Genomic DNA, 288,358 nt, shown 5'->3' on the forward strand with positions numbered 1-288,358 from the left:
GACACTGGTCTGGCCCACTATGGTTCTCAGTCTCTAGTGGCCCACCTTCTCTGTCCTCCATTATACTTATGAAATAGTGACCTGATGACCCATGGGGCAGCCTGGAGGCCCAGAGCCTTGCCCCAGTCTTGCCACAAGCTAGCTTCAGGACTCTGGGCAACTCTCATTTCCCATCTGTAGGAGAAGGAGGTTGGATTTGAGTGGTGATTTCCAAAATATCTTTTTTTTTCTTTTATTACAGTGGGGCATTTTCTTCAAACAGTATTACTGATAGGTGCAGAACATGAAACACTTAAAAGCAGAGATATACGTTTGAAAAAAAGAAAGACAAGGAAAAAGAGACAAACAACCTGAGGCAGCCTGCAGTGTCCCTGTGATTCCTGCCGCTTGGGTCTCCTTCCTTTCTTATTGAAGACTTTAAATTCTTTAGGTCCTCCTCAGTTTCTGCCTCCTTCATAAACGCTGTTTGTCTCTAATGGTTTCTGCCTCTTCCAGTTTCCTATTTCATTTTTTAACTATTTCAACTGTTTGGTTCCCCCATACTGCTTAGTGATGGGTTTCACAAGATATTTGCCGGGCATGGTGGTGCACATCTGTAATCCCAGCAGCTCCAGAGGCTGAAGCAGGAGGATCCTGAGTTCAAAGCCAGCCTCAGCAAAAGTGAGGTACTAAGCAACTCAGACCCTGTCTCTAAATAAAATACAAAATAGGGCTGGGGTGTGGCTCAGTGTTTGGGTGCCCCTGAGTTCAATCCCAGGTACCCCCCTCCAAAAAATGTATATATTTACAAGATGTTTTTTACACATGACTTTTATATATTGACATAACATGTTTGCATATGCATCTGTGCAAAGGTATATGCATCTATAGACAGGAGATATGTGTTTGTATACACATTCGTGCATACACACAGCATGCATACGTAAGACCTTTAAGGAAAATTCATGTTTTTATGTCCCCAGTGCATGTAGTACATAATGGAGCCCCAGTTTTTAAACATGGGAGTCATTTTCCTTGTCCTCTTGAGCATCTTGCCCATGTTAAGTACTCAGTAAATAGTGTTAGATGATTGTGCAGCATGATGAGTTTTGTATCTGCAATCTGAATTTTGAATCTTAGTTCTGCCATATTTTATATCTTGGAAAATATATTTCATTTTTTTAATTTGCAAGATGGAAGCAAAATGTGTGCATTCCTCAGCCATTTAGTGCCTGCTGAATGCCAAGCATTATTCTAAGTGTTAGGAATTCAGTAGCTTACAAAACGCATGTCCCTGTCCTAATGAAACTTATATTCCAGTCAGTTTTCAGGAAGAGCCCCACAGTGTTGCTGGAAGAAGAGGAAGGGGGCCCTTCTACTTGGTCAGAGGCGAAGCTATACCCTTGGGGTTGCAGCAGGATGGAGGCTGCCTGGTAGCCTGTGGGGGCATGGTGACTCCTTGAGTGGAACTTCTGTCTGAGAAAGAGAAAAAAAAGCTCCCTGGGTTGGACTGAGGGGACACTGTCCTTCAAGGCATGTTGCTGTCCTGGCCCTGAGGCTATACCCTCTGTCTGTATGCCCTGTGGACTAGGAGGAGCAGTACCAGGGAAATGCTCCAGTGTGAGGGCCACAGCCCCAGCACCTCGATGCCCACTGTGACATGACCTAGTGCCAACACCCAGATTCATGTCCTGTTGTGATGTGGTGAGGGCAGCCTAGCTGGCAGGAGTATATGAAATCTCCTAGTTATGCAGGGAAAGAAGAAAAGGGGCCTTGTGAGATACCCAGATATTCCCCTCCCCGCTGTGCCAGAGACAGGCTAGGGTTGCTAAGCCCTTAAATATCTGGGGGGTAAGTTCTCCCTCTGAGTGGCCTGGGGAAATGTAGAAGTTAAGTGGATTTGCTGTGAATTTGCAGTTCGTGACACTTCACACTGTGACATTTGGCTATTGCTCATACGTACATCCCCTTCTGTTCATTCCTTTCTTAGAATGAGAGAGGGAAGCTTTGGGTGGTATTTCACCTCCCACCTCAAGCATCTCTTCCATCTGGGAAGGCCGTGCTTCTAGGATGTTCTCTTTAGGAGGTAGAGAGAAGGTGCTGTGGCTATAGCCATCCTGGATTTGGCCACCTCTTGCTGCCCTATAGGACCTAAAAGCCTCTCCACAGAGATGTCCAGTACCTGTGGAAGTTGTTTCCTCACTTAGGGTGATTTTTATTTTTTAAATTGACACATAATACTTGTTCACCTCTATGGCGTACAGGATGATAATTTGATTGACATATACAATGTATAATGATCAAATCAGGGTAATTCACATTTGTGTCTGCTCAAACATCATTTCTGTGTGTGTGGAACCTTTGAACTCTTTAGTTATTTTGAAACATATTAAAAAATTGTTGTAGACTGTAATTATTCTACTTACTCTAGAACGTTAGAAGTTATTCTTTCTATCCAACTGTACCCCGTACTCATTGTTCATCTTCTCTCCATTCCTCTCCCTCCCTCGACGCCTCCCTCTAGGCACTGGTAAACGATTCTATTCTCTACATCTGTCAGCATTTTTTTTTTTTTTAAGCTTCTACATGTAAGTGAGAACATGTGGTACTTGTTTTTTTGTTTCCGGCTCATTTCACCTAAAACAAATGATCTCTGGTTCCATCCATATTGACGGGATTTCAGTATTTTTTAAGACTGAATAATATTCCTTTGTGTATACATACTACGTTTTCTTATCCACTCATCCATCAGTGGACATCTTGATTGAATCCCAACCTTGGCTTCTGTGAATAGTACTGATATAAACGTAAACTTGTAGGCATCTCTGCACTTAGGGTAATTTTGAGTAAGTTGTACTTGACCTTTGCTATGCCTCAGATTCCTCATCTATAAAATAGAACTGATAATATTTGTACTTATTGAAAGAATTAAAAATGAGCATGTAAAGGACTTAAAATAATGCCTTGCTGGTACTGAGTGCTATGTGTCTCCTTTCTGTTGCCCACCACATTTGCATAGCAGTGGTGGACTTGTTTGCACTGTGACCATGAGCTCTTTGCACACAGGATATAAGTTTCTGCAGTTTCGGTGGTTAGCCCAGTGCCTGGTACCTGGTAGACATTCACTTAAAGCATGTTTGAAGAACTGCGACCTCAGATGTATGCAGGCTGAGATGAGGGAGGAGACTCCTGGTAGCAAAGGCGGAGAGGAGGGAGGCATACAGAAGGGCGGGATCATGGAGAAACCTGAGGTTGGTGGGGTGGATTGGTACGAGTTGCTAGAGTAAGGCCTGTGTTAGGCATTGGGGGAAGCCATAGAAGGTGTCAGAGCAGGACGTGATGGTTCGGAATTTCAGAGAAGATACTGATAGAAGTATCTAGACTGAACTGGAGGAGAGAGCCTGGAGCTAACAGGCCAGCCAGTAGGGAGGCTGTTGGGGACACTAGCTGGGAGTCACGAGGTGCGTGGGCAGCAGCGCCCTGTCTACTCTCCCTCCCTCCCTCCCTCCCCAGCTCCGCACCGAGGAACCAGGCCAGCACGTTGTGACCTTCCCCCTTCCAGTCCTGACTGTTCCCAGCCCGGGTACTTGTCGGTCTGCCGTCCCACTCACTCTGACACACCTTCCTTAGGTTGCCAGGTTACCGCAGCCCTGTGCTGCGTGAGTCCTTGTACCGCAGCCCTGTGCCGCTCGGTACCCCTCCTCTCCAGCCTCTGCATGTGTGTGTTTTTATTATTCTCATCTTAAAGTGAGAAACAGGCTGCTGGAAGTAGGCCATGTGCTTTTATTTGCTCTTCTCACCAAGGACAGGCATGTTCCCAAGCCCTGGGAGCAGAGCTGGGAGCCCTGGGGAGGGGAGGGTGTGAGGCAGGGTGTGGAGGCACCTCTGACCCTCCCAGGAAAGCACCAGGAGGGCACTGGGAAGGCACTGTGTGCCCCATGGCTGCACCCCTGGTGGCGGCCATTTTGTTTCTGGCTGGCAGTGGCAGCTGGGAACCTTCCCAATCTCTTTGCTGGTCCCAGGAACGTATGCATCCAGGGTGGACTCTGCTTCTTTAGACCTGATAGCTGCTATGGTTGGAAGCCTGGCCCCAGTTTCCCTGGCCAGCACAGACAGTCCTGGTCACTGTGACCTGGGTAGCAGTCCGCCCTCCTGCCTGTGGTACTGAGCATATTCTTGAAAAATCTGTGTCCTGTGATTCTTGGCCACAGTTGTTTGGAGGTACACAGTGGCTGGGATATAAGGAAATTACTCATTGTCACTTGGTATTAGGCACCTACTGTATGCAGAGTTTTGTGTCTTGTATATCCTATGAAAGGCACAGAGTAAAGGAGTCACTCTTGTCCCTGTTGGGGCTAGGCAGTGGAGTGGTAAAAATAACAGCCATTTACTTATTTTTTTCTGTGTGTTTACTATGTTTGGGGCCTGTGCTAAGTACTTTGCACACATTATGTCACTCCATCCTCAGAGTAACCATGTGCCAGAGTCGTTATTAGCACTGTTTTATGGATGAAGAAACTAATACCAGATGGAATTAATGAACTTGTCCTGGGTCCCACAGCCAGTGTGAATCTTCCTGACCCCTCACTCCCCACTGTGCATCCCAGGGCTGTGTTTCCTTTCATGCCATATGTTCCCAGAAGGCAGGATTGAGCATTTTGAAGTCCTGGGTTCAGTTTATTATTCATAATAATAAACTTATTATTATAGAACTTTACTCTGTTTATTGGCTGAACAATCTGGACTGACTCTTTCTGCTTTTCTCATTTGCTGATCTGTAAAATGGGAATATTTGTGATTATTTCACAAAGCTTCAGTGTGGGATGAAATAAGGTAATTTGTTATAGAAAGAGCTTCATAAATGAAAAGGGGGTCTCCATACATGCACTTCATTTAAACGAGTCAGTAGTAAACCTTATTTTACCTGTGCATTGGGCCACCCCCCCTTTTTTTTTCTTTCCCTTTTTGAAACATTTGCCTCTTAGACCAGGGGTTGTATAAGTGTGAAGATGGGGACTAGTTTATCAGTGAAGGACAGGAGCTTGGAGTGTCTCCTAAGAGGGGAGGATGTCCTTAGCATGCCCAGTACAGTGGTAAAGAACTAGTGAGTCCAGTTACCAGCTGTGCATCCCTGGGGAAGTTCTTCAGTTCTAACCCCTGACTGCACCAGCTTCACACTGTTGTGAAGGACCTCACACAAGGCCTGCTATGTGATAGGTGCTCTGTGAATGTGGAAGTTCATGTTCATGGCTAGGTGGTTGCTGTTTGGGTAGCTAAAGGGTGAGTGGATACTAGTTTGAGGACTTGGTCTTATCTGAAGGCTCTCCAAGGAGGGAGGGGGACAAGGAGAACATGTGTCTGGTAGGATGGAGACTGAAATTGTAGGGCAACCTTGGGAGGAAGTCAGACCCTTGTAAAGGGCCCGAGGTGGGTAGACTTCTGCTAGTCTCCCAATGCTGTGGATCAGTGGTGGCCAGGGCTGTGGGTCCCACTAGGGTTAAGAGGAAGGAAACCTCTCCTTACAGTCCTACAGGCCCCAGCGAGGTTGTCCTAGAGGTCAGCTGACAGGATTCTTACTGGCCCCTGAATAGATTCAGATCACTGAGAGGTGCATCCCACGGTGAAGCTTATCTTCATCATTTTGGCCAAGGCTCAAGGCTTATTCAGAAAGCATTCCTGCCTTTTTTAACTTGTTACTTGATTTTGTGTGAGAGGGGGGAAACAAACAAACCCTGTGTTAGGGAAAGTGGTTAAATATTGGGGAAAGTTTGCTGAGATATTTTTCTTGTGTGAAGATGATGTAACTGTGAGGATGGCTTAGGATAGGAAGTGGTCAGTCAATAGTATTTTATAACTTGGCATTTTCTAACTTTCAAAATGATGTTTAGAAATTGGACCCAAAGAGTCGTCTTGTGTGTCCGTTCCTGTGTTCATTGGTCCGTTCATCCAGCAGATGGTTACTGGAAATGGATGTGTCTCACGTGGTGGTATAAGGGGCCGTAAGATGCAGTCCAGGCCCATGAGAAGCTTCCTAGCAGCGAGGCTGTTTTATAACTGTTCCCAAATCATGTTAGCTCTGGAAGCTATTTTAGGAACGCCTTTGGTTATGAACCATATCTTATATTTAATTTTGATTCTCTTTTCCCTCCTGTCCTGGATTCAGTAGCAGCATCAACAAACATTGTGTGCCTGGCTTTGTCTTAGGTGCTGGAAGGACTTAGGAAAATCAGGAGCTACTTGGTCAAAGCTCATTAACTACCTAGAGCCGGTACCTAGAACAGCTTCCAAAGGACTGTGGACCTTCTCTGTGCCATTCACCAGCATTTTCCATCTGTCAGAGGGGCCTTGGAGTAAGGCAACAGGTAGAGGGCTTTGCCTCTTCTCTTGGGGCATCTGTGTATGGTCACAATAAGAATTTCAGCCTGCACCAGGAGGTGCTGAAGACATGAGGGGCTCCATCTTTCCCCCTGCCTCCTGAGGCTGGGGATGCCTGTCTTGGCTCCTTTCTCTTCTGTTGCCACTATCAGGGAAGGCCAGCAGTGCATTCTTTCCTTAGCTGAAATCTACAGTTTGTAGTCACAGGGATCTCTTAGAGTCTCTGAGAGAGTGAGTTTGACAGTGGCCTTGCCATTCAGGCAGTGAGATAGCTAATTTCTTCCCACTTTGTGTCTTCTGTGGGGCCACAGGAAAAGAAAGCTGTATAAAGACCCCCAGGGCTCAGCATTGGGTTGTTTGTTAGCCCACAGAGAGCGACCCTTAGCAACCTCCATCTAGACGTGGGGTGAGTGCAGGTGTTTGTGTCACCAGGGTGTCCTTTTAATATTGTATGTAGACCTTTTTAACAGCTGGAGTTGGAAGAGTAAATTCATGTTTGCTAAGTCCATATTAGAAGAAGGAGAGAAGAGGCAGAGGCCTCAGAGAACCAATATCGGCAGGGGAGAGGTTCAGATTAAGTGTGACCCTGTTTCCAATGTGTCGATAGGGGACTTAAGGGTCATCATGTTGACCAGGAGTCGGGGAGGACATAATCTAACTCCTTCTGCCAGTCAACAGGTGCTGCTAGGAGCTTAGCTTTGGAATAAAGAATTAGAATTGGAATAAAGAAAAAAAATTCTAAAGCTTACCTGGGCCCTAATTTTGAAAAGTTCAGATTCATTGGAGACACGAGATACTGGACCCATGGGACATGAGATGTGACAATATATTATCAAGCCCTGAATTGTAACAGGGTTGTAGATGTTATTGCATTTGAAGAATGTTGAGCAGTTGTGGCTATCCTGATAGCCTGCGGGATATCCATCTCTCCTGCTTGGGAAAGAATGGAGAATAAAGGTAAACATAATGCTTAGTCTGGTGGAGACCGTGGGTCTCCCAATTCTGGTCCAGCATCAACAGTGTCTAAGTACCTTCTTGCTAGAGTTTGGCCAGCAAGAAAGATCCATCTGATGAGACTTGGGAAAGGAACAGGTAAGCTTTGGGATTGATTCCCAGCGAAGAGAAGCTGAGCAGATTAATGCAGATAATGTGTGAGAAATGACTTAGTGAGTTGCATATAGAAATAACTCACCAAAGGCTTTTCATTAAGTTTCTAAGACCAAGACAGATTCAAACAAAAGTTTGAAACAGGGAGTGTGAGGGGGTGGTCAGGGCGGAATGGGGAGGAAAGAATAGCCACATGGGGTAGGCTCCACTAAGAACCAGAGTCTGCTGTGCTTTGGGTGCCCAGGTCATTTTGGAAGGGTTGTTTTGGTTCTTGATTCCAATTGGGAGGGGAAATGTCAAATTAGAAGAAGAATAGAGGAGGGCCGCCTGCAGGAGAAGAATACTTTAAAGCTTGAGAATACTTACCCCAGAGAGGTGAGTAGGGTCCCAGGCACCATATTGGGTACTTAAAGGACTATCAGGAAAAGTGGGTGTCAGACTTACTCTCTAATGCTCTAAGGGATCCCCTGGGGTCAGTGGTGATGGGTACAGTAATGCAGATGGCAGTGCACAGAAATGAGTTGCTCTCTTACATTTTGAACTTTATGGATCATAAGGGAGGGAAGCTTGGTGACCCCCTAAGATAGTGAGCCCCATCAGGGTTCTGCTTCATTTATGTGTAAGCAAATGATCACCCTGTAGTGTTGCTAATGATAAAAGCAATAGTGGTACTCGCACATATTGAATACTTGTCAGTATAGGCATGTGCTCCAATCTGCATAACACTGAGAAGGGGTATGATGAGCTTCTTAGCCCTACTTTACAGATGAGAAAGTTCAGGCCACAAGATGAGGTAACCCACCCAAGATCCCATACCTTAGACTGGAACCCAAGGCTGACTCTCTAGTCTTGGTGCAAAGTGAGGGCAGACCATGCTGAGGGTCTTACAACCCTACAACCTATAACTGCAGCATCTAAAGCCTGGCTGGCAGGCCATCCCTGGCTGTGTGAATGAAGAGGGAGGCTCTCTGTGGTTTGGGCAGGAATGGTGGTTCATACTCTTGGTGACCTCACTTGGGGTCAGTGGGAGGGCTCGTGAGCAGGGGTGTTCCACTGGCTATTTGGAAAGGGCCTCTCTGGAGAAGTGGGCTAGGGATCTCCAGGAGTATCTCAGTATCTCAATTTCTCCTCTCCTTTGTTCTCAACCATCTGGCGACTCAGGGCTCTTGGAAGCTCCAGAGGAACTTCTTTCATGTCTCTAGAAACTTCTAGATTGCATCATCAGCACACTCAGCTTGCAGGTGCCTCCCTGGCCCCAGCTCTGTACCTCATGAAAGGCACAGAAAGAGTGACTGCCAGGTGCCTCAGCATGGTAGGTAGCAGGATTCAAGCCATCTTGTTTGGGGGCCAGCTGTTCTGATGAACTGCTTCCCCAAGTCACAGCCTCTGCTGACTGAGAGTCCTGCTGGCCAAGGTGACAGGTTTCTCTAAGTGTCTTCATTATGCCTGACATATAACAGGCCCAAACACATTTTTCTGTGGAATGAGTGAGTGGTCATTCTTCCTGTAGAACTGCCTCCTTTGTCAATGCTCTCCCTGGCCTCTGAAGGCTTTGAAGTTCTCAGGGGAAGGTCATTGGAGTGGGTGCTTCTCTGACCCCAAGTTGCATGGCTTTGGGGGGGGGTGGGGCACATCTTAGTGTAACCTTTTAAGATAAAGCTGATATTGCTGCTCTGCTTTTTGACAAAGGACATTGGCCTCAGAGGTCTGTGCCAGGGACTAACCTGAGAATAAACCCTGCGCAAAGTCCCAGAGGGCCATACATGGGTGGCTTCACATTGTGAAAATCATTATGAAAATACACCCCAAATATTTCCCAAAATTATGATTTTTAACTTTTATGTTTTTGGCTGTCCCCAGTCTGTCTCCCATCTCCAGATGAGAGCCTTGACCATGGAGATCTTTTCCTCTGCTCTGGTTCCCCACAAGGCTGGCACTTTGCTATTGAGAGCTCAGACTGGTGCTGTCTCCTGTCTTAGGCCGCAGGTACAGCCATGATCTGTAGCGGGGTGGAAGGGTAAAGCAGTAGGGAAGTGAAAGCTAAAGTCAGAGTTGTGTGGCGAATCCACATCCTACTTGTTCATGATTCTTGCTGTCTAGATCTGACTCAGTTAAGCAAAGCAGTAGTTTGTTCTGGGGTAGGAAGACTCCATTTTTAAGGCACATGGCACTAAACTTGTGTGGTCACACAGAGGTCAGCACAGCCCATGAGTCATCAGATGACCATGTTCTATGTCTCCTCGAGTTGTCTCCTCATGCCTGTGACAGTAGCAGCAACATTTAAAGGCACCAGTCTGTGCCTGGAGGGCATGTGGTCAAGACCCTTGTGATCTGGCCATGACAGGCCTGAGGCTCTGGCTATAGTTCCGCTGTTGAGGAATGGGGTGCAGCTTTCTGCTGTCTGACTCACGTGGCCCAGCCATACACCATCTCAGGAAATTATTTCCATTTGTTGACAGGGCCAGGATTTTAAGAGAAGCCAGCCAAGAGGCGCCTTGGGTTACTCCCTGAGTCCCAGGGAGACTTCATGCCCCTACATTTGGGGAGTACCGAAGCCCCTGGATCAGGGGCTGTGGCCAGTGGCTAGTGGAGTGACCCTGGCCCATCATCAAAAAAGTAGGTTCCAGTCCCATTGCCAGGAAGGGTTTTGCTTGAGGCGCAGTGGTGAGCCCTCTTGGGGTGGGAGCTTAGATTTAATCATCAGTGGCCAAAGACAAGATAGAGACATTGGCTTCTTTCACTTTCCTAAGAGGTGATGGGAACCAGCCCGGGCAGGACACTTTGGAGCCTAGATTTTTGGCCCAAGAGACAGACTGACTCAATCTGTCCAGGAGAAAGCATCTGTTTACAAGCAGGGCACAGTAGTCATGATACCTCTATCCTCCCAATCCTGACCGTCCCTCTGAAGGGACCCCCTTATGATATTGCCCTTGGGCATGTTCCACAAGGGACTCTGGGATTCACCTCCATCTGCACCTGACATGGCCTTCACTAGCCATCACACTGAGTTTGGAGGCAGTTCTGCATTCTCTGGGCCTGCGTCTGCCAGGCCACTTACTGTCTGCCGCCTGACGCCAGCTCCCCATTTGTGGACAAATTCTGTGTCCATGTCTGCATCTCACCTCTGCCAGGACCTACCCCCCAGCACACCCTGTCCCTAGCCTTTGTCTCTTGGACTTTCACTTGGCACCTGAAGCGGCATTGTGTCCTTGGAGTGTTTGTTGTCACCACTGTTTTGCTTTAGCTTAGTGATCTGAGGGAAGTGCCATAGTCCCTAGGGTTGTGGATTTGATGGGAAAGTCTTCTCAGTGGCTCTGAGATAATTCCTCCAGGAGGCTGACCACATGGTGGTCATCACTGTTGATCTGGGCTGTTAATGACATTGGTCCTTGAGGAACTGGTCCCTCCCCGATGAATGCTGCCAGACTTCTAATCTAGAGGAACCATATACCTATCCCCAGCTCACCCAGCACACCTTCAGATTTTCTTGCTCTTTGTGATTATGTATATTTATAGATTCTATGTTTTTGTTTCTTCTTGAAGTTCCCCAAGATGAGAAATTCATCTCTTCCTACCAGGTATTGAGCTGTCCCAATAATTACGTTTTTTACTTGTTTTCTCAACCCTCTTTTCTCCAAGACCCTCATCCTTCTGGGCTAGCCACCTTAATACTTGGTCTTGTCTGCTTACTCTGTACATAAGTAGTTATTGACAGACAACATGGTTGTGGCTGGTTAGTGCCTGAATAGAAGACCTGAGAATGCTAGGCACCATACATCTTTTAAGGTATTAATAGGCTAAGCCTTTTCTTATACTGAGTTCAGAATCTTCATCATCATTATTGTCCTGACTTAATTGAGCACCTAACTTTGAGTTGGGCATTGTGCTTAATGTTTCTGTATCTTATAATTATCTTCTCCAGGAAAACTCCTGTGAAATAAGGATGAAGCTGAAGCTTAAAGCTTAGATAGGTTAAATAAGTTGTTCAGGTTTCTATAACTGGTGAAAAAGCTACACAAGAATTTAGAATCTGATCTGTTTCATTTGAGCAGGGTTTGCTTTTTATTCCCCCTGGTGTTGGGGATTGAATCCAGGGTCTTGCACATGCTAGGTTAATACTCTACTACTGAACCACATCCTCATCCTGTCTCATTTGACAGTTTTTTTAAAAAAAATTTTTTTTGTAGTTGTACATGGACAGAATGCCTTTATTTTATTTGTATAAGGTGCTAAGGATCAAACCCAGTGCCTCGCACATGCTAGGAAAGTGCTCTGCCACTGAGCTATAGCCCCAGCCCTCATTTGACAGTTTTTAACTGCTTTATGTACTTTGTTCAGTAGCATGCATTTAAAAAATGTTTTTGTGAAATGGTGAGATTGCTCAACAGATCAGCTGGCCCATGGTATCACTGGTGACGATGGCAATGACAACGACAATGATGATGGAGGATAGCACCAACATTTCTTGATACCTACAGTGCTAGCTTGTATAAATGATATGTATCAATATCCCATTTAATCTTCATAGCTTAGTGAGAATGAACATTATCCCCTTTGTGCTGATCAAGAAACTGAGGCTTAGAATGGGCAAGGTGACTTGTCATAGATATAAGTTAATAGTATAAGTTGGGGATTTGGGTGTAGGTTACCTCTTGAACTATAAGAACCTGTGCTCTTGCTCCCCATGAGGCTGCCTACAAAAATAAGACTAATTATTCCTTTCTTCCTATTGTCTTTTTCCTTTGCTTGTGATGCTTTTGTCTGTTCCTGATCCTCGTGTTCTTCCTAAGACCCTTTCTCAGCCTGTGCCTGTCCACGTGGAGCTTACATCACACGGGTGGCTTTTCAGTGATCCCTACAGCAAGAATAGGTGAATTTGTTTTTCTTATTTATGACCAAAGCAAGGGAATAGGAAGCCCAGAAACAGATCCGTATGTATCAGGATATCTGATTTATGACAGAGGGCACTGCTGAGCAGTGGGGAATGGACGGTCAGTTTAATAAATAGTGCTGGTTCAACAGGATATCTACAAGGAAAAAAATGTATTTTGATCCTATTTGAATCTAAAGAAGAAAATTAAAATTGCATGTATAAGATAACAGTATCTTCATAACCTTGGGGATAGCCATTCAGTTCCTAAAGAAGACATAAAGCACTCACCATAAAGGAAAAGCTTGAAAAATTGGGTGACGTTAAAATGAGATATTTCTGGTTGGTCATCAAGACATCAGTAAAAGTGAGCCAAAGCAGGCAGTGTGGAGAAGGTAGATGCAGTACCTATAACTAGCAAGCGGAAGCATATCCAGAATACATAAAGAACGCCAACAAATCCATAAAAGCCCCTCCCCACAAGGCAGGCAAAAGAATGCTTCCTTCTTAAGAATTGTGCTGGTAAACAGTTTCCTTCTCCCGGTTCCAGGTTTTAATCAGTGTGTCCTGGATCATTGGCACAACCTGGTGGCTGGCCTTGGGAACTGTCTCACCCAGGGCTCTTGTCATTTCCTTTTTGTGTGTGGCCTTTCCCGGGTGTTGCTTCACTCAGCTCTTGATCTGCCCCACGTACCTCCTTTCACATGAACGCATATGCCTGTTCCTCTTTTCCTTTGGCTTGTTAACTTTTGATCAGCTATTTTAAGAATGTTTCTCTCTGGCTTTTTTTTACCCCCCTTCCTTTTTCATTTCCCTTTTTGTACCTTCTTGTTGAGCCCAAAACCTTGTGGTTGTAAAAGCTGTCCTAAAATATCTCAGAGACTTTGGGGGAGTAGACTTGTGCTGTGGGACTCCAGAGACAGAGCAAGAACCTGAACAGGCTAGTGTTTACCCATAGAGAGTTTTCGTCTTTGCTGTACTCAAGAAGGGGGGTAGGAGATCCTGGAGGAAGTCGAGTCTAGGCAGTGACTTGGGCTAGTGTTGTTTATGGAGGGCCAGCTGGATTATGATAATCCCTTCCATTCTTATCACCAAAGCCCTTGACAGACCCTTCGTGCATGTCCAGAGCAACAGCACTCAGCTGGGGAAAGCCAAGTTCCTCTGCACTTCTGGCAGGTCAAGGTGGGGCACAGATAGTAGTATTTTAATTGTATCATGTATACTTAAAAATGATTCTAGCACACTCTCCATCTGCAGCCCTCTGCAACAGGCCAGTTAAAAACCATTGACCTGAAGGTTTAGGTCCTCCTCATTTTCCTCTGTGCCGTTCTTTTCGTCAAATAGCAGCCCCTGGGAGGTCAGGTTTTTCTGTGTGGGTAATTCTTCTTTGTTTATTTTGTTGAATTCCTTACTCTGACAGTACTTGTCCCCTCCACACCCCCAATACCCTGCTTTCATTGCAAATGTATTATATTTTGGACCTAGAGAACAAACTGGAAACACTGTAGGTATGTTTTGACTTATAAAAATTTTTGGCCGTGTTTTTTTAAAATATCAGGAATTAAATGTAATAAAGCTAAATTTTTCCTTTGTCCTGAAAAACTGGACAGTTTGGACTCTGTGGGTCCCCCTTCTCAGAGGGCCTCAAGCAGGCAGAACCTGGGAGGGACTGGCCATTTGGATTGGTATGTTCTTTCCACTTGGCACATTCTCTTCCCAGTCAGTTTTATTCCTTTAACATCTGACCCCACAAAACATTGGAATTGGTGACTTCTGAAAGGAATAAAATAGACTTTTGTGGGCTAGCCTGGGAACCTAACCAGTATATTTAATATTATTTCAATGGAAAAATGCACTCCAGCTTCTAAAGTGTGGATTTTTGAAATATCAGCAATGCAAAGTTGGTAATGTTCTTAGGGTACTCAGCTGGCATGTATATTTGAGGTATTGGCCCATGTTCTGTACTTAGGTTCTGTGGTTGGCTTGGCACTTAGTAGGAACTTAATAAATGCTTTACCTCAGGGGATTACCGTGTGCCAGTGTCTGCCCCCTCCCCAGTGGTGAATAGAAATGCCATCTTGCTGTGGACCTGGGCCTTCCAGTTCCTCCTGAGACTGGATTGCTGCCTGATCTATCTAGAACACCCACTCTAGCTCCAGATATTGCGTAGAATGTGAAATCATTTCCCTGCACAAACTGCCCTGTCTTGAGAGCTGCATTTCTTTCACTGAGTAAAAAGACCCAGTCCCTGTAGAGCCAGCCCTAATGAGAAAATGAGAGAACAGGGAGCCCGGCAGGGCACGAAGGCTGCTTTCCTGGCGGATGCCTGCGGAACTGGAGTTCGTGGCTGGTACACAGTGCTTGCATTCCACACCCTGGACTAGGGTGGGTCAAAGTTCAGCGCCTTCCCTTTAAAGAAAAAAAAAAAAAACTTTTTTGTCTTTGGCATTATGAAGTTTTGACCCAGATCATTTGGAGGCCATGAGGAAGGCACAGTGTCTGGGGAGTTTGTTGAGTTCCTGAGGCCTGTAGCTGCAGAGAAGCCAGAGAGCAAGTGAGCCCTTTGCCTTGCCTTTTTGAGTTTGCACTGGCCGGGCCTGCCCAGGCCTCTGGGGGAGAATGGAAGGAGCCAGCCCTTCTCCCTGCTCTGGAGTTGTCTTTACCCCCTGGAATCAAACACTGCATGCAGCACCCTGTAAAACTGCTTCCCTGTAGGCTGCGGCGTGCTTGCTGAGTAAACATTCTCCCATGTTTTTGGAACTAAATTCGTTTCTGCTTCCTGGTCATCCCATTCGGGTTTTTCTGTTCTCGGCGCCCTGCAGAATCAGGTTAATAGAAGGAAGACCTAGAATTGGGCAGAGGCGCCTAAAATGGCTGTTTCAATCCTAGTAAAATCGTTGGGGGGGGGGGGTAACGGGGTCGTGGGAGGAAAAAGATTTAGACAAAAAGTGAAATGAAACAAAGCCTACCCACACAGTGTCGTCATAATGTTTTACAAGTCACAGTTGGTCCACGCTGCACCCCTGAGATGGGGACATAGTGTTACTCAGACTTGAGCTCAGGCTTGCTGTGGTTGTACGTGGACCACAGTAGTCTACAAATTCTGTGTCTGTGTGTGTCCCTCCTCTGACCCTGCACTGCTTTCACTCTGTCTCTCATGACTTACTTGCCTCTTCTCTCTCACTGCCACCCACCCGTGACATCTCCATCGCCATGGCAGTGAGCAGCCACGTCATTCACCAAGTTCACGGGGTGATGGGCCAACTCAGTGCCGAGCCTCCTTCCCTCTAGTTCTCCCTCCTGAAGGAGGAGGCTCCCTGGCAGAGCTCAGAGCCCTTTGTTTATTTGATCCTGGGCTCTTGGATAAATCAGGAATGTCCTGACATGAACTTAGGCATGTTTTTCTTCCATGGAGAAGGAAACCACGGCAAATGGGATTCACGTAAGCAGAAGACCATTCTGGGGGACTTGCTTTAGTGCCATCAAGGCCACATTCCTTTGGTCATCAGACCAGTAGGTGACTTCTTTATTGGCATGCTTTACCCTGGAGCCCAGAAGGTGTGAATTTGAAGCACTTTCCCCCCTGCTGGGAGCTTGGCACATTTGCTCTGGGCTTCTTTTAAAACCATGTAGTGCCATGGTTGTCTTCCAAGTGGTCCTTCTTTCTGCCTTGTGAAACCTTGGCCCACAGTAGTTACTTAAGGCTGCTTGGAAAGATTTTCCCAGATGAGCTGACTGCCTGGCCTCTCATTATCTTCTTGGAAGTTGCAAGGTTCTGGACATGGTGCACTTTACCAAGGACCTAAATACATCTTTCCCATCTGATCAGGTCTAGGCTCATGATGCAACTGGTTGTCGGAAACCTTTACCATGTCTGCATTCTTTGCATGTAGCAGTGTGGGAACCCAGGACTTGCTATGTGTGTCTGTGTGTATAGAGTCCAGGGTTTTAGTATCTTGAGCTGTTCTTAGAAGCGTTAGTGTCGGTATTGGGCACTATGTGTCTTACTGCAGCAGAGAACTGTCTGTATCCAAAAACAACCCCAGTCAATCTCCAGAGCATCACTGTGAACACCCTCCCTGTAAGAGTTCCCAGGTGTGGATGTCTGGGTATTACCATCGTAGAAGGAGTGGTGGGTGGGCTGGTAGATGGTCATCTTAGTTGGCTGCCCATCCCAGACAAGAGAACCCAGTCATTGGCACCTTCAGGCCAGGCTTGGCTGTCACTCTCTTTTGCTGTTTTTCATGTTGTCGGAAGGATCTTCTTGGGAACAAATGACTCAGCAACCTGAATCTCTGAGACTGTGTGGCCTACGTGCCTTTCGGAGAGTAATTGAATGTATCTTCTTAGGCCCTAAAATTCTGAGCCCTAAAAAAAAAAAATGGAGATCCAGACTGGTTTTATTCTGGATTCTTGAGGCTGCTATTCAATTTGGTTTTCTAAATTCCTGCCCTGATAGAAGGATCTCACTTGTGGGGTAAGCAGACAATGTTTTAATTATGCTTTTTATCCTTAGGAAATTCCAGGGAGAAAAAGGTCCTGGTTTGTGGCCAGAAAAGCAAAACAACAAGAACAAAAATTAGCTGTGGCTATAATTCTGGACTTGTCTGGGGAAGAAGAAGTTTAATGAGATGGTGGTCTCAGGGTGAGGACCATTTTCCCCTGTGGCTGGGAGAAGCCCATATGCCTTAAGAAGAGATGATGCAACCTTTAGCATGGGACAGTCCCGTCTGGGTGCTGGGGGCTGCCACTCCAAGAGTTAAGCTAGGTTTGTGGCTGGGAAGCCCTCAGGGAGGGAATGAGCTTACAGGGACAGGGACCTCCATGTCCCAGAACAGCGAGGTACAAGGGGGAAAGGGGCTGAAAAGTGTGGCCAAGGAAGCAGAGTGTAGGCCCAACTTTTTTTTTTTTTTTTTTTTTTTGCCTTGTTTGACCAGCCTTGGCACTGCCCTCCGGCTCTCCAGGGGAAAAGCTGCAGTTCTGCTCTTGCAACACAAGGAGCAGACTGGAGAATTTAGATCTGCGTCACAGAGCTCAGAGAGAGAGAGAGAGAGAGAGAGAGAGAGAGAGAGAGTGAGCGAGTGAGCGAGCGAGCGAGCGAGCTCCGTCCATAGGTCTGCTAGCAACAGCCGTGCTGCAGCAGAGAGAGAGAGAAATCAAGAAACAAGTCATAGCAACACCGGGCACTAGGTTCTGCCAGCTCACTTGCCAAGCATTCAGAAATCTGTCGGGGGCCAGAGGCCTCTGAGTAGCCTAGGCTAAGGAGATGACACGCAAGGTGGCACGGGCGGTTCCCGCGGGGAGGAGGTGTGGTGGGGGGGCAGGGGTGGGAGCAAGAGGTTGTGGGGTGACGGCAGAAGCTTTAACGGGACCGGATTCTGGAACATTCGGGACTGCGGCACCTTACAGCCGGATGGAGGTTTGGGTCTGCGCAGGCGACGATGGGTGGTCCGACAGGCTTCAGGACTCAATGGCGTAGCCCACTTCTTCCCCCACGTACGTATTTGCTGGGATCAGGGGCGATGTCTCTGCGTATGTGGGTGCTCTGTCTCTATCACCTCCTTTCTTGCTTTTTGCTATTTTTTTCTCGGAGGGAGGGTTTTTTCTCACTTTAATTTCTTCTCCCTTGGTGTCAGCTGCCCAAGGCTGACCAGGGTAGAAGAGAGAGGAGTGAACTGTCCCCAGCTTCCCACCTGACCTCCCAGCCTTTGCCCTGTTTTCTTCTGGTGGACAGACAGACTGGTTTTCCGGGTTGTTTGGCTGTCAGCGTCCATCTGTCTGTAAGATCTTAAGTGGAAGGTAGGGAGTGAGGAGGAGGAGAAGGGCTGAGAGGAAGGCGAGGGGGACAGGTTTTTCCAGGGGGTTCCCTGGTTGAAATGTCGGGCCCCAGGGATCTGAAGCTGGTGTGGAACGTGTGGCTGGGGTGGGTGTGGGCTAGAGAAGTGGGGTAGAGCTGGTGGGTTTGTCACTGCGTAGTTGGGAAAAGTGGGGAATGGTGACGCAGTCACTGTTGCATCTTGCTAGGAGCTCTGTGGGGACAGGTAGTGAGGCTCCCGGGGTCTGTGGGGCCAGCTGAGAGGGGTCAAGGATGAGCCGAGAAGGGAAGCTAGCGTTTAGAGATTAAATGTCATCCTTTTGGCGTTGGAAAGTTGTTTACCTTGCGCTCTCTGTGTCTCCATGTTGGCTCCCTTCCAGTTCACATGTGATGGCCTTCCCTGTACTGCTGCATCATTAACTAAGTGACTGAGCTGGCCTTCCATTGGCCAGGGGAGGGCTCTCACTCCAGACACTTCCTCTGATTGGTGGGTGGGCCAATGGCAGGTGAAAAGCTTTTTATGATTGGCTGAGGGCAGGGTATCAAATCTGAATTTGCATTTCACTTGCTTAAAGGGGAGGGGGGAGAAGCCCAGCAGCTTTCTAAAATCTCTTCAGGGGTGTGCGTAGGCTCGTGTGTCTGCCTGCTTTTGACTGCCCAGTCGAAGCTTCTTCCTGTGCCTTTTAAAATTTCATAGACTATAAGGAAGAATATCTCAGGCCTCCCCAAACTTTCTTTTTTGGAGGGAGGAAGGTTGGGGAGATGGATGTGCAGAAGGTTGACCAAATCGGAAAAAAAATATTTGTCCTTTAGTTTGGTGTTAGAAAAGGGAATTTTCCAATCAGCCACACCTCAGTGTTGCGGCAAAATAATTCTTGGCTCCCCTGGAAACGCTTGGGCAAGGTAGGGCAGAGCTGCTGCTGCTGCTATTGCCACCACCCTGGGCTTCCTGCTGACTCTGGGCTACTCCCCGGGGACAAGAGATTTGCATTGAAGTCTGGGGCAATCCAAAGATCCTCAAGAGCCAGTCCTGAGCTGAGACCACTATGGGAAGGACCTGCCTTTTGGAAGCTGCTGGTACCTGGTGCTTGGAAAGGTGAGAACGGGGACAGACCCCAGGAAATTGCTCAGAAACTACGTATTTTGTGGGATTTCCCCAAAAGTCACAGGACGATGAGAGGTTTCAAGGTGCTGAGTTGGAATGGTTCGTCAGCCTGGGGAACCTGGAGAGAGAGTAAAACTGGGGCATCAGGCTATTCGCCTCTGTGGGGGAGGTAGGCTGGAAAAAAACGGGGTCCTGACTCTTCATCATGAACTTGTGGAGTGCCTCACATTTGTGGGGAGGGGGCTTCCAAAGCACTGCGCCATGCACAGCGGCCCCCACCCATGACTGCGCATGTGGGAGCGCAATGCGCCCTGGGTCTCTGGCCTATGACGAGCACCGCCCTCCCTGTTACATAACGGAGGGCACGGAGTGTGCCTTCTCGGCCCTTCCTTGCAACCCTACCTCCTCGCTCCCCAGGGCCCACAGAGCCAGGGAGGAGGGTCTGATTGGGGAGCAGTGGAAGATTTCATTCCCTGGGAGGGCCAGGTCTTACCCAGTTAGGGATGGGGCTAGGTTTGAGGACAGAAATGGTTTGCTGTCCCACCTTGGGGCATGGCCGCAGAACGTCCTTCTGAATGCCCTGTATCACCTATGGCCTCCAGGGCCTCCCGAGGGGTGGGGGAGGGTGGCACCCTTCTTCCCCTGTCTCAGATTTTGTGGAGGAAGTTTCTGAAGAAGATGTGACAATTGTGATCATAAGGGGAGGTGTGGAGGCCTATTGGGAGGTGATTAACAGTTCCCTCCTCTTGTCACTGGCTCCCCACTCCCTGGTGGACACCGTTATGGATGCCTTTGATCGGCTGCCATTTTGGAAGCATCTCTGCTGGTCTCTGACATGGTGGCTGGTGGCGTTGGTTTTTCTGGTCCCGCTGTGCCAGTTCCGCAGAGTGGGCGGGGGGCCGGGGCTATGACAGGGTGGGGGGGGTGAAGTCTCAGCAGGGGCGGGCACAGTGTTGGCTGCCGCAGTGAAGATGGCCTCAGGGGCAGAAATGGCCAGTCCCATCCCCAGACAGAACCTTGGGTGGGGGTTCAGGTGGAAGCCCTCTGGGTAGGGGTTCCACGACCTGGGGCCCCAGCTTTGCCAGAGTGTGGGCATTGGGGAAACCCAATGCCCTCATCAGCTGGAGGCTTAAAAGCAGCTTGGGGGAAGAGCCGAGTGTTGGGAGAAGAGTGGGGGCAGAGACTCGGCAGCTCATCTCAGACGTGTCAGACCTGTGGTTTGTGTTACCCAAATAGGTTCTGTCTCCGTCACCCTCTCCATGGGGACAGGCTGTGAGGTCCATGGCAGCCTGCAGGATTTATTCAGATGGCTCTGACTTTCTACTGTTTCCCCTCCATGCCCCCTGCCAGTTCCATGGTTCCAGCTGCTGTCTTCCAGTGAGGCTCCCTGCTGCCTGTCCCTCTCCTTTCCAGGCCCTTCTGCGTGCAGCGGCCATCTTGTTTTTCTTGCTCAGAAATTTAAAATGGTTTCTCGGCATTCCTAGGGTGAAATTCCTTCCCTTTCACATGATGCTCGGGGCTGTCTGTAACTGGCCTTAGCTGTCCTATGCAGTCTCACTGCTCTCAGTTTCCCAAGGTGGACTACGAATCCCATAAAGCCAGGTGACTCACGTTTTCTTGCTTTTCCCCTCTCCCTGTTTTCACTAGTTATTTTCCAGCTTCCTCTCACCACATCCACCTGTGGCAGCTCCACTGTCTCCGCAGAGCTGTCCTGATCACCCTCTCAAGAAGTGGCCCTCATAACCACCCCTGCCACTTCGGCAAAATCCCCTTGCGCCTAGCTCCTCTTTATGGTACCTTTGTTGCATTCTGGTTCCTTATGAGAAGTCTTAGGTCACCTATTAGGATATGAGCTCTCAGAGGGAGGCTGGGAAAAATAGGAAGAAAACAGATATCAACCTGGCACCCACTTTTGCCAGATTGAACACGTTAGGTTCTTTTCGGGCAATTATGTCATTTATTTTTTTACCATAACCCTGCAAGGAGAGGAGAGCCCATGGCTGGCAAGTGGTGTGGTCGTGGTCAGACGAGCCCTCAACTTAATTTTTTTTCCTCTCTGAATTCCTGAGATCCCTTTTAGGAGGTGAATCCCACAAAGGTGGCTATTTAAGGCATGCCATAGGTCTCTAAGGCTGTGTGGGAGTTTGGGTGGCCGATCTTTTTGTGCTCATGATCCGGGTCACTTAGCTGTGCCATGCCTTCCTTATTAACTTCCTCTTTTTCCTTTGTGGCCAGGTTCACACAATATGATGGTTTTTCTGTAGCCGAAATTGATGGATTGACAAGCCAGTCCTGACTGCCTTCCTCCTGGAAGAGGAGGCAGAGGCTGGGTGGGTGATAGCATCTTCAATGAAGGATGGGGCCCCAGGCAGTCAAGGCAGGAGCAAAGCCATTGGGCTGGATGCACTTAGGTTTGCATCTCCATCCTGGCTTCTCAGCTGGGTGATTTTAGACGAGTCATTTAATTTTTTTTTTTTTTCAGGTTGTAGTGTTCTCAGTCTGTAAGGCATAGTCATGACAGCGTGTTATAGAGAAATACCTAGCACAGTGCCAGGTTCCTAGCAATACACATGCTGCTCCTCGACCCCATCCCATCCAGTGGTTTTTATCAAGGACTTAAAACATGCACATAGCAGGTGACTGGAGAAGGAGGGAGTTTGTGTCCCTCTGTGATGTCATAAGCAGGGGCAGAGAGGAGGTTGCCTGGCAGTACAAACCTAAGCCTTCAAGGTGAGGAAATGCCCCTAGAGGAAATACCCCTTGGCTTTTGTAGCAAGAGTGTGCAGCGGGCACTGAGCAGTGAGGACTGGTGGTGGCAGAGTGAGGGTTAAGTAATGAGCCTTCCTGGGAGCCTTTTGATGCCAGGTTCGTTTCCCTTCTTTCCGAATCTCAGCAGTGGCTGCCTGCTTCCTGACGCTGTTGAGTCCCGTGGGAGGGGAGCTGGGCACCCTGATGCCCCTCGTCACCAGTTCCGGGGCTGCGGAGCAGAGAGTGACGACAGCCAGTGATTCGTCTGTCGACGGCAATGGGGGCCCTGGTGACGGCTGCTTTGTTGTTTTTTTCCTCTCTGGAAGATGACTCAGTGTATCAGGAGCCGGGAGATGGAGCTCTCAGCTGAGTGGCCAGAATGTTCTGTCAACATGAAAGCAGCAGAAACAGCTCATTGGGGCTCGGAGCCGATCCCTAGCCTGGGGTCATTTTCAGGGAGGGCTGATGAGAGAAGAAGGCCACTGCCAGGCGTGAGGATGGGGGCGATACCAGGTAACTCAACAAGCTCTGTGACCCTTGAATTTTTAGAGCTTGATAAAGAAATTCAGCTAATGGTGTTATTCAGTGAGCTGGGAATGAGGGTCATTTTTTTGAGCTCTTCTCACTGGTCCCAAATGACAGATACCTTCTCAGGACCAGAAAACCCTTTGGGATTTCTCACTGAGGCTGTGTCTGTAATGGGCTCGGTGGTCATTGTGGTGGATAAAGGGCAGTTCCCTTGTTGGGGCAGGGGCTGGCCAGGGCAGCCTCAGTGAACCGTGGCACTCTGGACCCCAGGAGCAGGTATCCCAGGGGCGATGTGGTACCTTAGGAGAACTCTGCGGCCCGTTGCAAAGATGGTGGGTCCACCTTCCCACCCTCAGCAAAAGGCAGCTCGGGCACTCTGTGTCAGCTCATCTTTCCTTATTGTCCCACGTCACAGCTTATCTTCTTCCTTCATCTTCCTTATTTCCTCTGAGATGAAATAGTGGACCTTGAGTTCCTGACCTTTTCTTTTTTTCTTCCTTTCTTTTCTTTATTTTCGCATCATGGCGGCTCAGGATTCTAGGCTTTTCTTGATTCTGCAGCATTGCGCCATAAGCGCGTGATCCCCCCGCCCCGCCCCGCCCCGCCCGCTCGCCCGCCATGCCTTCTTGGGAACAAGAGACAAGATGCACCTTCACGGCCACTGAATCCTGGCCAGACCATTATCCCCTTTCTGTCCTCTGCCACCTTCCACCAGCCTAGGGGCAGAGGAGCAGATAACTGGGGTTTGGGACTGAGGGACAGGCATCCTGGCCTGGAGCTCCCTCCTTCCTTTTTCCTATGCCATTTTTCAGTCTCATGCTTTCTCATGGCTGATACTAGTGCTGACATTTGTCGCAGAATACCTTCTCTCCCCGAGGACCTTCCAGGGTGACTCATTTGGGTTCTCAGGCGAGTGGCTACTGAGCCTCGAGAGCCAACAGGAGCCGGGAAACATGACTGAGCTCACATCAGAGCTGGGCAGCGGTTGGGGGCCGGCCATCCCCCCACCCGGAGTGCAAAGGTGGTCACAAGCCCCGTTGCACCATGTCTTCTTGTGCCTGAGTAGAGCGCATCTTGACGTAAAAGGACTGTGTGTATGTGGGAGTTGGAACCTTATGCACTTCATATTTCTGTGTCCTGAGCTGCGCACGTGATAAGGCCCTGGATTCTGTGCTTCAGAGGTCTCTGTTGCCTTTCAGGTCCATTTTCTCAAGCAGGTGATGGGTGGGCCTCCTAGGTCAGACTCTGCCATGCCCACTGGTACTGGCCTTTCTCTAAGATGACGGACCCATGTCATTTTGTCCATTGTTGTCTTGCTTTTTCGTGAAACGGTGGCCAACAGCTGAGGGCCATGGTCCTAAGGGCCACATACAAACCCCAGATAAAACTCTAGTTGGGGTCTCTACAGTTCATTGTTTAATTGGCCCTGCAAGCTGAGTCAGCCTGCCTACCTTTGTCTTCTTTCCCACAGAGAATTCAGGAGAGTGCAGCTTGGCTTGTGAGCTGGTGACTGGCTCAGCTGAGGATGGTGCTGGTGTTCCCAGGACAGTGTCATACTCCTGGATGGCCCGCTTGCATTTTATTTGGAGCACACATACACACACATGAAGCCTGGCAGTCCTGCTCTCTGTGGTAAGTATTGCTGTAATTTTTTTTTTACATTCTTTTATTTCTTTGAACATTGCAAGTGGATAGATGTTTATTGAGCCCAGCCAGCTGCTCTGCCATCTTCATTCTTTTCCTGCATACCCCACCCTTAGTCCTCTAGAAGAGAGGACCAGATTTTTTCTAGTGCTACTGGAGACCTGCAGAGATCCCAGAATGTGTTGTTCAGCCTCCACACATCCCCCTCACATTTGGGAGAAGTCAGTTTTCCCGAAAATGGAGCCAATAGCCTTTGTCCTCTGCGCAGAATGTTAATGGGCTGCATGGAAGGACCCTGAGTGTCCTCACTGCCCCTGGCTGAGAGGTGAGGCTCCTGATTGGCTGGCTGCAGGAGGATGGCCCTTGCCAGCACCTAGCATGGTTCTCTGCCAAGTTCTAGCTCCAAATCTCAGGCTGGTAGGAACCTAGACTATATATAGCATTGTGCTAAGCAGTTCTTATCAGACGAGTCTGCCCTCCCCTGCGGGAGAGGAGCACTTCTATCGGAGAACTGGAACATAGAGAGTGTGGGCCATCTCCAAGGGCCTTTTATTCCAGGAAGGTGTGTATGTGCGCGCGTATCTGCCTCGGGTCCAGGGCTGCCAAGCTTACTCTCCTTTCCCCTGTTTTAGACGCTGATGGATTCAAAGGTCATGCCGGATGAGGGTGCTAATGTGGGATGAGGGCCAGGAGGGGCTGTACTTCTCTGGTGGATGCCGGGCTTGGAGGAGAGGCTTGGGGTGGAGGGATGACGTGGCTGAAGGCAGCATGCCCTGCGTCAACGACCAGTCTCCGGCTTCTCCTCTTGGTATCCTGTTTGCCTTGCTTTGCCCAAGGATGTCTTTTGACCTCTCTCTTCCTTTTCTTGGACCTCCTGCCTTCCCTGCCTTCCTCCACCCCTTCCTCCTCCTTCCTATGATTTCTTAGGACATATAAGACCACACTTGCCTCCCTTTCCCGGAGCCGTGTCTGCTGTCTGCTCTCGTTCCCATACCCACTCAGTCACGGGGAGTGGGGTCTGCCTTGCTCAAGGGGTAGCTGCTTGGTGAATGAGCTTGTCTTGCTGGGTGACTTAGGGCAGGGTGGGTAGGATAGTCTCCTCTTTCCTCTCATAGGTGCTGTCGAGCCACAAGTGTGACCAATGTTACATGATCCCAGTCTTGTCAGGGAGTCACCACCAGACTACTATTGGAAACCAGAAACAGCAAGGAAAACAGGATCTAACCCCATGCCTGCCTTCCAGGTAAGTCAGGTTGACTGCTCCCGGGCCTTCCCCTAACCACCTTCCCTTCCCATGAAGACCATTTTCCCTATTCAGTGGGGGGATCCTCAGATGTCTCCATTCAGACTCTCTTAAACAATTGCTCTCTTCTTTCTATTTTCCTCCGCCTGCCTTTTCTGTGAATGAGGTTAGTAACCAGCAAGGGGCTGGGGCTGGCAGCCAGTTGAAGTGACCGGGATGCTAGATCTGTGGGAGGTAGCTGGGTAACATTTCTGGGTGTGGTGGTGGCAGAGCAGTCGGGGCTTCCGTAGTAAATGGACAGAAACCACTCTTGGCCCTCTGACATCCCACGTGAGAGTTGGGGTTTGATCCCTCATTGGCTCTAGAACTACAGGGACCTTGGACTTGCTTTCCCCTGTCATCTGAGTGGGTGACCTTAGCCTTGACGGGCTTAGTCCAAGGATGGTCTGGAGTGTAGACCAGCCTGAGCAGTGGGCTTCAGGGCTCTTCCCTTACTTTTGGGGTTCCCTTTGAATGGATCACTTTTTTCTTCTAGGCCTTTTCTCTGCCTCGCTGTTGCTGGCCACAGCACTAGCAATGGTGATGGAAAGTGATGACCACCTGCAGAACTAGGAGGTCGGTCACGTACAGACAGTGCCGAGAGCCGACTGTAGGCGCTTCCCCTGTCACCAGGAAGGGTTTACTGTAGGGTTCTTGTCCAGCTAGAGCTATCCAAGAGCAGGTTTGTCTGGGGTCTAAAGATAAAAGGAATGGTGCTGGGTAATTTTATGAGGCACCCGTGGGCTCCCATCCCTGTCGCCTCTCTCTGCTTGGTTTTAAGAGTGTGAGTGCCTCCCTCTCTCTGCACCACTCCTGCCACCTTCCAGAGAGGCTGGCGAAGGCTGGTGAATCCTCACAGTGCTTCATCTTCTGTCCTCCCCCTTGAGACAAATCTCTGAGTTAACGGTGAGCAGCCTGAGACCTTCCCCAAGCGAGGGCTCTCAGTCTCTTCCTTCAAAGAATTTGACAAGTTCAGTAGCGTTGTGAGATGACTGGGTGTGTTGGGGCTAGAGCACAAGTGAAGAGGCTTTGTGCAGCCAGGGAGGAGAGGAGGGTGAGCTAGTCCCTCAAGATGTGTAGTCTAGAGTCTGACTAGCGTTGGCTGTAAGACTGGGGCCAGACATACCTGCTGGCTGTGCTTGGGAGACTCTGCACATGCGCAGCGTGTCCCCAGGCCTGGCTCTGGGTGACCTCTGCCCCCATTCACAGCCCTGCCCTTGCTTGACTGGGAAAACCAGGGTTGGTTTTGCTCTTGTTGTTGTCTTGGTGAATTGGGGGTCGGTGCTTCCCAGCTCATTTTCCTATTTCGATCTCTCATCTAATGCTTGGCCTCCTGTTTACCAGCCTGGCTGCCTTCTGCTCCCATGATGGAGGGCGTTGTGTGTTGCTAGTCACATAAGCAGGACAAGTGGCACCCTTGAGAGAGAGGCACGTTTTCTTGACCTTTGAGTCCCTGAGGTCTGAGAGCTAGGAGGCAGGGGCCCTTGCATCCGGGATCCAGCAGAGGTTAACAGAGCACTGGAGCGGAGGTGGCGTGGCTTGGCTGGGAGTTGTGCGGGCGGTACCCTGCCAAGGCCCCTGATTGGTCAGCACCTTCTCTGTTCCATTGACTCCTAGTCTTGTCAGGGCTGTGAATTGTTTAATGCATATGTTGGCTCTGTCCCCTGGCTTGAGTGCCCCTGAAGCTGCAGCCACAGCTTTAGAGAGGAACTGTACCTTGTACTGGTCACTTTTTTTGGATGTGTGGCTTCCCTCTGAGATATGTAAGAGATACCACCCTTTTCCACCAGCCGGCTGTCTGTGGGAGGCACTCGTTTTGCTTTGCTTTTCTGGGACTTGCAGTGACTGTGAGGAAAGCATAGACTGGGTTTGGCTCCCTGCTGGCTCCTTCTACCGGAGCTGTTCATGGGCTGATCGAGCCAGAGAACACCCCCAGGGCCTCATGGTCTCTGCAGAGCCTGGTGCTGCAGTGTGAAGCTTGTGTGGGGTGGGTGGAGTGCCAGCGCAGGGATGGAGACAGCCTCGTGGCGCGGTGGCTATACATGATTGTATCACAAGAGCAGGACCAGAAAGATGTGGGAGGACAAGTCCAGTGCTCATCCAGAGATGCCTGCCATGGCCCAGGACAGATGTGTGTTCCCTATGAAGGGTTCCCATCTTGAACGCCTGGCGCCATGGATGGTGTGGTACTAGGTTGGGTCTGTGACGAGGCATGAAGGTATGAGATGCATCTGAGTTCTCAGTTCCTGCCTACCATCCAGGGAAAGGAAACTGACCTTTGTTAAGGGCCCTTTGCTTATCTGATTTCATCTTCAGAACAACCATGTGACGTAGGCATTATTTCCCCTTTACAGTTAAAGGAACTGTGATTAAGTGACTTAACCAAGCTCACACATTTGGTGAGTGGGGTTGTTTAGATTTAAATCCAGCACTTCTGATTCTAAAACCTATAGTTTCTCCTCACCCTGGTTTTCCAGAGTCAAATATTTCTGTGAGCTAAGACCCTCAGAGAACTAATATGAACCAGAGTGAAAGGCAGTCACCCAAGGACCCTCCCCAGGGGTGGCTCTGTATGTTCCCTTTTGGAGAGGCCAGGCAGACGCAGACACCCTTTGGTACCCAGGGACCAGCAGGACTGAGCAAGGCGAATACGTTCCTTACCAAATGTGTATGGAGCTTCTCCTAGATTCTGGGGCTGTGCTAGGTGCTGGGTTGCAGAGTCAACGAACCAAGTTTTTATTCTTGGGGAGCATGCATTCTAGTGGGGAGAGAGATCATTAGTTAAAAAATTTAAAAATATATATAGTTTACAAAAATGTGTGCAAAATATGGAGATTGTATGAGGGTGAAGGAAGAGGACAGCACACGCAATAAGGGGGTCCAGATGATAGGAGGGGATGGAAAGATAGAAGGACCTCAGCTTCCTGGGAAGCCGTGCTGTTTGAATCTCCAGAGGTTGAGATTGATAGAGACACTAATCCCTTTTCTTCCAATAGAAGCATCCTCCCAAGGCCCCGTAGCTAACAGGAACATGTAATGAATTAGGAGTCCAGGTGGGAGTAGAGTCACCAGTGAATGAGGTTTTTCCATTTGCCACGGCCATCCCTGGCTTTCTGTCTCCCATCCTCTCCGGTGCCAGCTGGCTTCTGTGTCTCAGCCTGGTCATCGTGCCTCTCTTGTCCCTGCAGCACAGGGAACATTTGGGTCAGGTCTTTGCCGAGTCACTGGTCAAATATGTGCCTGCAGGAGGCACAGCCCCTCTGCCAGGACGCATGGTTCCTGGAGCTGATGATCGTGACCAGCAAGGGACAGGCGCTGGGAGAGGAGAAGTCTCCTTGTGTTAGATTGCCTGGGTTTGCTTTGTCTTGAGATACTGAGGTAGGTTGGAGGGCATATGTGCAGGGCATGCAACTCCTGGGCTCAAGCCTTGGTCACTTGGGAGAAGCAGCTGCTGGGCCCACCGTGAGTCAAACTCTGGGCTTCCTCTCCTTGGCCCATCTTTGGGTGCCTGACCAACCCAGACCAAGGAAGCTGCCGTCTGCTGCCAGGGGTCTGAAGTTGCCAGGGATGAGGTAGAGTGATGGGGAGCTTGGGAAAGAGGCAGGTCAGGGGAAATGAGGATTACACTGCTTGGTGCAGAGGAGTTAGCAGACCTGCATTCTGGTCCTGGATTTGTTGACAGAACTCATTCACTTTACCCAATTGGCCGGGGGGGGGGGGGGGGGGGCTCAGATTCCTTACGTGAGGGTGTTAAAGCAGAGATTCCAACTCTTTTACCACAGGTCCTTTCCTGGATTCTCATAGAGGTGTTGCTTAGTCAGAAACTCGGGATCAGGAAATGGAGACCTGAGTCACCATGAAAGAAAGAAGCGGGAGGAGGGATCTTGAAGAGCTGATAGCAGTCAGAATCCCCATTGCAAAGAGGCGCTGCTGGCATGAATTCGCGTGGGTGGGTGGAGATAGGGTTTGAAGGACTTTCCAGAAGGAGGAGGGAAGGGCTAGAGATGGAGTCAAGGTGGTTGATGCAGTCCCATCCATGTCCCCCCCTCCCCCGTGACAGAGGATTGACAGGACTGCTGCCAAGAGGCTTGCGGGAGAAGGGGGACGTGGGAGCTGCTGGTGGGGCTTGCTGTGCTGAGCAGGGCTGGCTTAAGAGACCTTCTACAGGGGAGATGCTGGGTCCTGTTTGTCCCTAAGTCCTAGGTGGGGTGGGGCTGTGCACTCGGGGAGGGTATCTGTTCCAGGCTCCTCCCCCTGTGTCAAGAGGTTTTCCTTGGTATTTAGCTTTCTTTTTCTCATGTGGTTGTTTAAGGCCCTCTATTAAAAACTAAATTAAAAAAAAAAGAGAGATAAAGAAAAGGTAATAACAAAACTAAGAAATGAAGATCTCAGAACTGCCCGTTCCTTTTTGGTTTTTAAATCTTGAATCATTCTTAAAAAGAGCTAAAATAATACACATGAAGGCAGGCCCAGGGCCCCAGGCACAGCGAACAGCAGCCGGGAGTGGTTGGGACTCTGGCCTAGCTGCTACACGGCAGCCTCAGTCCCAGACAGACATCAACCATGTCTCCAAGGCGCTGTGGGTAAGAACCCTGGAGCTGAGGGGCACGTTGTGCAATCTACTGAACAGGATGCAGAATTATAAAAATAGCTATATTTCTCCAAGACACTGTCTGCTTGCCACTTCACCAGACATTTACCTGAGATTAACAATTACTGTGAGCTTGTCCCTCCCTCCCTTAGTATGGTATAGTGACAGGGATTTAGGCTAGGACGCAGGCGGGAGGGGAAGGAATTGATTAGTAACCATCATTTCACTCGTACATGGTTCTTTTCAAATTTGCTGGCTCACTTGGTCCTCATGCAACCCTGTGCGGGTAGGTGGCTCTAGCCTGTCATTGAAGAAACTGAGCCAGGCAGAGTCCTGCCAAGACCTGACTGCTTGTACCTGCTTACTTGGAGTCTCTCACCCACCTCCTCTGACTCTAGCTGTTGTTTCCCTGGGATCTGACCAGTGGGTGGGGGGAAGGAGTGGAGGAGTGGAGGAGTGGACAGTGTACTTTGATCCCTTAGGTCCTTCGCTTCTCTATACATATGAGAGTAAAAGGAAATCTCAGACTGTCCATATTCTCCTATTCTCTGATTTTTTTTAACTTCTTGGAGCTCTTGGGAGAGCTGGCTTGTACTTCTTAGCTGGGAAGTCAGCCAATTATCATGTGTGCCTGGAGAGGTTTTCTACATGTGGAAGCTTCTGGAATACGTGGTGCTTGAAACCATTCTGATACCTTTGTAGAGCATTTCATGCATGTGCATACAGACCTGTTTCTGCTGCTGTCGCTCACTTAGAGATGAGGCCTTGCTGTGGAATCTTTGTAATTTTTTTCCAACAGATTTGTAAGGGATGCCCAGAGCTTTGCCCAGCATGCATGTTGTGTGTATGTTACCTGTTTGTACAGCACCTGCTGGAAGCACTGGCTAAATATACAACGTAGAGTCAGACACTAGACACACTGGCTCCAACTCTGAATGTCTCTTGATTGACTTGAGAAAGTATGCCTTACCCATGCAGAAGAGGGTAGGCTAGAGAAGTCCTGGCATTGGGTTTCCTTGAGTTCTGAGCCTGGCCCCCCATTCTGTCCAGGGTTGCTGAGGCAGAGTAATTGGACTGTAATGACTTCTTGGCCATTTAGAACTCTGAGTGACCTTCATTGGAATAGACCCAGAACTTATATGAAGGAGTGAAGAAGAGCTTATCCTTATTTGCAGTGAATTTTGTCAGAATGGTTTAGTTTTTTTCTGGTAATGCTCCCTTAGAATGATTGAGGTTGGACGGGGCTGCATGCGTATGTCTGGCAACAGCTGTCCGGAAAGCACAGGGGAGCTGTTTTGGTGGTAGAAGTCTTCAGTAGCCTTGTGTGTGAAAATTTGTTGTGTTGGACCTGGTTCTTTCTGTTCACCTGGAAGACAGAAACAAGAACGGTCCAAACCTGCCGCAGGGAAGGCGGTGGGGAGAGCCGTGCCTCACCCTTGCCCAGGGTTCCCAAGGGAAGATGAAACCTGTCTGAGGTGGGAGACTGGATGTCTTTGACAGGGTCCGACTCATCTTGAAGCAACCTGAAGAAGGTTCAGGTACTAGGATCCAGAGCCGGGTCCTTGGCCCCACTCTCCATCTTTCCCTTCTGTTTCCAGGCAGCCCTAAGCCAGGGCGGGGGTGAGGGGGGGCTTGGAGAATGGAGGAGCCGGCGTGGGAATGGAACCCGGAACTCCAGATCCCTTCCAGGAAAGAGCCCTGAGTGGCTCTAATTCTGTATTTGTCATCACTGCCCTTCGTCACTGCCCACCCCTGCAGATGCCTCCTAGCCCTTGGATAGGCCTTGGAGGGGTTGGGGGGAGCGGGGCCAGACAGGGTTTACTAGCATGAAGGTAGAAGAAGATGGAAGAGGAGTACCTTAGGGCTGGCCATAGTGCAGGAGCCACAGGCTTTGCCTTTGATGCTCAGACTTGCATACTAGTTAGCCGTAACCCAAAGTCTGAAATCAGGTGATGCCTCAATGAGAGTTGTATTTAAATATGGAAAATTATGTATCCTTTTGTGTTATTGCCAGGTACAGTTTTAGCATCAAAAGGCCTGACAGGAGTTAGGTGTTGTGGTGCACACCTATAATTCCAGCAATTTGAGAGGCTGAGGCAGGAGGATTGCAAATTCGAGGCCAGTCTCAGTAACTTAGAGACCCTTCTCAAATTAAAATAATAATTAAAAAAAAAAAAAAAAGAGGCCTGGGACTGGGTTGTGGCTCAGCGGTAGAGCGCTTGCTTAGCATGTGCGAGGCCCCGGGTTTGATCCTCAGCACCACATAAAAATAAATAAAAATAAAGATTTTTTTTTTTTTTTTTTTAAAGAGGCCTAATGGACTGGGTAAAGTTTGGGGGGGTGTTCTGTCTGTCTTTAAAATAATGCTTGTTTCATATTGACTGTTTGCTTTCTGTCTTATTCCACACTCTGTTTTATTTCTTAGGGATGACTGTATTCAAAATGCCTAAGTGTCCGTGGGGGATTGGATACCAAAACCTGCACATACTCAGATCTCTTTCTGTAAAATGGCATAGTGTTTGCATTTAACCTATGCACATCGTCTCTAGATTACTTACAATGCCTAATACATTGTCAGTGCTGTGTAAATGGTTGTTGTGTTGTTTAGGGAATAATGACAAGGGAAAAGCTTGTATGTGTATGGTAAAAATGCAGTTTTATGTATACATATATGTATTACACACACACACACTTTTTTCAATCTGTGGTTGGAATCTAGGGATACAGAGAGCCATCTGTTTGTCTATGCAGTTATGTTACTTCTTTGGGGCAGTTTGTCCAGTGTCTTGGTATCAGTGAATGTGTGACTTTGATTTCACATGTAAATAAACTACAAACTCATGGCAAAAAAAAACCAAAAAGCAAAAACAACTCGGGGTTGGGTGAAGGGCAGCTGCCTATAGATGTCCTTCCCAAAGTCCTGGTCTGAGTCACCCAGATGCCTGAGGAGATGAGATGCAGTGTGTCCTTGCTAGGGCCAGCTGGCCCCACAGCCCAACATACTCCCCCAAACCTTATTAGCTGTTATTTTTTTCAGCTTGAACCCTGAGTAGCAGCCTTGGAAATCTCAGACCACATGTCACCCTGCAAGGTAAGAAGGGCCAAAGAGGACGGCACAGAGAGCAAGGGGACATCACTCTGGCCACTGGCCACTCTCCAATACAGGTGAACTTTGTGTTCAGAAAGGAATTCATTTAATCATTTGACTCCTAATAGAAGTTATTTGTATTTTTCTTTCCTTCTCTCTTTTCTTCCTCCCTGCTTCCCACCGCGCGCCCCCCCCCCCCAGCCTCCAAAGAATTTAATCTGCTGGACAACAAACAATACTGTTATAAAACTTTGAAAACAAGAGGGCGAGGCCTCCCTGACAAGGAGAAGGGCATGTCGGGTAACGGCCTGAGGGAGCGTGCCAGGCCCGAGATGGAGCCGGGCGAGAGCCCAGTTGGCTGGGTACCTGGGCGCCTGCCCCTACCCAGCCCACTCACTCTGCCACCCCCAGTCCAGGGGGGAAGGAACCAAAATGCAAAGGGGGCCAAGACGCACTTGAAAAGGGGAAGTTGTATGTGTTCCCCTCTCTGTGATCTGATGGGAATGCACTAGACTGTGAAACTTCCTCCTCCACCTCCCCTCCCTCCTCCCTCCCTCCCTCCCTCCCTCTTTCCCTCCCTCCCTCTTTCCCTCCCTCCTCTCCACTCTTCTCCCCTCCTCCTACTCCTGCCTCCTGCTACTCACTGTTCTTGAGACTGGCAGACAGAGGTCCTGATAACAGAATGAGGCTGGAATAGCAATGTAGGTACAGCCACAGCTGAGCCAGCTGAAGGGGAAGAGGAGAGAGCGCAGACTTGCAGATGGCTTTGGACTTGGACTTACCTCCGTTCTGGCTCAGCCTCCCTCCCCCAGCTAGGGAAGTGGAACCACCTCACGTCACAGGGTGTGCCTGGTCCATGTGCTCTGCCAGGTGTGTGCCCAGGTACTGGGTAGAACTGCCATTCAGTGGTTAGTGGATGCGCCCTGGCTTCCTGGTGCCCACTTCAGGATGTGCTCCGGGGAGGGCGTCTGACTTGGTGAAGTGCTCAGTACTCTGAGATGCTCTGTCCCCCCCAGGGAGGAGCATAGACCACTGGAGGAGCTCCTGGGACCCAGTGAGCAGGCATGAGGTCCTGTAAGCGTGGCACCTGGTAGGACACTGTGTCTGTTACTTCTTGGCAGCTGAAAGAGGGGTGACCAGGTTTTTCTGCCGGGGGTTGGGAAGCTGGGCTCTGGGGCATCTCTGCACTAACCTCCAAAGTCAGATCTCCCCCGAGGCTGAAGTTACACTTCCGAGTCTGTCCTAACAGAGCCAAGTAGATGACTGGGGAATGACAAGGGAGTGGCGTTCGTGGTTTTTCTTTGGACCACATTGGTTTGGGCCAGTGAACTGTGTGGTGGGCATTGTGTGTGTGTAATAGACCATAGGCGTGCTCACTTTTCCTCTCATGGAAAGCACTAGCTTCCTTGAAAGTAGTTCAGGGCTGTGCCCCTCCTCCCATCTGCCAGGGGAACCCGGAACTCCGTGCTCCAGCCTTCACTCCATCCTTCCTCCTCCCCTATCCTCCCCACTGTCTCCAGCTGCCCCCATTTCCCGTGTTACCCCAGAGGCAGGACAAGTAGGGAGCATCCTCTCCATCCAGCCATCGAGACCCAGGTTTTGGTCGGTAATTTGGAGGAAGGGACAGAAAAACTGACTTTCAAGGAGTTCAATTGCCTAGGAACATGGGCTTCTGTACGTGTGACCCAGGGGAAGCCCAAAGAGCTGATACTGGGTCCACTGGGGCTTTGGAAGGCTGTGACTTCTCTCCCTGTTACGTGAGTGGGTACTTGAGGGGCCCACCACTTCTGAAGGATGCTGTTCCCACTTTAGGATTTAGGGCCTAGGACATAGGGTGGTGCCTGAATGCTGACCACTTCTTCTGGGGGCTTCAGGCCAGCCAGCCATGTTCCTCCACCCATGGTCCCTCAACACACATATCCTTCATTTTATCACCCTTTCCTCTGATTCATTAACTGCAGCTAGTTGGCAGCAGGCCCTTCTCTGACAGCTAAAGACAAAATGTCCAGGACACTGGGTCTGGGCTGGAGTTGAGACTGACAGGAAGCTGGGCAGCCCTTTCAGTCCACACAACAATGGTCTGGGACTGTCTTGAGGGCAGGACGTTCCCCTTTTTTCAAAAAGGCCTTCTAGGCCCCCTTTCACCAAGTGAGTTCTTCCTCATTGCCCAGAACCCTGAAACCAGCATTCCCAGAGGCTAGAAGATGGACGCTTGGGGCTCAGCTTCCGGCATCCTCCCCCACTCTGGCTGGAACTTGCATCAGTCACGTAAGTAGCTGTGACTCAGCACCCAGCGCTGGGTCAGGAGGGAGAAGCTGCTGCCTTGGCAGGAACCTTCCCACGTTCTGCATTTGAACACATCGTGGTAGCACAGCGCGGGTGAGCACCACTGGGTTCAGCCGGTTTGTATGTGTACATTTTACAAACAGGTTCCCTCTCCTTCCCATTTTCCCCCCATGTTATTTTTTGGGCACCATGCTGGGCTCAAAATAAGATACTTAGGACTTTAAAACACAGCATCATTTATAATGAAAATAGAAGCTGTCTTTGTGATCTTTTGACTGTTCTTAGCCAGTGGCCCATGAAGTGTGTTTAACCCTCTGCTCTGTTTAGTTTGGCCTGCACTTTTTTTTTTTTTTTTTTAATGTATCTGATTTTGTATGCCTCTAGACATAACGTGGCCTCTCCAGGCCACTATCTCTGCTGCACATTGTTGCTGCCTCTGTCTCTCTGTGTCCTGCCCAAGCCCTCTGAGCATTTGCATGTATGGTGATCAGTCTTCCCAGGCTGCCTCTGGACAGATGAAGACACTGAGGCCCATTCAGGGCAAGTGGCCGGTTCCTGTTCTCAGACTTTATGCCTGGCAGGCGTTCTCCTTCCCTGGGTGCTGACCTTTCCTCCGCCTTCGGGTCCCTTACTCGGCGGAAGAATGTTCTGGAAGGTAGAAAAGCCTCTAGATAGAATATGAGCGTGACAACAGACTGGGGCTGGAGTGGGGCTTCCCGGACCTTTAACCTGTGCAGTGTCACATCAGGGCTACATACCTACTCCTGGTGGGTGAGTAATTTTCCTTCCTAGATAATCTCGCTAAGCCCTTCGACAGGGCCAATTTGCTTGGGCCTATTAGGCCGAAGCAGGAGAATCCCATGTCTCTCATTGGATGGCAGAGCCCCTAGGAGGCTGGTGATTTCATGGGCTGCCTTCTTCTAGATCTAGGTGGCCCTCAGGCTCACTGCCAGGAAGATCGAGCCCCTGCCAGCCCTTATCAAATCACCCAGCTACTCCCAACCAGCACAGAACCACCAGCTTGTTTCAGAGAAGAGTCATTGCTCAGCTGACTTTTAGAAGAAAGAACTCTGCTTCCATTGAGAGGTCTGTGACCTGAATGACCCCTTCACCTCCTGGGATTGAAAAGGCAAAAGATTTGGGTACTAAGATTACTTTTTTCCTCCTCTTATTTGAGATTGTTTAAAGCAATGCCTTGTTAATGGTTTCTTATCTCTTCTTCCTGAGAACTAAGAGTTAGGTTTTAGAATCCACGAGGCGGGACTGTAAGTCTTGGCTTTCTGTCTTCTGGTTCCCTCGGTGGTATTTGCTTCCTTGCTAGGTGCTAGGTAGGCTGGTTGACGTTCCAGGTCCTGGGTAGCAGGAGAGACATTTCTTCAGTGTCACCCTGACAACCAAACGAGAAGGGCACATTCTGAAGGAGAGAATGACTTGGTCCTCTAGCAAGCGAGCCAGACTTGGGGGAGGTTTGGGGAGGCTTTCCTGAGCTGAGGGAGGGTGACTGGGGGGTGGTAGCTAAGGGAGGGTGGATGGATGGATTCCAGGAGGAGGGGCCAGCAGAGTCAGGGCCTGTGGCAGGAGGAGAGGTGCTTTAAGGATCACTGCAGGACACCTGTGCAAGGGCACTTAGGAGGGGGTTTGTCGGTTCTCCTAACTGAAAGTGCTACGGAGGAGTTTCACTGAAATGAAAAGCAGATAAGCCGAGAATTAGCCTGTGTGAATCTCAGTCATCCGTTTCATTTTACAGGATTTGGATCTTTGGTAATAAATGTCATGACGTTCTTGACCTTAAACCCCTCACTGTCACTGTCCACCCGACCCCAGGGTTGATTGCAGATGTCAGTTCCTGACCTGCCCCTCAGTTCCCCCACGTGCAGCTGAGGCCCTGGGAAATCCCATGGTGGATGGCAGAGCCTGCTGTTGATGTTAGAATTACTGGAAAAGCAGTACCTTTTCCTTATCAGCAACTTCCTCACTGCTGGGAGAGTCATGCTGAGGGAGGATCTAAGGCTCCAGAGAGAGCAGTAGCTACGAAAACCCACCTGACCTCTTGCAGAACCCAAATCATGCCCCCATCTTCACTCAAGTATAATGTGTTCTATAGTCAGTATCATCCCACTTCCTTGCAGAACTATGGCCTCCATATTTCCTCCCTCCCCCCAAATTGCTCAGAGTTAAGTTCAGGAACACAACGAGATGATAGTCAAGCTGTGGAGCAGGTAGCAGTGGACAGAGGGGTGGGAACATGGACTTGGGAGGTAGCTCTGGATCTGTGTTTATGGATCATGTGACTTCAGACAACTTATTTATCCTCATTAAGGATCAGTTTATTTGCCTGCAAAAATTGGAGCAATACCTGTGTCATTGACTGTTGTGAGAATTAAATGTACCACTCTTGATGTTCAAATTTTATTTCCTTATATTTTTGTTGTAGCAACATATAACCTTATTGCCAGGGGCCATGAAAAAGATAAGTTTATGTCTTGAGGCCTAAAGAATTGGTTGGGAACCTAAAAACATGGCTTCTCCTGTCTCTTTTCTCTCTGGGTTATGGCATCAGAGGAAACACACCTATTTTCTTCACTTCAAATGGCCAAAAAAAGATGATGCGAAAGAGGAAATCTAATTTGGAACATGATTTGGAAATTTATTTTCAGGCGAACTTCAGAATCAAAGCTCAGTTTCAATTATGTGAATTCAGTACAATGGTAGTCATGTGAGAGGTTAAATCCAATAAGTCAGTTAAAGGTGTCAGATTTGAATGTCCTGATACCGACATGCAGTGTGGTAAGGAGGAGCCCTTGCTCTTTATGAATAGGGAAAAGGAAGCATTGCTCTGGACAGATGAAACTCACCTTTGTATAGCCGCTGGTACCTCAGAAGCACATAGGCTGCTTTTGTCCTGATGGAGGGAGATAATGTATCTGGAGACATTTTGTGTGCTGGGAAATATATAAAGGCTAGGGTGGTATGAATGTAAAATCAATATATTTTAAAATTAAATACTTTGGATTTGGCTGTTTTATTTCATCATGTGTAATCGTTTATAGTGACTGGTTGTGAAATGAAACAGAGTTAATGAGTTTTGTATTGCTCTCATCTGTTGGATTCCCTGTTGCATTGAGCAGTACCTTTTACCTCTCCTCAGTGTCTTTCTAATGGATCATTCTGTCATGTCACAGTAGAAGACATTTCTCCTCAGGGTGGAGGCCGGGTCTTCCCATCGCATCTCCCTGCCTTCTTCGGTGAGATCCTCTTCTTCTGGAAGCTGGTTTCACATGGTGGCTTAGATTTTTCCATCTTTGTATCTAGCACCATTTGAAATCAGTGTTTTAGGAGTAAGAATTGCAGCTCTGCAAAGGATGGACTGGAGAGGAGCTGCTGCTCAGGGACTGACTCTTTTCGCTGCTTGAGCGTGTTCAAGAAGTCAAGGGAAGACTTGGAAAGCAAAAGTCACTCAAGAAGATGTTGGATGTGGGCGGGGCCACATTAGGAGTCGGGGGCGGGGCTTGTGTTTAATGTAAATGCAGCAGCTTGAGCAGGGCACAGCCCAATACCAGCACCTGTCTCTAGCATCACCGAATTGGTAGGGCCTCTGAGTGCAGTGGTTGTGCTGTTCAGATGGGTGATGATGTATTGGGTGTCGACTGTAATAGGGAAGGGCAGAGGGCTGTATACCTGGAGGACTGTCACCTCAGCACTGCCCACATGCTCCTGGAGGATGCCCCGGAGTATTCCGCTGGAATCAGATTTGCCACCTGCAGAGGTGCAGACCCGAGGAGCACTACTGGCCCATCTCTTACACAGGCTGACCGATTTCTCCTGGTGTTCAGAGTCTGTTTTTGTCTAGCACCATTTGAAATCGGTTATGATGTAGGGGGAAAAGCAGCAACCTCACAGCCTCATGCCAAGTCTGGTCAGCAGCAGCCTGTGGTTTCCTGGAAGATGGATGGGCAGAGAGTGGGGAAGGAAGATCACACTTTCCCTGCTAACTTCTTTAGCTGCATTCATGATATGTTATTGCAGAGGTAAGAGATAATTCAGTGGATTTTTAAAAACAAATCACTATAATTTATATGATGTCCTCAGTTGCATTTTCTGAAATGTAATATTGCTGCAAATCGTGTAATTTGGTTGCCGTTGAATTATCTTTCTGCTAAGTAGTCTGTTCATGCATCCTGACTTTAATAAATAATTACATATATTCAATTTATCATGTCTGTGTTTTTCATCTATTATTTTCCATTCATAATTTTATGATAAGTGGGTCCTGAAAAATTAATTTGCTGTTCAGATCCTACCTACCTCAGAAGGAATTCGAAGTAGGTTACAGCAGACAGACATTAAAAAATGAAGCTCATTAAGAGAAGAATGGGATTTACTCTATGAACCAAGAAGTAAAATGAGAGAAAAGATGAGGGAAGAGAAGAAATGCTGAAGATCTAGGCCGAGGGTTGTCACTTACTGAATGGGAAAACTGTCCTCAGTTCCAAGTGAGCTGCAGATCCAGCCCTCTGCCCGTCAGTGTTCCTGCGGGGAAACTTTGTTAACTGAACATATTGTCACGTGGTCCTTAAAGGGGAGCAGCACTGATTTCAGTTGCATTATAACAGATGGAGTTCTACTTTTGGCTGTTAGTTTATATCAACCCTTGAAGACAGGGTGAGCCAGTTTTATAAAGCTATTCAGAGATTTGCCAGATTTGACTTCATTAGGGGATCAAGCTTGAAGAATCCTCCGGAAGGCAGGCAGTGGCCCCTTGGTTGGGCTTTTTCCACAAGAGGTGTGTGGCTGACTGTGAACTACCTGCAGTACAATTGTTCAAGCCATTGATTCTCAATAAATATGACAAATCAGCCACCTAGGAAGCCTCTCCTAAGCCCACATTCCACCCGTCATCCCCCAGATGGCTGCCCTGCCCAGGTGGAAGGCGGATGAAGCTTTTGCTGGGAAGACTTCCCAATGAATGTGATGCATCCTGCAGCTGCAGAGCTATTTCAGGCTGTTGATGGAAGAATCCATCTTCAAATTCCCAGGGTGTGGTGGTGGGAATAGTTAGACCCTACATTGTGTTGCAGCGTCTGCAAGTAGGGCCCCCCTGGGTTTGTTGTATTAACGACAGGTTAAAATGTTTTTCATTCATCTACCAGGTCCCAAGCTCCAAGTTTATTTGTTTTGCAAATATAAATAGGATATGATGCTGCCCTTAGGTGGCCCTAATTCTAGTCCTTAAACAAGTAAGTGCTGGAAGATTGAGTTTAGCATCAAAGCACATAAACAATGATTGAGATACCTTTTCTGTAAATTTAGCATCAAAGCACAAAAACAGTGATTGAGGTACCTTTTCTGTAAGTTTATAGTGTTCCCATTGAAGGCCTAAATTTAAACAGTGATGCCCTGGTAGGTCATGAGGAGCAAAATGGAACTGGGGCACCTCTCAAATAGGATTATTTTATCTGGATGCTTAGAGTTTTTTGCCTGAAATTGCCATTCTGAGGTGGTGTTTGCATAGTAAATTAGTAATGAATGTAGAATGTTCCCTCTGGTGACACCAGCTTGAATCAGGTTTACGAGGCCATGTTACCAATCTAGGTAGAAAAATGTCTTGTCAAAGCATTACCCAAGTTTTACCATTTTTTTTTTTTTAAAGCTGTACATTTATAAGCAAAGAGGAAACATTTTCCTGAAGGTACAAGCAGGCCTGGTGCAAGTTGTACTGGCAGATTTTATTCCCATCTGTGGAAGTCACCACTGATGAGTTCCTAGGACTGAGCTGCCTTAAGTGTATAGATCTTGGTAATTTGTTACGTACAACATTAACCCAGGTCTTCATTTTGGAAATTGACAACAGTCTGAGGATTACCTAGCAGACCAGTATGTCCATACTGATGGGGAGCCTGAGAATTTTTCTTGAACACAAGAAAAGATTTGGGGCTTAATCTAATCCCCAGTAGTATACCATCCTCGCTTTCTGTTTGGGCCACCCAAGAACCTTCCACCAAGAGCCTTCCAATGGGTCATCCTATGGGCTCTGGTTTAGCTGCTCTAGGAGTGGGGCATGAACATCACTTTATATTTATTTTTGTGGTGCTGGGATTGGACCCTGGGCCTCACGCATGCAAAGAAAGCATGCTACAACTGAGCTATATCCCCAGGCCTCTTTATACATTTTAAAGTTTCTTCCAGGGATTCTGATGTGTGGCCAGAGTTGAGGGCCATTCCCCTGTGACCTTGTATCTGAAAGTTTTCAGTCCTCAAAGTGGTCTAAGGACCACTGGTGTTGGTTCCTTTGGCCGCTGTAACAAGTTGCCACAAATGTGGTGTCTTAGTACACATTTATTAACAATTGTGGAGGTTACAAGTCTAAAGTCATTTCATGAAATTGAAACTGAAGTATTGACAGGCCCACAAACCCTTCACAAGTCCAAGGAAAGAACAGTGTTTCTTGCCTTTTCTGGCATCTAGAGCTGCATTTGTTGGCTTTTGCCCTTTCATTTTCAAGACCACCACTGCCTCAGTGGTCACATTATCTGATACCTTAATTCAATCTCTGTCTCTTCTAAGGATCCTTGTGATTAAGTTCAGGGCCTCAACTAGATATCTGCAGAGATCCTTTTGCCAAATAGAGTAATTTTCAAAGCCTCCAAGTATGAGCATATGGCTCTCTTTGAAGGCCATAACACAATCCACCACAAATAGGAAGGCCTGGGAACTCATGAGAACTGCAGGCTGCACCTAAGACCCCCTGAATCAACATTGTTTTTTAAACATAAGAAGCATGGTGCTGTGAGATCCTACCCAAGGAATTCTTCAATAATTGAGGCTCACCTCAAATACAAAGTCTAAGGAGTGTTTTTTTTCTTATGAGCCTTTACAAGTGGAGGCAGATAATCAGATGACAGATTTCCCAGACACCATGCACACTTGCTCATGTAAGCCTTAGTAGTAGTGTGAATTCTCAGTGAAGCCATAAGCCCTAAGCACAGAATGTCAGGGTGCTGCTTTGTCTAGTAGTTGTACTAGGGTTGCCACGGCAACATACAATAATAATTCAGTCTTTAAAAAGCTACATAAGGGAATTAGATTTTGTGCCCTTCAGTGGCTTATTCTAATGCTAGTTTTATTACCTATGCAAAGTTTTCTTGGACTTTGCACAGTCAAGTTGAGAACCAGTGTTACTGCCCTTGTGGAAAGTTATTCACCGGCTGTGAGTGAGAAGGAAGAAAAATCGTTTATTGACATAATTCCCCCACTATGTTACCCCTTATTTAAGTAGTAAGGGACAGAGTTTGCTTGCACAGAAGAATAAAGCTAGTTTTATACGGAAACTAAAATGGCTCTGGGAATCACCGTTAAAGACAACCTTGGAATAATGACAGTTTGCACTGTGAGGAGGGGTTGTTCAATGCCCTGACAGTCCACAGGAGGGCAGCAGCGCTACAGTTTACAAAGACTTCCTCTCTAACCTTTTCTGGAAGGGACTAGAAATTCTAAGAGCAAGGTAGTTTATCCATATGTACATTTATTCTTCATCACTTCTAGAAGTTATTAGACTGTTAAGTCCTGTTCCTAAACAAAAATATGCAAGTTTTCAGATTATACAAGAAACAATTCATTCTTGGTTAAAATGATAGTTGTCAGACATTACTGTTTAGGATACCAGAGAGTTGCCTATTTCCCTTAAATGCAAAAAAAATGTACTTTAACATGCAAATTCAAATTCTTTCCAATACCAGGTGTCTTAAGCATTCTTTCAGAAACTCTTGCTGTATATTTAATGCCATTTTTATTGGTTCTTTTATTAGATATAGTTGTAAAAGCATGGACTATAATTTGTTCTATTCAGTCCCCAGTACTTTCCCTTTCCTTCTCTATTCTTTTCCCTCTACTTATCTTTCTGCTGTTTTTTAAAATTATTGTCTTGTGGATATACATGATGGTGAGTCACTATGGGTGGTATATTCATATATGTACATAGGAAACTTAGATCAGATTCATTCCCTTCTCCTATCCCCCCTCCTCCCCTTCAATTCCCTTTGTCTATTCCACTGATTTTTCTTCTATTTTGATGGGATTCCTCCCATCCTATTTTGGACCACTTTCTGAATTCATGCCAATTTTTAATTTTTTTAAAGCAACTATACTCTCATGACCAAATAAAATTTTCTAAAATGCTTTCTTTATTCTTAGTCTTTATTCTTGGTTAGTTTTCATACAGCGTTGAATGGGTGTTAAAAAATATTTGTTAAATGTTAAAAATATTTCTTTTGTATTTCTAAACCACAGATTACTTTATTGGTTGACCAGGCAGGAAGACCTTAATTCAAGTCTTTAGAAGTTTCCGATTAATACACAGAATTAAAGTCATGATTGTATTCTGTAAATATAAGCTTTTATCTTCTTTATAAGCTTATTTGGATAAATTAACTCTTGGGCTGAAAAATTAACTCTTGGGCTAATGTAGATGTTCTCAGGCTCAGCTGTACCTTAGAATCACTTGGGACACTAAAAATGCCTTATGCCCAGGCCACATCCCAGATCAATTACCTGAGAGCCCTCTGGGGTGGGACCCAGGTGTCACTAAAGCTCCCCAGGTGATTTTAGTGTGCAGCCATGGCTGAGAAACACTGTGGCCTGATAGGATAGATCTAGCAGTCTGATATAATTCAATAATGCAAAGACAAGGATTTTTTTTAATAAACAAAAATTACTTTTTAATTGTGTTGGTACGTGAGTTTTGGCCTATGTGTGCAATTGAAGTGATGTGGAAGGTATATCTTCTACTAGACACATATATATAGCTACTCAAATGTGATTAACTCAGAGTTAGGTACTAATACAAGCTACAATAGCTGGGTGGAAATCAAGCAGAGCTTCCTGGAATGAGTAATGCCTTGAGTTGGGCCTTGGAAAGTGCAGGAGGGTCTTGGCAGGACATTTCAACTAGCAGTGGAGTGGAGTAACACAGAAAGCACAGGACAGATGTCTGGCTTGACTGAGGGCAGGTCATTTGAAGGAATGTAGCAGAAAGAAAAATTAGGACTGAATTGTAGACGGTCTTCAAGTGTCATGCCAAGAAATTTGGACTTCCTCCTGTAGGTGATGTGTCCCTGAACACCTGTGAGCAGGAGGGGTGCTGGGTTGGGAGGGGAGAAGCCTGAGGACTGGGAGGGTTCCAGATGCGAGAGCAGCAGGAGTGCAGTAATTCAAGATGGCCCGACAGAAACTTCTTCTGATTTGAAATAATCACACTAGAAATAAACACCCCTTCACAATCATGCTCCTCCAAATATACAATTTTATTTTTGCTGGACTTAAAGAGCCAGTTCTTAAAAAAATGAACAATAAAAGACTTTCACATACTACAGGACTTCTCGTTTTACTACAAATATATTTTTGTGTTAAATAGATGTTTTAAATTCAAATATGCTTATTTTTCCCCTCTCATTTAAACAAGCCTTTAAAATGGACTTCTCCATGTATTTAAATAACCAAAAAATTTCTTGACAAGCAAAATACATATTTACATATAAATATCAAATATAGACGTTAAATGGAAAAAATTTTAATTTCAAAGCAGAAACTAGTATAAATGTAAATTTAAAAATATCTGGAAAACATTCAGGTTTAAAAAAATAGTATAGCTTCTAAACAATTGCTACATTCTTGAAAAGTATGTGAAAATCAGTATAAATTTCAACTCCTCACTTAATTTAGGTCACTTAATTCAGGATCATTTACAGTGCACCCTCGACAGGTCTTCAAAGAGTTAAACAATATTTCTCCTGCCCCCTTTATTCCCCAGTCATATATAAGTGTCTCAAGGTGGCATTTCTTTGGTCTACTCTGTGCTACTAAGGTTTAAAATACAACTTGGAAAAATGTGAGGTTTTGTTTGTTTGCTTGGTTTTTTGAGGAGCAGTCCACTGGCTTATTTGCAAGAGACTGCCTGGGTTGGGGACTCCATAGATGACCAAGCTCTGTTCTACCTGAGCAGGAAGCTACCTGAGCTGTTCATTTGTCCACTAGTGCCACCAACAGCAGAGAAACATTTGCTCATCTGAGATATATGGTTGAATTTGTACTCTACCTTCTAGGAGATGAGGTGAGATACATACACAGTTAAGAGGTTTCTATGGCGGGGACAGTCAATCTGACTGTGTGAGTTTAGCTGATTTTTAATCTGTTCTCATTAAAATAATAATAAAAAAAGACTTTTTACTTTGATGTTGGGGGTTGAACCCAGGGGCATTTCACCACTGAGCTATATCCCAAGCTATTTTTTATTTTTTTGAGACAGGGCCTCGATAAATTGCTGAGGCCGGTCTCAAACTTGCAAACCTCCTGCCTCCTGAGTCCCTGGGATTACAGGCATACATTACTGTGCCCAGCCAAAATGACTAAGACCAAGTAGGGAAAGAAAGGCTCCCATGGCCATGACTTAAGAGGGAGTTACTCAGCAGAGGGAACTCTTCAAGGAAAGCACAAGGCCACAGTGTTCACTCGACCATAAACTGGCATTCTTTAAGGTGTCAGAGTCCTCTGACTTTTTACAGAAGTATGCAGCTAGTTCTGATAGCTTACTCATTTTACATCAGTAAACCACCACAAGTAAAACCTAAAAACAAAGGCCACCAATAAATGGGAAATGGATTCAAACTCAAAAGCGTCTTCTCAGCAAAAGAAACAATCAGTGAAGTGAACAGAAATCCTACAGAATGGGAGCAGGTTTTTATGATACGCACATCAGATGGAGCACTAATCTCTAGAATATATAAAGAACTAAAAAATCTTAACACCCCAAAACCCCCAATAATCCAATCAACAAGTAGACTAAAAACTGAACAGACACTTCTCAGAAGATGATATACAATCAATCAACAAATATATATATATATATATAAAGTTCAACATCTCCAGCAATTAGAGAAATGCAAATCAAAACTGGATTGTGATATGTGGACACAGCCACATCAATGTTTATAGCAGCACAATTCACAATAGCTAGACTATGGAACCAACCTAGATACCCTTTAGTAGATGAATAGATAAAGAAAATGCATTCTGCTGTCATATATAGCTAATAAGTAAAATTTTAAAAAAATTTAAAAGCCATACATAAAGTTTCTAGCATCTTTAAATCAAAGAAGTTACGAAAAGGTTATCCTGTTAACTTCTGGATAATTTTCCAATAATATTCTTAGTTAAGGAGGTCAAAATTATCAGTATTCCCAATTATCAGTGTTCTTGTATATAGGAATGTATATCTGTTTGTGAAGGCTTTTTACAATGAACAAAATACAAAAATAACATTTTAGAGTTGTGGAAAGATGGAATTTTAAGAGTTCACATTAAAAAGCTTTCAAAACCACTTTTTAAAAAAATGCAATGTAATTTCATTTTGAGCTATATTTTTCTGGATTTTCCCATTTTACAAAACAAATCATTTCCCCATCTTAAGACTGTCAGGGATACTGTGTTGATTTGCCCCTTAAGTCCAAATGTTAGGGGGAAACAGGAACTGTGTTCAGACCCCAGTTCATACGTGTATAAACAGAGGGTGACTACATCACAGACATATTAAAATATGAACAGCATAACTCAGCAGTGCATCCACATTAACTATTGCAGATGAGAAGCTCTTAGCAGAATTAAAAGATAAACGGAGACACAGGTATGTGGAAATCACGTAGCTGGCTCTGCTGAAGTGGTCAGACTTTTCTGGTAAGTGTTGTATTGAGCTCTAACTGCTTTCCTACAAGACAAGGTGTAAAGATCAATACAATTAAATACAGAAATTAATTCCTGAAGTCTCTTTAGAAATACTTTTTATATTTTTGTGGTGCTGGGGATCAAACCCAGGGCTTTAAACATGCTCCATCACTGAGCTTACCTCCCCACAACCTGAAAACAAGACAATTAAAAAAAAAAAAAAACCCAAACTATTTATAATAATAAGAGTCCTTAAATTAGAAAATACATGATTGATTTTAAAATAATTTTAACGTTCAATCAGCTTCATTCTATTCTAAAGCCCTTTCTATCCTTGTATTTTTACTTCCTCCAAAACAAAAAATAGAGCAATGACACACAAAGTTCTTAGTGAATATTTTCTCATTTTCATTTAGAGCCCCTAGGAAACACTAGAGACTCGTGCTTCCCTAATATCACAATTTTGAATCTGTGGCTCTGAGATGAAAGGTGGCGACTCTAGCAGTGTTCAAGTGCAGAGATGCCTCAGTTATCCTACCAGGGTCATACATTCTTCCAAATAAAGTTTACATCAGACCTTGAAACATTAGACATTTTTGCAAAATCTTTCGTCTAATCAGATGCTTTCCAAAGAATTAAAATGCCATGTAATTTAAAATTTTCTAAAAGCCACATTAAAAAATGTAGGACAGGTAAGATTAATTTAATGTTGACTGTAACATAATAAAAGCAAAATATTGTGAATATATTTTGACATGTATTTGACCTAATTTTGTACCATGTCTTTGAAATCAGGGTGTGTTCTATACTTTGAACATATTTTACCTTGGGCTAACTACTTCTGAGTCTCAATAGCCATATGTGGCTATTAACTCTTGAATTGGACAGTGTAGTGATAATCAGGCCCTGCCTTAGGAAATTGACCGTAAGAGAAGGTCTAAAACTAAATTTGGACCAGCCAGTTGTTTACCAGTGTGTGTGCCACAGGAAACACTTCAGAGGTGCCTACCCATGGTAACAGCTAACCATGTTAATTTTGGATACTTTACTATTCCTCTTTGTGAGGGAGGCTATCATTGCAACCTGCCACGATCACATTACTCTACTCACAGAATTTTACAAAAGACCTCGATGATGTATATTGACTTAATAGTTTGAAATGCCAATCATTCAAATCTCTGACTGATATGCTTTCTCAAAGTCAATAACTATTTTTCCTGTAGTGGAAGTCTTTTTCTTTAAATAGAATTATAAAAACAAATCCAGTATTTGAGAAAGATAGAAAGCATCAACATAAGCTTAGAGAAATATTCATTTGACATATCAACAAAGCTATTTTGAAGATAATGAGAACTTGGAACTGATTACTAATTACTATTATTGTATATTAACTTCTGCATTCATTAAGTTCTCTTTAAATGTTTACAACCACCCGGAAGCTCAGAGTTTGAAAACTCTCTCTTTGGTGGGCATTAGCTTCAAAAGTGTCCCATGAGACAAAGAATGTATACAAGACTAGGTTGGCCCAGACTGTCAATTCCAGTTGGTACGTTTTGTCTTTTCCTTTGCTCTGTGATGAAACACAATTTTGCTTTTGCAAAGAAATCGTCCTTCCCATTGGCCTTTATGGATCCTGTTCCCAAACTCTTTATAAACCAGGGTAGGACCTCAGAAAAGGTGGAATACATAGCTTCCTATTGTCCCAGCCATGCTGACACCCATTCTAGCACAAATGGAGGGACACTTAAAATTCATTTCATTTCAAAGACAAAAGATGGTTGAAGGCAAAGCAATTTTATCATTTTTCAAAACTTGAAGATCTTGATTTTCTTGAATTCATCATATATTAAAGAAAAATGGAAACGAATGCCTTTTCAGAGTTATTTGCAAGTTGTAATTGAAAGCATTTTAAAACTTTTTTTTTTTCTGTAAAAGGGCATTTTTTTTTCCTTCCCTGCACTTACAATGAACTAGTTCTGTTAATTTCCCACTAATTATTCCTTATAAAATTCTCCTACTTTTGGCTTCACAGCTACTTTAGAAGGTGGAAGCAACTACATAAGCTGAGGAAAGTAGGAGGGGAATATAACTACTTAAGCCTACTTCAAAGCAAAATCCTGTCAGTACACATTATGTTAAATTTAAAAAAGGAATGGCATAAGAAAGCATCAATAACTTAGCAAAGGGAATAGGACTCGTTTCCACTTTGAAATTTACTGCCAACATAGCTCAGGTTTTGATATCTAAATATCCACTGAATATTTTTCAAAACAAAGTACACTGTTGCAAAGAAACAACAGAAACAGATAGATACCTTTTAATAGTAAAAGTAAACCTTTCTCTTATCTCTTCTTCTCAGAGAGAAGTAAATTGTACTTCTCTGTAGCTCTCCTCAATTAGGTATATCCTGAACAGAGGAAGGAGAAGGGCTGAATAAAATAGTGACATCTGACCAAAAAGAAGCAAGAGTAATGCAGTATGTGACAAAACCAATGTTAGAAGAGAATGGAAGTAAAGCTGAGAATTAGGTTCATAAGTTAAGGTTTTGTGTCTCAGGAACTTGACATGTGAATTTTATGCAGGAAGCTACTTTAACTTTGCATATCTTCCTGCAGATGAACAGATTCTAAATTTCTGTTCAATATATTTTCCTTTAAAACCATTTTTTGCACAAAACAATGTAAAAATTATTTCAAAAAATAACATTGAATGGGGAAAAAGTCCCAGTCTCTAAAAACAGTCCACTAGAATTTGAGGGAATACAGGATGTCTGTATTCAGTGCATGTCAGACTGTCCTGCAAGTCAACTTCATGACAGGTCATGCATTTGGATGCACCTCAACTTTTTTGCATTTATACAATTTCTTCCTATGGCAGATTTTTTTTTTCAACTTGAGGGAAGATCCTTGTAAAACTTATTACATGGTTTCCCAAGTTTATGGGGTGGCTTTAATTATACAATCTCTCTCTTTTTTTTTTTGGTACCCAGGATTGAACCTGGGGCACTTAACCACCGATTCACATCCCCAGCCCTTTTTTATATTTTATTTAGAGACAGGGTCTCATTGAGTTGCTGTAGGCCTCTCGAAATTGTAGAGACTGGCTTTGAACTTGTAATACTCCTGCCTCAGCCTCCTGAGCTGCTGGGATTACAGGTATGCTCCATCATGCCTGGCCAACACACACACACACACACACACACACACAACACACACACACACAACACACACACACACACACTCTCTCTCTCTCTCTCTCTCTCGTTATGTATTATTTTTTGGATCAAAAATTTTAGCAAGTTTTGTGGAAAGCTCAGAAATTTGAGAGCCAACGAGAAAAAAATGTTCACCTTCATTTTACTTTATCTTTTTGCCCCTTATCATTACACACCCCAGCTATGTGAGCTCATTCAAATTTTTAAGCTGCCTGTGCTTAATGAGTATTTCATTTAGAAAATGAGGTTAAATATTTTGGTTTCTGTAAAAGGACATTCTTTCCTTCCCTGCACTAGAAACAAATTGGTTCTGTTGATTATTTCCCACTGAGATCAAAAAGTCCCTTTTGAGTTCACAGCTGCTAGACTAGGTAGAGGTAACTACAGAAGCTAAAGAAAGTAACTATTTAAGGGGAAGATAACTATTTGAGCCTACATCAAAGCAAAATTCATGCTTTAAAATTACATACGTTAATTTTTAAAATTGCCTATTTAAGACAGCTTAAAAATGACAAAGTATCTGAGTCAGTTAATATGAATACAACATCAAAAGTATATTTAAGTTGCTGGGCACTTTGGCACACTCCTGTAATCCCAGCAGTTCAAAGCCAGCCTCAGCAAAAGCGAGGTGCTGAGCAACTCAGTGAGACCCTGTCTCTAAATTTAAAAAAAAAAAAATAGAGCTGAGGATGAGGCTCAGTGACCTAGTGCCCCTGAGTTCAATCCTTAGTAGCCGAAAAAAAGAAAAAAAAAAAAGTATGCTTAAGTTATACAGAACGGTATAAGTCACTAATGGGAAAAAAAAAATTTTTTGTCACATACTAAAAAATAGGAATTATGCAAATAATTCTTATGAACTTCAATTCTTACCTATCCAAGGATGATTTAACCAGAGTAAAGTAAATCATGCATTTATGAAAAAAAAAAAATTCACCAGTAAGTGAAAACGTTCATTCCAAGGAAAGGCATCTGTGGTTCAGAACCACACAGACTTAACAAGATCAGACTCGCAGAAGCCGGATGACGGGAAAAGGCTGTGATTTAGGAGACTCGAAAGTGCTAGGAAGAATTAGTTAAGAAAGAAAGCCAGAAGGGAAGAGGAAGGAGCATGTGGATGGGCCCAGGGGCTGAGAACTAAGAAACAGAAAAATGCAGCAAAATACTTGGACCTTTTGGTCATTTTTCATCAAATAATTTAAATGATGTTGGATGCTGTTTAAAATGACTATACAATTTTGGTACTTTGAGATTAAGGCTGTAGAAGAGTAACTGTGTTCCCAAATCATCATAAACACTGGTTTACATCACATTTTATAGCAATTCAAGATTATCTGTGCTCTCTACCCTGCTTCCAATTACCCTTGGAAATACAGAGGTAACTCCAAACATTTTAAGAGTCTTATAAAGAAGTTTCCAGGGTAACATGATACTGTGAAAAACTCATTTGGTCTTTATCATTCTTTCCTGGCGTACTACTCCTTAAAATCTTTTGCCTTTTCAAAGTGATATCTTTTCATATGCCAATGAATTTACTGATGGATGGCTGGTCCTCCTAGGTAGCTTCAGGAGAGGGTCTAGCCACAAGAAAGACCAACACAGGATCAGAGTGCGGGGATTTTTCAGGTTCACAAGAGGGGCTGAAGGTTAAGTTGATCACCAGTGGGCAATGAAGTCATTAATCATGCCTAGGTAAAGGCGGCTTTACTGAAACTGGGAAGGACTGGGTTCAGAGAGCTGAAGATGTGGAAGTACCCGCAGGTGGTTCCCCAAGAGAAGGCATGGCAGTTCCGTGCCCTTTGCACTAAGCGTCTCTTCTCTGATGTCCATTGGCATCCTTTATAATCAATAAATGCATTTCCCAGAGTCCTGTGAGTCACCCTAGAAAATTCATTGAGAAGGGGAACCCTGATTTATAGCCGGAGGGTCAGAAGCACAGGTAGAAACAAACTGGGGCTTGTATGTGGCATCTGTAAGTGGGGTCTTGGGGACTGACCCTCAACCTGTAGCATCCGAATTCAATGAGAGGGTAGCCAGCTAGTGTCTGATGAAGAACTGATTGACTGCCTTTGTGTGGGTGGGTAGGGAAGGGGTTGGTCACTGATGTCTTTGTTCATTATCAAGATTTAGGAGTTTATTTCTATTTTCTCAGAGGAAATGATAGACAGTTTGGAAAGAAAAGATGATGGACATTAAATAGTGCAAAGAAAATAATGGGAATCTTTTTTTTTTAAAGTGAAATAAAGTATTACCCCACACATTTTTAAAAAAACATACATGTAGACGAGAAGTCTTAAAAAATATCCAGTGATCTTAAATATCAAATTTGGCCTTGAGCTTGACATTTTTTCCCCCCAAACTTAAACAAGCCCATCAGTAATAGGCCTAGTCTGCAGTCAAGTTATTCAGAAGTGTCCTCTAGGCCCTGCAGCATGTCCTCTTGGGAGCTCATTACAAATGCAGCATCTCAGGCTCCACACAACCCAGTGACCAGCAGCTGCATTTTGACAGGTAATTCAAGTGCACGTAAAGTTAGAGAAGCACTGCTCTAGGCTCTAAGAAAGGCAGGCATACTGCCCCCTAGGCTGCAATATAAAACTGGAAGAATTAGGAATTCGGTGTCTTGAAGCCAAACAATCCATTAACAGGATCTAATTTTTTTTTTCTTAATGCTTCTGAAGATTCAACCCAGGACCTTGTGCGTGCTAAGCATGACAAAGAACCTAACTTTTGATTCAACTATTACATGTTACACTGAATTTCTATGTTTCTGTCATAGGTGGCAAAGAATATCCTAAGATTCCCATATAGTTCGTATTTTAGTTCAAAGGCAATAATTACCCCTTCCACACCATTCTTTGAACTTTTTTTCCCCTGAGCTTGTAACTGTATAACAGGATTAATTATGTTGCATTGCTTAAGGATAAAATATATTCCCAAAGTTTTAAATTTTAATTTTGCAATTTTCAGTTGAACCTCAATGATATAATTTATGGGCTTTAAAAAAAAAAATCACAAAACTATTTTTTTTTTTGGCAAAGCTGGGGATTAGAACCCAGGACCTTGGGCATGCTAGGCAAGAGCTTTACTACTGAGCTACATCCTAGCACAAAGCTATTTTTGGAATCTCAAATCACTATTGCTATTAAACCTTTAATTTGTGAATACAATGATCAGATTGTTCAGCTTTAAAATATCTCTTAAATGATAATTAGAGTTTGATTAATACTCCTAGGGAACTTTTAAGTACTTTGATAGAGTGATGTTTTAAGCAGAAAAAAAAGAAAATGAGGAATAGATATTTTGTTTTGCTTTAGAAATTTTTTCTTTACTTTTAGACTCAAAATGATTCTACCGATGCCTTGCATGCACAAGGCGCTGGGTTCAATCCCCAGTACCACACACACAAAAAAAATTCCACTATTACTCAGCCTTAAAGAAGAATGAAATTATGGCATTTGCCCATAAGTGGATGGAAATGTAGAATCTGATGTTAAGTGAAATAAGCCAATCCCAAAGAGCCAAAGGCCAAATGTTCTCTCTGATATGTGGATGCTAATTCCCAATAAGGGAGAGGCGAGGGCTAGGGAAGAATAGAGGTACTTTGGATTAGAGAGAGGGGAGAGTAAAGGGAGAGGAGGGAGTATGGATGTAGGAATGTAGGAATGATAATAAATTGGACATTATTATCCTATGTGCATATATGATTACATGATTGGTGTAACTCTACATTATACAATCAGAAGAATGAGAAGTTATACTCCATTTATGTATGATGTGTCAAAATGCATTCTACTGTCATGTATAACTAATTAGAATTAAAAAAAATGATTCCACCAATACTATTTCCTACTTGTACTGCTGTATTTGAAAAAATATAATTGATAGAGAAATCAAATGGATATTGTGTTCTATAAGATTTCAGATTTAAATGATGGAATTGTGGGTATTTTAAAAAAATGACCAAGTAATATGTTGTAGATGGACAGAATGCCTTTATTTTATTTGTTTACTTTTATGTGGTGCTGAGGATCGAACCCAGTGCCTCACACATGTGAGGTAAGCATTCTGCCCCTGAGCTACAGCCTCAAACCCTTGATTTTTTTAATAAGTGAAGAATACTTTTTTATTACAAAGCCCAAATCAGATGATTAATATGAAAGGAAACTATAAAACCAGGAGCACCAAAAGTCTTAAAAGTGTTAGATTTGATTTCAAAACTATTTTTAAAGGTATAGGGAGAAAAAAATACATGTTATCTTTCAAAAATTCCAAAGCACCTAATCTTGGTCTATATTTCAGGATTTGTTCTGAATCTTTTGTTAAGTTGTATATTCATTAAAATTTAAGTTTGATACTTAAAAACCCTATTTCCTTAAAAGATATGTATTTGTACACTTTTTTTTCTATTCTAAGCCCCCATTATTTTTATAGAGAAAAACAGGTGCCCTGCAAATCTTAGCTCTGTCAGCAACTTTTATATTGCAATCTAGTAAATTAAGAGGAAATAAAAGAGAAATTTAAAAGTGTTGTTTTTAATCCTCCAGTTTAACATTTATAAATAGGAAATGAAATGAATGAAATCAAATTGGGCTGTTGAATGAGGCACCTACATAACTTCTTACAACCAGCTATTATTCCAGAAAAATGGAAATTTTCATGGTTAAAAATTCCAGTGAATATAACTGTCAAAAGTCTCCACAGTGAAATACTTTTAATTGTGGCCACTTGTCCAATTTAGGAAACAGGGTATTCCTGTGGGAAGGCCTCATAATGGACCATGATTCACTAAAGAGCTTAAACCACAAATCCCACAGAAACTTTTCTTATAGCCACAGTAGTTGCTGAAACGATTCTGCACAGACTCCTCATGTTGCAATGATGGTAAAAGTACCTGAAAATATTTTTAGCAAAGAAATGCAAATTGAAGGACACACTAATGCAGGCCCACTTAAAAAAAAAAAAAAAAGATGTCATGCAACACAGAGTATAAACTTAAGTGGCACAAAGGATGTTAGGGATAAGAAGGATTGATAAGTGAGGAGACACATGCTTTATTTACCCCTTCTTCCTGCGTTGAAAACGTCTGTACAGGCAGAGGATAATTATAGCAATCGAAACAACTGTAAGAAACCGGGAAATAAATAACATGTGACCGAAAATTAATTAACAAGGATCAAAATTTAAGCAGAAGAAACAAACGCTGAATATATTTCAGTGGTCAGAAAATGGCACTCTACTTAAGCACCTACATATTTATATTTCATTTAGACTTTTCATTATCTAAATCCAGTTCCCTGGAACCACCTACATGGTCCACCATAAGTCAAGGAAGAATCCTAGTTTAATTTAGAAAATTATTAAAATATACTCTACTGTCATGTATATCTAAAAAGAACAAATTTTAAAAAGCATATTTGCAAAGCAAGCTCATTACATCAAAGAAGTACATAATACTTAGGGTTTGTTTCTAAGTAGATATGTTGAACATTAAACAATATAAAAATCACCAACAAAAGGTAGTGTATCATATAAAAGGTTGGGTTTTTCTATGTTGATGTACTTAATCTCAAAGTATAGAAACTGGAAAACTACTTTAAAATGAACTTAATATTTTGATTTACACGGTGTCAAAATTTGGGATACTTACTTGCAATAAGAATAATCAGCAAAATGATCCATTGAGCTAAGGAAAAAAAATTAAGAAGATATGGGTCTCCAGATGGCAGTTACATTTTTACTTAGCTCAGATCATCTAAATGCTAGAGAAAAACTTTTTTTTTTTTTTTTTAATTTACCTAGTTTTAGCACAACTGCCAGGGCATTCTAGTCATTTTGATCACAAAACTTTTCTAAACCACTTTCCAGGTTGCAAGTCCAATTTGCAAAACTTCTAATAAAACCTCACTTTTCAGCGTTCTGTTCAGGTTCTTAGTAAAGGTTATTAGAACAATTAGCATTTACTACAGTAGAGGAAAAACTCTGAAGTGGGATCCTTTCCTGGATTAGCAACATGTTGCACCACACCATCTCAAGCTGCTGGGCTTCAGCCATGTGTGGCAGCTCCTAGGCAGTCCCGCCCCCCTGAGGGTACACAACCAGTACTCCCCTGTGGTGCTAAGCAATGGTGTTGGGTAGGTTAGGTGAATTAAAAGCATTTTTAACTTAGGATATTTTCAATTTACAATGGGTTTATCAGGATATAATCCCACTGTATGTTGAGGGGCAACTATATAGTCAGAACTCTATCCACAGGTTCCAAAAGTGTGGATTCAACCAAGTGCAGATCAAAACTATTTGGAAAAAAAAATGTATTGATCTGTTCAGTAGTATTTCTTCCTTAAGTGCAGATAATTGGAAACTGTCATATTTCCATGTAATCTATAAGGTCTGTTAATGAAGGATTATCAATAACAAAATAATAACCGAATTCATCATCAAACAGTCCATCGGGATTGGGATATCCTAGGAAAAAAAAGAAGAAAAACAGATTAAAATGAAGTATAAAAAAAAGAGAGAGAAAAAAAGAATAAATCAATCTTAAAATCCTTTAAATTCATACGTTGATTTTTTCCACTTTTGAACAAAACCTTTAAAATTTCATTCTTTATAAACCATATTACTAATTCTCAAAGTGTCATAAAATTCTATAAATAAATAAATAGATAAATATATATTCAATATTATTAGCTTTCTTCTTACTGTCCACTAACATTTCCTATGAGAATACTGAGTGTGTGTGGTATAGCGTACAAATATATTTTTAGTATATTCTCAAAATTAGCCTATGAATTCAGTGCTATTCTCATTAAAGTTAAATGTAAGTAGGGCTCAGTAACTGCCTTCAAAGTTAATCTGGAATGGAAAGAAACTTCCTCAGCACAATAGAGACTATAGATGAACAAGCCATAGCTAATATCAACTACACAGGGCTGACAGCTTTTCCTCTGAGATCAAGAACAAGTGGTCCTCATGCTTGCCACCTTCTATTCACGTAATGTGAAATCTCAAGGGACCCCAAAGAGCCACAATTATCTGAGGAAAGAAGAGCAAAGTTAAGAGCACTCCCACTTTTTGATTTCAAAACTTACTACAAAAGTATAATAAAGTGGTACTGGAATAAAGACTGGCATAAAGACAGACCAATAGAATAGAATAGAGAGCCCAGAGATCAACACCAGCATATCCAGACAAATTATTTTCAACAAAAGTGCCAAGAGTAGTCATTCTTGTTGAAGAATATTCTCAAAATTCTGGTACTGGTAAATCTGGATATCCACTGGGAAAATAATGAAGTTCAAGTCTTACTGTGCATAAAAATGAACTCACAATGAGTCACATACCTAACTAAAAGATCTAACACTATAAAACTTTTAGAAGAAAATAGAGGGAAAACACTTCATGATATTGGATCTGGCCAGGATTTCTTGGTTGTAACAGTAACAATAACAGCAAAATAGATAAATTGAACTACATCAAAATTAAGAATTTGTGCATAAAAGGACACTAATAGGGTAGAAAGGCAACCCACAGATTGAGAATAATTTAAAATCATTTGATAAGAGATTAATATTCAGAACATATAAAGTACCCCAAAACTTAGAAACAGCAAACCCCACTTAAAAACGGGCCCAGGACTTGAATAGCTATTTCTTTGAAGAAGATATCCAATGACCAATGAGCACATGAAAAGATGTTCAACATGTCACTAATCATTAGGGAAATGCAAATAAAACCTCTAATTTAGAGCTTTGATTCATATTTACTAGCATGGTGCTGTAGTTTGAATGTCTGCCATTTCCAAAACAAATGTTGAAGTTTAATCGCCAGTGTAATGATGCTGGGAGGCAGGAATGTTAAGAGACTTTTAGATCAGAAGGGCACAAGTGAGCACACCTATGCCGCCATCTTGGAGGTAGGGTCTGCCCCTCTTGTTCATGCTCTCTCCCTCCCACTCCCTTTTGTTGCCTTTTTGCCACATGATGCCATCTGACATGTGATGTCTTCCTCCAGGTCATGATGCAGCAAGAAGTCCCTTGTCAAGTGCAAATCACACTCAAATTAGACTCCCTAGCCTCTAGAACTGGGTGAAAGACCTTTCGACTCATTATAAATTGCCTCATCTGTGGTACTGTTATAGCAGTACAAAAATAAACAAAAGGACAACCCAATATAACAAGTGTTAGTGAAGATGTGGAAAAACTGGAACCTTTGTACACAGCTGGTAAGAATGCAAAATAGTGCAGCCACTGTAGAAGACAGCAGTTGCTCGGAAAAAAAAAAAAAATTAGCCTATGATCCAGCTATTCTACTCCTCCATCTATACCTCTACTCCTGAGTATACACCCAAAAGATTAAAAACAGAGACTTTGAATGGTTATGTACACAAACAGCATGTTTGAAACAGGTGGAAACAATCCAAATATCCATCAACAGATGAAAGATGACATAAAATGTGATATGTACATATAAGGGAATATTAATCAGCCATAAAAAGAAATAAGAGCTCTGACACATGATACAACATAAAGGAACATAGGCTGGGGATGTACCTCAGGAGCAGAGTTCTTGCCTAGCATGTGCAAGGCCCCAGGGCTCAATCCCCATCACCGCAAAAAAAAAAAAAAAAGAGGAATTTTAAAAAATCTCATGCTAAATGAAATCAGAAAATTACATCTTGTCTGATTCCATTTGATGAAGTACCTACAATAGGCAAAGTTACAGACAAAAAAGTAGAATAGTAGTTACCAGGTGCTAGGGAGAAAGAGGAATGGAAAGTTATCATTTATTGGGTTGAATTTCAGTTTGGGGTGATGAAAAGTTCTGGATCTGGATGATAGTGATGGCTGCACAATAATGTGTGTATTGAAGGCCACTGAATTTCACACTGAAGATGGTTAAAAAGTAAACAAAGGGTTGATTTGGAAAAATTAACAGGGTTTGGAAATTTCTGAAAAAGCAGTGTTTTGACAGATATTAAAACATATAGTACTATAGTAAATATGATTCTGACACATTTGAGAGGAGAAAAGCAGCCAGAACAGCTATGAACTCAGTTTATGACAAAAAGCAGCACCCCCCAATCACCTGAGGAGAAGATAACTCATCCATCATCCAACAGATGGTGGTGCTCAACTACTGGATGGGTTGAGGAGGTGAGAAGGAAGCTCATTTCATTCCAGGTACCACCATGAATGTCAAGTGTACCAATGATTTAAATGCAGAAAACGAAGTCAGAACACATGGTTGAAATCTTCATGTAATTTCATCATGGGGTCTTAAGACTAAAGCTTTTATAAGAAACAAAACCCACAGCTATTGGGAAAAAGATCAATATATCTAATTATCTACCATATTCATCTAAAGCTTTGGAACACATCAATGACCACTGACAGGAGGGTAGAAAATAAAATACGGTGTATATTCAAGTTACCATTAGAAAGAAGGGAAATAAATCTAAATATAACCCTAACCCAAGACATGAAATGGAAAAAAAGTACAAGTTGTAGGAAAATATGTATACCATGATGTTCTTTTTTTTAAGAAAAGAAAAAAAAAAACCCTCAAAATACATGTATAACTACCCATAAAAAGTGACAAAAATAAACCTATGGCCACCTATATAAAAAAATTAAAATTGACTAGTTTTTGTATAAACAAAAACAAATGTGGAAAAAATGTTAACTTCATATAAAAAGGGTTTTAATTTATAAGAAGCTTTCAAAAACCAACAAGAAATATTTTAGAAACCTAATAGGATAATGAGCAAAGGAAATGAATAAATAAATAAATGTGGAACTTTGGGCACAGTGCCATGAGCCTGTAGTCCCAGCTACTCGGGAGGCTGAGGTAGGAGGATCACTTGAGCCCAGGAGTTTGAGGACAGCCTGGGCAATATAGTAGGACCCCATCTCAAAATAATAACAGTAATAATAATAATATGATGATGATGATGAAAAATTAAAATTTAGACCAAAAAATTCAGCCTCATTGATAATTAAAGAAATGCAAATTAACATTATCAATTTCATGTATTATTTTTGAAGTTATTAACTATATCAATAGGATTAAAAAACTGTCAAACCTGGATAATTATGAACTGAAGGTTTCTTGGGATGTGTAGGCCTAGGACCTAGAATAATAAATTTGAGTTTGTCAATTCGTTAGCCTTAGTAATACAAAATTATAAATTTTGATATTTATTTTTTAAAGATTATTAAAATTAAAAATACATAGAATTTCTGAATTTTGCAACTCTATTTCTGAGAACTTAACTGACCTACACACATATTTGCACAGGTACACAGGATGTATGCATAAGAATGCTCACTACAGCTTTGTAATTTATAGTAGAAACTCTAGAAGTTAATTAATAATAAATTGTAAAAATAATGTATTCTGGATAAATACATGTATTTTTTTAAAAAAGATCCCAACGGTATCCTATTATACAATTTGCATCTTAATCATTTCTACTTAGTATTTCACAGACTTTTTCATATTAGCATATTTAAATTTATCTTAACACCATTATATGTTGCTATTGATACTTTTGATATAGAGTTTCCTTAGCTAATGATAAAAAAATGATTGACAGTCCCATCAGAAATTTTGATTTTTGATTTTTTTTTTACAAAAGATTCCTGTACTTGCTCTTCTTTAACACTAACTTAAATCAGCATTTTACAAATCCTTTATAAAATTCTTATGGTCAACTCTTTCAAAAGAGTATATCAATAAACTTGGTAGACCATGGTGTATATATATATATACCCTCTGGAGCGGTAAGCAGAGGTGGATGGGTCAATGAGTACAAAGTTTCACATGAAATGTTGGTTTTGTTCATTTATTCATCCACCACAAAACCATCTTTCTCTGTTCCACACTCTTCATCCCACAGCACTTAACTAAGGTACTTAAAGAGGCTACCAGGTACCAGGTTCTTACAGGAATTGGAGAAAGGTATTCTAATTACTATGGTGACATGTATAATTTCCCTCTATCCTTTAAAATATTAAGGATATAGGAAATACATAAACAAATTAGGACCAGTAATTGAGGTTTGTTTGAATTTAACATCTTCATTAAACCAAAGGGGAATTAAAGTCCATAGAAAATGATCTTATTTGAGTTAGGCAGAGCCAAAGTAGGAGCCTGGGCATAGTGTGGGCTTGCAAAATGTTCTTCCCATGATCCCTACTGTTTCCTACTTCCACTGTATCCCATGTGAAGTCAGAGATAACTGAAATCAGGATGATAATTCCTTCCATCATACCATACAACAGTCATTCTGTAGTCCCTGCAAAAAACCTTTCATTTCATTTCAGTAAATAAGGAATTTTCCTACCTTTGAAGTTGCTATTACACTTATTTCCTGTTGTCAAATAAAACTGCTCAGGAAAGAGAAAAAAAAAGAATAATTTCTTCAGGTGGGTAAGAAGAGTGAGGAAGAGGTAGAAATACAGGTCTTGCAGAAACTTCTCAGGATGTGTTGGATTAAAGGAATGAACCATTTTCTTTCCAGGAAATGAAACATAGACCTGAACTAGAAAGACCCAGTAAAGCTGTCTACAGATCACCTCTAAAAAGAAAGACATAGCAAGGTTGATGACACAGAAAACACATTGATAAACACAAGCCATGCACCTTCACCTTCACTAACACTAATTAAAGAAATGATTAGTCATGTTAGTTAATTTTAAGAGCTTCCTAGATATCAAGCACTCTGCTAAGATCTTTTACCTGCATCCCACATAAACTTTACTATCACCCAGTAAGGAAAGTGCTAAACCACTTTATATGTGAGTAAATACATTTAAACTTTACATTACTTTCCAAAGTTCACATTTCTGTTCATGTGTGGTCTATGGCAAATGAAATATTTGAACACTATGGATAGCAGATAAAATGGCTGTCAAATATTTAGCCTTTTTATTACAAAAACTATGCTTGAGTTTCCATTATGAGGAATTTAGAGGTTATCTGAAAAAAATCACCAGGAATTTAAAGGATTTTTGAAAATGATAAGTAGGAAATTACTAAACCTGAAACAGTGGAAACTGGAGGTTTTGTACTGGGAGAAGTTGACACTGAAAAACAAAATAATGATTGGATCACACACTTCAGAGTTATTGCTAGTAGTTTCACCAGGAATTTTTAAAGATTTTTAAAAAATGTATAAGAATAAAGTTACTAAACCTGAATAACTTATAGTTGGAGGTTTTGTATTGGGAGGAGGCGCTGCTGAAAAACAAAATAATGTAAGTTGGATCAACCACTTATTACTCTCATTTCACTTAGACATCCATGACTTTTATTCTTGACTTACACAAAACTATCCAAGCTTCAATTTACTACAAAAATTTATGCAATTTAATTTTTATATATAAAAATATTGAACATGAGAACTTACATACCTGTGCCATCTACCTATACACTAAAAACCCTTAGCAAAATACCCAAAATCACAACAGAAGAATTCTAAGTAAATTTTAGATCATATGTCAAGTATAGAAAGGGCTACAAGATGGAGTTAAATGCTACGATTATTACTTTCCATTTCTTTCTGTATATCATTGGTATTTAATGAAATAAAATCTTTAAAAAAAAAAAAAAAAAAAGAAGGAGGAAACAAGAGAAACTTTGTACCTTTAAGACATTTTGGCAATGGAGGCTCCCAAACACTTTCACTGTTACAGACAGAGGTGGTGCTGCCATTCATGTAATAACCCTGAATGCATTCAAACACAACTGTATCTCTATAGGAAAACTTTTTTCCGAGTCCTGATAACTGGTTTCCATTTTCGACTGCTGGAAATGGACATTTGACCACTGAAAAGAGAAAAAACTTCAGAACTTAATGGAAATGGAAATTCGCTTTAACATAGGGAAAAAAACCAAAGTAGTACAAAGTATCAAAATCCAGGGGAATGAAGAGACAAGGAATGGAATCCAACATGATAAACAAAAAGATTTTTTAGATTAAAAATTTAACCAGGTGTGATGGTGCACGCTTGTAATCCCAGAGGCTTGGGAGGCTGAAGCAAGAGGATCTCAAGTTCAAAACCAGCCTCAGCAACTTAGCAAGGCCCTAAGCAACTCAGTGAGACCCTGTCTCTAATTAAAAAATAAAAGGGGTTGGGAATGTGGCTTAGTGGTTAAGTGCTCCTGGGTTCAATTCCCAGTACCAAATATAAATAAATAAGAAGTAAACATAAACCATTATAATTCAAGATAAACAGATTCCAATGTTAAAACTTTGTGAAAAGTTAAAGATTTTTTTTCTGAGAAGTTATATTTGAGCTCAAATTTAAAAGTTTAAAAGAAACTAGTCCTACACAGACATGCAAAAAGAAAATTCTCAGGTAGAGACCACGCACACACAAACTGGGATGTTCAAGGTATAGAAAGGCCAATGGAACTAGGGCAGATCTTTCTGAAATCTTTTTTGACTCCAATCCAGAGATGAACAAACATACTTCATGTTGTGAATCAATACATGAGCACACAGGCCCCAAATAAAAGTTAAAATCAGTACTTAGCCTCCATATCGGTGGACTTTGGCATTGACCATTCTACTCTATTGCTTAAGAAGTAAAATGTAGCTATTAAATCCCAAAACATGGAATTCAGGGTTTATTAATTATTTGTGAGAATTTGGAGGAAAAAAAGTAGCTGTACTGAGCATAGAGTGCAAGAGAGTATCCTGTGAGAACAAATATGACCAATAGATGGGGTCCCAGTCATGTATTCCCTATTTAAGCTAGAAGAGGCTATGGATCTGAATTTCTACCTGGTATCTTTTCCATTTGCCTGAAAAAAATTTCAACAATTCTTGTAGTTTAGGTTATCTAGTGACAGATTGTCTCAGCTTTGGTTTATCTTAAAATGTTTTCATTTATTCCACCTTCAGTTTTGAAAGACTTCCCTTGATAAAGAATGCAAGGTTAAATGTTTCATTTTTCTTAATATCCAACAGACACCACTGTCTTTCAGCATCAATAGTTTTACGAGAAGTCAGTCATCATTCTTACTTGTCCCCAGCCTTCCACAATAGTTTTTTGTTATTGTTCTCCTCCTCCTCTATCTGGCTGCTTCTTTTCTTTTATCAAACTACCAAACTACTGGCATTTTTGCTTTTTTTGTGGTTTATTTATTTATTTGGTAAATTTTAATGATTTATCCATCCTGCTCAAGATTCACTGTGCTTCCTCAACCTGAGGTGGTTGCTTTGAATCAAATTTGTATAAAATTTGCACTGGGATCCATTTATGTTGTTGCCAAATCAGGAATTCACTCCTTTTTATATCTGGGTATTTATTACTCCATTGCTTCGATTTAGCACAAGATGTCCACTGATGCACTGGGTGAAGGATATGTGGGTTGTTTCTTTGGATTTATTCAAATAATTTTCTGCACTGTTCATTTGTTTCTTTTTTTGAGATTCCAACTACATGTATGTATGACTGCTTGATGCTCTCCCACAGGTCTGCAAGGCTCTCTCTCTTTAAGATTTTCTTTTCAAATCATATTGGATTTCTACTGACCTGTCTTTGGGTTCAGTGATCTCTTCATTTGTTGTGCTCAATCATACCTAATGCTTTTTTTTTTTTTTAGTTAGTGTATTGGAAATACTTTACATACGGTAAAATCCACTCTGTCAAGTGTACAGCTCTATAAGTTTTAACAAATGCAGTAAGTGCATAATACCCCTTTAATAAGAACACAGAAAAATTTCCCCATATCCATTTGTGGTTCATCCTTTCTCTTCATTTCTCAAAAGCAACCAACCATTGATTTATTTTCTAGCCCCAAAGTAATTTTTTAGAATGTCAGGTAAATGGAATCACAGCCTTTTGATGATGGCTTATTTCATTCAGCATGATGCACTGGGATCCATTTATGTTGTTGCCAAATCAGGAATTCACTCCTTTTTATATCTGGTATTTATTATTCCATTGCTTCGATTTAGCACAAGATGTCCACTGATGCACTAGGTAAAGAATATGTGGGTTATTTCAAGTTTGGGATGATTATGAATAAGGCTGCTATGAAAATCCTCACATAAGTTTCTGGATGAGCAGTTTCCCAGGTCAGGTGGGTAGCTGAGTTGTATGTTTCTAAAAAATTACCAAATGTGTTCTAAAGTGGTGGTTTTTCTTTGCATTCTTACCAACAACATGAAATTTCCAACTGCACCATATACTTGCCAACACCTGGTATTGTCAGGTGTGTGTGTGTGTGTGTGTGTGTGTGTGTTTAAATTCAACCATTCTAATAGGTGATTGATGGTATCTCATTGTGAATATGGGCAACTTTATTTCTGCCTTTTCAATATGCATGTCTATTTCTCTTGCCTTATTGTACTACATAGGAGCTCCAGCACAATGCTGAACAGATTGATGAGAGTGAACATTTCTGCTTTGTTTCCGCCTTAATTAGTTCCTTCCTTAATTAGAAAAAAAAAAGAATCTTTTACCATTAATATAATATTAGCCATGGGGTTTTTATAGATGCCTCTTATCTTTTGAAAAGAGACTATTATCTTCTATTCCTAATTTGCAGAGAAGTTTTATCATGAAAAATTGATGGATTTGGTCAAACAATTTTTTTGGCATCTAAGAAGATATGACTTTTTTCTTCTGTTGAGTTTACTGATAATGGCAAATTACACTCATTAATTTTTATACCAAATGAACCTTGCATCCGTGAAATAAAATCTTACTTGGTTATGATATACTTTTCCTTTTACATATCATAGGATTTCATTTGCTAATATTTTGTGGAGGATTTTTAGTTTTATATTCATTCAGAAAATTTTTTTTATTTTTCTAGTAATATCTTTGTCCAGTTTTTGTATCAGAGCAGTGCTGTCCTCATAAAATGGATTGAGAAGTGCTTCCTTCTCTCGTATGTTCTTGCAAATCTTATGTAGTGTCTGTTATATGTTCCTTAAATGTTTGGTTGAATTCTGCAGTGAAGCAGTTCTCTTTATCGAAAGGCCATTAACTTTATAAATTGTATTCCTTTAATAGAGATATGACGATTCAGGTTTATGTCCATTTTGGGGTGATTTTTGGTATTTCCTATCTTTCAAAATATTTGCTGATTTAAGATATTACATTTAAGGGCATAAAGTTTGAAAAGAGACAGTGTAATGTTCCCTTATCTTCCTTTAAATATTTGCAGGATATTTAATGATATTCCTTTTTTCATTCTTGATATCAGTAATTCAAGTTTTGTTTTGTTTTTTTTCTTTTTTGCTCCTGGAAATTGAACACAGGGCACCTTACTGCTAAGCCACATCTTTGGCCCTTTTTTATTTTTCATTTTGAGACAAGGTCTTGCTCAGTTGCTGACGCTGGCCTCGAACTTGGGATCCTCCTACCTCCTGAGTAGCTGGGATTACAGGCTAGATGACTGATTTGGGGCTTTTCCTTTTTTTCAAACAGAAGGATTTCATGCTATAAATTTCCTTCTAAGCAGTGCTTTAGCCAAATCTCACAAATTTTGCTATTCCCATATGCTATGTTTTCATTTTACTCAATCCAAAACACTTTCTAATTTTCCTCCTGACTTCTTTTACTCCTAAGTCCTTTACTCCTGAGTTTTTAGAAGTGTCTTGCAACATTTTCAATTATTTGGGGGTTTCCTTGATGTCTTTGTTACTGATTTCTACTTTCATTCCATTGTGATCAGAGTTGAATGATGTCAGTTTTTTTGATATTTGCTAAAAATTGTCTTATTGCCTACACTGTGTTCTATCTTAGAGATGTTGTATGTGCACTTGAAAAGAGTAATATTTTGCTGCTGATAGTCAGTGGTGCCTGTCTTTTAAAGGGAAAATCCCCTCCAATGTCTTCATGCTTATAGTCACTTTCCAGTGACCTGGAATATTTGAAGATTTTTAAAAATACATTTTGTCTAGAGTTTATCATTCTTTTTAAATTTTTTTTAATTATACATGGACACAATATCTTTATTTTGTTTGTTTATTTTATGTGCTGAGGATCGAACCCAGGGTCTCTCACATGTGAGGTGAGCGTTCTACCAATGAGCCACAACCCCAGCCCCCAGAGTTAATCATTCTTATCTGTGAGAGGGTTACTCCATTACAGTCTTCTTTGTACTGCCATTACCTGTAGCCAGAACTCTTAAATTTCTTGCAATGTAACACTTTCTTATTTTCTTGTGTTCAGTTCGTTGAAATTTTTTTGTTCTTTCAAACAAAAACATACTAATTCATACACATGGAAGTGTATGGAAGTGCACACACACTCACAAACACACACACACACACACACACACACACACAGAGTCATTCACAATGTATAAAATGAAGTGAAAGAATATGCTGGGATAAGGGATAGGAATCTCTAGATCTAGAGTTATTTTTTAGGCTCCACCTGACCTACATTAAATTAGAAACCAATTTTTCTAGAGGAAGGCACACATATGCCTGTTTTGTTTATATGCAGTTAAAACTATTTATAAAATATTTCTACAGGAATGACAATGAAGCAGGATAGATCATTACCTTTACACTGAGGAGGACTACTACTCCATACTCCGTTGCCAGCACAGTAAAGCTCTTTTTCTCCCACAAGTGTAAGTTCTTCTCCTGCAGGTTTTTTATTACAACTGTAAGTTACTGCTTCCATATACTCAAATACTTCTATGTCACTAAAGGAGTATTTCCCATCTTTGATTTTTGGAGGTGGTTCACACAAAATCTCTTCATAAAGGGGGTTAAAAAAAAAGAAGAAGAAATGAAAGGTAAAAGGAAAATTGAAAAATTAAGACAACATTAGTAAAGCTCTATGAATTACCTTCAATAAATTCACCAACATGGAATTTCTATTTCTCCCCCCAGGATAGGATTTCTATAAAGCTAGCTGTGAATTGAATATCCATCTAGAAGAGGGTTTCTTTGAGAAGATGCATTATCCCAGGTTCAAGCCATTAACATAGAAAGAACTTCCAGAACAAAACTCATTTTAAGTTAAAGAATACTACAAATATTTGCAAGGCCACACTAAGTTTTGTCCCAGTCATCTTAAGAGATGCTGACAATGTGTTGAGAAAATTTGCCTGTGATTAAAAATAAAACCAAGGGCTAATTGAGAAATGCTTTATAAACATGTTCATTCTCTAAATTGGTGGTTTGCAATAATACCCACACATTTTCAGTTTTTCACTCTCCTCCTCACAGTACAGTAGTTTTTTGCAGAGGCTATGAAGCTTGGTAACACGACAGACCAACTCCAAATGTCTTCCTTTAAGCCAGATAAAGGAAAAGACTTGTAAAAATGTAAAGCAATGTCACTATTCTACTATTCTTTTGTTTTGGAAAATTTTCACTAAAAATGTTACATAGGTCAACATGTATCAAGTTTATTGTCCTTAAAATGGGTTAGGAAATAAGAATTTTTAAAGCTTCTCCATTTTCATTCCATCATGATCAATATTAATAGGTTTAACCCACATCAAGAAAATCTCTTTGGGCTACACATTAATCTAAAGGCATAAATGTGTCCAAGACCAAAATGTTTGAGAACTGCCAATCTAAATAAAAAAAAAAATTTACTTACTTTCACATTGTGGGACTTTACCATCCCAGTGTGGGTTTTCTCCCTTAAGCACACAATTTATGATTGCTTTACCAATTATGTAATAACTAAATGAGAAAAGAAAAAGTTAATGTTTTCTTTAGCAGTCAACAAGATGCACATAATAATGACGGCAACTTCTAGATAGTTGTCTTTTTACATTGCAGTAGTGTGAGGGGAAGATACACCAAAGTGCTAAATAAATCTGCAATTTAATCAAATGAAGAGTTTCTCCCGGCGAACATACATTGTCCAACAGCAACATCATCTAAATAAATCTGTTGTTGTAAATCTCTCAGTGTGGTCACATTACACATTGATTCTTATGCCTTTATTCACACATTCTGCTTAGTGAGGCCAGTGCTCAAGGAAAGGAGCATTCCTAGAACTGAACTACCTGGGTTTCCATCCCTGCTCCATGGGCTGACCAGCTACTTGAGCTTTGGGCAAGCCACTTAAGTTTCTCTTGTTCAGTTTCCTCATTAGTTAAAAGAGCATCCAAGTACACGCCCCATAGGTTTGTTTAAAGAATCAGATGAGTTAGTACCTGGCACACAGTAAGTGCTAGCTGAGTGTTAGCTGTTATTAATATTTAGATCAGAATGTATTTCTAGGAATAGCTCTAGAAGACTCCTACTCAATGAAATCTTCTCTGATGATTGAGATTCACAGGCATCTCTCTTCCTCCTGGATTCTTACTGTCATTATGCATTATTCTACTTACATGGTACTGCTCATTTACTATTTTGCTTTGATAACTTTCTGTATATATTGTGTTTCTTTATAAGGCTACAACTTCATTGGTTAGGGCCTGTGCTTCAGTTTTCTCAAAAGTGCTGAGAAAGCTCACTAAACGTAACTATCAACTGAATAAGCCAATATTTTTATTGATCAAATTAAAAAATAGCAAAACTGCTTGTCGATAGTCACAGCTCACTTTCCCCACAAGAATCACTTATTTTTAATAAATATAGTGTATTACACTGAATCTCTAAATGCACGATTTTTCCATAAATGCCCAATATCCCCAACTTACATCACTGAAAGAGCCTTAAGAACAAAGGCTATTATTGAGTGGCCAGTGTCTCCTTCTGAGATGCTTTAATTCTTTGTGTTTTTTTTAAATATATATATATTTTTAGTGTGGATGGACATAGTGCCTTTATTTTATTTATTTGTATGTGGTGCTGAGGATCGAACCCAGTGGCTCATGCATGCTAGGCAAGTGCTCTACCATGGAGCTCCAGCTCCAGATGCTGGGCTATTTCAATTCTTTGTAGCAGTCTCAAAAATAAGGTTTTCCATCTGAACGATCTTGACCAGGTCAATTTTGATCTGGTTAACACCTTACAAAGATCTCTGGACAGAGGAATGTCTTTGGTTGACTATTCTACCTCCCATTTCTGGGAGTGCTACTTCAGCTTTTACAAGTTGGCAAGCACTTAGTTGTGAAGAACCAAGCCACTGTGAGTATGCTATTCCTAACATTTATATAGACTTATTATTAATTATGTCAAATAGTATACAGTTTTGCTTTCCTTCAACTTCAGTTTATTTATTACACATATTTCCTGTCTCTAATAAAGTATCCAAGGACTGTTTGGCTAGAGGTAGAACTTCACTCAGAAAGCAAAATTAAACAAAGTTTATGTGAATGTTTAAGAAGAGAAGAAAAACAAAAAGCATCAGTAACATTGACCTTATTTCCTGAAAGGAGCAACTTACCCACTAGAACAAGAAAAATGAACTTGAGCACCCCACTGGTGAGTTCCATTTGGGTATTCGGTTTTGCCAAATTTAGGATCACCTAAATATGGACATCTTCTCTCTAAAAGAAAATAATTGTGAAATTTTAAAATTCAGTTTCAAAATATACTTGAATCAAAGTCAAAACTCAGCTTTGCTCTTTGAATTTATGGAATATTATTTTCTTTAACTACTGAATAGCAAGGGCAATGTAAGATTCACAGTTACACAGGCAACCAAGAAAAAGACTCCCTAAAAATTTCTCAAATCCTGCAAAACCACACTTAATCCAGAGTCTTGTTTCATGTGAGAAAATCATCATTGCAATCATGGCACATGCTCCCTAAAATGTGGGGAAATCTCTAGAGCAAGAAAAAATGATAAGGTTGTATTTACTTACTCATACAGGCATCATCTGAAATAGGCACCCAGGTATGATTCGGCTCACAAGTAGCAATCGTGAGAAACCCCAATACTTGGTCATATCCTTTTTTACACCTATAAGTTACTTCTTCTCCAACCTCATAATAGGGTTTAGGTTTGCCAACGAGCTCCAAAGCTTGAAATGGTGGTGGCAGTACACAGGCATCTAGGGATAATGGAAGAAGAACATGAAGATGAAGCATCAATTCAACTTTCACCAGCTAGAGACTGTGGTTTGGCAACAAGTAGCACACAGAAAATGGAAAGGCCCTTGGAAATATTCCAAAATGACTGTTGTATGCTTTACTTAAGAAGTGCTGCTCATGGAAGATGCCCCTTATTTTGCATAACATTCAATTAGCTTTTGGCTTACTTCAGAATAAACCAAATTTGTACTCAACTTCAAACTGAAGAGATACTATCAATGTTTTTGGTCTTAAAAAAAAAAAAAGATGTGTGTGTGTGTGTGTGTGTGTGTGTGTGTGTGTCTTTCCCCATTTTCTTGTAAACTCATTTCAAAATTAACCTTTCCCCTAAGAAGTCATCTCTAGTACATAGCACTCTGCTTAGATTATGCTTCCATAATCTGAAACATTAATTTTTGACAACTTGTCATTTCAGGCTCCATCTTTCCTTAGAAGGCATGTCTCCAGAGGTCAGGAACCATGTCTTCTTTTCCTGCTATACTCTGTCCCCAGTGTGGACTCAAGAAATGCTGTGGTATGAGGTGATTATTAAATAATTTCATAGATCAACATAAATAGGACCAAAGTATTTCAAAATACGTAACTTCACTCCATGTGCTTCATGTAAGTGAACTGAACTTCTAATAAGTAAACAAATGCCATGTAAATATAAAAGGTTCCCACTTTGGATGACATTTCATAAACTGCCCCCGCCTTGCTCTCTTGAGTACTGAACACTATTAAATCTTCCTTCATCAATCACTGCACCACACACTCCCTTGGGAGCCCGAGATAGTAAATTTATTGAATATCTTGAGCCACAAATTTTTATTTTACAATAGGAGAAAAGGGGCGGGGCTAGAAACACGACCCGATTCAGTCCTAGATATAGGTGCTTAACACCATTTTAGACTTTAGAACCACCAGGACAGAAATCAAGTAACAGCATGCCATTTACAAAATTATACAAGTATCCTTTGCTTTATGCATTCAATTTTAGTAACTGGCTTGAAAACAGAGGATTCTTAACTTGACTTTCAATGTGGTGCTCTGTAAGATATGTCACTTAGATGGTCTAGTCTGTTCAACTGTCATGAAGTTTCCTTCTCCCTAACATGCATCAAGAAAGATATGCTTTCAGCAGTGTGCGAAATCAAAATTCTTAGTTTGGTAACCAGTACATTCCAAGCTTTATATACTGTAATAATTAAGTCTAATACCACACTATTGTTTAATTGAATTTGTTCTCTTGCTCAGAACATTAAATTTTTTTTCCTATTGAGATTATCAAGCTAACCATTCTCAGCTGCAGTATCTTGATTAATTTTTTCCTAGATAGTTTACAATGTTATTAAATTTAAGTGACAATGCTGAACTGGAACAGATGCCATTACAATAATATGATAGGCTGTCCCAGGTGAGTTTCAGTATAAAGTGAATTAGTTCTCTATACTAGATCCACTGAACTGTTCACCTTCTCCACACTTACACCTGCTTGCAAAAATGAACTCTCTGACAAATGTGCACATTCACACCACCACCCAGACACCACCAGAATTTCCTGGTATCTCACCACAAATGGAACTGCAATGAAACCTGACCATCCTGCGCCTTCTCCTACTGTTCTCACAAGCAGTTTTTAAACTGTCTTTGCTTCCTCAAAATGCAGGCTGTGACTTCTATATCTTCTATTCTAAATTTTATTCCTCATTTCCCACTCATTTCTAGCCCCTCAAAAATCACTGTTAATCGCTTTCAAAGTCGTTAACTGGCCTCTTCCTCATTAAGTTCATACTAAGAGTCTTTTCCTCATGAGTTTCATTACCCTTTGGATGATACCAGAGATGGGGTCCCCCCTGACTTCAGCGCTGTCTTCTGCTCTGGAATGATCGGTCTCTCTCTTCTCTCTTCTCTTCCTCCCTGGCTACGTACCCCTCTTTGGCTTCCTAGAGAATATACCACCCTGAGTTTCAGTTTTTCCTCTGTCTCTCTTCCTTTTCTGCCTTTATGGGATCCTAGATGTCCCTAATGAGTCTGTGAGGATCTCCTGTTTCTTCATTCTGCAGGACCCCTCTCCTGACTTCATTACTGGTGATAACCAACAGCCTTCCAGGCCCCTGTTTCTATCCTTGGTCTCTAGCTGCCAAGCCTATATATTCATTGCCTCCCCCACACAGGTCCTCTTGGAAATGAGTCACGCCATTGCATCTAACACAGCAAAGCTTGAGTGTGGTCACTTTTGATTTATCATATTTGCACACATCCAGCAAACAAGTTCTGTTTCCCCATCTGAAATACTCCATTCCTTTACTTCTTATTCAAGCTCCCAGGATTTATCATCTGAATTGCTGCAAGAGTTTCTCTTTACCTATCTTGTCACCTTTTATTGAACTGATTTTTTTCACATTGCTAACAAAGTAATATTTATATGATGCATTAATCGACATTCTTCCAAGACAAATAGGGACAAATTAAAGTCTTTCACTATAGAACCCTACTCACCCTGGCAAACTACTCTCAAGCCATTCTCAATTACTTGGAGGCCTATACAGGTGTGCTTTCCCACCCTTTAGGTCTTCATGCATCATTTGATTTCAGTTTTGACCAGCAAGAATGCCCTTCTCCCACCTCCCACATCCTATCCTCCCAGCCTCATCTTAGATGACTCTTCTTCCTTGAAGCATCTTGATATCTCTCGCTCAAAAAAATCATTTTGCCATCCCAGCGACCTTGAGGCTGAAGCAGAAGGATAGCAAGTTTCAGGCTAGCCTGGGCAACTTAGTGAGACCCTGTTTCAGAATAAAAAGAAAAAGGGCTGGGATGTAGCTCAGTGGGAGAGCTCTTGCCTAGCATGTGGGAAGCCCTAGGACTAAAAACAAATAAACAAAAATCTCTCAAATAAATAAAAATAAAAGTCAGGGTTAAGTGCCCTTAAGATGCCCCAATTTACTCCTTTCATAGATGTTTTCATATTGTGCTTACTGGCTGTTTATTCCCTTTTGAGGATGGTGTCTCATTCATCTTTGCATGTCTAGTACCTAGTACCAGAGCTGCGTGAGTACTACCATCAGATCTATGGGCACTTAAATCAAAACTCAAATTCTTCACTCTTCAGCCAACTTGCTTTGGTGAAATCTGAAAATCATAATTGTTTTCTTTGCTGTTTTTATGCCAGTCTTCAAAATTTTTTCCTTAGTTTAGTTATAAACATTTCTCTTTATTAGAGGTTTATTTCTTTCATGTCAAAATGTTTATACTGTATTAGTTTATTATGGATCCAGTCTCCATTTCTGCTATTATTAGAAATAGCATTTTAATATCATCAAAGGTGAACTCCAAATATGGTGAGTTACATTTTTTTTTCAAAAGTATAGTAACAACACACCAGAACCTATTTCTTACAATAATACTGATGACGATAAAACAATTCAGAAATGGCCAGTATTAAGCATTACCTGTGCCAAGCATTGTTTTTTAGCTAACTTTATCTTCATAATCATCCTTTGAGATTGATACCATTTCCCCCTTAAGATGAGCAAACTAAGGCATCATAAAGTAAAGTAACTTTATGATATATTCCTATATTTATATATTCCTAGCCAGGCACGGAGGCACACACCTATAATCCCAGTGGCTCAGAAGACTGAGGCAGGAGGATCACAAGTTCAAAGCCAGCCTCAGCAACTGTGAGCTCTAAGCAACTCAGTGAGACCCTGTCTCTAAATAAAATACAAAATAGGGCTGGAGATGTGGTTCAATGGTTGAGTACCTGTGAGTTTAATCCTCAGTACCCACTCCCTCAAAAAAAAAAGAATACATTCCTAGTATTCCTAGACAGACCCAGGATTCAAGTCAGGTAGCCTGATTGCCAGAACATACCATGAACCATTACCAACTTGCTTCTCATTCCCATCTCCCATCTGGAACCCCCACAGGCTGACACTATCTTAACACTATCTATAATATAGTGCTCAAGAAATTGTCTTCTACTGTGCCTGGGGAAATTAATGCAACCCTAGTTTAGATTCATGTTGTTCTAAGTTGAATAAAAGAGCTCACATTGCCCTAAATGGACAGGTAATCACATGAGAGTTTGAATTTGCAATGGTGATGATTTATTCCTAATTAGCCTGTTGCCTTTCACAGATACTCTGTTTTCCAGATTTCTCCCTTTATCTTGCCTCCTTTGCCCAACATTGAGCGGCTTGGCAGTCCAGCTGCATCACATCTGAACACCTTTGCTTCGCACTTTGGCTCCAGACATCCTTCCTCCTAGGTTGGCCACAACTCCTGTTCAACTCTTATCTTTCTAGACTTAAGTCACCCACAATTTCCTCTAGGAAACTTTTTCTGCCTTCTCCTGGGAAGTAGTAACTGGCTGCCTTCCTCTGGACTCTCCTGTGTATGGATCTCTCTCAGGTAACTAGCACATGCTCTTGTTTGTAACCGCATGAATAGCTGTATTCATCCATAGGGTCACAACATCCAGCACATATCCTTCAAAGTAGCAGTTAAAAAAAAAAGGGTTAGTCATAGTAGCACTGCTACCAGACACAAAACAATGATCAAGAATATGCTGGAACACGTTTATTATTGAAAATAATCATGTTAAAGTTTTATGCACTGGAGAACAGAGAATTGGCCATTTCTTTTGTTGTCCATCTCCCAGTTTTCCAGAGACTTAGCTGATGACCAGACGAACACTGCTTCTTTAGCACTGTAGCATGCAGAGTAGGAAAACCAAGAAACTGCCAGACAAATACTATTGCTGTTACTAATTGTAAAGAAGAAAAATGCCTACAATAGGCAGATGAGACCATGTATCACAGGAGATTGTGGGTTTTCTCTGAAAAAGCAGCTTCACTTCTGGAGGAAGGAGACTGGTCCCCCATTTTTTTTTTCTTTTCGAAATTGCACAAATGCTCCCTTCTGCAATCTCTCCCATTTGACAGCCACCTTTGAGGTTTTAGGACTCCCATCCTCATCACTATCTAATTATAAATGTTTCTCCTCATGAAAGAGTGAGCTGCTCCCTAAATGATAACTCATTTTACCCACTTCTTCTCCCTGCCCAGCAGTGAGCTCTCTGTTCATCAATCTTGACTTTACCTGGCAACCATACACTTAACCTTGGTTTTCCAAGTTTCAGTGTTGTTACCTTTCCTGTTACACTCTATTTATTTTACTTATTCATTTTCCTGTATTTCAGATAGCTTCCATCATTTTCTTAAACTTCTAATTTAAAGCCTATTTCAAAAAGTATTCTTAAAAAAATAATTCCTTTTGTTTTCTATCATCACTATGCTTGATTCACCTCTCTCCCTTTTGAAATGAACTTTTTATCGATCAATAAGAAGCAAGATTGGAGTACTCGGAGCCCTGGAGAGCCTATATATAGGGGAAGGCAGGTCCTTTCTGACCCTCAGCTGCCCCTGTCCTAGCTCCACAGAAAGACCAGCCCACCGATGGTTCTCTAAAGAACTTTTCTCCTGCAGGCAGGAGGAATTTTTCTTGTGCACTTAAATCCTCACCAAATTGGAAACTTAGGGGTTTTTTTAGTACTTCATGTTTATATAAGAATGTTGATATTGAATCAAAAAATTGGCCATTTGGAACAACAAATGTGATAAGACAGATAACATCTCTCTGCCTTCTAATGGGGGGGGGGAGAAAATAGAAAATTTTAGAAGGGTGATTACAATTTAGGAGGCATTTGCGCTGGTGTGTGTGTACCAGAAACACGGTAGTCAGGGGAGGTCTCTCTGAGGGGTGTTAACAGGCCAGCTGAGTTTGTAGGATAAGACACAGCCTTAGATTATACAGTGAAGACCTTCGGCCTATTTGATGAGCAGAAATGTCACCTTCCCTCTAGTCACTTGTTAAATGCAGGGAAGCATGCTCCTTTCCTCTAGAGCACTCCAGTTGGTTTGTAATCTATGCATTAGTATTATTCATTGGTTAATATCTGTTACTTCCAATACATCTTAGCAGATATTTATAGATTGCCTACTACGTGTCTGTCACCGGGGATATAACAGTAAAATAAAGTCCATGCTTTGTGCACTTATATATGTGTAAACAATTAATGAAAGAAAGACCATGACAATAGGCATGGCCTATTATTGCCTACCAGTATGACCTCAGGACCAGCACAGGACTTGGAACCAACCTAGAAGTCAAATATTGTTCAATGAATGCTGCTAAGTAAAGAAATGCAGCATACAAACTGTATATGTAATAGGATCCTACATAGAACATGGGTATAGAAACACGCAAAGTGCATTAAAAAACAGGAGATACAAAAAATGGTTAATTTTGTGTAAACTTTATACAATAATCATATACGTCTCTGCCCCGCCCCTCCCTCTATATAGACACCAGAGATTGAATCTAGGGATGCTTAACCATTGAGCCACACCCCCCAGCCTTTTTTGAATATTTTGAGACAGGACCTCACTAAATTGCTTAGGTCTCCCTCACTAAATTACTGAGGATGGCCTTGAATTAGTGATCGTCTTGCCTCAATCTCTCCAGTGGTGGGGATTATAAGTGTGCCACTGCACCGGGGCAAGCATGTATTTTGAAAAAAGTATTTATTCCATTCAATGACAGGCGCAACAAACAGTGGAATGGGACTTCATCTTTAGTTACTGAGCTGTTGGTGAGGATACTAATTTCCCACTAAGTTTGGCTAGTGATGTTTGTAGACTGCTCCTCTGAACCATGACCCTATAAGGGAAACAATCACCCCATCCCCCCCAAAAAAAATTAGGTTATAATATCTAATACTATCTGTATTGATTGGGAACAGGAAGATAACTCCATAGACAAAAACCAAAACATCTGGGGCTGGGGTTGTGTGAGGCACTGTTATGGGGAGACACCTCAGAAAGCACTCTAAGTCCGAATTTTAAATCAAAAGAGAACTTTATTTACCTGGCCAGGGACTGTCACTCACCATAGAGACTCAAGCTCTGTGGGAGGACAGCAGCTTCCTGGTCCATCCAAAGAGAATAGAAGCACAAAAACCACAACTCAGTGACTTGCTTATCGTCATGTAAGCTAGCCAGTCATAGAAATTAAAATATTGATAAGTGGGACCTGTGGGCTCTAGGCAGGACTGGAATTTTCCAGCCAGCAAGCATGTGATGAACAGAAGCTAAAATAGCATTATCTTTGCAGTTCAGTTGACCACAGTTCTGGGTTCAAGCAGGTGCTAAACAGTCACATAAGTGAATTTGGGCGGGGGTCAGCGGGGTGAGGATCTTCTTCAAGGTCATGTAGACCCACAAGGGCTTTCAAACCCAGGATGTAGCTCACCACGACCACCACTGCATCCTGAGTAGGGTACAATTTGTAGGGTACAAAGTACAGAAAGACAATTTTTTTTTTTTTAAATAAGAAAACAGCTTTCATTTCAGTTTCTCAGAAACAGGTCTTGTAACAGTTTTTATAGAAGGTAGCAAAATGGAGTCTTAAGGCTGCCTATGCCAGTTCTTGCTTTATAATTGTCTTATCTCACTTATCAAAATATTATACCTATAATCTGTATTTTTTTTACTAATCTAAAACCTATTTCTTACACTCTTACTGATTGTATTTATCAGTTCACACCACAACAAACTAGTGATAAAACATCACGTAATGCTTCCTCTTCTCAGAAAACTCTTTAAAGTAAGACAAAAAAAAAAAAAAAAACACTTAAGGGTGTACAAAATGAACATAAAGTGGACTGACTTTGACTCATAATGAGACAGAGACCAACAGTGAGACACACAACAGACAAGGCACCATAAACAAACCTAACTGACCAGAGATTTAGATAGGGGTTTTTTTTTAATATTTATTTTTTAGGTGTAGATGGACACAACATAATGTCTTTATTTTTATATGGTGCTGAGGATCAAACCCTGGTCCTGCTAGGCTAGCGATCTACCGCTGAGCCACAATCCCAGCCCCTAGATAGAGTTTTTAACCCCAGATGGGCCAGTGAGGGACATCTGGATGGACGCTTCCCTGGACCGGGAAGTATGTGCTGCATCCAGCCTTCCCTGATGTCCTCAGACTGTGGATCCACACAAACCAAGTTTTAAGTTTCAAGCTTCCCTTTCCCTGGAGAACTAAGTGCTCTCAATAGGCAGATTGCAGGTTTGGCAGGAGCCGATCAGGAGAGGACCCGGGGCTGAGGAGTTCTCCTCAGAGGCCTTCCCCAGGTTGTCTCCAGCCCACTGGGTCTCCTGGGTGTTTCTGAGCGTTGTCCCATTTATGGGACAAGAAATAAATATCTCTTCTTTTCCCGGCCAGCGCACCAAATGTTATAGGGAGACATCTCAGAAAGCACTCTTAAGTCTGAATTTTAAATTAAAAGAGAGCTTTATTTACCTGGCCAGGGACTGTCACCCACCGCAGAGCCTTGGCCAGGTAAATAAAGCTCTCTTTTAATTTAAAATTCAGACTTAAGAGTGCTTTCTGAGGTGTCTCCCCATAAGAGCACTGGGTTCGATCCTCAGCACCACATTAAATAAACAAACCAACAAACAAACAAATAAATGTATTGTGTCCATCTACAACTAAAAAGAAATTGAAATTAAAAACAAACAAACAAACAAACAAACAAAAAAGCACACCATCCACTTGTACACCAAGACCAATTCTGTGTGGGGCAACAAAGAACAACAAAGAAGCTTCACATGGTGCGCCCTTCCCAGCCCTCTAAACTCAGACACTGAGAAATTGCTCTCACCCGGCAAAAGCAGGGCAACCTACCCTCCCCAGAGCCAAACAGTGAGCTTACCTTGGCACTGCAGAGCAGGCCACTTTTGCATAGCACACTGAACAATGCTCCGCTAGGTCTGCTGCCAGGTGTCCCACAGCTCAGCTCCTTTAGGCACCGCAGACGCCCGGCAACTCATACTGCGGTTACAGCGAGACCCAAAAGAACAGCCCCTTTCTCCAAAGCACTAACCTGTGCAGGGAACTCAGGGCAAACTCTAACCACCCCCGCACAGCACGGACCCTAGCCACACCTCCTTGCACCTGAGCATTCTAGACACCTCACCTGGAGCTCCCACGCGCGCTCCCCATCCAGAATTGGCTCAACCCCAGAAACGCGGCAAGTATTTGCTAGGGCCACAGCTAGACCCTGGGCGAACCTCCGCCGCTCCGGCACCGCTCCAGCCGCCCGAGCAGGGCTTCACTTCTTGCACAGCAGGGTCGCCACAGTGCCCAGCCCGAGTGCGCGTCCTGGAAGCGCTTAACGCACTACCCCTAGGAAAACCCTGGCCGCGTCCTCTACCCCAACCTGGGTCAACCGCAGGTCCACCCAGACCCGCGGCCCCCAAATCAAGCTCCAGCCTCTTTGTTGAGGTGCGCAACCTCTTTAGGCTCTTACCAGAGAGTGTAAACAGCAGGAATGCCAAAGTCGCTAGAAAGATCCCTAGTAGGCACCGCTGTAAAGTAAAGGAACTCTTTCCGCGGCGGGGAAGCGCCGTGCAGGGCGCGGAAGACACCATCACCTTTCAGAAGATGAACAGGAAAACAGTCCCAGCCAAGCAAGGGGGTCCCTTTTGAGCCCGGTTGTCATACGCAACAATCCCCAAATTCACAAAGTGTGCAGGGCCGCCAGACAAGTGGGCGTGGCTGGGCCAGCGCCCCTGTCGGAAGTGACTCGAGGCGGAGCCACTGCGCCTATCCGGCGACATCAGGGCGGGGTCTCGGCGCGCTTTGCTCCAGGGCCTCCAGGGGACCCGGGGTGCTCCTGGCTGGACCGATACCCGGGTCATCAGCTGCAGTCAGCTCCTCCAGAGCCTCACTGCGCGCTGGCTGCGTCCTCTGAAGACCACTCTCCAGGCGCTGGCTTGCGGGAAAGGGTTGGCTCACCGCCGCTTTTGTAAACTGTTTACCACCTGACGGTGGAAGGGTGGAAAGGGAACTAACTGCCGGCTTTGTCATCATTTCCGGCCACTCAGGCCTGAAGAACAAAACACAGCGATCTAAAAATGGAAATCCAGAGCTCGGGCGGCGAGTCACGGTGGGGCCAGCACCCCTTGGGACTCATCCTGGTGCTCCTTAGGCTGCCGCACTGCCTGGGCCCTTTCTCTGTGTCTGGCATTAATCAGGCATTATTAGGAACAATACTTCGAGTCTTCCTTGCTTAAATGCCTGCTGCTAAATTCCCTCAGGGCCTTCTCTTCAGTCTCCAAAATCTCACAGGTTTGACCCCCGCACCCTCAATCCCTAAGGTAATTCGTTCTTCCTCCTCTTTCCTTGAGAAAACCCAGGGGAAAGTAAAATATTAAGCATCTCCTGGTTATTAGCATATCGGGACTCTAAGGGACTCTTGTCCTAGAACAACTAAATTATTTTTTTTGTTGTTATTGGTACCAGGGATTGAACCCAGGGGCCACATCCCCCAGACTCCCCACCCGACCGACCTTTCTTGTTTTGTTTTAACTTAGAGACAGGAACTCACTGAATTGCTTAGGGCCTTGCTAAGTTCCTGAATCTGGTTTTAAACTTGTCATCCTCCTGTCTCAGCCTTCTGAACTGCTGGGATTACAGGAGTGTGCCGCAGGCCTGCCAGCATAACTAAAAGTTTTATGGGAGACAAAATATACATGCATGAAAAATGAAAGAACAGGATAAGTGTAAAATTCCTGGAAGGAATGAGTGTAATCCAGACATCCCTTGGTGGCAATTAAAGGAGGTATAATTAAGGAGACAGTGAATAGGAAACTCAATGAGGCAGGACTTGTTACTTCTGTTAATATTTACAGTTGTGAGCTATATGACAGTAATGTTCTGTGGCTCAATGCCAGAACTTGTTTGTGAAAACAGAATTTATTATTGTCTGCAACAATAAATATTAAAAATTACCTATTTATTTCCAGGCTTGGAAGTAAGATTTCTTTTTTTTTTTTTTTTTTTTATGAACAAATTAAAAATATAGGAGAAACAATTTAGCTAGTGTTTGTTATTCTAGTTTCAGGTGCAATATTCAAGGATTACAGTTTTATTGAAACTTTGTTTCATTCAGTAAAAGTTCTATCCCTGGGGTTCTTCAGGCCTTTCTTAATATACTTGAAGACTTCCACACCATTTTTTTTAAAAAAGCTTATTTTGATTTGACCCAACTGAGCTTCCATTTGAAAAGTTTGGGGCCTTGTTTCCTATCTTTCCGGACAATTTCCAAGAGTCAGGGATAAAGTTTTCTTGTAACATCTCCAGTGCCAAGATTCATAGCAGGTGCTCAATGAATACTTGGTAAATACTGAAGTAAATAAAGGCATCTTGCTGTCAAATGCATTTAATACATCTTTGCCAGTTTTTCACTAGTTGACCAAATGCTGGGGGGAGGTTCTGAGAGATTTTGATTTTTTAATATTTTAGACACTAGAAAATAAAGTGGGATTTGTCTCTAAATGGAGTGAGGTGATAAACTGCACACAAAATAAACTTTCCTAAATCAGGCATTGCAAGTTTACCTGTAAAGTAGAGCTACTATCCATGCCTTAGCCTTGCCTTGGGGTTGTTTCAGTAACTGAGTTCAAAAGGAGAGTGAACTTCCTGAGGCTCTGACAGGGATAGATGTCAAGAGTCAAAGCTTCCAATTAGGAAGTAGGAGATTAAACATGAGTGGTTCCTCTAGCTCCCCCCTAAAGATTTTGTCAAACTGTCAAAGACATGAGGAAAGGAGAGAATGGAAGATGAGGTTAAGGACTATGTACAGTTATCCTTGCAGAAGGTAGAGCAGACAGTGATGTCATTAAATGTTGGCCAACATCTTCTTTAAAATTTGATATGAGATGATTCTTTTCCTCTGAAATCAGTATATCTACACTGTGCTTTTTGGAAGTTGGGGTAAAGTGTCATCAGACCTCTATTTGCACCGGGCAGGCACCTGCCAGTCAGCTGACCTTCATATGCAATTGTGTCTGATTTTCTTCTCTCTTACTTGAAAGAGTGTGAGTGGGGTAGGCCATACCCTCATGGGAATTCTGTAAGCAATCAAGAAAGAACAGAAAGAATGGCATTTCTCAGAAGGAACACACATTCACTTCAGTCTACTTTAACTTTTGCAGGCCTTAGAAAAGACAAGTATACTACAAATTATATTCCATAAGTAGATTTGCAAAGATGAATCTTTTATTCTTTTCTCATTTTAATGGTGAAAATTTTATATAAATGTCATAGATTTAAATTAAATTACATCTCATATTTGTCCTATTTTTTAAAAAGTAAACAAAACAAAGGATGTCAGACATTAATAGCTTTGTAGAGTAATTGGCCCAGCTACTATTTTAGATGAAAAATGTAAGGCCAGAGGTTAACAGCATTACTTAACAATACAAGTTAGGCAATGAAGCATTTTTCGTAGTATATGTAGTATTCCCCATGACAATTGATGAAATAGAAAAAAAAAAACTCATGGCTTTCTTGCAATTAAAAAGTCAGAGTCATCAAATATTTATTAATCACATGGCTCACTGGTCCACTCCACTTTAGAAAAAAAAAAACAACCACAGAATTGTTTTCTTGTGATGGAAAATAGTAATTCTAAGAAAGGCTAATTCTCATTTAGTTTCTAGTCTTCCTTTGAAATCTACTTCTTCAAATTCTAAGAAATAATAGAGAACTAAAGAGCCAACTGAGCAAACACCCACCATTGAGTATCATTTCGAAAATTTGCAGACTAGTTACACTTGTTTCCTTGGTGACCTGGCCATATGTTATTTGCCCATCTTTTAGTGGGGAGAATTGGTTGCCATTTTTAATTTTTAAGAACTTCCTAAATAAAAAGGCAATTACCCTTTGTATATGGTATAAGTTGTATGTAGTCAATATACATAGTTTTATATATATATATATATGTCTGTGTATGTGTATGTATATGTGTGTGTGTATATATATACGTGTATATACACACATATATATACACACACACATATACATACACATATATATATACGTGTATATACACACATATATATACACACACACATATACATACACATATATACACACACACATATACATACACATACACATACATATATATATGTCTATGTCAGTGGACTTCGCTTATGCTGGGTTTTTTTTCTATCTTGAAATATTTTAAGTTGAAATTCAAGTTGGTGTCTCCCTTAATCCCTATATTGGTGTCAAAGTAAATGTGGTAAAATAGAAATTTAAAGCAGCGATTAAAACACAGAATTACCCAGAAATTAGTGATAGCTAGATTCAAAGATATTACTCAATATTCACAAATATTCTGATAGTTTCTAGAGATCATTATCATGGCAAATAATATCATAACAAGTTTCTGATCTATAAAGATGTGGAATGGCTGAAAGTATAGGGATACTGATTTTAAGATGTTAATGCATGATTATTATTTTTTTTAAATTTATTTTTTAGTTGTAGTTGGACACATTACCTTTATTTTATTTATTTATTTTTATGTGGTGCTGAGGATGGAACCCAGGGCCTTGCATGTGCTAGGCAAGTGCTCTACCGCTGAGCCACAACCCCAGCCCTCAATGCATGATTATTGATTTGATAAAGTTCTTTTCAAAGCAATTGACACACAAAAATTGCACATTTATGAGGTACCATGTGATATTTGGATACATGTACATACTGTATAATATTCAAATCAAAGTAAACATATATGTCTTTTTAAACATTTATCATTTCTTTGTAGTGAAAACATTCAAAATCTTTTCTTCTAGCTTTTTTTTTAATATTTATTTTTTAGTTGGACACAATACCTTTATTTATTTATTTTTATGTGGTGCTGAGAATCAAATCCAGAGCCTTGCACGTGCTAGGCAAGTGCTCTACCACTGAGCCACAAAGCAGCCCTCTTCTAGCTTTTTAGATCTGTAGTCACCCTGCTGTGAAATAGAAAACCAGAGTTTACTCTTCCTGAGTGTAACTTAGTACCAGTTGACTCATAAATTCTTAAAGGTTGTGCTTTTTAAAGTTAACCTAGGGTATTCTAGTAAACTAGTTACATTTATAATGATTATTATTTAATTTAAAATTTTTCTTTTATTCAGAACATGTTACAAAGTGGGTTTTTGAGCAGAACTTAGAAAATATCTGGAGTTTCTTTTTTTTTTTTCTAGATAATTCTTTTGAGCAGTCTTGACAGTTCTCCACCATAATCATTTAGCACCTTTCTAGTGAAGAAAAAATTACTTTTCTTCCCTAGAGGAGATGAAAATTGATATATCATGTATTTTACTCCAATTTATTTAAAGAAGTAGGTTCTGCTCTATGAAATACAGAGGGAATATGTTTATTCCCTCTGTAGTGGTCGCTATGTAGGGCTCTATTTAATAAATCAAAATATATGTGTTTGTATAAAGAAACATATATAGAAAATAATTGGCAGATAATGTGATGTGTGACATTAATATTAACATGTCTCATTAATTTTCATATCTTTCTGTATTTTCCAAATTCTCTATAATGAGCTCATTCCATATCATGAACATTTTAAAATAAGAAAGGAAGATGACAGACTTTTAAACCAGAACTCCTAGAAAGCAGCTTCTTTCTTTAAATGATTGAAACAGTTTTTCATATCTACAGTCTTGTCCCTTGACTAGATGCTGTGAGCTTTCAGCACAGGAAAGAGGGTGAGGGGTGAGAGGAACACAGACTAAGAGGTGGAGTTTTGCTGGACCCTGGGACAGCTTAGGCGTCTTCAGGTGCACACATTTGCTTCTCTGTGAAGTCACTTCAGAGTTCATGAACCTCTGATCCTATTCTCTTGAAGTGGATTGGCTCCTTTCCTGCCAACAGGTAATTGGAGGTTTCTCCAGCTTTATAATACCTTGTCAAGGAGGGACACTGAAATAGAGGATATATTTGTTTAGTTGACAGCAACAGAGGAAAACTGAACCACCAAGAATTTATATGCTGATAATCAGAATGCTGGCATCTCATATAAATTACAAGCTCTTAGAAGCGTTTATTCCCTCTGTAGTGGTTGCTGTGTAGGGCTCTAGAAAGTATGGTGTAACTGGAGACTTGAGTAGATAAGAGAGAGAGATTAATGAGTAACTTGACCTTTCCCTTTTTCTTTTCTCAAACAAAATGAGTTCTCAGAGCTAAACAAATAAATAAAAAGAGCCTTGTTCCAGAAAATAAACAGGTCACTTAGTGCAAAGCGAAACTATGGTGGTGGTGGTGGCGGGGGCAGTGAATAGTGGCTGGTAGTCTTGGAGGAGGGTCAGCTTCAACAAGCAGGTCCTCCTCCTCTTATTACAGTCAAGAATGTACTGAGGTAGGACATGCAGAGCAAGATACCCAAATGCTTCCCTGTTCATATTGAAGCCTCTTTTCTCTGGCCACCAAAGGACAGACTCCCTAGTGAGGGCCACTGGGTCACCTGACCCCAGTGATGACTGCTACCCTATTCCTCATAGTCATTCTCTGTCTCACAAAGCTTCCCAGCATCACCTGCTACCTGTGTCTTCTTCAAACTTTCTCATGTCCTTCAACACACAGCTAGGTCTTTGGTGTCTGCCTCTTTATCCATGTCATTCACTCTGCCCCAGCACCTGGCCTGGGTGCAAGGTTTCATGCTTGCTAGACTCTAATTCGCTCCTTATCTATATCATGTGGCTACAGATGATTAAATTGGTGGGGGGACAGAGTACAGGGGATTGAACACAGGGGGCACTTGGCTACTAAGTCACATCCCCAGCCCTATTTTGTATTTTATTTAGAGACAGGGTCTCACTGGGTTGCTTAGCACCTTGCTTTTGCTGAGGCTGACTTTGAATTTGAGATCCTCCTGTCTCAGCCTCCCAAGCCACTGGGATTATAGATGATTAATTTGCTCCTGTGGAACACTCTGGTCAGAATTCTAATCTTAAAGGGAGGTCAGAAGAAAGGGACAAAGGACTGAAAGGTGGGGAAGAGGGGCAAAGTGCTAGGGAGTGATATGGCCAAATCATATTGTTATATTGTGGATGTATGAATATGGAACAATTAATCCCATCAGTATGAACAAACAAGGCATCAATTTAAAAAATGTGGGGAAATATGAATAAACCATGAAGAAGTGAGTAATATTTGAGGAGATAAATATGTCTAAGCCTGATTTAAACATTACATAATGTACATATATATCAAACATTACATGATACTTCATTGCCATGTAAAATTTACTTTCTGCAATTAGTTAAAAAATAAAAAGGAAGAGGAAAATTGAAAAAATTCCAATCTTAAAAAAGGATACTTGATACAAAATTATTAAGGACTCCTACCTTTCTATTAAAAGGCAATCAACAGTCAATGTATACATTTGGAGGTGTACTTTGATGTAAAAATGGTGTGCAAAGAGTTGAGGAAAAAGGAAATTATGATAAACGAATTTTCAAGTATTTACTGACCACTTTTCACTTAATTAACTGTATACTCAGAGGTTTTGGGAAATTAAAAAGAAATGGTCTCTCTACTCACAAGAAGTTAATGATTTACTGTGGAAAAATATAAGCACAACATATGGTACATTATACAGCTGATAAATGAAAAATAAATGAGCAATCAAATGAATTATAGCAGAGTTAATAAGCAAAAAGTACTTGAATATCAAATACTATGGGGTGTATTTATGTACAGTTTTAAGGATAGGAGAAAAATGGTTGTCGTTGATGGAGAAAAAAATCAGGATTTCCTATTGTACAATCAATACAATCTCAAGATATCCACCCTGCAAATGTAAAATAATATGCAAAGGAACTTAAAAATACTATCTACTACTGAGTGGAATGTATTTAAGGTACTTTATATGTTTTTCTAATTTTAAGAGTGTCTTGGGGGCTGGGGATGTGGCTCAAGCGGTACGCGCTCGCCTGGCATGCGTGCGGCCCAGGTTTGATCCTCAGCACCACATACAAACAAAGATGTTGTGTCCGCCGAAAACTAAAAAATAAATATTAAAAAATACACACACTCTCTCTCTCTCTCAAAAAAAAAAAAAAAAAAAAAGAGTTTCTTAGGTGAATGAATTCTGAGCTGAGTTAATGGAACTTAGGCAGGAATAAAGTTGGAAAATGTTGCAGACAGGTAATGGAAGGAATAAATCTAAATCAAATGATATTTTAAGTAATGTTGTAGAATATATTTTTTAAAACTCTGTAAACATGATCATGGTTCTCATGGTCTGCTGTTTTGTCTGTTTATACTTAATGACAGCTTATCTGGCCTAAAATCCATTTTGTGTAACTTTTCTGTCCTGATATTAAAGGAAAAATGACTTCACCTGAGAACCTTGGAGGCATAGCTTAAAGCATCCCTGACAACACAATATTTTGCCATATTTTATCTCAAAATCTCTCTTTATTTTCCTTTTTCTCCATTATGTGCTTATTTATGTTAATATAGAAATAATACTATTTTTTCTTGGAGCTATTGGGATAACATTAGAAAAAGGAATCCTTGGACAGCATGCCATTTTCATCTCATGACTTCTACGTTCTTTTGGTATAACAAACCATGAATTCCAAAGCATTTGTGAACACCCATTTGAGAAAGATCAGAATAACTGATCACTAAAGTTTTAAAAAGTAAAATTTTTAAATGAATTTTTAAAATGCATATTTCATTTGCTTTCATAAATAGTAAAGAAAAATAAGTATAAGATATAGGGCTGGGGGGGGGTTGTAGCTCAGTGGTAGACTGCTCTCCTGGCATGCATGAGGCACTGGGTTTGATCCTCAGCATCACATAAAAATGAAATGAAGATATTGTGTCCACCTAAAACTAAAAAAAAAAAAAAAATTAAAAAAGTATAAGATATAAGCAAAGTGACTAGAAAGCCAGATAACAAAAAGAGGAAATGGCAAATTTATTTCCATTATAGAAGAAAAGACAAAGTTTATTTATTTTCTAAGCTTTTTGTTTAGAAAAAATTTGAATTGTTTACACATATGTCTTGACTATATGATTGACTAAATGTCTTACTAACCCCTTACTTCTTTCTGGGGTCTCTTCCACTGCCCTCTGTTTAATTTAGAATTTCTGACATATGTGTGTATGTAAAATGCCAAGTTCGTTTAATGAACATTGATGTGAAGAAGAGGTAGGACATAAAGAAAAAAAAATTTACTAATCAATTTGATGCTTTTACTTCTGCTTTCTACAGGGGTACCTAAGGCTTACGGCACTATTATTTCTGAATGCACCCTGAGGACCTATATATAGGAAATATTAGGATTACTAGAATAGCCAGAGTGAGTCAGGACCAAATGAATTGCTCTGTATGATACAGAAAGATGGAGCATTAAATTTGCAAGAGGCCCAAGAGTTGGAATAAGATACCCCAGGGATGCAGTAAAGATCTGAGGAAAATGGAGAAGAATCTAATGAGAGAGAGGCCTGGGGAAAGGGGGAAATCCAAGACTAAAAGTGGAGGAATAGCCAGTGAGAAATTCCTCCAAGTCTGATACAGTTCAGGTATGGGCAAACTCTTTCACAGAAGGACCAATTAGTAAATTTTTTTTGGCTTTGGGGGGGCCACATGGTCTCTATTGCAGCTGTTGGACCTCGCTGTTGAGGTGGGTAAGCAGTCAGAGTTAACAGTTCAATGAATGGGTGTGGCCGTGCCAATAAAACTTTATTTACATACACAATTGGATTTGGCCCATGGTTTGTCATTTTCAGATCCTTGGTCTAAAGCTAGTTTTTGCTTTTTTTTTTTTTTTTTTTTTGCTTAGCTGTTCATTACATCATAGGACAGGTTCAGTTGTGGCATCATTTCCCCTTTCATACCAAACCTTTGGGCAACATTTATCACACAACATTTTGTGGTAAGGCTGCATTAAGGAGGTGGAATGAAGGGTTAGGGATGGCAATTAGCCCCAGTGGCAGAAATAAGAGAGTCTCGAGGAGACCAAAGGAGGTCAAGAATTCAGTGAAAGCCAGAAACTAGGGAAAAGGCAAGGTGAGTCTCCAGAGTATTCTTAAGAGACCCTGCACATGGAGGAGACTGGAGGACTAGGAGGTGCACACAGGCTGCAAATGCTTAGATTCTACCAGGAAAAGAAATAAAACAGACTACTTCTCAAAGGTTCACGGCACAAATGCACAAAAATCTAGGAATACTTTGGAAAAAACAGTGCCTGGGTGCAGCACCCATAGAGTCATCACATAAAATCTCTGGGAATGGCAATAATCCAGGAACTAACTAAATAAAAGCATTTCCATCTCATGAAGTAGTTTCTGACTCCTTTGGTATTGATGACCTGCTTAGTGTCATATCCTATTCAAATGCTGTCTCCATTTCTGATATTTGAGTTGTTGCCAGTATTGAGGTCGGTATGTAGATAGGTACCTGCTGTTTTCCTGACTTGTTAGCGGAGTCTGAGGATGAACACAGCTGCCTTCTTGGGGATGTGAACTGATATTCACTTCTTTACACTTTTCACCTGGATTATTGCTAATTGGCAGAGGAAGAAAAAATTAGGAAAACCGTCTCAATCATATGTTTCAGTTTTAAAGGAAATCAATAACTTTCATTTTGAGATTTAAGGGGTAATTTGCCTCAAGTTCCTGATATCTTTACAAGATGCTTAAAAGGAAAAATACAACCAAATGAATTTTTTTAATACTAAATAAAAACTCCAATTAGGATATCATAGTAAAACCATCCTATATAATGCCCGAAGATTAAAAACTGTTAATAACTAGGTGTCTGTGTCTTAACACAATACATTTCAATATTTCTAAAATAATTTTGATTAGGAAATAAAGTTAACCACAAGATGTGGGCCGACTTTGTCCTAAAAATGATGTCTTTTTTCCTTTTTCTTCTCTTTTCTCTTATACTGAAGAACATGTTCTATTTTATACACAGGTACTACCCACAGTTAGGAGAGCAGGGTTCAATATGCCAGAGTAGCTGGAACAAAGTCAATAAAATGTAGAGGAGGGAGAGTATATTGAAAGAGTAAAAGGAAATATTGCAGTTTTATACTGTACACAATTCTGGGTACTGAATTTTAGTGATACAGAATCAAATTCAGAAATGTGCAACTAACATCAAAGGAATAGCAAAAAATGAGTCAAATCATGTAGACAAAAGCCCTAATTCCTGGCAAACTTCCTACTTGCAGAACTTTAAGCAAGCCACTGAATGTCTTTGCATCTCAAAGTTTTCTCTGCTTTGAGATAATAAATTTGTTTGGCCTTGGTGCCGCACAGAGTTGCTTGAGAAGATAATAAATGGTAATGTGTTTTGTAAAAAAAAATATACATGTTTCCTTGGAAGATAATAAATGATAATGGGTTTTGTAAAATTCATGTAAATTTTTACTGTTTTTAGTATGAATGTGGGCTACTATACAAGTATAGATAAAAAGTCATTAAATAATAATTATTTTCTGTGAATAGAGGTGGTCCCTGTTCCCAGGGGTAGTCTGGAGAGGGAGGATGGTGAGGAGTATGGTGATCTAGGAGACAAGAGAAAATGTTATTAGAGCCCAGCCAGCCCAAGATACCGATGAGGAGCCAAATACAGAGTAATTAATTATATATTCTGAATCTGAGAAAGCTGAGGATTGAGAAGGCTTGCAAATCATCAATAATGTGATACAAGTTAATCCCTTCTTTAATTCTTCCTTAAATTTTTTTAAAAAATAATGCAAATTATAGGGGTGCTTACTAAGAAACTTAGAAAAATGGACTTCTGTTAATGTCAATATCAGGCCACTTCCCTTTTTCTTTTTGTAAGAACAAAGGACAAAGAATACTTATAGGTCAAGCTTCAAAATATACCTTTACTAAGGAAGAATAAGGGTTTAACTTAAATCTAAATCTATACTGATTATTTTATTATGAAATTGAGTTCCTGACTAGGTTGTTTGCAAGATGGTTTTACTGTGACAATCTACTTGAAAAAAAAAACAAAAAACACCTTATTGGCATCTCTGTGAAATATCAAACTTCAATTTCTATAAAGGTTGTTGTAGAAGACTGCATTTGTTAAAAACATTTGCTATAGAAGACTACTCACTTGGAATTTTAAACTCTGCTTTTCTTCAGTATAGAATTTGTTCATCAACCTTACAACATTGGTCTTATTGACAGATTTCACTAATATTGTTTTAATTAAAATAGCCAGCATAAAACCTGTGTGTTTACTTCCCAGTCAAAAATGTTTTGCTCTTTAGATATAATCTTTATGAAGTTTTCTTCAAGTTGAAAAACTCAATGGTCACCAATATGAACATAATGAATCCTGCTATAATGTATAATTATAAAATACACCAATAAAGAAAGTCACTGGTTTTTTACAAAAGATTTCCTTCCTTCCTTCCTTCCTTCCTTCCTTCCTTCTTTCTTCCTCTCTCTCCCCCCTTCCCCCTCCTTCTCTCCTCCCTTCCTTCCTCCCTCCCGTCTTTCTTTCTCTCTCTTTCTTTCTTAATGCAAAATATCAATTCTTCCATGCAAGCAGCCTGGGATATGTGTGCCAGAGAAACACACAATCTAACTCTTAGTTAAAAGATAGAAATAGAATCTACGTCTAGTGGTCAGTGTCTGCAATGTCTCAGCAAAACTAGGACATCAATGGTCTCATTAATACCTTTTTAAAAACCTCCTTATTTTCTCTTTCACATTTCTTTCTTAAAATGATGTTTTTTAATCTAATACTGAAGAATTTATCCTAGGCATGCTCTACCACTGAGCTACACTCCAAGCTCTTTGTTGTTGTTTATTTTGAGACAGGGTCTTATTAAGTACCCAGGCTGGCCTTGAACTTGCGATCCTCCTGCCTCAGCCTCCCAAGTCACTAGATTACAAGTGTGTGCTACTGCACCCAAAATACTGTATTATTGATTTTTTCCATATTCTTAGTAACATATGTATTTCCTATAGCATAAATACTTTTCTATTATATGTGTCAAGGACTTCTTTATGTGAATTATCACATCTCTCTATGTAGTAGTGCTTTTGTTGTTTAGGTTTTATTTTTGCTTATTTATTTATTCTAAAATTTTCCTTTGACTTCTGAGAGGAGCAAAATACAGTTTACATTTACTGGGAGAATACACTGTACTTACCCTTTCTTGCACTTAAAAATTATCCAACTGGGAACAATGATGGATAAAATGAAGAAGATCATACCAAAGCAAATGCCTAGACAGTAAAATAAATAAATAAATAAATGGAAATTTTAATTTTATTTTTTAAGAGGCTTAACATTCTGTCTTAATATCTAGTCCCCCTAGAGATTGCCAATGACTTTTTTTTAAAAAAATATAACAATAAGTTCTCCTTTACCCTGGATTTGAGTTAGAGCATTGGTCTTACTATACATAGTAAGGGGCAAGCAGAAAAGTTTGGTAAACTTTACTCCAACAGCTGCCCTTAAGTAGGCAGGAAACAGCAAGCACTGCCAACTTGTCTCTCATGTAAGACAAAGGACACAGGCTACTCTACAAAATAGAAATTCCCTTGGACACAAACTGTATTACAGAACTGTTCCTACGTAAGCAGAGCACAGAAATAAACTCAACAAACTGGTCTTGTGACTTTTAATTTGTGTAAACGACATGATTACCATCTGGAAGTCTATTCCCCTGTTATAAAGCAAAGAGGAAGTTGCCCTCTCCAGCCACACATTAAAATAAAGACATTTTAACGCCAAAGAACCCTCTGTAACAGAAACTTTTTAAAATGTCTTTCATTTTTGGACTTTCTTTTTTCCATATTTTTATTGGTGCATTTTTATATAATAAAGGATGCTTGTTACATATTTGTATATATGCACAGGATGTAACAGTATAATTTGGTCAATATTCTTCCCTAGTATTTCCCCTTCTCCTCCTCTCCTCCCTCCCCTGGTCCCTTTCTTCTACTCTACTGGTTGTTCTTCCTTCCATTTTCATGAGATCCACCTCTGTTCCTGCTTTTCTTTTCCTTTTTCTTATCTTCCACATCTAAGAGAAAACATATGACCCTTGGTGTTCTAAGTTTGGCTTATTTCACTTAACATAATGCTTTCAAGTTCCATCCAGAAAGGAGGATACTCTGTGTATATAAGAATGCCAGTTTCAACACACCCTGACCTAAATGCATCATTATTTTCATTTTATTTTGAATTCATAATACAAGACACTTTATCTTTTTGCATTTCATTCTGAGGGAGATGTAGAAAGGCTTAGGCAGCCGGGGCAAGATGGTGAGTGAGGAGGTCATGAGCAGAACAAAGGAGCATGGAGAGGTTCTTCTGATGAGGTCAACTTCCTGCTTGGCCAAAAGGCTTGTGAACACAAGCAGGGCACCAATCAGACAAACATTGTGTACTCATGCTCCTAAGTGGGGATCCAATAGAAAAACTAAAACAGATGCATGGACAGTGGGGGCTCCAATCAGTAATAGTGAGGAGAGAGTGGACGGGGGAGGAAAGGAGGAAAGTCCAGAGGTCTTAAAAAAACAGGCCAAAACTTCCCCACTGGATTCCTAGTTCTGGGGCCCTTTCTCTTTGGAGAAGTCTATCTCTGAATCTCTATTGCTTTTGCAATAAACCTACTTCTTGCTATCTCTGTGTTCTGTTCTTCAATTCATTGCTGCATCAAGACAATGACCCCAGCCCCCCTGGATGCTAACAATTCAAGTAGATACTTACTGTTGAAGGTGCTAGAATTTCTCAGTAAACCCTTCACAAAACTTACCAACTATGAGAGCCTCATGTGAGCCTAAAAAAAAGACAAAAGTCACAAAAACATCAGCCTGGCATACGGTGTGACCCAACAGGATCTTCCAGCCAGTACCATCCCTCCTGATTTTTCCACTGAATTTTTTTCTAATATTAAAAAAATATAATCTTGTACACCCAGTGAATATTTTTCTCTTTCTGAAGTAATATTTTTATCATAAAAAATAATAGAGTTTTAGCAGAAAGTTTGTAAACCACAACAAAAAAAACTCTAATTTGAATGATTTATTATATTCTCATCTGGCACTTTTTTCCATATCTCTAAGGTTTTACATAATTATATAATAGAAAAGCAAATTGCAATGGAGGCAAACTAATAAAATCTATTCTAGTGGATGTGTCACTGTACATTCAATTATTTCTATAGTATATTTAAGTTGGTTCTAGTCTTTGTCATGAAGCTGTGAATAAAATGCGTAAAATATTTTTGTATCTTACCTTATTTCATCAGTCTGGATTCCTGGGAAGGCTAACTGGCATGAATATTTTTATCATTCTAATCATACATTGCATAACTGTTTTTCATAACAGTCTTTGACCATTTACAATGGTACTTTCAACATACAACAATATCAGTTTCATCACATCTTGATTTCTACTGGGAGTTTCTCTAAAACTTGTTTGTTATTGTTAATTTCATGGGAAAAAGAAGAGTCATCTTCTTTGCTTTTGCATTTTTTAAGTTCTAGTGAGGTTAAACCATTTTTAAATAGTTATGTGCCTAGGTAAAAAGGTATTTATGCCCTTTCTCCACGTCCTTCATTCTAAGGTAGTTTTTGCATTTCCCTGTTCCTCTTTCAGGGTTTGTATGGTGAACTGCAGAAGTTCCATTTACTTAGAAATAGCATGAGGACTTTGGTAAACTCAGAAGACCCAAAAGTAAGGAGAGAAACAGGGAACAGATACGCCCACTTAAGCAGTAGCTTTTGAAAGTGAGTCTTGGTGGCAAAGAAACAAGATAAGGTTCTAAGAAAGTAGTTACTTTAAGGAAGAGGACCTTGGGGGACAGTTAGTAAAGTGGATTTTAGGATATTTTTGTAGGTGTCACATCGGGTAATACATCTGTATGCCTCTCTGAGAGATTCCAGTGAAGGCTTTTCTTAGTTTTCACATCTTTACTGGAGTTGAAATTACTTGTCTTGCATGCAACTGTGCTTACATTAGTCTTGAGAACATAGTTAATTATAAGTTATAGGTATTAATTCTGGCCTTAAGGGGGAACTCAAGATTATCCTCCACTCAGAGGTAGATGAGGCTACAAGTCAGGTCTCCGAAATAACTGAGCTGTTGAAATGGGAATGTGGTAGGCCTGGGAATTCCAGGAAATTCATTTTCTAATGTAGTACTCAGAGTTTACTTTTCTAATTTGGGCTGCTCTCAAAACTCCCTGTGATATTTGTTCCAAGCCTGGACCAACTCTGTGATTTACTCTCCAGCTTCCTTTTTAGGAAGGCCTAAGACTGGTATCTTGAGCAATCTGTCCTAAGCCTTGGGGAAAAAAAAAAAAAAAAAAAAAAGCTTTTTGGTTTTATTTTGTTCTTTTAAAAATATTTCTTGTTTTCCATAATCTTGTCTTTGTTTGCCCTTGTATCTCTATAAAGCCCCAATATTTCACAGTCCAAGATTAGTTAGGGTAGAAAGAGAAAGAAAAAGAAAGCCAAGAGGCCTATTTTTAGTCTAGTTCTTCAGCAAAGGACAAAGGAGCTCACATGTGATCCAGCCCAATTCATGAGGGGTCTGAGTTCTAAGAACCAGCTGGTTAACAGTTAACTTGGCATGTTCTTAGTCATTCTATATATTTCCATCTATCTGAATAAAGAACTGCCTTTTGTCTGGTATTTGTGACCTTGGCCTAATAGCTTTCCCTTTCGCTATGATTAATACTTAGAACTTTCTCTCTCTTGTGGAACACTCTCTCTCTCTCTCTCTCTCTCTCTCTCTCTCTCTCTCTCTATATATATATATATATATATATATATATATATATATATATATATATATATAAGATCTTTGCCTGCTTATTTATTGTTGAAGCACAGAGCCTCTTCAGATAGGTAAATTGCCTGGTTGGACCTAAGTTACCGTATTTGCAGTCTTGGGCAAGGGACTTAAATCCTTTGTGTCTTAGTTTCTATGTCTATAAAATGGGGATAATAAGAATACTACCCTCCTCATAGATTTTTATGTGGATTAAATTAGAATCAATCTACTTGTCTATCTATTTATCTCCATCTAATCTTTGAACGGTGGTACTAATGCTCAATAGGTTAACTTTTACAACTATTACTATTACCACAACCACCGCGACTGCTCCCCCTGTAATAGCGCTATTAACCCTTCATCGTATTTTCTGTGTATTTCCCATCTAATGTTTTCTTACTTACTTTTTAAAGTATATAAGTTTTAAGTCAAATTGGTCAACAGGTAAAAAAAAAAGTTAACACCTTATATAATTATTTAAAATTACATCTGAGTTCCAAAAGTTGGTCTCTGTCTAGGTTTTGTTGTTTGGTGGTGATGGGGATCAAACCTTGGGCCTTGTACATGCTAATCACATGCTCTACTATGGAACTACATCCCCAATACTAGTTGTTTCATAAATACTCTGTGTGTGTGTGTGTGTGTGTGTGTGTGTTTTAGATTTTCTATGGTTTGGCTTTTAAAACTCTTAACTTTTTATTATACTTTGCATTTTTTTTAAAAAGTTCTAAATTGTTTTTGAGTGCTAGTGATATAATTTGATAACTTGCCTTTTCTCATGAATTTATGATGTCTCCACTATTACGCCTATAAGACAATTTTATTTTTACTTACAATAAGCCTTTATCTTATTAATATCAATTGTCTTACTTATATTTTTGAGAGAGAGAGAGAAGAGAAAGAGAATTTTTTAATATTTATTTTTCAGTTTTCAGTGGACACAACATCTTTATTTTTTAATTTTTATGTGGTGCTGAGGATCGAACCCAGTGCCCGGCGTATGCCAGGCGAGCGCATTACCGCTCAATTGTCCTACTTATTAATGTGCTTATTCTTGTTTTGGTGCAAAGTGAGTTTGGTATTAAGACCTTATATTTTATTTTCATATCTGGTGGGGTTGATTCCCCAATTAATTGACTCTTCTGTCAGTCTAGCCAGATCCTCAAAACACCCCAAAAGCACTCAGTTAGTTGGCCAGTGAACTTTTTCAAGGAAATGTTGAGTTTATAATTTGAAAATGTTATTTATGATGAGTAGTTAACACTTTTGAAGAATTAACTATAATAAATGCATCTCGAACAATTTTGGTATATAACCACATATTATGAATAAGAGATTTAAGATGTGAGCAGAGGGAAAAACTAAAATTAACTTGGACTAAGAAGAAAGTTGTATATACTAGTCTGCTCCTTGAAGTGTGCAAGTTCACAGTTTGGAATTTTCTACCTTCAGCATACTCCAGTCGCCACCGGGGGCTCCTATTTTACAGAGCTCAGTGCAACATGATTTCTAAATCTGCTGTACCAGCTACACTGGCTTCAAATCCTGTAGCCTACAGCTGGAAGAGAGGTGAGCCTGCTACTCTCTGCAGCTCGAAAGGCACTTCATGACACACACGAAAAACATTTGTTTGTTTATTTGGTGGTGCTGGGGATTGAACCCAGGGCCTTGTGCAGGCTAGGCCAGGAAACATTTCTTGAAGCCTCACTCAATGTGGCTTTTACTGAGGCTCACTGGCTGTAGGTAAATCATCACTATGTGATATATGCAACCACAGAGTAATGTAAACAAATCCAGGATATAAACAAATCAGGGTATAAATAGATCCAGATATGAAAAGCACCCAGGACCCCAAGGAGCGATGGATGCGGTGCAAAGAGTGAAGAGAAAATTGAGATGGAAGACAGAGCGCTGGGCAAGAGCTCTACCATGGAGCTACACCTCCTGATTCTCCAAAAGAATTTTTATGGCTTGCTGCATATAGGAAAAGGAAGGCCAATTGGCCCTTTTGCAGTTATAGTTCCTCAAGTGACTTCAACTTGAAATAATATTACAATTTGACATACTTTGAGATGGCACATCCTCAACTTGTTCACTAGCATATGCCATGAACATCACACCACACCTGATGCTAGTATGGACAAATGAATGAACTGGCTGGGAAGGGCTCCACTCCCTGTACTGGTACTTACGTGATGTGCATATGGCCAGAGAAGGGTTCCATCTGTCCTCTGCCTGGCACTGACTCCAAGGACTGCCTTCCAGAATATATCCATCCTCACATTCCAAAGTTATGTTATCTCCATAGTGATATTCTCTCATTTTCAGCTCCAGCTTAAGTCCATTCAACTGTGGAAGGTTGCATTTTACCTCTGAAAGGAGACAGATTGGGTATTGAGATTTTATTGTTGTTAACTGAAATCACTAGAATAAAACAATCATATCCCCAAACTTAACTTGCCCTCAACAAAGATGAGGCATACTTTCAATCAAGAACTATTGACCCTTCCCCACCCCAAACATCTTGTGATTTAAAGTTCTCTTTTATTTTTCTTAAAATGAAAACACAGTAAAGGAATATGGAATACTTTTGAGTATTAACAACTTTGTGACCAGAGTGTTAGGGAAGGATCAGGAGTTAGGATAACATGATCTCTCGCCAAGAATCCATTTGGGTTACACCATAAGGACATAGCAGCAGCATGTTAACTCTCTAGGTATACAATACATACTGATATTTTTTGCTCTGGGAGCATGTGTTTCAGGCCCATTTCTATACACAGAACAAAAGAAGCTAGTAAGTCATGATTCTGAATTTTAAACATCATCTATTTCATTGACTTTGTCTCACTTAACTCATCCTTTGATTTGCTTTCTCTTTCTGCCATCAACAGGTCCTTCAACTTCAAGCAAAGACTCCTTTGCCATTGTGAGAGTCTCAAAATCAGCCCAATGTTTTTCCCATTACAAGTACCAACAAGGTCAAGTGGGATTTCCTCAAATGTGGTCTGTGGTCTTCCTGCTTCAGAAATTCTGATGGGTTTGTTAAAAGTAGACTTCCGACCCCTTCTCAAAACAGAATCAGAGGGCATGGGATGAAGCTGGAGAGTCTGCCCTTTGAACCAGGTTCCGACTGATCTTGCTAGTGCTAAGGATGGAGACACCCTGGTCTATGGTACGCTTGAAGGGGACAGTTATTAAGGAAAAATGAATTTTATATAAATGGAAAGAAAGCAGCTGCCATGAGCATTGAACACTTAGCCTTTCACTGTCAAGAGCAGAACCGTCCCACAGTCTTAACCTGTGTCTTAAAATATTTACTCATTTTCATGCTTTTTAAATAACTGAAGCAAGGGGGAGGAACTCATAGGTATGCACAGAGCCACAAGGAATCTGTGTTTTGTGCCATCTATTGTTGCCAGTAAGCACAAGAAAGTCACTTACCATCTCTGTGGTGGGCTTCATTTTCTCTAGCAGGCTGAGGGCTGGGAGCATGAGAAGGACCTCTGAGACTCTGAGGACAGGAAGGGCCCTGTGATGCTGCACCCAGGACAGGTCCTAAGGCTGGCTTTTCCCTAACATCTGAAATTGAGGCGTGTCTGAAGTGCCTCCTACATTATCCCTGCCCTGAGCCTAGTATTTCTAAAAAGAAAGAACAGACAGGAAAAGAAGCAAGTAGCAAAAGCACTGAACTTACAGTTTTGTAAAGTCAAAAGAATAGCATTTGAAAAGAGACAGTATAAGTATACAGCGCAGTGTTTAAAAGTAGGGCCTGAGAGGGGGTCCAATCCTGAGACGACCATTCATGGGCTGCCTAACACGGACTAGTTAGTGCCTCTCTCTGGCCTTAATTTCCTCCTCTAAAACATGGCAAGTGACAATCCTGCTTCATCAGACTCTTCTGGAGTCCAATATCAAAAACCCTCAGAACCCTGTCTAATTATAGAATATTATTTAAATTTCCTATTTGGAGCTTTTTAGAACATTACCAAGAAAGATTTTTAAATCCAGTGTTGATGTTTTTTTTTTTTTTTTTTTAAGTGAAAGATTGAACCCAGGGGTGTTTTAACTACTGACCCACATCCCCAGTCTTTTTTATATTTTATTTAGAGACAGGATCTTTCTAAGTTGCTTAGGGCCTCGCTAAGTTGTTGAGGCTGGCTTTGAATTTGCCATCCTCCTGCCTCAGCTTCCCAAGCTGCTGGGAACCACCAGCGTGCACCACCATGCCGGGCTCAGGTATTGCTTTTGCAGATAAGCTGGAATAAAGGAAATAGTTTGAAGGACTGGCTCCAGGGAGCAAATAAAATAAATCTTTGGTTTTTTTCCTAGTACCAGGAGGCTCCATACTCAGTAATTTTAGGAAGTAATTGTTCTCAACCTCTCTGTTCATGTGTGATGAACAAGGTACTGTCTCCCTTTTGGTTCAGTTTTCCTCATGGCAAAGGATGCTTCTAGTCTCTAACTTATTTTCTAAGGGTGTTTGTGAGGACTATCTGTGACCTCTGAGATCCTCTAGAGCAGTTAGTTAAAAATCAGCAAAGCATTTGAAATTGGTGATGCCTATCCGATATCTGGAAATTTCACCACTATTCTCACTTTCTGAGCAGAGCTAAGGATCCTTGGGAAGCCTTCCTTCCTATCTTCTGTTCTGCTTTTCTCCTCCCCTACTGACACTCACGTCACCACTCTCCCAACCTTATTAATGACAATAATCTCAATGATCTTTCAGCCTGATTAACCATGCATCTATTTCCCATAACAACCCAGAAAGAATGAGAAATATCAAGAATTGAGATACCTTTGCAATAGTGATTAGACTGGCTCCAGGTTCCCTTGTGTGTACAGAAAATGAAGATAGTTCCCACCAACAAGTAGCCGGGGTTACATGTATAGTTGATCATCATCCCAGGAAGATATGAAGAAGCCTGTCCTCCAATGTGATGACCGTTCTGGATCTTGGGTGGATGGGGGCATGCTGAGAACAGAGTTCCCACACAGAGACAAGAAAAGGCAGCCAGTTAAATGCAGAAGTGTGAACACACCAACAAGAATATCTCTGGCTTAGAGGAACTGGAAGACCTGAGACAGGCAGGTCATAAGCCACTCATAGCTAGCTCATCAGAAGGCTGATTCTTTAGAGTAGATAACTGCATTTGAACACAATCCTCTGCAAACTTTTTCAGAAGTACTACAAGTATCCACAAACTATCAGTTCAATGCTGTTCTGTCCTTACTGGAGGTAGAGACTTTGTGTGGGCAATCACAGCCACAAAGGAATCAAAGATTACCTGGTACTGTTATTTAAAGCCAAATGGTCATATAAAAGGAAAAAGTTACATAGACCAAGCCTACAACCTTAACCTTCACATCCCCACGGCATCCTGAGAGACTTTTTTTTTGGGGGGGGGGTACTGGGGATTGAACTCAGGAGTGCTTAACCATTGAGCCACATGCCTAGCCCTTTTATTATTATTATTATTATTATTATTATTATTATTATTATTATTATTTTTAATTTTGAGACAGGGCCTTGCTAAACTGCTGAGACTGGCTTTGAACTTTCAGTCCTTCTGCCTCAGGCTCTTGAACTGCTGGGATTAGAGGCATGTGCTACCACGCCCAGCCTGAGCTACCTTTGTTAATGGTGAGGTGGAGGATCATCCAAATGCAGGCAGTGGCTTGAACAAAACATTGCTAGTAACAAAAAGCATGTAAATACTGACATCTGAGTTTTTAAAATTTCTTCTGTAGGGTTGGGGATGTGGCTCAAGCGGTAGCGCGCTCGCCTGGCATGCGTGCGGCCTGGGTTCGATCCTCAGCACCACATACAAACAAAGATATTGTGTTCGCCAAAAACTAAAAAATAAATATTAAGAAAAATTGTCTCTCTCTCTTTAAAAAAAAATTTCTTCTGTAGCATTACCAGTCCCATGGTAAATTATGCCATTGACATGGGTTTTTTGCTCAGTGCTCCCGTCTGTTCAGTGTTAAGACAACTGGCAGTAAAGATGTCACAAGAGTATTTCCTTTGACACTGGTTTTCAGGGATTTGAAAACATTTTCAACAGAAACAGGACCTCACTGATTCTCTCCACCCCTCTTCCTTCTCTCATTCCATTCTTCCTACAGGAAGAGCCATGAGAATTCTACCTACTTGGCCTTACAACAAGTTGGCTTTTTATTTTTATTTTGAATTTTTTTTTAGAAGGCATCTCACTATGTTGCCCAGGCTGGTCTTGAACTCCTGGGCTCAAGTAGTCCTCTGGTCTCAGCCTCTCAAGTATCTGAGACTATACACAGGAACATACCACTGTACCAGGAACCCAGCTGCTCTAAATGTTATTCATCTGAGAGGTATTACTGTCTCTGCCATTCATAACAAAGTCATATTCACAAGCAAAATTGACTGTTGCTACAGAAATGTGGAAAGTCTTGCTTAGATTGTCAACCCATTCAGATATGTGGAAGTGGATACTGACCAGAAGTAATAGAAGGCTCACAGCGAGGGGCAGGGCTGCTCCAAATCCCATTGCCTTGATTGTCACTTGTGCAGCGGATGGTGCTCTCCCCAATGAGGTCGAAGGTCATCCTTCTGTCTGGGTGGAGGTCACATGTATAAGATATTTCTTTTCCATAGGGAATATCTTGCAAAGCAGTTCCTGTGTGCCTCCCATTAAGGATGGCTGGAGGACTTGGACAAAATATTTCTAGAAAGAAGACAAGAGTTTTAAGTTCTACTAGAACTTAAATAGAATGTCAATCAAGATTAAAAATATAATTCTGGTGCCCTGTGACTGTTATTAATAGTTTTTTTCCTTTTATAAAGAACACAACTAAGGTGGATGGAATTGAATCTGTGAGTCTTTTGCTGAGAATGAACTGAGGTAAAACCTAATCATTTTTTTGCAAAAGCCCAAAAGTTTGTTGTTGTTTTATTTTTGCACAAGCCTGGATCCCTTAAGTAGCTAAGTTTTTAATGAGTTCAGAAAGTAATTAATTTTTTAGGCAACCATTTGATTACCTATTTTAAATCAGGCATAGAAAGAGTTTTGTGTTGACAATGGGATATGAGACAGTTTGGGTCCTCAGAGACCATAAGTTCCAGGGAAATTTTTGTGAAGTTTATGAGGCATATATTATCATCTTTAGTAGATATAAATCTCTCTTGGTGACTCAAGACCATTGTCATCAGAACCAATACCAAATATGGAATGGTATCACCAGAACATATTGATAATTTTAAATTACCAAGGGCACTCCACCACTGAGCCACATCCCCAGCCCTATTTTGTATTTTTTTTAGAGACAGGGTCTCACTGAGTTACTTAGCACCTTGCTTTTTGCTGAGGCTGGCTTTGAACTCCTGGTTCCCCTGTTCTAGCCTCCCAAACCACTGGGATTACAGGCCTGTGCCACTGTGTGCAACCCACCTTTTGGTTTTATCTTAAAAATTATCTGTAGTCATTTCTTCCTGGTTTTAGTGTATGTGTTTGAAGCAGTTCTCTTTTGGAAATTAACTTGATGCTTCTAATTTGAGGTGAATTTAGGAATTCAAGCTTATCAGAATTTTGCATAAATAAAATAAAGGTCTTAGGTACATCAAAGATGGATTTCTCATATCTGAGTTTGTGTCCATCTGTGTTTTTCCAAAATTTACTTATATAACTATTTTCAGTTTTATGTGTCTCTGAAAGATTGAGTTTGTTGGCTATCTAAGTTCCCTATATATTGAATGTTCTTATAAAGTTTCACTATAATTTTCACTATATAACATAGCCAAATACATTTTTATCAAGATATTTTAACAAAATCCATATTTAAATAAACATTTCCAATCAACAAGAAAAAAATAATAAAAAATCTTTCCTTGTTCTAGGACACAGGGTAGGATACATTGGTAATGTCTTTTATATCAAGACATGTACTTTTCTGCTTATCAATTTCTGAATCTTTGTCATATTTTCTTTTAGTACATGGTTTGGAAATGTGGAGTACCTCATCATTTCAAATACTGGCTCACAACTCTAGTTCCCATGATAATTTATCATATTAACTCTTTTATTTTCTCTATGTTTCATCACTATTGAACATAACATTTTATATATTCTAATATTTTTTTAAAAATTACTTATTTATTTTCTTGTCTATTGTCTCTTTCCCATTAGAAAATAAATGTCATAAAAGCAGAGATGAGTCTTTTTGTGTTTATTACTCTTTCCACACATAGAAAGAACTGATGCATGGGTAGCCCTCTGTCAGTGAATACCACAGGAGAGTCCCAGGAAAGTGCATAAAAATTTAAGAGCAATTACTCCTTAACTACACAACTAATAAATAAATGAACAAATAAAATCTGGTTTACCTTTATGTCCTTGAGTTCCTCCTTGCATTTTTTGCACAAAATCAACATTATCCTCAAACTATGTATTTACAGATTAGTGACATAAACACATGATCTATAAAACCTATAAGACCTCTCTTGAAATTTTTCCAATAAAGAAGTATTTTTTTAATCAGTAGTTTAAAGATCCAGAAGATAGGTGATTTCATGAAGTGAAACGAACTGGAAAAAAAAAAATTAGGAGAGCTATCCAAGGTGCATAGTTATTCTTTCTACTCACGTTCACACACAGGAGCACTGCTATTCCAAATGCTTTTCATTTCAGCCATGACACAATGACTAGCAGAGTTGCCTTTTAATCGAAACCTTAAGAAAATAAATAAATAAATAAAGCGAGTGAGCCATTTCCATCTCGCCCTGTATCTTTTCAGTAATGGATGCTCACCTTCCTCACTTCAGCCTAAAGAGGATTTGGCTCTTAGGTGCAGGCCCAGCTGAAATTCTCAGTTCCTTAGAATCTGTATTCAGTAGCTGGCAGACGCTCAGAAGCCAACATTACTAAAGGATCTCAGTACCCTGGGACTGGCAAAGTGATCCGAGTTGGTGTCTTACTTGTCATACAGTCTCCATGGCCCACCATCGCCTAGGGGCATAGGACCAGGTTTTCCCCAGGTGCCCAAGACTCATAACATTCAGAGACCACCTCTCACTGATGGCCTGCTGAATCCCGCTTATTTTCATTATAGGGTCAGGAGGAACAACAGCAAAGCAGAGAACATGTGTAAAGAGGGTAAGGCTTTTGTTCTTCTAGGCATTTCAAATGTAATGGGCCAGACGGAGGCTCATGGGAACGCATGGAACCAAATGACCTAGGAAAAGAAGTGTGAGAGGAGGAGTCTCTGCCGCCCTGAAATGTTATTGTTGGATCCCGTGGTTTTTCTGAAATCTGCTGAAATCTAAAATCATTCTGAAATCAGAAATCATTATTGGGCGGTGGACTTTATAAATGCCAAAGATTTCTTGCAAATTATTAAAATTGACCTCTTGATTGCCTAATCTGAGTCTCACAGACTGACAGTGCATACCACCAACAGGAGTAGATTCACATAAACATTTATATACCACCCCAAACTGGAGCATTGACCGTTATGATCCCGCTATCAAAGCCACCACTGATATGAAGACATATGATTGAAAACACACTCATTCATACACTATTATGAATTCCACTATGGACTGATTTTTACGGTCTTAAACTTTATCTGACTTATCAGTTGGCAATTTTTGTTTTATTCATCAAACGATTTTTTCTAGCAAACTTTCCATAACGTTGCTTTTCTGCCTCCAAATAACTACTTATCCATTCACTTTAAGTTCTGCCCCAATACTCAAGATCAGCAATTGTATCCATGTTTGTGCTTAACATTGAATTACATGTGTTATTTTTTTTTTCCTTGTCTCCTTATAGAGGTGCCATTGAGTCTCTGCCCTGATTTTAAAACTATCCTTCCAGAAGTTATCTCCTTAGATACTTCTTTTCTACTAGGGCAACTGCCTCTTTCTTGTATTAACCCTGGATTTCAAGTTAGCACTCACTGTCTGATTTCTATGATGAGTCATACTCACCCTTCATCACAAATGAAGGTCACTTTTGCCCCAGGCTGTAAAGAAAGTGGCAACAGCACACGACCATTAGGGATGTGGCCTGGGAATGTATCACATAATTTCACTAGGAGAAAAAGAAGAAGAAGAAGAAGAAGAAGAAGTTAAGACTGTGTGTGAGGGGCAAAGAGAATGATCTGAAAACCCAATGAGTCTAATCACCTGTACACGTGGGGGCAGCCGGACTCCAGATTCCCTGGGGTGCGCATCGCAGAGAAGCAGCCCCTCTGAGGTCATACCCTGGCTCACAGCTGTAGAACACTTCCTGCCCAGGGGAAAAGTTATCCTCGTGGCTTGGGGTATGCACACCATGCAGGATTTCTGGGGGTGGCTGACACCCTATGTGGAAAGAATAAGTCCAAATTCCATGTTTGTTTTGGAGACATGCTGTGCTAACCCCTAAACCTTTCAAGGAGTTGGGAAATAGTATTTAAAGGCTTCGATAAATTGGATATGGAATATCTCCCAAAGGCCCATCTGTTAAAGGCTTGGTCCCCAGCCAGGGACCAAGACTGGGAGGTAGAGGAACCTTTAAGAGTTGGAGCCTGGGCTGGGGCTGTAGCTCAGTGGCAGAGCACTTGCCTAGCAAGTGAGGTACTGGGTTGGATCCTTAGCACCACATAAAAATAAACAAATAAAGTAAAGGCATTCTGTCCATCTACAACTACAAAAAAATTTTAAAAACTAAAAAAATAATAACATGACCTGAGTCCAGCATCTGAAGTCTTTGTGGATGGGGTTCCAGGTCAGTTTAAAAAAAAAAAAAAAAAAAAAAGAGCTGAGGCCTGGTGGAAAGTTTTAGGGCATTGAGGGTGTGGCTTCAAAGGGGGTTGTGGGACCCTGGTCTTTCTCTTCTTCTCTTTCATGTCCCCAACATGAAGTGAAGTGAACAGTGTGCTTCACTATCTGCTCTCCACCAGGATGTAGTGCCCCAAAACAATAGGGAAAACCATGGAGTGAAACCTTCTATAGTGTGAGACAAAACAATCATTTTCTTTCTCTACAAGTTGGCTTATGTCAGTATTTGTTATAGTAACAGAAAGCCGACTAATACAGATGGGTTCAAGTATTACAGAGAACGTCAAATGATATGCTACCCCCTCATTTTACTGAGATAGCAGTTTAACGAAGAGATGTAACAAGGCCTCCTAGCTAGTAAGAGGTAGAGAAATAAAACCCAGTTTTCCAGAATGAGGTCTTAATTCACTCGTAAGTCTCTAAGTCTTGAAGTTCTTTCTCCTAGCTCTGACTATCCAGTACACAATTATGAGTCCTGGTGGATTCTCCACCTGCATATATCCTAGGAAGGCAATCCTGATTTTCAGACTTATAGCTCAGGTTATGAGAAGGTCGCCTAGATCGGAGCCTATTTAACAGATTTCCCTTCCTCCTTACAGCACACTGTGACTAATGTGCAGTCCTCTGGACATGCTTACATTTCTCTGTCCTCTAAGCTGCTCTCTTAGTGACTGCACATATGGTTTGGTGGAAGAATTCTCAGATCCTTCCCTATCCCTAAGTATTAGCCATAACACCTCCCAGTTCACTGCTAAGCAACTATTGAGACCGAAGAACATAAGTCGAGCCATCAAGAAAAAGAAATCCCCCAATAATCCAGTCCTTGTAATGATAGGACATATTATTTAGAGACTTAGAGTGTACCTTGACTTATGGCCCTTGTGGTGTGTGCCTATGGCCTCAGAACACATCTTTCTTACTTTCTTTCTTTTCTTTTTTTTTTTTTTTTTTGGTATTGGGGATTGAACTCAGAGGTGCTTAACCACTGAGCCACATTCCCAGCCCTTTTTTAATATATGTTTTTGTTGTTGTTTGTTTTTTGAGACAGGATCTCGCTGAGTTGCTTAGGGCCTTGCTAAGTTGCTGAGGCTGGCTTTGAACTCTTGAGCCTTTCCCAAGCTGCTGGGATTACAAGCATGAGCCACCAAGCCCAGCTCAGAACACTTTAACATTTTAACACTCTAACATTTTAACATTTTTAACACTTTAACATTTTTAACACTTTGACAGACTCAGAACATTTTTAACATCAACTAATCTATGTCTATGAGTGGAAAACCTGTTGGACTTTGAGCAAGTCATTTTGCTCTTCACTTCAGATTCCTAAGGGAAAAATGTTGGAAGTGGACCATTATAGACAAACTCTAAGGTGTCTGCCATGATTCTGATGCTGTATCTGTTTTCATAAGCCAGTCTCCTTCTCTCACTGATAGATGAAGACAGACGCAGAGCAAGAAGCAGAGCAGTCACACCCTGGTGTCTGACACAAGTGCTTTTTAAAAATTCTGAGTGTGTCACTTAGTGGCATGTGACTTGGACAATTCATTTAGCCTGCAAAAACCAAACTAGCTTCACTATAGAATGAGAATGCGAATAGCACTCTTTCCAAGTGTTGTTCTAAGAGGAACAGTGAGAGGATGCCTATGACGTGTTTGTCACATGGCCTGCATGGAGAAGGTCCATAACATTCATCGGTATAGAGGGCAGTTGGGACTGTGCCCAAGAATTGTCAACAGGAGAGTGCCAGAGATCTCCTTTCTTTGCTTCTCAAAACGAAGGGGAATATACACAAGTGCACATGCACACACACGTACTAATGGACAGGTATGCACCCCTTAATTTCATGCTCCTTTCCCTCATATTTACTCTTCAACCTGCTTACCACACATCCCTCCTCCAGAGCGCACATTAATTTCCCAGTCCACCAATAATCATGCCCTTTAGGCCTCTCCTAAGCCTCAGCCAGACTCACCCCTGGAGCAGCTTGGTAACTCCGGCTCCCATTTGTTTTGGGGCCGGCACTGCACCTGGGTGGGTCCTTTGATGACAAAGCCAGGCTGACATCCAAACTCCACCATTTCATTTAAGGAAAATAAGCTTCTGTTTTCAGTTAGCATTATTGCATTTTCAACGTGTGGAGGGGTGCATTTATTAGGTACGATGCACTGTGGGGGAGGGCCGCTCCAGACACCAACTTGATTGTCATGGCTGGTGCAGTATATGGAGGGCTCTCCCACGAGGTGAAAGAGCTTTCTCCCTCTGTCTGCATCATTGCAGCGATAAGTCACCACCATTCCGTACAGGAAATCTTCTCCATTGGTGTTAATGAAATCTCCATTGGCAATGGCCGGAGGTGGCTCACAAGGAATCCCTGGGCAAAGAACAAATTCAGCAAAACATTGATTTCTTAAAGTTATATTTAACTATAAATTTTGATAATCAGTTAAAAACATCTCCAAATTGCCAAAAAGTATGCATTTACAATACTGTTCTCTCATCTTTGCTAATATAGGAACATGATTTTTTTTTGCACAGTTGCAGATTAGGTGACCACAGTATTATGGGTTGTGCTTTTCCTAGTTACCACTACTTCAAAAAATGTATTCATATATTATTATATCCCACATATTTGTTTCTCATTTAAATGAGGATTTAACTTTCACCATTGTTAATTTCTTTCTTTCTCTGTAGAAGGCATTTGGTTTTATTGCATTGGTTACTAATATGTAAAGCATATAGTAAAATAGCTTCATCAAATGTTCTAATTGCTGATTCAGATGTCATAAGAATTGAATACTGTGTCTTGCTGTATGTAAATTTGAAAATGAGAATATTAGGAATAAAGATACATTTTGGTAATGTTGACTCAATACAGAAGAAATGAGGAAAATGTATTACAATGCTACTCCTTAAAAAAAATATGAAGCACAGCTAATTTTATGGACAAATTTAATTCTCAAGTAATAGCTGACTCCTAGGCATTTTAAGTCATCCTAGAATACATAAAATATTTTTATTACTTATTGTCAGATAAACCTCATATTAGGAACTTATTTCTCTAAATCTTTAAGAATATATTTAAGAAGGAGAAATTTATGGGAGAAATTGTATGAAATATAGTTAAAATCATCTTTAAAGTCATTTTCTAGAAAATACAGCTAGCTAATGTATAACCTTTCATGTATACTCCCACACAGATGCCCCCCTCACAAAGCATATTTTTAAAAAATATCTTTGTTGGATAAAAAATGTGACAGTATAAAGATGTGTTATATGATTCCATTTCAAAGAGTTGTATCTACTGACTCCATAACTCATAATGGTGTATTTTAAGCATTTTTTTATTTTTATAGTAGAACACATGCCGTTCTTGTAACTAATTCCAGAAAATGCTCAACATTTAGATGACTTTCCCACCATTGTTTAATCACAAAGAGTAATGTTGATAATATTTACATAGCAATATCCTTGCAAACCCCTGTGCACTTTTTTTTTTAAAGAATTAAACACACACGGTAGAATACTGGATTAAAAGATGCATGCTACATCAATGTTATAGCAGTTCAACTCACAATAGCTAAATTATGGAACCATATTAGGTACCCTTCAACAAATGAGTGGATAAAGAAACTGTGATATATATACAGACAATGAAGTATTACTCAGCCTTAAAGAAGAATGAAATTATGACATTTGCTGTTAAATGGATGGAGCTGGAAAATATCATGGTAAGTGAAATAAGCCAATCCCAAAAAACCAAAGGCTGAATGTTTTCTCTGATGTGAGGAGGGAGTGGCTGGCTAGGGAAGAATAGAGGTACTTTAGATTAGGTAGAGGGGAGTGAAGGGAGAGGAGGGAGTATAGGGGTATGAAGGATAGTAGAATGAATCAGATATTATTACCCTCTATGTATATATGACTACATGACCAGTGTGATTCTACATCATGTACAACCAGAAGAATGAGAAATTATGCTCCATTTATGTATGATGTAAAAAAAAGTACTTAAATTTTAAACGCTGGGGAAAAAAGATGCATGCAGTGAAGAGTTTTGATGAATATCCATCCTATACTGGCCTTCTACAGAGTGTGTTCCACTTATTCTCCTACCAATTGGACTTGACGTTGCTGATGCCCCCATGATATCACCACCACCAGGATCATACTCTTTTATGCTCTCTGTTAAATTGCTATTGCTCGTTCCTCTATGCTCTTCAAAGTGGAAAGTTCATCTTCCAAACAGCCCACAGGGAAGATGGCACATCACCGTTCAGACAAGGGACAAGGAGGAAGCTAAGCTGCTCTGCTTCAATAGATGCTGTGATCTGAAGAGCTGACAGAGAGGAAGTAACTAACTTTGCTTTTGTTTACTTCATTAAAGAGAATGCTCTTCAAAGTAGGAAGTGTTTCATCAACCAAAGAGGAATTTGGGCTGTTCAAAATGAGCAGAGGACTATGCAATGGGCCCTCCATAGCCACCGGTTCTGAATCCACAGTTTGAACCAGAGAGGGATTTAAGATATTTGAACTATTTGAGAAATCTGAACAGGTACAGACATTTTTTCCCTTGTCCTTATTCCCTAAACAATACAAGATAAAAAGTATTAACTTTTTAGCATTTTCATTATATTAGATATTATAAGTAATCTAGAGCTGATTTAAAGTATATGAGAGGATACCTGCAGGTTACACGTAAACACTGTGCCATTTTATAGAGAGGGTTTGAGCACCCATGGATTTTTTTTTTTTTTTTACCTGCAGATGGTCCTGGAACCAATCTTCTGCAGATACTTAGGGAGAACTTTAGTTTAAAACAAGTTATACACAAAAATAAACAAAATTCAGGTGGGTGTAGATGTTTGGAACACTGTGAGCAGTTTTAAGGATGTAACTATATTCTTCAAATATTGGAAAGAGATGATTTCCAAGAGGGATGAGATTTATTCTTTGTAATTCGGAGGGAGAGGGCAACTCTAGGAATAACTGGTGGGATAAACGGGCAAGCAGATTTTAACTCACGTTCACAAATTGGTGGCTCTGTGTTCCAATTGACAAGATTGCCTGAGATGATACATTCAGCAGACGAGTGGCCAATGAGTCGGTACCTAATGGCAAAAGAGGAAAAAAAAATCATAGTGTGCACATCCCATCAGGCCCCTTACAACATGTCTGTGTGGCAATGTGGGGAGTCTAAAGGCCATCCTTACCTAGCTATTGTATCCAGCATTTCTTAATTCTCTTTCCCATCCTCTCACCATCAAAATGGATACTTCTTTAACTCCTAGAGGACCACTCTGCTTCTTAATTTCTTGGCCTTACTGTAGATTATACTAGGCACCAAAATAAAACCACCCTTTTATGCATGTGTTTAATAATTTTCTTATTCCATTCTATTTTTTCTCATATGCTATTGCTACTCTTTGTTTGCACGTTTCTGATAAATATGACCCACACGATATGTCATCTACTTGAAACTTTTTAAGGACCACAAAACTTGATGTTATTTCAGTTCTATTTTTAGCAGCCTTTTTTTTTTTTTTTTTTTGCAGGGGTGGGGTACCGGGGATTGAATTCAGGGGCACTCTACCACTGAGCCACATCCTCAGCCCTATTTTGTATTTTATTTAGAGACAGGGGGTTCACTGAGTTGCTTAGCGCCTCCCTGTTGCTGAGGCTGACTTTGAACTCAGGATCCTCCTGCCTCAGGTGGTGGCAACAGAAGTTAATTTCTTTGGTAGGTATTTAATTAAAAGTAAAATTTTAATTCCTGGATTCTTAAATTGTCCCCCCCATCCCTGAAATGCAGAAGTTTTCCTAGTGATGACTAAGTGGACCTAATTTATTTAACTTTCTGGAATTTTTTATTACACGTACTTTGGATCCTAGTGCTGTCTTAAGCGTGCTTTTCCTTTCCTCTCCACTGAATTTTATTAATTCCTTTTCCTGTTCTGATTGATTTTTTCTGCAATATTCAGTTTCTTTGTCATTTTGAAAAATTTTCTTAGTTCCACAATTGCTTAGATTTATTCTCATTTTACCATGTGAGATTCTAGGTACTAGGCTTTGTGAGCCATGAACTGTCAAGTGTATAAGAGAACACAGATTTCTTTCCAGAGCTTGCTATGGCAGCACTGATTTTGCCTGTACTCTCAGACTGACTAGCGATTCCCATTCAGAGTGAGGGTGAGGTGGCACCTTCTCTGTGTGCTGAGGAAGGGAAGGCATTGACCATAGTACCATGCTTGGTGAGTTCTCCATGCTTGACATTTTCAAAGGGGGCTCTCTTAGGGGCTGAACTCTGTTCAAAGTGATTTGTGGTTGATATTGTAATACCCCTCCCATTCCTGTGAAAGTGATTTTATTTGGAAATAGGGTCTTTGCAGATGTAATCAAGTTAAGGTGAGTTCATTAGAGTGGGCCCTAATCTACATGACTGATGTATTATAAAAAGAGAGAGAACACTGGACATAAACACACACACACACACACACACACACACAGAACACTATGTGAGGACAGACACAGAGGGAAGATGGCTACGTGAAAGCAGGAAGAGAAAGGAAAGTCTCTACAAAGAGGTTTCAAAGGAAGTAGGGTCCTGCCAACATTATTATTTTTTTAAAATTTTATTTAATTGAAGATGGACACACACCTTTATTTATTTTTATGTGGTGCTGAGGACCAAACCCAGTACCTCATATGTGCTAGGCAAGTGCTCTACCACTGAGCTACAATTCCACCTCAGCTCGACATCTTGATTGGGTACATCTAGTCTCCAAAACAGAAACCCCGCCCCGCAAAAAAAAAAAAAAAATTCTGTTGTTTTAAGTAAATCCTTTTGTGTCACAGTGCTGACCATGAAAATCTGATTCTCGCTCCATGGCCTTGTCCTTGGCCCAGCCGTGTATGAATGTGTGCTCTGGATCAGGGTTGTTGGTGAGCTTAATTTTTTTTTAATTTATATTTGGGCAGATTGAGCCCAGGGGTACTCTACCATTGACCTTATCCCCAGACCTTTTTATGTTTTGAGACAGGGTCTAACTACGTTGCTCAAGTTGACCTGGAACTTGTGATCCTCCTGCCTCAGCCTCCCAAGTCTCTGTGATTTGCAGGCACGAATCACTGCACCTGGCTATTATTATGCTTTGACTGCACGCTCCCTCCCAGTGAATGCCTCACTTTTCTTATCTACACTGCCCTGGCTTCAGCAAGGACACACATTTCCCCTTAATCTTGTCAGACCATTGTTCATTTCAATCAGGAGTTAAATATACGAGTTTATACCTTTTAATACCAAGCAGTAATAGGCTAGTTGCCCTTTCTGAGATGTGCCATGAAGGTAGCATTGCTGTTCCAGAACTCTTGGGCTAAGAGATATTCTGCCAACTCACCCTTTATTGCACGTATAATTAATTCTGGATCCAATCTGGGTGTCTGAGTCTCCATGCACCAAGCCGTTCGTAGGATCTGAAGGAGTTTTACATGATTTTCCTATAGGAAGGAAACAGTTTTGGAGCTAGAGTCATCTGAACTTTCTTAGCACATAAAGTCCCAACCTGACTGCAGTTAGGCAGTTGAGAGGAACAGCTTCTGTTACTTTAAGGAAACTCACAAACTGTCTTTTATCATCAGCCATCTAAGTACCACTTTCAAAAAGAAGTCCCCATCCAGATTTGTTTTATCTCTGCCTAGTATTCTTCACTAAATATGAAGGTCATTCATACAAGTATATTTTGAATTTCTCAAAGGATTTGTTCCCACCAAGAAATTCAAAGAGACTTTATATCTCACTACACAATTTTTTTTCCTGGTCTAGAATCACTCATTTTTTACTTTCCCATAGGAAATGGACATCTCCACAAACATTCCTTTAACATTCTTGTGAAATGAACATTTCAACCAATAATCACAGATGATCAACAAGACCAACTTTTATTCCCACCCACCCAAACATTTTTTGAAAAAAGGTTTTTTTCTCATGTCCAGAATTTGAAAACATTAAATCAGATCCTACGGATGCTTTTACAGACACCAGAAAGCTCCAATGCTGAGTTACTCACGTTTGCAGACATCTTTGGGACTGGACCAGACCAAGTTTTCTAGACACGTGATAGAGAATGACCTCCTGTAGTACCCAGGGCCACATTCAAACTCTAAGGACATCCCAATGGGAAACTCGGATTCTTTGGTTTGGGTTTTCAGCTTAGCAAACTGAAAAGGACCTGGAGTTTTACAGTAACCTAGAGAACAAGAAACCAGGAACATTTGAAGTAACAAAACATGCTTTTCCTTCGTGTCTCTCTCTTATTTGTTTCAATACCAGAAGAAAATAAATTCTTTGGTTCTAGAAAAACAATTTCCTTCTGATATCGGGAGGGAATATTCGATTCACAGAAGGCCGTCAGAAAACATGAGATCTGAAAGGCTGGTTTGATGTTTGATCTTTCTGCTTATATACCCTAATGCAAGATCACTCCAATTTAATTTTTTTATAGTTTTTGAGAGCCTGAAAGATGCCTATGCTCAGGTTCCACCTGTCCTGTCTGGTTTCCTTGTACTTCAAGTCATCAAAACTCCAATGGAGAGTTCATGCGCATGGGTGGTTCTGAACTCAAGATGTTTGTTGGCCCTGGGCTTCCCAGCCTTCAGTTTTCTATGTCTGATTTCTGAGCCAGCTATTTCAATAAGGAGGGAACAAATAGCCTCTCCTTAAAACAAAACAAACTCCAACTCCCATTCCTCCTATACTCTTTATTATAAGAGAACTTTGCTCAAAGTAAATTTTGAATCTACCTCTAGCTTTAGTTCCACACTCCTATGATCCGTTAAGCTCTAGGCTCAAGAAGTTAAAAACTCAACTTTGGATTCAAATTATACAAAATTAGGAAAATATATAGGCTTGGAAACAGAGAAGGTTTTGGCAACACCTTCTCTCTTAGCTTCTATTTCATCTGTCTTTCTACCTCCCTTACAGTGATCTAGTCAAAGAAGGATTGCCATATCAGAGCTTATTCTGCAGGCAGGGAATTCTCTGCAAGTAGATTTATAAACTGATTTCTCATTTTTAAAATATTTTTATTTTTTAGTTGTAGGTGGACGTGACATCTTTATTTTATTTTTATGTGGTGCTGAGGATCAAACCCAGTGCCTCATACATGCCAGGCAAGCGCTCTTCTTCTGAGCCACAACCCCAACCCTGATTTCTCATTTCTTGATCACAATTAATTTTTCTCGATACAAAAAATGTGTCTTAATTTCAAGTCTCAGTCAATATATTTCCAGATACATTTTCATGAGAAATGTATCAACCTGTTTTATCTGTTTCCTTTCCATCTTAGAGCTTGCATGTTCCATCTCCTGGCTTCTAGTTCATGAAGACCATGAACTAGACCCGTCATGACCAAAACCCACCATCTCAGGCTAATTCACACATGATGTTGGTCAGGCAGGCGTCTCCAGGCTCAATTCTAACTGGTACAACTAGGATAACCAGAATAGGGTTCTGAGGGGTGAAAATGTCATAATGCTTAGAAGACTGCCTCTGTCCGCAGTTGACTGGGTAAGTCTGCATTAGGAATCCCCATTCATACACAGCCTCATGGGTGCACTCCAAGTGAAAGGCATCGTGTTGGAGCAGGGGGAGAGGGGAAAATGACTTCAGAGTGACTAGTGCTTGGTCCTTTTCCTTTTAGAGTTATTCCTCTCTCACTATTCCCCAGGGGTCAGTGTGTATTGTGCCAAGTTTAGGGTCCCTTTTTCAATTTGCTTCCTCCTTTCTATCCTCACCCCCTCAAAGGTGAATGTCTTGGGCGGCTGTTTGTCTTCATCAACCTTCCCCAGAAGTTAGAAATGAATAATCTCTTTATTCTGCATTTTCCCCTTGTTTTTTTCTTTCCACTGAACTGAGAAGCTTTAAGATCTAGCCCAGATCTAAGGAGAAAATAAGTCTTATTTTAATGTAGAATTTAGCTTAAGGAGCTGGACATAGTGGTGACGTCTGTAATCCCAGAGACTTGGAAGGCTGAGGAAGGAGGATCTTGAGTTTAAGACTAGCCTCAGCAACTGAGCAAGACACTGTTTAAAAAAAAAAAAAAAGATGCTGGGGATGTGGTTCAGTGCTAAAGCACCTCTGGTTTAAATCTCTAGTACCAAAAACAAAACTAACAAAACAAAAAAAGAACTTAGCTCAAGGAGGCTAAAGGAATCTTTGCAGTGTGTCTACAATGCAGCAGCCCACTTTTCAAGGAGAATATACAGGGGTCTCAGGCCAACGAGGTCATTAAAACAGATTTTTTGCCTGGCTTTATTCTCTGCTGGCCTATCCTTTTGTCCAAAGCCTGTGAAGATAGTATGACTTACACTAGTTAAGAGTCATAGAAGTTTGTTTTCAATTCTTATGATTTGAACTTATGCTCCTTGTAATTCTAATCAAGGACCTTTCTACCAACTACCAATTTCCCTCTGGCAGCAAAGGCCACGAAAATCTTGACATATCTTAGAACATTCATTACTGGTTTGGCATTTAATTGTGTCAAGTGCACAGATAAGTATCACACTGTAATTGCAGAAATTTGGAGGATCTGGTTTAGAGATTCAGAACCCATTTGGGATATGGAGAAATATACACTTACCCAGAAGTACACAGCGAGGAGCAGGGCCACTCCAAACCCCGTGCCCTTGGTGGTCGCTCGTGCAGAGGATGGTGCTCTCCCCAAAGAGGCTGAAGGTGATCCCCCTGTCTGGTTGGGGATCACATGTGTAAATCACTGATGTTCCAAAAGGAAAGACTTCCAGAGAAGCTCCCGAGTGTCTCCCATTAAGGATACTTGGAGGCCTTGGACAAAAGATTTCTGGAAAGAAGGTAAGAGCTTCAGTTTCTTTCAGGGATTTCGTCAGAGGTATTCTACCATCGTAAGGGGCTATGATTGGTGCCACTTTTAAAAATGCTAAGATGAAGCTGGGTGCGGTGGTACACGCCTGTAATCCCAAATAGCTCGGGAGACTGAGACAGGAGGATTGTGAGTTCAAAGCCAGTCTCAACAATGGGGAGGCACTTAGCAATGCAATGAGACTCTGTCTCTAAATAAAATAAGGCCGAGGTTGTGGCTCAGTGGTTGAATGCACCTGAGTTCAATCCCCAGTTAAAAAAAAAAAAAAAAAAAAAAAAAAGCTAAGATGACAGGCAGACTGTACAAAATGAGATCTCAAATTTTACTGAAAAAATATTGCTTATCCTATATTTTCCAGATAGCTGAATTTTCTGGATAACAGAAACTTTGTGTCTTTAATTAAGTACTCAGAGTTTTAAAGAAAAAATATAACCATTTTGAAAGGTAACTCATTCATTTACTCAACATAGTTAATTGAGCACTAATTCTGTGTCAACCACTCATCAATGCCCTGGAGATCCAGTGGTAAAAAGCGCAGAGCAGGTATTTGTCCTCCGCGGAGCTTACATTGCTAGGAAATTCTTCTAACATGTATTGCATGTGTACTGCTCACTTTAAATACATGAAACCTTCCTGGACAACTTACTGATATTGATCATCCATCTCAATTATGAGACTAGTGCTGTCACCATGCATTGAAATACACAAGTCACTGTAAAAAACGCTGAATGCACTCAGAGTTTTAAAAAATCTCTTGATGTGTTTGTGATATATGTTTTTTTTTTCCTCCTTTATTTTCTGTCAGGTTTCAAATTGTTGCTTCTTTCTGGTGTCTGCTTTTCAGTTTAGAACAGTCTCTGCCTCACTTCTAATTGGCATTTCTAACTAGACTTGGAATTTGAATGAAGCTACTTCAAACAGTAATAGCTGTGAAACATAAAGAGAAAGCCTGTGGTACCATCAAGAACAGTGTGCTCATGCGTGACAGTAGGTCAGCCATTTGTCACTGGTTTCAAGGAACACTGGATTTCTTGGACAGCAAAGATTTATATTTATAGTAAGTTCTTACCAAGTTTTACTATCGAAATACCATAAGAAAAATACACTAGTAGATTCTTAGAACACTAAATTTCAGTAAAATTTTATTGTTAAAAAGAAAATGTACTGGTAATCTTTAGAGTCAAGAAATGAAGCAAAATATAAATGGAGAAACTAGGAGAATTCAGTAGTACCTCTGCACACATAAGATTCAGTTTTTAATCGGTTTGTTATTTCTGAATCTCAGCATGTTCTGTGTGGATACAGATTTTTTTTTTTTTGGTAGTGCTGGCAATTGAATCCAGGGCCTTGTGCATGTGAAGCAAGCACTCTACCAACTAAGCTATATACCCAGCCCCTAGATACAGATTATGAGAGTTCAAGGAGTATAAAATTGCCTACCCTGTCTAATGTGTTCCCCCACTCTCCCGCATTACTGTGATCTATTATCTACATAGCATTTAATTTATTTTTTGTTGGCCGCCTCCTCATTTGAGCGTAAGTAACATAGGGACAGGGAATTAGCTCATTTTGATCCCTGCTACAATTCCACCACCTATAAGGTCATCAGGCACATAGTATGTGCTCAATAAGTAATTGCTCAAATGAATGCCTATATTTGTATATCAGAAAATGAATAGGAAAACTATAAAGTGACTTTACCTTGATGGCAGAACAAAACAAGAAAAAAAAAGATGGGAGGGGGCAGATAAGGAAGGCATGAAGTAGGAAAGAAAAAGAAAAAGTCTTGCAAAGGTTCACATCATCTAATCTTTTCTGATCTAATGGCAAACGACACACAAAATATCACACAGAACTTAGAATTCAAATAACAGACTGATTTAGTGGTTCCAAAACCAAGAGATACACATAATGATTCAGAAGAACATACTATTAAAATAAGTATCTTGTATCAATTTCAGACCAGAAAGCAGAAGAGCCATATCATGGGAGTCCTTGGGTCAAACTACAACACAAATCAAGGAGAGAGATTGGCTCAAAGTGTCACTCCTCATACTCACGTTCACACACAGGGGCACTGCTATTCCAAAGGTTTTTCATTCCAACCAAAACACAATGACTAGCAGAACTGCCCTTTAATTGAAACCTAAAGGAGAAAATGGGAGTGAATAGTGAATGTTTCTGACAACTGCCAGCCTCCCGTTTCCCTCCACCAGAAAAAAAAAAAAAAAAAATCAGAATTTTGAGAATCTGAAACCACCAGGTGGTAGAGGTGAGAAGTTAAGTCATTCTGGAAAAAAAAAAACCAGTTTCTTGCAGGGAGCAACGTAGAATGGTGAAGTCCAGCAACTTGGTCACATAATAGTCCTGCCTTGAAGTGAAGGAGGCAGTCATGATGCAGCTGCCATCTCCTGATCCCTGGACCCAGACTCAGAGCCTCACTGATCATCCCTTGATGAACCTGGCAGAACCCTTCACACTGCTGCAAACCAATCCTCCCTCTCCCTTTGTTTAAAATATTTTTTTGATACAGGGATTGAACTCAGGGGCACTTGACCACTGAGCCACATCCCCAGCCCTATTTTGTATTTTCTTTAGAGACGGGGTCTCACTGAGTTGCTTTGTACCTCACCTTTGCTGAGACTGACTTTGAATTCAAGGTCCTCCTTCTTCAGCCTCCCAAGCTGCTGTGCCACCATGCCCCGCCCAAACCAGCCTTTTAATGCAACCTCTTCTCCACCCTGACCCTGGAGCACAAGCAAATCAGCTCCCAGTTTGAAATCCAAAAGCAGAGAACGGAAATTGTTCTGCTGTCTCTACACTTGTGATGGCTGTGAAGAAGGCTTACAACAGAAGGTCGGGCTATTGACTAGTAAGTCTGACTATTCAAAAGGGAAAAAGAAAAGAGGAGTCAACTTTTGTATGAAATAATCCAGATTTCTCAATGCATTTTGGTGCCCTCCTACATGTGTGCTAATATCATGGTTTAGATGTGAAGTGTCCCCCACAAGCTCATGCATGAGACAATGCAAGAAGGTTCAGAGGAGAAATGATTAGGTTGTGAGAGCCTTAACCCAATTAGTGAATTAATCCCCTGATAGAGATTAACTAAAGTGATAAGGTATGGCCGGAGGAGGTGGGTGCCCCCTACATCTTAATGTATGGACAATCTCTTAATCTCAGCTTTGAAGGCCAGCAAGCCAGGCAAGCTCACACTTACCCTTCATCACAAACAAAAGTCACTTTTGCTCCAAGCTGGAGATTCAGTGGAATTAGCACACGGCCATTGGGGAGTTGGTCCAGGAAGTCATCACAGGATTTCACTAAGGAAAAATAAAGCCAAAGAGAAATAATAGTAGTGTGTGGAGATTGAAGACACAAGCTAAAAATGTCAAGCCAGACAATAATCTAGGCACCTGCACACATGGGGGCAGCCGGACTCCAGTCTCCCTGAGGTGTGCAGCGCAGAAGAGCAGCTCCTAGGAGGTCATACCCAGGCTCACAGCTGTACAACACTTCCTGCCCAGGGGAAAACTGATCCTTATTGCTTGGAGTATGCATACCGTGCAGGATTTTTGGAGGTGGCTGACACACTGGGGAAAGAAAACCAAAGTGCTGTTAATCATATGAAAGAACTTTTCCTCAATGGTGAACTGGCTTAAAGAATCATAACTAAGGTGGACTGACACCCTTATTTATTGATGGCAACACACACACACACACACACACACACACACACACACACAAAACATAACATGGTAGGGAGGTGTTTTACCAAAAGTCAAAAAAACTTACACACTGTAGAACTGTAGCTAGAACTGACACTCAGATCACTATTCTACATTTGAAGTGTACATCTAAGGCTACATGCACAGCACACAGTTCCTTCTAGAATGCTTCCAATCTCTGTTCATCCAGAACAAAATTATTATGATTGATGGGTTCTTATATTTTCATACTTCCTTTCTAGAAAGGCACCCCCTATGTGCAGTTTCACATTTTAGTGATAAAAGTGCCTGTGCCCAAGTCCCATCTAACAAATTTCCCCATCAGCAACAGGTTGCACACCTCTGTTCTGATGTCAGGTCTTCTCTCAGTGGTCACCTGATGTGACTGAGCATCTCCTCTCTACACTACATAGCTGGTGCTGCTTAGCCACTCATTTCATTCTGGTGAGAAGATGGACGAACAATAAAATCTTCTAAAGTACCCACAGTCATCATAACTAGAGTGCATATTGCACCTCAGGATAATGTAACTAAGCCTCTGACTGTCTCTTCATACAGTTGATTTGAACTCAGGGAATCCAGATGCATGTGGGTCTTAATGAAGTTAGAAAACACTGCTATAAAATGTAAAAAAGAAAAAAAAAACCACCTTATTTCAGTTTGGCTTTGAGTGGGTTGGTTCCCCTCTGTGGACTTCAATTTTCTCCAGTGGCGGGGGGGCTGCCCTAGAAAACATGACTTTCTTAAGGACTTTACAAATATTCTGATGTTGTAATGTCCATTTTCAAGGCTCACCACCCTAGTTTTCCTTGACTAATAGATGTACTGTGATATGATGTTGAGGAGATGGGCTGGTTAAACTGTGCTTGACCCCAAACTTTACACTTTTTTTTTTTGTTTGTTGTTTGTTTTGGTACTGGGGAGTGAACCCAGGGGCACTTAACCACTGAGCCACATCCCCAACCCTTTTTAATTTTTGTTTTGAGACAGGGTCTCGCTAAGTTGCCAAGGCCTCACTAAGTCACTGAGGTTGATCTTGAACTTGAGATCTTCTGCTTCACCCTTCTGCTGGGATTATAGGCACGCGCCACCATACCTGGCTTCACATTTCTATACTGTCTTTTTCTTGCCTGAAAGTCACAATCTTACGCTAGCTAGGCTGTGGTTTGTTCTGCCAATTGGAAGCATTTGCACCAAATTAAAATTCAGGAAGATGACAAGCCATTCTACTTCTAGGGGTGGCTCCAGTAGTGGAGCTTTGACAGCTCTTAGTATCAGCAATGCCAATGACCTTGGTTTCAGTAAGATCAGCTGCATCCTGGAAGCAGTGGTGGCACCTGCAGCAGCAGCAGGGACTGCCCAATTCAACAGTGAGTGTGGGCATGTGTGCTCCAGTCCTGGAGTGACAGCAGCTTCCCAATCTCTGGAAACACTGCTTTCTTTTTCCTTTGCTCTTCCTGAATTTCCAACATCTTTAGAATTCAATTCCTCCATGAAAAACCCTCATCCTTTGAAGAATCCAAAGTGGTTTTTGATTTCTTTAATGGATGATGACAGGCAGAGTCAAAGCTCTGGAGACAGACAGACAGACTTGGGTTCAAGTCTTCAGTTTGTAAGCTCATATTTTGCTTCACTTTGAAAAGTTATCTAACCTCTCTAAGACCTGTTGTCTCTGTAAAACACAGAAAGAATAGTAATTATCTCGTGGCTTTAAGTACTAAATATGCACATAGCCTGTAATATGGCACCTGGCCAGATGAATCACTCGGTACATATTAGCAATTATTAAACTCAAGTGAAATCAGTAAAGGCTGGAGGCTGGAGGCTGGAAGTGGGGGTAGTGATATCTGTAGAGAACTTCTGTTTGTAAGACTCCCAAGGGGGAGTGGTGGTGGGAGAATCCCAAAGAAATATCATATTCCTTGCTCAGACTTAGCTTTTCTTCTCAAAATGAACATATGTGCATGTTCTCTCTCTCTCTCTCATACACACACACACACACACACACACACACACACACACTTTTATTTCATGTTCCCTCCCAAGAAAATTTACTTATCCAAGAAAATGCACTACACATCCCTCCTCCAGAGCACACATTAGTCTCCTGGTCCACCAACAACTCGTGCCCTTTAGGTCCCTCCCAAGCTCAGCCAGACTCACCCCTGGAGCAGCTTGGTAACTCCGGCTCCCATCTGTTTAGATCCTGGCACTGCACACGGGTGGGTCCTTTGATGACAAAGCCAGGCTGACATCCAAACTCCACTATTTCATTTAAGGAAAATAAGCTTCTGTTTTCAGTTAGCATTATTGCATTTTCAACGTGTGGAGGGGTGCATTTATTAGGTACGATGCACTGTGGGGGAGGGCCGCTCCAGACACCAACTTGATTGTCATGGCTGGTGCAGTATATGGAGGAGTCTCCCACGAGGTGAAAGAGCTTTCTCCCTCTGTCCGCATTATTGCAGTGATAGGTCACCACCATTCCGTACAGGAAATATTCTCTGTTAGAGCTAACGAAATCTCCATTGGCAATGGCCGGAGGTGGCTCACAAGGAATTCCTGGGCAAAAGGAGAACAAGCTAAATTAGAATGAATTTAAATAATGAGTGAGAAAAAATGTAATGACTCACTAACTTAACTATTTTTACATTCATTATCTGCTTTTTATCTTTGCTAATGGGTAAAATAAGTTCTTACAAAGTTTAACTTTAGGTGACCAAAATAGCATCTGTGCTACCTTTTCTGTGTATTTCCTGTAAAATACACATTTTTATTAATACAACCCACCCTCTTTTCATTTTAAATAGTTATTTATCATATTAGAGTTTACACAGTTTTCCTGTTTCCAACTTGCTTCATTAATTTCTATTTTTGTTGTTAACCGAGTATGGCTTTTTTAAAATATAAAAACGTGTGCTAAAAGAAGAATCATAAAGAAAGAGAGAAAACACACATATATGAGAGTAGGAAATAGAATTTGAACATATTATAATATATGTGAGTATTTATGAAGCTGTAGACTACTGTATGTTAAGTATTTTGAAAATCTAAATGACATAAATTATCAAAATCCATTCAAAAAGATATAGTAAGCTACAATTGGCCAAGAAACTTGTAAGAATAAAAGAAAAAAAATGATAGATAAGTTCTACCAAACTTTCAAGAAACACATACTTCTAAATGTAACTCCAAATATTTCACACCACATAAAAGATAGAAACCTTATCAATTCTCTTTATCAAGCCTAAGTTTGAGATCATATCTATGTAAACGTGATCATACATTTGTTCACTAAAGCCCCAAGGTACATATAAAACACAGAAGTTAAGCATAGTCTATTGTATTGCTATAAACTAGAACTAAATAACTTCAACCAATACCCTAAAACACTTGAAATGAAAAATTGGAATTCTCAAGAAGGTTTCTGCTTCTGTGGTGGTCATCTCAATAATGTGAATCAAACAATGCTTCTTCTCTCCCCCCGAAGAAAGGTTAGAAATGTTGGAAATTAAAAAATATTTATCTGTGAAGCATCAGAGGCAAACGAAATGGCAAAGCATTGCTGGGCCCAGAGCTGAATATCTAGGTATGAGCTGGGCATTTGGGTTGCTTTTCCCTTGGGAGGGGGCAGGTGAATCAGGGGGAGGCAACTGAGAGGCCAAGTAGACTTTTGATAGTCTTGTAAAGTCAAGGGACAAACATTACAGCTCTGGGATGACAAAGAACTAAGCATCTGGGAATTGAAGTTATTGAAAGTAAACTTGCGCTCTCAAAAACTGAAACTATTTTTCCAGGACTGTAGGTGGCCCAGAAAAATCATAGTTCCTGAGACTGAATAAAAGCGGTCCTAGGTTGCTAGTGTTCCCTGGTGCCTGGCAGAGGAAAAAAATTTAAAAAAAAATATATTTTTTTAAAAAAGTGTGACTACTATGTCTTGGATATGGGTAATATCTCCTAAAGAACCAAGTGTCAAAGGCTTGGTGTACTGGGCGGTCCATTGCAGTGGAACCTCAAGGAGGCAGGTCCTTAGGTCATTGGAGGGTGTGCCTTTGAAGGAGATTATGGGACCTCAATATCCTCCTCTCTCTCTTTTTTTAAATATTTTTATTTTCTAGTTGTAGTTGGACACAATACCTTTACTTTATTTATATGTGGTGCTGAGGATCGAACCCAGGGCCTCGCAGGTGCTAGGCAAGGTGCTAGGCTTTACCACTGAGCCACAACCCCAGCCCCCATCCTCTTTCTTTTTTGTTCACTGGCTCATGATGTATGCCGTTTTGTTGTGTTACGAGCTCTGCCTTGATATGCTACATCTTAAAAGGCCCAAAGCAATGGCACTACTCAGTCAGGGACTGAAACCTTCAAAACAGAATCAAAATAAATCTGTTGACTTATAAGTAGATTACCTCAGGTATTTCATTATAGTCATGGAAATCTGACAAATAACATTATCTAAGACCTTGAAATTACTGAAGACTTTGAAAATACTTCTGCAGACAAGTTTCCAAATATAATTCCTGATTCGAAGTAATAGATAAACAGGTACTTGCAGAGATAAAATAATCTGAATAAGATCCAACAAAATCAATGATGCTAGAAATTAATCCAAAGGGGCTACAGTCATTGGAATTTCCATTTATAGATTTAAAATAACTGTGTTTACCTATTCAAGGTTACAACATATAAAATAAACTTTTGATAGGAACTAGAAACTGTTAAAAAGAACAAGAAAAAATTGAAAAAGAACCAAATAAAAATTTAAAAATTGCAAAATACAATTTCTGAAATCAAGCATTTATATCAGATTCATAGCACATTAGACACAGTTGAAGAAAAATCAGTGAACTGGAAACTAAGCCAGAAAAAAAAATACTCAGAACAAAACACAAAGAGATGAAAATATAGAAGAATAGAGACAAAATAATGGGAGAACTGTAGGGATACAGCCTGACAGCATGTAAATGGTGTCCTACAGCCAGAGGGGAAAGCCAAGAGCATGCACAACGTTTAAAGAGGTAATGACTGAGAATTTTCCCAAACTGATAAATGATATCATCAAAACAGATTCAAGAGCCACACAAGCCCAAGAAATACAAATTCAAAGCAATCCCTATTTAGGCACATCATAGGAATATTATAAAATCAAGTACAAATGGAAATGCTTTTTATATTGATTGTTTTAGTGACATGCATGTCAAAACTGATCAAATTGCATACTTCAAATATGTGCATTTTATTGTACTTCAATTTTACCTCAATAAAGCTATGGGAAAAATGCAGATGCAATAATATCATTGTAGAAATTTTAAAAATGTCAAGTACAATCAACCATAAGGAAACAGAAGATTATAACTTTCAAAGGAACCAAAATTAGGAAAATGTTTAAAGAACGATTGCTAGAAGACTTACAATACAAAAATGCCAAAAGGATTTCTTCATACTGAAGGAAAATTAACATAGAAGTACAATAATGAGGGAACACAAGAAAGAGCTCATATGTGGGTATTTAGAGTTTTAATTTAGGATCTATAAGAGAGAGAGCACCCTTTCAATGATTAAGATCCATAAAAGTTGTAAACAAAGATTTTATTACTTATAGGCCCTTGGGGTACATAGTATAGCCCAAGGTCACACAGAGATAAGTTATTATGATGAGAGGAGGAGATCTGTGGATCAAAATCTATCGAGATCCAGGTTGTGACCCAAGCAAGTTTCTCATGAAGGGTTCTTAATTAGAGGGCTTAAAGCAGGCCCAAATTCTAGGAGGTCATGCTAAGAATGAGAAGTGGTCATGTGGCATATCTATAACATTCATGGTCATGATAATGTGACATTGTAGTATTCAAAGAATGGACTTTTAAAGAAATGGTATTAGATCAATGGCTGATCCACTTGGAAAAACAAAATCCCAAATCTTGACCATACTACACACTATCCATACATAAAAATGAAATAAAATCGAGTTGACTCTCAGACTTAAACATGAAAGACCCAAATGTCTAGAGTATAACAGGGAAAATATCTTAATAACAGATAAAGATTTTTTGAGGACAGCAGAAAAAGGCAGTAACTAGAAAAGAAAAATTCATAAATTGAACACTATTGAAATGCAGAACTTCCATCATCAAAAATCAATAAGAAAGTTAAAAAAAGCCATAACCTAAAATAAAATATTTGTGTTACATTTATTGGGAGATATGAGAATATATAAAGAACTTCTACAAAATAAAAAAAATATGAACTAATCAATATTAGGCACAAGGTTCAAACAGGCACTTCATAAACATATGAAAAGATACTCAGCATTGTAAGTCATTAGGAAAACGCAGATTATTTTGAGCCATTTGAATAGGTGTGACGTATTCTCCACTGGAATAGTAATCAAATTGATTGGACTACAGAGTTCTTCAACACTGGCCAATTGACCACAGCATGTTTTTGGTCTGTGTAAACAGAGAGCTGGGTCTAGTGAATAGAAGTGTGGCTTGAATCATTGCAAAAGAGAATTGTGGCTGGGTGTGGCAGTGAATGTACGCCAGCAATCCCAGTGGCTGGGAGGCTAAGGCAGGAGGATCGTGAATTCAAAGCCAGCCTCAGTAAAAGCGAGATGCTAAATAGCTCAGTGAGACTCTGTCTGTAATTAAAACACAAAATGGGCTGGGGATGTGGCACATTGGTCGAGTGCTCCGAGTTCAATCCCAGTACCCACCCCCACAAAACAGAGAGAGTCATGGTTCATTAAGCAAACCCCAGACTTGAGGTAGTTCACAGGTCTAGAGCAGTTCTAATGAATGGGAGACTGGATCTGCTCCAGGACGCACATTACTACATGCATAACCAAAGCCTCAATATTAAGTCTCCTTCTAGCTTTTCCAGAGGGACTTGAAGCTGTTTTTTTGGAGTTCAGTTATTAGAGAAGAAATTTAAAAATATAGATATAATATATATTTTTATCTTTTAATAAAATGAGATCTTACCAAACATGTGGTCTGTCTTCTGATTCTTTTTCGTATGAAATATACATCTTTGTATGTCAAGGGCTTCTCTGTGAGAGGTATATTTTTTATGGTTGTATAACACTCCAGTGTATGGATGTACATTCTGTGTCTGCATGGCTATTTTATGTTTCTCAGGAAATTCTTTATAGTCATTTTTAACATATTGTTTTCCTTGCAGTACATTATTTCTAAACCATGATTTGAAACATGCCATGCATTTGGTTACTATAACATTTTTACTAAATTTAACATTTATTATAAAGAATGCTGTAATCAAAAGTCTATAGTGAACTCCTTGAGAAAAATCTATTATATCAAGTATGAATCCTAAATTGTAGGTTAAAATAAATTCCCACTTAGAGGTGTGTGAACGTCTAGTGCGTTCGGGTCCCTGGGTAAGGGTCACGAAATAACCGGGACACAGGGGATGCAGAGCAAAGGCAGCAATTGCAACTGCATGCTGAGGTTTATTTGCAAGTTCCTTTTATATTCTTCTTCTAACAAAGCAAGCAATTCTTCAATAACACTTTGCCCACATTGCCCAGATAACATGCCTCAGCGGATACACAGAGCTAACTTCAGATCGTTCCTGCTTATTTGATAAGTACCCTCCTAAAGTTCCTTGTAGACATTATCTACTCCCCTGAGGATGCATCTATCTCTTCAGAATGTACTGTTCCCAGGACAAGTATGCAGGAAGCTTCTTCCTCTTGGCCAAACCATGCAGAACTTGTGACTTGCGATAAGGGGAAGAGAACGTTTCCTCCTCCTAACTGAGGTTTGCCTCAGCTGACCTAAATCACAGCCACAGCTCTTGCAAAGTGTCAGGCCTGAGGGAGCTAAACTCTGCACGCTTGAACCCCAACAGAGGTGTATAGGGCATCATGCATTTCAAGAAGTTTTGTTGAATCCTCAGTCCATGAGAATGCGGGTCCACTGTAGCTTCACTAACCTTGAAGAACAAATGTTTTAAAGTCTCTACTAAGGGACATTTGGAAGATGGCCGCGAAGGGAGTGCAGTAACTCCGTGTACTGCGTCACTGTGAGGGAAAATGACGAGTTAGAACGGCTAAAAGCTATCTTGTTAGGAATTTCCAGCAAAATTGGGGTGCTCCAAAACCTAGTGGAAGGATTTTCATTGCACAAGGATCAGCTTCAGGGGCTCAAACGCGAGCAATCTGTCCGTACGGAGCGCTGCTTGTTTGGCAGATCGCCCCGCGGCTGGAGTCTGCGGCGCGCACTGGGAAACGACGGGTTGGTGGCACAGAGATACAGCGATGCTGATTCTGCGGGCTCCTGCCAGCTAGGCATTTGCTGAGCTCGGAGCTGAATTCTGGGTTGGAGACGGGGGAAGGAAACGGTCCAGTTCGGTTCTCCACACCGGTCAGACCACGGAGGAAGCCAGCGGCCACCATCTTGGAGAGCTGACGTCACCATCCTTGTTTTTGACTGATTGCAGCTCTTTCAGCTATAGAACAGGTAATTTCAGGCTGACAATTGTCTGCGTCTCGCAGACAATTTGCTCAGACTTAGTGCTAAATAACACGCGGTAACTGCTTCTTGGAGCCTGCTCCTATCAGAACACGCACCGAGCCCGGAGCGGCGGAGCTCCGGCTCCCGGAGCTGCTCTGGCCCAGGGCTATAGAACCCGCGGAAACTGCTTCTTGGAACCTGCTCCTGTCGGAGCACGCACCAAGTCCGGAGAGGCCGAATTCTGGCTCCCGGAACTGCTCTGGCCCAGGGATAAAGAACCCGCGGAAACTGTTTCTCGGTCCGGGTCCTGCTGAATACTGTGGAGGCCAGAGGGGCGGAGCAGAGCCGCCGCCGGAGCCCGGAACAGGTCCAGCGACCCGCCGGCGTGGTGTCGCGTCGCCCCGGCTAGAGCAGGGGCCGAACAGAGCCACCGCCTACGCCCGGAACAGGTCCAGCGACCTGCCGGCGTGGTTGTCAAGAAGCCCCAATTGGAGTAGGGGGAAAGCAGATCCTCCACCCGCGTCCGCAAGGTAGGCAGGCCTGTGACAGACTGGCGGAACAGCCCCAGCGGCCTGCCGGCGTGGTAGACACCACTTGGGGGAGGGGCAGAGCAGAGCAGAGCCGCTCCCCGAGCCCGCATCAGGCCCAGCGGCCCGCCGGCGTGGCAGCCACATCACCCCATTTGGAGTAGGGGCAGAGCAGAGCCGCCGCCCGAGCCTGCAAGGTAGACAGACTTGCGACCGACCGGCGGAACAGGCCCAGCGGTCTACTGGTGTGGTAGACACGTCACACAAATTGGAGGAGGGGCAGAGCAGAGCTGCCTCCCGAGTCCGCAAGGTAGGCAGACCCGCGTCCGACCGGTGGATCAGGCCCAGCGGCCTGCTGGTGTGGTAGACACGTCACCTGTCATCCCAATTGGAGTAGGGGCAGAGCAGAGCTTTCGCCTGCGGTCGGAGCAGGCCCAGCGGCCCGACAGCGTCGTAGTCACGTCAACCCAATTGGAGCAGGGACAGAGCAGAGCCGCCACCCGCGCCCAGAACAGGTCCAGTGACCTGCCGGCGTAGTAGTCAAGACACCCCAATTGGAGTAGGGGCAAAGCAGATCCTCCACCCGCACCCGCAAGGTAGGCAGGCCTGTGACAGACTGGCGGAACAGGCCCAGCGGCCTGCCGGCGTGGTAGACACGTCACACCACTTGGGGGAGGGGCAGAGCAGAGCAGACCCGCTCCGCGAGCCCGCATCAGGCCCAGTGGCCCGCCGGCGTGGCAGCCACATCACCCCATTTGGAGTAGGGGCAGAGCAGAGCCGCCACCCGAGCCTGCAAGGTAGACAGACTTGTGACCAACCGGCGGAACAGGCCCAGCGGTCTACTGGTGTGGTAGACACGTCACACCAATTGGAGGTGGGGCAGAGCAGAGCCACCTCCTGAGCCCGCATGGTAGGCAGAACTGCGACCTACCGACGGATCAGGCCCAGCGGCATGCTGGTGTGGTAGACACGCCACCCGTCACCCCAATTGGAGTAGGGGCAGAGCAGAGCCTTCGCCCGCGGTCGGAGCAGGCCCAGCGGCCCGACAGTGTCGTAGTCACGTCAACCCAATTGGAGCAGGGACAGAGCAGAGCCGCCACCCGCGCCCAGAACAGGTCCAGCGACCTGCTGGCGTAGTAGTCACGACACCTCAATTGGAGTAGGGGCAGAGCAGATCCTCCACCCGAGCCCGCATGATAGGCAGGCCTGTGACAGACTGGCGGAACAGGCCCAGCGGCCTACCGGCGTGGTAGACACGTCACACCACTTGGGGGAGGGGCAGAGCAGAGCCGCAGCCCGCGCCCAGAACAGGCCCAGAAACCTGCCGGCGTGGTAGTCACGACAACCCAATTGGAGAAGGGGCAGAGCAGAGCCGCCGCCCGCGCCTGCAAGGTAGTCAGATCCGTGACTAACTGGCAGAACAGGCCCAGGGGTTCACGGACGTGGTAGACACGTTACACCAATTGGAGGAAGGGCAGAGCAGAGCCGCTGCCCGCGCCTCCAAGGTAGGCAGACCTGCGACCGACCGGCAGAACAGTCCCAGCGGCCCGCCAGCGTGGTAGACAGATCACCCCAATTGGAGGAGGAGCAGAGCTGCCGCCCGCCCCTGCAAGGGAGACTTTTCAACTATACAAGAGCAATATAAATATATAGGGGGAAAATTTCAAAAACACAACAGTTTCACCAAGCAGAAAGAAACACGAGCAATATGAAAAGACAAGGAAAGAAAGGACCACAAGCAATGCAGGTCAACTCAACTTTAGAAGAGGTAATAGCTGCAGCAGATGGAATGTCAGATAAAGAATTCAGGATATACATGCTGCAGATGATCTGGAGTCTCAAGGAAGACATTAGACAGCAAAATCAGACAATGAAAGATCACTTGGACCACTTCGACAATGTATTACATAAACAAATCCAAGAAGCAAAAGATCAACTATACAGGGAGATAGAGGTAATAAAAAACAAACAAACAGAAATCCTAGAAATGCAGGAAGCAATAAACCAACTTAAAAACTCAATTGAGAATACTACCAGCAGAGTGGAACACTTAGAAGATAGAACATCAGACAATGAAGACAAAGTATTTCAACTTGGAAAGAACATAGACAGCTCAGCAAAACTGTTAAGAAACTATGAGCAGAACATCCAAGAAATATGGGATAATATAAAGAAACCAAACTTAAGAGTCACTGGGATACAGGAAGGTATAGAGGTCCAAACCAAAGGAATGAGCCACCTATTCAATGAAATAATACGAGAAAACTTGCCAGACTTGAAGAATGAGGCAGAATCCCAAATCCTAGAAGCATACAGGACGCCGAATGTGCAAAATCATAAGAGATCCACACCTAGACACATTATAATGAAGATGCCCAACATACAGAATAAGGAGAGAATTTTAAAAGCTACAAGAGAAAGGAAGCAGATTACATTTAGGGGTAAACCAATCAGGATAACAGCTGATCTTTCAACACAGACTCTGAAAGCTAGAAGATCCTGGAATAACATATTTCAAAAACTGAAAGAAAATGGGTTCCAACCAAGAATCATGTATCCAGCGAAATTAAGCTTCAGGATGGAAGATGAAATTAAAACCTTCCACGATAAACAAAAGTTAAAAGAATTTGCAGCTAGAAAACCATGTCTTCAAAACATCATCGGCAAAACATTACAGGAAGAGGAAATGGAAAATAACAATGAAAACCAACAGTGGGAGGTAGGACAGTAAAGGGGGGAAAAATAATCAAAAAGGAAAACAAACCATGTTTAGTAACATAAATAAACAAATATGGCTGGAAGAACAACCCATATCTCAATAATAACCCTAAATGTTAATGGCTTAAACTCACCAATCAAGAGACACAGGCTAGTAGAATGGATCACAAAACAAGACCCAACAATATGCTGCCTACAGGAGACGCATTTGATAGGAAAAGACATACATAGACTGAAGGTGAAAGGTTGGGAAAAATCATATCACTCATATGGACTTCGGAAACAAGCAGGAGTGTCCATACTCATATCAAATAAAATAGATTTCAAGCCAAAGTTAATCAAAAGGGATAAAGAGGGACACTACATACTGCTCAAGGGAACCATACACCAACAAGACATAACTATCATAAACATATATGCCCCAAACAATGGTGCAGCTATGTTCATCAAACAAACTCTTCTCAAGTTTAAGAGTCTAATAGACCAACATACAATAATCATGGGAGACTTCAACACACCTCTCTCACCACTAGACAGATCTTCCAAACAAAAGTTGAATAAGGAAACTATAGAACTCAATAACACAATTAATAACCTAGACTTAATTGATATATATAGAATATACCACCCAACATCAAGCAGTTACACTTTTTTCTCAGCAGCACATGGATCCTTCTCAAAAATAGATCATATATTATGTCACAGGGCAACTCTTAGACAATATAAAGGAGTGGAGATAATACCATGCATCTTATCTGATCATAATGGAATGAAACTGAAAATCAATGATAAAAGAAGGAAGGAAAAAACATGCATCACTTGGAGAATGAACAATTGGTTACTAAATGATCAATGGGTTATAGAAGACATCAAGGAGGAAATTAAAAAATTCTTAGAGATAAATGAAAGCACAGACACAACATATCGGAATCTATGGGACACATTAAAAGCAGTTCTAAGAGGAAAATTCATTGCTTGGAGTTCATTCCTTAAAAAAAGAAAAAACCAACAAATAAACGATCTCATACTCCATCTCAAAATCCTAGAAAAAGAAGAGCAAAACAACAGCAAAAGAAGTAGAAGGCAAGAAATTATTAAAATCAGAGCTGAAATTAATGAAATCGAAACAAAAGAAACAATTGAAAAGATTGACAAAACTAAAAGTTGGTTCTTTGAAAAAATAAATAAAATCCACAGACCCTTAGCCATGCTAATGAAGAGAAGAAGAGAGAGAAATCAAATTACTAGCATACGGGATGAAAAAGGCAATATCACAACAGACACTTCAGAAATACAGAAGATAATCAGAAACTATTTTGAATCCTTATACTCCAATAAAATAGAAGATAGTGAAGGCATCGATAAATTTCTTAAGTCATATGACCTGCCCAGATTAAGGCAGGAGGATATAGACAACCTAAACAGACCAATATCAATTGAGGAAATAGAAGAAACCATCAAAAGACTACCAACTAAGAAAAGCCCAGGACCAGATGGGTATACAGCAGAGTTTTACAAAACCTTTAAAGAGGAACTAATACCAATACTTTTCAAGCTATTTCAGGAAATAGAAAAAGAGGGAGAACTTCCAAATTCATTCTACGAGGCCAACATCACCCTGATTCCTAAACCAGACAAAGACACTTCAAAGAAAGAAAACTACAGACCAATATCTCTAATGAACCTAGATGCAAAAACCCTCAATAAAATTCTGGCAAATCGGATTCAAAAACATATCAAAAAAATTGTGCACCATGATCAAGTAGGATTCATCCCTGGGATGCAAGGCTGGTTCAATATACGGAAATCAATTAATGTTATTCACCACATCAATAGACTTAAAAATAAGAACCATATGATCATCTCGATAGATGCAGAAAAAGCATTCGACAAAGTACAGCATCCCTTTATGTTCAAAACGCTAGAAAAACTAGGGATAACAGGAACTTACCTCAACATTGTAAAAGCAATCTATGCTAAGCCTCAGGCTAGCATCATTCTGAATGGAGAAAAATTGAAGGCATTCCCTCTAAAATCTGGAACAAGACAGGGATGCCCTCTCTCACCACTTCTGTTCAACATAGTTCTCAAAACACTGGCCAGAGCAATTAGACAGACGAAAGAAATTAAAGGCATAAAAATAGGAAAAGAAGAACTTAAATTATCACTATTTGCAGATGACATGATTCTATACCTAGCAGACCCAAAAGGGTCTACAAAGAAACTATTAGAGCTAATAAATGAATTCAGCAAAGTGGCAGGATATAAAATCAACACGTATAAATCAAAGGCATTCCTGTATATCAGCGACAAATCTTCTGAAATGGAAATGAGGACAACCACTCCATTCACAATATCCCCCCCAAAAATAAAATACTTAGGAATCAACCTAACAAAAGAGGTGAAAGACTTATACAATGAAAACTACAGAACCCTAAAGAGAGAAATAGAAGAAGATCTTAGAAGATGGAAAAATATACCCTGTTCATGGATAGGCAGAACTAACATCATCAAAATGACGATATTACCAAAAGTTCTCTATAGGTTTAATGCAATGCCAATCAAAATCCCAATGGCATTTCTTATAGAAATAGAGAAAGCAATCATGAAATTCATATGGAAAAATAAAAGACCCAGAATAGCAAAAACAATGCTAAGCAGGAAGGGTGAATCAGGCGGTATAGCGATACCAGACTTCAAACTATACTACAGAGCAATAGTAACAAAAACAGCATGGTACTGGTACCAAAACAGGCGGGTGGACCAATGGTACCGAATAGAGGACACAGAAACCAATCCACAAAACTACAACTATCTTATATTTGATAAAGGGGCTAAAAGCATGCAATGGAGGAAGGATAGCATCTTCAACAAATGGTGCTGGGAAAACTGGAAATCCATATGCAACAAAATGAAACTGAATCCCTTTCTCTCGCCATGCACAAAAGTTAACTCAAAATGGATCAAGGACCTTGATATCAAATCAGAGACACGGCGTCTGATAGAAGAAAAAGTCGGCTACGATCTACATACTGTGGGGTCGGGCTCCAAATTCCTCAATAGGACACCCATAGCACAACAGTTAATAACTAGAATCAACAAATGGGACTTACTCAAACTAAAAAGTTTTTTCTCAGCAAAAGAAACAATAAGAGAGGTAAATAGGGAGCCTACATCCTGGGAACAAATCTTTACTCCCCACACTTCAGATAGAGCCCTAATATCCAGAGTATACAAAGAACTCAAAAAATTAGACAACAAGATAACAAATAACCCAATCAACAAATGGGCCAAAGACATGAACAGACACTTCTCAGAGGAGGACATACAATCAATCAACAAGTACATGAAAAAATGCTCACCATCCCTAGCAGTCAGAGAAATGCAAATCAAAACCACCCTAAGATACCATCTTACTCCAGTAAGACTGGCAGCCATTATGAAGTCAAACAACAACAAGTGCTGGTGAGGATGTGGGGAAAAGGGTACACTTGTTCATTGTTGGTGGGACTGCAAATTGGTGCAGCCAATCTGGAAAGCAGTATGGAGATTTCTTGGAAAGCTGGGAATGGAACCACCATTTGACCCAGCTATTCCCCTTCTCGGTCTATTCCCTAAAGACCTAAATAGAGCATGCTACAGGGACACTGCTACATCGATGTTCATAGCAGCACAATTCACAATAGCAAGACTGTGGAACCAACCTAGATGCCCTTCAATAGACGAATGGATAAAAAAAATGTGGCATTTATACACAATGGAGTATTACTCTGCATTAAGAAATGACAAAATCATAGAATTTGGAGGGAAATGGATGGCATTAGAGCAGATTATGCTAAGTGAAGCCAGCCAGTCCCTAAAAAACAAATGCCAAATGTCTTCTTTGATATAAGGAGAGTAACTAAGAACAGAGTAGGGACGAAGAGCATGAGAAGAAGATTAACATTAAACAGGGATGAGAGGTGGGAGGGAAAGGGAGGGAGAAGGGAAATTGCATGGAAGTGGAAGGAGACCCTTAGGGTTATACAAAATTACATATAAGAGGTAGCGAGGGGAAAGGGAAAAATAATACAAGGGGGAGATATGAACTGCAGTAGAGTGGGTAGAGAGAAAAGAGGGGAGGGGAGGGGAGGGGAGGGGGATAGTAAAGGAAAGGAAAGGCAGCAGAATACAACAGACCCTAGTATGGCAATATATAAATCAATGGAAGTGTAACTGATGTGATTCTGCAATTTGTATACGGGGTAAAAATGGGAGTTCATAACCCACTTGAGTCAAAGTGTGAAATATGATATATCAAGAACTATGTAATGTTTTGAACAACCAACAATAAAAAAAATAAAAAAAAATAAAAAAAAGTCTCTACTAATTTTCCAAGCAGAATGATTACTATATTGGAGACTGTGAACCAGTATAATTACAAATTAATTGAAGTAAAAATATGATTAGAAGGTTTTTTTTTTTTTAATGCCTTGAAGACCTCAATTTAGAAAAGGCACTTCTCAGGTTAAGGGATCATTTAAGGAAGAAGTTGCCAAGAATCCCATGGGAGTGTCTGACAGCATTACAGTGTCTTCAGTCCTCTCTGGGACAGAATGAACAAAGGACAGTTGTTGAAGACTTTTATAATTCCTTGCAGGACTCAGATGTAGTCCAGCAGAAAAGCACTTACCTAGCATGTGGGAGGCCCTGGGCTCCATTCCGCACCACAGTAAATAAAAATGACAATTCCAGAGGAAAATTAAAATCTAATTGTAAAAGTGATAGAAAGGAATATCTCAACTCACTTTCACAAATAGGTGTTTCTTCATCCCAAATGACAGTAGTGTCTGAGATCACGCATTGAGCACTGGAGGCGCCAATGAGCCGGTACCTAGAAGCAGAGAATAAGGAATGTTACATATTAAAAACAGAGGAGGGCTCAGGATGTGGCTCAAGTGGTAGCGCTCCTGCTTGGCATGTGTGAGGCACTGGGTTTGATCCTCAGCACCACATTAAAAAATAATAATAATAAAATAAAGATATTGTGACCATCTAAAACTAAAAAATAAATATTTAAAAAAAAAAAAAAAACAGAGGAAATCTATCTGCTTCAATTGCTCCTTCCCAGAGGTTACAATCTTGAAACTTCAGGACATTTTCAGGAAATAGAGAAATTTATTTAACTTGAAAGTTTTAATGCTACAACTGTATTACTTTCTTTCTTTTTTAAAAAAATACCATAACATCAATATTTATTTTTGTTTTATTCTACAAATAAAATAGTTCATTTTATGTAAATAACATGTTTTGATATATTTCTACGTTGGGAAGTGATAAAATCAAACATTTCTGTCATCTCATATATCTACCATGTTTTTTGTGAGAACATTTAAGACCTTTCTCTTTCGAGTTTTCCAGTATACATTATTATTGACTGTAATCACCATGCTGTATGACAGATTGCCATAATTTATTCAATCAAACTCAAACTTTGTATCCTTTGATCAGTATCTCCCTGTCCCCTCTCCTTCCAAGGCCCTGGCAACCTGCTCTGCTCTGCTTCTACGAGTGCGATGCCTTTACGTTTTACATGTAAGATCACGTGGTAGTGGCTCTTCTCATGCTGTTTTGATGGTTGTGGCTTTGTAGTATATTTTGAAATCAGCTATGGAGTCCCAGCTTTGATTTTTTTGTGTGTAAGACTGGTTTGTCTATTTGTGTTTTTCTGTTTGTTTGCCGTTGTGTTTCCATATGGAATATTAGGATTGTTTTCTACTACTTGGGAAAATGTCATTGGAATTTTGAGAGGCATTGTGTTGAATTTGTATGGACATTTTAACAAAATTAATTACTCTAATCCATGAATACAGTATACCTTTCCATACATTTTTGTCTTCTTCAAATTTTTCATCAGTGTTTATAGTTTTTGGTGTACAGATCCTTCACCTCCTTGATTAAATTTATTTGTAAGTATTTCATTGTATTTTTGATGCTCTTGTAAATGGCATGATTTCCTTGGTTTCATTTTTTTGATATTTCATTGTTAGTGTACAGAAATGCTACTTTTTTTGTATGTTGACTTTGTACCCTGCAACTTTACTGAATTTATTAGTTCTGATAGTTTTTCAGTGAAGTCTTTAGGATTCTGTCTATATAAGATACTGTAATCTGCACAAAGAGAAAATTTGGCTTCTTTCTGTCCACTTTTGGATGTCTTTTAATTGCTCTGGCTATAGTATATTAAATAAAAGTGGTGAGACTGGACAACCTTGTGTTCCTGATCTTAGAAAAAAAAAACCATTCAGCTTTTCACTACAGAGTATGATATTAGCTGTGGGCTTGGCTATATGTAGCCTTCTTCTATGCCTATTTTGTTGAGGGTTTTTGCTATGAGGAGATACTAAATTTAGCCTGATGCTTTTTCTGCATCTGCTGAAATGGTCATATTATTCAAACACTTAATTCTGCTAATGTGGTATATCACATTTGTTGATTTATGCATGTCAAATCATCCTTGCATTTCAGAGATAAATCCCACTTGATCATGAAGTATGATACTTTTTATGTCCTGTTGAACTGTGCTTGTTAGTATTTCATAGAGAATTTTTGCATTGATGTTCATCATGGAAAGTGACCTGTAATTTCTTCTTGTTGTTAAGTAGTAGTGTCCTTGTCTGGGTTTGGTATTAAGGTAATGTTGGCCTCATAAAATGAGTTTGAAAATTTCCATCATCTCCAATTTTTTGGACAAATTTGAAAAGTGCTGTTGTTAATTCCTTTTTTAAATGTTTGGCAGAATTCACCAAGAAAGCCATCAGATTCTGAGCTTTTATTGGTTGGGAATTTTGATTGCTAATTCAAACACCATACTTGTTATTGGTATGTCCACATTTTCTATTTCTTCATGATTCAGCTTTGATAAAAAAATGGATTTATCCACTTTTTTTTTTCCGGGTTATCCAATTTGTTGGCATGTACTTATTAAGAGTAGTCTCATATGATCTGTTGTAGTTTTGTGAAATTAGTAGTATGTTCTGTCTTTCAATTATAATTTTATTTGGGTCTTTTTTTTCTTAGTCCAACTAATATTTTTTTGGTTTATCTTTTTAAAATCAATTCTTAGTTTCTTTGTTCTTTTCTATTTTGTATGCCCCTGTTTCATTTCTTCTGCTCTAATATTTATTACTTCCTTATATCTGCTGACTTTGTTCATTTTTCTAGTTTCTTGAGGTATATAGATGGTTGTTTTTGTTTGTTTGTTTGTTTGTTTAGTGCTGGCAATCAAACCTAGGGTCTTATGTATACTAAGAAAGTGCTCTATCAGTGAGCTACATCCCAAGTCCATCTTCCTTCCTTCCTTCCTTCCTTCCTTCCTTCCTTCCTTCCTTCCTTTTCTCCTTCTCCTTCTCCTTCTTTTCTTTGTACCAGGGATTGAACCCAGAGGTGCTTTACCACCATGTCATATCTCCAGCCCGTTTTATATTTTATTTAGAAACAGGGTCTCAATAAATTTTTTAGGGTCTCTCTAAGTTGCTGAGGCTTTTCTCGAATTTACAATCCTCCTGCCTCAACCTTCCGTGTTGCTGGGATTACAGGCATGCTCCATCAAACCTGACCATAAGACGTTTTATTAATTACTCTTTATGTTTTTCAGTCTATTTACATATATTGGAGAATGCCAACATGATCTTTTGCTTTTTTTAAAAATTGAGGTATTTATCTTTTATTGTAGAATTGTCAGAGCTCTTTATATATTATGGATACATTATCTTATAAGATCCACGATTTGCAAATATTTTTCATTATTTGTAGGTTATATTTTCACTTTCTTGATAGCGTCCTTTAAAAAACAAACATTTAAAAAGATTTTGAAACTCAATTACCTACTTTTTCTTTGGTGCTCATGTGGCAGCACAAGTTTAGCTCATATTCTTAACTCGCCTAACATTAAAAGCGAGCTGAAGCAGTGCCTTCACTGTGTGTTCAGCCAACCACAGGATCATGCTCGGTGACCACTGATGGGCAACGTTTTCAAAGGGGATGCTCTTATGCATTGGGTTGTGTTCTCAAAATGACATGCTGATATAGAAACCTCAGTCCCAGGGAATGTGACTTCATTAGAAAATAGGGTCTCGGCAGAGGTAACTGAGTTAAGAGAAAGTCTTTAGAGTGAGCCCTAATCCAACACTGGTGTTCTGTTAAAAAGAGGGAACATTAGACATAAATATGCACCGAGGGGAGAATTCCACATGAAGACAGACACAGGGAAGATGGGCACGTATGGTCATTAGAAACTGGTGTGATGCCGCCCATGCCCCAGAAGGCCTGGAAGCTGGAAGAGACATGGAAGATTTCTCCTCTGGAGGCTTCAGAAGAAGCACAGTCCTGCTGACATCTGATTTGGGATTCTAATCTCCAGAACAGAATTCCAAAAATTTTGGTTGTTCTTAAGCCAAACATTTTGTGGCACTTTTTTATGGCATCCCTAACAAACCAATAGCATTGTCACCGTTCATATTTCTTCTCTCCCTTTCTTCCAATAATATCTCCTCTGGTTTAGGGTTGCTAACCACATGCCCAAAGGGATGGAGCCAACTAAACATGCATAGAGACTGCTGAAACCATGAGTCAAAATAAACCTTTCCTTCTGTTAAGTTGATTATCTCCTAATTTATCACAGTCATGGAAAGCTGTCCAACATAAGTACTGTCCTGGTTTCCAGCCAGGATACACATTTCTCCTTAATTCTGTCATACCTTTGTTTATTTGAATCAGGAGATGAATACATATGTCTAAGTCTTTTAAGACCGAAAAGTTGCTCTTTCTGAGATGTGACCTGAAGGTGGTTTTGCTCTTTGTGAACTCTTGAACTAAGAGATATTGCTCTCAACTCACCCTGTATTACAAGTATAAGTAATTCTGGATCCAAATTGTGTGTCTGACTCTACATGCACCATGCCATTCAAGGGATCTGAAGGATTTTTACATGTTTTACCTATGGGAAGGAAACAGAATTTTAGAGCCAGGTAAAGTAATCTGAACCTTTTTTTAGCATACAAAGTTCCAACCTATGACATATTTACACATGCATATAGCTTAGCATGATCAATTTTATTCTACAGTTCTTCCTCTTGCCCTTCCCTTGTCCTTCCTTGATCTTCATATCATTTTCCTGAGATACTCCCTTTTTATTATTACTCTTTTTCTCTCTAGCTTTGCATATGAGGGAAAGTATTTGACCCTTGACTTTCGGAGTCTGGCTTATTTCACTTAGCATGATTTTCTCCAGTTCCATCCATGTACCCACAAGTGACATGATTTTATTCTTCTTTATGGTTGAGTAGAACTCCATTGTGTCTCTACACCTCATTTTCTTTATTCATTCATCTATTGATGGACAGCAAGGCTGATCCATAACTTGGATCTTGTGAACTGCACTGTGATATGCATGTGGAATGCATGCGTCCCTGTGGTGTGCTGATTTCGGTTCTTCTGAATAATTATTAATCAGCGGAATAGTTAGTGACAATGACCCTTGGTGGATCTAACCCACCACTTTTAGTTATAATTACAATGCACCAATGAAGAAATATGCACATGTTAATAAATAAAAAGACCAAAAGAGCAGAGGATGGGGAAGCAGGGGAAGGGAGACAGGGGAGGAAAGGGAGGTACTGGGGAATGAATGATGTTATGTGCATATATGGATACGTACAAGGAACTCCACATTATGTACAAGTATAAAGCACCAATAACATTAAAAAATAAGTCCCAACCTGACTATAGCTGACTGTAGAGCATATGTAATGATGATGATTCTGTAGATTTTGCCACTTTGAGGAAACTCACCAGGTTACCTTCGGCTCAGCCACCAGGTAAGCATCATTTTGAAAAGGACCTTTCTTATCCCTACACTGTGGCTCTCAGAGACATGTACACTTCATTTAATATCAAAGTAGTACAACTCTGTAGTTCAGCCAGAGTAATACAGGCCTCAGAGACTGGGATCTTCTCATCTCCTGGTTATTCTTTCCTTCAGAATCAATTACTACTTAGCTGTGGTTGTGAAAGCAGGTGAATAGGAATTTTTCCTTCCCTCCTGCCTTGTGATGATCACTTTTCATTAAATGAACTTATAATAGAGGAGCCAAGAACTCAAAGGAGCAAGGAGACATACGCTACAAGAATAACTTACATGTTCTATACCTTGGGCAAAGTTATGAAGTCACATGCGTCTTAGTTTCAAGATTTGAACGGATTGAATCAGACCTCACACATGTTTGACTGACCCCCCAAAATGCCCCTTCACGTTACTCACGTTTACACTTGTCTTCAGCATTTGTCCAGACTGAGTTTTCTTGGCAAATGATATTAAACCGTCTCTTGATATAACCAGGGCGACATTCATACTTCAAAGGAGTCCCGATGGGAAACTCAGATTCATCAGTCGGACTTTCAGGCTTGGCAAATGGAAACCACTCTGGGGCCTTGCATTGACCTGGAGATCAAGACCACAGCAGCATCCAAGTTAACGAGGAGCTTCTACTCCACCTCCTCTTTCTCTCCCTATACTTTAGAGATGCGATCAAAGAAGAAAAAGAACACTTTTATAACGGCAAGAGATCCATTCTTTTAGTAGGAATCTTTGAAAGGACATTTTAAAATACTTTATCCGTATCCACCCACTAAAAGAGTCTCTTGTAGAAAAAGAACTCCAATTCCCAGCTTCAAGTTTTAGTCAATCAGAAAGTGCCCGAGCTTGGGTTTCAGCCAGCCCATCTCCCTTATCTTTCTAATCCTGTAACAGGATGCTTCATGCATTTCACCAATCGTCCTTGCTCTTGGTGGCATCCCCAGATCCAGTGGGCATGGAAGACCCTTCTCTTGCCCTCAGTAGGAGTCAACAATGTTGAAAGTCAGTTACCAAAGGGAAAATAGACAAAGCTCAACTACTAAAGCTGTACTTCACTTTGTGAAAGCGTATATTTTCTTTTTTTTAATTTGTTCTTTTTAGATATACATAATGGTAGGGTGTACTTTGACATATTAGACATACATGGAGTATAACTTATTCTAATTAGGATCCCATTCTTGTGGTTGTATATGATGTGGAGCTACACTGGTCGCGTACTCATATACGTACATAGGAAACTTATGTCCCCTGCATTGTACTGTGTTAATTAAATACTTGAATTATCTATCTCCCCTAAGGCCTACCAGATTAAGTCATGGCAATAAAAATGTCATTTAGAATCAAACAACAAATAATCAAGAAGAAATATCTGTTGGAAAAATATTATCCTTTTACTTAAGCTTTGGAAATCTTCTTTCTTTTTAAAATTTCTTTTCCTTCCACAATTCCACTAATTAATTTGAATTATGAAGGGTAGATTGAGGCCGGAGGACATTTGTATTAATCTTCAAAGAAATAACTTTGGTGTTATTGATTCTGATCTGATTTTAATTTTTACTGCTATTTTCTTTGGGTTTATTTGCTGTTATTTTTTAAAAGTGATTTCTTGAAATGGTTACTGAGAGTTTAAAAATTTTCAGTTTATAAGAGTTTCTAAAATTAGCATTTTAGACTATTAATTTTGTTTTAGGTGTAGATTGACTATATTCTACAAATCTTAATGTGTTGCTTTTTTTTTCAGTTCAAAATATTGGATAATTGCCGTTGTGATTTCTTCATTGAGACGTGGTTTATTTGTAAGTGTTTTGCATAATTTATGAACATTTGAGGAATTTTTAAAGTCATGTATTTATTAGCTATTCTTGAAACTGAGTCTTGTTTTATGGTTCAGCATGTGGTCAGCTGAAGCAATTGTAGTACATGAACTTGTAAAAAATGTGTACCACAGTAATGGCCCGGGAATTTGGGCATGTCAGTGAGGCCTGATCTGTTAATCATAATTATTCAAGTCTTTGAGATACTTCTTGATTTGGGAGGATTTTCTTATTCTACCAGATGCTAAAAGAGTTATGTTAAAATATTCCAACTTGCCTGTAACACCAGTGACTTGGGAGGCTGAGGCAGGAGGATCCTAAGTTCAAAGCTAGCTGAGGCAATTTAGTAAATCCCTAAGCAACTCGGCCAAACCCTATCTCTAAATAAAATACAAAAACAGGGCTGGGGATGTGGCTTAGTGGTTAAGTGCCCCTGGGTTCAATCTCCAGTAAAAGAAAAATTAAAAAAATAAAAGAAAAAAATTCCAACTTATTATACATTTGTCTATTTCTCCTTCTAATTTAATCCATCTTTTATTTTATATATTTTAAGGTTATGTTGTTAGGTCATAAAAATTGAATTGCTATATTTTGTGGAAGATCAACCCTTCATCATAATAAAAAATAACTCTATTTCTACTAATAAATCTTTCTTCCAATTCTACTTGGTCTACTTTATTGGTGAGGCGAATTTAAAAAGAAATAACAAAATGGTAAATTTAATCCCTTGTATATTAATAAATATTTTAAAGGTAAATACATAATGATAATTTAAAGACAAGATTCTCATACTGCCACATTTGCTAAATGAGCCTTATTTGGGTTTGCATTTGCAATGCTATGTTTTCCACCCTTTTATATCCATTCATTCTGCATCTGAACATGTATTCTCTCTCTTTTATTCAGATAGTGTAGTTTTTACTGTTAATTCATTATGTCAGAGGTTCTCAGACTTAGTCTCCAGAACCCTCAGAGTCTCAGTAATTTTTTCATAGCATTCCTAATTTTTTTTTTAAAAAAAGACATATAGTACTATTTAGTAAATAAGTATGTTCAAACAACTTAAGTCTCAGTTCCATCACCATTATTTAATAATGGGATGATGGGCCCAGCACAACTTCTCAAACTTTGTAACCAGATTGGAAACGTTACTCCATTTCCCATTCCACATGGATTTTCAAGGGGCACTTATTCTTTATCACAACAGTTGCTAAAAGCCAAGCTTTATGAAGATCTGACATCATCAACCTAGTATGATCTATGTTGAAACCAGGAGCTACTCTTGGCTAGGAGTTTGTGGTTTACACAGTGTCCAAGAGATGTCAAGAACTGCTGTTGCCACTGAAAATTTAAAATCTTCCAAAGGGCCCCTGTGAGTTTGCTGCAGCATACAGAATTGTAAGTTTGCAAAGATGGAAAATTTCTGTTGTTTTATGCCATGAAGTTTGTGGCCTTTTGTTATAGTACCAAAAGGAAACGAATGCAAAGGATAGAGTGTTAAAAATTTCACATCTCAAATCAAAACTACATGAGATTTCATCTCACTTCAGTTTATGGCAATTATCAAGAATACAAATAATAGCAAGTGTTGGTGAGGATGTGGGGAAGAAGGTACACTGATATATTGTTGGTGGAAGTGCAAATTAGTGCAATCACTCTGGAAAGCAGAATGGAGATTCCTCAAAAAACTAGGAATGGAACCACCATATGATCCTACCCCACTTTATGATGTATACCCCAAAGATCTAAAATTAGTGTACTATAAGGATGCAGCCATACAAATATTTAGAGCAGCACAAGTCAAAATAACCAAGCTATGAAATTAACCTAGGTGCTCTTCAACAGATGAATGGATAAAGGATATAAAGCATATATACACAATGTAATATTACTAAGCCACAAAGAAGAATGAAATTATGGCATTTTTTTTTTTTTTTTTTTTTTTTTTTTTTTTTTTTTAGTAAATGGATGGAACTGAAGACTATCATGCGAAGTGAAATAAGCCAGACCTAGAAAGCTGATATGTGGAAACTAATCTGAAATAAGGAAAAGAAAAAAAAAATTTAAAAAGAGGGAGGTGTGTGTGTGGGATTCCATCCAAATAGAAGAAAGATCAGTGGAGTAGAAGAAAAGGATTTAAGGGGGAGGAAGAAAGATGGGGTAAGGGAAGAATAATGGAGTGAATCTGATTTAACTTTCCTATGGTCACTGATGAATATACCACAGTGAGTCTCACCATTATGTATGTCAACAAGGAAGTAACTAAAAAAAAAAAAACTAAAAGTAAATGGCAAAAAGATCAGTGTAGTAGAGATAACAGGAAAAGGGAGAAAAGGAGGGAAAAGAGAACTACTGGGGACTGAATCAGAGCAAATTATATTGTATGCTTTTATAATGATGTTAAAATGAATCCTAATGCTTTGTACAAATAAATAGAACAACAATTTAAAAAACAAAACAAAAAACTTCATATTCACAGAGGCCTGGCTTTGAACCCAGTGTGTCCTCCTCTCTAGCTATGAGGTCTTAGACAAGTTGTTGGATTTTTAGGACCTCAACTTGATCTTCTTCAAGGGGATGGTAATATTTACCTAGCAGTTTTGCTGAGAGGATCAATGATAGTTTATACTGTGCATTTAGTAGTGTCACTAAAAAGTCTACTAAAAAGGCCCTTGATAAACATTATTATTCATAGAAAAGGGAGAATGATAATGGATTTTTTTTTCTGCTAAGGTGGACATGTTTTGTTTCCAAGAGTTTATTTTCACTGGGGGCAGTGGTGCATGCCTATAATCCCAGTGGGCTCCAGAGGCTGAGCCAGGAGGATCGAAAGTTCAAAGCCAGTCTCAGCAACTTAGTGAGTCCCTGAGCAATTAGCAAGACCCTGTCTCAAAATAAAGTATAAATAAAGAGGGCTGGGGATGAGGCTCGGTGGTTAAACGCCGGCCTAGGATACACTGTCTGCACCTCACCTCACCTCCTGCAGGACCACTGACGGACACCAGAATTCCTCAAGTTGCTTTTTCCTGTTGATTATGTCTTCAATCAGAATTGAGGACCAAGTCTGCACTTCTACTTAAGCAAAGAGGATGCCCTAGGAATGCTCAGATTCCTTAATTATTTTTACCCACCACTAGACATCCTGTATCCATCATCACACATTTTCTGTATTAAACCAGCAACGATTCATCAAAGGTGCCTTTGTCTGTCTCCTGCTTCATCTTACGCCTTTCTATCCTCTTACTGAGCTGTAGCCCTTTCTCTTGGTTTCCCAAAACCTACTTTTTCCCCTGTCTATGATGGTCCTTCCCTGTGAGAAGCTTTTCACTCTAACTTCCGCTCTTCCTCCAGGTCTCTGCAAAAGTGCCACTTCCTTATCACAGCCTTCCCTGATCCTCTCAGAAATTTGAAATCTAAATACTCTTTCTACTCCACCCCATAGTCCTCTACTCCGACACTTTATGTTGCCCATTATATCCATAATACTTTATTGTGCTTTTTAAATTTGTACGCTTTTAAAAGTGTTTAGTTCTGTTCATGGACATTAGAGTTGGTTAACGGGAACACTTTCAGGAGACCATATGCCTTTTATTCCTCTGAGTGTCTCGTTCTTGTGCTCATCACCCCATTACAAGCACTCAATGCATATTTGTCGCCATGAACTAATAAACAATGAATTACCTCTAAAACTTAAAAATTACCATCAAGAGTGCAGACAATATCTTAGAAGCTCTGATCCACTGGGTAAAGGTTAGGGCCCTGAAGTTTAGATTGGTAAAAGCTTCACAGGTGATTTGATAGATAACAGCACTTTCAGAATCACTGTGAAAAACAGTGGAAAAAAAAAATCAAAAACCACCAAGTGCAAAGCAGTTCCTGAGAAAAACCACTGTGAGAAACAGTTAAAAACCACCGAGTGAAAACCAGTTTCTGTGATTTCACATAGGAAGTCTTCACCTTTTCTCTGGTTGACATGCAGGATGGAACTAATGTTGATCTTGGTCTCATCCACTGACGATGGACAAGGGAAGAAATTCCAAGGGCAGCTGCTGGTGCCAAAAGTGTGGGTGAGTGAAGTTGAATGTCAAAGAAAAGCCCCCAGGGAGTGGCTAGAAAGAGTTCTGATGCAGCACAGCAAACCGCATGGAATTTTCTTGGAAAGATATTCTTTTTCTTTAATTACCTAAACATTTTACCTGAGTTGCACTTGTGAATATCATATGTGATAATAAAAATGGAAACTGGCCGGGTGCAGTGGACCATACCTGTAATCCCAGCAGCTTGGAAGGCTGAAGCAGGAGGATCTCGAGTTCAAAGCCAACCTCGATAAAATCAAGGCACTAAGTAACTCAGTGAGACCCTGTCTCTAAACAAAATACAAAATAGGAGTAAGGATGTGGCTCAGTGGTGGAGTACCCCTGAGCTTAATCCCTGCTACCCTTCTGCTCCCACAAATCAAAACTTTCACAATAGCCCTACTGAAAAGGTACATATGTGTCTTCAGCAGAGATAGCTTGATCTAGTTTCCATTCCTTTATTATTAATCCCTCAAATTATGGCTACTTCCTATAATAAATACATTAATATTAATATTAATATGCATTGCCTAAACTCAAGACCTACCATAATTTAAATGTTATACCTCTAAACATTTGTAAGTGTACTCATCAATTTGTTGACTTGACACATGGATGCATCAAGAAATTATCACCAAAATCAAGAGAACAAATATTTCTACCTCATTCCCCACCCTGCAGAGTTCCCTCATGTCCATTGATAATTCATCCATCTCTTCACCTCCTTCTCTCTCTCTCGCTTTCCCTTTTTTGGGGGGAGATAGAACCCAAAGACACTTTACCACTGAGCTAGATCCTTAGCCCTTTTTATTTTTTAGTTTGAGACAGGATTTCGCTGAGGCTGGCCTTCAACTTGTGATCCTCTGGATTCAGCCTCCTGAGTCACTGGGTTTACAGGTGTGCACCATGGCACCCCACCCTCCACCTGTTTCTCTAGGTAAATTCTGACCTGCTTCCTTGAACTACGATTGGTTTGATTTTCTAGAACTGCATATAATATGCATTACTCAGATTTTATTTTGCTTTGGTCCAGCTTTCTCATCTTGATCTTCATCTAGGTTGCTGTATGTATAAACATTGTTTCTTTTTCTTGCTGAGAAATGTTCCATTATATAACTGAATATAACAATTTAGTTTATCCACTCACTTGCTGAAAGACATTTTAATTTTTCCAATAATTGGTGATTACAAGTAAAACCGCTATGAAAATCCATATAGAAGTCTTTCTTTGGATATAACTTTCATTTCCCTTAGGTAAAAATCTAGAAGGAAAATGTCAAGTCACGTGACAGGTGTGTGCCTAACTTTTTAAGTATTTCCAAAGTGGCTGTGCTCTTTTATCTGCCAATGAACAACGGCTAATAATTTACTTATTTCACTTACTGCCAATAGTTGGTACAGTCTTCTTAATTTTGGTAATTCTCATGGGTCTATATTGGTATCTAATTTTGTTTTTGTTTTGGATGACACAGCCCACTTTCAAATATTCTTGATTCAAAACTTCCATTCAAGGCAGGTTGACTCACCCTGTGCTATAAGCACAATTAACTCATTGTCACTTCTGTGTCTTTACTCCAATATAAGCTGTCAACCTGGAGTACACTTTGATCCTGTTCTGCATATCCCACTATTTAATGAAGGACACTACAAAGGTTTTGCTGGAGCAACTACAAGTTAAAAAAAATAGCATGCACTTAAAAAACCCCACAAATTTACAAAGTATACATTATATGAATTGACTATAAAACTTTGAAGAAATGTGATACTGATGAAATAGATATTTTAAAGGCTTTGTTAATCATGATGAGTGAGTATAACCATTAAATACACCTAAAGGGCAAAATATCACCACAGTTCATTTCTGTTAACAGTGCATGCAAAGCTACTTTTCAACTAGTCTTCATGATACTTTCTGAATTTTTTTGTTTTATTGATATTTGTTCATTGTAATTAGGCAGATGGTATCTCTTGTTCTTAATTCCATTCTCAAAAATCCTGTGTATATGTGTGTGTTTGAGGATGGGAAGGGAGACTGTTTTCTCTGCCATTTTATTTGCTGGAGTTGGTCTTGTTAGGATTATCTTTACCTGGTATTTCTGTGCAGGATATATATATTTTTAAATTACTTGTAAAAATGTGAAGTCTATTTTGGAAAAATTTGATAATATAAACCATAAATCCACTCATCTAAGCATATGAAATCACAAAGCACAGAAGGCAAATTGGCATCTAAACTTAGCAGGGATAACAGAACAAGACTCAAGAGGAAGACCAGAAGAGGGCGCCAGAGCCCGCCCTGTATTAACCACAGTCCTCATAACTACCTTGTTACTTTTGTGGTCCTGAATGTGGTTTATCTCCATGAATGGTCTATGTGAACTTGAGAAGAATCTGTGTTGTGCTGTCATCGGATGAAGTGGTCCATAATTGCTAACTGCATTCGTTGACTGCATGCTGTGGAATTCAATTATGTCCTTATCGATTTTCTGCCTGCTACAGCTGCCCATTTCAGATACAGTGCGTTGAAGTCTCCAGCCATAATAGTGGGTTCACCTGTTCCTGCTCACAGTGCTGTCAGGTTTTGCCTTATGTATTTGGACACTGTTGTTAGGCACGCACATTGTAAAGATTGTTATGTCTTCTTGGAGAACTGATCCTTTTATCATTCCTTTATCCCTCATCATTCCTTGGTTTGAAGTCTGTTTTGACTAAATTAATATCATGAGTACCCCATAATAATAAAATAATCCAAATACCTCTTCTATTTTTATATAAAAACACATATCCCCAGGAATCATCTTGTACAACCTGTTGTTAGATTTGTTCTTCAAGTACTGCTAAAGCCAAATTGCTGCTTCTCAATCTTTTCTGACATTGGAACCCAGAACGCTCCTTTGTTAATTATCCTGTACTTTTTTAGGCTCTCTTGTGTGACTTCTTAGTCATGGACTTTCAGTTCTGCATGAGGGGGTTACAGAACACTGTTACATGCACTGTTTCATCTGATTTTCACCATGACCTTCTCAGCCTGGTGTCAATTATGCCCCTTTTATACACATGGACATTGAGGTTAGGGTTGTTAATTGTGTGTTGGGCTCAAGGTCCCCGGCTAGGAATTACCAGAACCTGGAAAAAGCAGACCAACTTCTATATGTGTACACCATAGAGGCATAACTTTTTCTTATACTTCTTTTAAATTCCAAAATGCTATGTAAATTACTTTGGCAATCAAATTATTAGATAGTTTAATTTAGGGTGCCACCTTTGGAGGTTATTGTGATAAAACCTCAGTAAATATTTTCTTTGCAATTAATAGTGTCCAGCATTGTTTTAATGGTAACTTAATAAACAGGAGCAAACTACAATAACATTCCAGTAAGAAGGGGGCAGACAGCTACCAAGACCACAAAAATTTCTAAGCATTGACAGCACATTCCTTAATTTAACTTGGCATACTATTAAAAACACAATTTCAAGTTTTATCACAACTGTTCATCTGAAAAGTTACTTTCTGATGTCCAGGGAGATCATTCAACAACATCCTTTGTGGAAACTTGTTTTGTTGTTGTTGTTATTGTTGTTGCTGCAGTCAGAAGTCAAGAAACAATCAAATAATGAAAGCAAAATATCTAGTGGTGGAGAAGAGCAGACCCTGAGTTGTCAGGAGGAGGCTGGACAAAAATAGACAAGATTGTCACTTTAACTCTGGCCAATGAGTCAAAGCAACCAGGAAGACTTCTGGAGAGGACACAAATAGTAGGAGAAGAGTTACTACTGAAGATGTTTACCTACTTAGAGTTAAGAGGAAGGAAAGCAAGATGGGGCCTCAGAATCTCCACGGTAGTTAAAATAGGCTTTATTTTGTGCCTACACATCACCAAAATGCCACATATAAACCTCTCTGCTGTCCTTCCGCCTGCAACTAGTTACACTGTGCGATCTGGCGCTCACTTGCTATATTCTAGCCTCAAGCTCCTGGCATAGGAGGATCTTAAATTAGGTGCTCAATTAAGTGCGTGTTGATATTGGTGATGATTTGGGGTGAGGATGTAAATAGAGTTCAATGCAGGGCAGTTTTCAAGTGATAACTGTACTCCTAGCACCGTTAGCTTAAACGCCCTTGGGAGCCAAGTGCAGAGGTTGGCGGATAGAAATTAATTAAGTGACAGACACTGTGATAGACACCTGACACACTTCGTGCCATTTGGGTAGCAACACCATGATATCAATATCCCCATTTACATATGAGGGAACGGACTCCGACTGGAGTATTAACTTTCCTCACAGTTCAAGTTTCTAGGACTAGAACCAGGTTTGTAGAATTTCCAATCCTTTCTTTTCACTAGGATCTGCGCCACAGTCTACTGTTGCCAGTCCAGGCTCTGAATACACAAAGGCAAGGAATTTCATGCAGCACGGGTTGAGCATTCCCGGCCCTCCTCTGCTCTGGGTGCCACAGAGCCCCCTGCGAGTGGGATCTCCACTCCAAAGGCAAGGAGGGGCTCGGGTGCACAGAGGGATCCCAGACCCACCTGCGCTAAGTGCACCGACAGCCACGCCTTGGACCTCGCGTCCAGAGCAGCCAGGCGCTATTCCTGCAGCCACGGGGCTACCTCGCCCCCTCCCTGGTCCCCGCAGCGCCTCCCCACGCCCTGCCCTCCAGCGTCTCACCCCAGGCGGCCGGCAGCGCCAGCAGCATCAGGACAGCCAGCAGGGCTCCTCCGCAGGGGACAGCGAGATCGGGCGCTGGGGGCTCCACAGGCTCTGGGCTTCTTGGAAAAGAGGCCCCCATTCTCCCCAGGCAGATCTAGAAAGCAGATGAGATCTCCAAGGAAATGAAGAAAAGTGCCGCGGAGAGACATCAATTGTTGGGCTCCGCGTCCAGGGTCTGGGGAAGGCAGAGGGGTTCCGGGACACAAAGCTTTTGACCACAGCTTCCCCTTATTGGGTGAGGTCTTGTTTACTCCGCATTATTTTTGATGAGTTTCGCTACCTTAGGGACCCAGGTGCAAGATCAAAGTCTGATTCAGCTCCCTCTGGTATTTTACGTGTGAGGACCTGCGGGCGGTTCCAGACAAAGGCCGGGGTTTGTCGCAGCTTGGTCAGCAAACGCTCTTGCACGACTTTTCGCCTTTGCAAGAATCCGTGTGGGTGGGTCAGCTAGGGAAATGCCTACTCTCCGTGTTTCAAGGACAGTCATAGTGCACAAATGAATGTGAAGAATCGATTTATTATCGGTGAATTCAGATATGCCGTGCCATTGGAATATTTTTTTTTAAAAGAGAGTGACTTAATCAGGTTTGCATTTTAAAAGAACAATTCTGGGTATAGTGTGGAGTCTAGATTAGAATAGGGCAAAAGTGAATGCAGAAGACCAGCCAGGAGGCCCCCATTCTCCCCAGGCAGATCTAGAAACCAGATGAGATGAGAAAAGTGCAGCTCACTCTCCAAGTGAGATTTCGAGGGCGCTATCACTGGGTTGTTATGGGAACAACTAACAAAGGTCTGGGAGATGAAATGAACGGGATTTGCTTATTTTACTTCCTTTATTAAAACTAGTGGTGAGAGAAAGAAAGGACTCAGCCTCAGGATTAGAAATCAATGAGATTCGAAATGAAATAAGAAATATAGAAGGACAGGGGGTGCAGAGGGTTAGTGCAGAGGGTTAAGAATTCAAGGATGAGAGAAATGGGGGTATGTGTGGTAGTTTGAATAAAGCCCCCACCCCTCCCCAAGACGTTCACATTCCAAACCCCAGAACCTGTGTAACCTTACATGGCAAAAGGGACTTTGCAGATGTGATTAAATCAAAGATGTTACAATGGGGAGATTATCCCTAACTGGCCTAGGGGGCTTGGTGTAACCACAGGGATCCTTATAAGAGGAAGGAGGCAGATCAGAGTGGGGGAGTTGATGATGAAAGCAGAGATCAGAGTACTCCTGTCACAGACTAAGGGAGGCAAGAAACGTTCTCCCTTGAAGAAGCCACCAGTCCTGGCAACACCTTGGTTTTAGTCCTGTAAGGCTCATCTGAATTTCGGACCTCCGGAATTGTAAAATAATAATTTTGTGTTGTTTTCAGCCATAGGTAATTGGTTACAGGAAAAAAAAAAAAAAAAAAAAAGGAAACTAATGGGAGAGGAGCATACCAAACTTGTTTTTTTAACTTGGAAGGACTTGGGCTTGTGACCGATGGGGTTTAGTGGTTTAGCAAAGGCCAGGTGTGGGAATGTTCAGAAAAAGATTGGGAATGTAGGTAATTTGTTGATTATGAGGCTGGGCTTCCAGAAAAGCACAAGAAGACTTTTGAACAAGGAAAGGGATGGGAGATGGTAAAAATCACAGGAATTAATGAGACAGTCAAGAGGGAATATGTAGAAAAAAAAACAAAAAGAAGATCAGAATAGAAACGGAGGGATCTCTTCCACGCAGTGGTTCTGAACATCTTTGAGCATCCTGTATATGTCTTTGCTTGTCTGGTCAAGCTTAGGATCTCTTCTTAGAACTATTTTTTAATGCATAAAGCAAAGTGCAAAGGATTACAGAGAACGCTAATCATATTAAAGTACAAGTCCAATCATGAACCTTGTCTTAAGTGCTCACAGGTCTCTGGCACCTAGAACAAGGACCCTGAATTTACCCATGAAGTGAAACATGGGTCAGTTGTCTGTAACACTGGACTTGGAACGAGTTGTGTGGAGACTGGAGTAATTCCTGTGGCGAGGGGACTAGATGAGAGCTGAAAATATATTGTAGCAGATATTTCAGCAAATGCATTAGCTTTTATGTCCTCCACGCATAAGTGTGATGGATTCGTGGTGGAGTAAAGAGGCTCAGGGTAGAAGACTGTTCTCTGCTAGGTGCAGCTTCCCTAATGGAAACATGGCCCAGAAAGGCTGAATCACTAGGAGGTACGGTTTTGGTGCACAGAAACTTTCCAGAATACTGCCTCACTCATCAGTCCCTCTCTTCCAAATCTTACTTCCTCTTCCTACTTAAGAAATGGTAGTGTTCCAAAGCCCTAATTTCTTATTTTTCATCAGGCTGTCTCTAAGACTCTACTGTAAGAAATATCTGCTTTAATCATACCATTTTATCATACTTCCTTTTTATTGCAACCAATACCATTTTTTTTCAGGGATCTGTTATTATTCTTTCAAGTTATTTTCAATGGAAGGAGCCAGATCACATTAAGCTATTGAAAAGGGAAAGCTCAATTCCTCAGCCTTACATCACATGCTAGTTTAATGACAGCTCATTACAGTGACTGTAATTCTGCCTGGTATTCCTATGGTTATTTAGACCATTTACTCTCCCATTCTCCTAAATGACTGTTTCATGTTTTTATTTTTATTTTAACATTGAATTATGACATTTCCTTCATCATTCTTAATCTCCATTTATGGATTTCTTTCTTTTTTATCACTGACCAAATGTAAGCAATCAAAGAATTTTCAGAATCTTCTATTTTCTGTCATTACTCCTACCAAATGCCTGTATTTGGCTTATAAAACTTTGTTATCACCTGTTAGTATATTTGTACCATTCGCTGCCTCATCTGAGGACAACTTCTCCACTCACATGCTAGGTTCAGTCTGCTTTTACTTGCTCAAGAAGTTCACTCCAGGAATCATCTTTCTCCCTAGAATTGGCAACTCCTCCTTTCGATTGGACTTGGCATGATAATAGTTTCCCATGATAATTAGTCTCCCAATGCAGTGAGTGTAGCATCTGTTCAGTAATGTTCCTTTGGTGTGAAGTGCTCTTTGCATAGAAGTCTACCTGTATAGATGTCTGCTCACTTCCTTGAGGTTTGTTTGTTTGTTTTTTGTTTTCCTCAAATGTGACATTCCTTGGCCACTCTTTAGAATTCTACATCCATTCCAAAATCCTTTCCTCTTTCTTGGTTCACATAATTTTAAAAACTAGCAACTACTATGTATAACTATAAAGCTTCAATAAAAAGATGCTAAAAAGTACTTAATTTTTTCATTTTATTGCCATTTGACAGTTTGCTTATTGTCTGTCTCTCCTTCTAGAATAAAAGCTGAATGAGGATATGTCAATTTTATCACCGCTGAATCCCACTGACCTAAAACAGTGATTAGCACATAGAGGGTGGAAGACGAATGACTGATAGTTGAGATGGTTAAGGTCAACTACTGTTTCAGAAAATTTAGTGGTTAAAAAGAAGATAGAGAGTTTTAAAAAGAAACACGAATAATTTAGAGAGGATTTGTTTTGAAATGGAGGGAATGTTGCAATCCATTGCTTTAAATGGGTTCCTTCCTCTGGAATTTTTCCCTATATTTTTCCACTGGAAAATCCTCTTTTTCCTCTGCTTTCATGTAGTTCAGGTAGACTGTGGGTTCTCAACCTCAATACTGTTGACATTTTTTTTTCTCTTCCTTTGTATATATGTGAATTAAGAATTGTAAGAAAAAAGAGAGAGAGAGAGAGAGAGTACACGTATAATGGCATAATTTGGCGTGAACATGCTTTATATACAGAGTTATGAAAAACTGTGCTGTAAATGGGTAACAATGAATGTAATGCATTCAACTGTTGACATTTTTTACTAGGTAACTCTTTGTCGTGGGACGGGGGCTGTCCTGAGAATCATAGCATGCTTAGCCATATCTCTGTTCTCTATCCACAGTCCAATTGTAACAACCAAAAATGTCTCCAGATAATGCCAAGGGTCCCCTGGGCGGGGGAATAGTCTCATTTGAGAGCCACCAAGATAGATTTATCCTACCAAAGCTCCAAAGCTGGACAGGCAACTGAGGCCTTGTAATTGGTTCATTCGGAGGCATGTAACCCTATTTGGGAAAATCAGAACTATTGAAGAATTTGTTTACGAGAGAAGCTCTTTGTACTGGAGTGCTAAGCTAGTGGTATGTGACTTTGGCATTGTCATCAAATAGTTTGCCAGTTTTTAGGAAATGTCTGCCAGAGAATAAAACCAGTAAGAGAACGCAGAATGGAAGATATGACTGACTTCTGAGGATATGATTTGAATATTTAATTCCTGTTTTGACAGAAGTCAACTATACCCTGGGTCTTTTCTGTCTTGTCATATAATCAATTCTGTTTTTTGCCTAAGCCAATGAGAGATGGATTGCTCTCCCTTGCAGCTGAATGGGTCCTGGCTTGAGGAGGCCTATAGGTGGAAAGAAGGAACCAGTGAGGGGAGAGAGTGTAACCAATGGAGCAATGTCCTAGAAGAGGCAGGATGTGGTGAGAAAAGAATGATACCATCTGTAAAAAGTGGTGGATGGAAATGAGAATGAGGGTGAGTGGAGGTGGAGAAAGAGAAGGCTAAGACAATTGCCCTTTGATGTGTCCATGACCTGCTAAGAGTTCAAGGAAGGAGGGTTGAAGGTAGAATGGATGATTTGAGGTAAGTGAACAGATATCATAGGGAAATAAAAATGGTCCCCATGGTGAGTGACTAAAAGACTTGAAAGAAATATCTGAAGAGATGTTTGCAACCATGTTCATGACAGCACTATTCACAATAGTCAAGAGGTGGAAGCAACACCTCCAAGTGTCCACCAATAGATAAATGGATAAACAACATGTGGTATGTACATGTGCTGTGGTTTGGAAGTAACCCCCAAGGTCCAAGTATTAAAGGCTTGGTCACCAGCCCATGTGCTGTTGGGAGGTGGTGGAACCTTTAAGAGGTGGGGCCTAGTGGGAGGCAGTTAGGTCATTGGAGGTGTGCCCTTATATTTCAACCCTGAACACCCCCTGCCCCCTGCTTCATGGCCATGATGAGGAAAGGTGAACAGACCTCCTCTATCATGCTGTCACCATGATGTACTGTGCCACCCCATGCCTAAAAATAACGGGGTCAAGTGACCATGGACTGTAACCTCTAAAACCATGAGCCCCAATATACCTTTCCTTATTTAAATTGTTTATCTTAAGTATTTTATCACAGTGACAGAAAGTTAACACAATAGGTAACAGAATATCAATCTTAAAAAAAGAAGAAAATCCTGTCACATGCTACAGCGGGGGCGAACATCGAGGGCATCATGCTAGGGGAAATAAGCCAGACTGTGTGAGTCTACTTGCATGGGGCTTCTAATGTAGTCAAGTTCATAGAAAACAAAAAGTGGAATGGTGGTGTCCAGGAGCTGGGGAAGAAGGGAATGGGAATTTATTTTTTAGGGATATAGATTTTCAGTTTCACAAGGTTAAAAAAAAAATCCTTGTGATTTGTTTTACAAAATGTGACTACATTTAGTCCTACTGAATTGCACTTTTAAAACTGGTTAAGATGGTAAATTTCATGTTAAATGTGTGGGGTTTTTTGAACAAAACCACAATTTAAAAAAATTACAAAAAATATGCTGAACTGCATATCTCATCTAGGAAAAAGTAGAGAGAGGAAATTTGTGGTCACTGTTGAGCAGGGTTTTGTGTCACAATAGTTTAAATGACTGAACACAGAAAATTAACAGCTAGAGCTAGAGTGTGATGGGAGAGGAAAGGTGAGCTGGATAAATACAAGAGAAGGCATTGGGAGTGAGGAAGTTGAACTTGTAGGTTGAGAGTTTTTCTACAATGATCAAGTGGTGGGATCCAGAATGAATAACTTAAACCATGAACTAAGGCTGTGACTGTTATTCAAGACATTACTATGTCAGTTATGTCAGGAGTTTATTGATTCCAGTCAGGTGTGGTGGCACAGGCCTGGAATCCCAGCAGCTTGGGAGACTGAGGCAGGAAGATCATGAGTTCAAAGCCAGCCTCAGCAACTTGCTGAGGCCCTGAGCAAATCAGTGAGACCCTGTCTCAAAATAAAACATAAAAAGGACTGAGGATGTGGCTCAGTGGTTAAGCACCCCTGGGTTCAATCTCTGGTACAAAAGAAAAAAAAAAAAGTATTGATTCCAGAAAAACAGAATCATACAAGGCAAGTGATTTTTTTTGTTTTGCAAATACAGTTTATTTGAATGACTAATGTACATATTAAAAATGTCCAGAAAATATCCAAAGCTTGAAATATATGCCAAATCGTTAGAATTAAAACTTGACTCCTATAATTAAAAAAACTTGTGCAAATTGAAATCAGTGATTGTGGGAAAGGCAAAAAATATACAGTATTGCCAGAGAAACTTAAAACAAATGGGACTAAAAGTGAAATATTTAACCACATAAGAAAAGGAAGCTACTATTAAAATAAAGCCAGTCTTTTCCAAAAGGCAGGCCCATCATAATCACAGGGGGTACTCTGTATGTGGCTTAAATAATTAAACCATATTAAACCCAAAGCATATGGCAACAGTAAGTTCGCTGGCTACAAAAAGAGGATCGGTCTAGAGGTGAGGACAGCTCTTTTCAGTGCCTTGGTAAGAAGGTGACACTTCTAAAACCATGTCCTTGTTCGTTGCCACAGCCTGGCTTTAGGCAGATCACAGGAGTCTTTGGCAAATCCTTGCACTGCTCATGGAAGTGAACCTCAGTTCCTGTCTTTAATGTCAAGCAAATTTTCTTTGATTTGCTTGGGAATAAGTACACACAGGAAGTTATTAGCTTATGAAATCACTTGACTGACGTTGAGACCACACAAGGTGATGTCTTTCCAATGAATGTTCCGTGGGATTCCAAGTCATGAACCACATTGAAATAGGTCGTTCCTGTTTAGGTGGCAACGGTGCAACTTGAGGTTGAAATAATGAGAGCGTTAATGTTGTCATTCAATTATAACCTTTAATGCCTATTAGTAGACATCATTCCTTAAGACATGCTTCTTTAGAAAACAGGATCTGGAACAGATAATAATTGTGTTTATGTTGATAAATGTAAATATAACCCAACGAGGGAGAAATAGAAGTAATCATCTCATTCTCATTCATTCATTCAACAAATGTTTATTCAGTGGGTTTACTCTGGTCTCTCATGGTTTGGATTTGGAGATCTCTCTGGTATGAAGTGTACTTCTCTCCTCTTCCCTTTTTCTACAACTCCCTAATAGTAACTTTTCTTCCTCCATTACCACTACTGCTTTTCTGCATATTGCTTATGGTACTTATTCTGACCCTATGATATATAAGTTTTGTATTCCTTAATTAAGTAATTTCCAAAAGGGCAGAGGTGGTAACTTCATTTTTTGTCTTATAGATTGTGTAGGAGAAAGCATTTTCAAGTCACTTTTGAACTTGAATTCTTGAGGTTGGCCAAGAGAATCTTTTAGTCTTGTTTTTCTTCTTTTTTTTTTTTTCATCAAGTATATTATTTCATCTTGGTATTATTTGGGGATAATATCTGTCTTTCAGGATGATAGTGGGGGCGTGGAAGATGCTCAACATAAATGCCTGGGCAGAGTAAACCTTCTGGTGTTCACCCCCATTTTCTGCCTTAGATGGATCCTTTAGGGTGCCTGTCGGTATTTCTGTACTCCCTATCATTTAGTCTTCAATTTTTAGTTTACTATAAAATGACTTCTCCATTCTCCTTAATCTCTAGAGTCTTTTCCATTCTCAGTATTAGCTGATCAATTTGCTTTCTCTTCACTGAGAAGATAATTATCAAAGGGAATTTCCACCCATGTATTCACCACCACACCTCCCACCTGCCTTCACCTGCACCTGTCTATTCTGCCTTCCCTTCTGTGACAAAGCCTTCTCCCGTAGCAGGTCAACCCCTCTGCTCAAGCAGTAGAGCCTATTCCTTATAGTGCCCCCAGATGCTGCTCCAGCAAGTCTTCCCTCTTTCCTGCCATCACTTCCCCCCAGATCATTCTCATCAGCATATAGAACAGCAGCATAACAGCGATTTATCCATTCTTAAAAAATATCTCCTCTGACTTCTTCCTCTTCTTTTTACCTCTTACTGTCACTTCATGTATCTGGTCCTCTTTATAGAAAAATACGTAGAAAAAGCTGTATGTAGTTGATATCTACAATTTATCTTCTTTCATTCTCTCATAAGGTCATGCCAGTCCTACTTCTGCCTGCCTACTTTCTGCCCAAACTGTTCTCATTGAGTTCTTTAATAGATTTTGTGCTACTAAAGCCAATGGTCAATTTCCACTGCTCATCTTTTGTGACCTATCTCTAGCAGTTGGTGGAGTTGGTCCCTGCTGCTTCTTTCTCCATTTGACGTCTCCAACAGCACACTCTGGGGCTCTTTTACATCAGGGGCCACTTTTGCTTCTTCCATCCTTTGTTGGTTCCTTCTTAACCCATATATCTTCATGTTGGAGTACCCAAGGCTCAGGACCTGGGATTTTTCTCTTCCCTAGCCTCTTACACCACCCCCACCCTTGGTGATCTTATTTAGTCTCATTGTCACATACATCCACACCCAGACAAGGCCCAAATGCGTATCTCCAGACTGGACCTATTGTCTGCAACACAGACTCATACATCAACTTGTACATTTCTCATGGTAGATGACTCATCCCCCAAATGGAACTCCATTCTTCTCCCCAGTCTTGCTCTTCACATTCCCAACCACCTTAATGGCAACTCTTTCCTTTTGGTTGCTTAGGCCCAAAAGCCCTGACATCATCATCATTGCCTTGCTCTCTCTCTCTCTTATCCTGAAATAAAATATCAGCAAATCCTATTGTTACCCTCTGAAAAATGCACATGGAATCTGGATTCTTCTCTCCAGCCTGGTGGTGGCACTCACTATTTCTTGCTTGGGTTATTGCAGCAGCCTCCTCACTGGCACCCTGACTTCCACCCTTGGCTTCCTATAGTTTCTTCTTAACATACCAGTTATGGTGCTTGTGATGCTTCTTGGCTTAAACATTTATCACGATGACCTCACATACTCTATACAATCACCCTATCCCCATTCCCTATTCCTCTAATGAGAATCAGAGACTCTACCCCCTGGTCAGTCCAGTTGAAGTCACATTGCCCACCTGGCTATGCCTCCAACATGGCAGCTTACTGCCCCTCATGGCCTTTGTACTTTCTCAGATGCTCTTCCTCCACGAAGCCCCGGGACTGCTCCTTTCTGCCCTCTACTCTTTGCTCAAATGCCATTCTCTTAGTAAAGACAAAACTCAGACCCACCATGTTCTCTCTGTCTCCTTTGCCTACTTTATTTCTCTTTATAACATTTATCTTCTTCATTCTTTCTTTCTTAGTCATTGTACTATTTAGTTATATATTTGTTGAATGGATGAATGGACTTTTACAAAACCAGGAAGATCAGTTGGCAATACGAAGTAGGTAAATTAACAACGTGCATGGTCACTAAAGATTTGTGCAAGTCAGAGCAATATATACTTAGTACTATGCTTATTGATAAAATAGCACTATGATTATTGGTAAAAAATGGAAGGAAATCTTGACATATAAATGAATAAAAATATTTAAATTTCATTAGATACCAGTTTGTCTTCTGATTAGCTTGCTGGGTTGTACGGATCAACAGAGTATACTTCTCGTGTTTCTAAATGAAGAGCTCCATCTTTAGGGCTTGTGTTTGTATAATAATTGCTAAATGGAAGAAATAAGAAAAAAAAGCAAAATTTTTTACTTATTAAAATGATTATTATAAATGTGTATCAGTTGTTTGCTCTCTATAAATGTAAACACATGGTAAGTACTTTGCATTGATGATTTTATTTTATTGTCTTAAATATTCTGTGAAGTAAAAACTCCATTTTTTGCAAAGGTACATAAAAATAAATTATTTGCCAGTGTGGGAGGTGTCCATGTCAGAAGCTGACACTAGACAGTTTTATCCCACATTCATGAATCTTGGTGACTAACAAACATGACTCCCAAATTAAATAAAAAAATGAAAAGAAGGTTTTATTTTAAGAAAGAATCATAATTTTACCCCTTTGAGACTCCATTTCCCATTCTGATTTAAAAGGAAATTTTGATATTTAATGTTTAACTCAGAATCCTTACATACTCATACAGCTCTAAAATTTTATAACTAATTTTCAAGAGAATGTACTATACTTTACTGTGGTGTGTGTGTGTGTGTGTGTGTGTGTGTGTGTGTGTGTGTGTTGCTGGGGATTGAACCCAGTGTTTCACTCATGCTAGGCAAGTGCACTACCACTTAGCTACACCCTAGCCTTACACTGCTTCTAAAGCCATGTTTCTAGAATTAATGGGAGACAATACAATGCCATCAGGAAGAGCTCTGAAATAAATTACTGGGTAAGAAAGATCACTGCTAAGGGTGCTAAGGCTACTTACAGCATGCCACTTACAACCACATTTAAGAGGTCAGCTTATAAAAGACACATTAAAGATATTATAAAATGATAATCTTTGGGTAAGTGTGAGATTTAGGCTTTGTTAAAATATCTTAGAATTTTCTTCCAATATTTGGGTGGCTTTTTAAAATTAAAATATTTAATTTTGTCTCTAGGAATTCATTTTTAAATGATCACTCATCTCATTTATAAAAAAAGTATTCAAGGCAGCTCAAATGTTTATATTAATTATTAGAAAACAAATTGAAGTGGATTAGAAAATGGAAAGTGTGAGTGACACTTAGGTATTTAGTTTAACATATATGTTTGGTTCATATTAATTAAGGCATTTAAATATGTTATATGATGTAACATGCTAATAAATAATAATATTAAGACTGGAACATTATGCATTATAAATTGAACCTCTAGGCATTTCCAAATTTGCAAATTTTCCTACACATGCAATGCTCCGATAGCAAACTTAATAGCATGAAGGAAAGAGATAGAACCACATTTTCTATTTATTTAAATTTTAAATTACTCTTAGCTAAAATTATCTTCTAACTTCCTGTGAGGAAAGCCATGCAAATGATAGCCCTATTATTATTATTTTGGAGGGGGATCCTTTTTCTCTCTTGAATTCTATGAAACTACTCTCTCCTCATTTCCATCTACCTCCGTCTACTGTTTCCCTCCTGCCTTTTCAATATTACTGTCCCTCTGAGGAACTCTCTCATCTCCATTTTTACCTTTTCTCTTGTTTTTGGTCTCAAGGCATCCACTGTGATGTGTCACCCACCTGAGTTCGGGCCCCTCTCTTGAGTCCTGCATCATGGCTGCCTTAGAATGCAGGACAGAACGCAACTCATCCTCTTTCCCACAAAACCTGCCACTCTCCTCATGTAGTGAGCCACTGGGCCACCTTCACAAGAGTTGCTCTGTGTGGCCCTTCTCCCTATATTCAGCAGAACACTAAGTCCTGGAAGTCCCATTCTTTTCATAAAGAAGATACCTCTTACATAGGTGCCACCCTCTTGACCTGCTACTTTGACTGACAGCCCAACTTGCCCCTTCTTTGGGAAGTACAAATATGAACACCTTATTTCCCTGCCTAAGATCCTACAGGCATACTCCTGCTCTTTGTCATGGTGTGCAGGGATTTTGATAGTCTAGCTCTTCACAAACTTTCTAGATTCCCCCAATGTCAAGTGGAACAGTAGTTCCATGGATGTTAAAGGACTATGTTGAAAAAAAAAAAAGTTTTGCAGTTCTATTTGTTTAGAAAAACTGCCCCAAACCAAACCAAAATGGGTTTCTTTATTGCTATATTTTGAATACTCTCATGGTCATTGTGAACCTCTGCAAGAAAAATAAACAAAAAATAAAAACCAAAAAAACAAAAAACCAACCAACCAACCAACCAATGAAACAAATAAATAAATATTTATTTGTTATACATATATACATATACATATGTATATATTTATATTTTAATCAGAAACAGTTCCATAGTGAAGAGGTGCCCACCCTGGTAAACACTAGTCTAAGTGCATCCCAATTGTAGAATGTGGCCAAACCCATGCTCAGGCCCTCCCAGATCTACAGTAAATTGCTCAGGTTCAAGGACACCATCAATATGTGATTTCAGTGCAACCTCTTCATGTCCATTACCTATACGAGATTATACAGCTGTGAACAATGGCATCAGATGGTACTGGTTGCCCAGGAAATGATAGAACCTGCGGGGCTTGGCATGCTAAAGTAATTTTGCTGGGTATTTTGGGTGATGCATTTGGGGCGGCATGACTTAGTCATCTCTAATCCAAAGTTATCTGAGACTTGATGAGACATCATCTGGTTATCTTCCCTAACACTATCATGTATGGAGACTCAAGAACCTATGCATACAAAGAAGTCTCTAATGCCTGATGGTATGTTGTGTTGTTGCTAAAAATTTATCCTTTGCAGATATCAGTATTCTGTTATTTCCACAAGGTTTGGGGGCTCTCTGATGTCACACCTCCACGTAAATCTATGCCATTTTTATTTTCAATCACTACCACACGTGCTTTTTCCAAGTCATGTCAGACTGGTTATATAGTCCTTACAATACATGATGGGAAGTCAAGCTCCTAGGCTGTTACTCAAACTGCTCCTTCTATCTGGAATACTTTTTTTTTTCTTTTTTGTCTCTCTTAAGTCTCATCTGAAACAGCTTTTTCACTATGAAACTGTTTCTGATTAAAATTTCCAAGTAGTGACCATTTGCTTAGTGTTCCTACCAAATATCCCATAATTCAATATGACAACACTATATTCTTGTTGATTTGCAAGCTTGCTTCTCAGCCAGACTGATATCTTCACCCTATCTTCACCCTCTTATTTTCCCTCCCCCTCCTCTTCTCTCCTTTTCTTCTTCTTTCCTCCCTCTCCTCCTCCTCTTCCTCCTCTTCTTTTGTTCTGGGGATTGAACTCAGGAGTGGTGTACCACTGAGTTACACCCCCAGTCTCTTTTTAATTTTTATTTTGAGAAGGGGTTTCACTAAGTTGCTAAGGATGTCCTTCGACTTGAGACCCTCCTGCCTCAGCTTCCTGAGTTGCTAGGATTGCAGGCAGGTATCACTGTGCTCAGCCAGACTTTGATCTTAATGATACAGCCCATGTCCTACTACATCTTGTGATTCTAGTCTAGGGTGGGGCTAGGACATAGGAGGTACTCAGAAGTTACTGCATAATAAAAGAACAAATGGTCATGGTCATTATCTCTCTTCATATCACTTCTATTTCTTTAACATTATTGATTAAAAATTTAAAAAGCCACAGCAACATATGGAAGAATCTATACTGAAATTGCTGATATTCTTTAACTTAACACATTGAGCAATAACAAGACAAAAATAAGTAAATAAAAATGTACAGCAAGGGGCTGGGCTTGTGGCTCAGCAACAGAGCACTTGCCTAGCATGTTTGAGGCGCTGGGTTCCATCCTCAGCACCACATAAAAATAAATAAATAAATAAATAAAGGTATTGTGTCCAGCTACAACTAAAAAATTAAAAAAAAATGTACAGCAAGTGGAAATCATGACAATAATAATAATTTGTAGAAAATGCTTTTACTAACTTGATGACTCACAAAAAATACTCTTAAAATGAATAATTGTATTAGGTTAAAGATTCCTAGATATCATTTGAAATTAATTATGTCAGAGCCAAAATGATTTTCTTTACAAAAGCAATAAAAAGATACTTAAATAATTTATGTAATTATGAGGTGAACTATTAAATTTTGACTGATTTAAAAAAAATCAAAATCTATGTTTCTGGAAGGAAACTGTGAATACTAATACTTTTTGAGGGGGCTGTGGTTATGGTTGTATATAAGTAATTCTATAACCTATCTGCAAAAATAAATGGAAAAAAATTTAAAGAGGGAGAAAATTGAAATCTCAGAAAAACTTTTATAATGCTATAATTATTAATAGAGTAGCTCTGGCTCCTAGAGACAGGCAGATCAGCAGAACACCATCTATTTTCCACATCTCTATCATATGTCTCTGACATAACTCGCAGCTGACATAATAATCAAATAGGCACACTACTTGGTAAAAAGCACTACAAAACAATGGGTAAGGAGGAATGGTTTCCTCAAAACAGGCTTTCAAAGAACTGACTACACAGAAAAAGAATGCAAGTGGGGTTACATTGACCACCATGCCACAGAATAAATTCCTTTTGGATTCAGATGTTTAAAAACAAATTAAAAGTAAAATGTAAAGGTATGTCTAGTTTCTGGATAAGAAAATACAAAAAAAAGAAATCTAATATTTATGCAAACAGAAAAATAACTTAGTCAAAGAAAAGATGACTTGACTGAAGGAAAATTGTTTTTTGACTCTTATACCTAACTTTTCTCAACATTAAATACTGAATTCCTGAAAAATCATAATTGGGCTTAAGGTTTTCCTGACCTGAGCCAAATCTATATGGAAACAAATAGAAAGACCTAGTATATTTCTGGACAAGAGAACATGAACGAGGCCAATTTCTCAGAAATTCCTCTACAGACTTAAATGCAGTCATAACACTCGGTTGATAACTATTTCAAAAATTGCCTGTAAGAAAAAACAGAATACAGAGGAAAGCCCACAAAATTGTATTGGAGATCCTCTATCAGATATTAAAGCAGCATAATACAGTTTACATTAATTAAACACAAATTATTTGTGATGAAAGAATAGACAAATCAATGAAGCAGGAAAAGAGACCGAGAAACAGAAAACATCCTGACGTGTTAATTATTTGATATATAATCAAGTTAGAAATTTCTGGAAAGTCATTTAGCAATATTTGTTAAACATATTAAACATTCATATACTTATCCTTACTAATTCTAGAAATTTAAATTTATCCTAAAGAAATTAGCAGATGAGGAAAACACTTTATCCAAAGGTATTCCTCCTATCTTATTTATTATCAAAACAAATGTATATACAATAAAATTGTTGCAAAGCATGAATACACAGAATAGAACAATAGGTTCTTAAGTAACTAAAAAACATGATTTAAGGATGTGAAAAATATATACATTCATCTAAATGGAAATCAAATTAAGATGAGATATTATAATGACAAAATTTCAGTTTAAAAAGCAAAAAAGAAAGAGAAATATTTGATAGAAATAGACCAAAATATCTGCAGCTGTTACCACTGGTATTTTGCTTTGTTTTGTTTTTCTTTCTGATCCCTAGATTTTGTACAGTTTACTATCTAAATAAACATCATTCTACAAAATGAGCTGTGTGTGGGGGATCTTTTAAGTTCTTACAGAAGGGCCTTCCTTCTATATATCACCAGATCCCTCCTTACAGTTGTCACATTGCAATGTTCACTTCAAACAATGGGTGCTTCTGTGTTCAGTTTCAGACAAGAAGCTAAAATTTTCTGTTGTGCATTTTGATCAACCATGCATTTGAACTTACTGTTCTCTGTACTTTAGTATCATGTATAAGGAGACACCAACCAAGAAGAGAGCAAGTACTGAACCTGCCACGATACCTAGGGGAAAAAACAGTGACCATCAAATGCCAGGAAGACATGACCTATACGGTTATGGACTGATTGTGGGGCCTACGCTGCGTGTTTTATGCTTAAGAAGTATTAAAAAGTTTTTATATTTTATTATTTTTAAATTTTCTCAACCATAAACATTGAGTTCCTGAATAAATCATAACTGGGCCTAATGTTTTTCTGATTTGAGCCAGTCCACGTTTTATCTAAAGCAGCAAGCACGATATCACAGGGTTCCAGTCAACTTTCTATTGGGTTTTTCTGTTCCTTTCAGTTTTATTAGTAACATTGTCACTGAGGTGAAATTAGGAGCCCAGGACACCAGGATGCCATGATTTTTGCATAACAACATTTGACTCTCAGTTCTTTTTTGCTAGTGCAGATTTTTTTTTTCAAAAGTACCAAATCATGCAAAAGACCAAGGGGTAATGAAAGCAAAACTTTCATTTTAAAAAGCAGGAATAGTTGGCTATTTAAGTTACTTATGTAACTCTATCCAAAGGGATACTTTGTAATATGACATATACATTAAAATAGGATCGTATCCAATAAATTGAAATGAAAAAAGTATTAACAGACTATAGGGCATCTAATTTTATAAGTATTTATAAAACATCATAAGAGCTTTTCTTCAAGTATTTAAGGAAACTTACCAGAAAGAAGAGGAGCAAATGAACCTGAGAATATAAAATCATGAAAATATCAGTCTAGTAATATAATTCTATGTAACCCAAGTCCCATTAACCTCTGGCAACGTACCAGAAGTCAGCTCCCTTCCAAGTCTATTTATTATAGATTGGATTCCTGAGTTGGACCCACTCTTTTATCATGTGACAATTCACTGGATTTTTTTTTTTTTCACCTAAATTAGCCCTTAGGTAGGTTGGGAAATTCACCAACAAGTAACAAAACAATATACTCAACTTTATTATTAACGATTTCTCAGAATTGAATGCAAACATGAACCGTTCTAACAGGTTAGTTAACATGTTTTCAGAGCTCTTGTCAAATTGGTAAGCACTTATAAATGTAGATTAAGCAAGGAGGGAAATCACTGCTACCACTCTTTTCCAAATGGAAGGCTGTTAGCTTGCATTTTGCTCCTCTTAATGTTTCTCTCTTTCTCTTTTATTTACTTCCTGCATCCTCAGAAATCTGTGCTTTTTCTAGAATAGACCACTGGCTTCAAGTTCATTGTTATTGTACCACTGGTCACAGACCTATGTCAATTGAAAGCCCTGCGGTCTCCAACATTGAGGCAGACACCTCATGCTCTCTCTCCAAGGGCCAGATGCAAGTAGCAGTGAAGCTTTAGCACTTACGGGATGTACAGACAGCCAGGGGAGGGTTCCACTGGTGGTCGCCTTGGCACTGGCTCTGAGGACTGCCCTCCAGGGTATAACCATCTTCACACTCCATAGTCACAACGGCTCCATACTGATACATCTTCCCAGGCTCTAGTCCCTTCTGGATTCCATTCATATTCTCGGTGAAGTTACAGTTTACCTCTGCAATTAAAGGAATCAGACTGAAGTGGAGTCATACTTTGTCCCTTTACTGAGAAAGAAGCAACTCCTTTTTTAAAAAATATTTTTTTAGTTATACATGGACACAATATCTTTATTTTATTTATTTATTTTTATGTGGTGCTGAGGATCGAACCCAGTGCCTCACATGTGAGAGGTAAGCACTCTGCCACTGAATCACAGCCTCCCAGCCCCAAGAAGCAACTCCTTTTAATGGAAAGGTTATGAAACCAACTTATTTCATTGTCGGTAAGCAACGCTTCATTGAAATAGCAAACAGCAATATTTCAGGTATAGTCTCTTAGGGTCAGCTGTCAGTCTTAATAATCACCAGGTAATTTAAGTCAGATTGTTTTCTTTCTTTTTGCTTCCATATGGGATCATTCTAAAGGCTTCTTAGAGAAAAGATGAAGGCTGAATGGGTAATATTAAATATTTTGAATTATTGGCTTATTTTCCTACTCCCCATCTTACTCTCTAATTCATACTGGTATGTTTTCTCATTTTTCTTTCACCTTTCCAGTGTAGAGGTCAATAGTGTAAAATCTTAGATTTGAATTCTGATTCTCCTACTTGCTAGTTGCCTGACTTTGAGTAAGTTATAAATATCTCCAACCCACTGGAACCTCATCTATAAAACAGGGATAATAATGGCCCCAAACTTCTATGGATCTCAGGAAGCTTGATCTCATGAGGTTGTGCATGTAAAGTGCTCTGCACAGTGTCTGGCATATAGTAAAATGTGTTCAGCAACATTAGATATTAATTTACTATTCATACTTCATATGCAATGTTTTTGATAGCAAAGATGACTTTCTGAAGATTTTATTAAAAAATTTACCCATAATCCCATGACCACTCAGAGGAAATATGCTCAAAAGACCATCATATTTTTTATTGGTATTTTATCAAATGATTTTATCATAACTGTAACCAGAGCATAGATACAATCTGTGCTTAAGTTTAATCATGAAAGCTCTTCAACTTTCTGTATGTGAAGGATTACATTAGTGGTCATTTACCATACAGATTATAGCCTAAACCATTTTTTTCTGAGTTTGAAACATTCATGTTAATTAATGTATTAATCCAATTAAGTGCATTTAATTAAATGATCCATTTAATAGCATTTCATTGGCTATTCTAAGTTGAACATAGAACATTTCAACAGTTTAACTACTCTAAGTTGAACATAGAAAATATCTATTTGGAACAAATCGATTTACTAAGATCAAAAAAAAAAATAAAAAAGAAAAGAAAAAATAGACAAAGTACCTTTACAGTAAGGGGCAGGGTGACTCCAGGTTCCCTCATATGTGCAGACAAGGAACTCCTCTCCCACCAGCAGGTAGCCTTGGTCACAGCTGTACAGGACTGACATTCCAGGGGCAAACTCAGCTTTATTTCCACCAGTATGAGACCCATTGGCGATGGTAGGTGGAGGCTGACACTCTAAGAAAGCTTAGAGATCAACAAGGAAGGACCTTTAATTCAGCACAGAGAAATACCAGACAGCACTATCTTAAGTGATAACAGTGCAGAAAGGCAATCGGCCATAAGCCAGTTAATTGGTAACCAGAAACATTCATTCCAACCAGACCAAGCATCACTGGACAGAAATGTGTACCTCCTACCTACCTCATAGACGATCTAAGGAAAAGTAACAAAGGAAGATATTGAAACATCAGTGGCTGTAATCCACAGTTGTAATCTGTCAACCAAGAGAATTCTCTTCTTTTTCCTCTACCTAGCAAATAGGCTGTAGTCTAAGGATCCCACATCCAATGCCTTTAGGAACTAGGAAGTGAGTCTCCGTGTGATAAATCAGAGATCCCCTATCCTTTCAAAAGTGGCAATTGCTGTGGATGTTACTATTTGCAGGTTCACTAATTTTCTTGGGCAATAGAGATGGGTTTCTCTTAAGACTACTGTGCTGGCCACAGAGAAGTTCTGGGGTCCTGAATTCATTTGGGTCGCTCATTGGCAGTCTCTGACAGCAATAAAGTTTCCAATGACAAGTAAAATTATAAGAAAGATAATTTGGTGGATCTGAAGGCCAGCTTCACTCTTTGGAACATCTACAGTTCTCCTTCTGGTTGGTATGACAGCCTTAAATATCAAATTATCAAGCAACATTACAGTCAAACATTAGCCAAAAAATATCTGTGTATTTTTCCTATTTTAAATTCATAAGAATAAGAAATTTGGAGCCTCAATTAATTTGGAAGTTAACTTTTGTCCTTTCATATAGTATTGCTCTACACATTGAAAACAGAAAGGGGGAAAAAGCATCATTGAGAAGGAAAATCAGATATCTTGTCGAACAATACAACTACCTTAGCTTTCAGATGCTTTTCCCTAGCCAGAATGGCAAGTGCATATTCAAAAACCTTTATTTTGTACAATATCCATATTTTATTCCTTAAAGGAACTTACCTTTTCTGAAACAAGTCGGTACCCCTGGTACCCAGGTGTTATCTGTATGACACCTTATCAAGTGACTTCCTTTCATGATGAACCCGGGATTGCAGGCAACATACAATAGGTCATTGTGGGAATATGCAGAACGAGTTTTGTTGAGCTTGTATCCATGTTTGACTTCTGGGTTAGGGCAGTGAGTTACAGGCGGAGACCGTAGGCACTGTGGGGGAGGTTCACTCCAAGACCCATGTCCTAGAGAATCACTTCCGCACTGTAAAATTTTCTTCCCCAGAAGATAGAATCCTTGGTCACATTCATAAGAGACTTCATTTCCATACAGAAAATGCTCTGCCATCACGCCCGTGTGCCTCCCGTTGTCAATCTTAGGTGGAGGGGGACAGTGAATAGCTGCAGGAGAAATTTAGAGGATTCAACTTCAGTGGATCCATCACAATGACGATTTTCATTCAGTACAGGTGACACTATGCAACTGCATTACACTTCACATAACTAAAATTATTTAACTCTTGGAAGCCGGATTATGCTTTTTGTTAAACAGCTTCATTAAAAGTTGTGACGAGTAATACATACTTGTTCCAAAAAATTCAGAAAAGTATTAAGATAGAAAGAAATACAACTATGTTCTTATGGTCTAGAAATAAGAGTTATAGTTTTTTTTTAAATGGTTATATATTTTATAAATATATGGCAAACACTCACTTTCTATTATTTGTTTCCCAGTGCAAGGGTTGATAAAACTCTGAAAGTTTTGTTTTTTTTTTTTTTAATTGGTACCAGGGATTGAACCCAAGGGCGCTTAACCACTAACCCACATCCCCAGTCCTTTTTATTTTATTTTAAGACAGGGTCTTGCTAAATTGCTTAGAACCTCACTGAATTGCTGAGGACTGGCTTTGAACTTGGGATCCTCCTGATCCTCAGCCTTCCTAGCCTCTGAGATTACAGGTGTGCGCTGCTTGATTCAAACACTGATAGATTTTCTATTACCTTACATATACACTGAGGGAGAATCATAAATAAATGAAATTTCTTCGGTGGCCTTCCCTCTCTAACCCGCTATGTACACAGGTAGTTTTGTGGTTTTTTTTTTTTTTTTTAATTTACCTTTACATTGTGGAATCTTCTGGAACCAAACCCCATTCTTAGCATCTTGACATTTCTTATAAGCATGTCCAGTCAGCTGGTACCTAGTGAGAGACAGAATATAATACATTACCTTTTCCCAAAATCACACTTCTGCAACTGAGCTTCTTCAAACTACAGATACAGAGGCACTTCCAAATAGGAACTTTGGCAGAGGAAGCTAGAACTCTTGATTTTGTAAATAAGAAAACTACTTTAGACTTAGAAACCCTGTAAAGCTCTTCCCATTTCAAGAAAGCATAGAAAGTCAGAGTCGCTAGTTAGACCACCACAACCTAATGCTCTCTGTGGGCGTAACAAGGAGGAACCTGGAAAGGAACGCATCAAGAAAAGCTGTGGGCAGAGTGAGCGAGCAAACCCAAGGCAGACCCCTTTACTCAGAACGGGCTACCTCACACTCACCCGTCTTGACAGGTCGTGTTCACTAGTTCCACACGTGCCTCAGCTGGAAGCGTTGTCACATCCCTACATACTTCTGGGGGAGCAGAGTTGGAATTTATTCATAGATACTTCATCTCAAAGAGAAAGACAACTCAGGAACTGAAAGTACCTTCACATCGTGGAGTGGGACTCCAGTGTCCCGAAGGCATACACTGAATGGATTTGTTGCCCACAAGCATGTAGCCAGGGTCACAAGTGTAGTCTACAGTCGTCCCCGGGACAAAGAGGACCATATTTCCACCTGTATGCCGACCGTGATGGAGCCCAGAAGGAGGCTGGCAGCCTGAGGAGAAAGCTCCCCACATAAACACCAGTACAGAGGAATTCTACTCCAAAATTGTAAGTATGCAACATTTGACAACAGACAATCTAAAACTTGGAAGCCGAGGATCAGAAAGCTCTCATTCATCACTGAATGCTTTCTACTCTTGTAAAAGAACAAGTCCCATTAAAAAAAAAGAAAATCTCTCTCATTATCTACCCTGACTATATCCTAGATCTAAGGGGGCATCTGCATGAAGAATACATACAACACACATAGAACATTCTTTCGCAGAATCGAAGGAATGGGAAAGTAATTCATGCTCCCTTGGCTTTTTCCACAACTCTAGTATTGAGTGGGAGTAATAAACAAAAAAGTAAGTAAATACCTTTTTTTTTTTTTTTAAATCCCCATTGGGTTTTTACCTTTTTCACAAACTGGTTTTTCAGGATCCCAGATATCATTGTCTTTGCAACGAATCTGACCACTACCCTTCAAAGTATATCCATTATTACACTTGAAGGTCACAGTGTCATTGTAGAAATATGGGGCTGGCTTTATGGATGTCTTGAATCCGTTTTCAATGATGACTTCTGAGCACTGGACAGCAGGGAGGGAAAGTTTACAGAGAGGAGCAGGGCCACTCCAGGTGCCTCTCTCCCCATCAGTGCTTGTACACCGGATGGTGCGCTCCCCAATGAGATTGAATTCGACTCCTTTCTCTGGCCCGGGGTTACACGTATAAGTGATCATGGTTCCATATGGAATGTCTTCGGAGGAACTCCCTGTGTGTATCCCATTGTAGATAACAGGGGGTGGTGGGCAGGTGATTTCTAGAGAGATGAAAAGATACTGTAGAAGTCTCTCTCAGACACCAAAGAATATTTAGCAAAGCAGGTTGTGACGCTGTCATTTCCCGGAGGCTATGGATGAATTTTCATGGTGTTATTTCGAAGTTCATTATGGATATAAAACTTAAGCAGTTTCACAGGAAAGAAAATCTTTATTGAAAGTGAACATACCGATTGATATCAAATTATGAGGCAGAAAGACCCAGTAGTCACTTGCTAATTAAAGGAAGAATTCTTTGAACATAGCCAATGGGAGGACAAAAGGTACAGATGATAGAATTATGCTTTTTTGAGTGCTTCGTGCTGAGGTGATACTATTGTACAGTTGGCTAAGAGTATCTATTGTTGGTTGAGTGCCTATTTTGTGACTAGCAGTTTTCCCATCCAGAAAATAGGGTTAGTATCATTTAATTCCAATAATTCTGAAGTCTATAGTTTGATGCCAGTTTTACAGATGAGAGACTAGAGCTTTAGAGAAGCTACATAAATTGCCCAAGGTCATACAGTTATTAAGCAGTGGGAACAGAATCTGACTTCAGATCTGACACCCATCTCCTGATCTCTTCACTAAACCATAGTTATCCCATATTAAAGATGGAGGTTCACACATTCATCACTCTCATTATTCTCATAATCCTAAATCACAAAAGAGAATCAGCAACTGAATACATTCAGTTTAGGTGACTGAAGTAGGCAACATTAGGTGACAACAGAAAGGCATGGCAAAGCTATGCCACTGTAACCATTGACAGAATTGACAGAATGGAATCTAATGCACTAATCCCCACGGCATGGCCTGAAACCAAAATCTCCCAAGAAACACATAGATGGCACATCACTTCAGATTCTCTGTCATTTTTTGCCACTCACCTTTACAAAGACGAATCTCCATAAACCAAGGAACTGTACCTTCACACTGTTGATAAGCATTCTCACTTAACCGGTACCTAGAGATAAAGAGTCACATCATTTGGCCATCTGCTGACCACTAAGCTAAGTGAGAATTATTGGCTTTAAGGCAGATTTGTTCCTTTTAAAACAAGAAGTGCTAGAAGCAACAGGAACAAAAATGTAGCCAGGGTCAGTGCCATCTATCCATTGCATAGTTTCTATGCAAGGACAAATAGCGTGATCAACTCTGCAGGAACATGGAACAGGGAAGGACCTTTGAGATAAACTCTTACATAGTAGTATGCACTACTAAGTCAAAGCCTTCACTCACCCTTCACCGCAAGAAGAGTAAACAGCTGGTCTAATAAACGGATGCTGAGGTTTTTTAAATAGTTGCGGTCCTATCGGTTTACACTCCGCCACTAGGAAAGTAGACGAGGGTGAGACATCAGCACAAGGTAATCTTAAAAACAGCAAAACATCTGCATTGGAGGCTTGGTACCTTTGCACTGAGGGGTAGTAGGTGTCCACTTTCCTTCCGAGGTGCAGTTTAAGTATTCTTCTCCTACCAGCACATAGCCAGGATTACAGCTATATTTTATGGAGGTCCCAGGGTCAAAGCGGACCAGGTGTCTACCTTCTCTTTGCCCATTAAGGATTGTAGGAGGTGGCTGGCATTCTAAAGCAAAGGAAAACACAAAACAATTGCTTTAAGATAACAACAGAAACTGAGTCAAAAAAAAAAAAATTGACATTAATGCTACAATTGCACTCTGGCAGCAGCTGTGTGGCACAGAGGGTATCTTGCAACCCAGTTTGGGGTAATTTTAGATCATTGCTTCTCAATAATGTTTTCTTGTCTGTACTTAGGCAGCTGCAGATCCTGTTCAGTTCCTGCTTGGTCTAACTCCTCTCCTGTTTCTTCCTTCTTAAGGAACCATCTTGGATGCTTTTATGGGAAATTCTGATATATCCCTGGGTGAGGGCTTTGATGACTTCCCTTTTAAGAAACACTGTTAAAACAAACAAGTGTTTTACTTCCATTTTTTTAAAGAAAGAGATGGACAACTCAATGATCCCTAATACTTTTTCCCCAAGCATATTTTCACAAAACGAAACCATGGCGGGGTGGGGGGGTGTTAAGAAAATCCTCCATAGAATTTCTGCCCACTCTATATTTAGTTTGACCAAGAGTACAGGAAGTGGAAAAGGTCCAGTTGAAAGCCCACAATCCTTCCTCGACCTTTTTGAGACCATACATCAGTACAGAACACTCACCCTTTTCACAGACGGGCACTGATGGCTCCCACGTGCCTTGGGCATTACATCGTATTTTCCCACTGCCCTTCAAGGTGAAGCTGGGCTCACAAGCAAATACCACAGTGTCATTATAGGAATACTGATCTTTTGGTACAGATGACATTTGGCCTCTCAGGATCTGGGGATGTGGACAATGAACCGCAGAAGCAGAAAGTTCACAGCGTGGTGCAGGGCCGCTCCAGGTCCCCGACTTGTGACTATCCATGGTACAACGGATAGTGTTCTCCCCAATAAGGATGAACTTCACTCCTTTCTCCGGGTCTGGGTCACAAGTGTAAGTGACTCTGCTTCCATATGAAAATTTCCCTGAGGAGCTGCCTGTGTGTCTTCCATTGAGAATAGGGGAAGGTGGTGGGCAAAGAATTTCTACAGAAATTAGAGAGAGATGAAAAATCACAGGTGTACTGCCAGCGACAGTGCCTCAGGTGCTGCTTGAAACTACTCCCACCTCCTAGGTTCAAGGACAGTGATATCTGAATCTGTAATAACTCCATCAAGACAGTGAATACCATATAATTCAAAAGTATGACTTTAAATCTTCACGTTCGAGTATATTGACTCAGCTGATCCTTTGGTTCCCATTACCAACTATCCAATGTTTTTTAATGATTTCACAAGTCTATGTAGCTTTCAGAGAAGGAAAAGCCTAGGAAGCCCATTCGACTTGAGGGAGGCTGAGAATAAAGAGACAATTGAAGGCTGCTTCCATGAAGACCCTGCTGCTTAGGATTTCAAGGCATCCTTTGCTGTGTAAGAGTCTGTATGCTAGTGAATGAACCAGAAGTTTTTTTTTTTGTAAAGCTGAGACTGCAGCGTCCTGTCAAACCACCATGGTGCCCTACGTATGCCCTACGGTTGTCTTACATACCTTCACATACTGGCTTCTTGGTCCAAATAGCTTTATTTCCAGCAATTACACACTGACTAGAAGGTTGGCCTTGTAATCTGTACCTGGAGACAGAGGGTGGTCATTCAGAGCTGTCAGGCAGCTTGTGCTGAAGAACGTCAGCCTCTCACTCAAAATACAAGACAAATTCATTCCATTTGTGTGCACCTACTCTTTTTTTTTTTTTTTTTTTTTTTAATCAGCTCTCTCTCTTACAACCTCACTCAGGATAGCCACAGATCCTTCCAGAGATTCTTCTGCAAGTTTCAGTTTCCACCATGCATGGGTCATCCAAATAAATTAAATCTCAAAGAGCCTCCTGATACTCACCCTTCGTTACAGGAGAATTTCGCAGTCACTCCAGCCAGAAGACTTTGAGGTACCTCTACCCGCCCATTGAGAAGCTGAGCTGGAGTGTCACACCGTGCCTCTAAAAATACAAGCCACATATAAGAAACAGTGGCAAATCACAGCACAGCCCAATTCCTTGAAGTAGATTGCAAATATAGGATACCTTTGCATGTGGGAGGAGCAGCACTCCAGTCTCCCGAAGACAGACACCTAATGATCTTTTCTCCATTAAGCAAGTAGCCACGTTTACAACTGTAAGTCACAGAAAATCCTGGGGCAAACTGGCTCACATTTTGCCCTGTGTGATGTCCATCGTGGATCTCAGGAAGTGTTGGACACTGCAGAGGGATGTCTTCACACACACACATATTAGGAAAAAAAGCCATCAGATGAGACGGGCTTCACAATCTGCTGACTTTAGGACATAGATTCAAATAAATAGCATGTAGTTTATAGCAACCAGCTATCACTAATTTTCAAGTTCAAGTGTGGTTTAATTATATCTACTTTATGCCCTGACTCTTGCATTAATTTTCATCTTTAATTACACTATATGAATTGATTTTACCTTGAGAAAAATTTCAGTTGCTAAAAGTATCCACTTTTACCCATATTTTCATCCTGTCCTTAAGTCTGTTCTCTGCTCCAAAAGTAGTACTTTATTATTTGCAGGGTTATCTTGCCAGATATTAGTCATATAGCTTACTGGTATCCAATAAGTGATACTTATATACACTAATATACTGAGGGCATACTCCATACATATTATCCTATGCTTCCTGCACTTAATAATAGAGTATATCTATATCATACAGATGTGTCTATATATGTCAATATATGTACATCTACCTAAAGTTTTACAAAAACTTAGTTACTATTTCCCATAGTCATTCAATTTTGTGACTATCTTAAAAATCTCCTCCTCTGAGACTATCCTCACATTTAGGTACCTATCTATTTATAGATCAATCTATTGGTAGATGGAATTATATTGTTAATGATTGAATAGTTTCTCAACCCTTTAATCCATTTAGAATTTATCAATATTGTTCCTTATTAAGAAAATAAATATCCAGTTGTGATGCTATAACATTTTCAAATATTGTCAATCCTTGTAATTGGAGAATTGAAATCTGGATTTGGAAGCATTCGGAATATAAACCAAGCCAGATGAGAAGAAAATGAAGAATTGAAAGTAGTCCAGTTTTCAAAGTCTTTTGATCTGAAGAATGATGTCATCTCATGTTAGGGTCTGTAAACAAGTCAGGATGGCTCCTGGCAAATATTAGAGTCTGTAAACAAGTCAGGATGGTGCCTGGCATTTTGCCAGAGAAATGTTAGAGTCTGTAAACAAGTCTGGATGGCGCCTGGCAAAATGCCAGAGGGAGTGGTTTGTGAAGTAATACCATCGAGCCATTAGTGTGGAGATTCCTTATTGGTTGACTGCTGTATTGAGTTTATGTTAATTAAGATAAGCTGTGTGAAATGTATAAATATCCCTCCGGTCCTACAATAAACGGCTCCCACTCCTGCTGCATCAATGTACATAAGTTGTTCGTCACCCCCAGTTATTTTGCCCAGCCAGCCGGGCTGCGGCAGTCTTAGGAGATAACTTGAAGAGACACCAGGGGTCACTTCAGAATGTGCTTACCAAGCACAGAAGACAGAATGTCACTTGCGCCAGATTATAGTACAGCCTTCCTCAATGGATTTTACATCCACTGGGTGAATTTTTTTCTATTAGATCCCACATTTCTTATTACTTTAGTAGTAACCCAAATACATAGTTTAAAATCACTCAAATCCCATAGCTCTAGTAAACTCTGGCCTCCCATCTTTAGGAGACTTTCTTTCCACTCAGTTATTAAGAAGGATCAATGACATTTTCCCTTAATACTTCAAACTCCTTTGCTCAAGTCATGTTCTTTAAATTGACAGTCAAATTCCTCCACGATGAAGAAAAAAGACGGAAACCTCAATTTTCAAATTTTCCCGTGCTTCCTCCCTCCACCCCTATCATTCTGAAATTCATCTTTTTCCTCCCTTCAGGAAGAGACAAAGTGTGGTTTGCACATAGAAGGGAGATCCCAGCCCCTCAACTAGGTTTTCCTTTCTCACTCACCACTCTCACAGGTCGGTAGTGGTGTTGGACCCCACTTTTCATTTGCTTGGCACCAAACAGTTTTGTTTCCTTTCATGGTGAAGTTGGCTTTACAGGTAAATGTCACAGAATCACCATGTTTGTATGGCGGTCTAGCTTCTCTATTTCTGTATCCCCCTGGTACGGTGGGCTCAGAGCAAGAAGAATCTTTTTGGAAAAATTCACATACAGGAACAGGTTTATCCCAGACTCCATTCACTTGGTCTTTACTTGTACACAAAATAACTTTTTCTCCGATGAGACGATATTTAGCCCCACAAGTGTACCTTATTACGGTACCAAGACGTATAGGTTTTGAGTAAGCACTGTTCCGACCATTTTTTATAGTAGGAGGAGGGTCACAAGAAATTCCTGAAAAATAGAAAAGGAATTATGTTGGCACACTGAAGGTGACACTAAAATATTCAAACTTAAACGAAAGATTCAAATGCCACTTTTCAGAAACTGGCTTAGGTATTTGTATGATTTATGTCTTACTTACAGTCCTCATTGATTCCCAAGCTCCTAAATTCTTACCTGTTTCTCAATCCTCAGCTAACAAATCAATATAAACCATTTTAACCAAACAATAACAGTGAAACTGAATTTGTACAATAGTTCTGGCTAAACAATTTTAATAAGAAGCAATAAACAAATAGCACATGAGAATAATATATTAATGACATGGTAATTATGTATGAGGAGGCATCTTAGATTAATGACATTCACGCTCAGTAGACCTGATTTCAAATCTCCACTGTCATTCAATAGCTGTATGACCTTAGGCAAGTTGTATCTTCTCTCAGCCTCAGTTTCTTTATCAATAGTATAATTCAAGTTACTTCATGGAGTGTGATGAGAATCCAGTGAGACAAAAATATGGGAAAGGGGCAAGTTCAATACCTAGAACAGAATAATTACCCACTGCCTATTTCAAATGCACCGCATACCTGGGGTTACAGGTGGCATGATCACGTTTGGTCCTACCACTACAGATACTACAACTTGACCACAGGTCAGCTGCCATTCCTCTAAGCTAGATTCCTTTGAGAAAGTCACAGGAAGTGAACAGAATCTTTGAATAATCACTTCATATCCTTTATTTGTGTGTCCTAATGGGCATGAATGGTATTAGTTGTTAATATACACACCTCTCCTGGGTAAGCCTCAGAACAAAGAGAAATCTACCAAACTCCACCCTTTTTACTTAATTTCCCCTGGCTCCAAGAGGAGCCCCTCAGTAGAGGAACTTGCACAGGAAGACACAGTTTAACTGCTTTAGCACATCCTTCTGTGCTTGGTTTTGGTCCAGGTAACTGTATGTCTAGAATCCACAATACAACATGCACTCAACTGAGTAAATTTAACACTTCTGGTTCTACATGCTAAAACAGAGAGAAAAGTGGGCATCTACATATCTATCTATATAAGCCTGTATGGATATAGATACATAAATACAGATGTCTTCATTCAAAGCATACACATGGATAAGATGTTATAGTTGGCAAATGTATGTAAACACACACAACATCAAGAGACAAGATCCATATTTGATGATTCTTGTTTTCTACTCACGTTCACAGACAGGAAACTTATTACTCCAGATTACTGTCATTCCTTCTTGGACACACTGACTAGAAGATTTGCCATTTAATCGGAACCTTAAACAATAAGGGGTAGCAAATCATCACTAAAAGAAACCAATTCTCTGTTGCATGGAATTAATCACTTCTTTCAAGTATGGATAGAATCTATATTTTAAAGCATTTCTGGTAAGGAAAAAGTCCAAGGTTACTTGTAAGTCCACTCAGTCATACGATAGATCCAGACTAGGTACAACAGAGAGAAAACAAAGCCTAAGAATCATATTCTTTTCCTGAATTCTCTCCCTCTCCTCTTTGGCATCCAAAGGTCAAGAGTTTCTTGACCATCGTGAAGATAAAGGCCTCAGATCCTAGAGAAGAAAATATCAAAGACCTGGTTACACAAGTTCACGCTGAGGAGTCTCTTTGACTGAACCCAGATCATGTATTCATTCTCCATAACGAGACCCTTCACTCGTGAACCAAAACTCTTCTTTTTCAAATAATGACTGGATAATTTCCAGCCTGACTGACCATACCCAATTCATACACTTGTAGAAAATGAAAAGCGTTTGGTTACTCACAGAGTTCTTAGTCATAAAGTGTAAAGAAAAAGAGAGGAGAAAAGAATCAAAGTGAGAAAAAAAAATGAACCATTTTTAGAGCTCACATGTTGCACTTCTCAGCTCTGGATAGGTGTCAATTCAGGCCCTATCACCTCACACTCACCCTGCATCACAAACAAAGGAAACCTCTGCCCCAAGCTGGAGGTTAGGAGGAGGAACCACGCGACCATTGAGAAGTTGGTTTGGAATGGCATCACATGATTTCACTAGGGAAAAAGAGACAAGGCTGGTACATGCAGTCAGGAAACGACTCAGTTTCCTTTAGCTGCAGCGGAGCTTTAAGGCACCTTCACATGTTGGGGCTGCATGGCTCCAGGTTCCCAAGGATGTACACTGCACAAGGTTAGATCCAATGAGAGTGTAGCCAGGGTCACAGCTGTAGGACACTTCCTGTCCAATTGTAAAGAGCTCTTTATCCCTTTTGTTATAATTACCATGGTGGACATGTGGAGGTGGTAGACACCCTGAGAAAAGAACAAGACCAGACGGTCTTTTATTTCTGAAATAAGAACCTTCTTCTTTACAACTTATAGCAAGACTGTGGTTGGTAGGAGTGGGATGGAGATTCTCTATCAACTCTCCTGGGAAGGCAGAGACCCACTTTGAGAGAGGAGGAGAGGGCTGACTCTACTGCTCTTTTTGGATATGAAGACCTAGGCAGCTACCTGTTTTTTCTATCTTGATCCTTGGCAGGAAACATCACACTCACTCATTGTTTTTCATTTCATTCTACTACAGCATCCAAGATACTCTTTCACTAATAGTGGAACCAAGGGAACCATACTTCAGGAACACATTTTCAACACCAAATCTGTCTCTTCTTTTCTGCTCCCAGAACAAGACTGATGAGCTTCCTGAACTTTGTGAAAGGAATTCCCAATGCTGCCATGTTTTTAGAAAGTTAGATCTTTTGCAATAAGAGTAGGGGAGAAGGGAAGAATGGGAGAACAGACCCAATCAGACCATTAGCCTTCTTTCATAAAGGTTACATTTTTCAATATGAAAATGTATAATGTCTATGATATTTTGAATCAAATTCTGATCTCACCTAATTTCCCCAATTGACATGGCCAATAGGATTGAGAGCTCCTTTTATCCTCATTTAAAGAAATCTAAATATAGATAGAAAGGTAGATAGATAGATAGATATAATCTCTATTGACTTTGTGACTCTCTCTCTATATATAATATATTTACATATATAATATATTTGGGGGGGGGCGGGTACAGGGATTAAACTCAGGAGCACTCAAATTCCACCTCTAAGACACATTCCCAGCCTTATTTTATATTTTATTTACAAATAGGGTCTCACTGAGTTACTTAGGGCCTTGCTAAGTGGTTGAGGCTGGCTTTGAACTCGAAATCTTTCTGCCTCAGCCTCCCAAGTCATTGGGATTATAGCTATGTGCCACTGCACCGAGTTTGTTTATTTTGTTATCATTTATTTTATTTTTAATTGGAACAACATTGTACCAATATATGAGATACCATGTGATGTTCAGGTACATGAATATGTTGTGTAATATTCAAGTCATGGTAAATATAGCAATATTCTAAAATATTTTTCATTTTTTGTGGTGAATTTTTTCAAGATTGTTTCTTTTATCTTTTAAAAAATGTACTGTATATCATTATTACATAGACTCATCCTACTGTGCAACAGAACACTAGAATTTATTTCTCTTATCACTTAGTATCTATTGGTCAATGTCTCCTCAGCTTCCCCTGCCCCCCATCTCATCCTAGGCTCTGGTAGCCACTATCCTATAATCAACTTTTATGAGATCAACTTTTTTAGATTCCATGCATGAGTAAGATCATGTGGTATTTGCCTCTCTGTGCCTTGGATTATTTCACTTAACATGATGATCTCCAGTTCCATCCAGGTTGCCATAAATGATAGGTTTTCTTCTCATTTTATTCCTGTATAGCCTTCCATTGTGTTTGTGCACTACATTTTCTTTATGCATCTTCAGCTGATAGATACTTAGATTGTTTCCACTTCATGGTTATTATGAATAATGCTTCAGTAAATATGGAAGTGCAGGGTCTCTTCAACACACTGATTTCATTTCCTTTAAATATATACAGACCCAGGAGTGGGATTGCTGGCTTCATATAGTATTTCTATTTTTAATATTTTGAGGAAACTTCATTGCTGTTTTCCATAATGACTGTACGAATTTTACATTTATATAACCCTATGTAAGCATTCCCTTTTCTCTATATCTTCATCAGCACATGCTACATTTTTTCTTTTTGATAATGGCCATTCTAACTGGAATAAGATGATGTCATATTGCATTTTTTCTGATCATTAGTAATGTTAAGAATTTTTTTCATATATTAGCTATTCATATTCATATGTCTTCTTTTCCCAAAATGACTATGTCTATTGTCCATTTTTAAATTTAATTATTTAAAAATTTTTGCTTTTGAGTTGTTTGAGTTCCTTGTGTAGTCTGGTTATTAACCCCTTGCCAGCTATGTAGTTTACAAATATTTTCTTCCATTCTGTATGTTGCCTCTTCACTTTGTTGGTGATTTTTTTTTTGATGTACAGATTTTTAGTGTCAGGTGCTTTTGGGGTCTTATTAAAAAAAAAATCCTCGCCAATTCCAATGTCTTGAAGCATTTCATTTATGTTTTCTTCCAGTAGTTTCATGTCTTGCATTTTAAGTCTTTAATCCATTCTGAGAGTTTTTTAAAAAAGTGTCTTATAATATTCCCTATATTAATGCAGATCTAGTAATGTCCCAGAATGTAATAATAAAATTTTCTACCCCTTCAACATTTAGATATTACTTCAAAATTTTTTAAAAGAATCCCAGTAACATATGGTTTGCTTTTCCTACTCTTCCTGTACGTCCCATGTATCTATCCTGCCAAGGTACTAATTTTATTTCCAGATACCCAGAATTTCATCCCAACTTACCCCTGAAGCATGTTGGCAGTGGAGGATTCCACTTGCTGTTTGGTTGGCACCACACCATGTTGTTGCCTTTCATGGTAAAGCCAGGTTTACACTTAAACATCACTGTATCATTTAAGAAAAACGAACGTTTAAATCCGGATTCCACAATTCCATTTTCAATTTCTGGAAATGGGCATTTGACTTGAGGAATACATTGAGGGGGTGGGCTGCTCCAGACACCAACTTGATTGTCTTGACTGGTGCAATATATTGACTTCTCACCCACGAGGTCAAACAGCTTTTCCCCACGTGGTCCAACATTGCAATGATAAGTTACCACGATGCCATAGTAAAAGGTATCTTCACTGGTCCTATAGAAGTCCCCATTGGGGATGGTTGGGGGTGACTCACAAGGAATAGCTTTTAAGGAGGTAGGTCAGAAAAGAGAGAAGGCATTTAGATGTTATACTTCCTAAGAATTTTGTTTTCATTCTTATAAACCAAACTTCAACTCAGCCTACCATTTATCCCTGTTGTTGCAATTCTGTGTCTTGATCTTAAAGATGATTCTAAATAGGAAGTAGCCAGGCAGGAAGATACATGGAACAGGTTGATGAAAACTCCAAAAGCTATGAGTTTGTCCCTAGTCCCTACTTCAGAGTACAGATAAACTGTTACAGAAGGCACTCAGGATGACCTACTTTTGCATGGAATAAAATTGGTCAATGTGTAATCTTATGATATATTTTATATCTAAGAAGTCATTCACTATAAAATAACATTACCAAAAGATAGTAATCAAAGGAGAGTGTGTTGGGAGTCAGAGCCACAGAGGAGGATAGATCACACTCTGTGCTCAGAACTACCTAAACCAAGTGTAACCCTCCTGAGTACTCATTTTGATGTGGAGCTGCACAGTTTCCCCCAAAAGAGGATAGAGAAATTATATAGGGTGCCATAAAGAGATTGTTGTACTCACATTCACAAAAAGGCATGTCCTTATCCCAGATTACAGTATTGTCCAAGACAATACATTTAGCGGATGAGCCACCAATGAGTCGATATCTAAAGACAAGAGATGAGTGATCATCTCCCAGCTACCATTATATTTTAGAAAACTAGTTCTTTCCTTACTGAAACAATGTAAAAAAAAAAAAAAGGAAAAAAAGAATATCATGTATGACAGGGAGTGGCAGTACACTAAGGATTTATAAAAAATTCAAGAATCTAAAACCAGATTAAATTGGACCTTCAAGTCTATAGCATTGGAGATTTAAGGTTAAAAAAAGTGTAGCCCCAATCTCTTTCTGTCTAGGGATCCTCTATTGGGTGATCCTGAAGACCTGTCTCTGTAGCAGGTCAAGATGACTCCTTTTTGCTTATGAACTTTAAAGGGGAGGTCACAATGACTCTGGTCTATTTTAGAAGACTGATGGATTCTGGTTTGAACCACTAGTATCCATGTATCCTGCCAACTCACCCTTTATTACAAGAATATGTGATTGTTGACCCAAACTCGATACCCTCAGGGATAAGCACAGAGCCATGGAGGAGTTCTCTAGGACTCATACATGATTTACCTACAAGGGAAAAAAAAAAAAAAAAAAAAAAACAGGACTTGGGGTTGGGATTCAGAAGACATGTTGTGTTCTATATTAAATCCCAACTTGAATGAATCTGCTGATGAGCCTACTTATATCTATTTTAAAAAATTGACATTGACAAGGGGCTGGGGTTATGGCTCAGCGGTAGAGCTCTCACCTAGCAGGTGCAAGGCACTGGGTTCAATCCTCAGCACCACATAAAAGTAAATAAATAAAATAAAGGTATTGTGTCCAACTACAACTTAAAAAAAATAGACATTGGCAAAGTGTGTTAACTCTCAAAGGATCAGTCCATTCTGGAGCACTATTTGTTTAACATAGATGATCTCTATTTATGAGCATGGATGCAAACTTTGTGGTCAATTATAACTTATAATCTTCAATTCCCCTTTTGAATGGCATCAAAATGCACCAGTTGATGGCATCATCTGCCTAATCTAGATTAAGAAACCCTCAGGGTCATCATTTCCTTTCTGTAATTCACCCTTTATTCCTTGATCTTCGTTCAATTAGTCAATAAATTTTAGCCGCTGGGTTGCAGAAATTTCTCTCCAAATTGACTATTTTGATCCTGTTGAAGTCTCTCATTGTATTATGGAGTTTCTAACTCTGGTCTCCCTTGGTCTCATATATCATCATATCATTGCATAATTCTCTAAAGTACAATTATGGCCAGGCCACCCCACACATTTAAAAACTTTCAATGGCTTAACATTTTTATAGAAAAAAATGCATGATCTTTTATAGTTAAACACCAATCTACTTAAGCAACTACTATTCTTTACCGGGTACCCTATTCTCCAGTCTCACTGATTTTTTTTTCTTCTAAATGTATGTTCTTCCATATCTCTATGCTTCTGTGGTAACAGAGTCAATCGGTGAGCTACATTCCTAGCCCTTTTTATTTTTTATTTGAGACAGGATCTTGCTAAGTTGCTTAGGCCCTCAATAAGTTACTGAGGTTGGCTTTGAACTTGAGATTCTCCTGCCTCAGCCTCCCAAGCCACTGGGATTATAGTCATGCACTACCACACTCGACTATGCTTCTGCATATGATAAAACATCCTTAGTCCAAAAGTCTTGGATTTCTCTATTTCCTGCAGATATCAGTTACTATTTATTTCTCTATAATATAGTACTTTACCTCTATAAATAAATGATACAGTATAATATATGTTTAAGAATCAGTCTTTACAACTAGTGTAGGAATTCCTTAAAGGCAGAAGCTATTGAATTAATTTTTTTGTCTCTTCCAAACCCCATTGTCTAGTGTAGTTCTTCATATCTATTAGTTATTCAGTTTCTCGAATTGAATGTGCTAAGAAGGGTGAAACTAACATTCCTTGCATACTAACTTTTAACATCACTCTAATACAGTATAGAGATTATAGAACCTAGTCGTGGAGAAAATAGGATTAATAGGCTTCACCTGCGGTGGTGACTTAACCCCCATAATCAATAACCCTAAGGAAAAAAAGGAAACATGGAGATTCTAGGAGTACTCTTCACTGCATGACATACTAATTTACTGATCTTTTGTCTGGAAAATAACAGGCTATTCCATACAGATGTGATGATAGACCCAAAGATTCCTCCATGACAGGATTACTCACGTTTACAGAACTGCTGAGCATCTGACCACTTGGAGGTGTCTAAGCAGGTGATAAAGAATGACTTCTTGGTATACCCAGGGAGACATCTGTATTCCCAAGATGTCCCAACAGCAAACTCAGACTGATCACTCTGAACATGAGGCTTAGCAAAATGATACCTTGGCAGGAACTTACACTGACCTAAAGACAGAGACCACAGGAATATCAAAACTAAGGGAGGCTGAGCGCCTCTGCTTCTATCTTTTGCCCATTATCCTAACAACTTTGATCTCCATAAAATAAGCTAAAACTGATGCAATATTGTCTAGAACAAAAAACACATAGCATTGTACTAGGCATGAATATACGGAGAAATAAGCTCAGAGGTTCAAAGAAATTTTAGGATAGATTTCAGAGGAGGATCTAGAGAAAAGAATTTTTTCATAAAAGTCCAGACACACCCTGAGGCTGTTCCATCTTCTTACACCCTTATAAATAAAAAACAGTGAGTTTCGTTGTTGTTTGTTTATTTGTTTCATGGTGAGGTTAGAGCCTGGGGAAAACAGGATACATATGTTTTGAGTTTTTTGCAAAGGGAGAGGTTGCTAATATTTTCCCAGCTTCATTGAGGTATAATTGATAGAAAAAAAAAAAAACCCTGGACATAATTAACGTATACCCTTTGGTAAGTTTGGAACACACACACACATGCGCGCGCGCACACACACACACACACACACACACACACACCAAAACAAACAAACAAAAAATACAGCCCTAGTTTTTCTAAGTAAAAACTAAAATCTTATAAGTAAAAAAATCTTACAAATAAAACATTGGGGAGTAGCACAGGAAACTAAAGAACATCAGAGATTTTGTAAAAGCACATGTATGATCCTTTAAAATTACTTTAAAGATTTAAATAGGGGCTGAGGCTGTGGCTCAGCAGTAGAGTGCTCACCTAGCACGTGTGAGGTGCTGAGTTGGATCCTCAGCACCACATAAAAATAAATTAAAAAATTAAGGCATTATTAATTATTTAGTCCAACTACAACTAAAAAAAATTTAAATAATTATTTACAACATTAAATCTTTTGGGTCTAGAGAAAAAAATGTGTTTATTATTTTTCATTATTTTATTTTATCAATCTGATAAGAGTAATATAACCCTCCAGAGTGCTTAATAAATACTTTTTGTTGGGTACTAAAGAAAAGGAAGTAGTTGGGGCTGGAGTTGTGGCTTAATGGTAGAGCACTTGCCTAGCATGTGTGAGGCACTGGGTTTGATTCTCAGCACTATATATAAAGAAATAAACAAAATAATGGTCCGTCTATATCTAAAAATATATTTAAAAAAAAAAGAAAAAGAAGTAGTCATTAAGATTTTTTCCCCCATGACTTAAAATAACGGTGATGGTGGTGGTGGTGACGATGATAATGAGATATATGCTGTCATAGGAGATGAATAAAAAACCATAACAACCATACACTTGAGGATATCCTTAGAAAAGTCTTTTTCCTACATATGAGAAAGAGCTCAAGTTTCAACTCCCAAAATTTATATGCAGAGAACAAGAAGTTAATGCTTATTTCAGATCAGATGGTAATTCAGGCAAAAAGTGCCCAGCTCTGAAGCCCTCCCAGAAAAGAAATGTATTTGAACATCAACTTTATAAATATTTTTTCAAACAAGTCTAAGACAGTTCAGATGAAAGTCAAAAGATAAATATGGTTAACCCACAGGCATTTACAGAGCTCCCAGAGTTGCAGCCAGACCCATCCTTTCTGTGGCTCCATATTTTTATTAGAGGATCTAAGAATGTCCATCACTATTGGGACCCAGATATCACTGTAAGTCCCCCTTCTATTTATTTTCTCAACTCCTTCAGTTTCTTCCCTCAATACCTACAAATGCTCTCAGATGCATACTTCGTAAAACAGCAAGAATTATAGGGAAAATAAGGGTTTGAGCTCATGAAGACACACTTCCTGACTTGACACTATTCATACCTGTGATTCTAATCAAGAGGTTTAACCTCTAGTTACCAGATGCATGTAAGGATAATACCAAATTATTTTTCACAAGCTGAAAAATCAATTTAAACCCACAAGATTTCATCAACAGCAATGATACAGACTAAGAGTGAACTTGAAATTTCAAAAACAAAGGGTGCTCTATAAAGCATACTGTAGTATGACTTTCTACTAGGAAAGGAGACAAGAATCACACTTTCTAGATGAAGACATATACATGTATGATTACACTAGTGGAGTGACTCTGAACCATGTACCAGCCAGAGGAATGAGAAGTTGTACTCCATTTATGAATTATATGTCAACATGCATTTTATTGTAAAATTAATTAATTTTAAAAAACCAGGCAAAGTGGTTTCTGGAGAAGAAATCCATTTGGGAAAAATGAAGGATATGTATGTAGGATAACAAAATTATCTGAAAGATTAGTCAGAAAGCAGGTAGGAAGGAAACTATCATTGACAATGAAAATTATGATCAAATATAGTAATACTGGGTTTTCCTGGCATTTGATGAGTATTTTTTGAATGGCCGTTATGCATATTAACTAAGGTATGCTCCCAAGTGCAGGAAATTCATCAGTGAACTTGAGATGATGTTCCCACTCTCATAGAATTTACATTACAATAGAGGGAAACAGATCATAAATAAATACCAGAAAATAAATAAGATGGTGCTGTGAAGAAATAGAGTAACATATTGAAATATAATGCACCTGAAGCAGAAAGGGTCAGGGTAGCATATAACATCTGTTGCATGTTGGTAAAGGGAGGACTGCAAAGAGGAGAGACTCTGAGTTGTGGCTGAAGGATCAGAAGAAGCCAGTCAACCAAAGCACTGGGTAGAAGCATTTCCAGCAGAGGCCGAATATTAGGAATGATTTTGTATGCTACAGGACTCCACAGAAGGCAAATGTGGCTGGAATGTAGTATCAAAGCAGGGTAGTACAGGTAAGTTAGTGAGGTCAGCAGGAGTGATCTCATATGGCTTTTCGGGCCGCAGGCAGATGTTTAAATGTTATCCTGAATAGAAGTCATTGGCAAGTTCACGCAGAAGAGTTGCATGACCTCATTTACTCTTTTAAAAGAATATTCTGGCAATTGAGCGGAAAATTGATTGATTTTTAGAAGCAGGGCAAAAAATGAGGCTTGGTCTAAAGAGATAGAGAATGAGAAGTGCATGGATTTGAAATATATTTTAGAAGTAAAATTAGCAAAGACTTGCTGTTGGATTAGATGTGGAACTAAGGAAATGGAGGATTCAGTAATGACTTCTAGGCTTTTGGCTTGAGCTACCTGATGGATGGAATTATCATGCACTTAGATAGGAAAGCCTAGAAAAGGAGCAGATCGTGTGTGTGTGAGTGTGTGTACACAATGTGCAAGCCTGCATGTGCATGAGCATGCTGTGGGGTGCATGTATGTGCAGAATCAGTTCCATTTCAGCTGCGGCATATTTAACACAGCAGGCATCCAAATGAAGATACCAAGTAAGCAGCTGGATGCAGAAATTTGCAACTGAAGTCAGGACTACAGATAATAAACGTCAGTTATCAATTTATAAAGAGTTTTAAGGCAATGAGTCTAGATAAGATCTCTCAGGAAAAAGAGAAAAAGACAGATGAGGACCCAAAACCCTCGAATATTTAGAGATAGGGCCAAGGAGACTGAAAGTAAACAGACAACTATGGAAAAAACAGAGCAGAATCTTGTTTTGGAAGATGTTTCAAGAAGGAGGAAGTAGTAAGTTTTTGCTGAAAGACTGAGAAAGATACCATAGAAAATGACCTTTGGTTTTGTCAGCATGAAGGTTAGTAGTGACCTTGCCAAAAGTAGCTTGAGGAGAGAGATGGGGTGGGTGAAGGTGCTCAAGAGGAACGAGCAAGTGGCCAAGGAGAAATTTGCTGAGAAGGATGAGAAATTTGCAGAGAATTGGAGTTCCACTGAGTGATGAGAATCCCCTCCCACCCACAAAGGAGGTCTCAAGAGTGGAACAAATGGAAGATGCAAGAGAGGACAGCTTGGAAAGGTAAGAGGAATGGAATGTGACCATGAACACAGGAAGAGAAGTCAACTTCTTCAGGGGAAAGAATATTTCCACTGTCATAGGTGTGTGAACCCCTAGTCATGTGCTGTGATAGAAATTATGTCAGGTAATAGGAACAATAAAGACCGTGCTGTCGTGGAACTTGTTTCCAGTGAGGGAAGAAGCAATGAACAGATAAATAAACAAGAAACTTTCAGAAGGTGACTGGTGATCTGTAGAAAAGAAGACAGGGTTATGGATGAGAGAGTAGCCTGGGTTACTTCCCATGAGAGTCCGACGACAGGGAGAGTGAACTGAGACTGTGGAGAAGATCTGGCAAGGTAGGATGAGCGCTGCAGCAGAGAACACCTGTGCAAAGGCTTGACAAAGTGCCTGCGACCAAGGGACAGGGAAGGGGAAGGTAGTGTGGCTGGAGCAGAGAGAGTGAGGGGGAAATGGAGAATTTCCAAGAGGAGCTGATGCCTTCTAGTCGAGGACAAGGGGCAGGAATTTTATTCTGGATGACAGGAAGCCTTAATCAGAGGAGAGCAGAATCATCCCCAGTGGGGGTAGCTATATACATCAGCTGCTGGGGGAAAGAGGGACTCCCTATTTCACAACTTTGTTTTCTTAGCACAGAATGAGCTCAGGTTGCCAGTGGGTGAAGGCCTGAGCGAAGTCTAAGTGCAGGAAATTTGATCCATTTATGTGAAGGATCAAAAGGAAAAGGTGAGAAAACATCTTAAGAGGGAAATTTGCTTTCTATTGACTTAAAGCAGTGTGCCATATAGACCTCTGCTTCAGAATCTTCCAAACTGCTTGTTAAGCCTCAGCTTTCTGGGTCATACATACTCTAAACCCACGAGGGAGAAGGGGGCCTGCAGAGTAGGAGGTGGCATCTGTTGGGTGCAGAGCAGGCTGAACTGTGTTGTCTGCAGGGCAGGCTGAATAGATGTTGGCTGCAAGATAGCCCACGCACTCAAACCCGCCTCTATCTGGTCCTTTATCACCTGTTTGCCTCAAGTCTGAACATTCAACCCTGCTCAAGGCTGAACATTTAACCCCGCCTTGGGCCAACAGGGCAGCTTGCAGACCCAGAGGCCCCATTAGATTTGGGCTATAAAAACTCCCTCCTGCCAGGCCCCCCTCTCTCTTGCTCGTTCTCTCTTGCTCTCTCTCTCTCTTGCTATCTCTCTTGCTTTCTCTGTCTCTCTCCTGCGTGCGCTTCCCCCTGCCTCTCTTTCCTTCTTTCTTTTCTCTTTGTTGCACTGCTGCAATAAAGATCTTTTGGTTGCTCCGAGTGTTGTGGTCACTTTCCTTTCAGCATCCACATTAAAAAGGTACGTCAAGACTTTCTTTTTAAAATTGATTTTTATTGTTGCATTATAATTATAAAGAGTTTCTTAAGGACACTTAAGTGAAGGAAACTGGCCAAGAGCCAAGAAATGATCTAAGGAGAACGCACAGTAGTAGTAAAAGTCAGAAGGGGGAGTGGCCAACCCATGAGCAGTGGGATGACAGGTAGAGGATGAGCAGCACATATGTGACAGGGAGCAAGGAGGTGACATCCAATCAGAAAGAGCTTGACTGGCAGAGTAGCTTTTTCCTCCACAGGCAGTGGGAATCCATTTAGACTTTTGAGCAAGGGAGTAAAATAATGAAAACATTATATATATATAGTATATGTATTCATGAATATATATATATACACACATATATTTTTCAAAATCTGGTTTTCATGATTTAAAAGGTTAAAGAGGCAGGAGGCAAAGTAATCTATAAGAGAGGAAGACACTGGACAGGCAATTAGATGCTTAGGATTAGACTATTGGAATGAGAATGATAGAAAGACAAATTATAGGACTATGTGAGCTTTTAGAGTAAACAGAAAGGCAGATCTTGTTTTTTTCCATGTGTGTGGAGTTAAGGGACCCAGACCATGATCCTGCTCTGGTACAGAATGTGTACCTGTAGGGAATAGTGAGTTAACTAGGCTGGTGAAGAATTTATTTTTCAACTGTTAAAATCTTCTCTGAAATTTTAGAAACTGTAATGGAAGTAAGGTTGGGTGCTGTACCATATGCAGGTGTCAGAGAAAATTGTGAATGTGCATTTGTTCAAAGGATTTACTAGGTAGAAAAGGAAAGAGGGATAAAGGCAATGAAATATTCAAAGAAAATAATCCAAGGACTATTCAACTAAGGACCAGGGGACAGTTCAATGTCCAAAAAGCAAATAGATGTAATGGAACTAATAAATTCAATAGCTCAAACTCCTTAAACTGGGAGTGGCCATTTAAGCACTGGCTCCTGGAAAACAGATCCAGGCAGGGCTTATTCCTGACTTAGTAGTAACCACAGACATCTACCCTTCATTTGCTTATTTTCATCAGGAAACTCAGTGAGATGAAATGGTAGGGCAGCCTAATGCTGACTTCATCTCATATAGAAACTGAGGGTGGGGGGGACACCAAATAACTTGCCAAAGGTCACCCAGTTATTGAAATCTTCATACAGTAAACGTCTTAAAAAAACTAAGAATTCATTGTCCATGGGAGATAATTACAAAGACTCACAGTAGCCAAGAGACTCTAATCAAAACACATTATAATACTTTAAAATCAAGCCACTCTGGGAGGAAAAAAAAGTCATGATATTGAATGAGACTTTCTTAAAGCTTACACTCTTACAGAAGGTCAAAAACACTGAAGAAAACTAAAGTTTTAATTCATGCCTCAACTTTTTGCAATGACTCCAGATGTTTACCAATGTCATATCAAAGTTAGATATGAAATATCTGAGAACCACAGTCGGGAGCAGAGGTGTTTCTTATTTAGGTCAAGGAACCCAAGGAACCGAGGTTCTGCTACTGCTCCCGGGCAGGAGCATACTGGTGTGTACAGAAACACGTGTGCTCTCGATCTTGGCGCACAGCCTGGGTAGGTTTTAGGCACTCGCAGACCTCCCCCAGGCGGAGAGCTAGAAGCACCTGTCTAGTCCCAGCGGCTGGGAGCCCCGGGGAGGAAAGATCTCGTCTGCCACCAGCCACACCAGGTATATCCAATGGCGTCCCTCTGTGACTCAACCTCCAATCCTGGGTGTTCTGACTTCCCAGAAGAGGGACTGGGGACAATCAGGACCCCCCGGAGATTGGGGAGAAGGTTCCCAAAGCCAGTGCGGCAGTCATCTGTCACTGTCCCCGTCTTCCCGCGTTTGGCTCCATGCTTTGCATAGGGGAACTGAAGCCTTCCCTGTCCCAGACGCATCCCTACCTCCGTGCTCCCCCTCCCAGCTCACCGAGGACCCCTGGCGCGAAGAGAGCCAAGAAAACCCAGAGCGGGCCCGTGGCGCCCATGCCACGGCGGCAGCCCCAGCGACGGGATGCGTTCCGGGACCCGCGAGCCTCTGGCAGCTGCGGGAGGGCAGGGCTGGGCAGCAGACAGCTGTGAGCACTGGGAGGCGGGTTCTTAAATAGTGTCTGGCACCTCCTGCGAGGTTTGCACGTTCACCTGCAGGTGGCCCGGGGGCGGAAGGCAGCGCCTGAGGGTGGGGTGAAAGAGGCGCGGAGGGGTGGCCCTGGCTGGAGGTGGGCGGGCGCGAGAGGACTGAGCTCAGAATCTCTCCTCAGTGCAACTTTTTCTGGGGCCGTGCAACTCAGCACATTATTTTCTCTTTCTAGAGAACTGAAACATTTCGCAAAATAGTACTCACACTAAAATGTTCAAAGTTCGGATGTTATGCTGGTCTATCCTATTCTATTATTATTATTATTATTATTATTATTATTAAATTCTGGTTTGGACTCACTAAATTCATTTAAAATTACTGAATTCAACCCTCAGTTTGAAAACCAACCAACCAACCAACAGCAACAACAAACCAGTTTGAGTTTACTTAGGCAATTTAGGAACGGCTGCCAATTCTGCTATTAAGTTCTTTTTACTTTGAAGTTATTTCTACAGAAAAGTTTCACAAATAGTTCAAAGAATTCTTATGTAGCATTTAGATCCTTTGTTAACGTTTTACTATATTTTGATTACCATTCTCTCTATAAAGATGTATAGACTGCATATGTATGATTATATACTTACATAGTTATTACTTTGGAATCTATTGAGTAAAATTTACAGTCATTTATATCCCTCCTCTAAATACATCAAAGTGTATTTCCTAAAACTAAGTACTCTCCCCCATATCTATAGTAGTGATCAACAACAAGAAATTAACATTGACACAGTCTATTCTATAATCTACTGATTGCATTCAAATTCTGACAACCATCTCAATTATGTTTGTATTAGCAAAAGGTCAGTAAAACAAAACCTTTTTTTTTTTTCCTGGTCCAGTATCATTCCAGGATCATAGCTTGCATTTGATCATCATGATTTTCTTCCACCTTTTTATCCTTAAGAGTCTTCAGTCTAACCAGGACCAGGGGTTGCATGCCTATAAGTAATCCCAGTGACTCGGGAGACTGAGGCAGGAGAATGGAGAGTTTAAAGCCAGCCTCACCAAAAGTGAGGTGCCAGGCAACTCAGTGAGACCCTGTCTTTAAATAAAATACAAGATAGGGCTGGGGATGTGGCTCAGTGGTTGAGTGCCCCTGAGTTCAATCCCTGGTACTGCCCCCTAACCCTCAATAAAAAAGAGTCCTCAGTCTACTTCTCTTTCATGATCTTGACATCTTTGAAGAGTATATAGTATTTTTGTAGAATGGAATTTTAAATTAGATGTCTAATGTATAGTAACAAATTACTCTAAATTTAGTGGCTTAAACCCAGATGAAACATTTGCTATCTTCCAGTTTCTGTGGTCAGGAATTTGAGAGCAGCTTAGTTAGGCTTGGAGTCTCTTGAGGTTGCAGTCATCAACTGGAACAACAGCCACCTGAAGGGCTGGCTGAGACAGGATGACCCACATGGAATATGACTCACTCACAGGGCCCTTGGCTGGAGGCCTCATTTCTTCACCATGTGGACCTTGCTTTTGGATTGCACAAGTGCTGAGTGTTCTAAAGACATGGCAGCTAGTTCCTCCTAGATCAAGAAAGGCAGAAGCCACAGTTTCTTTTATGACCTATCCTCAAAAGTCACAGAATATCCTAATGATTATACAGATCAGCCCTATTTAGTGAAGGAGGACACTATACTAGGAGGCAGGATCATTGGGTACCATCCTGGATGCTGATTGTGTTCCTCAGTTTGTGTTTGTATCTCATTTCTTCGTAATTGGATCCAGATTATGCATATTTAGCCCGAATACCAGAGAAGGGATGCTATGTTCTCATCAGGAGGCACATGTTATCTATTGGTCCTGTTACTAGTGGTAGTAACTTTGATCACTTAGTTAGGGTGGTATCTGCCACATTTATCCTGTGTCAAGGTCCTACTTGTCCCTTTGCAACTAATAAGTATTTTTAGGATTGTATTTTAAACTATACTTCAATTTTTTACCAAAATTTCCTTCACCAACTTAAAATCCATTAATGATTCTTTCCTGAGTCATATGGTCACCAACTAGTATTTCTAAATCAGGCTTTATTTCTATATTCATTAGTTGGCATTATACTGAAAAGAAAAGCTTTCTCTTCCTTGTATATTTATTAATTTACATATATATATATATCACTATGGACAGTGTCTGTCAATAGGAATGTTATGTATTTATTCAATTGATCATAATCTATTGCTACCACTATTTTTTAAGTATTTGTTTTTCAGTTAGGACACAATAACCTTTATATTATTTTTATGTGATGTTGAGGATCGAACCCAGTGCTTCATGCATGCTAGGCATGCACTCTACCGCTGAGCCACAACCGCAGCCCCGCTACCTCTATTTTGATGTTCAATTTGTCCCTAAATTAGCCAGTAGGAACCATCAGAGTAGTCCTTGTGTCATTTTTACCTGTTCTTATGATTATTCTATTACTTTAATATTTTTTGGAAAAACAAGATGCCCCAGATTCATCCTGTATCTTTCCAGACCCGGTACTGACACTTGCCATTTCCCTGAGGAAGGATAGTCATTTTGGGTAGAGAATATATTCCATTTTAGTTTTTAACTTGTCTTTTTGAATTTTTTACGTAGGAGAAACATTAAGATGGTTCCAAATGTCTGAATTTTATATAAAGATGTAATCAGAGAAGTATTACTTCTCCCGTTATGTCTATTCCCACTCACTCACCATAGGTATTTTTTAAAAATAGTTTCTTGTTTATCTGTCTTTGTTTTTACCCAAATAAGCACTTACACATCTACCTTATTATTTCTCTTTTATGACATAAAAGAAACCATGCTATAAATAATCTTTCCATTTTTTTTATCTGATAAACGTGCTTGAATCCACTCCACATAGATCTTTTTTATTGTACGGTTATACCACAAGTTTATTCAAACATTTCCCTAGTATAGACAGGTACTTTCTAATGCCCTAAAGAATAACCTTGTGCATATTTATTTTTTTATTGGTGAGAGTCTATATCCAGCTCAAATTCCTAAAAGTGAGATTACTTGGTCAAATGGTAAATGTATACGTAGTTGTTATGGTTTGAATGAGGTGTGCTCCTCCCGACTAAAGCTCAATGCAGTAATATTCAGAGGTGAAATATTAGATTATGAGATCTTTACTCTAATCAGTGGATAAATCTTGATGGATTCATAATTTGAAGGAATTAATGTATTAGGTGGGGCTATAGGCTGTGGGGCATGACTGGAGGAGGTCGGCATGCCCTTGGGGATTATGTCTTGTTCCCCTGGCTTCTCTTTTTCTCTCTCTGCTTCTCAACCCCCATGAACTAAAGAGAATAGCTTTCCTTCATTATGCCCTTCTGTCATGATGCTTGGCTTTACCAAGACCCAGAGCAATGGAACTGGCCGACCATGGATTTAACCTCTGAAACCATGAGCCCAAAAGAACCTTTTCCTCTTCTAAGGTTTTTTTCTTTTTAGACAATGTTAAATTCTCTTAATAAAGAATGAATGAGCTTGCATGTTTCCCCAGTCTCACTAATCTAATGTGTAGATTAATTTTAACAAATCTAATAAATGAGAGGTTGTATCTCAGTGTAGTTAAATCAGCATTTCTCTTATTGTGTATGAGCAATCTTGAACATGCCTTCATGGGTTGAATAGCTGATTTTATTTTTATTATTTTATTATCTCTGTTCATAATTTGCTTCATTTTTCTGTCATTTATAAGACTTGTTTAAAGAATTCTTTGTGTATGTTAGGATTATTAGTCTTTTATCTATGATGTATTTTGAAGGTATTTTCTCCCACTTTGTCAGTTGTCTTTTGGCTTTATTTATGATATTATTTTGCTTCATGAAGATTTTTTATTTTTCTATAGTCAAGTTGATCAATCTATTCTTTTATTGCACCTGGATTAAGAGGCATAATTAGGAAGGTTTTATCTATACCTAGATTAGATAATAATTTATCCATGTTTTCTTCTTGTACTTCTGTTGTTTCATTTATTTACAGTTAGACTTATGATACATTTGTTATTTATTCTTGTGCTTCTTCCTGGATTTCCCAAATATATTCTTTTGCAAATCAACACTTCTCACTTACACCAAGACTCAAATTCTCTGCAGTTAAGTGTGCTGAATGTTTAGTATCTTACTGTAATCTCATTTCAACCTTTGTCAGAAAAACAAATTCACTCTTGTCTACCCTGAGCCCTGCAATAATTTCCTATCTTATTCACAGTAAAAATCAATGTCTTGATACAGACTTGTTTAGTCCAGCATGATCTACTTTTCTTCAACTGCTTTGAGTTCATCTTGTATTTCTTTCCCCTCCTCTGGCCACATGGTTCCTGATGTCTTTGGCTCTCAGAGGGTTTGTTTGCTTTGCTCAGAAAGTTCTTCTGAATCCCCAGGGGTCTGATGCTACCTCATTTCTTTCCAGCTATTACTCAAAGACACCTTCTCAGTGAATCTTTCCTATTTTTTCTTATATTTCATATCCCCTACATTGATCTAATTTTCTTCCTTTAGGGCTTAGCTAGATGGAACATATTATGTTTTCCATTGATTTTATGTTTGCATGGTGATGCCCGAGGAGGCTCTGTGTAAAGGTACAGGGCCTATAACATAAGACTTTCAGGAGCAAAACTTTTTGTCTTTCTGGTTGTTTTTCTATTTTCAAACCCTCTGATTCCAAGAATGTTACCTGGCACATGGTAAATGCTCAAAAGAATTTTTTAAATGAATGAACATACAAATTTCTTGGGGATAATGAGGATTCTTCACAAAGTTATAATCTTGTACTATCCTTAAGACATTGGATATGAATTAAAATTTTTGTGGTTATTTATAATAAACAAAATCCATAATACACATGAATTAGTGGTAATGGGGTTAAATTTTTTAAAAAACCTAAATAGAACTAAAATTGGGGCAGCAATATATATATAGGTGGACTCCAAAAGAAGTTGCCCTGCGTTAAATATAAATTTCTAAAGCAAGAGAGAGACTACGCTGTGTGTGTCGTGTGTCCAGATTTTCACAAGGGAAGTGATTTAACCTAAAAGTCTTGAATTAAATTGGGTATCCTGGAAAGGGCAATTGGGGTCCTCTGGCTTCTGACTGAATGAAACATTCTTCCTCAAAGAAGCATCCTTGGAGGCTGAAAGAATTTTCACAGATTAAAATCAATCACAAAGGTAAGTTTACAATCCAAGCATTTTGTAAAAGTTAATAGATTTTAAAAAACCCTCTTAATAAAATAGAAATAGAAAGAAGCTCCCTTAACCAGATAAAAGTATTTGCAGAAAGCCTACAGCAAATATTCTTTAGGGTGAAATGTTAAAAGCATTTTATTTTCAACTGCTTTTACCTTAAATCTGAAGATGATGAAATGTGTACTAAGAATGCACAGTAGAAATAAATCTATCAATATATGTGAAAAACTTTTATCTAGAAAAATAAAATGTTATTCAGAGAACTGAAATATGACCTACATAAATGGATAAACACAGTTACGAATGGGAAGACTTGACAATAAAATATATCAACTATCCACAAGTTGCTCCAAATAGAAAATACAATTTTAGTTAAGATTTAACATTTTTCAAGGAATCAGACAATGTTTTTTAAAATATGTAGAGAAGAGCAAAAGGACAAGAAAGAAGTGATACTTGTTCTATTAGGTATCCAGACTTACTATAAATTCTTAATATTTAGTATAGTGTAGCTTTGGTGAGTAGATAGGCAAATGGATTAATGAGAAAGAGAGAAAAGGTCTCATACATAGAAACTAGAACACAAATGACACCAAAGTTCATTGGTGAAAGATGACACGATTTAATAAGTACTTTGGACATAATTAGTTACATGTGATGAGATAATGAAGTTGGATCTTAACCTTACGCTCACTAAATCTAATGCCAATAAATGAAGTCTTAAATGACCTTAAGACATTTAGGGAAAAAATACAAGACAATACAGTATTTTTATAAATTCGGGATAAGGCAGTGCTTCTTGTCATAGACATAAAAATGCTAACAATAGAGGGAAAATGATGAATTAAACTGCATTATGATTAAGAGCTTCATTAATTAAAAGATACTTTCTAATGTGTAAAACCATATCAACTAAGGCATGTGCAACATATCTAACCCAAAAGGAGAGTATTATGTAGAACATAAAAAGAATTCCTAGATAACAATCAAAACATAACAATAAGTGAGCAAAAGAACAGAAATCTATGTTCTGTAATAGTAACTGAACAAATGATTCCATTGAAAAGAACTCCAAATGCCTCATCTACATGTCCCATAAATAAGGAAATAATTAAAATGTTTAAGTGAAATTATTTGGGCAAAACAAAAGAAAGGGGAAAGTCAATAGGGTGTTTTGAGAATGTGGAGGATTTGAAATCTCATTCTTATAGATATGGAGCCCACTGTAAACAGAAATCAAGGCTCACCAGGATAACTAGAATAAAATAATCATATAATAAAAAGGATTGGTGAGGAGGTAGAGAAATCAGAACTCTTATGATTTCAGAAGGTGGAATATAAAATTGTGCAAGTATTTCAGAAAACAATCATGAAACCCAGCTACTCCACTCCCACACACTTGCACATGAAGGTTTACAGCAGCATTATGCACAAAAGCCAAAAGGTAGACAGAGCCCAAATGTGCCTCAACAGATGATGGATGAACAAATTGTAATATAGCCAGGTAATGGCATATTATTCTGCAATAAAAGGGGATGAAGTACTGATATGTGGCATAATTTACATGAACCTTGAAAACATGCGATGAGCAAGAAACCGGTCACCAAATTCTATCCATTACATGATTCCATCCACATGAAAGTCCTCCACAGGGAAATCTATGCAGATATAAAATAGGCTTGTGGTTGCTTAGCTATGAAGGGGCAGATGATGTTGGAGGTGGAATGGGAGGGTGATACTGAAGGGCTTGGCATTTCTTCTTGAAATTATTATTACTTAATAATAAAGGAACAAGTAAATTTCTTGAGTGATTAATGAGTTTAAATGTATTTGCATATAGCTTCAAAGCATTTAAGGCAAGTTTGACAGAAACTACAAGAACAAAAAGACCAGTTCCCAATTCAGATTCAAATTCACAGAGAATTGATTTACCTGTCAATAATTGATACAAGTATACAGAAAATTTCCAAATATATTAAAAGTTTGTATAACTGATTAACAGGCAAGGCACTGTGGACCTTGTATTAGACAAATGTAGAATACACCTGTGGAGAGCAGTGACTTGGACCATGGCATCTAACTGCCTTCTGGCTGCGCTTGCATTGGGAACTTCGTATGCAAAGGTGCCGGTCAAGATGGCCAAGTTGCTTAGCTATGAAGGGGAAGATGATGAATGTTAGCAATGTATGGTGATGCCCGAGGAGGCTCTGTGTAAAGGTACAGGGCCATATCAGTCTGGACGTTGAACTGAGGCACCAGCTGCCGGGATAAAGAATTCTGGGTGTAACCAGAGAATCTCAATGTCTTGCAAGTTTCACTTCAACCTTCAAGTCTATCTGCTTTGCTGAAACTTTCCAACAAATAACCTTTTGATGATTAAAAAAAAAACCCTATATAATAAATGTGGTGAGATATGTCTGGGTCACTGTTCCTTCATCAGAGGACAGTGTCCCACCTAGCCCCAGTTTTCTCTATGTGTGTGTTTGTCTTTTCTCAATTCCCCAGGGCCCCTCACCGGTTTCTGAATTAACAGTCATGCAGGTTGTGGCAACACCCTTCTTTTTTTTTTTTCTTTCAGGTGTACAAGGGCTAATTTACAAAAATTGACCACAGACCAGATCATAAAGCAAATATAAAAAAATTCAAAGATTGAAAGCATGCAGAATATGTTTTCTGATCTCCATGTCATGAAGTTAAAAACCAGTAAATAAAAGATGACTTTAAAAATCTGTATGTTTCAACATTAAGTAGATATATCTAAATAATACCAAAGGGGAAAATCATAAAAAACAGATATATGTTAATATGTATTTCAAATTCCCCATAAGGAGGACACCACATATTAAAATTTATGTGCTGTACTGATGCAGGTTTGAGAAGATCCAAAGACTTACTAGATATGTAGAGAAGAAAGTCTGAAAAGCACCTACCTTCAGAAGTGAGAAGAAGAAATCCAAAGAAAGTAAAAGGGAAGATATACCTACAATAGGGGTTAAAAATAAACTAGATAGAAAAAATAATAGCCAAGTTAGATTCCTTAGAACCCAAGTCAATTTGACAAATGACAAAGGAGAGAGATCAAAAACAGAGAGAAGGATGAAAATAAAAGTCATAGTGAATGTTTTATATATAAACTTTTAGCAATGGAACAAGAGGACCTACTAAGTTTGCCTGATAAACTAACCCAAAAGTCCCTAGCAAAATACTTTCTGGTCTGGGTTTATCAAAAAATAGCCTCTATTACTATGATTAATCTGGGAACTTCCTAGTTTCTGGTTAGTAGAGATTGATATTAAGTCATCTTAAGCTATTTCTTTTTGACCACCCCCTTCCTTACAGCAAAATTATGTTCATATTCAGGCTACCCCTAGACCACAGGTTGTGGATGGGATCTTTGCTCCAGCAGAAAACAGTTGCCATTTGTACAACTGGAACAAACACACCTGCTGGTTATGGTTTTCAGTTCTGATGGGGGCTGGGGCCTGAATATGCAGAGGCATTGCCAAGAACTCATGGATGGTAGATGTAGGGGCAGGACAGACAGCACACAGATGGCTTCAAGAGAAGAAAATCATTTTTCATGAAACCTACTTTTTTCCATCACAAGTATTTTGCAGAATGGTTAAGGTTTCTTGTCGTTGACATTAATGGCCTTTAAAAACAGCTGTAACTTTTTACAATCTAATTGAATGCATTACTTGGAATGCATACAATATAAAGTTTATATGTAAGAAGCAAAATCAGTTCCTAGAGATTTTCTGGAAAATCGTTCTGCTCAGTTAACCTAAAGAGCAGGAGAGGAACTGCTACTTTTAGGGGGTTTCCATGCCGGGTTGAGGGGTTTAGAATGTTGATCCCTCAGCAGTGAAAGAAGTTCATTCAGGAGTCACATAGCGAAGAATATTCTTTCTGTTTTGGAAAGCAGCATTAATGTGGTATCAGAATGAGTGGAGTCAGTGTCTAGTTTCTGGCTAGGATAATTTTCCCCCTTCCAGCCCATGTCATTATTTGAGTGAGTGTTTAAACCGGAACTATTGTAGGAAGTTACCTCATTCTTCTATTCTGATCGTGAGCTATCCATGAAAATATGGTGAAACATCTATTTAACCTGTACACCAGGTAGTGGTGCTGGTGATGACAATGGCGTGGGATGGTCTAGAGGATGTGGGACAGGGACCTTTATTGGGGGTTTTCAAACTGCCTGACTCTTTACAAGAACTTCATTACTATTTCTATTTTCATTCCCTCAAGGTCAAGGCTGAAAGAGATTTTCCTGCCATGTGGACTTGTCTTTCTGAACAGTTCGTGATTTTCACATCATGTTTTACCATATTTAACCTACTTCAGATCCTGTGTTTACGGAGTATTGAAAGAAAGCTTTTGACCACTCACTGCTTTCAGGGATGTGGAACAGCCAAATGAATGTCATCCCTGATACCACTGGGAATGGAGACTGTTTGCTGGCGTGGTGACGTCCGGTCTTTTCTTTCTGAGGTCATGATTAGAAAGAACAGTTGAGAGGCCAGTAAGTAGAGGAAGAGAGTGTCCTTCCACACTTCTTCCAGACTTCACCCTTCCTTAATAGCTCCTTTGTTACTCTAATTTGGGTTTATCCATTTTTTTTTTTAAAGATCTTTGACTTTACCTTTTTTCCCCATTTTTCTTGGACAAGTGGAGAAATCTTTTAGTTTATCTTCCTTATCTAGAGTTCACTTTTAAAATAACTTTAATAAACTAGATTACAGATAAGAGAAATTACATTCCAAACCTTAAACTTAAAATTGCTCTACAAAGAACTTACTTTCTCTAGTTTACCAAGCAATCAAAAATTGTTTTTCGGGGGGGGTGGGTTGGGGGGCAACCAGGGTTTGAATTCAGGGGCATTCAACCACTAAGCCATATCCTCACCCCTATTTTTAAAATTTTATTTAGAAACAGGGTCTCACTGAGTTGCTTAGCCCCTTGCTTTTGCTGAGGCTGTCTTTGAACTTGGGATCTTCCCGCCTCATCCTCCCGAGCCACTGAAGCAAGTATTTTTTTAAAGATTTTTGCTAGAGACTTGACGACTAAGTAAAGACAAATGGCAAGTATGTATATAAAAAGAAGAACTAAGTATGATTTTAAAAAGGCATTTTTAAAACAAAGGATCATTTTTTATTCTAATGGGAGACAACATGATTTTCATAAATTGGAGTTCACCTTACGGATTAAGAGAAATCAGAAAGATTGCTTCTCAACACTAAATAAAAACAGAGTAATAAGGTGAGATTGCCTAGGATTTCACTAAAATAAGCTATAAAATTAATAACAAATATGAAAAATAGCATAATTAACCTAGTGAAAAATTCAACTTGTTTATTAAAGTAACATCAACATATATTTAAAAGCTGATAAGCTTATTAAAGCAATTTTAATATGTCTGTAAGAGCTCCAGGTCAGCATGCTCATTAGAATTCATAGGATTTAAAGATCAAAATAAAAGCTCTTTCTCTAAGCCTAAAGCAATAAAAACAACAGCAACAATAAAGCTAATAGAACACTTTATAAACAGTTCCAAAGATTCCTTTTAAAATATCCTAGATCAATGGGTAACACAAAAAACTTGAGATTACACTAATTTTGTATACATATGGAATTACATTTAATTATAGCAATTATATTTATTTATACCTTACCAGGTTTTACCCCCCTACACACACATATATATATATTTCTACCAGAATTTAGATAAAAAGTAGATCAGTGATAGCTATTATTTGCAATTAACAAATTAACAAATATGTTTAATCTCACTTTAAAAAAATATTTCTTTAGTTGTAGTTGGACACAATACCTTTATTTTATTTGTTTATTTATATGTGGTGCTGAGGATCAAACCCAGGGCCTCACGCATGCCAGACGTGCACTCTACCGCTGAGCCACAACCTCAGCCCTCAATCTCACTTTTACTTGTGGTTATTATGGAGCAAAGATGCATAAAGCAGCTATTATACAGATAGAAAATGTAGACAATCTATCACCCTCTTCAAACTCTAAACCTCCAGAAAGTCTGTAGTTCTCACCAGCCACATATGATTCAGTGGTAAGTAGTAGCCATTTCAAGTTCATGTCAATATAAGCAAATCCAAGGAAGCGAAGTCCTTCTTCTTTCAGAAATTTTAGAAAAAGGTCCATTCATTAAAGTTAGATAATGCATGAAAATATTAAGGAACCACGGTATCTAAACATACTCCCAACTCCTTTTAGTAACAATTTATCTCTTAATCTTGTGGATGTTTTTAGCCATCATAAATATATTCTCCAGTATATTGTCCATCATGCATCTAACCATTTACTTCTCCAGAACACTTTGTTAATCAGAGGTGGCTTAAATAGTCAGATGTGGAATTGCTGGAAAGACTGGTTGAGACTGAATTTGAGTTTCCACTTTAGCTTTTGGGCAGAGCAAAGCTACATAATCACACAGAGAAGCTCTGCTTCAGGTCACAGCGAAGGGTCTTTGTTGTTTCTTTCTCTCTCTTCTACTGCAACCATTCGTAATGGATTTTCATACTACATTACTCTCTTCTTTTGGCTTAATATCCCTTCAACGGTTAAAAACTCATTCAGTGGTCATGAAACTGTCAGGATCCTCACACCGCTGTTTACTGAAGGCCGTTTGGAAAAATATGAATGCTTCCAGTGACTCTGAAGTCAGTTTCTAGGTTCAACAGACAATGTCGCCTTACACAATCTCTTCCCAGCACAATGTCTGTTTTCATGGCTAACTTGTTTTCACTTCTTTTCCTTGTCGCAATATTCTATATTTGCTGCCTTATAAACTATTTCTACCAGCATGATGTATTATAGAAAGGAAAGCCTTGTAGACTTTGGAGTGATCAAGGAGCTTGGTGTTTTTATTATAATTTTTATGAAATTAACAGATAACAGTGGCATCTGTAGTCATCAGGGGGGGAAGACTAAAGCTGCTACTTTCTAGGCTAATAGTCTTTTTTGGTGACATAGCCATCACCACTTGTGGCAAGCCTTTACAAAGGGACTGCTGAGTTGAGAAACTCCACCTACAAATTCCACTTTCATATCAGTATGATCTGGGTTATCTTATGCTCATCTTTGGATTTCTGATAGTTTAAGGGCCTCCTCAGAGATTTAAAAATGGAGGCTCTGAGACAGCAGGCCACTCTACCATCATACGCTGTTCACTTCTATTGTCATGTAAGAGGCCTGTGCCGCAGCGGTTATTTTGCCCAGCCAGCCGGGCTGCGGCAGGCCTGTCTCCATGGGTTCTGGCACTGATAGGATTTCTTTCTGGAAAAATCACAGGCGTGTGTGTGTGGGAGGCCGACTAGCATGTGGCTGTGTCTGTCTCCCCTGCTGACCAGTGCAGCATTGTCGGTCACTCTATGATCTGGTTGCCTAGGTAACCGAGACAATTGCCCGGATCTTTTAGGGTGCGAGCAACTATGTCTTCGTGCATGAGTGTGCCTTCCTATGTCCCCATGGGTGGAGCTAAGCTCACCTGTTTCTTTGTGATATTACCCCTTGCCCTGTTTAGGATAGAATGTTCCATGGAAACACCCTTTGTGTGCCCCCTTCTCTTACTCTGCCCTTGAGTGTGGCCTTTCTAGATATCAGGCAACCTGCTGACAGCAGACATCATGAAGCTAGATTCAGCCCCTTGAAACCTGACCCCTTGCCTCATTTGAATAGCTTCTCCTCAATAAAAGGGGTCAGCATGTGCCCCACCCTCCCCCAGACCCTAAAGGTCAGGAGCCATCACAGTACCCCCAAAAGAACAAGGTATTTCTGTTTCTTGTGTGGCTATTTTGTGCAGCCCAGTTAGCCCAGTTCCTCTGGAGTGACTCCTGAGTGTTTTAGTTGCGTGCAACCCGGCACGTGTGGGCAATGGAATCTTTACATCTATTTCTTTCCTCACTCATTCATTCAAAACATACTTCTTGAATACATGGTGTGGGCCAGGCACTGTTGCAATGGCTGAATAAAGTGAATAAAAATATTGTTTTAGTGTAATTAAGTAATCCTAAAAGTTAGTTGCAGGCCTCCAGCCTCTGTGAATCACCAAACGATTCCATACATGTTCTAAACTTCCCACAGATTTCAGTATCTCTAAAATCCCATTTCCTTTTTGAGAAGCACCTATGAAATTTCAGGGGATAATGCAAATCACCTCTATTCATCTGATCCATCATGCTGCAGAATTTTTCTGGTAGGAAATTTCATAAAAACAAGGAAAAGTCTCTCTGCTATTGAGGTGGAGAAACCCCTTTCCTTAATTTCCGTTGTTTAATCCCAATTTCATTCTTTCTTAATGTGTTTAACTGCACGTATCTTTCCACTTTCTCCTTTCATGTAACAATATACTTTATATTTTCCTCAAATAATTCTATGTCATTTGTAATAACTCATGATCCAATGGGTATTTGTTCTACATTTCCATTGATAAATATATTTTTGAAGTATTCCCTTGTGAAGAATATCCTAAATTTCTTCTGTGTTGGCTAAACAATGTGATTCAGGCTTAAAAAAAAAATCTCACGACTCTGGTTTTCTGGCAAAGGAAAACTGCACAGCTGATATATATGAACAGAGGCTTAACTTTAGTAATCAAAGAGCTGCTACTTAAAATCACTATTATCTCACACTCCTTTCATTGGCAAAAATTAAAGTCTGACAATATTAACTATGGATGAGGGTGTTACTCAAAGGAAGCTTTCACACCCTGATGGCAGGAAACTAAATTAGAAATACTTTGGAAAATAATTTGGCTCTATCTAGTAAAGTTAAAGATGTATATGTTTGGAGATCCAACAATTCCACTTCTAGGTATATGCCAAGAAGAAACATGAAAGCTACATTTATTCAAATTTATATAACTTATGCATCCTGAATATGGTTGATTAAAGTTACATATATCACCAACATGGATAATTCTTTAAAACATTCTCTTCAGCACAGATGGAAAACTGTAGGGTCCATGTAAAACTGAGAAATATGCACAAGAGTACTGCTTTTGCATCCAGTTTTGGTAAAAAGATAAAACATACATAGAAGAATTAAATGCAACTTTAAAGATACTACCTCCTTTTGAGCAGAGAAGGAGGGAAAATGAATTGGATACAAGAGTTCATATTTAATAACAAAAATCAGAAACATACAAAATGGTGAGATATGGCAAAGTTTGGGTCCGTGGTTACTTATTATTGTCACTGTTTTCCTGTATGTTTGAAACATTTTATAATGAAAAAAGAAATTATATTTCGACAGAACAGAGGTGGTTTGTAGCAGAAAACCTGGGGTCAGAGGCAAGAAGGTTGGTAGTGTGAGTCCATTTTGTCTAGTAGGACAGATGCTGAATTTGGAAGGACATGAACATCTGCTCTCCAGAGAAGCTGCCTTATGAGTTTCTAGCAGGACCTAGATCAGTAGATGCACATTACATCATGTGAGAGGTTTAGCGTAACAAACCAGGGCTCACTTCTGGAGATTCTGATTCATTCATTCTGACACGGGCTCCCTGAGTGATCCTAACCTACAGTCAGGGTTGAGAGCCACAGACTTGGCGAAACATCCTTCAATATACTTTCCTTGTCTCCTTCTGATTCCAACTTAAGAAGTACTTTCTGCTGCCTAGACCCTAATACTGAGAAGGAAGGAGAAGCTCCATGTAGGAAACAGTAATACACCAGCTTTTGGAAAATTCATACAATTTCTAGGAATGGTTCCTGGGATTTCTGTTAGGTGAGTCTCTACTAGACACAATGATCCTTGTATTGGTGGAAGTCAGTTTCTGAAACTGGGAAGTCAAGCACTAGGCCTTGGAATATGAGGACATGTACATTAACTTTGGGAGATCTCATTTGAGGGACTAGACTCACCCTTTCTTTCACCCAATCCCATCACTCATCACTTCATCTTCTCATTATCCTCCAGTAAAGTCCAAATATCTTAACATCACCTGTGAGAGTGATGTTCAGGTCCGAAAGCCTCTCGCTCTCATCTTTCTCTCCAAGCCACTGTGTGACTTTCATTGTCACCTGGACTTACCAAGTCTCTGAGTGTTCATCCATGAACAAACTGTTACTGTCTCTGAGTTATACTCCTTCACCTCCTTTCTGACACTACAACATCACACCTCTTTTGGATTTGTCTCTTGGGTTTCAATTCAGAGCTCACATACTCTGGGATTTTTCTTAACTCTCCAAGATTAGATTAGTGCTTTTACTAATTGACTTGTTCTAAATGCTGTTGGTGCTAGTAGGGACACACAGTGATTGCTAAAATTTTCAATCACATTTCTATCACTTTACCATTGGTATTGTTCATCTCAGATGGAGATCCATCTATTTCCTATTCATACAATTTACTTCCATTTGCCCAAATGCAAAGTACTTTCTCTTAAAATTTTGCCTTGCTTATTTTTATCTCTGTCCAATATATTTCCTTCCTCATTTGTTCACCTGACAAACATCAATGGGAATTTACTTCATTGTAGACCCCGTGCTCAGTCCTGGGAATATGGCTTTGGCAAAGATGATTAATTTCTTCTTTTTTTTCAAATATCATCTAATTAATTAATTAATTAATTAATACTTGTTTACATTATGCAAGATTTTGTGTATGGAGTGTGTGTGTGTGTGTGTGTGTGTGTGTGTGTGTGCTTCTTTCATGAATAGGTTTAAGAAAGTATATACCCATATAAATTTCACTTTCATTTTAATTGCCTTCTTCTGCACCTGTTTATTATTCAGTATTTTTTGATTTGGGGGCATAATTCTATGTGGGTTTGATTTGTTTAGATCTTACATTTGCTTGTTTGTTCATACCTTGGTTTTTGTACCTTCTTCAATGTCCTCTCATTAATAGCCAAATTTTCCTATTACTCTTCCCCCCAAAAAATACCAATAATAACAAATGCTGGAGATAATGTTGGGGAATAAGTACACTCATCTATTGTTGGTGGGACCGCAAATTAGTGCAAACACTCTGGGAAGAAGTATGGAGATTCCTCAATAAATGATTCTAGGAACAGAACTATTATATGACCCAGCTATCCCACTCCTTGTTATACATACAAAAGATCTAAAGTCAGCATACTACAGAGATACAACCATATCAGTGTTCTAAAAGTAATGAGAAAGAAAAAAAGATGATTAATTTCTATTCATCTTTTTGGTCTCACTCTGACGTCACTTCATCTAAGAAGTATCTCTGACAACTCATGTCTGAATCACGTGCCTCTCCATCATCTTCCATAGCTCTGTGGACTGCCCCACATCCCAGGGCTTTTCACATGGGAATTGCCACCTGTTTATGTGCCTATCTATATTCCAGTGTTTGTTTTCAGACTTTGAAACTGGTGAAGGCAAAACTAGTTTCTGTACTAGCCGATCCCTACTACCTAAGCAATACCTGACACTGTATTCAGGCCTCAACAAGTATTTGTGGAAAGAATGCAATTTTTCTATACCAATGAGAAAGCGTTTGGAAATCTGAAGGTTGACATTGAGATACACAAGTGGATTTATGCTATCTACATTTAGGAACATGAAACTAGGATTTAGGGAAGATGATCAAATGTGAAATGTAGATTAAAAATGTTTGGCACAAAGAAGAGAAGTGAAGCTATGTGCAGTAAGACAGAATTTCTTAGCACATGCACATAGAGAAAAACAAGAACAGAGACTGTGTTTTGGATTTATCCTTTGTCCTTTATGCAAGGGGCTAAAGTAGAAATGCTATAGTAATAATTGTCATCTATGTCACCCCTAACAACTTAGGGTGTACACAGCAAACTTGGGAATCTTCTGCCTGAGGGCTTTTTTCTCACTGTTGGAACATGTTGGGGTAACTCAGAAGGGCTGGAGAGTTATGCTCTTATTAGTAATTCTCAACTAATGACAAGTGAGAAGTTGATGGAAAAGCACTCCAAATTCTTTGCCTTTCATTTGGGATAAGTCAGAGGTGGATTCTCCACTGTCCTTTAGAGTTCCCCTGTGGAATTGAGTGCCAGTGGTGTTCAGAGGTAACTATTGTGATAACACACCTTTTACTGGTTTCCTTCCGTTCCCTGTTTTGCTTGCTCATGTTCCTATTGGAATTTCCTCTGTAGATGATTACACTCAGATTTGTGTTGGGGAACCTAAATCAAGTAGAGTAATTAGAAACGTGGAACATCAAGGCCAGGGGTTGTGGCTCAGTGGTAGAGCACTTGCCTTGCATGTGTGAGGCACTGAGTTCCATCCTCAACATCACATAAAAATAAATAAATAAAATAAAGATTATTATCTCCATCTATAACTAAAAAAGGTTTTAAAAAAGTGGAACATCAAGATGTCTGTGAATTCGAGAAGCAGTTTAAAAAAGAAAATGTCCTTACTCATGTCTAAACTACAAACTGCATAGGGTTTTCACAGTGGAATCTCCTGGAGAGCTCACTGTGGACAGTGCTACTGAAGAGTTTCTCTTGGCAAGACTGAGAATGCACACAAACTTTTTTCTTGGTTTTGGAAGTCGTCATTTATTTTACCTAAAAACCCATATTCTAGATCTTACCAAAATTTTTTCTTTTTTGCAATTTCCCAAACTAATTTAGAATTTTGGAGTTTGAGGGTTAATTTTGTTGTCTTAGTCATCTGCTCTCTGATCCATTTCCAAATTCTATATTTTAGATGAATTTCACTAAAAAATTTGACTATTCCTTCACTTTGAGTGAGACATTACACAATTGCAGGGTATACACTTTCCTATTCACAAATTGTCATTCTTCCTAAAATTTTTATGATATGATAAAACTGTATTTTATTCATTAAGTTCCTTCTACCAAGCCACTTTAGTTTATATCATAGATGGGCTCTTAATCTTGATTAAGAATTCTATTTAACTATTTAAAACAAGTGTTCATTATTTGAACAGTTTTATTAAAAATTAGGCCCATCAATCACTCTACTTAAACTTATAGCTATATATATTTTATAGCCTTCTTAATCTTTATCCAAATGCAAAATAGTAATACCTTGTATTTAAAAAATTACTTGTTATTAATTATTCATTACAACCTTCTAAGTATACCCCTTTCCCCACTTATCCTGGGTCTTAAATTTTCTTTTAAGTTATTGCCAAAGTCTTCATGTTTTACTTTAATATTCTCACAATATTCTACTAAACACATTCCAAAATATACTTAACCATTTACTTAACTTAACTATGACTCAGACTTCTATTCAAAATGATTGAGTAACAATTAATTGAATTTTAGATTAATAACATTCTATAAAGTCTTATTGTTATAGCAGTTGGTTGTTCTCCAGTTTTCTCAGTGGACCAAAATCCTAACATCTTTCTAATAGGTGCTATAATATTTCTTACCAGACTTTAATTTATTTGAGGATTCTTTGGAGAGTTAACCGAACTCTCAAATCACCCTATGATTTTAAGTTATTTTAGTGACAATGGGTGATACCACTTTGGTGGAAAATGGGAAGCCAGGGATTTCTACTAGATGTATGTATAAATAAATCTTTTTTTCTTTTTCAGTATTATCTTGTTTGTACACTTAATTTCAAGCTCTGTTTCTTATGTTCTAATTATATTGTTTAACAGCATCTCAGTAACTACTGATCTAGGGATACCAAATTAAATTTCCACCCCAATAACCTGCATTTGGCTTGTAGTTCTTCTTTTGCTTTTGAATCACCACTATCAGATTCGCCTACTGTCATCTTATATTTTCTTTTCTTTTTTTAAAATTTTTATTTTAGAGTTTTATTTATTTTTCTTACTTTCTCATTGATTCAATATCTGCAGCCAAGATTGCCAAAATTCTAACAAAAAACAATATTTTCCCATCATTTTTTCCATTTCTTTGACACTTGAAATATTTTTAATTTTTCTTTCTGAAGAAAAATAGATTTAATATATTTTGATGAACTTCACAAACCAATGAATATTTGGCATTTGCAATAGATTGTTCAGACATCCTGAACAAATTTTTACAGCCATGTAAACTATTCATTCTTTCTTGTCTTTTTAATATGTAGGAGTTTCATAATCACTGTGTCAAACAGGAAGGAAGAACACTATTCACAAATGGCATTTCAAGGCCATGTAGACACATGTTATAGACATGTTTTCTACATGTGGAGCAAAGGGCCCTCCAGCTCTCATGGTGAGCATGGGCTGCACTGCTCCTTACATTGTCCATTGCCCACCTCCATTTAAATGGGGCTACTCGTCCCAAGAGTTGTATTTGCTGTGGTTGCTCTTGGATTTCCTTCTCCTATGGGTCTGAGAATGGAGGCTCAGATTCTAGTCCAAATTCTATCCTTATCTAAGGGGAAGGCTTTGATCAAGTGGCATTCCTCTGGATCTTCATTTTCTCATCTCTAATGAGAAATGGATTTTCTCATTTCTAGCTATTTCTGCAGTTGTATGATTTTTTTTAAGTCTTTTCCTTAGCACCTACAGGACTGATCTATTGGAAACAGGTCTACAGCCTCATCATTTTTGTAGGTCAACTATATTTCTAAGTTCATCTTATCCAGCCTCAACTTATTCATGCTTTCCAGTTCACCAATTCTTGCTCAAAGGGAGCAAATTGCTCTCTGAGGCCCTGGTGCCGCACATGACAGTATAATCAGGAGAACCAGAATTCAGAAATTGATACATAGTACAGAAATGATTTTTGAGTATTACAGGCTTATGTACATGTTGACCAAAAGAGGTTTATGCTTTCTTTATGAAATGTTCAATTGTAAGCAGTTTTCTTTCTAATATGTTTTTTAAAACAAGTGCTCATCAGACAGTACAGATGGATCCTTGGACAAAAGGTCCTTTGCTCTTTTTTGGAAAATCCCTATTTCAGACCAAGAAACATTGGTGCTTTCTGCAGGATGGTAAAGGGGTATTATGTTTGGCCCTGGGACTTCCATGACAACTGACAAACATCAGTGTTATCAGTCACTCTAACAGAATAACAAGACAATCAGAAAAATAGTGCTTGTTTTTGTTTTTAATGTTTCTGAATTGCCTTTTAGGTCACAATTTGAGAGTGCTCTTATAAATTATTGACAAATTAATAAATATAAATTTAATCTTAACCTCATTAAATATTTCACTAGGTCATTTGGCCAATAATGTCATCTTTTGTAAGGACTTGGAACTGAATTTTCAAAATAACATAGTTCTATTATTTCTGAATACGGCTGCTGATCCCAGTCTACACGGAGCGTGTTAAAGGCATAGACCCCTGTGCCTGAACCAATAACTTAGAAGCCCTGGTGAATGTATGTTTTTAATGGCCATCCAGGTGATCATTTTGATTAGTTATCTTGTCTCCAATATTTGAAATGTTTCTGGAGTCCACTGAGCATTTCATTCCTCTTGGCTATGCAAGAGGTACAAGGCCTCATGCGTCTGTAACATTACCCACAAAGGGCTTTACCAGCTATTTCTGGACTTGAACTTTGTTAAGGCAGTCTCTCTTTATTTGTTTTAACATAAAGACAAAACTTGCTCCACTTGCCTCTTTTATTTCCTATTCTTTCTTTTTGCTCTTTCTCTGGTGATCAAACCCACGTTGCCAAGGCTGGTAGGCACAGCTCTACCACTGAATTATACCTCTAGCCCCCTACCTACTCTTTTCAACCAAGTGGTCCTTATTGACAGCTGCCATCTGGAAGTACACAGAATGAATCTGGTGTTTCTTCACATATATGATAGCAGCTAAAATGTCCTTGACTTTTAAAATTAATTATATAATGGAGTCAAACTCTTGGACTATTGTTTTCACTCATTGTTGGATAAAACCCACTTTGTTCAAGGTGCTGTGGGTAAAGCTGACCTCAGCACTGTGCAGTGTTTTCAGCAAAGAGAACCATGGGTTATTATCTTCCTTTTCCTGTGCAAGACTTGTGTTTATGTGGCCCAAGATAATGAAGTGAATTAGAGAGTTCCATCAAATTACTGACTATTGACTCGTGTGGAGTTAATTACATCACGAAGCTGTTTTAATATATGCTGCTCTTCAGCCATGTTAGTTGTACTTCCACACTTGAAAATTAAAAAGTTAACAAAGTACCTATATTCATCACTATATTTGTATTATTTCTTCACCTAAAATTTCACCTAAAATTTTCCAAGGTCAGTATTATTTTGGATCCTCATCTTCCAATTAGCTTTGGCTATTCAAAAATTTAATACCACAAAAAATGCTTCCAATTACTGAATAATTTGGAGTGATGATCAATTGCTAAAAATAATCATTTTGCAGGGATTAAAATGAAAATAAAATGAGTTTAACATCAGCACAAGCTCATAAATCCTGCATAGGTTTCATGGCAATGTTTTATAGGTGAACTATATTTCAAAATGTATGAACTTTAAGAGGGTTTACTTTTCTCCACCAGGAGTTGGCAAATCCTATTAATATTTTAAACCAGTTACTCTCTGGTTGATCTGACTTACATAATTAAATTCGTTTCCTCTCTTCCCCCATGGGTTTTGTCTTAAACTCTCATAAAAGTTCCCATAGGAAATAGGAACCAAGGTACATTGCACTTGCTTTTCAATTCTTCTTTTTCTGGTCCTTCCTAGGTGTGTTTGACAATGGAAACTTTGAAAGTTGGTTTTAAGTCTCTGATTGTTTGTTTGGGTTAAAAATAAGTTAATAAGTCAATATTAGGAATAACTATATAATTTGAAATAAGACTAACTGTATTAGTGTGTGGTTGTTTTTTTTTTTTTTTTTTTTTTTTTGGTTTGTTGTTTTGTGGTGCTGGGGATTGAACCCATGGCCTCCTGCATGCTAGGCAAGTGTTCTATCAGGGAGCTGTAGCCATAGCCCTAAATACATTGTTTTAACACCTCAATAAAAAAGCTTTCTACTTTGTGGCATTTAAGGACACATTTACTATAGTGAAAAGTTATTTTTAGAATTCCAGTAGAGATGAAAAGATACCATTTCTAATTACAACTCTTTTTTTTCTATCTTATCAATCACTTCCTATTTTTTTTTCCTTTGGATTCGTTTTGCAACTTTTGCAGTTCTCACCACCCTCATCTCTAACCTAGGATGCTCCAATAGCTTCCCAGGGTTATCTCTTTTCTCAGTTTCCAAAACTCAGATATGGAAGAGAATATAAGACAACTTTGAAATCAGTATAACAACTAAGTCTACTATTTTACAATAAAGGCCTATCATGCAACTATAATAATGCTACAATAAAATTATTATTAGGTATAAATTAATAGAATGGTTTTGATATTCTGAAATTATTCAAAATTCAAAATTAGCTCCATGAAATTTAATTTTTGGTTCTATTTACTTTTAGTCTATGACCCCCTCTTCTGGCACTAAACCTTTGAGATTTGTAACTCCAGAAGTTTGTGTTGAGGAACTGAGAGGTCAGAAGCAGATCAACTGAGGACTACCTTACCATGTCTCAGGACAGGGGTTGTCATTCTTGGCCAATTATCAAAATCACCTGGGAAGTTCTTCTTTTTTTAATACACAAATTCCCACACCCATCTGAGCACTACTGAATCAGGTTAACTTCAGTAGGCCAAGAGTTTGTATAAGCTCTTCAGGTGATTCTGATGATCAGCCAAGACTGTGAACCATGGCCTTAAGAAATTCTGGTAAATGGTTAAAAGAAATTTGAATGCCATTGAGAGGAAGTATTCAACCTTAAATAAAAATTTTACAGTTGCTACGGGTTGAAGACATGTAAATGAAGTCAGTGAGAATGGATTCAGAGACTGAACATGCAAATCAATTCCTATTGGATTTATTGTTTTAAGAATAGTTTATGTCCCAATGCCAGGATTAAAAGTTATAATTGTACTTACATTGACTTTGAGGAGTGAAGTTGAAATTTTGCATGATTTTGAGAAGATGCTTCCAACCAACCACTTCCTTTGTACCATCCTAAACCTAGTTGTGTTATAATATCGTATCACTCTCAAAATCATAAATTCAATCATCTTACTCTTTACATTTAGCTTACTCATTCAAAGACCAAACTTTTATTTGACCTCATTAAGGACCATCTGCTCTGTTTCCCCCATTCTCCTCATCCACCTGCCCACTCTTTTTTTTAGTTCCTTCTTGAATCAGTCTAGAGATTATATGCCATGAGTTCAATGACAACAAGAAAAGCTCCTTTGCCTCTCTGATCCCTTATTGCACATATTTAGCCTAAACAAGTATCAACTCCACTTTCTGCTTTCTTTGCACCTGAGCACTACCATTGAAGGCCCAAGGCAGGTTCCTCTGGTGGCTAAACTCAGGGTAACCAATTTTGAGTGAGTCTTTAACCTGGTGGCAACCTTACAATTATTTTCCTTTGTGAATTCACTTTCTCAATGATTACTTTGTACTTTCTATCCCTCACCCTTCCAAACATTTTTCTGCTTTTTCACCTCCAAGAAGCCATCAGAGATTCTTCCAATGACCTGCTACAAGGTCTTTGAGCCTCCATCTGAATTCATCTTTTCCTTTTCCCATCCTATCTCTATTCCTGTTGAAGGCTAATTCTTGCACATTAGGTCTTGGATTCTACTCTCTCCTGATTTTTTTTTCCAGAAATATTTCACCACTAAGTGATTCTTCTCCCTTGTCTGCATATTCAACAGCTTCCTCATGTTGGATCATCTCCAGTGACAGTTTAAAGGGCTAACAATGTTTTAAAAGACTTTTATCTCCCAACCTTTTCTACTCAAACCCTATTCTAATTAACATCCATCCTGTTTACCTTCGTAGCAAAACTTCTCAGCTTCCTGAGTTATAAGATGACCTGTCCCTTTCAACATTGTTTTATTAATGTCAACCTGCTTCAAATTGGCCTCTGTCTCTCTCATTAAGGTTAACAATCACCTCCACATTGCCAAACCCAATGGACATTTTTCAGTTCTCAATAGAAATTTACATTAGCAACTCTTTTTTTTTTTTTCTTGAAACAATTTTTTGTCTTAAATTCCAGTGGATACCATTAACTACCGGGCATTTATCTGGTTCTGTGATACCTCATCCTTTCTATAATTTTTCTTTTTTCTTTAGATTCATTCTCTTCTACCTTATTACTAAATGTTGGGGTTTTTCAAGGCTTAATCCTGGGCTCTTTTCATATTCTATTACATCTCCACAGACAAATGCATCTACTGCCAAGAAAATGACTGAAAAATTCTGAATCCATCTCTTCTAAGACTATGAATGTCTTATTTCCTATGTCCATGTGGATTCTTTTCTTTCCATATGTCAAGCACCAAATCATGATCTACCCTCATGAGTTTGGTGATGAATGAATCTTCACACTCGAATTCCTTTGAGATTCATCTATTTTTTCTGAATACCTCTTCTACCTATCACACTATCCATATCTTCTGCCACATATTTCATACTAATGCCATCTCTAACTTGAAATAATACATTAATTTTTAAAATGATTTTCCTTAAATTAATGTGCTTCTTATACTAATCCATTTTTGACACAACACCAAGAATGATATTCTCACAACACGATTCTCATTTTAATTCTTCTTGGCTAGAATAAGTTCTTCACTGTTCTTGAAATAATGGAGAAAAAATATCACTATGCTCTATTCGCTTTTATCAATTCTGAAAGCTTTAAAAAACGATAAAGTCTTTCCATTACTTTTAAACCAAATACTAAATGTCTAATGTCCTTAAAAGCTTTGTCACCAGAAGCTGCACTGTCTCTCCCTACGTTATCTTTTTAGTTCCCCTTCTACCACTTAGCTCTCTTTTTATCCTAAATCCTGCCTTACAGCTGTAATATTCTTTGAAGCATTTGATAAATGTCTCTACGGACTCAATTAGATTAAAGCAGAGTGTAAGAGCCGATTTAACCCCAAGTAGAACAGACAATGTGTTTTGGTGACTCTGCAAGGTAAAAGCAAACTGCTTCTGGTGATTTTTACTAATAGGTAAAGAGAAAAATATTGTCCAGACCAATAGCTGCATAGCAAGCAGGTAGGAAGGGCTATGTTGTTGATTGGCTCTATCAATTTTTTAGAGTCATATTTTAATTAATTTAGTGATAAGTCAATATAATTTTCATGACCATTTTTCTTCTGCGTAGTTGAGTTGAATGAAGATTTTTCAGAAATCATAGGCTCTGAATCCTTCAGGTTTTGGTGGTTACACTAATCTCTACATAATTTCCTCAGGAAAGTAGCATTTCTTTTGATTTACTTTCTTGGTTAATAGAAGACATTAAAAAATTTTCACTTGGCCCTTCCTCCCGGGAAAATAAACTGATCAATTTTCAATTCACTGATTAGGAAAACAATATTTGAACTGAGCAAGTTGTTGAGTATATGTATCACATGTATGTTTTCCAAAATTGGAAAAAAGAAACTATGAAATGCATTCTGGGACCTCATAGCCTATTTGATGTGGGTCTGCATCAAACCTCTGTTCTATAATCATCTGTATCAGTCAATGATAAAACCTTGTTAGCCAATGCCAAGGGTATCTGTGGGCCAGACATTCTGTTAGTTCCTTTTACCATTAACCACATCCACCTAAACTTTGTGAAATGTTTCCGGATCCATTCATCTCCATTGAAGGCAAAAGACTTTTTCAATGACAGAATTTACCACTCTTGCTTCTGGCCTGAAGAGAAAATCTAGTACAAAAAAATATAAAGACTACTGGAACTTCTCTCTCTCACCAATATATTTCTGAAACTCATGGAAAGGCTGTATCCTTTGGATTCCATGGGCCTAATTCGGTGACAGGTAACAGCTTGAACATAATCCATTTCACAATTCAAAATATCTGCTAGTGCTTGAATAACAAGGGAAAAACTTAGTTACCCTTTTTAGTCCCTTCAGTCTTTTAATAGGTCAATATATCCATCTAGTATTTTTGTTCTTCCTAAAAAATTTCCTTTAGGTATTATAAGTCAGCTAGTGACTAATTCAGTTTTTTAAAAAATTATTTTAGTTGTAGATGGATAGAATACCTTTATTTTATTTTTATTTATTTTTATGTGGTGCTGAGGATGGAACCCAGTGCCTCACATGTACTATGTGAGCACTCTACCACTGAGCCACAACCCCAGCCCTAATTCACTTTTTATATGGATGAAAAATCCCTTATTTTGCCATAATTGTTCCAAAAATATTTTCATGGTAATTCTAGCTTGATATGTTTTCCTCTGGTATTTTGAAGACATTATATTATCTTGTTGCATTGTTTCTGATAATAAATCTGCAATCATCCATACAATCCCTCTTCTGTATCTGATTGAAGATTTTTTTTTCTTTCTAACTGGTTTTGAGCCATGTGATTACAATGTCCCCTGGGTTAGTTATTTTCATATTTTTGTGTCTGGGGTTTATTGAGCTTTGTTGATCTTTTCATTATGGTTTTCATCAAATTATTAAAATTTGGGGCTGTTATTTCTTCAGATATCCTTTCTGTCTTCTAACCTCTCTCCTTATCTTTGAGAATTCCAATTACTACATATATGTCAGTTCTGAGTAGGTCTGAATTGATTGATTTATCTATTTATTATGAACTATGTTTTTTTTTGCTGTTTTCATGGCTTGTAATTTTTGAAAACCATCTCAGTGGCTTTTGTTAAAGTTTGAAAAGCCAAATTACCCAAGATTTTGGAGTACCAATTAATAACTTAAGTTAATTTAGGTTAGTTTAGATTTTAGGTTAGTTTAGATTTCTGTCTTAGGTATATAGCTGACAATATTTTAAACTTTTAAAGATTTTTTTAAATACTTTCCATTTATTAGAAAGGGAAATGTAAGTTCCAGCTAGGAATCATGACTCAAGAACATTTTGGAAGCCTTATTACTAAGAGAAAATCCTAATAATGAAAGTACATTAGTCAACTAACACTATAATAATGCTATATTTGGCTCCTTATCTTAAAATTCAATACCTTTTAACCAGTGGGTTTTTTTTTTTTTTTTTTTTTTTTCCTATTCTCATTCCCAAGTTTCTGTAGGTTGACACTTGTTTGTCCTACTAGGGGCTCAGCTAGATGACTGACTGTCTTAAGAGTTGGTTAGACTAGGATTCAGATATATTGGATTTAAGATATATTCAGATATATTGGATTTATATTGGATTTGCTCCACATATTTTTAATCCAGGTGACCAGGCTGAAGGTCAGTAGCTACCCACGATGTGCTCTTTACCTGGCAGATTCTTGACGTGCAAGAGGGAAAGACCAACTACACAAGCACATTTAAGGTTTCTGATTGTGTCAGATATGCTCAAGTTCAGTTTGACCAAAGCAAGTCACTGGCAAAGGCTGACATCAGTGGGGGAGGGGAGAACAAGCGTAACTTGCCTATAGTGGGAATGTGGTGCATATTTGCTGAGCTATTCTGGACTGAATAATTCACATCTATCCCAGAGAAATAATCAAAACTGTGTTCAGAAATTACCAATCCTTGCATTTGAAGTAAAATTTTAAAAGTGAGCAAAATGCCTAAATATCCAACAGTAAAGGACAATTAAATAAAGAAGGTTATATCTATATAATATATTACAGGCAGAAATAATAAAGGAAGTATTTATGAAATATTGAGAAATGAAAAAAAAAATCAGCATGAAGCAGGGATTTATAAATTCAGATTTTCATTTCCCAGTGGCTACTTCAGCATTTTAGAAGAATGACAGATGGCAAAATTCTTCTTGGAGAGAAATTGCTCTTTTGTGTAGGAAAGCTCCCCAAAGGGGCCTCTTTGGCTCTGGCAGGGAAAGCCATGAGTCAGTCGAGCTAAGGAGAAATTACAGAATCAGAAACACAGTCAATTATGTTGTTCATAATAATAAAATAGCAATTGTTTTCAGCTTTCTATTAGTGACCTGAAAGACAGAAGTTCAGAGGACTTGGACAGGAAAAGAGAGAGCTGCCAAAGATGGCCAATGATGGCAGCAGGCTGGGGTCTTGACAAGGAAAGGTTGTTTTGTAATGAGGTTGGTCCTTTTCTATACATGGGAATATTTTATCTTAATTTTAAATTTTGTATTATATATGTTTATGTTATATCATGTTTTTAATTAAAAAAAGTAGGACAGATACTCCAAATCATATAATATATGGATTAAAAATGGTGTCAGTTATGGAACCAAGGCCCAATTGGCTAACTAATTGTTTGAATTTATACATGAGATCAGTGAAAGTTTGTGCACTTGAACAGCAGTAACATCTGATATTTGTTTTAAGTTTTTCTTGTTTTTAGATTTTGGGTTTTTTTGCTGTGTTAGAGATTGCCCAGGGCTTTGTGTATGCTGTGCAAAATGAGTCATGCCACCAGCCATGTTTTGTTTGTTTGTTTTTGAAATAATATTTGCTATTGCTAAATCTTTATAAGAATTGTTTTAACACATCCAGCAGACATGTGTTGTCGGGAGCCATTCTCACACGTGACTGGGTGACTCCCGGTCAGGGTCTGAGGCGCTCTAGCTGTGTCGGAGCTTTCCCGGCCCTCTCCTGTTGAGAGAACCTGTCCATGTGGGTGTGTAACTGACCACTGACCCCGGAGGCCCAATCACTGACCCTGACCTTGGAGTGCGGCCCCCCTTCAACCTTCATTGGATGGAATTCTCCCCTGAATTTCTTGCTCCCCAATAAAAGGCTACTCCCTGGCGTGCTCGCTCTCTCTCTCCTGCTAGCCCTGAGTAATCCTTGCTGCCCTGCCGGGCGGTTAGAGGTGGGAACCAGAGAGGGGAGCCGTCTCGGACCTGGTCATAGAAAAAGGTAACTGAGTCTGTGTGTTTATTTCGATCTCACTAGCTAACTTTTATGCCAAGAACCTCATTAATGAAACCATTGCGCTGGTCGCATGGTAGAATGTGTTTTGGTGTTTTGGGGAACACAATAATAGGAGTTGGACAATGATATAGGAAATGACAGCAGGTACAGAGAGGAGTTAGATAAGTTCCTATAATCCAGAGTGTGCTATTTAATAGAACGCTCTATAATGATGGACTGTTCTGGATTTGTACTATCTAATATGACAGCAAATAGAAATATGTGCCTATTGAATATTTAAGATGTGACTAGTGTAACTGGGGAACTGAATTTTCAATTTTATTTGAATTGAACAAATGCGAATTTAAATAGCCATATCTAACTAGTCACTATCATACTGGAAAGCACAGAGGGTCTGTAGGAAGTCAGAAACAGAAGGTAAAAAATGAGTAATCAGAAAAATTTAAGATTATTCTCTGTCACTCAGAAAACCCAGAACTAGTAGAGAAGGCACTGGACTTCTAAAAATTAAATTAAATAGAAACTTAAAATATTATATTTAGTTATTTAAGACAGGATGACTCCAAAATGTTGAAAGACAACTTATGAACTTAAAGTTGTAAAGCAGCTATTTATGCTTGAAGACTAGAAGGATGCATTATAGAATATAAACTTTGGGTGCTATGATTATAAATAATTTATATTTTTTAAATACTTCCTGTCGTTCTCAAATCTTCTGTCTAGACATGAATTAGTTTTTATATTTATATTTGTTTTAAATCTGATTGTCTCTGGATAGTATTTTGAAATATACTTCTTTTTCCTCCCCCTACCAATCCCCCTATTTCCTTCCCCATTTAGTTGATCAGACAGTTGAGTTTGTTTAACCTGTTTCATTGTTTCTGGGAAAGTGTGAGGTTAGTAAAAAAGCAGAAGTTACCTGCAAGGTTTCTGGTCTTTTATTTGAGGTCGTAAATGTTTGCAAAATTTTAAAAGAGGAATTGGGAGTTTGGAAGAGACAGAAGGTATGTGTGGGGAGTGGGGGGTGAAACTTTCTCCACAGAACAAAATGATTACTAGTGGTTGAGGGAGGGTGAGGGGATATTTGTGTACTTCAGAGTGTTTTCATCCCTCAGTATCGTGGGGATTTGTTCCAGGACCTGTGAGAATACCAAAATTCTCAGATGCTCAGTCCTTTACAGAAACTGTTATATGCTGTCATGTATAACTAATTAGAACAAATAAAAAATTATTTTAAAAAAGTAACTGGTATAGCATATAACCTGCAAACATTCTTTCATGTACTTTAAATCATCTCTAGATTATTTATGACACCTGATACAACATAAGTGCTGTGTAAATAGTTGTTATTGTTTAAGAGATAATGACAATTTAAAAGTCTGTATATATTCAATACAAATGCTACTTTTTTTTCCAAAATAGTTTTTAATCTGAGATTGATTAAATCAACAGATGCAGAACCTGAAAGGCCAAGGTTCGTCGTCGGAGATTAAAATGCACACACAGATAGCAGTGACAAAGATGAAGCACTTTACTGCAAGCTGGTTCTAGCTTATAGAAAGTGAGAGTCAGTTATCTTAAACCAGGAAGCTCCTGGGGCCAATCATAGAAAAGGTCAGGTCATCACCTATGGTGCACGCACGTCCGCCCTGCATAAGATTCATGGGGGGCATGAACTGTCCACGAGGGCGGAAGATGGGAGGACCAATTAGAAAATTTTCAAAACAACTTGTTATCCGCCCACTGGCAACTTGCCCACCGCCATGTTGCATTGGGGGCTCCTTATCTGAAAGGTCCGGGGAGTTCTAGCCACCCACTGGCAATTTGCCCACCGACATATTTGAAAGGCCTGGGGAGTTCTCAGGGAGACTCCCAACAGAACCCACAAATCCTGAGGGTCAATTGTATAGGTTTTCATATAGTTCTATATGAACTATATGACTTTGGAGGGAAATTGTGGCATGCTACATCTAGGGAGCAGAATTTACAGATGCTGGGGTGACCTGCCTTACAAGAATATCTCATGTCTCAAGTGTAGTGTGGAAGTCACTCAAATCTACCAACCCTAAAGGTGTCAGTCAATAGCAAAGAACATTTCAGTGATAACTTGTATGAACCAAAGGGTCTCCCTACCAACTCCCTATGTTAGTCCCCTGGATTTTGATACAGTTTTGGGGTGAGTGGAGTGTGTTAGAAGTAGTGAAGTGCAATTTTTCACCATCTGGGCAGGAAGGATTTTAAAATTTAAATTAAATTAAATCAATGATTTAAAAAAATTGCATCCTTATGCATTGCTAATGGGAATGTCAAATGGTTCAGCTGCTGTGGAAAACAGTATGGCAGTTCCTCAAAAATGAAACAAAAACTTATCATAGGTTCCATCGACTTGTAGACATACTAAAAAGAATTGAAAGATGTATTCCAACAGATCAACAGATCCCACAGATGCAGTATCAATGTTCATAGCAGCATTCTTCATCATAGCTCCAATATAGAAATAATAATAAATAATAATAATAATTCAATGGTTCATCAAGAGATAATGGGTGTAACACATGTGTATATGTGAACAATGAAATTTCATCCTTAAGAAAGAAATGATACTCTAATACATGCAAAACATGGGTCAACCCTAAAAATGTGATGAGTAGGTTAAGGCAGACACAGATGGACAAATAGCAGATTATTTTACATATGAGGCACCTAGAATAGGCCCCTGCATAGACAGAAAGTCGAGATTACCAGCAGCTGGAGGAAGGGAGAATGAGGAGGAGTTATTCTTTAGTGGGTAAAGTGTCTCTTTGGGACGAAGAAAAAGTTCTGGAGATGGATATCAGTGATGGTATATCATGGTGAATGTACTTAATACCACTGATCTGTACACTTAAAAATGGTTAAATGTAGGACTGGGGTTGTGGCTCAGTGATAGAGCGCTCACCTAGCCAGTGAGAGGCCCTGGGTTCGATCCTCAGCAGTACATAAAAATAAATAAAGGTATTGTGACTTAACTACCACTAAAAAATAAATATTTAAAAGACTGGCTGAATGTTTAATTTTATGCTACAATAAAGAAAAATCTTAAAAAAGAAGAGTCAGAATTTTTTGTTTGTTTTTATTGAGTTCAGAGTAGCCTTTAGTCTAGAACTAACTTAGGTTTAGTACCAAGGCAACTTTTTGTTTTTTTATGTTTCTAACCTGATACTCCATGTGTTATGAGATATTCCCACTCTGCCTGATAAAAAGAAATTATTTCCAGTCTTGTTGAGTTTGGAGAATTTTCTGCCTATGTCATTCTGGTGAGCATTTCTGTGGCCTAGATTATTTCACATGAGTGTGTAGGTTGAACTCAACCAAAGACTTGAAAGTACCCTCTGTAGGTCTTTGCAGCATCCTTTTCTCTGATACTCTGCTCTGCCAATTAGACTCTGGTCCTCTGGGCTGTTGCCTGGCAACTGTCTCCAGGGTCAAGCTGTTGCTGTGGTGAGGCTCACTTTGGTTCCCTTTCCCCAGGGACCACAGTCCAGTGCTGCGTCTTACAGGATGTCTGACTCAAGTTGTGCCATGGACAGACTTCTGAGGCTCTTTCTGTCTGTAATTCTCTTTGCTGTGTACTCTCCCCAGAAATTTCCTGCTGCCTCCGACTCCCTGAATCTGGAACCTCTGTCTTGGAAGACAGAGCCTCGGAGCCTATGGAGCTTTGTTTGGATTTCCCTCTCCCTGTTGGATCCGAAATGTGTTCTTCACGTGGAAAGCAGGGCAATTGTAGAGGTCATGTAATTCATATCCCCTCTGTCACGGATTATGATTCTGTTCTGGCTGTAAATTATTGTCTGAAAACAATTGCTTCATATGTTTTATCCATTTTACTTGGTGATCTTAGCAGAGTGAGCCTGGTACTACTTATTCTGTTTAGCTGGATGTAGAAGCGTGAATTATCTTTTTTTTTTTTAATTTTTAAAATTTGTTTTGCTTTTTAAAATATCTATGCCTCTTTGTTATGCCATGTTTTGGCATATTTTGCATAAAGGTTTCCCTTCCTGCTCTTTGAATATTGTAAATATTCTTAAGGTGTTTTCTTATTGTTCTCTTATATGTATTTCTTTGGATGTGATTTCTCTAATTCATTGCTTCCTGTGGCTCTCTCCTTTCTGGGTCTCCTCTTGTGGATTATAAAAGTTTACTAGGAACTCATTTTCCATGGGAGTTGTTTCCACTGGAATTAAGCGGACTGGTTTGTGGAGGTGTCCCTGTGGGGCAGGAGCAGGTCTAATTCTGCCAAGGTCCCAAAGGTTTTGGATTATATGAGAATTTATCAGACGGGGTTTTCCACATAGACAAGCTAATGCAAATTCATACAACCCCCTCAATAACTTCAGAGGTGAAGTTCCTATTTCTTTTTTCTTTCACAGCATAGAGTAGTTGGCTTGCTTTTTCTCTGCCTTGGTGCATATCCTAGTTTCCATTTTATGAACTGACTCTTAGATTTACTAAAGGGCCTATTTCTAGGTGTCAGTGTATCCTAGGACCTTAGACTCAAATCCAGAACCCTGGTGTGTGTTAAAGTTCTGGGCACCTTAGGGATTTACCCCTTCTGGTCCCTTCATAGGCCACTGGGTTTAGCTCTTTTTCATTAAACTGATTTTGAATATTCTATTCATTTCTCCTCCCTGGGGATTTCCTCTTTTAAATGTCAACCTCAACTATGTGATTTAAAAATTAATGTGGGTTTATTGCATTTGATTTTTCAAGTTATTTTACATGGGATGAAGAAGCTTCAAAATTCAGCCCAGTTCACCATGTTGCTTTAATGTATGTGTCAGAGGAGGTGCATCATTTGCCTCTCGGGACAAACACTTTCCTGAGTCATAGCTTGTCTTGAACTTTTAATGAACTTGTTCCCAAAACATTTTGAAGCGCTAGAATCTGACTTTATTTCCACCTTCCTTGATCTTAGGCTCTCAATTGTACAGAGCATGTTATTTTAATTTGTTCAGTCTGTGTCTCCTAATGGAACACTAGCCTAATATAGAATTAAATAAGTAACTGTTGAAAAGAACACAAGGAGATTTCTAAAAATTTATTAGGAACTTGCATTTATTGTATTTAATTTTCTTAAAATAAAATTTAAGCCAAAATTTCACCTTTTTTATTCAACTCAAGATAATTGTTAAGTATAAATGCTCCCTCAACTAGAGGTTATTTTTCCTCTATTAATTTAGTAAGAAAATATAACATTAGGAATCAACTCAAAGAAGCAGTGTTTATATTAGCTAGAATAGAAATAGATCCAGTCCTTTGCAATTTTGTTATGAATAAGCATTTCAGATATACCAAGATGTATAGTGAATGAGTTAAGAAATATCTAGCAGAAAGGAGGATGGGGATCAAGGAAAATTTAGTGCTGATGGTCTCAGGGGCTGTGAATAGATCACCAAAGACAGCATCAGGCTCTGGAGCTACTGCAGAGTGGGATGCAGGGAACTGGGACACGTCTGTGAGGAGGAAGCAGGAGTTGGAAGGTTCCCTGAAACCTCTTCACACTTGCTTGAAGTTCCAGAACAAGGGAGGAGTCTCCCAGAAGGCTTGTGTCCAGTCGACCTCCTAATTGGAGATGTGGAGAATAGTTGGAAGCGCTCCATACTTCCTCACTTTAAGAAAATCCCTAGAGACCCCTTGCTGGAAATTTATGCCATTGGATTGCCCCAGATTTCCCTGAGCATGACAGGACTCCTTATGGCCTTCTGCAAAAGAATGAATCATTTGGAAAACTTGGGACTCTGGATGGTCATCTGGAGAATTGTGTAAGTGGGAAAGCACAAAAAGAAGAATGGGGGAGGGAGCGTGATTCTAATTGGAAAAACTTGAGGGAAATTATTGATGTGAGTGCCTGATTCCTCTATCAGGCTTTTAAGGAACCTCATGCCAGAGGGATCCAGGATTCCTGGAGATAAAAGAAGTAAGGGGTGAGGCTAAGTTTAGGAGCAAGGTGGCATCAATCCTCAAACAGGGCACCTTATTGACAGAGGGTGATGTCTGTCCTATAGTCAGATCGTCTTTTAAGAAGAAAATCCAGAAGAACATCTTAAAGAAAAAATTTACACTGTGTATTGAAAAAAAAAAAAAAAGCACCCAAATATTTGTAATTTCCATGATTTTAAGATGTAGATGAAAAGCTACTAAGGTAAAGAAAGAGGAAAACCATCAATAAAAGTGTTTTTTTTCCAGAGTTAGACAAAGACCCCCCTGAAGTCCAATGTCTATTTTTTTTTAAAGAGAGAGAGTTTTTTTTAATATTTACTTTTTAGTTTTCTGCAGACACAACACCTTTATTTGTATGTGTGCTGAGGATCGAACCCGGGCCGCAAGCACACCAAGCGAGTGCTACCGATTGAGCCACATCCCCAGCCCCAGTGTCTATTCTTTCAGGACTTGCATAATTAAAGATTGACTCACTGGCAGCATGTTAAACTTAAAAGAAAGCAGTGGTGTAGGAGGTAGGAGCAGGAAAGAGGAAGTGCATTCTTGGAAGAGTATGTACTTATTGCAGTCTTTACAACAGACTCTTTTTCATAGAATTAATTCATTTTAGTATCAGGGACTTTGAAGTAAAAGTCAGTAATTCATTTCCAGCTCTTGATTAAATCATAGGATTAACTTGCTAACACTAGGAGATTCTCTACTTTAACTCATTGAAATTGCAGAAGAGGATATTCAGTTCCTAAGAGACAGGTGACTCCCCACCTATGTTCCTATTGAACTTAAGTGTTCACACAAATGGTAGCACACTTAATCATCATAATTGCAAGTGGGACAGATTTTTACAAAGAGCACTGAACTTGAAATCAGGAAATCTCAGATGAATTTTCAGCTCTTCCACTTACCTGTTTATTGAGTTTGGATGATTCTAAGATCTGTTTGAACCATGTTTTCCTCATCTTAAATCAGAGGTTGTAATTATCTTCTCTATCGCCCTCATGGGATTGTGGAAAGGGCGAAATGAGACAATGTGTATAAATGCAGGGAATATTACAACTTTACTACACCACATTTATAGAGATTGTTACAGATAAAGCAATGAAGCTTCAGGAAAAAAATCATAAATGGAGAGTCATTGCAAAGGTGTATACATTTGATGCCCAGAACTTTTTACATTTAATAAGGTCCGAAGGCTATAAATAAATGTGGATAGGAAACTCAGCTTTAAGATTTGGGTAAAATTAAGAAGATTCCGATAGAGTTAACTAATCCATAAATAGGGGCCACCAGTGACTTGAATTTGCCTTTTAAAATTAGGATTATACATATGTAGCTTTGGGATTTTGAATTGGTGAGTATTCATAATGTGTGGAAAAGCACGATGCACTGTAGTCTCAATCACACAAATTGGTTTGAGTATACATACACAACATGTCAAACTAAGCTGCTTGTGACTGGATGACTTTGTTCTTTGCGTTTTTATTTTTTTTCTGTAATGCACATATTACCTTTTAAAAAATAAAGGCTATTTTAAAAGCCTGAAAAAAAAATAAGATTTTATCTTTTAGAAAAAGATCTTGCGAATACTTCAAAAACTGGATGATACTCATTAGTAAGTAGGACCATAAACTTGAAAGTTATCATCAGCAGAAAATATTATAATTTCTTCCTCGTATACTAACAAGATTAATTGTGGTGAATGTGATGTTGTGTACCCAGTAACAACCACAATTGTTATAATGGCTATACTGACTTTGCAAATATTGGGAATGTGTTTCTACCACTAGATGGAGACATACTGTCACTGATCAAAGTCCACTGGGTTGTGTAAAGAAGGGGGGAAACAAACCAAACCAAACCAAAACACTACCCAGCTCTCTAGTAATCGTATATGGAAAGGGAGCAGTACAGAAGGATAGCTTTAGTTGAGATTTTAAGATTTTAAACTTAAGTTTCTATTATTTCATAAATGTGAAGTATTCTTTTCAGTGCTTTCTAGATGATGTATTTATACTTCAAATCTCTGGAACTGAGAAGCAGAAGACAGCTATAAAATATAATAAAGAAAACCAGCATATGCAGAGTTTTAAAAATAGTGTCTGGAATGTAGTTTCTCCCCATTAAGGAAGAGATAAAGGACTCTTTACCATTAAGGAATATTAAAGGACTAATAAATACAATAAGAGAAAACATTTTAGTACTATTTTCTGCTTCAGCCTAAGTCTAGATGTATGTTTTGCTTTATTGATTCTGCCTGAAATTTTATGAACCTCTTCATTCTATAGATTCAAGGCTATCTTCAAACTGGGGATGAATTTATTATTTCTATATTTATGGATACAGTGAAAATGTTTTCTGTGTATTACTATATATTTACATATGAATATATGCATATGAGAACTTATATTTATATATTGTTGTAGGATAGATTTCATCAAAGTAAGACTTGTAGCTTAAATATCATATGTATTAAATGTTATCAGATAGTTCCAGATTATTTCCCAATTGTGTTCTCATTGGTTTCTGCAACATAATTTTTAATGTAGTTAATATTTTAGAGTGTCTGGGTTTTGGTTATTATTCAAGTTCATTCAGTTATTATCCTCAATTTTAACATATATATATATATATATATATATATATATATATATATATATATATACACACACACACACACCAACAGAAAAAAATATGTGTATTAAAATTTTAGATATTTAGTGCGATGAGATTATCCTTAGGTAGTACTTTGCTCTATTGGTTTATCTATTGTGAAATATTAGTACTCTTTATGGTTAATTGATGTTTAACAAGCTTTGTTTAAAAAAAATTAAAGACATGAAACAGTGTGGAAATTCATGGTTGGACTCTCAAATGCTGTGTCAGTGAACAGTTTTACTTGTTCCTCTTTCTGAGTCATCAAAAATTATAAATTTAGATGATTCCTATTTCCCTGAATGCTAAACACAACACAATGCCTTTGTTTTAATAATTTTTTCACAATGAATAGTTTCATTGTTTTGATTTGAGGTTTTTCCCCCTGCAATAAACAGTTTTGTTTTTTTGATAGCAGTATGGCACATTGTCCCATTACAAATTACCTTCATTTGGTCCACAGGCTCTTTTCTCTGAGTGGGACTTTCAGTAGGGGAAAGCCTGAGCTGGCTGCTTAACTGAGTCCTGGCCTGGTTACCAGGTCTTGCCCCCAGGCCTCCTGCAGAGACCCTAGAACCATTATCAAGGAGAAGTCAGCCTGTGTCATAGGTATCTCCCGGGAGTGTGGGCTTCTGGTTGGTTGTTTTAATAATTTTAGCCCGATTTAAATTCATATATCTGTTTTGTTCAAGATAAAAATACTTATGGGTTTCATTTTTAAGGAAGAGCTTCAAACTTCTTCTTCTTTCCCGTTATTCAAAAGATAAAACCCACGGCTTTGTTGAATTCTGCCGCAGTCTGGCTGGGCACAAAATCACGAGCTACTCAAGCAGGAACAAACTTTACTTTTGAAACTGCCACCAATGCCCCATACGCTCCTGGGAAGATTTCCGACCGACCCACGAGGCGTTCTCCCGGACCCCCCACAGGAAGTCCCCCCTCTGGAATTCCCTCCTACCGCACTTCCCCAACCAATGGGAACTCTCCAGGAGTCCCATAGCAGGCCAGGTGGACCTATATCCATATGAATGCAGTATCCATATGAATGCAGATCTAAACCTAATCATATCATCTCAATGGCTTGCTGGCGTCACCTTTCAACCAAAAATGCCAATGCATCATATTACTTGGCTGTGGCTCTTAGCAGGATTCCTTATTCAAACAGAATTAAAGAGTTTTTGTCTCTTTTAAATTAACAATTATTTGGGAATTGAATGCTTGGACTGAAATGGAGGTGAACATGACAAACAGAGCTAAGATTAACAACATCTGTGGCTCATAGGGAAGACTGCCCACTGCCATTTGTCCCTAACCTGCTCCTGGACAACAGTGACACAAGTCTTCCATGCTCGCAGGGCCATCAAAAAAGAGAACTTCGAGTCTTTGTGACTGTTGCTCATTGTTACCAGAGTTAGATCCGCTTTATAATTTTGTTTTTATTTATAATTTATTTATTTTCCCTGGTGCTGGGGCTCAAACCCAGGGCTTGTGCATGCCAGGCAAGGGCTCTTCCACTAAGCCACAAACCCAGCCCAATTTTTTTTCCCCATGCTCGGTTCCTTTTTTAAATTCATTTTTAAATTTTATATATGACAGCAAATGCATTACAATTCTTATTACACATATAGAGTATAATTTTTCATATCTCTGGTTGTATACAAAGTATATTTACACCAATTTGTGTCTTCATACCTGTACTTTGGATACTAATGATCATCACATTCCACCATCATTAATTACCCAATGCTCCTTCCCTTCCCCTCCCACCCCTCTGCCCTATCTAGAGGTTGTCTATTCCTCCTATGCTCCCCCTCCCTACCCCACTATGAATCAGCCTCCTTATATCAGTGAAAACATTCAGCATTTGTTTTTTTGGGATTGGCTAACTTCACTTAGCATTATCTTCTCTAACTCCTTCCACTTACATGCAAATGCCATGATTTTATTCTCTTTTATTGCTGAGTAATATTTCATTGTATATATATACCACATTTTTAAAAATCCATTCTTCTATTAAAGGGCATCTAGGTTGGCTCCAGAGTTTAGCTATTGTGAATTGTGCTGCTATACACATTGATGTGTCTGTGTCCCTGTAGTATGCTGTTTTTAAGTCCTTTGGATATAGACCAAGGAGAGGGATAGCTGGGTCAAACGATGGTTCCATTCCGAATTTTCCAAGGAATCTCCAAACTGCTTTCCATATTGGCTGCACCAATTTGCAGTCCCACCAGCAGTGTATGAGTACACCTTTTCTCCTACATCCTTACCTGCTGCATTGCACGCATCTAAAACACTCATGGTCACTCCAGGGGAACTGGGCTGCGTGAAATATCCACACAAGAGATACAGATACCTTTTTCTTTGGGGGTACTGTGATGGGTCCTCTGAACTTAGGAGTCCGCAAAAGAGAGAGCAAGCGAGCGCATGCTGACCCCTTTTATTGAGGAGAAGCCATTCAAAGGAGGCAAGGGGTCATGTTTCAAGGGGCTGAGTCTAGCTTCATGATGTCTGCTGTCAGCAGGTTGACTGGCATCTAGGAAGGCCACACCCAAGGGCAGAGTAAGAGAAGGGGATACACAAAGGGCGTTTCCATGGAACATTCTATCCCAAACAGGGCAAGGGGTAGTATCACAAAGGAACAGGTGAGCGTAATTCGATCCATGGGGCTGCAGGAAGGCACCCCTATGCATGAAGACACATTTGGCTGCATTATTTCTACCCTCAAGATCAGGGCTACCGTCTGTGGCTACTTAAAAGCAGATCACCAGGGTGACCGACAGTGCCTCAAACCAATCAGGAGAGAAAAAATGCTGGCCATATGATGTGACGGCCTCCCACACTTGCCAACATTTATTGTTGTTTGTCTTCATAATAGCTGCCATTCTGACTGGGGTGAGAGCAGTTTTGATTTGCATTTCTCTAATTGCTGGAGATGATAAACATTTTTTCATACAATTGTTGATTGATCATATATCATCTTCTGAGAAGTGTCTGTTAAGGTCCTTGGCCTATTTATTGATTGGGTTATTTGTTTTGTTGGTGCTTAGCTTTTTTAGTTCTTTATATACCCTAGAGATTAGTGCTCTCTAGCAGGATGAATGCAGCAGATGGCACCACTATACCAAAACTTAAACTATTCTACAGAGCAATAGTAACAAAAACAGCATGGTATTGGCACCAAAACAGACTGGTAGACCAATGGTACGGAACAGCAGACACAGAGACTAACCCACAAAATTACAATTATATTAGACAAAAGCGCCAAAAACATGCATTGGAGAAAAGATGGTCTCTTCAATAAACGGTGCTGGGAAAACTGGAAATCCATATTCAACAAAATGAAATTAAACCCCTATCATTCACCATGCACAAAACTTGACTCAAAATGGATCAAGGACCTACGAATAAAACCAGAGACCCTGCATCTAATAGAAGAAAAAGTAGGCCCTAATCTCCATCATGTGGAATTAGGTCCCAGCTTCCTTAATAAAATTCCTGTGGCACAAGAATTAAAATGAAGAATCAATAAATGGGATGGATTCAAACTAAAAAGTTTCTTCTCAGCAAAAGAAACAATCTGTGAGGTGAATAGAGAGCCCACATCTTGGGAGCAAATCTTTACCCCTTACACACCAGCCCAAATTTTTAATGGCAAGATGAAGCCTGTAAATCCCTTTGAACCTAAGGAAGAATGAATTCCTAACATATTCCTTTCTGGTTTGACAGTTCCCTGGTTAGACCCCTGATTCAAATAGGCACTGGGTTTCTTTGTGAATTGAAGTTTAAACAGAGGGAGGTTTCATCTTTGCAGTGTGAGCAAGCAACAGTCAGCTCTGCTCAATAGGCAAACTCTGGCCTCCTCAGACTCTTTCCTTAGTGATAGGGTCCTGCCACCCCCTGGTGGAAAAACACAGAGTGAGCTCTATGTCATCGCTGGTACAAAACAAATATCTGTAGACCTTCCACTAAAACTATGATGATATGTAACAATCATAGCTTCCATTCTATGTAGATAGAACAGAAAATCCTCTGCGGCTTTGTGCCATTTGCTGACTATTTACATGCATTTCTACCTGAAGCATATTTACTCAATAATAAAGCAAACTAGTTTGACATTAATGAATTGGCAAGTTGCTATGGGTCTGGATTTCCTTTCTCCCCAATATTGCAACTGTATCTGGGCACATATAGAAAACAGTATGTCAGATATTTGGGAATCCTATGGAGGACTTGATGAAAAACAATCTTTATATTAAAAGTATCATCTAGCTAAAAAAAATAAAATAAAAGCATCAGGAAAGACCTTATATATTGAGTTGATACAAATTTCCCAATAAGATATTCTCAATTATTTAAATGTGTAAATTTTTGTTTTGTATATTAGTTTTTAAAAATAGTCTTTGAGAGCAGCTTTTAGGCACAGAGCAAAATGGAGAAGAGTGGACAGAGAATTCCCCTATGTTCCCCGCCTCTACACATCCATAGCATCTCCCATTATCAACATTCTGCACCACAGTGTTGCATCTTTTACAATCCATGAACCTACATTGTCATGTCATTACAACCCATTATTATTCCTAGTTATGGTTGATTCTTAGTGTTGTGCATCTTATGGGTTTGACAAATGTATGAGGATATGTATCCACCATTGTAGTACCATTCCCTGCCCAACAGTTCTTTCTGTTCCTTCCTCTCTACTCCTTAATTCCTGGCAACCACTAATCTTTTCACCATTTCTATAATTTTGCTTTTTCTAGAAGGTCATATAGTTGGAATCACACAGTCTGAGCCTCTTCGGATTGATTATGAACTTCTTTCACCAATAATGTGCATTTGATTTTCCTCAATGTCTTTTCTTGAGGATACTTGGGATAACTTTTCCTTCCTTCTTTCCTCTTCTGTTTTTGAATTAATACTCAAGGAACATGTAAGGTTTTGTGAAACTCCCAAATAAATATGGGCATATAAATGGTTGGAAAGGAACTCTTTTTGTGTGTGTGTTTTAGAGAGGAAGATTCACATTTCAGGGATTTGGATCCATTTGCCATTTCCTACTGCTTTTTTCTTTTAAATAGCCCTGAATAACACTACATTTTCTGAATGTTCCAAAGTTTACCCATTCTCCTACTAAGAGACATCACACTTCCTTCCAAGTTTTGAAAAGTATGAGTAAAGCTGTTATAAACATCCCTGTGCAGGTTCTTATGTGAACCTAAGTTTTTAACTCCTTTGAGTAAATACCAAGGAGCACAGCTGTATAGCAGGAGGATGTTTAGATTTGTAGAAAACTGTCAAGCTGTCTTCCAGAGTGACTATGCCACTCTGCATTCTCACCAGCAATGAATGAGAGAGTTTCTGTTTTCCACATCCTCACCAGCGTTTGGTGGTGCCCATGCTTTGGATTTTGGCCACTCTGATAGTTGTGTGGTGTTCTCTTGTAGTTTTAAACTACATGTCCCTGATTATATATGATGTAATGAAGCTCTTTGTGTGCTTATTTATCATTTGCATATCTTCTTTGGTGAAATGTCTGTTAAGGTCATTGACATTTTTGATAGGTTGTATTTTCATTTTCACTTGGTTAAAAAGATTTAAAAATTTCCCTTCAGATATCTTTTTTGTCCTATGTGTTATTTAGAAGTGTGTTATTTAATTTATTAATCCATTAATAATTGAATCTTATAATAATTTGGTTTTCATCTCGTGTAAATTTTTGTTTTGTATGTTAGTTTTTAAAAATAGTGTTCTTTTTTTAATTTTTATTTTTTAGTTGTTGATAGACCTTTGTTCCGAGAGCAGACATTGTATGATTTCTTATCTTTTAAATTTATTATGGACCAGAGGTGATCTATCTTAGTGAATGTGAGCTTAAAGAGAATGTAACCTGCTGTTGCTGGATGGAATAGTCTACAACTGTACATGATATCCAATTGATTGACGTGCTATCGTTCAACAATGTCGTTTACTATTCTTCTACCAACTGCATCTGTCAATTTCTAATAGAGGGGCATCAAAGTTTCCAAATATACCAGTAGATTCATTTATTTAGGCTCACAGTTCTGTCAGTTTTTTCCTCACATTTTGAGGCTCTGTTGTAGACACATACACATTGAGAATTGTTTTGTCTTCTTGAATGATCCTCCCTTTTATCATTATGGAATTCCCCTCTATATCCTTGATATCTTTCCTTAGTCTGAAGTCTGTTTTGTCTGAAATTAACTGCAAGTATCCTCTCATAGCAAAACAATCCTAAAAGCACCTGACTAATAGAGGAGCAAAAATAATTATGTCTACTTCTCAAAAACCATGTGTTATGGTTGGGGTATGAGATGTCCCCCAAAAGCTCACATGTGAGACAATGCAAGAAATGCCAGAGGAGAAATGATTGAATTGAGAAGGTATTAAGCCAATCAGTGAATTAATCCCTCATGGGATTAACTGAGTGGTAACTAGAGGCAGGTGGGGTGTGACTGGGGGAAGTGCTTAATTGGTAATGTGGCTATGGGGTATATATTTTGCATCTGGAGCGGGGGTCTCTCTCTCTGCTTTTTGATCACCATGATGTGAGCTACTTTCTTCCACCACCTTGTAAAGAAGAACAAAAAGAGTCAGAATCAGGCAAGATGCAGGGACAAAGTAAAAGGGCTGCTCATCTGAGTTACCAGCTTTATTTATATCCATAGGTTACATTAGGTCATCATTAATGCATATTGCACATTGTATAAAGTTACTGTTATGTGGGCAGGTTTAGGTGCAGTGACACATTGGTATTGTTGAAGAAAGTTCCTTTATTTCCAGAAACTGAGTATCTGAGATTAAGGTTGAGGCTGATAAAACTCTAGCACAGAGCCTCCTCATGAAGGACATTACCTAGCAGCTAGGCATTGAACATGTATTAGTCATCTTACTAGTTTCAGGGAGAAACTGTAAAATATTCCAAGTGTGGAAAACAGGGTGCCTGTTACTCTCTGGGAGTTTGCTCACCAGAGGAACACTGCCTTGTACATTTCTACAGAATCTTTACACGCCCTCTGTGTCCATGATGTTCAGCCTCTCCTTGAGCCCCCGGGGAATGGAGCTGGCCATCTCTGGACTAAGACCTCTGAAACCATGAGCCTGCAAATAAACTTTTCCTCCCCTAAAGTTGTGCTGGTCAGATCCTTTAGTCAAAGCAGTGGAAAAGCTGACTAAGATGCCATGCAAGCAAGAGAAGAGCAGAAATTAAAAAAATAAAAACAAGAAGTACTTTTGAAATTCATGGCCTTGAAGTAAGGAATTAGAGATTGGCAGGAGCTCACATTTCAACTAGAGAAAATGGATAAGATTTGGGCATATCAGTATAGGAAAGTGAAAGAGACTTCAAACTAAACAGATAACCAAAGGCATGGAGAAGTAATTGAGATTAAGGAGAAATTCTTCATTTTTTGCTGATGGATCAGGAAGGAATGCAAAACTGTACCTGATTAGAAGTCTAGAGCCAGATTTTAGTGATTCTTCTGTGAGGGAAGGTACAGGTTTGAGATTTATCCTACAGATTGTTAAAGAGGAACGGTAAATTTATTGAAGAATTCTGAAGAGGAAGAGTAACATTATTCTACCTTTAAATATGAATCCATCATCAATGTGTGCATTAAATAATAAATTGTGCCTATTTTTTTTTAAAGACAGCCTTTTAGCCATTTGTATTAAATTAGTCTTGTAAGTGGAAACCTATTAAATTTTCCACTCAGTGATGCTCCTCCATAGGACCTGACCTAGCTGACCCACAAGATCACCAGACCGAATTCTGACATGAAAGATTATTACTTCATAGCACCATGTCTCTGGTCACAGAAACTGACCTAAGTTTGACTGACCCTTGTCTTTCCAGGGCCATCGTCCCATCTTTAGAATTTGATTGGGTCTAAGAGGTTCCACCTGAATAGAAATGCAAACCTGGGAGCTGACCAGTTGTCACATCTCCTGTTATATTTATATCTGAACAGTGTAGCAGAACAATCTGTGCAAAGAAAAACAAAAAAATTAAGTGAGTACTCAGAAAGGAAAAAGAAAGATGGAGAGAAGACTCTTCCCATCCCTCTGCCCATCTGAAGGCAGCTATATTCCTGTCTGGGGTGTCTGTGAGACCCCGTGGCCTTATAACACCCTTTCACATAGGTCCAGATCACCTGCACCAACTTATGGAATCACTGACTATTTCATAGAATCCCTTGTCAATGTCCAATAATTTTGTAAGTACACAAGCATTATATGTAAAAAATAATAAATAATTAGGAGTTGATTCTTTTTGGATTTTTATTAAATTTAAATGATGATATATATATGAGCTCAGCCATTTTTTCCCAGGATATCCAACAGGAAATATATGATAATGCTGGGGGATTATCTGCCACATGATAAAAGGAGACAATGTTAGAGGTAAAGCCCTGACGGAAGATTTACAGGTTTATGTTGGGTTCTTTGAAGCATAATTTATAATGGCTAAATGAATATCAGTGATATTTTTAATAAGAACTTTTTCTTATCTTGTAAAATGGAGTTTCTCAAAGAGCTAGGATAAAATAAAATTTTTTATTCAATAATCCCATGGGTACCTCTTTGAATCCTCATCAGTAGTTTGGATTATTTTGTCCATGAGATTAGAACTACTAGCAGAGGAGTGGGGAATGTCTGTGAAAAAAAATGTCAAAGAAAATGTGGTAAAAAAAAAATGAACGAAAGAAAGGAATAATGATCAGAAAATCAGCATTCTATTTCAGAATCTAATATAAAAATAGTGTAATGGTGAAAACTCTATAACTCATAAAAGCTAGTTTATAAGACAAATTAATTCTCGCCACCATAGTGATATAGGACAGACCCTCTAGTAATTTCAACATTAAACTATCTCATGCAAGTTTACAATAAAATGAGGTAAATATCATATATATATATATGTCTATATATATGATAAATCTATATGTATAGTCATACATATGAAACATATAAACATTATATATGTACATACATACACATATTTATGTTCATTTTGTCATTTGCTTATTCTTCTACATTAAGCACCCATATAGTATACCCTTTCAGTATACTAAAAGTGTAGAAATACAATGCCAAATAGAATAAATATGATTCTTACTTTTGTGGAGTTTACAGTTAAGTGTTAAAGCAAAATATAATTATGGAGCTGGAGCTGTGGCTCAGTGGTAGAGTGCTTTCCTAGCATGTGCGAGGCACTGTGTTTGATTCTGAGCACCACATGTAAATAAATGAGCAAAACAAAGGCCCATTAATGTCTAAAAAATATTTTAAAACATAATTATAACAATGAAGAATGATATGTGGTATGAGTATCGAGGAATATAATATAATGTGAAAAAACATGCTTTTGATGCAACATAAATTGAGAGACAAAGAAAGGAGAGATGTAAAATGTGTGGGTAGAATATGGGTGAGGGAGGCAGATCATAGAAGGTCTTTAAGATGGGAATTTACAGAATAAAACCAACATCTAGTGTGAATGCTCCAAGGAAAGAAAGAACTAAGAGAAGACCCAAGTGACTCAAATTTACTGAGCTAAGATGAGGCAACATAAGATCCATCTGAAGTGAGAGATGGGGTCAAGACATGCATGATTTGATGGGCTACCAAGGGAAACCTCCAAGATCTTACCATTCACTCAGACAATTCCTTCAACCTCCGGCTTTATACTTCCTTGACTCTAAACCTCTGATGATTTCAGGTATCTTATACCCACTACCTCTTAAACTTACAGTTCATCTGTTGAAGCACCCCATAGCCCAAGAAAAATGTTTTGACCTGAACAAGTTGTCAATCAATTCACCCCCAAAATTTATTCACCATCCCTTGGTCCCCTTTTACCACACTCTTCTTGCACAGTTTTGATTGGTTCATCATAATCTCTCCTGTACATTTGCTTACATTATTCATCTTGATTTCTCTCCAACATACAAATGCCTCAACTTTGGATGAACTCAGCATCTATTCTTATTGGTAGCTGTACACTGCTGGGAAAAAATCTACAAGGCAGGATTGACTGCTTTCACTATGAACTAATGATTACAAACCTTAAATTGGCATTTAACATTGTTCGAAAGGTTTTAAAGTTTTCATAAGACTACCATATCTTGTCTTTGGTCTACTAAAACATCATATCTTTTCCAGCCATGTTTTAGATTCATGTGATAATTCTCCCTTTAATTCACTAAGAAAACTACAGCCGCCATGAACTACACAAACATACCTGCATCCTCACCAATCATCTTTTCCCCATTAAGACATTGCTCCTCTTACAGAATTCATTCTATGCATACCTTGTAAATAAACAAAAAGGAAACATTACTGTGAAAAAACAAAGGGGGCCCCAAAATTAAAATAATCCATGATCCTCCAGAAAGGATTTAGAACAAATCCCATAGATTAAACAAAAGAAGGCAGAAAGGCTACAAAAATTAATTTCTTTCATTTTTTTTAAATGAATACCATTGAACAGAATGCATGTGTAATGCATGCAACTATACTTAATGGATGCACAGCTGAAATTTTTGTTGTTTCCATGCAAAGAAAGCAATTTTGGATAATTTGCACCTGTGTCCTAATCTTAGCCCTTATTGGACACACATAACTTCTGATATTTAAGTAGATGCACACATTATGAGCCAATAACATTCGAGATACTTTTCTAGACATGATGAATTTGGCAAGGATGAGCACAGAATGACTCACAGAGCTTGTGTTCTAGTGGGGGGAGGGGGACACCGAAAATAAGCAAGAAAACAAACAAAAACACTACCTCAATAAAAAAATAGAGCAAGGTGGGGGTAGGGAGTACTGTTGGGTAGGAAGGACTTGGTGGGAAATAACAAGAGAAATAACAACAAAGTCAAATCTTTGCAAAAACAAGGCTTGAGTGTTTCAAAGGGAAGGAGGAAAAGTGAATGACAGCTTTGTATTAGATGATCTTTATCATAAAATTTTCCATGAGGAAATATACTACACTAGAATCCTCAGAGACAAAAAGACTTTCTCCTATCCCAGAGTCAAATTATTAAATGATTGGAGTTAACAAAGAATATAGAAAAACTCTCATTGACTCACCCTATTCACTATATCTTTAATAAAAAGTGGGCCTAAAGATCATCTCTTTTTAAAAAAATTACCAGTACTAGTAAGTAACCATCATGTGACCTATGAACAGATTTCAATATTCTTCCTCTAAACCCAGTAAAGAAAGGTTATACAATAGAAAATGACAAAATTATACAATGGAAAATGACAAAGGACAGTCAATAAGCATTCATTCAGCAAATAGTTAGCTTGCACTTGACTATATGCTGGGGACTGTGATAGATTTTAGGAACACAGTAGTGAACAAAACAAAGAACTTATATTCTTTTGGGATGTAACAATTAACAGATAAACAACTCGAGAATTGGCTGTCAGGCTTTTGAACATGGACGTTATCAGTGATTTTGACAAGCGCTACTTTATTGGGATGATGGGAAAGAGGACCAAATTAGATGGTCTTCAAGAGAGAATGGCAGGTGAAAAATCAGAGATAATAACAACTTTGGGGAATTTTATTGTGAAGAAAGAAAAGTAGGGCTGCAAGTGGAAGAGACTATTAAGAAAGTACAGTAGTAAAGTTTATGAAAAGGCTAACTATTAAAAATTCAATTCTGATATTTTTTTTTGAAATAATGATTTTTTTTCAAGTAATCAATAATGAAATTGAATTATTTCTTTCACCCATATAAATCTTGATGATATTCTAGCCTGTCCAGGTTAACAAAAACTTACCAGAATTGATTAGATATTACATTATGCTTAAATTTGTGAAACCTTGTTGTTTTTATATTGTTTCAACAAGGGAATGATTTATCTTCATTTTTTTTCAGGGTTTGTTTTATAATTTTTAAGAAAATGTTAATAGTTGTTTCACATATTCCCTAAATTTTCCTGGGTATCTACACTTGCAGATAATTTATAATTGCTACTTATACATAGAATTGTTTGTTTTCAGATCCAATTTTCTATTTGTCAGTATTTACCTCATATCAAGTCCATTATTTAGTTCAATAAATTTTAGTAGAGGGTAATTGGATTATCTTGTTAGGTTTACATGTGATTTGTAAATTTAAAAAATTCCTTCATTACTAGTTTTTGTTCTAATTCCTCATACTCTCCACCAAATAGGTGTTATACCTTTCATGATCTCATAAATTGAAGAGCTACTACTATTTTTTCCTCTACAAGTGAATTTAAACATCTTTTCAGATACTCTTGATCTATTTTATTTGCCTTGCTAATTTTTTCTATTTATATCCCTTTCCATTTTGTATTAGATTTTAAGTCACTTATCAATTTTCAAGAACTTTTTGTATATTACAAACATCAAGAATTCATCTGCTATTTGTGTAACCATGATTTATTCCCTATTTGGTTTTCTATTGAATTTGTTAAATTTAATTTTAATTTTCTAAGACTGTAAAAACATCTATATTTCAATGTGTAACTCTTAGGATTCCAATCTTCGTTTTAAAGTTTTCTATTGACCTTAGGTTAATGTCTTGGATTTTAGTTAATATTCTGTTTTTATATGTATCATAGCTAATATACTTTATTAAATTCCTTTGGTGACTTTTGGTTCAGAGTTATCCTTGGTTTAATTTATACAGATAAAATCTGAATTCTTTTATTTCTAATCTTTTTTGTTCATAATAATGAAGGCATTTAAACCCTCCAAGTCCCACTGAAAAATTCTCTTGCTCCATATGACTAGGAGTAAATTGTCCTTCTTTTGACTCATTGCTAAATGGATTATAAAAAGTTTTCACTTTGATCTAAGAAATGTCTTTCTTAATTTTCACATGGTTAAGAAATTTCTTGATTATCTCTTTTTCATCAGTTCATGTTTATTAAAATAACCTTTTAAAAAAGTAACACGCTTTGCAATCAAGTATATGAGGTTCCCATACAAATGCCTCATTGGCATATGGAAAACAAGATCAAAATGCCCTCATCATATGCCTTGGGTGATCCCAATAGATAATTTCACAAAGCAGAATGAACATCACAGTCAACCAAACACGCAAGGAAATAAGCCCCCATGAATGTGAACCTGCAGAAGCAACAGGTTTGACGACATGATAAGCAGGAGCAAGAAGAAACAATTCAGGCTGGAGAATTTTCTTTTGTAAAGTATTTGACTGTGGCAACTGTCCCATGGTATATACTGGAAGCAAATATATCAGAAGCCTAGTGAGGTTTTGAGGGAATGGTAAAATTAAAGAAATAAGATCCTGGACTTTAAAATATTTTGATTGTTTCAAACTTTGGGTACCCAAGAGGTCCTGGGACGTAAGTGAACTACAGAAATTGTTCATCCCCCAAGGAGAACATGGCCCTTAACATTCACTTCTGAAGAGGCCATAGAGAAAAATGGACAAGGAAGATCCTTCCTGGGACAGATCTATACTGGTGGCACACGTTTTGGAGATAATATGACTTGTGGGGAACAATTTAAGAATCAGGGAAAGCAGGACACATGGGTCTCCTGAGTCCTTTCTGATAATTCACAGATGAATATGGTCGGGCCAACAGAACTGCAAGTGTTGTGAAAGCTTCATACCAGGAAATTCACTCCAGCCCAGTTCTATAGTTATAGACTGACCCATGGAACAGTGGAGAATACAGAACATTGTTGTATGACAAAGATTCCACAATCCTCTTTATTCTTCATTTTCCCCACTTTGGGTATACCAAGATTGTGAGAGTCCATGCCCTCAGGCTCCTTTAAAGCCATCTTCTAGGAACTGCCTCTTCCTTTAGGATTGGCAAAGAAGGTGATGACTTAGGCTTTGACCCAAAGCCATCTTCTAGAATGACTTCCCAATTCCAAGCACTTCTTCATTTTCTTGTCTACTATTTAAAGATAAAATCTAGTTTCCTTTTCATATCCCAAAAGCTGTGAACAATTTGGGCTTTCTGTATTATTTTTAAATTCTGTATGCATGCTAGCCAGTTACATTCTGAGTTTATGTCCTGACTCTTATCAAATATAGAAATAGTAACCACTTACACTATTAGCATTCGTCCACTAAACCTCTTTGCTCAGGGGCATGAATTCAATGGGTACATTTCTACTCTCCAGGTTATTTCAGGCAAGAGTGGGGCCAAATGTTTCATGATGGCAAAATCTGTGTTGCCATTTTTTAGTCCCTGTAATAGCCACATTTTAGGATTTTTCATAGAAGAAATATGTTTCTAAGAATACATTCCTGTCTTAGTCAATTTTTGCTGTGATACTGTAAACAACTTCAAAATCTCAGTGACTTTTAAAAGCAAGTTTTCTTCATTTTAGGTTTCATATCAATAGGAGCTGGGATGCAACCAGGAGACAGGACTGGATCTGGACTTCAAGTCTGGTTGCAGGTGTGTTCCCTACATATTCATTATTTATTTATTTATTCCGATATCCTGCTGCACGATCCTCTCAGGATAGTTAGTAGGATCAGAAGAGGCTAATTCAAATAAGACAATTAAAATCATTGCTCGCTTTATGTTTGCTGGCATTCCACTGAATAAGGCAAATCACACAATCTACCTCAACAACTATGGAGTGAAGTATATTCCATCTTCTACAGTGGGAAGTACTGAAAAATCTCTGGCAAAAGGTGTCCAGATATGATTCTAAGCAAGGGAAGAGGCGAGAAATTAGAAACATTAATACAATCTTCAAAAGAATGAAACAAAACCAAAAATTGACTTAAAAATTGTAAATCACAATAGCAAAATGTGAAGAAATTTAATGTTGTGAGAGAAGCTGACAAAAATCAACATTTGGACAGGAATTCACAGTAAGAAATTCCTTTTAATAGAAAGGTATGATAAAGACATCAAAATAAGTATGTTCAAGAAATAATAAAAGGTTAACAACCATTAAAAACTAAACAAGGAGAGGACCTATAAAAAATACAGGCAGATCTGAAGAGGATAAAAAGCTATTATAAATATTGGCAATGAACAAGGTTAGCAATTCCAAATTTCAATCTCAATTAATAGCATTACTTCTGTAATGGACACAGTTGAAGAGAAAATCAGTGAACTGGAAGGCAGTACTTTCTGATTCAGGGAGTTGATTAAAAATAGTTAAGAATTGTGAAATGATTTTCTCTTCAACTGTGTTCATTGCAGAAGTAATGCTATTAATTGAGAAAAAATTTAATTAAAAATTCAGTGTCTTGAATTAACATTGAATTATTAAGGTTTTGTATCACTGATTGGATCAGGTTTGTTAATTTGTGTCTTTCATTGAATTTGTTCATTTCACCCAATCTGTTTATTTTATTGGCATAAATTACCTCATCATATTCTCATGTTTCTCTTTTAATGGCTATGTTCTGTAGTGAGTGATGTTTTCTATTGCTAGGTATTGCCTTTTCCTTTGATTGTTGATAAATCAATGTAAATGTAGGTGTTTATTGCGTGCTTTCAAAAACCCAGTTCTTATTTCATTGATTTTCTCTATTTATGTTTTATATTTCAAATATTTTGCATTTTACTATTCTTTCTTTTTAAACTTTGAAAAAAATTACCTACAAACTAATGTGGCTGTGACTTCCCTAGGTAATATAATCTTATGTGACTACCCTCAAACATGTAGTCTGTTTTTGATTCAGCACATGAATATCTTGTTGCTTTGCTAAAATTTTATTAAGGATATTTTGCCTATCTTCATAGGGATATCGGTCTGTAGTTCTCTTTTCTTTATCTGTTGTCTTTGCTCTCATGAAATGAATTTGGAAGTATTTTCTCTTTTCTGAAAGAGTTTGTTAGGATTGGTATTATTTCTTCCTTAAATGTTAGAACTTACCAATAGAGCATTTGGGCATAAAATTCTCATTTTTTTAAAAAAATTCTAATTAAAAATTCAATGTCATGAATTAATATAGAATTATTCCTTCTCGTTTATTTGTTCACTTACACCAGTAGGGACTCAAATTTTTATGTAATTCTATAAGTTATAATCCCTTACCATCATTATTTATTTTTTTTCTTTTCTAATTGTCCCAGATTTAGTGAGACCTTGTTGACACTGGCTTCTGAGTCCTTTTGACATGTCAGCATCCTTTTAAAAGTGTTTATTTCTGGAACCCTTAATTTTTGATATCTGAAAGTGTTTTAAGCTTATCTGCTTTTCCTGCCACAGCCCTGAAATCAACCATTTCTCCAGGGAACTCTGATTTTTCATGGAGACAGGTATTTATATATCAGAATATGGGTTCTCATTGCTTCTAGGCTTTCTGAGAAGACAGATTTACATATAATATTTATTATGCACATGTTCTACAGATTTGTATGTAATATTTATCATATATATGTATTACATGCTTGCTAACTATGTGTCAATATCACAGAGTAAAGGGATGCCTAGATCGCTGGTAAAACATTTCTGGGTAAGTATGTGGGACTGTTTCTGGAAAAGATAAGTATTTGCCTCAGTAATCTTAAGTAAAGGAGATCATCCTCACCAATGTGGGCACATATTACCCAATCCATTGAGCACCCACTCATACAGGTCAAAATGGTGGAAGGAGGGTGAATTCTTGCTCTCTCTTCTTGACTTGGGACATTCATCTTCTTCCAGCCTCAGACATCAAACTCCTGGTTCTCAGGGCTTTGGATTCCAGAACTTGCACCAGAAAGAGCTCCCTTCCCCACTGTGGGTTCTCAGGCCTTGAACTGAGAATTACACTATTAGGTTCCCCTGGTTTGAGAACATTTTAACTTAGAATTACATCACCCTCTCATCTGGGTCTCTAGCAATGTGAACAGCATTTCATGGAACTACTTGGTCTCCATAAACAAGAAAAATATCGTGTGTGTGTGTGTGTGTGTGTGTGTGTATCTCCATCCTCCTGGTTCTGTTTCTCTGGAGAATCTGATCAACAAAGATATGCATACACATATTTATATCCATTTCCCTATCCCCTCTACAAATCCATGTGTGTATATCGATGTGTTTTTATGTTCAAAATAATGAATTCATTTTCATAACACAAGTTACAATTAAATATCGCAGTCTTCATGCAAACATTCCTCTTTTCCTTATTTCGAACTCTCTTCTACAATGGTAAGAAAGCTGACTCTCATTAGCCATAATATATTTACTTATCTGCCCTAACTTAGAATACATATAACATAGTGTTGGGATTGCTAACCAATACTACTATGAAAAACAATTTTACTAAATAGAATCCAGTGATTTTAGGTACTCTTTTTGTCTTGAGCCTTTTTATTGTATAATAAAATTACTGTGTTCTGAAGTTACTTAAGTTAGTTCTAACTCAGGGACTCCTTTTAAATGTGGTTGTTATTCATTTGAAACACAGTAATTTTCATTTGTATTTCATTATGGTTTTTACTCTTCCTTCCCTTTTTTGTTGCTTATAGTTACTTGAATTTTTAATATGTGAGGCAAAGACGATAAAATTAAAATCACACAATATATCCCATTCTCATTTTCCCTATCATTTTCTGGCTCACTCTTGCTCATTCCTTGCATCTAACCAACATCACTGTTTGTAGTTTATCCTTCTTGTTTCTTTTTCCGCAAATGAATAGAACAGGTACACATTTTTTATTAATCTTTCTTATAGTATTTTTCATATGATTTGTACTCATTTACCAATATAGTCTGAAGACAATTCTACAAAAGTTTATAGAGATATTCCTTGTTCTTTTTTGTTGCTGTATAGACCTCCACTGTTGGGTATGAGCTGACCTTCTATGTATGGGTACTTAAATTATTTCTCATCTTCTAAAATTATAAAGTCAGATTAGTGACCTTGTACATGCACATTTTGGGCTGGAAGAGAACCTTCAGGTTCATTCCTATAAATGGGATTACTGAGTCAAGTGTATTACTGGGTCAAATGCATAAATATTGCAAAATTCCCTCTAAAAGAGCTTGGCCAGTTTGCACTCCCACTAATTACTTATGACTACACTTGATTTTCCACAGCCACATTAAAAGAATATGTGGTCATATAAAAACTAGACCTTTGAACAAGGCCAGGCTTCAAATTTCTGTGAGAAAACAACAACAAAAATAGCCCAGCAATCTCACACTTCTCCCAAAAGCCTCTGTGATGAGCAAGGGCAGTCTGAGGAAAGGCTTCATAAAAGAGGAAAAGGGGAAGCTATTAGCAGCCCTCAGATTGCTCCAAAAAAATACTGCCAGAAAGTAAAAGTCTACCCTAAATACAAAAATACGAAAAGAAGTCATGGTAGACCAGAGCACTGACTTCAGGGGAGGGGCTTGGAATGGCTGGTCTTTAAAAGGTGTGGCTTCTGGAAGAGAGAAGGAGCAACAGGAAGGACAAGCACCTTTGGTGACAGAATTGAAATCACTTAGCATCTCTATGTTTATTTTCCTAGTTTGTAAAATGGAGATGATTATATACTTACTTCCTGTATAAAAATGCTGTAAAATTTAAATAAAATAGAGTTTCTGTCATTTTTTTTTTTTAAAAAAAGGAAACAAAGGAGAAATTTTGATGCCCTTGAGAAGCAACAAAAATTAAAGGACTTGTGGCAATTCTGCCTATCACCAGATCCCAGTACAGTCAGCCTCTGAGGCACAGCAAGTTGAAGTGGGGACAAAAGTTGCTTTAGATGAGAAAAAAGGAAATATCAGCACAGGAGGAAACTGATGAATAAGATACACCGGCATCACTAAACTACGAAACTGGAAAGAGAGATGTTTATATGAATTTGTAGCAATAGTCTAGATGTGGAACAAATATAAAAAACTTAAATATATGATTATGTGAAATATAATAAGAATATAATTTAATATAGCAATATATAGTTATAAGCTCAAGATTATGATTCCCATCTATTGTCATGCACCTGTGTCAATTTCATTGAAGTGTCTGCAGAATTGAAGACCTGGAACTTAATGGATTTAAGAAGCAAAAACAGGTTTCATGGAGATAAGTGATTTAGGTGGAGCAAAGGAGGTTGTTGGAGATGAGAAGGTCAATAAAACCAGAGGTGAAGGTATTAGAAAGAAGTGCCCTGGTCAATAGGAAGTCATTGTCAGGTTTTAATATGGCTGGGAGATAGTGATCCAGGTTCTAAGCCCTTATAAATATGGTTGAGTGTCCAGAAATTAGTAAAATGGCAAAGCTGAGAAGCGGAAGAGGGCAACACCATGGGTTTGAATTTGCAAACAAATCTCTGATAAACACTGATCTCTCTCATTGCTCTCCCTTTCTCTACATAGCACAGGTTGAGTATCCCTCATCTGAAATGTTTGAGATCAGATGTGTTTCAGATTTTGGACTTTTCTTTAATTTGGAATATTTGCATATACACAAGGTATCTTCGAGATAAAACCAGTCTAAACACAAAATTCATTTATGTTTCATATGAACCTTTGTTATAGTTTGGATATGAGATGTCCCTCAAAAACCCATGTGGCAATGCAGGAATGTTCAGAGATAAAATGATTAGATTATAAGAGCCAGAGCCCATGGGAGATATAACCTAATCAGGGGATTAATCCATCTAGTGATTTAATAATTTGAATGGATTCCTAGGTGGTAACTGTAGGTAACTGTATGACTGGAGGAAGTAGGTCACTGGAGGTCTGCCTTTGGGGATTATATTTTGTTCCTGGATCTTTTCACTCTGTTTTTTGGCTCCCATGAGCTGAGCAGCTTGGCTGTGCTTTACCTTCTGCCAAGATACTCTGCTTCATCTCAGTCCCAGAGCAATGGAGTTCGCCAACCACAGACTAAACACTCTGAAACCATGAGCCTAAATATACTTTTCCTTTAAGTTGCTTTGTCAGGTATTTTTGTCACAGTAATGAAAAGCTGACTAACATGACCTTATATACATAGCCTGAGGGCAATTTCATATAATGTTTTGAAACACATGAGATAAAATTGCCTGGTTTAGAATTTTCTACCTGTAACATCATGTTAACACTCAAAAAGTTTCAGATTTAGGAGCTTTCAGATTTTCGGATTGGGGATGTTCAGCATGTTGAAGATGAAATTGATATTCTATTCTTTTTTTCAACATTGCTACCTAGAGACCACTCTGCCTTCTTCTCCACAGAATTCTTTCTTTTAGAATCTCATGTTGTGAGAATACACTATTTGTATGTATCTCTCTCTCTCTCTCTCTCATCTTTAGATCCCTAAACCACTCCACATTTCTTAAGTATTTTAGCCCTGAACTCACTGTCATTCTCTGTAGCACAAATTCCCATGCTCCTTTGTGATTTCAACATCTATATAGATATTCCATGGCCTCCTGTTTCCCAATTCTGTGCACCATTTTATTTCAACCTCTTACAACCATGGTTCTGTCGAAACCCTTCAATCACTGAAAACTATAAGCCTTCTGTATTAGTTTAGGTAATGTTAACCACAATCACATTACTAACCAACCTGCAAAATATAAACATGACAGAAGTTTATTCCTTCCTCATATGGTGTCTAAAGGGGAATGTACCTGACCAGCAGATAGCTCTCCTCTGGGCAGTAACCCCTGCTCCTTCCTTTCTGTGGCTATGTCATCTTGAACACATGACTTCCTAGTTTACTACATCCACCTTTATCGAATCATTAGAGACAAAGAGGCAGTAGGACTGTGTATGGGAATGTTTTAGGGGCAGGTCTAGAAATGACACGCATCTTCTCTGCTCACTAGAGAATGACTAGACTTTAGTCCTATGTTCACCCTTTACTACAAGGGTGCTCAGAAAGCCTAGCTGTGTGTCCAGAAAGAAGAGAAAATAAGTGTGGGCACCTCTGGCTTCTGGTCACCAGTTCTCTGTTTCCTTGAACTACCTCTTACCATTTCAGTTCATTCTTGCTGGTACCCCAATTCTAACAACATCTAAACCTCATCAGGACCTACAAAAAAACTGATCTTATAACTTTTTTTTTCTCACCACTCCCATAGTTAAGCCTATGGTTCAATATTTTAATCACTTTCTTGTATACACCCTCACTCACTCTATCTTATATTCACCTGGGAACATTCCAATCCTAGTTAAGCCATGGGACTGCTTTTCCTGAGACTTCATCCAGTCCTTTCTTTCTCTTCCTTTCCTAAACCACAATACCTCCTTGTGTGCCTTCATTCTTGCAATGACCTTGCTTTGTGTCACTGAAGAAACAGAAGCAAAATGAAGAAAATGTCCAGAAGCAGTCACCGTGGCATGCCCCCATCTATCCAGAGCGGTGCCCTTATCTGCTACCTCCCCTCCTGCTGACTACAGGAGCGTCCCTGCTCCTAAGGCCATGTTCTCCACTTGTACACTAAAAGGGCTAAAACTTTCTAAGGGGCTGGCACTATTTTAAGCCCTTTGTTTATTAACTTATTGATTTCTCCCCAATAAGGGAGGTAGGGCTATCATCCCCACCCCACAGAGGTAGGTAACAAAGGTATGGAGACAAGGAACGTTCCTCCACTTATGTGGCTGATAAGCTGTGGGCTCGGACTTGAGTCTCAGTAGTCCATCCCCAGAATCCATGTTCTGCCAAACTGCTTCTCAAGATGGAAGAATTGACCATCTTCCAACTCCTCAAGGACATCAGCAATTTTCCCCGTCCCCCCTCACATCATCTAACATCACATGATATAATTTTCCACATATTTCAAAATAAAATCTCTCCAATCCCACATTGTTTTCCACTGAGCATCTTACTTCTGTGCCCCAACTTTTCTGAAAAACCTCTTGAAAAAATTGTCTATATTACCCTGTTTTGGCTATCTCCAATCTCTCTCCACCTAGCCTTCATGAAAGCCTCTCCATTCTCTCCACTTTGGCTTCGACCTACAACCACTCTATTGAAAGAGTTCTGGTCAAGGCCACCAATGACCTCCATGTTGTAACCCTAATCCCAAACCCGAGTCTTCATCTTCCTTTCTCTAGCTGTGTTCCTTGGCACATTCTCTCCTACTGTTGATTTCCAAATATCTATCCTAGGCTTAGATGTCCCCTATGGAACTTTAGATTTGTATTTTTGACAACCTATATAATATCTTCACTTTGATATCTAAAAGGCTTCTCAAACTTTAATCTAAAACCAAACACCTGATCTTTCTGCTACAAAAAACTCTTAATAGATGGCCATCTTACCCTTTCTATTTCTCAGGCTAAAACTTGAGTTATCATCCTTAACTCCGTCTCATTTTTAAAAATTCTTTGTCTAATCATTTAACAAATCCTGCCAGCTCCATCTTCAAAATAGTTTTAATCCTACTGCTTTCCATCACTCACCTCTGAGCTCTTACCGCCCTGCATTAGAGACAGTCAGGATGCATGGCTAGGAGGCCGTCATCAGGATCTGTCACTGCTGATCCCAGGCATCGTCCTTCTTCCTGTTCTGTTTCTCCTCCATCCTAACAGCTGAGTTCTTGAGGATTGTGCAGGATGTCAGAGGATAGCAAGGAAGAAGATTGTCTTCAAGCACTTCTGCTTTCATGTTGTGTGAAGTCCCCTGTGGCAGGAAGACCATCTTCTACCTGCTTGGAATCGAAAGAGGAAGAACTAAAGGGGAAAAAAATGGGATATTTTAGTAAATTGTCCTATCAGAGTGAAGGAGAAGTGTGTGGACACTGGATTGAGATGGCAATGGGGAGCAAGGACAATGCCTGCACCACCTCTCACAATGAGCATAAGGAGTACACCCACGACTGCTGGAACAGGCTACAATGGGAGAAATGACTTCATGGAAGAGGCTACTTTTGGGTTTAAGCAAGGTGGAAACAGCTAAGGCTGTTTGTGGAAAATGAGGCTCTTGCACACTGGACATTGACCAAAGAAAACAGGACTAAGGTGTGGTAAGGAAGACAAAAAACTGCTAACATTCAAGTGCTCCCCCAATCAATACAGGTTGAATATCCCTTATCTGAAATGATCGGGACCAGGATTGTCTCCGATTTTGAATTTTTCCAGGTTTTGGATTATTTGTATCTACATGATGATATATCTTGGGCATGGGACCTAAGCTGAAACATGAAATCCATTTGTTTCATATATATAGTATACACATAGCCTAAAGGTAATTCTATACAATACTTTTAATGTGTATGTGCCTGCATTTTGACTATGACAGATCACAGGAGGTCAGGTGCGGAATTTTCCATTTGTGACACCATGCTGGACTCTCGAGATTAGGGATGCTCAACTTGTAATAACAGTGGTTACATATTGGTATACCAAATTTCTGTGGTGAGCAATTTGCTAGATCAAATAAGGATCAGTCTCAAGAGGGAAAGGTCACACAACCTTCGCAATCAGAGTGCAATCTCACAAATTACCTGGAGACAAAAGAAAATTGTTAGATTTTATGCAATAGATTCTAAATATATATCCTACAAGAATATCTTGGTATTTCCCGAAATGCCTAATGCTCAAATTATTATTTCCTCCAATGTTGTTATTAATTTTTTTTTAGCTTTTGCCCTTATCTTAGTAAGACAGGCAAATTCAAAGCATTATATAGTCAAAGTTCACTATTCCTCAATATCTGAAATACTTGATATTATAAACCTGCTCCTATTGATTCTTTTATTTGGATCAAGGCAGAATAAAGAGTCACAAGTTTCATACTTTTTACTCCTACAGTGAATGTACAACACTCACAACCTCTTCCAAGCCCTTCCTACTTCCAATATGCTTCACTGTCATTCCCAGTCCTGCCTTAGAATTCCATTTGTTCTTCTCTTGCTCAGCACCCTGTCTTGAACGCCACCCTGCCCACCACTCATTTGTTTAACAGACAGCAGCGTAAGCACCCAATGTGTTCTATAAGGTATGCGCTATAACTCAAGTCTGCATTTTTTCTCTCAGTAAATAGTCTTATTCTTCCTGTGGTAGACTATACGCAACTTGGGGACAGACATTGCGGATATCTTTGGAACCCTAAGACTAACAGATGGTAACCTGCACATAGTAGGCTCTTTGGTATTATTTGGAATAACTGAACCAGTGCTGTCCTTGCTACTCTAAGAAGTACCAGGTTGTTGCAGGATAGCAGAGCAGGCCCTTATATTTAACAAAGGAATGAATCAGTAGGTAGTTATTTGCCCATTCCCAGTTAGAAGAGCATAAAGAATTTTGTAATATTAGAAATTAATGAAAGTAATTATTAATATTGTTAATGGTGACTCTGGCCAAACTAGAGTCATTTAGGAATAAGAATGTCCTTATTATTAAAAATGTATATTTTAGTATTTACAGAGAAATTTCATGAAGCATGTGGAATTTATGTTAAAGTTTTTTACTACCATTGACAAAATAGATGAAGCAAACATAATCTTTGTTAGTAGCGTTGTATGCATATTCTAGTCTAGTCAAACACTTAAAATGTAATCAACAAATTACAAGAACAGATTAAGAACACAGAAATTAATGTGTTGCCTTTAAGTGAACCAATAACAAATAATAAACTAAAAGGAAAATACCAGTAACCAGAAAATACAATATGGTACAATTTAAAAGTAACTGAAAATGATTCACCCGAGGATAATCAAAAGACAATATTCTAAACTACTTTTGGGAGGCAGGAAGATAATCTCTTATTGAGAAATAAAATATTCACATTTAAGAAAATAAATTTCAAATACTACATGAGGCAAAAATGTGACTAATTATTTATTTCTATTTAAGGAAAATAAATTTTTCTTTACATAGCTTGTTTTCTTGTTTTACATGTGAAACCAAATGTTCACTGACATAAATAAATATAAATAAATTAATCTTATATTACAAAAGAATAAGATTTACAATTCACTATAAACACCTTATTTCAGAAATAATAGAATCTTATGTCAATGAGATCTCCAGAGTATTTTTAAAGATATTAAATCAAAGAAGACAATTTTCACAATTCTCTTTTACTGGGGAAAACAAAACAAAATATTTGTCCTCAGGACAAAATTACAGTTTAATCATTTCACAAGTAATAGACTAAGTAGAGATGAAAATTCCTGACAGATCAAGATCATTTTAGAATGTGATTCATCTCTTTTTGGCAATTCTGTTTAGAAGACACTAGATTCTGTTGTTTGTTTTTTGCTAGCCAATTAATATTTTTAACTTTTTACTTTTCATTAAATTAAAATAACACATCGAGTGAAAACAAAACAAAACATTTATTTCCTTTTTTTCACATTCCCAGTCTAAATAGGAACAAACCTCTACATGTTCCTACACTTTTAGGAGTGATCACCCTCCATATTCTGGGAGTTGTTCTATTCTCAAGAGGCCTTAGGTATACTGGGAACGTGATTCCAGACATACTCTTTTGTCCTTGCTTTGTTAACATTCCCAATATACCTTAAACACAAGAATAACATGTAAAACATAGAGAACTACTGCATTTATTGTATCCACTTCTCCAGAATGTTCTAACAAACTACAAGTATTCTGCATACTTGAGTACACTTTCTTCTTAACTCTTCTTTGGCTAAGTCAGACAGCCAATGGTTCCTAGCGTCACAAGCAAAACTGTCAAAGTTACACATGTGTGCCCTGAAAGTGAAAAAAAAAATTAAAATCAAAATGGGTCATTCACTAATAACAAACCTTAAGTTTTAGTTTCTATGTGATAAAGCAGCAAAAAGAGTTGGTTAACTGGGGGTACAAAACAAATGCAAAATTAGTAAGTTAAAAAGCACGAATAACTTCTGCAGGCATAATTTAATAGCTATAGCAACAATTAAAATATGAAAATTTTTAGTTTCTTAGATTAATAGTAGCCAAGCTAGAGTCATTTAAGATACATTTATACCAAAAATCAATGATTATCTCCTACAGTCAACCTGTGAAGTAGAGGAAAGATTCGTTAGATTTAGACACAGAAAATTTCACAGGTACATTTACATCAAGTAATTTTTGTGTAAAGACAAATAGTGTCTTTTAAGATCCATATGCATGACTCATAAAAAAATATCTTAACACATAAGTTTTTTAAACACTAAAAGCCACTAAGCAACAGGAGAAACAAACATGGAACAGGCCAATCATCTCATGATGCAAATTGTCATAATGAAAACATTGTTATTAAGCCTTAATGTATCATTGTTCCCTTCCCAAATATTTGTGGCATCATAGCATCTAATCAGTACAATAAACAGAGTGCGACTCAGGATGAGATGATGAGCATACTGCTGATGCAAGAATGGATGACATGCGTCACAGTAAGAACAGAGTTAGTGTTAGTCATTTGTTCAACAAAGAAAAACAATTCTAGCAATAATAAAGACTTAAGACTCTATTATAGAGACTTAAGACTCTATTATCCTTTAAGAGTCTGCAGAAACCCTAAGCCCACTGTCTTGAAGGATATTTTACAAGACACAGAAATGTGCTTTTATTAAATTATATATATATACCTTTTATAATTTATCAGAATGTCTGACTTCTGAGGTATCATCAGTCTCACTTAAATTATGAAACATAACATTGACTGCTTTGTTGTTCTCATGTGTGTTATAAGAGCTGGATAGTAAAGAAGGAAAAAACTAATTGAATTATATAACGTAAATTTCAATCAAAGAACAAAATCAGGCGTTTGCTTACTCTCCCATCCCTACACTAAAATTTATTGTAAAAACCCAACACTTTTAAAGAAGTAAATAAACCCTCTGGTAGACAGACATAAAAATGATTACATACAGTTACATTATCACTTTCACATTAGCTAACTGTATCCTCTGTCCTAATGAAGTTCAAATTTTTAATTAAATAAATATGAAATCTGGAGAATAACCCGCATGTATAAAATCAGTTCTTACCCTTGACAGCTTGCACTTTCAAAATAAGGTGAGTGGATTATTTTTTAAGCGTACATAAGAAAGGTCAAGTGCTATGGGTTTGTATGACATTCCCTCTGTTTCAGAAATTAAGCAATTATGTTTACTGCAAAAATCCCCAAATATAATTCAATACAAATACTGCTTCTATATTCCAGCATTTTTCATCCTAGTAAAATATCATGGCAAATTGCTTTACCAAAGTATGTAAAGATGCTGATGAAAGCTGGTAAACTCATCCCTTGCCACCCTCTCCTGACTCATGGAGCACCAAGGCATTAACTTTGGTAAACTGATAATGCTTTATAAATTGATAATTTATAACATAATAAATTTATAACACTCTAAAAAGAGAGCTGGAATAAGTACATAAGGTTGGTGAATTGACTGAATTTCTTCCAAAGTAGTTGTGTTCAGGCATCTATTCTAACTTCACTCACTCTACATGCCTAAGAATCTGCTAGTTTTTGCTAGGCTCTAACCACATTCTTAAAATTTAGAAAAAGATATATCTTAATACACTTGCTATTGTAGTACCTAGACTTCTTAATTGATACTAAGCAAGTATCTGTAAAAACTGTTAACCTTTTCCATCCTTGACCCTAGGACCTGCCAGCCAAATATTTTTACCAAAAGGTTGAAACACTTATTTAAAGAATGTTCATATACTTTAGCTTATAATAGGCTTAGATACTATTGTTAATTTAAGGAGAAAGGAAAAAGTCATAGAGGGCAAAAACTAGATAGCCCAAGTCAACCAAAAAGGAAATTTAGTAAGAAAATTAAAATGTACTTGTTATATTAATTAATGAAAACAGAAAGGACAGGCATTCAAGCAACTGAGAACAACTCAGGCCTATATGAATTTCACAATTAGATTTCTGAACAGTTAAATTCCTAAAACAAAACAGGTACATTTAAATCACTCTGTCTACAGGATACATCAGAGCCAACCAGGACATTTACAGTTAAAATGTGGATTCAATGCAGATTGGATGTTTTGAATAATATTGATTTTTTTTTGTCCTGTTGCTGTTTTAACCTCTGAGTGTGTATCATGTGCCAAGCAACTTGTTCTACCCTCTACAGGTGACAACTTAAGTAATCCTTTTTACAATCCCATGAGGTAGGTATGATACTTTGCACATGAAAAATTGAGGCACAGAGAGGTTAAGTTGCTCACAGTCACAGAGAGCATAAGTGACAGACCAAGTGAGCAGTCACACCCAGGGCCTGCATTCTTAATTGCTGGGTTGATTTGGGTTAGATTGGTACCTAATATACACAGTACAGAAAAACACCTCATCACAGGCAATTTAAGAATGTGAGAAGTTAAGTTTTCCTAGATTTCTTTCCTTCTGTATAATACACAGGTATCATAAATTATACTGAATAGAAAAAGGGTCCATTGATTTAAGACATCACAAAGTGAGACACTGGCTTTCCATCATTTTCCTATGTAATGTGGTTTCTGTCCTAGAATATACTGAGGGGAAAAAAAAGACACAAAAATCTCTTCTCCAGGACAGTAATTACAGACAAAAGGAATGAAGAGGCAACATGTCCAAAAATACAATAAAGCTAAGCAAGTTATCTACTGATACAGTATTAAGTATCACTGAAAAACAACAGCCAAGAATAGATTTTTAAAAAATTATCAGAATTTCTGCTCACCCTGATTTTCCATAGTCCCAGAAAATTTTGGCTAGAATTAGGATACCAATTATTATAGCAGCAGCAACAAATCCTTGAGGGGAAAAAATTTGGTAATACAGTTAATAACAACAACGGCATATACAATGGAGCTTCACAATGACACACAGTAGTTATAAGACAAGTTAAAGAAAAAATGGGAGACATGACTTGCATTTGGTTATATGGATTCCTATGTCACAAGTTCAACAATAAATACAGCATGTTATTTCTCCTGTCTTCTTTGAAAGAGAAAGAAATAAAGTATCATAGTGCTCAAATACAAATTTTTTTAAACAGGTTTTAGAGGATTCTAAAGTGTTTCAACACAACCATGCTTACTTTTAAATGTTTGATCATCAGTAGTTCAAATATAAACTGAATAATGAGTTAGAAGGCATTTTGGAGTCCACTCTCATTTTGTAGGTGAGTATATATTGATACCCAGAAAAGTCAAAGTTACATTAAATTTTCACATTTATAAATTTTCTCAACATTACTGCCTCTGAGCAACACGAAATGGACACTTTATGTGTCTTGACATGATTGTTAGATTTGGTCTCTGTGGTTCTTCAAATTTTTCAGATAAAAGAAATTCACACACTTCCTTTTCCAGGTGGCAACAATCACAAAAAACTTTATTATTATATTATCTGATTTCTTATATATTATCTGACTTTTTAACTCTGAGTAACGGATGGATAATTATTGTAGTGGAACTGAAGTATGTCAGGTGAAGAAACATGTAATAAGACAGTGGTAACTCTTGAATCAGCAAATTATTCATTTGAAATAACTGCATAAGATGTTAGAGTCTTGCAAGTACACTTAGAATTTGGCTACATATGAATATTGGGAATACATGCCATAGTCAAGTAGACATGTAAAGGATAAGTAAATATGTATATGATAAAGAATATAGAAAAATATGTATTTCACCAAGTATTTGCTTTTTCTTTAATATTCTTTCAATTGAGCATAAAGAATTTACGAATGTCACAATATGGTATTTCCACAATGAGAGGAGAAAATATAACAATATTAGTAAAAAAGTCAAGGCTACCTTGTCTAATTTGAGTTGTGCAGGCTCTTGTCCTATTACTAGGAAGAAATGCTATCCTTCACTGGACAGTTTCCTTTTATCTCTGTGACTTTGGACAAGTTATAAATTATGTGAAACTACAGTTTTATCAGCTGAAAAATATAAAAATGCTACATTATAAAACTACTCTAAGAAGAAAATTAACACATATAAAAATCTCAGTACAGTACTGGCTACATAGCAAACATGCAAATATTACTTGAATTAAAAACTGCTCTTATTCTTCAGTGTGGCCAGAGGGAATGATAAAATTCATAGTGTTATGATTTCTTGAAACTATATTCATTTAACTTTTGGCACTATGCTTAGAGTTTTCAAATCCAGTATCACATCAAGCTTCAAAGACTTTTTTATAGAAACCATAATTTCTCTCTCATAAATGAGAAAACTGGAACTGAGAGATTAATTACTTGCTTTGAATATTTACTAAATTAAAAAAAAGAGATTCAGACCAAGGTCTGACTGAATCCAAAGCACAAAGCACAAACTCTTTTTCTTTTTTCTATATAATATTGTCTTCAAACACAAAAACTAGTAAAACCATATGGGGGTGATATCCCAAGTAGGTAAAAAACAAACAAACAAAAAAAAAAAACCAACCTTACTGTTTTTATCTGTATAAAGTACAGTTATATAGAAACATACATAAATAGATTTAATGAACAGTATTAAAATCTCATGGAAGATGATGATGTGGGTGTGCGTCTAAGCAGGTCCTTGGCAGAGAAAAGGAAAGAATAAATACATATTGAGAGATCCAGTAGAAGAATATTTTTAAAATTCATAGTGCCAGTGTCATTTACAAGGCAATTAGGAAATACTATGAAGATTCATTAGTGCAATTAAATAGAAAACAAAAATCAACTACTTCCCAAGTTCTATCATCTGCATCATTTACTTACACTGCAGTATAATCAAAAGCAATTTCTTTGCAACACAGTTTACTTATCTTTAAAATGATTCACAACATTAATCTGAGAAATAAAATAATTATCAGGATTATGTCTTCCAAGATCTATCTATCTATCTCTCTCTCTCTCTCTCTCTCTCTCTCTCTCTCTCTCACACACACACACACACACACACACACACACACACACAAATGCTGCTATATGTCTGGGTCAAGAAAGAAGGAGCTCCTTTTTATTTTTTAACACAAGCTGGAATTACAACCAACCTTGAATAGAGTTTCCTGGGAAATAAATCAGATTATAGACCTTGAGAACTTCAGAGAAAAAAAAATAAGCTCTTCAAACTTTTACTGAATGCCCTTGGTCAAGTAAAAAAAAAAAAAAAGCCATCTATAAAACTCATCATTTTTTTGTGAACAGTGAATCATTAAATCATGAGATTGTTTTTTCATTTAGAAAACATTTATTTCTATTTCAAATATAGAATAAACAAAGAATTCCAACTGTTGGAATCTTTCAAGATAAATCGGTTAGCTTTTTAAATCTTCCAGCATTTGCAGTATAAAATAACAATACTAGTAATAACAAAATATCTGTTTTCAGGTTTATTGTCCCTTGATAATTCATGCATATATAAGACAGGGAACTTTGCTAAAAAGTACATAATATAAAAATAAACACTTTTTTAAAATAAAAGTGTATTGTCAATTGAACATTCTTATCAGTATATAAATCTAGCTGTATTGTTTCTTAACAACATTTCTCTTACCATAGTTTATTGATTTTTTTGTTAATGTATAACATCAAATATGTCTATACAAAGAAAATACAGTACCAAATGTCAGAATAAACTGCAACGCAGATTATTCTGTTGCTGTCTGCACAGCAACAGAACAGTTTTTAAAAGAACTTTGCTTCAAATGACAGAGAAGAGGAAAAGACAAATATGTTATCAAAGGTAGCACTTTTTGTCTCATCTGGAATAGGACAGAGATCTAGAAATGGTAAAAAAAGTAATTTATGATCAATTGTCAAACACTTGAGGATACAAACTGATTTATAATTGTTTCCACCTTGTAAGTTCCTAGAATGAGGCTCTGAGACAGTGGGCACGCAATACTACTTGATTGATTGGCCTTGTGATCTGAAGTTGTCTTAAAATTACCTTGGAACAAGAGCATGACTTGGAATACACAGGAATGTATCGAGTACCTAATGGTGTCCACACAACATGTTGATAAAATGCATTTACCCATTTTCTCTTAGGTGCCCATAAACACTGCATTTTGATAGTTTTTCTAAGACAGTTAAAAGGTAACATTCTCTTCCAGGAATATGGGTTGTACATCCCACAGTGATGGCAATTTCTTTTAACTGTCTGGGAGCCAAACTTACCATATATAAGACTGACAGCACCTGAAAAAAAAGAAGAAGAAAAAAATATTTACAAAATTTAAATTTTTAAATTTTATCTGATTTGCTAGAGATTTAATATCTATACATAGCTATTAATAAAATATACTTGAAAGCTCAAAAGCAACTTCAGTTTTTATAAGTAAAATAATTATAAATTATACATTATTTACTTAATCAAGTAACATAAATACCAGCGCCTATATCTGTTTGACATTCAACACTATAAACATAAGTTATGACAGCTATTGAATACTAAAACAAACATCATCTAAATTTAGTTCTCTAACTTGGTGGCAAGAAACAAGTTTGAAAAGATCAAATAGTAAATAACAACTGAACCCATCTTACCATCAAGAAACTATGAGAAACTTAACTTCCTTTCAGCAGATTCTAACAAAACTCGTCATCTTATTATTTACATTTATCAATGATTATGAATGAGTCAAAAGCATTTGAAAAAGCCTGGCTACAATAAATTGGAAACTATCCAATCTTGCAATCTTGGTCAGCTTCACATTTCCTCATAGTGCATCAGATCACATTTGAGAACAGCACCAACTGACCTGAAGGAGAAGTTGCTTTTCCTTCCGTTACTCTTGTTGTATGAAAACTCGTGGTTGCTTTGGGAACAGGTGGGCGCTGTGTTGCTGTAATACGAGCAGAGGTGAATCTTTTTGTACTTTTGAGACCCTGGGTCACTGGGACATGTAAAGTAGTGGACTTTCGTGTTGCTGGAAAACGCTGTGTAAATGAAGCTTTTGTGGTGGAGACTTTTTGAGTGGTTGTTGTGGTCTGTGTAGCAAAAGCATTAGCCACGAGGAGAGTCTGGGCAGCTGGTGAGGTCTTTGTAGGTAGAGCATTTGATATAGTGAATGTCTGAGCTGTTGCTGGGGTCTTTGTGGTTGAATTATTTGCTGTGGTAGGTTTCTGAGAAGTTAATGGGGCTTCTGAGGCTGGGATATTTACTGCAGTGGGCTTCTGATGTGTTGGGAATCTTGTATCTGGAACATTTACTGTGGTGGGTTTCTGAGAAGTTGGTGGGACTTCTGTATCTGGAGCATTTACCGTGGTGGGCTTCTGAGGAGTTGGTGGGGCTCTTGTATCTGGAGCATTTACTGTGATGGGTTTCTGAGAAGTTGGTGGGGCTCTTGTATCTGCAGCATTTACTGTGGTGGGCTTCTGAGGTGTTGGGGCTTTTGTATCTGGAACAGTTACGATGGTAGGCTTCTGAGATGTTGGTGGAGTACTTGTAGTTGGAATATTTACTGTGGTGGGTTTCTGCGGTGTTGGTAGGGCTCTTGTACCTGGTGCATTGACTGTGGTGGGCTTCTGAGGTGTTGGTGGGGCTCTTGTACCTGGTGCATCGACTGTGGTGGGCTTCTGAGGTGTTGGTGGGGCTCTTGTACCTGGTGCATCGACTGTGGTGGGCTTCTGAGGTGTTGGTGGGGCTCTTGTACCTGGTGCACTGACTGTGGTGGGCTTCTGAGGTGTTGGTGGGGCTCTTGGAGCTGGAATATTTACTGTGGTGGTTTTCTGAGGTGTTCGTGAGGCCTTTGTACCTGGTACACTGGTTGTGGTGGGCTTCTGGGGTGTTGGTGGGGCTCCTGTAGCTGGAATATTTACTGTGGTGGGTTTCTGCGGTGTTGGTGGGGCACTTGTACCTGGTATATTTACTGTGGTGGTTTTCTGAGGTGTTCGTGAGGCCTTTGTACCTGGTACACTGGTTGTGGTGGGCTTCTGGGGTGTTGGTGGGGCTCCTGTAGCTGGAATATTTACTGTGGTGGGTTTCTGCGGTGTTGGTGGGGCTCTTGTACCTGGTACACTGACTGTGGTGGGCTTCTGAGCTGTCGGTGAAGGCTTGGAACCTGAGGATTTTCCTGTGGAGGAAAAATGTTAAGAAAAAAAATTAGCGAAATATTGCTTTCCCAGTGAAACTTTCTTAGCCACTGCTTGTTCTGTAGGCTTTCTGTCCCCACCAAAAACCTAGACTGACTTTTTTGGGAAATCTAGTCTTACTGTATATGGCAAGGAGTTAAAATAATACATTGTTTTTGCTTCTGATATTAATTACACCTATAGGTGACTAAAACAGATTTATATTAAGGTCATATTGAGGTTCTCAAACTTTTCCGTGTGGGGAAAGAAGAAAAAGGAAACCAAATTTGGAGTCAGTGGTGATCTCATTCTCAGTTCTCTTTATTTTCTCTCCAAAACTGTCTTCCTTCCCGTATGCCAGGACCAAGGAACAACAGGATGCTCTCACTGAACTGCTGTAGACAGTCACAGCACTGTTGCTTTTTCCAGTGCTTTCAGGACATGTTAGTTATCCTGGACACCTATTTCACTTCTTTGTTAAGTAATTCATAGGCCTGAGTAAAAATAATTCCCTTTTCCTCTTGTACCAGTTACCAACTCTCTCTATGTATCTGTTTAGTTCCTCTTCAGATTTCAGGCCAAAGAACAATTATTACAAAACTTCCATTAAAGACATATTCTTAGAACCACAAATAACAAAATGGCAATGTCTTGGTTGCTTATACAGACTTGCTGTGCAGACAGTGCCAGAGGCTTGTTCTACCACATGCCAAGGGTCTAATCCTTTGTTCTCTAATCCCTCTAAGCTTTGCTTTTCTCCTCTGTAAACTGAGGAGAAAAACAGAACAGATTGATGCTAATTATTCTGATTTGATCATTGCACAGTTGTACATGTATTGAAACATCACATTGTACTCCATGTAATTGTACAATTATTATGTCAATTTTTTAAAATAAATTAATAAAAAATGAAGACAAAAACAAAAAAACCTAATGTAGATTGCATGACATCATTGTAAAGATGAATAGAAATGACTTGGTAAACTGCTTCACACAGCTGTGTCCCCAAAGCAACAGGTTGTATCAGCCAGTACCACAGCCACCCCCCATCACACACCCAGTATTCTGGGTACTCAGATGGTATGTTATTTTTTTGTTTGTTTGTTCCCTTTACCTATATCACAGGATGATATAAGGGACAAGTCAATAAAATACTTAGCAAGGAACACAGCACTTAGCAGCACTCAAATAATGTCATCATCATTGGAGTAAATAAGGTTTTTATATGGACTTTTCATTTTAAAACCCTTGTGTATAAAAAGTACTCTTTGTTCCACTGAATTAATTTTTATTTTTGATTCAGAGGACTTATATACTACCAAAGGAGTTATATTTCCTGAAAATTTATTTATTTTTTTTGTTATTGATGTGTAATTTAATTCCACTGTGTTTAGGAATGCATGCTCTGAATAACTTCAATCTTCTGAAATCCATTTAATTCCAAGCCTAGCTATATGGTCAATTTTGGTGTAGGTCTCATGTGCACTTGAAAAAAATGGGCCATCTGTCATTGAGGATCCCATATCCTTACACATAAATTTAAGCTCAACTATTGCTCAGATCTTCCATATTCTTAATGATTTTTGATGTTCATTCTATTAGCTACTGAAACAGTATGTAGAATTTTCCAACTGTGATTGTGGATTTGTCTATTTTTTTCCTGTCCATTCTTGTCCTTATATTGAAACTATTTTTCAAATGCATACATATTTTAGATTGTGAATTGCAGATTTCCCAAATTGATTCCTTTATTATGAACTGTCCTATCTTCAGGTACTCATTGATATTAACAGAGCTGCACCATTTTTGTTAATGTTTGTATAGTACATTTACCATTGTTTTCAATCAAATTATTGTCTTATCATTCAACTATATCTCCTGTAAACAGTAAATAGTTAAGTTTTATTTTGAGTCTGCCAATCTTAGTCAAATTACAATTAATACAATTACTGATGAATTTATGTTTCAACCACTATCTATTTTACATTTGTTTCCATTCCTCTCATTTTCTTCAGGATTAAATAATATCCTTCCTTTATTCTTGTGATATACACATTCTTTTAGAATTCTTTGGTGGCAACTCTAGCAATTAGCATTAGACTATAAACCAACTAGGCAAATTAATTACTTTTCCCACTTTTTTCAGTACATCTAGAACTTTGGAACATTTACACTGAATTTACTTCCTCTTCCTTATTACTAATGGAGGTTCTATTTCTATTATATTCTACATATAATTCAAATCCCACAAGACACAGTATTTTAATCCCTCATGAAGTCAGTGTTCATTACCCATTGTCAGTGTTCTTCATTTCTTCTTGCATGTTCATGTATGACATGGGATTATTTTCATCCTACTTAAAAATTTCCTTTAGTTTTCATAAGGTCTGGTATGCCGTTGACAAGTTCCCTCAGTTTTTGTCTGAATATATCTGAACTTTGTTTGTAGTTTTGAAAGATAAATTCACTGGGTACAGAATCTAGGTGAACAGTCATTTTCTTATAGTATTTTACAGTTTTCTTTTCATCGTCTTTTGGGCTGCCTTCTTTTTGTTGAGAAGTGAGTAATCAGTGCCTGGTATATTTCATCAGTTATAGAAAATTCTTGGTCATTATCTTCTTCAATATCTTGCCTTCATCCCTTCCCTTTCTCTTCCAACTTCCTCTCCTTCCCCTCTTCATTCTTTTTTTCTCTGTTCTACCTCTCTCCTCTCTTTCTAACCTCAGAATTTTAATATATTTCAAATGTCTCTTAAGCTTTTATATTTTATATTCTTTTTGCCTGTGTATATAGAAGTCACAGTCCCCTCTGACAATCGGATGAAAAACTGTCCCACAGAAAAGTGAAAATATGCAATATATATATACGATTTTACATTTATTTCTCAAGAGAGTTCATAGAATCTTTATAGCCCACATACAGGCCTAAGGGTAAGAATAAACAAAAATATAACTACTGTGAACTGATTACCTTTGCACTCAGGTGGCGGGTCACTCCATTCTCCTTCGTTTTCTTTGACAGTACAATAAATGGAGCTCTTTCCAACCAGGGTGAATCCTTTATTACATCCATATGTTATAGACTGTCTATATACATAAACTTCGTGTTCCTCTTGAATATAGCCATTGTCAATTTGGACTGGTTCTGGACAGTAAATTTCTTAAAAAGTATTACAAATTTTTTTAAAAAAATATAACTAGCAAGGTACTTTTACAAATAAAAACTAAAACATGATTTTTTAAAAATCAAAATATATCACTTTCTCAGTTTGTAAAAGGACCATCTTTAAAATTAAAAGATCTAGAAGAAGCACCCAACTTGTACCTTTTAAGTACAGGTTAAGTACATTTAATTGTCCCTCCCCACACCTTGCCAAGCTGCATATCATGCCTAATGGAAACTGCCCCCAGCCCCCACACTAGGGAACCAGAAGATGAGCAGGATTTACAAACCAGACTTACAACAATAGTTCTTGGCTTTTGTTCACTATATAAATTCTATACTATTTTGGCTTTGGATTGAACTGTGAATAAATTCATTTCTTTTTGCTTCATCACCATTCTCTTTTGACTACACATGTGGATAATATGGGCAGGAGACCAAAGGTAATCTATTGAAATCCCCATAGTCAAGCCTCTGGCTGCCTCCACCCCCTACAAGCTCAGCATTATCAACAAAGGATGCTCGTACATGCCTATTAAGTAATGGGTAGAATATCTGGAGCTCTAAATGCAAATATTATAGAACATGAATGCTAATGTTGAGATCAATTTATAGAAATAATTAGATTTAGAACACATGTAAACCAAAAATTCCAGTAAGGTTTGTATGTGCCACACATCAAACCACAGCTTGAAAAAGTCAATGCTACAGGATGTTAGAGTCAAATAAATAGGGCAGTCGGAAATGACTTTAGGGAGGAAATGGAACTTGAGTTTAATCCTAAAATGTACCCTTCTTCCAAGACAGGAAAGACAGCATAGCTCTTCATTCCAGGGGAATGGCAATAAATGAAAGGAGTTGAGAATTCAGAAATATATACAGATCATTTTGAATAGAGTAAAAGATCTTAAGTGTCAGGACTATATTTTCGCTTCTAGAGCAAAAATTTTTAGTATGTAGTAACTCGAAGAGACTCAAGATAAATCTTATTGAGCAGCTGAATTTGTAAAACAAATACAAGCAGAATTGCTCTAATTATGTTGTAAAAAGAGGCCTCTCCCTGCTGGCAAGGTGGCACAGGCCTATGATCCAGGTTGCAAAGGCCTGTAATCCGAGTGGTTTGAGAGGCTGAGGCAGGAGAATCACAAATTCAAACCCAAACTCAGCAAAAGCAAGGAGCTAAGCAACTCAGTGAGACCCTGTCTCTAAATAAAATACAAAATAGGGCTGGGGATGTGATTCAGTGGTAGAGTGCCCTTAAGTTCAAATCCTGATATCCCCCACCCCCCATCAAAAGAGGAGCCCTCTTCCTGGCAGCTACCCTGATTAAAAAGTTCAATGGTTCCATATATTTTTAGAGCATGAAGTTTTTTTAAATAGGAAAGCAACATAATTACATATGTGCAACAAATTAAATTATACGGGGTGGACTTAAGTATCCATAGAATACTGACAAATTTATAAAGATCTTTAAGGCTATTAAGCAAAGCAAGAACAAGCTGTTTTTTTAAAAAAAATTTTTAGACACAATATCTTTATTATTATTATTATTATTTTTAATCTAGTGCTGAGGATCAAACCCAGTGCTTCACACGTGCAAGGTAAGCACTCTACCACTGAGCTACAGCCCCAGCCCAAGAACAAGCTATTTTGATTGACACCAAATTAGGGTGCACAGGAGAGAGTCAAAGGGATAACTTCAAAATAAAATGTAAGGGTTATCACAGAAGTATGCAGGTGGTATGGAAAGAGTGAAGAAAAGTTGTTCATCAGCCTGGGAAGTCTTCCTGAAGGACTACAGGACAGACTCTTGATTAGGAAAACAGCAGCCAAGCACAAGAGGGGCTGAAGGACATTCCAGGTGGAAGCAGCAACTTAAGGAATAAGTAGAGGCAAAAGAACTGTAAGGTATATGGAAAAGTACAAGCAGTTTGCATGGGTTGAGCATAAAATATGAGGATGAAGCATGAGTGTGGAGAAGTAGACCACGTCATACTAAGGAGTTCATACTAAGTAAATGATGAGATATACCAATAAGTTTAAGAAGGAGACATATTTGTGTTCCCAATAGGTCACTCTAGTTAGACTATGGATAAAATGTTAATGGGATACAGGAATGGAGGTGGGAGGCCATTACTATCAGTATCATCAATGGAACTCGGTCAACTGAGAGTTCTGCCCCAGGCTTCACATTTTGAAGGCTCTGTGCTAGCTCTATGGAGAATGCCTCTCTCCAGCCAGTAGGGATATCTGTAGGTCTGAGAAGATTTGCTCAATGAAAGCCTATCACACCACTTCTTCCTCCATTCTATAACATGATTCAGGAACTAGTATCCAGAATTCCCTATGCCAATATCCCTTCCAGGTTTCCTCAGGGATCTCCATTTATAGTCTAGCCTGGGACCTGAAAATGTTAGGGACTGCCCTCACTGCAATACTCCAGGCAAGGAATAATAAACTATTAGAAGTGATAGAGATGGAGTTGAAACACAGGTTTGAAAAGTATATAGAAGAAATAAAGCAAGATGACCTAGTGATTACATGTGGGGAGTTAAGAGAGGGATCTGAGAAGACAGTCATTGCATAGGAAGGGTTGAGTGCCTGCTAGCAGATACCAGCAGTCAACTGAAACTGATTTTGAAAAAGAAAACACTGGCAGAGATGGGAAAACAGAGCCTTCTGTCAGTGAGGCTTCATTCAAAAATAAAATTGCATGTATAATTAAGGATAATTCTTCAAAGTGTTCATTGCTCTTCTTTCTTTTTTTTTTTTTTGAGAGAGAGAGAGAGAGAGAGAGAGAGAGAGAATATGAATTTTAATATTGTTTAGTTTTCGGCGGACACAACATCTTTGTTTGTATGTGGTGCTGAGGATCGAACCCGGGCCGCATGCATGCCAGGCAAGCGTGCTACCGCTTGAGCCACATTCCCAGCCCCTGCTCTTCCTTCTTCATATCTCCATATCAATATCCACCCAGGGACACCAATGTAAACTGATGTGTCTATAGACCAGGGCTGCATACTTGATGGGAAGCACTCCTTGTTTAAGAACTTAAATTTCCACTCAAACTTTTTTAGTATTGTCAAAACAAAAAAAGTAAATTATGTGGTAAATCAGAACTAGATCTTAAAATCAGGGCCTCATAGGTAGAGAGTTGGGGTAAGGGTCATAGTGAACATGACTTGGATATGTTACTGGATTGCTTTCCTGAAGGATGTGGACACCAGAGTAGCTGACTTGGAGAGATGAAGAAGAGACAAGAAGGAAAGTACGGACATCAGGATATCTACAATAGAGGCAAGGCATCAAACAGAGAGAATGGGACTGTGCCCACACATGGCAGCACGAAGAGAAAACAGGCTTGTGGTGCAAAAGCTCTTCTATGATAGAATATATGCTTGGTGGCTACATTTCTGTGAAACTCATGATATTAGTTGTGAAAAATTTTGCTTTTGAAAAATACTGGCCTTGGATTGGGAGACTGCTCATCCAGGCTCTGGGACTCCTTGCCTGGGTCAGCTCCTTCTTCCTTTCCATTTTAAATTTAGTGTTGTTTATAGTATCTTTACCGGACCAAGAAAATAGGAAGAATGGCAATGGGTAGTAATGATTAAAATTTTTAAATAATTCTAAGGAGAAAAAAGTAGATCTCGAAATGAGGGCACATGGTGGGTGAGACTGAAATGGGTTCCTTGATGTTAAGGATCCCTTTTACTTGTTTGACTCTACACATCACTTACCATAGAGTGACAGTCAATAAATACTTGATAAATTATATTCAATATACTCATTTCCTATTCTTAATAACATACAAAAAATGAACTAAATAATTAATTTTGACAACAGAATTTTCAGAAGTCATTTGCAGAAGAGTAAGTTGGGTGTAGAAACAGAAAAGGGTGGGAAGAATAAAGATTACATTTAAAAGTATTGCACGCTATCGGTGTAACTGTGTGGTAGAGAGCTTGCCTAGCATGTGCAAGGCCTTTGGTTACATACCAAGTACTGAAAAATAAATAAATAAATTACAAATATTTTACTTCTCTCAATATTCAGAATATGTGTCTCTACTAGTAAAGTATTTGGGGGGGAATAGGATGGATACCAGGTATTGAACTCAGGGGCACTCAACCACTGAGCTAATTCCCTACCCCTATTTTGTATTTTATTTAGAGACAGGCTCACTGAGTTGCTTAGCACCTTGCTTTTTGCTGAGGCTGGCTTTGAACTTGAGATCCTCCTGAGCTGCTGGGACTACAGGCATGTGCCACTGCAACCAGCTATATCCACTTTTGATATTATTTCTCTGCCCCATCTTCACTCTGAGAAAGTAAGATTCTCAAGTGCAAAAACTGCATTTGTTTTATTATACAACTTTCCTTTCTTAATGATTAAAACATAGAATATATTAAAATACTTCTAGGTAATTATTAGCTGATAATTATAATCCTAAATTAAGAGTACATGTAGGCAACACTGAGTCTTAGAAAAATTACAGATCTGAAGAGAGGGTTAAACGCCTTCTACTGCCACTTGCTTTAGAATATGGGGTCAAGGCATACATACTCTGATTGACAGTATTTCTTTCCATAAAATTGCAGGGGGAAAATCTACTATCTTACTTGACTCTCACAAGGAATGGTTACATAATAAATGATCAAGTACAATGCAAACCTAAGTTTGTTTTTAATTCTCATTCTATAGTTAAGAATACTGAGACTCAGAGAAGCTTGATAGTTTATTCCCACAGCTAATAAAGTAAGAAATATCACTAGAGGTCTTTCAATTAGCAATGATACCCATTGAAAGATAAGGATACCAGAAATATACACTGTAGATAATTCTTAACGAGCAGAAGTAATTTATCATTATTATTCAACTCTAAAAACAGACTGCTTAGATTTTTAAAAAAGATTTACCTACGCACTCTGGCAATGGTTCACTCCATTTAAGAGTTCTGTCAAAAAGAGTACAGTAACTAGAAGATGCGCCAACTAATCTATACCTAGAACAAAAAGGGGAGAAAAAAATTAAGATATATCCACACATACTTAGCTTTTCTCAGATTCTCTAGAATATCATTTTAAAATTATTTATTACACCAGTAGATGGAGACAAAGCAATAGTTGATATAAGTCCATAGGGCAGTTTAAAGGAAAAGAAAAAACTAAGTTATAAGATATCACTTATAAGATATCCAAAGGGTAAAAAAAAGTGTGGGACACATAGAACATTTTTTATTTGCAAGGGGCATATATTAGAAAACACAAAATGTAGAAAATATTTTTAAATGACATAGATGACTAAACATTTTATATTTCTAAGTTCCAAAAGATCAATACAGATTTCATGAACTAATGGAAGCATTTATTGTTAAAGGGTTCAAAGCACTTCTCAGATTTTAATGACCCAACTAACATCTGTATTTAATAGACAAATAAAACTGCTATTTTTATTTTATTTTATAAAGACTCTTTATTTTATAAAGTGCAGTGGTTCAGGCCTGTAATACCAGCAGCTCAGGAGGCTGAGGCAGGAGGATTACAAGTTCTAAGCCAGCCTCAGCATGGTGAGGCATTAAGCAACTCAGTGAGACCCTGTCTCTAAAGAAAATTACAAAATAGGGCTGGGGATATGGCTCAGTGGTAGAGTGCCCGAGTTCAATTCTCAGTACTTAAAAAAAACAAACAACAAAAAAAAACTATAGGTAGCGGGGTGGGGGCGGAAAGAGGGACAGAGTGTGCACATAAGAGGGAGCATAATTCAATCTGAAAATAGTAAATAAGAAAATGAGTGTAAAGTTTTCAGCTGCATTCAAGGCATTGATGGTACTCAATGAGTACATTCCTTTTCCCTCCATAGAGAAAGGTAAAAGAATTTACATTAGAAGGATATTTACAAACTAGGGATAAATATTTTTAGCCCATGATATTTCATAAATTGTTTGCATATGGAAAAACTCGGGTGCTAATTCCTTATTAAGATCAATTAAAAATTAGCTTCATATTTAATACATGAAGGATTGCTACTTCTGACTTCTTTAAGTATTACCCACATATCTCAATTTTTTTCCTTTAGCAATCACATTTAAAATTTTATTTTAAATCACATATGTAATGAAATCTAAGAATTCAGAGAAGTTTGTGGTATAAAATTTCCTTTCTTGACCTCTTTTACTAAGTTTAACTGTAATGAGCTTATAACAAAAAATCTTTGAGGACAGAGGTTGTTTTGGTTGCCACCAGTCTGTGAACAATGGTCACAAATCTAGCGATTTCCATGTCAAGTACTAATTTGTTCTTTATTTGTTAAGCATAGAGTTTCAGCATAACAAAACTTACCCTGTGTCACATGAGAAGAAGATGGGTGAACCATAAAATAGGCCAGTTGTGATATTGATATCACCATTTCGTAGTTCTCCAGGATTAGGACATGATTTTTCTAAAATAAAATACAATTTTTTCCATTAAATTATCCAGACACACACAATAAAAAAATAACCATGTGGTGGATATGTTAATTAGACTGATTGTGGTCATCATTTCATAACACATATGTATATTAAAACATCATACTGTATCCCTTGAATACATACAATTTTTATGTGTTAATTTTACTGCAGTAAAAGGTATAAAATGTAAAACTAGAATTTTTTAAAATGATCAGGCACAAAATTTATCATCCAAACCACTGCTATATCTAATCCTTAGAGTTCTTGAATTCTACCTTCATTTTTTTGATAAGTTTCAAAAAAGCAACATATCTAGAAGCTCACATTATTAAAGAAGTGTGAAATTTGAGAGTGAATAAGTACTCCTAACACATAAATATTTAGGTTGTTTAATTTAAAATAAATGACTCTGATAGTTTTAAGAATTATTCTAAATAACAACATGTACCCAGAGTTCCAGCACAAATGAAGAGCTATTTCCCCCAACACCAGATAAGTGAGAACACTTTTAAAAATTATACTCACTTTTACAAAATTCAGCTGCTTTGGACCATGTTAAATTCTGAAGGCAAGTTAGTTTTACAGACTGAGAAGGATCCCTTGTGTATCCAGGTCGGCACTCATATTCCACAGTGGAACCAACTGGGAAATAATTCTGCATATTATAATCCTTTTTGAGGGATGCAAAAAGTAGCCTGGTTGGAACATCACAGCTACCTAAAAGTATTAACAAAAGCAACAACAAGAAAGTCATATCACCTTATTTTATAATCTATGTTTAATTATTTGAGGAAATTCCTCCCCTTTCCTTTACTTCTTTATACGTACATGGTATTTGACAAAATGTCACTATAGCATTTGTGGTGTACCAAGGGTGTTTGCATAAATACATTCATTTCCTAGTTACCAGAGGCCTTTGAAATAGATCTAATATATAAATATCACTATCACCACTTTTCATAAATATAACCCATTTAAGTTTCCTGGCACAATACTAAGACTCAATAAATGTTACCCTGCTATGGCCCTGGGGAATTACACAGCCCCACAACATGAGGTAAAGGGATACATAACAAATATTCCAGACCCCTGGCCTAATGTTCTGAACAACAACAATAATAGCTAATATTCATTGAACACTTAGTTTTGCACATATAAATTCATTTAATTTATATTAAACAAGGATCTGATGAGCCAATTGTGTACATTATGCACAAACTGTAAACAGCTGGGCAAATGTGAGCCTATAGAGAGGCTTGGTGTACAGGAAGGGACACTGGATTAGTAGTCCAAAATTCCAAGCTTGACTTAGGCTCTTTTGCATTAGAGACGCTGACTTGAGGGGGTTATTTACCTTGTGGGAGCTTGTTTTCTCAAGTGTGAGAGAGGAATAAGGGTCCCTGCTGAAGTCATGGGGATGTCTGGAGGATAAGGTGAAGTAATAGGTGTGGAAGGGTTATAAACTAAACACAAAGCACGTGCAAAGGCTTGGAAGCTTCATCCTATTACCTTCTATCAGGAGTAGACAGAAATATAAAGTTAGAGGCTATTTCACACATGGTTTCAAAGAACATTTGTGGCAGTTTCTGTATTTATTATAGTTTCCATTGGTCCAAGTTTTTGAAAAGCAGGAATTAAGTGTTTGTTTTTTTTTTAAATCTTTGCTTGTATACAGTCATGCACTCCATAATGATTTTTTAGTCAAGCATGGACTGCATATGTAATGGTGGTCCCATAAGATTATAATAGAGCCCCAAACTTCCTATCACTTAGTGATGTCATAGCCATCATAATGTAATATCATTCAGCATGTGTTTGCAGGGACGCTGATGGAAACAAATATCCTGTGTTGTCAGTCACATAAATTTATAGCAAATGTAATTATGCATAGTACATAAAACTTGATACTGATGAGTGACTGCTGTTAGTTTATGTATTACTATATTATATTTTTATTTTAAAGTATACTCTTTCTGCTTTTCTTTTTTATCACAGGATATAATAGCTCCATGCCTGTGACTGCCCCTGAAGACCTTCCACTGGGACAGGATATGAAGGTAAAGATAGTAATATTGATAATTCAGACCCTGTGTAGGCCTGGGCTAATGTATGTGTTTGTGTCTTAGTTTTTAACATAAAAAGTTTTAAAAAGTAAAAAATTTAATAATCTTAAAAACAGAAAAAGCATATAGAAAAAGGATAATAAGGAAAAGTAATTTTGTACAGCTGTACAAGATGTTTGTGTTTTAAGCTAAGTGCTATTATAAAAGCGTCAAAGTTAAAAAAAAAAATCAAGCTGGACATAGTGGCACATGCCTGTAATCCTAGTTACTAAAGCGTCTGAGACAGAAGGATCATCTGAGATCAGGAGTCTGGGGGTCAGCCTAGGCACCACATAGAGATCCTGATGTTAAAAAAATTAAAAAGTTTATAAAGAAGTTACAGTAAGCCAAGGTAAATTGATTATTGAAGGTTTTTTTATATAAATTTATCATAGTCTTAAGTGTACAGAATTTAAAAAGTCTTCAGTAGTGGGATAATAATGTCCTAAGACTCACATTCACTCACTATTCACTCACTAACTCACCCAGAGCAACTTCCTGTCCTGCAAGTTCCATTCATGGTAAGAACCCTACACAGGTGCACCAATTTTAATTTTTACTGCATGTTTTCTATGTTAGGATATGTCTAGACACACACACACACTGTACTACAGTTCCCTACAGTATTCAGTATAGTAACATGCTATACAGGTTTGTGCCTAGGACTAACAGGCTACACTATATAGCCCAGGTGTGTAGTAGGCTGTATTATTAAGGTTTGTGTAAGTTCAGTCCATGTTGTTCAGATAACAAAATCGCCCAAAGATACATTTCTCAGAACATAACTCCATCATTAAGGGACACATGACTATCTCAAGTCTAATACAGGGTTATATATGTAATAGATTTGGAAATAAATTTAGAGTTTAAAATGTCACTTCAGAGCTATATTTGCTAAGTCCTACTTAACAAAATGAAATTTAAGAAAACAGAACACCTAGGTATGCATCTCAAGGTAATTGCCAAATATATTCACATATAATTTACTCCCTAAACAGTACCTATTGTTTACTTTCTCTATTAGCCCATTTGGGAGGTGCAGTGTTAGGGGGAAGAAAAAAAAAACAAAAACCTCTTAATGAAGAAGCAGGGAAGTAATGCCTTCAATTAGCTGGTGTGTGAAATGCCAACACAGTATACACTGGGGTTTAATAACGCTAGAAAACTATCAATTACCAGTCACTCCAAAGAGATATAATAGTACACTGAACAAGACACATTCCATTCCCATAACTTTTCTAAAATGAAATGAAGAACTTACGATTACAGAATTCTGTAAACTCTGACCATTGATTGTTGGAAAGACAGACCACTGAGTCTGGCTTCCCAGGAATTTTGACAAAGCCTTCCTTGCATTTATATGTTATTGAGGTTTTCTCAGGAAAACTGGTACTCCCTTCAAGAGTTGGCTGGGCATTAGGCACTTCTGGCGGAAGGCCGCAGTCACCTAGAGAGGAAGAAGCAGACCTGAAGGAAATACTCCTTTTCAGTTCCCAGCAATATTCTTTTCCAAGAGTTCCTTCGAATAGGGGAAGTGTCCATGGCTTCTGATAAACCTCTACTTCTGCCCAAAGCTGAACTGGCATACCAAGAACTTGGTAGGTCTAACGACTTGTCAATTAATTCAAGACTAAAGTTGAGAGCAAATAACCCCTCCTTCTTACTTAAAAAAAAAAAAAAAAAAAGTGGTTTGGAATTTACTGTGAGTCCACGTTGGTGCTGTTGCCAGGCACACCCAGCAAGAGACACAAGTGCACAGGGCTGTGTCACAGGCGTAAGTGGACAGCTCCTTGGCCTCCCACCCTTGGAAAGCGGACTTGTTGGGGGGTTGAAAATGCATGCTCTGAAAGTCCTTTCAGTTGCCCCAGGTTTGGCTGCTCCTGAAAGCCAGCCTGTACTTCCTCAACCCTTCACACCTGTCCCCAAAGCCAAGCCAGGCGGGAGCCGGCACCGCGGAGACGCTCTTCCCACCCGGGGATCAAGTCAGCAGGAGCCCTGAGTCTGAAGTCTGAAGTCTCAAATCTGAAAGTGGAGGGTGACCGAACAATGACCACAGCCTCCCTTCCGGGTCCGCAGCCCCTCGGCGCAGTCACCGGGACAGACCTAAGCGCTCCCCCACACCCGACAAGCTTAGCCGGCTCCGGCGGCTCCCGGGCCCCACTCACCCCGAACGCCCGGTGGAGTCGGCAGCTGCAGCAGCAGCAGCAGGGGCAGCAGGGACAGCAGGCGCAGCACTGCGGGCAGCACGCTCGGCCGCGCGGGGCTCATGGCGCGCGGGACAGACGCCCGGTGCCGCGACTCCGCTGCGTCCGCAACCAGGAAGCCGAGTCGGCGCGAAAGTCAGGAGCGGCAGCGCGGAACGCGGCGCCCAGAGGAGTTAATTTAACACCTTGGGCGGAGCTCGGGCTCCGTGACGCCAGCGGCTGAGGCAGGGGGACCGCGACTGGGGCTGGGCGTGGCCGTGTCACCGCCCCCAAGGAGCGTAGGCGCGCGGCGGTTCCGGCGCAGGGCGGAGCTGTGGGGCTCGGACGCGGGGCCTCTCTTTCCGCTGCTGGGTGGGGCCCGCTTTGGGCTGCCACCCAGTAAATATCAGCTTCCCCAGTAAACAGAAAACCTGGGGCAACCCGGGAGAGGGGAGGGGTCCCCTTGGCGCAGGCTTCCCCCCGCCCCGGAATCTGAATTAATTTAAGTGGACCTTCGGTGCGCCTGAGTGCTGTCCAGCCGGGCGGTAGGTGCGGTGGAATTCAGAGGCCTTGGCAGCGGAGAAACAGTGCACGCCCTGGGCTTTGGTAGCTTCATCTGGGAGATCTGTCAAATGCCAGCGTGAGGGTGGGAAAAATAACGATGGGTGTCGCCTCCTAGGACACCCATTTTTCTGAAAACCTCAAGTAGGAAATGATCCAAGAAAATGAGTTAGAGAGCAATATGACAGGCAGTGATCCTTGTTTCTACCGTATTTGGGTGGAAATCACTTTCTTGGTCCTGGTTCTCTTTGTTTACCAAGGACACCTCTTGAATTCCACTTTGGGATGATTCTAGTCTGAGTGTAGAGTGAAATACACCACCCTGTGTGTGTTTGGCGGGGAGTGGGGAGAGACTATAAGCAGTAACCAGAAGGCTAAATGGTGAGATGGTGGGTTTTAAGAGGAAATTTTGTTACGTAACTTTAAAAACAGCCAATAATTTGCAGTGCTGGCTACACATGCGAATCATATGAGATTTTTAAAGTTCCAGAGGGCCAAGCACCCCAGACAAGTCAAACCAGAATGGGGAGATGGTTATTAGGATTATTTTGACTGTTCCACTTGCAACCAGTTTGAGATACTATAGAACCTCAGATCTGTATGATACCAAAGTAAAGATCCAGCCCAGCACGTTGCTGCCAAAAACAGTAAGGTGCACTGATGGAAAGGTGGGTTAATTATTTTTTTGGAGAAGAACCTCGAGAACATGTTTCCTTTAATAATTTATCTAGGTATGGTTAGCTTAGATTCCCTAGACTCTAAAATACCTCACCTGAAATCTCTCACTTGGAAGTGTGCCTTGGTCCCGGGACCAGTTGTGAGGGTTTTTATTACATTCTATTATGATGTTTTTTTCTGGAGTGATTTTTGATAGCGCTTTATTGGTTTGGATATGAGGTATCTTCCCAAAGCACCTGTGTTAATACAGGAATGTTTGGAAGTGAAATGATTGTGTTCTGAGAGCCATAAACTAATCAGTCCATCCTACTTTGAATGAACTAACTGGGTGGTAACTGTCGGCAGGTGGGGCATGACTGGCCCTAGAAGGGTTGGTTCATCTGGCCTGTAGCCCCTTCTCCCCTCTCTTGGGTTCCTAGCTGCCTTGAGGTCAGCAGCTTCCTTCTGCTACTTCCTTCCCAGAACAGTGGAATGGCTGACCATGGACATTATCTCTGAAATCATGAGTCAAAATAAACTTTTCCTGTTCTAAGTTGTTCTTGTCAGGTATTTTGGTCATGAAAAGCTGACTAATACAGTTAGTATGAACTTTAGAGGGAGGAGAAAACGGTTTTTCATAATAGTATTTTCTCTGACTTATGCGTACTTAGTAAACCAAATCCTGTGTTCCCCAATGCAGGAAGCAGTCCTACAGAAATTCCCTAAAAGGGAGTTCCTAGAGGCTTTTCCTGAAAGTACCAGTATTTGAACATTCTGGAGTTTAGAAGTCAGGGAAGGGGAGGGGCTTTTAAAATCATCTAGTGTGACCCTCATAATTGCAGTTAAAATACATTACTATTACACCCATATTTGATATAAAGCACAGTATATTAGAACACAGCAGTGGTTTAGAAGTGGTACCCTTTATTTATTCCCTGCATCTTTGTGCCTGCTTGAGAAAGGTAAGGCAGCATCACGGAAAGAGCAGAAGGTCAAGGCCAGTTAAGAAGCTGACAGGAGAGTTGACACTGAGGCCTGATAAAGCTCTCTAAGTGTTTATCAAGTGAATGCCATGGTCTTTTATCCAGATAAAACAAAGAGCTCAGCAAAGTGTCAGAAAACAAACAACATCATCTCTGTTACCCTGCTTAGCTGGACCAAATGCTCTAAGCATTCACCTTCCAAAATACTTTTTTTTTTTTTTTTTAAAGAAAAGGAACTTTTACAAGAAATAATGTGGTGAACTCTTAAGTAACACAGCTGCTCAAATAATTACAACATTCTGAGAGGAAAGGAAAGAAAACTGAAATAAGTGATACATTTACTAAATTTAGAAATAGATCTATGCTAAAATCTAAGCATTATTAAGAAGAACCAAATCTGTAAATTTATAACTTACTTAATATTATTTTAAATTGTAGCCTCAATTTCCTCAACTTCATACACATATCATTTCACCAACACTGCTTTATGAAGTGGAGATAACTGTCCACATTTTGCGAATGAGGAAACAGTTCACTTTTTGCAGATGAGAAAACAGACTGAACAACTGTTGTTTTTACCAAAATCTGTGCAGTGACCAGGCCCGAATCCAAATCTAATTTGATTCTACAATCTAGACTTGTGCTGCATTCTTTGTATCGGAATCAGCAAAGATTTCTTCTATGTATAAGACACTGAGTCCACTATTTGGGGAGGTGATTTGGAAACCCAGGGGTTTCTGGTGTGCACAGTGGTTTTTAGCCTTCGTATTCCATCTACCAAAAGTCAGTGATGTGTTCTGACTGGACACTCTCTCCTCAGCATCTCATTTCGACATTGATGAAAAAGGTTTGGGGATTAAAATCTTATTGAGCTCTCCAATTCCAAAATAGTAAGTTTATGTAATTAGGTCAAAAAGACAGAAAATAGAATGTTGGTCCGTGGTTTTTGGCAGGAGCAAGGAAGTACTGCTCTTACCCTTGTCTCAGTGACTTAATCAAAGACTAAAGTCTAATCAGTGGAGTGGTCAGTGTTCAGAAGCACACTAGAAAAGTGTCCAAAATGTGTGTTAAGAACTCATAGTCTAGAAGGGAGGTTGTATGTGATACATGCTATGAAAATTCCATCCCAAGGTGGTATGGAGTTCAAAAAGGGAAAAAAGAGCAGAATAATTGGGGTGAGAGAGGCTAAAGTTCTGCTGATTCAGCCACAGGTGGCAAATGTTGGCTAAGGCAAAGAGTATGGAAAAGAGATAAGAATGGTATGAGCAAAGGTTTGTGACCAGAAAACGGCTAGGTAATTTCCAAGAAGAGTAGGGAATTTAGGGAGAACAGAGGGCACTGAATTGGAGCAATGGAGGAGGCTGAAAAACAAGCCAGACAGAAATTTGAGAGAACCTTAAATACAAAGCCTCCAACACTGTTGGAGATTTCCAGTGGGGAAGCACAGGTTAATGTGGAAGTTGTTTATAAGACACTGGAAAGGTAGTGACTCTGGTATCAAGAACCAATTTAGTTAACTATAGAATAGATAGGTGGTTAAGATGAGAGAACAGAAATGTGTTTAATTTCAGTTTTTAAAATAACAAATCTGTGGGGGTGGGGGCGTAACTTAGTGGTATAGCATTTGCCTAACATACTGAAGACTTTGGGTTTGATCGCTAGCATTGCAAAAAAAGAAAATTAATAATAATAAATCAATATGAAGGAAACAGACCTGCTACTCCTAAATCAAGGAAACAAACAAGCACTGACAAAATTATTATAAACTATTGGGTTTCCATTCCTGGTCTGACTGAAGGAAGTCTAAAAGAAAGAACTGAATTAGATAAGGAACAGAATTTGGTGACTGCCTTGATAAGCAACAAGAAAAACAAGCCTAAGGATGACTTGGGGGTTTGGAGTCTGTGGGATGAGGGGCCATGTTTAAAAGAGCTGTCCATTCCAAGCGTCAGGCGATAACTTAGGGAAGAAATAACAAATTTGGCTTTACTCTGGCTGAGGGTAAGGGGCTGGGCAAGGTGTCTGTGTGGAGATGCACTGTGGGAGTTTGAAGTGGCTAAGGGGTGGTAACCCCGGGGGGGGGGGGAGTAGTACCCAGAAACCCAGAGGCCAGAGGCTGGGGGAAGCCCCACCTTAGAGTGTCTAAATGGTAAAGGGGAAGTAGAAGGTAGTTAAAAGTGAAGAACATAATGCAGTTTCCTGTCAGCCAAGGTACAAAACTATGAGCCACATACCCTCGCTATAGGAGTGGCCTGTGGTGTTTAGGGAAGTGAAGGAGCTAGCCCCAAATGACAGGGCTCAGATGGGCAGAGCTGGGGCTTAGGACCTCAAGGGCTCTGTTGGGCCAGCCACTGTGCCTCACTCTTCTGGGAAATCTCCCTGCTCCTCACACCCTACCCAGAACCTTCCTTCATGCTATCAGCACACACTATGTGTCAGTTCCTCGAGTCTCAG

General features: G+C 39.3%; 4 protein-coding genes and 1 long non-coding RNA gene across 18 annotated transcripts; 1 reads left to right on the forward strand and 4 right to left on the reverse strand.

Moving 5' to 3' along the window:
* The first annotated feature begins 23,909 nt into the window (after nt 1-23,909).
* Nucleotides 23,910-38,626, forward strand: LOC143379413 (uncharacterized). 2 transcript variants are annotated; one of them, XR_013088478.1, is made up of 5 exons: nt 23,910-24,159; nt 25,287-25,414; nt 33,082-34,002; nt 34,149-36,560; nt 37,979-38,626. It is a non-coding gene; the product is annotated as an uncharacterized LOC143379413 (long non-coding RNA). The 2 variants fall into 2 exon arrangements; XR_013088479.1 differs by having other exon boundaries at nt 34,149-36,504.
* Nucleotides 38,627-44,698: 6,072 nt separating this feature from the next.
* Nucleotides 44,699-81,129, reverse strand: Cd46 (CD46 molecule). Of its 6 annotated transcripts, XM_076832366.1 has the most exons (13): nt 80,695-81,129; nt 71,096-71,284; nt 70,675-70,777; nt 68,932-69,017; nt 67,878-68,075; nt 62,990-63,172; nt 62,540-62,584; nt 62,386-62,430; nt 56,768-56,806; nt 55,992-56,027; nt 55,404-55,464; nt 49,445-49,537; nt 47,095-47,173 (listed from the first exon to the last, which is right to left on the reverse strand). In XM_076832366.1, exons 1-12 carry the CDS (start codon nt 80,813-80,815, stop codon nt 49,486-49,488), a joined length of 1,158 nt encoding a protein of 385 aa, XP_076688481.1. In that variant the 5' UTR covers nt 80,816-81,129; the 3' UTR covers nt 47,095-47,173; nt 49,445-49,485. The 6 variants fall into 6 exon arrangements, with proteins under 6 accessions (XP_076688484.1, XP_076688480.1, XP_076688479.1 ...); XM_076832369.1 differs by lacking the exon at nt 49,445-49,537 and having other exon boundaries at nt 44,699-47,173; nt 67,878-67,961; XM_076832365.1 differs by lacking the exon at nt 49,445-49,537 and having other exon boundaries at nt 44,699-47,173; nt 62,540-62,581.
* A 199-nt stretch (nt 81,130-81,328) lies between these two features.
* Cr1 (complement C3b/C4b receptor 1 (Knops blood group)) lies at nt 81,329-154,804 on the reverse strand. Its single transcript, XM_076872914.1, has 23 exons — nt 154,617-154,804; nt 144,461-144,640; nt 143,038-143,137; nt 138,948-139,033; nt 124,605-125,003; nt 122,130-122,306; nt 121,934-122,036; nt 120,774-120,859; nt 118,456-118,674; nt 115,885-116,064; nt 115,216-115,315; nt 112,844-112,929; nt 109,797-110,195; nt 107,189-107,365; nt 106,991-107,093; nt 105,645-105,730; nt 103,503-103,730; nt 101,822-101,998; nt 99,213-99,392; nt 94,997-95,020; nt 93,383-93,458; nt 90,655-90,759; nt 81,329-81,407 (listed from the first exon to the last, which is right to left on the reverse strand). Exons 1-23 carry the CDS (start codon nt 154,735-154,737, stop codon nt 81,329-81,331), a joined length of 3,471 nt encoding a protein of 1,156 aa, XP_076729029.1. The 5' UTR covers nt 154,738-154,804.
* A 6,144-nt stretch (nt 154,805-160,948) lies between these two features.
* On the reverse strand, nt 160,949-198,262 carry Cr2 (complement C3d receptor 2). Of its 4 annotated transcripts, XM_076873084.1 has the most exons (27): nt 198,138-198,262; nt 190,804-190,983; nt 189,067-189,166; nt 188,566-188,651; nt 187,608-188,006; nt 184,957-185,133; nt 184,773-184,875; nt 184,036-184,121; nt 182,443-182,832; nt 180,484-180,672; nt 180,300-180,399; nt 179,952-180,034; nt 179,042-179,449; nt 178,266-178,442; nt 178,095-178,185; nt 177,743-177,819; nt 176,447-176,854; nt 175,869-176,042; nt 175,721-175,793; nt 175,280-175,362; nt 174,170-174,562; nt 173,009-173,194; nt 171,530-171,715; nt 170,861-170,884; nt 170,120-170,195; nt 164,311-164,419; nt 160,949-161,728 (listed from the first exon to the last, which is right to left on the reverse strand). In XM_076873084.1, exons 1-26 carry the CDS (start codon nt 198,193-198,195, stop codon nt 164,326-164,328), a joined length of 4,401 nt encoding a protein of 1,466 aa, XP_076729199.1. In that variant the 5' UTR covers nt 198,196-198,262; the 3' UTR covers nt 160,949-161,728; nt 164,311-164,325. The 4 variants fall into 4 exon arrangements, with proteins under 4 accessions (XP_076729199.1, XP_076729200.1, XP_076729201.1 ...); XM_076873085.1 differs by lacking the exons at nt 189,067-189,166; nt 198,138-198,262 and having other exon boundaries at nt 190,804-190,843; XM_076873086.1 differs by lacking the exons at nt 189,067-189,166; nt 190,804-190,983; nt 198,138-198,262 and having other exon boundaries at nt 187,608-187,957; nt 188,566-188,586.
* Nucleotides 198,263-261,358: 63,096 nt separating this feature from the next.
* On the reverse strand, nt 261,359-283,948 carry Cd55 (CD55 molecule (Cromer blood group)). 5 transcript variants are annotated; one of them, XM_076831477.1, is made up of 13 exons: nt 283,686-283,948; nt 282,782-282,967; nt 279,944-280,135; nt 279,309-279,408; nt 277,887-277,972; nt 272,776-272,964; nt 269,744-269,806; nt 268,493-268,576; nt 267,909-267,929; nt 264,483-264,555; nt 262,389-262,494; nt 261,785-261,815; nt 261,474-261,525 (listed from the first exon to the last, which is right to left on the reverse strand). In XM_076831477.1, the coding sequence occupies exons 1-11, from the start codon at nt 283,786-283,788 to the stop codon at nt 262,392-262,394; spliced, it is 1,200 nt and encodes a 399-aa protein (XP_076687592.1). In that variant the 5' UTR covers nt 283,789-283,948; the 3' UTR covers nt 261,474-261,525; nt 261,785-261,815; nt 262,389-262,391. The 5 variants fall into 5 exon arrangements, with proteins under 5 accessions (XP_076687590.1, XP_076687589.1, XP_076687592.1 ...); XM_076831473.1 differs by having other exon boundaries at nt 269,489-269,806; XM_076831475.1 differs by lacking the exon at nt 262,389-262,494 and having other exon boundaries at nt 261,359-261,525; nt 269,489-269,806.
* Between the last annotated feature and the right edge of the window lie 4,410 nt (nt 283,949-288,358).

The sequence above is a fragment of the Callospermophilus lateralis genome, chromosome 13 (assembly GCF_048772815.1).
Source record: "Callospermophilus lateralis isolate mCalLat2 chromosome 13, mCalLat2.hap1, whole genome shotgun sequence".
NCBI lineage: Eukaryota > Metazoa > Chordata > Mammalia > Rodentia > Sciuridae > Callospermophilus > Callospermophilus lateralis.

Bases quoted from the DNA above. Each gene is read 5' to 3' on its own strand.
- Cd46 (XM_076832364.1), bottom strand. From the start codon at position 80,815: ATGGTGTCTTCCGCGCCCTGCACGGCGCTTCCCCGCCGCGGAAAGAGT. The intron at 56,807-62,385 runs GTTTAGTAATTT...TTTTTTTCCTAG, and splicing joins TCCAGTTTCCACTGTTTCAG to GATATCCCAATCCCGATGGA. The intron at 55,465-55,991 runs GTAAGTATCCCA...GGTTTCTTACAG, and splicing joins GCTGATTATTCTTATTGCAA to TTGTTTCGATTGCTATAATT.
- Cr1 (XM_076872914.1), bottom strand. From the start codon at position 154,737: ATGGGGGCCTCTTTTCCAAGAAGCCCAGAGCCTGTGGAGCCCCCAGCG. The intron at 122,037-122,129 runs GTGCCTAGATTA...ATTTTTCCTTAG, and splicing joins GGCTGCCCCCATGTGTGCAG to TGAAATCCTGTGATGACTTC. The intron at 95,021-99,212 runs GTAAGTACCAGT...TCTTTTTTTTAG, and splicing joins TCTGGCCATATGCACATCAC to GCTCACATGAGGCTCTCATA.
- Cr2 (XM_076873084.1), bottom strand. From the start codon at position 198,195: ATGGGCGCCACGGGCCCGCTCTGGGTTTTCTTGGCTCTCTTCGCGCCA. The intron at 176,855-177,742 runs GTGAGTGGCAAA...TCATCTCTCTAG, and splicing joins GGAGATTCGTCTTTGTAAAG to AAATCACCTGCCCACCACCC. The intron at 173,195-174,169 runs GTAAGTTCCTTT...TTGATCTCTAAG, and splicing joins ACCGACTTGTTTCAGAAAAG to CTTTCTTAGAGTGTCAGCCT.
- Cd55 (XM_076831474.1), bottom strand. From the start codon at position 283,788: ATGAGCCCCGCGCGGCCGAGCGTGCTGCCCGCAGTGCTGCGCCTGCTG. The intron at 282,968-283,685 runs GTGAGTGGGGCC...CTTCCTCTCTAG, and splicing joins GACTCCACCGGGCGTTCGGG to GTGACTGCGGCCTTCCGCCA. The intron at 272,965-277,886 runs GTAAATCTTTTT...ATACTTTTTAAG, and splicing joins ACCATTGCCAGAGTGCGTAG to AAATTTACTGTCCAGAACCA.